The sequence below is a fragment of the Aythya marila genome (assembly GCF_965140915.1).
Source record: "Aythya marila genome assembly, chromosome: 1".
Classification (NCBI taxonomy): domain Eukaryota; kingdom Metazoa; phylum Chordata; class Aves; order Anseriformes; family Anatidae; genus Aythya; species Aythya marila.
The window spans coordinates 150534121-150822478 of record NC_139042.1 but is presented as its reverse complement, the minus strand read 5'-3'; the positions used below and the strand labels follow the sequence as shown (position 1 = coordinate 150822478).

General features: G+C 44.9%; 6 protein-coding genes across 8 annotated transcripts; 3 read left to right on the top strand and 3 right to left on the bottom strand.

Annotated features, from left to right (window-relative positions):
• Positions 1–3059: 3059 nt before the first annotated feature.
• BPIFC (BPI fold containing family C) lies at positions 3060–42791 on the top strand (the record flags this gene model as incomplete). Its single annotated transcript, XM_082751922.1, is given in 32 exon segments — positions 3060–3162; positions 5395–5506; positions 9449–9604; positions 10315–10378; positions 10466–10526; positions 12071–12162; positions 13313–13486; positions 14655–14708; positions 15663–15833; positions 16457–16524; positions 17930–17972; positions 18969–19032; positions 20055–20131; positions 20666–20732; positions 22345–22406; positions 27316–27418; positions 27698–27809; positions 29263–29391; positions 30758–30913; positions 31671–31734; positions 32462–32522; positions 33173–33264; positions 35079–35252; positions 35756–35809; positions 37089–37259; positions 37814–37881; positions 38717–38759; positions 39592–39655; positions 40421–40497; positions 41882–41920; positions 41924–42050; positions 42706–42791. Coding segments are annotated over 32 exon segments (2988 nt in total).
• Positions 42773–55068, top strand: RTCB (RNA 2',3'-cyclic phosphate and 5'-OH ligase). Its single transcript, XM_082764426.1, has 12 exons — positions 42773–42967; positions 43072–43150; positions 43255–43322; positions 45249–45348; positions 46224–46380; positions 46992–47148; positions 48254–48413; positions 49428–49603; positions 50211–50399; positions 50644–50754; positions 51651–51770; positions 52855–55068. Exons 1-12 carry the CDS (start codon positions 42875–42877, stop codon positions 52960–52962), a joined length of 1518 nt encoding a protein of 505 aa, XP_082620552.1. The 5' UTR covers positions 42773–42874; the 3' UTR covers positions 52963–55068.
• A 16321-nt stretch (positions 55069–71389) lies between these two features.
• Positions 71390–74085, bottom strand: ASCL4 (achaete-scute family bHLH transcription factor 4). Its single transcript, XM_082751992.1, has 2 exons — positions 73141–74085; positions 71390–71449 (listed from the first exon to the last, which is right to left on the bottom strand). Exon 1 carries the CDS (start codon positions 73832–73834, stop codon positions 73268–73270), a length of 567 nt encoding a protein of 188 aa, XP_082608118.1. The 5' UTR covers positions 73835–74085; the 3' UTR covers positions 71390–71449; positions 73141–73267.
• Positions 74086–79880: 5795 nt separating this feature from the next.
• On the top strand, positions 79881–94069 carry PRDM4 (PR/SET domain 4). Of its 2 annotated transcripts, none has more exons than XM_082751837.1 (11): positions 79881–80016; positions 80438–80571; positions 81199–81384; positions 83513–84307; positions 86328–86477; positions 87691–87809; positions 88543–88628; positions 89335–89462; positions 89682–89996; positions 91368–91536; positions 92897–94069. In XM_082751837.1, exons 2-11 carry the CDS (start codon positions 80439–80441, stop codon positions 93201–93203), a joined length of 2388 nt encoding a protein of 795 aa, XP_082607963.1. In that variant the 5' UTR covers positions 79881–80016; position 80438; the 3' UTR covers positions 93204–94069. The 2 variants fall into 2 exon arrangements, with proteins under 2 accessions (XP_082607963.1, XP_082607962.1); XM_082751836.1 differs by having other exon boundaries at positions 87670–87809.
• Positions 94070–94216: 147 nt separating this feature from the next.
• PWP1 (PWP1 homolog, endonuclein) lies at positions 94217–110474 on the bottom strand. Its single transcript, XM_082751838.1, has 15 exons — positions 110384–110474; positions 110179–110237; positions 109280–109464; positions 108755–108840; positions 106801–106897; positions 106113–106223; positions 105290–105420; positions 103871–103944; positions 101777–101873; positions 101066–101127; positions 99265–99376; positions 98155–98245; positions 97148–97269; positions 96596–96701; positions 94217–95835 (listed from the first exon to the last, which is right to left on the bottom strand). The coding sequence occupies exons 1-15, from the start codon at positions 110447–110449 to the stop codon at positions 95720–95722; spliced, it is 1515 nt and encodes a 504-aa protein (XP_082607964.1). The 5' UTR covers positions 110450–110474; the 3' UTR covers positions 94217–95719.
• A 15760-nt stretch (positions 110475–126234) lies between these two features.
• ABTB3 (ankyrin repeat and BTB domain containing 3) lies at positions 126235–287861 on the bottom strand. Of its 2 annotated transcripts, XM_082784185.1 has the most exons (17): positions 286620–287861; positions 197580–197729; positions 185390–185594; positions 174785–174937; positions 161554–161719; positions 158234–158323; positions 154873–154974; positions 153672–153765; positions 153426–153561; positions 151498–151718; positions 149645–149823; positions 138000–138105; positions 137121–137223; positions 135530–135611; positions 134615–134683; positions 131380–131493; positions 126235–127898 (listed from the first exon to the last, which is right to left on the bottom strand). In XM_082784185.1, exons 1-17 carry the CDS (start codon positions 287635–287637, stop codon positions 127689–127691), a joined length of 3198 nt encoding a protein of 1065 aa, XP_082640311.1. In that variant the 5' UTR covers positions 287638–287861; the 3' UTR covers positions 126235–127688. The 2 variants fall into 2 exon arrangements, with proteins under 2 accessions (XP_082640311.1, XP_082640312.1); XM_082784186.1 differs by lacking the exon at positions 158234–158323.
• Positions 287862–288358: the final 497 nt, after the last annotated feature.

Sequence of the window (288358 nt, the reverse complement as noted above, 5' to 3'; positions counted from 1 at the left end):
GGCTGTAGAGAGCAGAAGATCACCTGTTTTTATGTCATTTAGCAAACTTCAGTCTCTGTCATTTTCTGGTTTCTTTAAGCATTACAGCCAATCTCTCTTTCCCATTAACCATATAAATTTTGTATTCCTTTTCCCTCAGGTAATCTTCCATATGGAATATCAGTGAATAGGAAGGGTTAAAACCGTGAAGCCATTGAGTCCTTTTTGATTTGATATCGCAGGGTGAGCTGCAGAAAGCCTACCTGTTCTTCAGCATGCAGCAGAGTAACTAGAAACAATGGAGCAAGGAAGAAACTGAAATATGCAACCCCAGTTCTGTGCTAACAGCAGGGATATTTGTGAAACTAAATGTTCTTTCTGGAGTGCAGGTTGGGTAGACACTATACTTACTGTCATATTTGAGAACTGTTTGTCTTGTGTTTCTTAACTATTGAGACTTCTTTCCTGAATTTTTGGAAGTGAAAGAAATTCTTCTGTGAGCACACTGTGGACTGCAACTGGATTGTTTGTGATAGACCAAGACAGGACATTGACAAAACTCTTTTTCAGAGATATTCTAAAGATTGGGCAGTTTAAGATAGTGTGTTTTTATGGCTCTGTTAAGTCTGTACAAGACAATGGTAGTGACATATTTTGTATCAGAAGCTTTCTTAGTTCTTAGGTGGGTTTCAGCTGTAATCTTTACTGTAAGTTTTATTTAAACTTTTGGCAGACAATTCACAAGGGGGAACCCAAACATGATATCTGCAGACTGGTAAGTAGTACTTCATTAGGGTCAGACAGACACACCGACTGAAACAAAGCAGCTTTTTATCTTTTTCTTCTTCTTAAGGTACTTGCATACTCTATCTCTGAGAAGACAAAAGAATTAAGAGAATTATTTACATCGATTGTATTTACATCAAATGCTTCAATTGCTTGATACATGCTCAGTTACTGAAGATAAAAATCAGAGCGATTTGTCTGTCATCTATTGTCATCAACAATGAAAATGGCAGGTCTGATTTAGGTTATCAGTCAGATGACAGCTTCCATCTCCTTAGTTCTGTCTGCTGTGGTCATCTGACTAAGCTTGTACAATCAACTCTTGATTCTGACAAAGACTTGGGGCTTTGTTGAAACCAAGAATATCACCCTTGGAGTGTGAAAGTAAAGCTTGTTGATTTGAGAAAGCATATGAAATACCATCTTTTAGTGCCATGAAATTCAATTGTTTGTGCTTTTCCACTTCCCACTTGGGAAATATTTAAGAGCCAAACAAAAACGTTTAACTAACAAAGCACAGTGGTTACTGAGATGGCTGGGTTTTATTCCTCAGTGGGAAAGACATTCAATGAGAATGAGGTACCTTGCCTAGGAATCTCGTTAGATAGATTAGATAAAAATCTGTGTGCTTTAATGATAAAAAATCTGTTTGTTGTTGTTGTTTTATATTGATTTTTCCTTGACTGTGAAGGAGTAGGCTAGAAAAAGTTACATTTGCAGGAAAAGCTGGGGCACTTTTTGGAACAACTTTAGGATTTGTGACTCCAGCTGGCTGTTTTGCATAACATAACATTGGTACTTTAAAATAATTCTTCATTTTGTGTCAGTTAAAATAGAGAAAACCAAAAAGGCATAAGAACTAGAGATGGAAAGACCAATTAAAGAGGGATTTTCAAAAATTGTCAGAATGTTTTCAGAGTTACTCATTTTTCTCCTGAAACCACTTTTTCGTGCATAGTTTATTGGGGTAATTTCACAAGAATTCCTTCAGAGAACTGATATCAGAACAATAGTGATGATGCATTTTGTTTGTCTTACAGTTCAGAAGTCCCTTGAAGAGCAGTATTTTCTGAGGTACTGGGTAGATACTGAATTTGCAGCTGTTTGGAGTCTGGCCTCATCAGTCACAGCACAGTCACAACACAGAAGTAAGACTACCAAAGAGTTGGAGGGGTTTGTTTCCTTGTTTGTTTGTTTTTTTTTTTTTTTATACTTTTGTATGTTTTCTGGCAGATTTGGAATAAATTGTCAGAAGTTGATCAAGACGATGTAGTGTTTATTGGAAATCCAGGGAAGATCTTAGAGGCTGGATTACTTTAGAAACTAGTAAGACCTTTTTGCTACTCATTAGTTAACATGTTTTTGTTAATGACAGGTACCATGATCACATTCATAAATCTTGGAAAAGGGTGTGCCAGTCTCCTCAGTGTTAAAGCCCAAGTAAAATTACTGTAGGTCCCTAACAACTTCCAAACACAGCACTTAGAAGCTTTGAAGTTGTCTTGAGAAACAGCTTTGTTTCTAGGGAATTGAACAGTGGCTATCATTGCTGGTGAAAAATAGGATGAATGCAAGAGTTTTGAACAAAGGAACCTTAATTTTGTGATAGAAAAGTGTAATAGAGAGGAAAAAAAATCATTTACCACTGCTTTTGTGAAGCTGTGTTATGTGGTTGTGTCCCACCACATAGTGGCTCACTGTCTTGCTTTGCACTCAGACATACATGTACTATGCTGCAGTCTCTTGCCATGGCACCCTTCTCTCCTCCCATGTGATCACAGTGTAATTCTTGTGTATGTTTTGAATTTACCATTGCAGTCCCTTCTTGTGAGTTGATTTGGTCAATTGCATGTATCAGTGTTTGTATAAACGTGTATATATATATATATATAAAAAAAAAAAAAAGAAGTGCTTTATTTTTAAAACAGGCATGCTCCTTCTCAACAGGTATTGCTCTGACATGTTCATTCTGCAGGAGGTAGGACACAGTAAAATAAACCAGCCAAAACATGGGTGGGAAAGCATAGAGTAGAGGAGCAGAACCACACAGTCTCACCAGTAACTGATGCCTAGCAAAGTGCTATCCATTAATCAAAAATATCTCTTTGCTCCCGCATTCACTGCTTTGTGCAATAGACCACTGGCTAAACAGCCCATGACTATCCACCCTTGTTCCAGTCTCTTTGAGGGAACAGTGATGGATAAAGATTTTTTGTGACTCGTGGTATGCATCATTTACAATCACACTTGCATCATAAATGTTGTTAACAGGTCCCTGTGACAAAGGTGAGAAGATGCTAAAGATGTGGTATTCTTTGCTGCTGTGTTTGCTGTTTTTACAACTTGAAGCTAATCCTGGTCTTAAAGTGAGGATTACTCAGAAAGGGCTGGACTATGGTACGTCTTGACATTGCCAAAAGTTAATTTAAGATGAATGTTCTGTGTACAGAATATATGTAGTTCCTTAATAAAGGTGCAGTGTAGAAACCAAGTCCTTAAATATTGAAATAGAATAAATTCCTTCTGTCACCTCGCACCATGAACATCCTTTGTCTCTTCTCTCACTTACTCTCTTGCTTTTTGTGCACCCCAGCTGCAAGTTTATCCTTGTATTGTTCATTACATTCTCCTACAATCTAACAGTGTTTCTATTACACTCATAATGATCTACTCTCTTAGAACCAGAACGAGATGGTCATATAACTGAAAGTGCAATATTTAATCAATGATAATGAAGACATAATTGAAAAAAAAAAAAAAAAAAAAAAAAAAAAAGCTTGCAATTTTGGAACAGCCACATAACTGCATACTTTTACTGTCATTCCTCCCTTTGGGGTGGGATAGCATCTGCATGTGTTGTTCTTTCAAAAACTCTTGTAACTGTCTGCCGTAATTCTACCCCTTAACAGAACATCAGCAACCTTGTGCATGGTAGTCCTAATATCCACAAAATATTTTCCTTATTCTTTCTATTCAGGCTAGCTCTCACTATCTCACTTAAGACTTAGTCCATGGGTGTGGAGAGCACTTAGTACAATTTTGATTGTTTACAGAATTAGTGTTAATAATAAAGGTTAACAAGGTACAAATTCAACAACGGCTGGGTCATGCTAAGGATTAATTGCTATTTATGTGCTCAACACCCTGACAGGTAGACAATGGACTTGTGAGATGAAAAGTGGAAGCTTGGGGTTATGACTTCAAGATGAAAGCAAGGATCAGGTCCACTTCTTTCTCTGTATAAGCATTGTTTTTAAGGCTTTTGAAAAGTTAAGAAGTGCAGGGCAAACATCAGTCATCCAAAACAGAAATGATCTGTGTATTTTTTCATGACACACAGGGGAAAGCGCTCCCTAGGCATCTCTGATGCCTTTAAAAATGAGAACTCAGACTGGTATTTTTTAGTGTGAGCCCAGAAGTAGTTGTGACATTCAGGATGGCTTTCAAGTGCCAAAGGAATAGACCAACCCTGCATTAGCAGTTGGGGATAAGGACAGATGTTAACAGTGCCCCTCCCAAAGGTATTTCTCATATTTGCCAAGCATGGTACCTGTCATGCCTTTTCCCTTAACATGAGATTTGAGAGCTGAGGCAATAAATCCTGCCTGCTCACTCCTTACCTTCTTCCAGAACCTTTACATATAATCCATCTGAGGTCACTGGCTGCTTTCATTTACAGTGGTAATAGAGAACTTTGGGTTATTTCTGTCAGACAGAGTCAATTATTTTGCTTTGGAGGCAGAATTCCTAGGTAATCATTGTAAGTTATCATGGATCTCAATTATTTGTGTGTTTTTTCTTTTTTAATGCCTGGAAAAAAAAAAAAAAAAAGTTTTTTATTCAGCAACTGTGAGGCTCCAAAGCTAAAGGAATTCAAGTCAAAAATATGTTCTGAAAGCAGGACATCATTTGGTATTAAAATTTTAGTGGTGTCTTCATCAAAGTTGAGCAAAAAGGACGAAGACACAATGAATTTGGGATTTCAGGAAAGCAGGGATTCCTTTCAGCAAGGAAAGAAGTTAGCAAAATAAATCAGAGATCTGCAGCATGCTGTAAAATATGTACTCAGAAAGAGAAGGGAAGGAAACATTTCCAACCAGACAGGTTGGATTTAAACCTCAAACAATTTCCTCTATACAAACAACAATTCAGACAGTTCTCCATTTTACGTACCAGCAATTCAGATGCATATATTGGCACTTTTTATGAAAGCAAGGACTACACATGTAAGTCATCTTGCAAATTCCTAATAGGCCCTTTTATTTAACAGGTGTAAAATAATCTGAGATAAATGTGATAACGGAGTGTTTCCAAAGCTATCCACATTGTGTGTAAAGTGAAAGAAGTATAACAGTTTCAAAAAACAGATAAGAGTTCTGGAATATAAAATGTAGGTCAAAATCATCTTGGGTTAAATGATTTGTATGTGGGCTAATACAAGCTAAAATGTGGATGAATAAGGGGTTGGAAGTAGGTCAAGGTAAGGGCTTAAGAACTGAAGGTTCTTAAGAACTATGAAGGTTTTTAAGAACTATGTTAAAAGTGATTAAATTATTTATCAGTATATCTAGACCTTTGTATGTCAGAATCTGGCCTGCAAGGTATGTGCTTTCCTCTGTCCCCTTATAGGTAGGAAGATTGGAATGGAGCTCCTGAAGCAAGCAGTATTGAAAGAGACCTTCCCAGGCTGGAATGGGCAGGAGAGTTTCTTAGCTATGAAGATCAACTATATGATTTCAAAGTAAGTGAAGGAAATGCATCTCAAAGTTCTAGGATGAAACAGCTTATTATATTATTACTGCATAGTAATAATTATGCAGCCATTTTTTTTCCTAAGTGCAAGTTTTTAATGGCTCATCTAATTCTGCTCCCTTTGATGGAATGCTGGTTTGTTTTAAAAGTACTTCCTTCTACCATACTCGGAGGTGAGCTTTAGAAAGCCTCTGAAAGAGCACTTCAGCTATTTTATTAGTTGATTTGTCTCAGATTTTGGGGCAAGACAGTTGTATGCATGTCTGTGACACAGCAGGTGAAACGGATGGGAAAGAGGGAATAACTGGTGTTATTAAACATCTGCTACTATAAAGAACATGTAGCAGTGAAAGGAGTTTGCTTCATGAGGAAAAAGCCATCAACAAAGGCTAGGATGAATATGTGTGCATGGGGATGATGCATTTGAGCTGATGAGGCAGGAAGATTACTTCTTTTTGGGTAGATTTACAATGGCTAAAATAGAATTTTGATTATGTAAGTCTTCACTTCTATTTCCTGCTGAGGAAAATCATTGTACTAGGAACAGCCAGTAGACTAACAGGTTTGTGGAGCTTCCTACAACATCCCCAAATGAGGAAACTATCAGAAAAGCAGAGTTTTTTACAGCCTTCATTCCCATCTTCCAGTTTAAGCTTTTCCAGTAGGCTGTAACCTGAAAAAAACATAATTTCTGGTCATTTAATACTACTTCAGAGCAAAGCTCTACTGCCCAATAGTGTTTACTTTGTTTTCCTTATAAATTACCCAGAGCAAAGAATAACAATCTGGGAGACTTCATGATTTTATGCTGGATAGGGCCCACATCCTGTATCTATATCTAATACTTTGCTAATATTATAATATTCATAGAATCATAGAATCATAGAATATCCTGAGTTGGAAGGGACCCTTAAGGATCATCAAGTCCAACTCTTGACACCGCACAGGTCTACCCAAAAGTTCAGACCATGTGACTAATCATTGTATTATATCTTCCTTGAGACCTGAATCCTTGCCCATCTGAGAAAGCTGAGTTTGGACAGTCTGGAGAAGAAAGGACTATGGTGGTAGTAGGATGTCTTAGCGCATGTCTTCCACACCTGCTGGATGGTGGTTATAGAGGATATGGAGCCAAATTCATCCTGGAAGTACCCAGTGAAACGATGATGGGCATCAAGAAAAACTCCAATCAGAAGTTAAGAGAAATGCTGGGGTGCACCAAAACAAGAGCCCAGAGAGACTGGGAGAGAGGCAGAGAGATACCTCTATACAGAGACATCTCCATCCTTGGAGATGTTCAAGACTCAAGTAGACAGGGCCCTGAGCTGGCTCATCTTGGAGCAGGATGTGACCTAGAAGATCTCTTGAGGTTCCTTCCCACCTACACTGTTATGTGATCTTCAGAATCCCAATTCATTTTTCCAGCCACAGTTCTTGAAATCTTCCCAGTAGACAATCTGATTTTAGCCCACTGAAAACAGGTTATTGAAGGCAGCCTTACTGCTGCCCAAGATGTTATTGGAAAATCAGAAAATCAGTCATTTTAACTAAAACTAGCTGGTACCTTCAGCCCCAGGGGAAGTAGATTAAAGGCAGTTGTTTCAGAGATCTCTGCCAGATACAAGGAAACAATGAGGAAAGTCAACTATGTGATAAGGTTGCAGCTGATATCTTTATGTTCAGCTTAATTCAGCACGCCCATTGCAATATCCTTGAGTATCAGAAATATTTGTTTTCACAGGGAAATCTTTAGGTAAGCTCTTATTTAGAAATACTGAGCCACTACAGAGCCCTTTGCTGAGGCAAAGAAGGGGATACGGAAATGGAAAGAGAAACTTTGATCTTCTTCAGCAAATGTTAGCATTCAGACAACCTGGGTTTATTTATAGATGTAGCGTATGGGTTTAACACACACATTTCCCCCAGGAAGCACATTTCCCCTTAAGGACTTAAGGGGAAAATATTGCAAAATTCTTCTACCAAAGCATAGACTTTGCCTGTAATAGCAGAAGAGTTCAGTGATCAGTAGTCCCTCTTAACCTTTTAACCTGTAATCTGATATCCCACATTCTGTTTTTTTGTAGGCTCAGAATTGGCGCTGTAGATTTCCCAGAAAATTCTGCTTCCTTTATTCCTGGGATTGGCATTAGTCTATCCATGGCACATGCTTCTGCTACAATCAGTGCAGACTGGAGAATGGAAACGTGGCTGCTGTAAGTATTATACAGTGCATTGGGAGTAGGGGAGACAGTTCTGGGAGAGGATTACGAAGATAATTCAGAAAATTAGTTGCCAGCTTTATTTTTTTTAAGTCAGATATGCTTTATCATGTAACAACAGTCTGTTTAGATGTTTCCTCTCAAGAAGGAAACATTCCCTGCTGATTAATACTTTGGTTGGTTGGTTGGTTAAATATTCTACACCTAAGCATGTCTCTTTGGGAAGTCTCAAGTCAGATAACTGTTAGCATGCTCAGTTTGTCCAGACTGTATGTGATAGGAATATTCAGAACCACGGAGTTTGCGATGACAGCATTTGTTACTTTTTTTGACTCTGTAGCCAATTAACTATTTGCTAGTACAGTGTATATTGTCTTCCAAAGTGTTAATATTATAAGGAGAGTACTGTCAAAATGCCAAACATTCAGGGGTTACGAAATTACACAGTTCAGGTCACTGCGGAAAACTTATTTGGCTTCAGATGCCTATGTACTATGATGTTGTCTTCGATTACATGATCGTATACTGATTTTTCCACTTTTTTATCTCAGCATTCTTGTTACAGATTTTTAATATTCTAGATTTTCTCTTTTGCTTCTTTTTTCTTTTTTCTTTTTTTTCTCCTTCTTTTTAGAGAGGGAGAGGTAGAACATCTGGGATATCAGCAAAGGTTGCAAGGTACTAATCTCTACAACTGGGGTTAATGGAGTAACTGATAACAGCAGTAGGGGACACTCTATTTGTGAGACAGATAAGACAGAAAGATGGATCACCAGGCAACAAGTTTCACCCCGTGTCCTGATTTCAAAGCAGCACACAGCTTTGCATTCAATTTTAGTACTGGCAGCTGGAAACTGCTGTCACAGTGGCCCTAACCTGTCTGTTGTTCATTCTGTCATACCAGCATTGTGAGGAAAAGGATACTGTGTTCAGCAGGGCAAATCAATTGTTCCCAAACACAAAGCCACCCCTCCCTCATGCTGAAGGGCAAGGACCTGGGCATAATCTAAAGGGACCCCAGAAATACAAAATTCTGAAGGCTTCACAAACTGCAATGGAGACATACTAGTTGAAGCATGCAGGGTTTGGGGAAGGAGGTTGATGCCAGCTTAGTTGGAGTGCAGGGCTGTGAAGGAGTTTTCTTGCCTTTTTGAGGGGCAGAGAGAACACTACGCTCTCTGCTTGGTATGTTTTGTGCATAGCTGTAGATTTAGATAGATACCAAGTATGCCCCATTCTTCAGTCCTCCATGTTTCTTTCAGTTTAGAATAAGAGGGCGCAGCTGAAAATGATCTTTCCAAGACCCTTTCCAGGACCCTTGACCACCCAGTCCCCCTGGCTGTTTTCGGGGTCAAGAATTGGGTCTTATCCTAGATTTTTAGGTATCCCTGTGTTCCCAGATCTCACTGTTGCCCTCCTCTCTACAGTGTCCCAGACCACTCTGCCAGTCACAAAACCTCCTGGCAGGCCCTTTGCTCATGGAGCTCTGGAGCAGGGACCCTGCCTCTATAAATCATGTCCTGTAAACTCATGCATATAATATGTTTTGAATTCAATGCACATCCCTAATAGAAGTTAATCCCTAAAAAAGAAACAGTCTTTCTTGCTTATAGAAGCAAGAAGTCCTTTCAAAGTGGATTTATAGATAGTTTCTTAAATTATTGCCTTATAGGACATGTTTCCCAGACTGATTGTTTTGTTTTTCTAAGCAGCAAAGACCAAGGAGGAATTACAGTGTCCATCTCAGGACTGTTTATTGCAGTTATCTTCAAAGTATCACGGGACAGCACAGGCCACTTGTCCATATCGCTACACAACTGCCAACTGAGCGTTAGTGGAGTAAAAGTCAAGTTAAATGGAGGATCTAGGTACGTACAGGAGATTTTGTAATTGCTGTGTGGGAAATAGTAGAGTTTGTCACACGAAGGCCACTTTCAAATTTTGACATTTAGGGATCCAGTTACAGGATACAATTATCAAAGGTTATCAAAATAGGTTTTTAAAGGTCTGTTTTCAAAAACAGGCTCCTTTGCCGAGTGTGTGAAGTGTGGTTAATCTACATTTCTCTGAGCATGTGCCAAAAAATGATCTGACTAGACATAATGCATATGAAAAATTTGCAGCTTGAGTATATTAAAGAGTACAAGATTGCAAATAGAAATTTTCAGAAGGGGATTTAGATTGATTATGTGTTGTTACAATCTGACCTACAATTTAAAAATAAAACTTTTTATTCCAAAATAAAATGTGAAGTAATGTTTATAGTTCTCATTACTTTGATTTTCTAGAGAGCTTTATGTCGTATGTAAAGAGAAAATGTGGTTAATTGTTATCATCAAGTTTACATGAATATTCTCAACTTTGCAGATTGCCTTCTAAATAGTTCCCATGAGACTGAGAACAACTAGTATTTTCCGAGACTCACAAATTAATAAAAACAATTAATTGTACAGTCTACCAATATTGCTGTAATAGCATTTCATTAATCTAAATGATATTAATGTTCCAGTCTGGTAGATTTTATATTTCAAAGATTTCAATCCATGATAAAGTCTTTGTGTTTGTTTCCTTTCTCCAGCTGGATAGCCAGCTTCCTGTCTGGTTATCTCCAGAAGCCCATACAAAACCAATTGGATGAAAATGTAAGTTTCTAAAGATAATTTCAGCTAGTGAAGGGAGGATTTCAAATACAGACCTTACGTTACTGACTTCTCTCTCTTCTCATATAGCTATGCCTAAATATCGAACACAGAATACAAATGATGGATGCACAGCTTAGAAAATATAATGGTGAGTTTTTGAAAACACGTTTTTAAGTAATTTTCACAGTGCTCAGTTTGTACCATTTTTGTTAGATTCCAAACCTTTCCTGTGTTCACCCTACAAAAAAGTAAAGGGATAAAAACAGAGCCATTTTTCTGTACCTTATCCTGTTCCAGACTCTTAGAAATCTCTTGCAAGAACCTTATGTAGAATAAACAGGTTTCTTCTATGCTCATAGCAGGTCACCTGTAATCCTTCTCAGTTTGTTCTAGCTGAACATGTGCTTTATTTAGATTTTCAAGTTGAACATTTTCTCACTGATCCTTTATGCTCTTGGTACTGTGGACATAAGAAAACCTGAGTAAGTAGTAACCCACTAAAAAGCTAATAAACATCCCATCCTGCACTGCTGTCCTGCAAGATCTTGCAAACTTATCGTATCTCGTTTTAAACTTGTGTTCAGCGAGATAATAAAATGCTGCAGGATGACAGTGTCACCTTAAGCATATTTCTCTTCACATCATTAACAATTCCTGTGTTGCTCTTGTAGAGACATGGAGACAATAGATAAATATGTTCAAAAAGCATGTAAGATTTTCATGATTTAAATCAATAAGTATCCCACAACTTTTCTTTCTTTTCTTTTCTTTTTTTTTTTTCAAGACTGATAATATTTAACTGTAGCTTTCACCAATTCAAATTTATGTAATTCCACTTTTGTATAATTCATGTCAGATAATTTGTTTCTGCTCTTGAAACATTTCAGTTTGTATTGTGGATATAGCTGTTATCAGCTCCATATTCAGAAGCAGTGTGTGTGGAAATTGTTTTTTCCTACAATGGCTTATACCCACCATGTGCCATGCACTGGCAAATATTACTGAAGATCATGGTCATCAAGAACATTATCTTACACAGTTGTTAACCAAACACTTCAGGCTGTGCTGTCATATTGAGGAGTTAATGATCTCTGTGTGAATTCAGCATTTCTCTGTAAAACCATGTGATTGTTTTTGCAGTATGAAAAGACCTTACAGTGCAGCAATCAGAAACAGCAATCAGTCTGAAGTTGCATGTGAGCACCTTTCAGAAAAAAAGGTCTTCAATCATACTGTCTGATAAAGAGCACTCTCTTGTTGTGAACAAATATCTCTTGTCTTCAACACTGATATACACAAAAATGTGCTAATGTCATCTTCCAAAGTATTTAGTACTATGTAGTATTATTTCACTAACCATATAGAATTTTATTTCTTTTGTGCAAACACATAACAAAAAAAGGGGACCCTGCCTAAGTATTTCTTTTACTGAATGGAAGCAGATTTCTGAGGGGTGTATTCAGTTGTGAAACAAGAGAACCAGGCCTTAAACTGGAGGAATTGGTGACTTTCTCTGAGGGGATACTCTCCCTTTTTAATTTAAAACATTTTTTTAAAATTTTGTTCTTCCTTTTCCCACTGTTCTTCTTCAGATTCATAATTTCTAGAACACCTTTGCCTTTAAGTAAACAAAATATGTTTGTGATATTTTTGTAGTAATGCTTGTTTTGTTTTTGTCCATTATTTTTCTAGTCTTAAGCCAGATAGATGCCTTTGCACAAATAGACTATTCCCTAGTTAGTTCTCCAGCAGTCTTCAAATCACACATTAACTTGGATTTGAAGGTAATTTGCCATTAATATTTCTGTGCTCTCAAAGACTGTTCTGATACTCTTTTGCATTGATTCATTTTCTTTCACTACAGTCTTACTCAGCCTCTCTGCTATTTAATTAGAAAAGCCATAAGACATTGGACGTTTTGGGTAACAGCCATTTTAGAAAACAGATACAATTGTTTATTTAATAAAATAACTGCATTGGTTAATTAACCAAAGTTATCATTTAGAATTAAAATATTCCTTCTTCATTTATTTTTCACCTTCTCTGGCAAGAGATATCACAGCAATACCCAGTTGTTCCAGCAGCTTCAACAATCTTCATAACTTAGAGCATCCCTATTGCTCTCAGAACTGGCTTCACTTTAGATAGATGTGCTAAAGTTACAGTTGAAACTCTCCCTCTGGTTATTCTGTTCAAACAACAGTTACCATATACAAAAATAAATAAATAATAATAATAATAAACCTCTGCAAAGAGAGTATACGCAGCTTAACAGTATTAAGCATTATTCAGCTACTGTAGCTAGCTAGAGCTTACAGGATAAGCTTTTTAAGTTGACACCCATGATGAGATACCAGATGAGTCTTAGTCAGTTATTAATCAGGTAAGAAACTTATTAGCCTTCAGTGTTCCATGGATCAGGCTGATTCTTAATGTTTTTGAGTTGCTATCTCCCAACTCTCAACTCTCGTTTTAGAGTTAGGTGGTATACATGTATAAAGGGTCCTTTGTGTCCCTCTCTTAAACTACTTCCAGTGCTTTTGGGGTGTGGGGAGGGGTTCCTGAAGATTTTCGTTGAATGTCACTCTTAGAATTAATTTAAATATATCTTTGCAACAAGAGAGAGAAAATTCTGTTCAAGAGGATTTTGGTTCTCTCTCATGGTAGCAGTTCAGAATATTCACCTGAATGCTCAAATTAAAATTTAGAAAGGGTAGAAGCCAGGTTTTATCTGTGTTTTTCCAAAAGAACTTTCATTTGCTGATTTTCAGGGCATATAATCAACTCTCTTGCTTGCTTCAGGTTTTCTTTAAAGTCAAGTATTTCTTCAGGTAAGAAGATGGAATAAGAATTCTTTCTGTTAAACCACTGCTAATGCATTCTGACAAATACAAATGTTTACAAGTAGAAATACTTGTTAATAACTCATTGCAGGGCACAGTTTATCCAGTAGGAAATCACACAGACCCTCCCTTTGTGCCAGCTCCATTTGGTCTCTCAAACCATGGTGATTCCATGCTCTATCTGGGAGTCTCCAATTATTTTCTTAAGTCTGCTTCACTGGCTTACTACAGAGCAGGGGCCTTTAACATCACCATTTCCAAACAGGTGAGTATAATTTGCATGTAGTAGAATTATGAATATCAGGAGCATGGATAGTCAGCAAAGGAGATAAATACATTAGGTTTGCAATTTCACACAGATCTGGGTCATGCTTCTACCACTTGTAAGAGTGATCCAGGACATTCATTCTGTATTTCATGATTTTAGACAGTCAAAACCTCCCTCAGACCTGAGTTTGCTGGCAGCTCTAGGCAGGGAGTGACAGATACAAATGTCACAGAGTCAGTGTGCAGGGGATGGCAGAAAGAACCAAAGAAAGCTTTTATCTACATAAGATCCAAATAGGAGAGGAAATCATAAAATAGGAAAAAGTGTACTTAAGCCATGGTCTGCTGCATAGAGGCCCACAACAAATGTGTTGGCTTTGTTGAGAGCCAGAAAAATCAGGAAGAAAGTACAAGAAAACTAAGCTTTCAGTTGTGGGTGAAGAACATATAAGACTTCTCCCAGAAATGCTGTTTCCACAGTGACATTAGTAGACAGGGAATCCATGAACTTTTTCTATTGAAACATTGCTAAGAAAGTCTTTATAAAAAGCGGTGACACAAATAGCACTGACAAACACTGTCATAGTGGTCAGCAGAAAACGAGCAAATGAGATTTTTGAGTCCTGTCTCTGAGAGATTCAGTATATTCCATCCAAGAAAGTCCCAAAGGCAGGACATAAGCAGCATGCCATGTCTCTTCTTTCAAAAAATAATGCCTACACACTATTTGGTCAGTGCCTCTGAGACATAAGAAAGAATTCCATGAGAAAGATGTCTGTCTCTCCTCTGTCCCACAGAACACTGGCTTCCCTAAGAATCATTTTGGGGCAAGGAAATGGTAAATTAAAACATGGATTATTTAAAAACAAAGTAAACAGAGTATGTTTTTTCAAAGAAAACCTCATTTTCAAGCTGATATAACGATCTCAGGTTGGAAATTAAGAGAAATTTATTCTCAGAAGGAGTAGTCAGACATTGGAATGGGTTGCCCAAGGAGGTGTAGAGTCACCATCATTGGGAGTGTTTAAGAAAAGGTTGGACATGGTATTTAGGGACATGGTTTAGTGGGTGATATTGGTGGTAGGGGGACGGTTGGACCAGATGGTCTTGGAGGCCTTATCCAACCTTAATGATTCTCTGATATAATTTATTTAATTTGTTTACAGCTTGCTGCTACATTTAACCTAAATACAGCCATACTTAAAGATTTTATTCCTGAGGTGGGTACTTCTGCTTGTACAGACCTTTTAAGAAAGAATGGTAGCTGATGTGTCCTGTGGATATTGTCTGTGTACTTGCTCATTTGCAAAAGTTTGGAGGAGACAAGGAAACTGAGATGGTTTACAAGTAGTGGAAGATTCAGACATACATGTCTTGCCCCTCATAACTCTACGTTCTTCTTAACTATATCACACTACTCTGAAGTCATTCTCTGCCCCCATAAGTGTCAAATTTGCTCTCAGTCTCTGAAACAGTTTTAAAGAATATGTAGTAGACATCTTCAGGGAAATCAGTCTACTTTTATTCCTGTTTAAAGTAATGGCATCGCTGTTCTTGGCAGCCTGACTTCTCTATGTCAAGATATCTGCTGGCTGCTGGAGATTATACACAATGGGAAGTAATGGTCATGAGGAGCAAAGTTTATAAATGTGATGCAAGTCATTAAGATGCTATGAGATGCTTTAACAATTCCTAAAACGGCAACATTTACTATGAATTTATGAAATCAGTCATCTATGGCACTGTAAACTAAAGTTTTGTCCTCTAGGAGTTTCTCTATTTTTCAGAAAATTGGCTGTTCTGGAAGGCTACCTCTCTTCCAAATTCTTTATATTGGCAGGGTCAATGCTTTTTTATTTACATGAGTCACTCATTTCTTTAACATGTGTTGCCAATCCCCTCCGTCTGAAGTCACTTAAATTATTTCTTCAGATATGTTCAATATTGGTGTGTCTAAAACTTCATCATTTATGATCTCTGAAACTCAGTATATGCCATGCTAATTTAAACATTTAACTTGGTGTAATTGAAATTGAGTATTTTGAATCTAGTTTGATTAACTATATTGTTATATAGCACCTGATTATGCTGTAGCCACAGAAACTGTAGTTTAAGAAAAGCTTAAGGTGCAGGAACTTCACAATCAATCTTTTATTCTCTTTGAAACCCCACAGATTGCTCTGCATTATGTAACAGCATGCCCAGTGCTTCTGAAGCTGATGGCTACATCACCACCCGTGGTCAGTTTGCAGGCAGATAGATGCAGCCTGCAGATCACTGGCTGTGTAGAAGTGTTTGCTGTTCTGCCAAATTCAACTTCCCAGCACATCTTTACAGGGAATCTAGTAAGTAGCATGAACTATAAGATAACATTCAGTGCTGGAGCTGAACAAATCACACAGGAATCTTCCAATTCCTTTGAAAATCAGAGATCAGCATGAAACGCGTTATGCAGTCCTGCCACAAACATGCATACTGTTCTGTTGCATTTTACAGGGACGAAATATGTGCTACACATTGTAGAATTTAATATGCAGGTACAAGAAGCTATTTATTCTTTCCATGTGGGGGGTTGAGTGGTTATTCAAGAATAAATTTTACTATATATAAGCGATTATCTGATTCCCAGTCTTCCTAATTTATTTGTTATAAAACAGTTCAACATATCCCCATGACTCTCTTCATTAGGTTGAAAAATGAACCAAGTATGTCAGCCATGCAGGAATTGAAATGATCCTAATGATAAGGAGGCAATCAGGGCAGTACTATCGCTTCATCCAGACAATCCCTGTTGCTGTCAGAAAGCGGCAAATTCACAAATGATTTCACTATCTATGCATACTGACTAAATAAAATATTTAGACATTGTGTTTTCAGTCACAAGAAGCAATTGCATTAGTGCCTGTATCTAGGACAGTATCTGCCTGTGTATTGAGTCACAAAAGACTGTTTTGTTTTTTCCTTGCAGACAGCAAGTACCGGAGCCGATTTGACAATAACCAAACAGAAGCTGATAATCTCATTACTTCTGAAGAGGTAAATAAGGAAAATTCAGAAAACAGCATTAATGATCCCAACATTAGGACCCACCAGAACTTAATTGTGTTAGTCTGACAGTGTTTGCTTTGCTGTGAGAAAAAAGAACATTAATTACCTTCTTTCTCACAGGGGCTCTCTTTGACTGCTTAATTTATATCATGCAGATGAAGTATAATAATACTGGGGAACAACTGTGTGTCTTGTACAACATAATATTACCCCTTTCTCAAGGTTCAACACCCCTCAAGATGGCAATGTATTAGTTACTTTAAAGGCATCTGTTTAAGTCTGTGCTAATGCTGGAGAACAGAGTTCAGTAGTTTATTCTAAACCCCCTACATGTATTTCCCATGCCATGTCAGCATCATAAAAAGAACTGCCACCATGAAAACACTTTACAAGAGTGCCAGCTTTGTATGCCTTTAGATGAGGGGAAGTGAAAAGTGAGACTACAAAGTAACCACACTTGCTGGTTTTGTGGTTACGGACAGTTATGGGTCTTCTCAGATGGCTTACAGTAAATTTTATTCACACTTCAAACTGGCTATATTTTACAACTCCTTTCTCCCTAAAGACACACTTGTGTAGAAGCACAGACTCTCAAACAAGTAGTCCCTACCTGTGTTTCTTCTTGGCAGTTCTGCCCTCCACATTGGGGTAGAATTCCAGAATATGTGATATTTTTTAGTCTATTACATTTTCATTAAAGAAAAACTTAGGCAGCCTTTTCTTGGTTTTGATCACTGGGCCTTTTTAACAGGAAGAGGAGGCTTGGAGTGATCAGAGCCTGTCATGAGTTCAAGAAATAATGTTGCCACTCAGCCAGGGCTTTTGACATGAGATTGTGCTCTTCAAAATGCTGTGCTTTTTTATGTGTTTGTTTCCCCCAGAATTATGTTTACAACGACCTGAGGTTTATCCAAATCATAACAAACACTTGAGTAATGTGTAGTTCAGCCATTTCAGGAAGTAGTAATTCCAGAGAGATTTTTCTTCCTAAGTATTGTAGTCACAGCCCAAGACTACACATGACTGTAGGAGATTGATATCAGAAAGATCCCAGTAACTCTACAACTGAGTTTTGATTAAAAGCTGTTGGGAAACAAAGAGTCTTTGGCAAAGTAAATTAGCATGAAATCAGTAATTGCACAAATGAGATGTAAAAGGAAATGCAATTCTCACTGCCTACTATACTTTTGCATTTTATTTCTGTACACACATTATGCAGCACTTAAAGACCAAAAAAAATCTTTTTTTTTTAATTTTTTTTTTCTGGACTGCAAAGGTGTGTTTCTTCAAGACTGTTCACTTCAGATGGTCTTTCATCTTCAAGCAGTGGCTGTGCATAATTTGTACCTTCATCCTTTCTCATCAATCCTTTTCTTTTACTTCTTCCCCTTAGGCTTCAGTTCTCCCTGCTGAGCAGTACTGTTGGCTTCTCTGAGGTAAGTTGATGGCTTCAGTGCCTAGGAAAGGTATCTGATCTCTTCAGAGATAAAAGCAATTCAACAAAACTTGTTGCTGGAAAATTCTTGGTCTGAATTGGGGATATCATCTGCTACTGCTCTTTCTGCTTTGAAATAGTATATTCTCTGCTTCTCTTTTTCTTTCCAGTAAGAGGAAATACCTCCTGGAGTGTTTTCTTTCTCATCAGAAGCACCAAATGTTGTTTGTTACCATGTAAAATTAATTGAAACAGAGAGGCCTGGGGCTGCATGACCTAGCAAGCTAGTTGATTTTGCTTCTTTCTGCATCCAGCAACACAGAGGCAGGCATGGGGCTAGAACATCTAGCTGTTTCTGTCAGTCAACCTGAATTTACAGATGGATTAAGTAGGCCTAGCAGTAGGAGTAAGTACAAAGTCAAGCTTAAGCTCAGTTTCAAATATCTTGAATCATTTCAAACAAATAAAAGGGGAGTAAAAAGTAGGGGTTAAAAGAAACAGCAAGCCACTGGTTAGATCTTTCACCATAGACTGAGAAGTGGTCAGGGTGACTCTGCAGCAGCTCAGCCCAACCTATATCTTTAAGTGATGGGAGGAAAATACTAATCACAGTAGCTGAAGACAGAGCACTGAAACAGAGGCAGTTCTTGCCACACAGAACACAATTCAGATCTGAGAACTGAGACTTGGAAGCTGAGATGAGGTTAAACGGATCATATTCTTACAGTTAAGGTTGATCCCAGATACTTTACATACAGAAAAAAAAAATCACTTATATTGCAAGAAATATGAACACCCCACCCCATTGCCTTGTATATTTTGCATTGTCCAGATGCAACTTTAAAAAAATTCTTTTTAACCTGAGATTTTCTTTTCCAATTTCTGTTCTGATGTTCTTGCCTGTTACACCAGTTCTAACCCTTCATCTCCATCCTCAGGTTACAATCCTTTAGGCATCACACAATAATCACCAGATGTGTTTTCCCCCTTACTGCAGGTCTCACTGGTAAAGAATTTTCTGTCTTATGCTTTATGGAATGTAGTGATGCCAGTAATCAATGGTAAGGATCGTGGCCAGTTCCTGAGCACAGTTGGTGGGAAAGCAAGACTGAAACTGCGAAAGGAAATGCCCAGTTTTAAAGAATGTTACAGGAGGTTTTTTGTCAGTTTGGCTAAATCTGGACTGGTCTGCTCTGTGCTGGACCCTCAATCACCTGAATCAGGCAAGGGCTGGAACAGGGTGAGTCTCAGCATCCTTCTGAATGCTGAGCCTGGGTTTCCTTCTCCCTGAATGCAGTGCAGCAGCAGGGATGAGACATGCCTGAGTATCATCCCCACAGAGTCAAGCCATGACCAGAGAAGGGCCCAGACTTGGGAAGCTCAGAATCATATCTGCATCCTGGGGCTACAGGATAGCATCAAGAACATTATCACTTCCCTCTGCCTGTGCACTCCCCTGCTGCTCCAGGCAGGACAAAGTAGAAACTGGGCTCAGTGGGATACAGACAGTGAAGGATGATGAAGAAGGAGGTAAAGGTGGAAAGAAACAGATTGAAGAGTACAGAAGGTGCCCATGGGGTAAACAGAACCAAAGAGACTGCTGAGGAAAGAGGGGAGATATTAATGAGGAGAAAGGAAGAATGGAAAGGAGAGACACAAAAGTCAGATGGCTGGAAAAGCATGTGGCAGTAAAGCTGGGACTTGATCCACGAAAGTAGTGATAAAGGAGAATAAGAGGGATTGACAGGATTAAAGGATCAGGTAGAGAAGAAAATGAAAGGAAGAGAGAATAAGTCAGAATGGGAAACAGCAGAAAACAAATCCCATGGGGCAGTTAATCTGAAAAGGAGTGGAGGCAGTCAGGTCCCATTGTCATACAGCTGAGAGATGTAAGAGTGCTCCCTTTTCACAGGACTTTTTTAATTTTTAGCAAACACAAGTAACAGCTCCCTTGCAGAGGCACAGTGATGACTGATTAAAGGGAAACTGTAAAACTAGTTTAGTTCCTACTGAAAGATGCTTCTGAAGTGTATTTTATTATTACCTAAAGATACATGTATATTTGTATTTGTCCTTTTCTAAGATAAACTAAGAAAAGGATTTCCTATTCCTAACTTCGCCCACACTACCCTGATTGGACCTGTAATAAAAATGAATCAGGTGAGAATCACAATTTCTTGTTCAAGAAAAATGCTTATCTTTCAGACCTGTGAATTTGTGCGTATTGTCATGTTGGGTTTCTAAATGTAGTTAATAGTAAAGCTTTAGTGTAACTATACACTAGATTTAAAATCCAGACTTTGGATGCACCCCACTACCCCACTACCACCACCTTAGGGTGCTTTGGGCAATTGTAGGTTATAAAGAGTTCTCTAGCCTTTTGGGGAATGCCAGCAAAGTGAAAACATCACAGAGATAGCTCTGCTATCCCCAGTAGGAGCTTTGAGTGCGTGAGTTCTCTCTACTCTGCCCTTTCTGTAGTGCAGAAAAGTGAAGAGGCAACCTGGGGTTAGCATTACCCAGCCTTCTGGAGGGTTGTGTTAACTCACATTAGAGCTTATTCATACACTGAGGTCAACTAAATTGCAGGAAGCATAAAGCTACCATTATCACCTGCAGTGCTGAGGGTTTTACTGTGGAATCTACTAACCTTGAATATGTCCATCTGAAATGTATGTGTTCTTCTTTCCTCAGGGTCATCTGTTGATTTTCACTGATGTTCACTACAAACACGAAGGAGGGGAAGATGAGGACCTTCCAAGTCTATCCTAATGTTGACTTTCAAACAACAACAGAGAAAAATGAAGTCTTCCTTCAGTTGGCATGTACAGAGTAGTTGCTACAAGATTAGAAGCATGGCCCTTGGTCACTATTTTTGATGTTTTGTCACTTTTCATGAACTGAATCTGTTGTTTTTAGTATAGCAGGTGTAGCTGACTGTTACTGATATTCTAGAAAACTTGTTGCAGTGTGATGGAAAGGAGTGACTGGTTCTTTTTACTAGTGTTACAAACACCAATGTTTATTAATTTCAGATACCAGTTGTTGCATTGTTCAACTTACCTCCATTAGTGTTAGCAAGACTTTATATAGAGTGAGACCTTATTCTTTGTAATATTTTCACAATGTGTCCCTTTGTAACTGTATTTCACGAGTGGGAACAGGTTATAAAATCCAGTGAATTATCACAGAACGCTACAGAATCATAATTTATGTTGGAAGTAAACTCCAGATCTAGTCCAGAGACCAGCTAAGAACAGGACTTGTTAAATCAAGTTGCTGAGGGCTATTTCCAGGTAAGTCTTGAATACCACAACCTCCCTGGGCAACCTGCTTTGCTACTTAACCCACCTCAGAGTAATTTTTTTCCTGATATCTTATCAGAATTTCCCATGTTTCAGCTTGTGTTACCTTTTGTCCCACCACCATGCACTTTCAAGAAGAGTCTGGCTCCATCTTCTCTGTATCCTCACATCAGGAAGTTATAGACAACAAAAAGGCCTTGCAGGTCTCTCCCCAAGCTGAACAGACTTGATCTGTCAGACTCTCCTAGTAGGTCATGTTCTCCAGCCCCCTAACCATTTTCATGACATCTGCTGGACTTGATCTAGGATGTCAATCTCCTTCTTGTACTGGGGAGCCAAACTGGACACAGTACTTCAAACACAGTCTTGCAAGTGCCAAATAGAGAGTAAGGACCATTTACCTGGACCTGCAGCTTTGTGTTCAACTTGCTGTCCACTAAGACTCCCAGATCCTTTTCTGCAGAGCTGCTTTCTAAACAGCCCCAAGCCTGTACTGATGCAGGGCATTACTCCCTTTACTCCCAGATGCAAGACTTCATGGTTAATCTTGTTGAACTTTATGTGGTTCCTGTCAGCCTACTTCTACAGCTTGTCCAGGTTCCTCTGAATTGCAGCCCTGCTCTCCAGAATACTGTTTGCTCCCCCAGTTTGGTGTTGAGCACAAACTTCCCAAGAGCACAATCTGTCCCCTCATCTGGGTCACCAGCGAAGGCATTGGTCACAGTACTGATTCCCCATGGGACATCCAGTGGTTGCCAGTCAATATTTGGACTTTGCTGATCACAGCTCTTTGATTCTGGCAGTTTTCCACCTACCTTCTCTAGCCAGTATGTCACCAATTTGGTGATGAGACTAATTGATAGTGTTTGAAAGGCTTTAATGAAATCAAGGTAGACAACATCCACTGCCTTCCCCTCATCCACAGAACCACTCAGCTCATCTCAGAAAGTAACGAGGTTGGTTGGACGTGATCAGCCCCCACAGGGAATACCTGTGCGGGCTGTTTCCAGTCACCATCATGTGCTTTAGAAATGGCTTCTAAAATACTTTGCTCCATGTCCTTTTCAGGGACTGCATTGAGACCAACTGTCCTGTATTTCACTGAAACATCCTTCTTGCCCTTCATGAAGGCAAGTGTGATGTCTGCCTTTTTTCAGTCATGAGGAACTTCTTACTGCCATGACTTTTCAAAGGTTATAGAGAGCAGCTTCTTGCTGATATCAGTTGTGCAGCACCTTTGGATGCGTCCTGTCTGGTCCCATGGATTTGTGTACAGGACAACATAAATTCTGTCTTCCTCTACTGCAGATAATACCTCACTCCCACAGACTCTGCAAGAGGCCCAGGGACCTGGGAATCCTCACAGCAGATCTTGCTAATGAAGATGTCTTTCTCTACGTTTCTTGTCACCAGTCACTTGGCCCCCTGAGCAATGGGCCCACACTCATCTTAGCCTTCCTTTTGTTGTTGATGTATTTACAGAAACGTTTCTCATTACCCTGCACCTCCCACACTTGTTTCAGCTCCAAATGAGCTTTGGCTTTCCTGACTTCATTCCTACATGTGCAAGGAATGTCTTTGTGTTCATTCCAAGTAGCTGATCCCAGTTTCCATCTTCTGTATGCTTCCTTTTTGTATTTGAGTTCACTCAAGAGCTCCATGTTCATCCACTCTGGCCTTCTGCCACACTTGCCTAACTGTCTGAACATTGCAGTGGACTGTTCTTGTGCTCTGAGGAGGTTGTCCTTGAAGATTAGCCAGCTCTTCTGGGCCTCTGCTCTCCAGGGCAATTTCCCACAGCTCCTGCCAAGCAGGCTCCTGAAATCTGCACATCTGAAGTCTACAGCTGTAATTCTGTTCTTTGTCTTGCTTACTCCTCTCAGGATCTGAAACTCCAGTCTCATGCTCATTGCAGCCAAGGCTGTCCTTGATCTTAACATCATCCAGCAGCTCTTCCTTGTTTGTGAGTAGCTGCAGCTCTTTAAGGATATCAATCTCCACATAATTCTATAGCTCTCGTCTTTCTAAAATGGAGCTGGAAAGTTTTTTTTGTCCTATGCCAATGTCACCATAGAGACATTGACCTAACCAGGAGATAGTAAAAGTGCATGAAAAGGAAAACTAGTCTACAAATGTCACACTGCAGAAAGTACTGCTCCAACTTGGGACAGAAATGTGGTGTGGGGTTGATTTTTCTCTGTTTATGTAGCTAGCTGGCTACTACAGTTTTTTTACAGGAAAAAAAAAAAAAAAAAAAAAAAAGCATCCTGAAACCAAACAGCAGTAAATCACTGCAGGACTTCCAGTTCATTGTATTCTATGGTAGGAGAAGAGTGACTATAAAATAAATGGAAGAAAAGAACTCAGAAGAAATCAGGGTTTTAAAATAGTTTGGTGTCCCTCATTGCTCCAGGCACTTCTTTCTGCCTGTTTGAGGGAGGATTCATGAGAGAGGAGAAAAAAAGAACTAACGCCCCGGTGCCCATCTCTTCTCTCTTCCAATGGGACATGTTCTCCAGTACAGACTGAGTGCCATGGCTGGATGGGCCTTTCCAAACCAGAGCCATGCCTTAGTGTGATGCTGCCCCTTAAGCCCTAGGCCTGTGGCTGTTGTTCACAAAGTGATAAAGCAGTTCATGCCATATCATCCTGTACTTACCTACTGCTCAGTGCACCATTTTTGATCTGGTCTTATTTTCCAGTTGACAGAGCAAGGGAAAAGATACATGCGCCTCGGTGTGCTGCAGTCTAGAGAGCATAGAGAAAGGGGAGAATTAGGGAGACAGGGAAAGAGGACTGCTGGAGCACCAAGCTAGAGGCAACAACTGGAATCATGCAAAGCCAAAGTGATCTGCAGAGATGCAGCAGCAAGTCTCCATTGATTGCCATGCTGATAAGCTCATTGGGTTTCTTGTATATTGGGTAAAAAGGACTGCAATCCCCATTAACAAATATATGGAAACAAATGCTTGGTGGCTCAATATGGAAAATCAAAATAAAATATTCCTCACAGAGCCTCTTTCTCATGCCTTGAAAGGTGAAAAGTTTGGATTTAGAAACAATTTGCAGCATATCTGAATATGTGATCTGAATATATTTGTGAGCAGATACTTGGCTTTTACTGGTATGTTTGTAGAAAGAAATGACAAAACTGTTCTAGAAGCCTTAGTTTTTCTTTGTTAACTTTTGCTGAAAGTTTTATCTGAACCAGGTGGTACTCCATTAGAAGAACCATAAAATGTTAAAAGGATATGAAGAGGATAAGCTGAGATAGTTTTTAGGCAATACTGTTTTTTGTAAATCTTGGAGATCTAAGCGGATGGAAATTGTGGAGCTTTTTCTTTGCTCTGAAGGAACTGTGAAACTTGTACAAAAAAAGTTAAAGGAGAGGTTTATGTAAACGGTGTTGTGATTTTTATTCATCCTCAGTTGCCAGAGGTATAAATAATGGAATGATTATGCACGTACTGCCTGCAGTGAATGATGGATCTGTGTATAGTATGAGTATTTGTTGACTGACTGACAAATGTCTCTCCCCTTTTCTATTCATGATTGCACAATGAAGTGACTCAGATTGTCCAGCAAAGTGCTCCATGCCTGAGGGAATTAGCTTGGGTTACATTCAAGCTAATTGATTAAATCACCTCTTTCACAAGCCAAGTAGCACTGGTCAGCTGAAGGATAGGCAACCAGAAGAAATAGAAAATGTTGTCTTCAAGGGCTTGACACTGTGTATTTACACTATAGATAAACACTAAATTAAACACACACAAGAGAATAAAAACTATATCATTTATAGTTTTCTGTATCCTGAGCAATTTCAGAACAGGTGGGCCTAGACAGTTGTTTTCCATCTGTTTTTCCTAGCAATAGCACACTTTATTTCATTTCTTGTTATGAGTATTAGTTCTGTGGAACTACTGGAATAGTTTCCACTGGAGTATCCTCTCAGGTCCATCTGAAAAGCCAGCACAGAAAACCACAAGAAAGCAGCACACTACCCTGATCTCAGCATCCTGGCATCTGAGACCCCCACCCTACAGTTTGCACTGTCCTCTGCTTAGTCCCTAAATTAAATTAGAGTGATAGATTTTACCTATGACACCCAAAATAGTTCAGGACATGATTACCCAAGAGACCCCTCCCTGTGTGATACTGCTGAAGATGGCAGCAATTGGTTCTCTTCAGCCTCTCAGCTCTTTCCTTTAAAAGACAGGGTTGGGGCTGCAGAGGGTTTTCCTTGCAGCATCCTCAGCCTTGTGGTACAGCAAAGCTCCTCTTTTCAGCTTTTGGAGGAGAGGTATGGTAACAAATATTTTATAACTGATTGCTCTTTGTTGTGAAGCGCTTTTGTTGGGAAGGGATAGATGTGACTGAATCTGGCAAAATTCTGGAATTTTAAACTATGAGAACTCTGCCTACATAGAAAACACACTTCCTTCCAGCATTTTGTTTCGGTCATACATGTTAAGCATATGTTTCTTTTGCCTCTTGAGTTCTGTCAATTGAAATTGAAAAGAAAATACTAGCCTTAGCAAAAGGCAAGGGTGTTTTGTGGGATTATTTAAGTGTCTATTACAGTAAAGTTAAGCTAATCTTATATTATTATTTTGCAGCTTGCTTAAATTGTGGTCATGACTGAAATTCTTTTAAAGTTTTGAGGTGTATTACTATCTCTAATAGGTAGTTAAAATAGTTAATACAGCAACACCTAAACAATTTTTCAGGTGTTAAGGAAGAGTGATGCTCTCTGCTTATAGAGGGCTGTATCCCTCTACACTATAAAGATGATGGTCCTAGACAAGAGGCCTAACTTTTAAATGGCTCTAATTAAATAAGACCAGTCCCATGCAAGTGTGCTGGGGAAAGACAACCTTCTGTGAATGATTTTTTTTGTCCTGGACAGTAGGTTAAGGTTACTGTCCCCAGCTGTAAGTATCCTCTTAAAATTTTGTGAGAGGAAATGACTAAAGAACAGAGTCTGTTACTGAGAAGCCTGAATAAGTTAATCACCAGCACTAATATGTAAATTATTGTCAAAGGCATTTATTTTGCTGTCATTCATTTGGTTTTATAAGGTACTTTGAACATGGATGTCCTTATTTATGAATGGAAAACAAGGATACAGCAAGATTTAGACAAGAGTCTTGAAATCTCAAGTTTTAAAAAAAGTGGGGAAAAGCATGATAAAGGACACAGACTGCACATTTAAAGAGGTCTAAAACAACCAGTTTGAGAAGCTAGGTCATGATGTTCAATGCTATTAAAAAAATTAATGGTGTCATGACCAAAATAACAGATAAAACTGATGCATTTATTGCATCACTTTCCTAGTTTCCCACAATACATAAAGAAAAATCCCACAGAAGCCTAGGATAAGAAATACAACCCTAACAGAGGCCAGAAGTTATTTAACAGGAAAGAAAAAAGCAAAAATAAACATTCATTTGACCATGAAGTTTGCAAGGAGACTTTTTGGGGTAAAACTCAATGCATTTATTAACATGAAAACACTGCCTGCTGGCACAAATTGTTTTTAGTTGACTGCTAGAGGCGTCCTATAGGGCTTCTCAAAGCTGTGACTAACATCTTCATAAATTGTTCCTGAAGTGGAGGATCTGTGTTTAAAACTAAATAACCTGATAGGTTTTTCCAAAATGTTAAGACCAGTGATACCTGTTGGTTCACCAGCAAGCACTGAGATCTCTGAACTTCTGGGAAAAATAAGGTTCTTATTTCACTAATAGGAGGAAAAAAAATACAGCATAAAAATTCAATGTGACCTCCCTTCCAACGGAGTTTGTCCAGGTGGATGTATCCCTGCTGCAGTGAATAATTTGACATTTCTCCTATGCCCTGAGGAGAATGCTTGCTCTTCTGTGGTTGCTGGATTTTTCACTTTTTTTCCATTCTGGAGGGAAAGCTGGAGTCAGAACTCCCCTCTCTGGGGGGGGAAGAGGGAGTATGGCCACATATAGCATAGCATGAACTTCTACTATCATTATAAATATTTCTTAACAGGTCCTTTGAAAAACAAAGATGAAGGCTTGCTGTTCTCTCCTCCTCCTCAGTTTGGTCTGTGTGCAGCTCAAAGCCAACCCTGGAGTCAAAGTGAGGCTCACCCAGAAGGGCCTGGAGTACGGTATGTGAGCTGTTTTCAGAAGCATGCAGTGATATTGCATTCAATCCCTACATGATGAGCATCTTTAGTAGTAAAGGCAGTGGGAGGAAATGAGCTGGTCACAGGCTGTAAAGAAAAGGAAGTCTAAAGGAAGTCTTAAGAGCACAATAATGCATTCCTGTGTTAAATTCCCATCAAATGGAAGCAAGCATTGTTTTAAAGTCTCCTAAAATGGTATCATATAAATTTAAACTCACTGCCAGTATCGAAGGTAACTGAACTATCACTTTCATCCTGTAGCCAAGGAGGTTGGGCTAGAGATCCTGAAGCAGAACATGGAGAAGGAACGTTTCCCTGATTTGACTGGCTATGAGAAATTTGGGCTTGGTAATGTCAAATACAACATCTCAAGGTAAGTAACAATTCTACAAAAGACGCTTTCTAATATAAAAGTTAGATGTTACTGCTATATTTAGCACTGTACATGCATTATAATGGGAATGTTGATGTGTTTTACGTTAACTATCACTTAAAGGAATACACATGTGGCTTTCATCCAAACCCTGATGAAGTCAAAGCAAAAGTTCTTGATTTATTTATCTTCAGATAAAATTATCTGGTCTATCTTAGTCAGCTAAGCTCTTGCAATGATCAGCAGAGAAAGATTCACATACCCGGAGGGTGGTTACACCTATGCTGTAGACACCTATTTTAGGATGAGATTAAATGTCCTCTTCAGGTGTCAGTGTTTCTACACTGACCACAGAGAAAGTCCAGAGAAACAGCTTACCCCAGACATCCAGCCTCCAGGTGCCTGGAGTGGAGCAGAGTGGAAGCTGGAACAGATCAGCTGCAGATCATGAATACATCTGTGAGAATGGATTTTAAATTGCTACACAACATGACTTAGCTACTGGTCTGGGTAGCTGTCCCCACCAGTTTTGTCACTGGAGTTACAGACTCCCTGGAACAGCTGCTGGAAGAAAGGGCATCAGCACTTTATTGTGCTTGTTGGTGGGCTTGCTGGAACCACCAGGACATCCACCTAAATAAATGATCCCACTCTGTAGTATGATTCTGAACACCTGTACACATACCATGTAGCAGATGCCAAGTCTTTTGAAGGCTGCCAGCCTTAAGATGCACAAAAGATGCAGAAATACTGTATGATTTGAAATAGTAAAATGGGGAAAGTTGCAGAACATTTGGGGTCCTCATGCATAAATACATATGACAGTGTCTAGATATAACACTTTATTGTTTAGTTCAGTGTTACAAAGTTCATTAGGTGCCTTGCTGGTTGTTCAGCACTTAACCAATTTGCCTTAATGACTGATTTGTGCAAAGTGACTGTAAACATAACATTACAACATAAGAATGGAGTGGCAATTACTGTAGCCTGAAAAAGTACAAGGTGGACAGGAATATTTCAAGTGACAGCTGAAATTACATCAATTTAGCAACAACTCTGAGTAAAGACTTCAATTTATGGCTATGCTTATTGTTGAATGAGTATTATGACGATTGCATTTCAATTGTTTTTACTTACCAGTTACAGTACAGTAAACTGTGACTGGATGCTCCAATATCAAGATTTGATATTAATGAAGGAAATAGTCTCACTAGAAAATGAATTCCAGAAGAACATAATTCATGTAAGCAAGAGCTAGAAAAAAAAAAAAAAAAATTAGTTCTGTTCAATACAGATTTGTGATTCCTGAAGAGTCAAAGTTACCCTGACATCCTACCATTTCATTCCTTCTGGGAGCAGTTTGTGTTTGACTTAAATTTGAATCTTGTTTTATGTTCACCCTGACTCTTGAAATATGTATTTTTTTCTCCCCCTTATCTCCCTCATGCTCTAGAATACGAGTTGCTGCTGTTGAATTCCCCAGTGCTTCCATCTCCCTCATACCCAGGACTGGGATAAAACTGGTGATTGGAAATGCTTCTCTGACAGCTGATATGAACTGGAACATAAGGACCTGGATGTTGTATGTACAGCCTCATGTTTCCTTGGATTTTTCTTGATGAAGAATACCAAAAAGCAAAGATTAGTTTGTCTTGTGATCTCCTCATGACAAAGATGCTCTTTAACAGCTGAGAGCAGAAACCCAGTAATGGATAGGTCCTCACCACCAGGGCTGCTGCTGGGAGGCAGCCCCTGCCTATTCATATGCTGAGAAGCACCTCTGCAAATAGTAAAAGATAGAAGTTATAGCTGAATGTCCTGTCTGCCAGCTAATGACACATTTAGAAAAACTGATTGTGGTCCAGTATAATAAAACCTTGCATATTTCGAGTGCAGCTGCACTGTTAGAAATCCTGTGCTATGCCTCCAGGCAATGCAGCTCAGAAGCTGATGGAGAAGGGACAAGGAAATGGCAATATCCTTATGGCTGTCTCCCTACATTCCCAGTTGTAGGTGGTTTCAGAGAAGAGGAATCCTTCCTCATCTTTCTTCACAGCTTCCATTACTGATATTGCTAAACTGACAGAATTGCTGCAGTCTGGAGCTGCTGCTGTCAGGGATGTAAGGGTGGGATGGCTGCTGAGTGAGGGCAGGAGACCTGGAAGCTGAGGGCACAGGAGGAGGGGCAGTGCCTTCGCTAGCAAATGCAAACACTTGATCAGAGCTTGTGAGTGGCAGTGATCAGCATCAGCCACCAGGCCAGTCCATAGTGATGAGCCAAGCCAGCAAAGTACCATTGGGATTACTAAGGAATAAGACTGTACATAGATGTACCTGCAACGTCGCTCAAGCAAAGGTGTGAGCTTCAGTGCAACTCATAAACCAAGGGTAGAGACCCTCAATGAGGTTTTTCACAGGTGTGAACCAAGCTATGAACAGTTTGATCCAAACTGTTTGATTACACATCTTTGCTATGTTGGGGTTGGTCCTGAGTGTGGGCTGACAAACCCTTGGGGGTGGTGGGGAGGAGGTCACAGCACCCATTAGGGCACTCCAGACCCTGAAATGGGTTTGCATGGAGCATCCCCATATAGCACCAGGTGAGACTGCAGTACAGCTCTCTTACTCTGTCCCAGATGTAACCCAGTTAACTCTGCTGTGGGAATGTCTTCTTACTAGAACCAAGTATATCAAAATAGTGAATTATTTACTTTCCCATATTCAGAATTTTCCAGAACTCCTAGCATGAAAATCTGTGTAGAACACTTGATTCTTTGCAGACCCTTGGAGTCTATTTTTTTTCTATGAGCAATACAATAAAAAGTATTCAGATAAACAACTTCATCCTCAGTGGACAGCAAAAATTAACTCTCATTTGAGAGTTAATGAGTCTAAAATGTTCACTAACATAGGTTTTACAGTTGTTTATGTATTTTTACTTTATGCAGCAGAGACAGTGGAAGAAGCACAGTGTACATTTCCAAGGTGTTTGTTACTGCAATCTTTTCAACGCCCCTGGATAATTCAGGCCATACTTTGATATCACTTACCAGCTGCCGGACAACTTCTGGTGATATCAACATCAAGTTGAATGGAAAAAGTGGGTAAGTGCAAGAGATCTGTATGCATGCTGGGAGAAAACAAGTGTCAGTGAATGGCACAAAAACAACTTCACAAAATAAGACACCCAGAACTGCTTTTAGGTGTCTATAGCTGCCACAGATGAGAATCAGGGCACTAATCCTGTGTTCAAATGGCAGAGTTTGACCTTTGTTCTTTCATTTGTGCCCACTGTCACTTGTGTAGAGAACAAATACAGCAGTTTTGGTCAGATCAAACAATCCCTTGTGCTTCTTTGACAGTTCTTTCCAAATACTGCTCTAATATTCAGCTCTAAGTAGAAGTTACATGCTTGTTTTGTACTTCTAGTCAGAATGCTATAAAAACTGAACAGAACCAGGCTGCTGTCTGTTGTGCCTCTGGTTATAAACCTGGACAACATGATCTCATTGTTTTCTTGTACTTCTGTCACTTTCTGAATACAGCTCATATTACGTGGCTTTGTTCTTCTGTTTTTGTTGTTTTTTACTTGCATTGGAAGTCCCTAGAACAGAATGTTTATTGTTTTGGTACATATATGATGGTGCTAATGTAAAGAATCTTTTCTTAAACATGAAACTTCATCTACCTAGTCTAACCACTGCAGTCCCTAGTGGTGAAATGATCTTTTAAGTGGTGGCTCACTTCAGAAAGCTAGAATATCACACTTGGAGGCCGTTAAAATCGTGTTCTGCAGAGATCTGATTTCCTGTTAATGACTGCAGTACTTGACCCATGAATTGCTTTTTTTCTTTCTCATAGCTTCCTGCATAACTTCTTTATCAAGTATCTGAAGAAACCCATTCACAGGAGTTTGGCCACTAACGTAAGCCTTTCAGATTGTGTATGGGAGGGGTGTAAGGAATATCACTTTCACAAGTCAGCACTGGGAACTTGACAAAGGCTCATTTTACTGGCCAGAAACACTTTGAGATAGAGTATTGAGTTCATGGCTGAGATACTGACTGATATAGGGGTAAGCTCAACCAGGGCCAGAATGTGCAGTTATTTTCCTGTTCCAATGCAAATAGGCCTGTGCATGTGTACATATGCATTCTGATTATTGGGAAATTTTTTTTACTCACCAGGTAAAATGTATTGGGTAACAGATCTTGTCGTACATCACCTGATAGTATGATTTACCTAAATCTCATAGTATCAAACAAGTGAGTAGTTCTGATGGCAACGTGCCTGTCTTTGAGGAGGCAGAGCTTGAGGTGGGTGTCATTCTGCCCCAGGACAAGGATCTGTGCTGCGAGACCCATGTGGGATCTGTGTCCTCCTCACACTACTTAAGGCTGTGGTTTTGTCACCCCCATCAGGCTGCTTTTAGCAACTTCTACCTGCCTTAAGGCAGGTCTGACATGAAATGGGCTTACATTCCATGGAATAGATACCATGGGGAACCAGTTAGCTGAAGAAAAGCAAGCTTAGATGTTTTGACAAATGCTGCAACGTATGTCACATAAGTAGACAGACTTGCTGGCACACAAATAAGAGGTGCATACAGTTCCATGCTAATCAGTCCATAACCTGAGTGTGCTTTTATACAGTCTTGTCCCAACATCAGATCTGGAATCCAGTTGATAAATGAAGACCTTCAGTCACTGAATGGTGAGTCCCCAGTGATATATTTTCCTTCTGCTTTCATCTCCTATTCAGTGAAACTCTGTAGTTTCCTTAACAGCAGCTGGCTAACAAAGCCTCCAGGAGCAATATCAGACCCCACATTGTGTCAGCTCCTTTACTTAGAAGACCACAGGTGGATTAAAGGAGTGATACTTGGACAAGAAAATGACATTTCTGAGAGTCCAAGGACTTAGGAGCTATTCTTAACTTGCAAATGTGGCAGGTGGTATTTCTGATATCAGAAATGCCACTCAGAAGCTACACAGCACTGGTAAGGCAGTTTTCCCTTCCCTTCATGCTGTGACTCTTCCTGTGCATGTAGCACTTGACAATCTGAAGCTTGCCTGGAAATGTAGGTCTTACTTGCCAAAAGCAAAAAAACATTTGGTTAGACTAAATTTACTTTTCCCCAATGGGAAAACATTAGACAAATTTAAGAAGATACTTTGAAGAAAGTGCTAGTAGAAACATCAAGTGTGAGGTTGGAATATGTGTTAGGATGTCCCTGGTTATGTTCTTTCCTACCCACTGAAACCATGTGTATCATTCTTTCAGGAACTGATTTAGTTTTAATACACAATTCTTTCTGTGTTTTTGTAATATTGGGTATTTTTCTTTATCTACCATCTTTACAGTCCTAATGCCAATTGATGATTTGGCTGAAATAGACTACTCCTTAAATAGCTTGCCAGCAGTATTCCAACCATACATTGACCTGGACTTAAAGGTAATTGCCTGTAGTGCTTTTGCCAATATTGATGGATTTTTTTTTTTGTTCTTGTATGATCCTCTTTCTTTCAGGCATTGAAGATGCCTGCTGTTCTGAACACTAAAACACTAAGCACTACATTTGTTATAGTAATAATTTTAAATAGTCTGTTGTAAAATGAATTATTAAAAAATGGATTTTTTTTGAATTGCTGTTGACTTGGTTATAGCAAATAGTGATAAAAGTTGACTAAACAAGCTACAAGAAAGAAAGAAAGGAGAAAGGTATTCAAAGAGGAATTAGTCTTCATCCTTCTTTCACTGTTAACATCTGGCATTTATTTGCTCTATCAGTTGGGGAAGACTTCTACACTTTGCACTAACTAGATGAGTGTGCTGTTAGGTGAAAAAAGGAATAGCAGGACTAGAAGTGGGAATTAAGCCCCTCCCACACTGAATGGAAAGAGAAGACCCTTGAAAAAGAGTGCAAGTCCAAGGCATGCTCCTGAGTTTGAAGGCCTGAAAGCTTATTTCAAATGAAGGGAAAAAAATCTTATGTATTGAGACAAAATGTAGAGTTTCTGACTCTAGAATGTCTTGACTGCCATTCTGGGTAAAGTGACTTGGCTGAGGGTAGTTCTGATCATAGTATCTGAGATCCTTAATTAAAGTTCAAGATGCCTTTTGCTAGGTACTCTAAACACAGAACAAAAAGACAGTCTTGTCTATTGTTTATACTTAATTTATAAGAACTTAGTGACAACAGGAAAATAAAAGACAGGAACACAACGGAACAATAAGCCAGTTTCAGTGTGGTAGACACTGTTCTTGGCAGCAGCCACAGAATGCTTGCCAAGTTCTCGGTATTCTGGTGACTAGATCTTATGTAGAGACTTGAGGCAGACCAAAGAGGTAAAGTCATGGGTGTCTGCAAAAGCTATTATCCCACAGAAGAGACAACATGAGGAAAACATACAAAGCCAGCAGCTGGTAAATCCAGCAATTGAGGGATGACTGGGGAGGTCATAAGCAAAGAGACTCAGCACTTCATAAGCACGTTGACAGTCCTTAGAAAATAACATGAAACTTAGATGGGCAAGAGTTGAGGAAAATACAGACACACAGAATACATTTGAGATGAAACAAAGGAAAGAAAAAAAGGATATAAAAAAATCTTAATCTGAGTATTTTCCTCACTTTAAATTAGTTTTACTTTTTTGTTTCATCTTGATGTACTTGGAGTTATTAGATCTGTGAGCTTTGGCTAGCATCACGAGTGCTGCAAAAGGCAACAAATGTTCTTCAGGATTGTTTGACATAACTTTTCCTCTTGCACATTTTCTCTGAACAATTTACTTCATTCTCAGAGTAAGTGCTGATTTTGACCTAGAAAGGCCTCTGTAATTCTAGAGATCCATCTTGTAATTAAGGCCATTGGCTAGCTCTGGACAGCAGTTCTCAGGTCTAAATTCTTGGAGCTGGGGAAAGGAGAAAGTAAGGTTTTTCAATAAGAAGGAGCCTTACTCATTCAATAGGTAAGGCCTTAATTTTATTTTCTGAGCTGGTAGACTGTCTTCAGTGGGTGATCAGCATCCCAAAAGACAGGTCTCAGATGTCATCTGTGAAGGTGTCCAATCCCTGTTAGGATTGGTCTTCACAGCCTGCTTGAAAGCACTAGGACTTCAGGGTGTACTACAAGTCCTGTGTAGTTCTTCATAAAGAACTGTTCAAAATGAACAGTTCATGCAAAGGAAATTAGCAATTAATTGTCAGCAATCACTTTAAAGCCATGTTTCGATTCTAACTTCTATCATCTCTGAATGTATCTTTCAGGGGATAGTCCACCCAGCTGGAAACTATACTGGCCCTCCCTATGCGGCAGCTCCCTTCACCATCACAGACCAAACGGACTCCATGCTCTACCTTGCTTTCTCTGAGTATTTCTTTCAGACTTCCTCATTTGCTTACTACACAGCAGGGGCCTTCAACAAAATCATTGCAGAAGAGGTGAGTAGGAGACAGGAACAGAGTCAGGGTAGCTCAGGTTGTTCATGGTGGTGCTTTGACCTGCCAGTGGTCAACATGAGGCAGCTTGACTGTTAATTGGGCTGTAAAGGCCTAATACAGTGGGCCCCCTCTGTGAAAGCTGAGGCAGCTTGACTGCTAATTGGGCTGTAAAGGCCTAATACAGTGGGCCCCCTCTGTGAAAGCTGTGGATTGGAGGTAGGTAGATTTGGCTAACTATTTTCCTTGAGGTTCAGTAAGTCTAAAAAACTATAGACTGCAACCCACACTATGAAAATATTAAGCATTTGCTTTCCCAGGAAATACCTTGGTGTATTTTATTGAAAATCAGTGTTAGGTACACTGAATCCCTTAAGAATATTTTTGAGAACAAAAGGCACAAAATCAAAGATTAATTGAAATGACAGTAATAATATATTAAAGAAAAGCTGAAAATGAAGGTCAAACCTGGTAACATCATTTATTTTCTCTTTTTTTTTTTCCAGACTTACAGTTATTTCAATATAAGCACAGAGATATTTGGCAGCATCATCCCTGAGGTGAGTACCAGTACTTTCACAAATACATAGGAAACTTCCTGATATGGGTGTTGAACACTGGTGTATCCCAATGGCCTTATAGCACAAGTCAGGATCTTCCACTGGGGAAGTGGACATGTGTGCATGGTAACAGCAGAGCAGAAAGGCATTGTCACCTCTTGCCTCCCCAATAAACTGAATGACTTGTGTTGTTACCAAACTTAGCCCATAACCTTGTGCATCAATCTTTACTCTGGATGCTATGCCAAAGCTACAGCTGTTCCCACCTCAAACCAGCCCTGGGCAGGAAAAATCTTCCAGTCATGATTCTTGCTTTGAGAGATGGGGCCTCAGCTCAGAAATAGCCCCTTTCTCCTGTCAAAACTCGTGTAATTGCCTTTGCTTCACTATTAGCCTGTGACTGACTAGCAGAAAGCAATCCAGTAAAGACCTGGGAAGGGACAGTAGTGGCCATGTGCAGGAAAGCAAGCTAACAGATGGGCAGGAAACATTACATCTATGGAAAGGACAAGGCAGGTGTACAGGGTTTCAATTTATTTCACATGGAGAAGATCAACATAACAGGAAAGATGGTATAAGCATGCATGGCTTCTACCAGCATTCCTAGAAAAAATGAGAAACTGAAAATGAGAATAAGAGACCCCGGCTCTTGAGTACCATGGGTGGATCAAATCAGTCTCACAGTTCCAAGAACTTCACATCCTTGTTTGTTTCCTGGATGATTTCAGGTTCCTTCCTCAGAAATCTAAAATTGCAGGGCAATTGTCATACGGTCTTCATAAAATGCCATGAGCATTGATGCTACTATTCCACCCCCTTATTCCAACTAATGAACTTGGTGAACCTACTCATTCCTTAGGCAAGGGACAGAGTGAGGCTTCCCAACGAACAGTCCAGCGCAGGAACCTGTCTCATGAGATTGATTAATTTCAAAGTGAATTAATGGCTCCTGACCTCCTTTATTGTCACTTAAATGTCACATTTATGCTCCATTCCTTTCCTGTGTTCACAAAATTTCTTTCAAACCAGCATAGAGAAAAAAAGTATCGTTAGAGTGGAAGGAACTTTCTACTGCATCCCTGTTAGCCGAGATTGATTTATCACCACAGAAGTTTTCTGTTTCCTGCTTGCATGAAAGAATTTTGTTAGCAGCTGTTCTTAACCTCATCTCAAAGAACTACTTCAAAGTGATTACTTCAGGAATGAGGAATTGTAATACTCTGGCCTGTTCTACAAGCATTTATCTTTTTTATTATTATTTTGCCTTGGAACCTTACAGGTAGCCAAATATTCAGTAACACCATATCCAGTGATGTTGAAGCTAATGGCTACTGAAACACCTCTCATCAGCTTGCAGCCCGATTCCTTTACTCTAGAGATTCAGGGGTCCATGGAGGTGTTTGCTGTTTTGCCAGACTCAACCACCCAGTTATTGTTCACAATGAACATGGTAAGTACAAGAAACAAAATGACATTTAACTCAGGGCTAAATATTTCCTTCCTTTTAAGTTCTTTCCTTCTGTTAAAACTCTGTATAAGAAACCAAGTAATAGATTTTTATTATTTAAACATGCAAATTCCCTTTAGTCACAGTTGGTGTTGTATGGCCACACTAACCTAAAGGAAATTTTTATAGGGATGAACTTTTTTCCTATAGACAAATGAAAATAGAAATAGTGATTATGAATAACCAAATATTTCTTCTTTAGAATGATTGTTCTGCAAGCATGAACAGTCATGTCTCATGGCACTTCGTTCATTTATCTGAAAATGATTTTGATTAGTGAAATCTCATTACCCACTTCAGCACTTGTCAATGCCATTCAGACAAGCAGAAATTTACTGCATGCAACCTTGCACGGGCCACTGACTAGAGAGAAGCTCCACCTACGTGAAACACGGCTGTGTACAACCAGGAAAATGATGTTTCTGCATTTGTGATGAATTTCCATCAAGGGTTCCATTTTCTATGTCTGGCAACCCATGTTTTTTTTTCTTCTGCAGACAGCCAACACCAGCATTGCTCTGAATATATTCAACCAGAAACTGATGGGCTCACTCTGTCTGAACAGGTAATTCAACACGGGCAGGATGGCCTGAGCCTGTTTAGAAAATACTGCTAGCAATCTCAACATTAGCAGTTTAGACACATGACCAGATAACCAGAATTTAATGAATGTAGTTCCCTAGTGAGTTCATCTGTAGGAACTCCATCAGGAGAAAGGTTTGCACTTCTGTATTTTTCTTCATGCTTGTGATAGGCTAAAGATCTGTTGCTGCTCTTGAATCCTTGGTAACCTTCACTTACCTGAGCTGGACAGACTTTCTCAACCTTAGACAATGGAAACTGGCCATGAAAGCTAGAATGCTGGTGCTGTGGAAAACTAGAAATCTTATTTTGAATAATTATTTGGATACATGACTCTGTACTGAATAAATATTTGAATCTGGAAGAATAGACATTAGCAACGTAGCCAGCAGCAGCAGCACCATGCTGTGAAAAGAGTTATTCTTCCAATCCCTAGAAAGGTTCATATCATAATATTATATTGATGTACATAAATCCTTCCAAAAGATCTGAGAACCTGCAAGTCTTTAATGCTGGCCTTGGTAAAGTCAATAACCAGCAGGATTTCCAAACCACAACACAGGGAGAATGTACACACATCCCTGGCTACAGCCCTTCTAGGGTGCTCTTCCTGTATGCATGCTCAGCAACGCCCTAAGAAAACCACATCTTTCTCTTTCCTGATGAGGCAGTATGTGCTGTGTAAAATGTAGTGCTTCAAAAATCTCTTTACAGATGCTTCATAAGGCCTAGAGCTCTAAAGCAGTGACTGTTCATCTAGAATAATATGTGTTTGTCCTTTCTAGTGACTCATTTTTTTTTTCACTTCTTTCCCTCAGGCTCCAGTTCTCCCTAACCCATTCCAATGTTGGTTTTTTTGAGGTAAGCAGACAGTTTAAGCACATAGGAAATGCAAACCAGGAATATCAATGACATCAAGGTTAAAGAGTAAGCAGCTAAATTCCATCTGTATTTCTAAACCATTTGGCTTCATTCCTGGACAGCATTTTTCCCACCTTCTGGCTGCCACCTCTATGCTGTTGATTTAAGAAAAAAAAAGTGTACTCCTTTGGGGCGAGTTAGTCTTCTAAAAATGATATATTCTGAAGTTCCACTGACTTGTGTATCATATTTTATCAGTAAACTGAAAGATCACTAACCACAGCCCTGTAACACAGCAGTAATCTGAACTGTAGCAGTAGAGGGAGCAGTGTGCTGCTGTCTAAGCAATCATATGCATGACTGAGGCAGAGGCACTCCATGTGTTGTGGTGTGCACTCATCAGAGATGCTCAGAACTACAATACGGAATGGGAGCCAAAATGCTCTTCTCAGATGCATGTAACTCTGCTGTTGCAGCCTTCCAGGGAAAAAACCTGCCTCCAGAGTCATTTAATTCTGAATACAATTACTCAGTTCTGAGCAGGTGAGGAGAAAAGAGTAAAACTACTTTAGTCCTGCTTTGCTAATGGTGATAAATTGTTTCACAAGTAAAGGAAGTAGACTGCCTTAAATGAAAACGTTGTCCAAGCATGATGAGAGCTATTTGCAATTTGCATCTCACTTCCTTTGCATCTCTTTGAAGGCATGAGATCCTTCTGGGCTAAATGAGAGCCAAAAGCTGAATGTGAGCCTATAGTCCTCATTCAGGATGAGGGCATGACGATTCTACTCCTATCAGAAAGTGATGTTTAGCTGAGCTTTCTTTGTGACAGGTCTCGCTTCTGGAGAACATCTTGTCCTACATCTTACAGACTGAAGTAATTCCATCAGCTAATGGTAAGGCTATGTTTCTAAGCATCAGCTAAAACCTTCCAGCAGAGTAGTTCTAGGAACTACTGACTTTCTGCTGAAGTAGCCAGTTCCTAGTAACTTCACTGGAATATGATCATCAGCCAGTAAGCAGTGGAATGGGGAGATCAATTTGTAGGGCTGTAAGTATGGTCGCTCACTGGCACTATTCTGCAGTGTCAGCAGAGAAGTCCAGGGCAGTAAGGTCATGGAAACTCATCCACCTTTACCTCATGAAAGGGGGCCTTGATGCATCAGTACAGATGCTTGTCTCTAGTCTGTGTACCCACTTGCTGCCAGAGTGTGTGAAATGTATTCCTCTCTGTTATATTAGCCTCTCATATAATCTTAATTAAGGCCCTAAAGAGAGACATAGGCTTGTCCAAGCACTCTGTACTGGGATGAACCTTGCCTTCCTTAATTAATGGAGACAAATGGGAACAGGTTCTAATGATTCTATAGCTGTATTGACAATCTCTCAGGTCATTAAGGACAAATCAGTTAGTATGTGATAATGCATTGAACAGGAAGTGCCTTAATTTGGCTGCAACACTGCCAAGAGAAGAGCACCTATAATTCTTTCCCCCTTTGGTAAATGAGTATTGTATCTACCTCCCAGGGTTGTCTGTGAAGACTAAGAGGATAATTGTTTTAAATGACCTAAATCTTTGAATAAACAGAAGGTTGTTGAAGGGCGGGTATTTATTATCTTCCTAATGCATCCCTAAATCATTGTGTTTGTCTTTTCTTAAGCTAAACTGTCCAAAGGATTCCCTCTTCCCAATTTGGCCAACGTTACTTTGACGAGACCTCATATTACAATTGTACAGGTGAGATTTTGATACACTTATGACAAGGCTATTACTTTTTGGTGGGGGTGAGGGAGCTAGGCACTTATTCACATTCTGCTTGTACAAGAAATCTGCTGGATTTCTTTCTTTTACTGCTAGTTAAAAACAAGATTTTTTTACTGTTTAAAATGAGATCTGTTACAATGGTAAAGTCTTATTAGAAACAAAATTATCTCTTTGAGAGGAAAAACTTGAACTGGATTATATACATAACCACTGAGTGACCAAACACGTTTCCTCAGCCTTGGAAGTTGCAATTCAGTGTGAAAACAGGTTTACCTCTTAACATTTCATTCACATTTCACTTTCATTCAAGTATCACTTTCCATGCAATACTACTGAATTTAATAGGAATAGTTGAAATATGGGAGGGAGCTGAATTTGATTTTGTGTGCAGTATGCACAGTATGACTGGATTTCGTTAATAACTGCTGATATTGGCTGAGGCTGAGACTATTAACCAAAAGTAGTTAGCAAGCTCTCAGGAAATATTCTTTCCTTCCTGTTTATTCTTCTCCAAATCACACAATATCTATTAAGCACAAAGCACAACTCAGGAAAAGAAGTGCAAAGGTTGTTTTTCACTCTTTCTTTGCAACACCCATGCCTTGCAGCAGCTGGGTATGCAATCCCTATAAGTAATTGTTTGGAGACTGCTTTCAGCAACACTAATTGCCAACAACCTTATAGGCTAATTATGAAGGATTTTAGCGGTTTTGTGGGACCCGTTCCCCACCTCACTTTCTCTAGTCACTCTTCCTGTCAGTAATGAGAGTTGAGAGGACACAGGAGAACTGCTAAACCTGTTCAGTGTGAATGGGATTCCCAAGTAAAAACTAATTCTAAAGTCTCCACTTCCAGTCCCAGTCTGTTGGCTATAGTTCAGAAGAAGGAAGACAATTCCTCATGCTTTTCATAGATAAGTATATTAGACTGTGGTGGACTGCTCTCTGAAGGTTTGTTGCTCTGTATGCACTGACAATGGGGAAAAGCCCAAAGGGCAGATTTAGATTACATGAATAATTCTAAAATGACTCAAATTAGGTTTAAAAAAAAAAAAAAAGACAATCATCACAAAGTCGGATTATCTAGCTGCCTCAAGGCTCATATGAACTTTCCTGGGTAGGCTGGATGATCTCTAGGTGTCTCCCATCGCTAGCATGGTGCAAAGGGATAACATACTAGGCAAAGACAGGGCTTTTTTGCAAAGTTTGAAGGATAGTTTAGTAGAACATGGAATTAACAAGTCTCAACTGTCTTCAGTAGATTTTCTGACTTTTAACACCAGGATAGAGTTGAATTGAATAAATAATTAAAATATTCTGTAATGCATAGCATTCAGCGACTGTTCTTCTCCCCACAGGGCTATGTGTTGATTTCTGCAGATGTTCACTACAACCATTAAAGGAGAAGAGCAACCACTTGTTGGACATGGATTCAAATCAATGATGTGACTCTGAGGGCTGAGCAACTGTGGCCACTGTGCAATGCTCCTGGAACACCTCACCTGAGTGCTGATGAGCAGTGGCCTGGTTTGGTGGGGTGGGAAGGGGTGCTCTGAAGAAATGGTTAGGCTTCACAAGGGTGATAACAAGCAGACTCAGGGGGAAGCAAGATGCATGCTTGGCATTATTTATTCTGGAGTTTATCTGATGTAAAACTGTTTTTAAAAAAGATGAATGCCTCTCTTGAAATAAAGCCTTGTCTACACCCTTCCTGAATGGTGCTGCAGTCTCTCAAGCAAAGAAAAAATACATTGTCAAAAGGCAGCTAGGGCAGGCATGTCTACTAATGTGTTTTGACTGTAACAAATAACTTCCTTTTGAATGTTATGTACTAAATAGGTGGAGAGGGCTCTCTAGAGCTACAGCAGAGGGGAACTGTCCTGCCTACAGGGGGAACTGAACTAATAATGTGTTAACAAAGCTGCAGAAAGAATTTTATTATATGGGTTCAAGAGACCAAGGGCTGTCTGTTTTCATGTCTTTAGGGCTTTTTGCTAGCCCCTCTCCCCTGGTGGCTCCAAAAGCCCCCACACGACATTGCTCGGCTACAGTCCTTGAACACTTCAGTACATGTTTTTTTTCTGAAAAGCCTAATTCTCCATCTTCCAGCCGCAGCTCCTCTATCCCTCCTGCATTTCACTTCGGGGCCTGCTCCGTGTTTCCCTCCCTCCATCCCCCACAGAGCCCGGCCCCACACCGCCAGGGGGAGCCGGGCTGAGGCGGGTTTGTCCCTGGGCGGCCGCCGTCCGCGAAGAGCAACGAGGCTGAGGCGGCGGCGAGCGGGGTTGGGACCGGGAATAGGATCGGGAAATAGGATCGGGGAATAGGATCGGGACCGTGAGGGCGCCGCCATGAGCCGCAGCTACAACGACGAGCTGCAGTTCCTGGACAAGCTGGACAAGAACTGCTGGCGGATCAAGAAGGGCTTCGTGCCCAACATGCATGTGGGTGCGGGGAGGGGTGAGGGACAGGGGAAGGGAGGCCCGGCCGTGCTGAGGGCTCTCTCTTTTTCTCTCTTTCTCTCTCTTTTTCTCTCTCCCCCCCGCAGGTGGAGGGTGTTTTCTACGTGAACGACCCTCTGGAGAAGCTGATGTTCGAGGAGCTGCGCAACGCCTGCCGCGGGGGGGGTGAGAGCATGGGGGAGCCCTGGGGTGCCAGCAGGCCGCTTACAGAGTGCCTCCTTCTGGTATTTTATCATTTTTTTTTACGCTTTTTTCTTCTTTTTTTATAGGTGCGGGAGGGTTTTTGCCCGCTATGAAGCAGATCGGGAATGTGGCAGCACTGCCGGGCATCGTTCATGTAAGTGGCTGCTTGGGAAAGGGCGCTTTGCCACGCTGCTGTGGACCAAGGCTGGTTTTAGGGTGGTTGGTGTGCAAGGAACCTGCCTCGGACACTCAGGAGTGCTCGCAAGGACAGGCTGTGAAATTAACCTGTCAGAAAGGAAGGCACCCGCCTCCTTCGCCTCTTGTGAGCTTGCAGCCCTGAAGGCCAACTGCGTCCTGGGCTGCAGCAGCAGTGGTCAAAAGGGAGAGGGAGGGGACTGTCCCCCTCTGCTCTGCCCTCATGAAGCCCCACTTGGAGCACTGCATCCATGTCTGGGGCCCCCAGCACAAGGAGGATGTGGGGATCTTAGAACAGGTTCAGAGGAGGGCCACAAAGATGATCAGAAGGCTGGAGCACCTCTCCTACGAAAAAAGGCTGAGAGGGCTGGGGATGTTCAACCTACTGCTGAACTACTTTCTACCTTTGCTTTTTACTTTTACTACTCTTACTACTTTCTCCACTGCTGTTATGGTCAGTTTGTTGTTTCTGAGTCACCTCTGCTGACCTGCAATGCCTGAGGGGACAAAGAGACAGCAGAAGGTGATGGTGTTGTCTGCGTTATTGCTGCCCTAGCATTGTCAGTGAGCCTTCCCCTGCATTCAGCACTCTTTTACCTGGCCCCACACATTTTAGAAATGAAGCAGAAGGATGTATGAAGAGCATACTAGGCTGTGCTACTCTTCAGTAAGCTTAAACTTCCGTGTGGAAATCATCTTTTTCATGTTCAGTATCACTTATATTGATAATTAACCAGTACCAGAATTGTGGTGGTATTTTTTTTTAATTGCTTCTTATGGTGACTCAGCATAAGTTTTCAATTTGTGGCTGCAGTAAAAGGTTGCCTGTCATTCTGCTAAAATGGGAGTTACAGCTGGCAGTTTGTAGGAGAGGTGTTAGGATCATCTTTCTATTTAGATCTTCACTTATTTTTTTAAACAACATTTTTCCTCGATGGTAAGGGGGTGCAAAAGAAGCACATAACCCCCTGAAAAACATGCCTGATAACAGTGTAACGCTGTTGAAAAGTTCCAATTTCTGACAGTTTTCTGGGTGTTTGGAACTCTTTTTAAATTTTTTATTTTTTTTTTAAAAGGGGATTTTGGAGTCCTGTTTGTGCTGCCCTAATTTAAACTTGCCATTCTTTGAAGTTGCAGCGTTGTGCAGAAGCATGTTCTCACTTTTTTTTTAATTGGTAGTAATATAAAAAGGTTCAGTTAAAAAAAAAATAAATTACAAATTAAAACTAGACCACTCCGATCTTATTGTATTGTATCAAAAGAATGACTTTTTCCCACCTACAGCCTGCAGCGTTTGGCCAATATTTAATCACATATGTAAGAAGAGAAAACACTGACTGTTACATGATATTATTCAATTGCATTGAATGCCTTCCTTGTTACATTTACAGTCTCTAAGTATTGTGGATGTGTCTAGATGGAACTTGGTAAAGACAAACTCATCGTCACTCTTACATCCCTGCTTCATGCTACTCATAAGCTGTTGCCTACATGGGATGTGAATACAAGGACTCTTGGGTCCAGGAAAAGGCTATATTGGAATTCAGTTTGAGATCACAGCTCCTATATTTAGGTGTTCAGTGGTCTTGAAATCTGGTTCTCAGAGCCAAGGGGGTTTCTCAGCTGCCTAGCCACAGGGTGCTCACTTCAGAGTGAGATCAGCTGCGCTCTGCTTTCTGTGACAGTCTCTCCTGTACCTATATGTGTTTAGATACTTAGCCAAATTCAGGTGTTTACTCCATTTTCATCTGAACATCCGTTCTCTGTTTGGTGTATTGGTCTGTATGTGTGACAACCACTACCACAAGGCAAAGCATAACCAAGACGGCTCGTAGCTCTGTACAGAGTTTTGTGGGACTTGGAAATTTCCTTCACTTTCTTTCAGAGATCGATCGGCCTGCCAGATGTCCATTCGGGCTATGGGTTTGCCATTGGCAACATGGCTGCCTTTGACATGAATGATCCTGAAGCAGTGGTTTCACCAGGTAAGGATTCTTCTAGACAGACTTAACCTGTACTGAGAAATGTCTGTGGTGGCTGAAAAAAAGGTAAAATGGCACTTACATGTCTTTACACTACTATATATGCAGGACCAAAGTGAAATATATCTGAATTACAGAGAGTTAAAAGGGACTTAAATTCTTGCACTCAGAATCTTTATGGAGCGGGTGGTTACACCGGAAACATCTAAATGGTAGACAGGATCGCCCTTGTGTTTTTAGGCTTCGGCTTGTTGTATCCCTCAATCTTGAAAAGACAGCACAAGACTTTGAATTTGTGTTTCTTCAGGTTGATAAGGAATTGAATCTTTTTTTTGAGCAACATTTGTAAACCCTTTTTGGGAATACTTCCACAATTTATTAGAAATGTAACCTTACACTATTTCTGACATTTTAATAAACACCTTGCTTTCAGGGACTTGCTTTTAAGAACATATTATCTCAGAGAACTAGGCTAAGATTTTCATCCATCACTTTTCTTCTGTCCTGAGGCAGGAAAACAGAAATATCCTCTATAATTTCTGTGGACAATATACTTAGTATTTGTGTCCACTTGTTGGATCAAGTAGCATATGTACAGAGCATACGCTTGAGACAGAAAAGCTATCTGTGTCAGTTTTTAGTGTTCTTTTTTTTTTTTTTCTGCAAGACTGTCTTGAAATCGGAGGCTTCTTGTAAATCTGTTAAAATGGTATTTGTCGTTCTGCTTTATTTACAGTATTGTGTCAGAAAGGTGTAAGATCACAGCATTGGGTGCGTGCTCCGTGTCAGCAAGGATTTAAGATTTAAGATGAATACTCAGCAAATCCTCACCACCAGCACTCTCTTGATTAACTCCATGGCTTTTCCTACGCTTCTAGGTGGTGTCGGATTTGACATCAACTGTGGTGTCCGCTTACTGCGTACGAATTTGGATGAAAGTGATGTGCAGCCTGTGAAGGAGCAGCTCGCCCAAGCTATGTTTGACCATATTCCTGTTGGTGTCGGCTCCAAGGGTGTCATCCCCATGAATGCCAAGTGAGAGAACGACTTTGTGTGTACATCAGTAGAGGGGACCTCTCTCATCTTTATTCTGATAAAAGATCCATCAGTGGGAGGCTTTAAAGAAGAGGGAAAAATTACAAACCCGTTTGTGTTCTTTCTATACATGTGTTTCTCTGGGAGGAAAGGAATAATCATCAGTGTACAGTCACCTGTTTCTTCCTCCATTTAAAACCGTGACATAACTAAAGGTTGTTACAAGGTTGTTATTTCCCCCGACAGAAAACTTTCTTACATGTAAAGGTATTTTTGGAAAGGGGTGAGGGAGAAAGCAGGATATTCCTCACACAACAAAGAGGAAAACGTAATGATCTATCTCATGTTAATATATTTATAGAGCTTGATTTTCATGAAGTATTAAGAAGTTGGACTTCTTATTAGGGGAGCTGGGGACTAGTCATAAAATTATAGAATAAGTTAGGTTAAATGGGATGTCTTGAGGTCATCTCACCCAACTCCCTGCGTGAAGCAGAGCTAACAGAAGGTCGGTCTAACAGCAAAGTTTTATCAGGTTGCTCAGGGCCATATCTGGTTGAGTTTTGAATGTTTCCAAGGACAGCACTCATGTAGGTGTTTGGTACCTGCAGGGATTTGGAAGAGGCGCTAGAGATGGGTGTGGACTGGTCTCTCCGGGAAGGCTATGCCTGGGCAGAGGACAAGGAGCACTGTGAGGAGTATGGAAGAATGCTGCAGGCCGATCCCAACAAGGTCTCCTCCAGAGCGAAGAAAAGGGGCCTGCCTCAGGTAATGCCATTTCAGTAGGGTTGGGAGTGTTCTCAGAGCTCAAATGTGAAATACTGTGTAGGTCTCTAGTTTTGTATCTTTTCTTGAAGTATTGCCTAGCAGTTCTTGGCAGGGGAAGGATGAGATGATGGTGCTGTTTCTGAATAATTCTTGACAGAGCTGGAATACAGAGAAACAATAAGTGCTGAGCATACCCAAGGTCCCTTGGGCCATCAGGTTTTCAGCAGTTAACTCCCAGTACTGGAATTCATCTTTGCTGGCATTTCCCTATCGAGATATAGCTTTGTTAAGAGACAGGCAAGCAGTTCTGTAACTCCTCTGTTTGTTTGCTCAGCAAGTTAACAGCAGGGCAAGGAAGGATGTCTTAATAAATGTGACCCGCTCAGAACTTTGAATTAAAGTTCAAGGGTTGGATTTCATTTCTGTACGTAGTATGTCATTGCTCTGGGTGGAACTCTTCTGAGATAGCGATAGTAATGCTACCATTGCTGAAGTTTTCTTCTGTATGACTTCTTCAGTTTTATGAATTGTGGTGCTGCACTAGACTACAGCATTTTAACCACAAAAGAATCTTACGTCCTCAGTTTTCTTACTCACCTAGCAAATGAGGAGTCACCTGTTATGGAATTGGAAAAGCTGGGTCTTGGAAATGAAAAATCTTGCTTTAGTCTGCTGGAAAGGTTTAAGAACCTAGTTAACAGGATGTTGTAATTTCCCTTTGGGGTTATTAGCAAATATAAGACTGTCTTTCCTATACAGACTGAAGGATAGATTCTCAGTGCTCTGTACATTTTCTGCCTTTCGGCTAGGCATAAGTCAGTTGTAAAAAAGTGGCAACACAATCTGTGGATCCTGGTCCTTTTGCTTATTTGGAGTCTTATTTAAACGGTAAAAAGTGTTATGAATATGAACAAAGAGGACTCTGATGATGCTCCTGTGTTCTACTTCTACTTTGTCATTTATCATCACGTCCTCCCTCCCCGCGCCCTGGGAGAACTTTTTCCTAAAACTAAAGCCTTGCAGTTTGGTGTATTTTTCATATTCTGTGTGTGCTCCCGGAGGCTGCTTTCCTGGCACCGTCTGATCCTTGTGTTGTGATTGGCAGCTGGGGACCCTGGGAGCAGGAAATCATTACGCCGAGATCCAGGTGGTGGACGACATTTACAACGAATACGCTGCCCGGAAGATGGGCATCGACCACAAAGGGCAGGTGTGCGTCATGATCCACAGCGGCAGCAGGGGTTTGGGCCACCAAGTTGCCACAGGTATGATCTGGCTGGCGTGCATGCCTGGAATGAAGAAACCTCTTCAGTGTGGTCTCGTCACTGACAGAAAATTCCAGCACCAAAAATACCATTTCTTATAGTACAATTGTCAAGTCTATTCCGAGTTGCCTTGCTAGGGGTTGTCTTGCATTTTGTCTGCTTGATTTTGCAAGCCTTTCAGCAATAAGTTTCAAACCAAAGTGGTAATTGTAGTCTTTGATCTTGCAGAGTATTGATCTTGCTATTATGAGACAGGATAAAAGATGGCAGACTCATACTAGAGCATATAAAATTACAGTTAGATGCTAGAATTTCCTTTTTTTTTTTTTTTTTTTAAATATTAAAATGTTCAAATGCTAGAAATGTTTACAGGGGTTGTATGTAGAACCAACACCCTTGGAGATATTCAGAATTTGACTATTTGACTAATTCAACCAGCTGGAGCTGCTCTGAGGAAGAGATAGGACTAGGTAACTAGTCCTTCTAAATGTTCTAAATTTAAATTACTGAATGATCAAAAGTGGATGGAGATTTTCACTGAGTCACGTGTCAGCTTCAGTGTCTCTCTTTAAACATATTTGCTTATGATTGTGAGGTCATAATCATTGGTGTAACAGAGGCAGGCATTTTTGCAACAGAAGAAAAGACTAAATTCTTAGGTCACAAAAAAGTGCTACTTCTGCATTTATTGTTTGGAAGCCAAGTGAAGTGCGTAGATTATTAGAACATATCAACAGAGTGACCTGCATTTGCCTAAGTGGAGAATTCTTTCTGGTACACCTCAGGACCTTAACTTTTCTTTCTAAAAATAGTCTTGGGGAATGCTGTTTGCAAACAGCAATGTTATTCCACAAAATTACTTTTGCATTTGAGAGGAAGCTGGAAGTTTGACCACTGGGCAAATACGTTCAGTTTTAGAATATAAATTATAGAATATAAATTACAGACACCCATGTTAATCCCATAGATTGAAATAAAACTACGAAATAACGTAGAAATCTGTTTATTTCCCAGATGCATTGGTGGCTATGGAAAAAGCTATGAAACGGGACAAAATCATAGTGAACGATCGGCAACTAGCATGCGCCAGGATTGCCTCTGTAGAAGGACAGGATTACTTGAAGGGAATGGCAGCTGCTGGAAATTATGCGTGGGTCAACCGCTCTTCTATGACTTTTCTAACGAGGCAGGTAGGAGCAGAGTTGTTGCTGATGTAAATATTGTGATATGTGTGTCCTGCTTTATCCTAGGTGTATGGAATGTATGGAAGCTGCGATATTTAATGTAACTTTTGGTTTTGTGTTTCCTAAGCTGCGTTTTATGGATATTTTATGGCCGCTAATTTAGTGACCTAAACACTTGACGTGGTGGGTCAGAAGCCTCAGTCATGATGGAATTGAGTGCAACAGAGCTGAGTGTGACAGAAATGGACTGCCTAGACTGCTTGTCTGCTCAGCAGCAGTTTGAATGCTGGAATTCAACCTGGTATCAACTAGACAAATTCTGTCAACGCTGCAAAATGGCTTTTATTGTATTCTGTTCTTCCAGTATGAGGCACGCTAAAAATATTGCCTAAGTAGCTTCTGCAAGTGCAATCCAAGTGATGTTGAGAGGTTTTAAACAGATTATTGTCCAGACTATTAATTTATGTAAGTGTTGTTAGGTCACTAAATTAGCGGTTAAGAAACATTTTCGAGAAAATCTATTGCTTCTAATTACTAAAAATATTGTAAAACTTCCACATATATACAGCAGTTATCGTCTTGTATTTCACATCAGGGTTTGCTCTCTTCTTAGGCCTTTGCCAAAGTCTTCAACACCACCCCAGATGACCTCGATATGCACGTTATCTATGATGTGTCTCACAACATTGCCAAAGTGGAGCAACACGTGGTGGATGGGAAGGAGCGGACTCTGCTGGTGCACAGAAAAGGGTCAACCAGAGCCTTCCCTCCTCACCATCCTCTTATTGCTGTTGATTATCAAGTAAGTTTAGCTGTGGGAGAAAGAAATGAGATGAGAATTTTGGATGAACCAGACAGTTTTAGAGTCCTTAACAGAGATCTGAATGCGATGAATTCTTTATTTGAGCTAATGACACCAGAGGCAAGCTGGAGTGTTCTGAGAGAATGTGAGCCTGGCCTCTTTTTTTGTTGATGTGGTTCTTCTCGGACATTTATTGATAATATAGGCTTTTGTTTGGTGAGTTAAGACTTGTTTGCATCCACAGCTGACCGGACAGCCTGTTTTGATCGGTGGGACTATGGGCACCTGTAGCTACGTTCTTACTGGCACGGAGCAAGGCATGACTGAGACCTTCGGAACTACTTGCCATGGAGCTGTAAGTCAAAAAGCATTTCAAGAAGGGGTTTGAATGGGGCTGTCATCCAGCAAACAAGGTTGTTAAAGGGTAATCCAGTGTGTGCTGCATCTGTTGGTAATACAGGTAGCCTTGCCACAGTAGTCCCAGGCCAGGAGGATTGCACACTCGAAGTTCTTTGTCCCTTATGGAATAGTTTTGACTACTCCTGGAGAAAATGTAGGGGGTGCTCCTTTATACAAAGCAAAGGTTCATGTGAAGATGTGGAGAATGAGCTGCTCTTACAAAGTCCTGGTATCTCTGAGCTAACAAGCGTTAACAATCCTGAGGCTGTCCTTATAAAACTCCTCAGTAGTTGGAAAAAGGGATTTTCTCCCTTTTTATTTACGGTGTGAGATAAGATGACTGAGGAAGAGAAATAGCTTCCAGTAAAACTCTGGATTGTGAACGCTGGCAAGTGGTTTGGGCAGAAAGAAACTTGCAGACTAGCATGTTTACATACAAAACTTTCCTTGCCATCATACCAGATATGTGGTTATGCAGAAGCCAGTCACCTAACGTCTAAATTCATTTTCCATTTTGTGGCTTACTGTGCTCTGTGCCCTCAGCTATTCTGTATTTGCTCATAATGTAAACTGACTTGGGACTATGTGCTGGGTACAGCACCAGATGTCAAGCTTTATCCCAAAATATTCCAGGGGTTCTGTTGTAGAAGTCAACTTCCTTCCTTGTCAGTGTTTACAACCACTTATATTTGTGGATATTCTGACAAACATTCTTTCGTTTTCTTCAAAGCAGTTGGGAATGTAGTTTAGTTTTCCTGAGTGCATCTGTTGTTTTCTTTTTGATTTAGTAAGAAAGAATTCTGTTTTTCCAAACTGCTATAAAAAAACAGAACTAAATAAACTACTTTCTAGGGTCGTGCACTGTCTCGAGCCAAATCTCGACGTAACTTGGACTTCCAGGATGTATTGGACAAGCTGGCTGACATGGGCATTGCCATCCGTGTTGCTTCTCCCAAACTGGTCATGGAAGAAGTGAGTTTCACATTTCATTATCTGAGAGGGAAAAAGGAGTCTTGCTCTGTGGCTGTATAACCCTACCTGACTTGGTTCTTGGCACTGCTGAGTAATCGCAAGTTCCCTATATATACAGCTTCTGCAATTCCTGACAGAGCTATCTTATTTTCTGGAAAATAATGTGAAGTCTTCTCTGTCCCCAAAATCCTGCTGAAGGGGGAGATGCCTGTTTGACAGGTTTTGAAGGCTATGTGTTTTTTCCCCTGTTCTCATGCCTGGCAATAGGGTTAATTAGCATCTACCCTGAAAAATCTTTGTGAGAGCATCACTAAAGTAGTAATGTGTTGTGGCTTCTCTTCTTTATGAATGATATTCTCCCAGCTTTACGTTTACTGCACTCTGTAGTTGTCATGTACATGTATATTCATAGCAGTGTATGAGAAGTCCACGTTTTAAGAGAAATTCCTGTATTTGCTCAAGAAGAACAAACTTTAAATGTAAGAAAACTTTGATTATTATGACTTCCAGTTCTCCTACATTAACGTGATAGGACGTCTCTTGTGTTGACGGCCTCACTCATGGAAGTGCATTAATCTTTTGTAGCTATCCTGTTCTGGGTGCTGGTGTTGCACAAACGTATTGATCCTGTTAAAAATCTTTGTTCAGGGGTGGCTTCCTGGTGCTCAAGGGGGAGCTCCAGAGTTCAGCCCTGTTTCCTGTCACCAAGAGGCAGTGAAGATGAATCCTAAAGGCTATTTATTTGTAAGGGGGAAGTTGGAGTGACTTCCTGCCAGGTGCTGAGGCCTGACATTCTCACGTGCTGGGGGTTTGGATTATCTGAGGATATTGTGAAAACCGAACCAAAACAGATAGCATTTTATCTGAAATGGGGTGAAAGCTTATTTGTAAAGCCAAGTATCTCTTAGACTTCAGATGTATAAAATGGCTGGATTCACAATATGTTCACCTACTTTTACATCCTCAATTTCCATGATTCAATTTTTGCAAAGAAAAGAAGGGATATCAAAAGCCTACATCCAGCTTCCTGTGACTTTGGGTTGTTTATAATTTTGTCTTTTTTTTTTCTCTTTTCCCCCTCCAGGCACCAGAGTCTTACAAGAACGTGACAGATGTGGTTAATACCTGCCATGAGGCTGGCATCAGCAAGAAAGCCATAAAATTGAGACCTATTGCTGTTATAAAAGGCTAGAAATCGACAAGGCAGCAGAAACCCAGTGACATCTCCAGGCCTTTTGCAAAGCTGACTAGAATCTTCCCATACTTCTTGAAGACTGTAACATGCTCAGATACCACATCCCTGTTCTGGAAACACAGCAGTGGAGGATACCCCTATTTTTAACGACTTCTACACAAAATTAATGCCCCCCCCTCCACCTCCTTGTTATATGATGTTCTTTTCTTGGGACAAAAGGGTAAAGAAATCGGTCTTGGCTTTTGTTATGCAGTCCCTCACCCGTTTGGCTGATTATTCCACAGGCAGGACTTCAGACTCGCCTGAGTTCTCACTAATTGCTGTGCTGCAAGACCACCTCCATCAGCAAAGATGGACCTGTCTCCACACCCGAGTGCCTGGAGCTCCTCGTGCGGACAGAAGTACTCTGATCGGCAGGGTATAGCCCTGCTGGGCAGGGAGAGGTCTCTCTGTTTGCAGATGGGTAAAAAATAGGGAGTTGGGAGTGGTCTCCCGCTTGGGTTGAGAGGGATTAGCCAGGCTTGAGGCGCAATCCACCCTCTCCCATGTAGCACAGCCCCTGGTGTACGTGGCTCAGCCCAAGTTGGTGTTCTGCAGTCTTCTCTGACTGGTGGTAGGATTCTGTTTGTTTCTTTGCAAGGTTTTGTTTGCCCAATGAAAGTTGTGACTTAACAACTTAGAGACGTGCTAATCCAACGTTTTGCAAAGTTAAGCATGCGTTAAGTTGGGTGGGATGATGTTTGCAGTGTCCCGCAGCTGATCGAAGTGGGTCATGTTGCAGGGTCAGGCCCAGGAGGATGCGACTGCTTTCAGCCAATGTTTCTTTTACGTTCATTAAATGAGACCGGAGGGGGGGGCTGACTGGTAAATCATATTGGGAATTACAAATAAAATGGGAAGATGGACACTGCGGTGTGTCTGTGTCGTGTTTGTTACGTGGCTGGAATGTCTGTTGGCCACCTCTGAGGACCAGCTTGGTACCCACGACATCTTGTGACTTCAGCCAGTGGACCTTGCAACGAAATGTGCAGATGGCAGGGTTTCTTGCAGGATACAGGGGAAGGGCGATTCAGTGCTGTTTGGTCAGCTTTGTTACGAGCGTGGTAGCTATCAGCTGCCTTTCTTAGGGCTTGCTGGGTTCTTAGTGGGTAGGTGGAGCCTGCCTGTAAGCCTGCACGCAGACACAAGAGGGCAGCCGGGGGAAAATCGAAGCAAGAATGGAGCCTTGCCAGGGGCGCCTGTAAAGAGAGCATAGTGATGAGTTGACTGCCTTCTGAGGAAACATCCCTTTAGGTTTAGGATCTTAGCAGACACCTGTTGATCCCGAGATGCATAATGGCATGTTGCTGTCTGAATCACTCTGCTTAGTGGTTCATTACGTTGCAGGATGGTATTTGTTGCAGGTTCACAAGCAGCACATGCAGTACTCGTCACTGCCTTGATTCCTTTTGGATCCAGCTTTAAAGACAGGGCCTTGTTTTCTGCTTTTTCCTGTGGAATTGCTCCAGATTATCATCTCTGAGGTCTGAGACAGACTCACTGAATTTCAAACACAAATAGTTTCACATAGCAATATGAATTAGCCTCATGGAGCCGCTGACTGAAAGACAAATTGTTGGTCTCAGTCTTCTGCTGAACCGCATGTTCCTTTCAGCAGCTTCTGTATATAAATACTGCAGACTCTCTGATGTGAAATGCAAGGGAGCTCTTAAAACATTCATATAAAAAAAAAAAGCATTTTGAAGCAGTTTTCCTTTCCTACGATTGCAATTCTACCTACCTGTGCAGTTGAAACAAATTTCAGTTTCTTAATAAGCAGAAATCCTGTGCACCATGTAGGTGCTTTCTCAAATACACGCCTTAAGCCTCTTCTGATCATCAGCATTCATGCAGTAGCCTTTAAGAATGCAAAAAGTGATGGCAATTTTGGTTTCCTGTTGCAAAGCTACTCTTAGTTTTGGTTATATATCGTGCTATACAGAGGAGACGGGTGGTTTCCTAACCCCCTAAAAAGTGATAGTAAAAATGTAAGACGTTGCCCAGTTCTGTTACTTGTATTTAAATTTGGATGTTGTTCTAATTAAAAGCTGCCCTTTTTCTCCAGATAGGACTGTCCACTGGCTCTTTTTTCAACCTGCATTTAAAAAAAAATAAATGGGTAAGTTAGAATGGCAGGCAGTGTTACAATTCAGATGCTGGAATACAGGTGACTGCAGGAGCACTTCTTCAACACCCAAGTGCCCATGTGTTCACCTTTGGTGAATAATTGTCAGGATTTATTTTTTTTTTCTTTGGTAGAAAGCCATAGGTAGGAGGTGTGAGCCTTCCCTACACCCCTGGAGCTGTTGCATGCCTGTGTCTAACAGCAGGTACTGGGCCATTCCCTGTCCAGCAGGTCGATTCTGTCACCTGCAGCAGAAAGCTTGCTGGCCCTGGGGCTTGCAGGGGGTGCCTGCATTATATCTGCTTTTAGCCAGTGCAATAAAATCAGCTCTTGGATGCAGGTTTTGTCTTTTCAGTGAGGAGAGCTTGCTGCATGTATCTTGCACTGTGCTTGAGAACAAGACGGTTTAGCTTACAAATTGGACCTGCCAAAACAGAGCTGCTTCTGCCTCTAGGAAGCAGAAGGCACCTTCCTTTCTCCACTGGCAGGGCTCGCTGCGGCGACCGGTGCTGTGCAGCGAGCATGGGGGAGCACTTCCTTTCTTGCCAGGAACCTGCTGCTTGCGGTGCCCTCAAAGGCTCGTGCAGGTGCTGTTCCTGTCGCTGTCAGTGCAGCATTAAGAAGCAAACAGAAAATGTACTTCAGGTTTTTGTTGATGCAGGGTGATTCAGTCCTATAAATCCATCCCCATGCTTGCTGGGGCACCCCTGGGCCCTGTGAGAGCCCCCCATGCCGGGCAGTTCCCCCCTGTAGTGCTTTAAGCAGGGGCTGCTGTGCTTTATTTGCCAAAATACCCATTTGGCAAAATTTTTGGCAGCTCTGGGGTCCCAAACTATGGCCAGGCAAGGTAGGAGCTTGCACTGTTATTTGTCACGGTGTGTTTTTGTGCTGGCTGGGAACGCAGCGCCTAACCTGTGTCATGTTTATCGCTATCCCAAGTCTTTTGGGAATTTCTCCTATCTCTTGGCTCTCCCAGCTTTAAACACAGCTCCTCGCACACGCTGCTTCCTCCTCCGCTGGTGGTCCCGGGCTGGTGTCCTGGCCCAGGAGGAACAAGTGATCTCTGACACATCTCTGGCGCAGGCACCCCCGGCCTCTCCTCCGCTCTCCTTTGTTCCTCTCAAACATAAACACACTTAACTGGCCTCTTCTCCCTCCGCCCCCCAGCCTTCAAAGCAATCTCACAAAGCGATATCCCTCCCGCAGCATGTGCCAGCACGCTCCCTTGCTTGCAGAGGGAACGCTTCAATTACGCAGAGGGCCCTGCCCGCAGCTGGCATTTGCTTTGCTCTCTTGAGCCCTGTCCTAGCTTGAATGGTTTTGATCACCACCGACTCCAGTTTTTTTTTTTTTTTGCTTGGAGAGGTGGCAGCGGGGACTTTGGGGCAGAAAAGGAGCAGGAGGGCTGCAGGTCCCCAGCCAGAGGCTGAAGGCATCTGCGGCAGGTGCTCTGTCCCCTGCAGGAGGGAGAGGGAGGTGGTAACCCCCTGGCATCCTCAAAACACGGAGAATTAGTTTGTGTTGCAGATGCTCCTGGGGTTTGAGGTACTATTTTTTAATAATTACTGTGATATGTAGGAGGAGTGCTGTGCAGGTCCCCCGCCGGCGCTGCTGCTGGCTGTGGTGGTGCTGAGCTCGTCCCCCTTTCACCGCCTGCTCCCTCCCAAAGCCCAGAAGGCTGCTCCGGTTCACGTTGTGTATAACATCCAGAAACCAAAATAATCACTCGCCTTAATTGCAGAGATTAGGACCAGGAAAGGGAAGTGGAGCCTTCTGCCAGCATTTGATCTGGCATTTACTAGCTTAGCAAAGGAAACGCGGGGACTGAGCTGCCCTCCCTCTGATACCGAGGTGTTTGAGGCAGCCCTGCGGTGAAGCCTGCTCCTAAAAGGAGGTGCCAGGTGCACCCGGGGATTGCTGCTTCCCCCCACACCAGCTGAGCTACAGCCCAGCTTTGCCCAGCTCCCTTGAGCTTGGGAGCCGGGGTGGGGGTCCTGGGCTCTCCCCGCCCTGGTCTCGGTCCAAGCATGGGGTGGGAGGTCAGGCCGGGCTCCCAGAGCTGCCCTCTGAAGTCAGACCTGGGGAACCTGCTCAGCAGGGGAAGAAGGAGCAGATAGGAAGGAGGGGTGAAGAGGTGGCCGTGGGTGTGCGCCTGGTAATGCCCAAGCCCTGGTGCATTAGAGCAGCAGCTCATTATCCGAGTCAATTAAGCTGCAGGAGATAATCAAACCTGAGCACGCAGGCAGGGAAGAGTCACCCGTGGAGAACAGCAGGCTGCCAGCAGTTGGAAAGGTACATGCCTGAGGACTAGACAAGGGTTTCGTGACAAAACTGAAAGGGAAAGGAGGCAGATGAAAAGCAAGCAAGTGCAGTGTTAGAAATAACGGAGGAGGTTCTGGATCTCTGAATCCTTCCTTGTCTGCAGTGCGTGAGGGACTGCATGAAGCCTGGCCTCAGCTCTTCTATGTCAGCACCAGCATTCAAACGTGCTTCTGCCCCAAACTGGTGCTCATCACTTTCTTTGGTGTCACACAGGCACTGCTGCTTACAGAGAAGGCCGTGGCACCACTGACTGCCAGCCCTGAGGAACCACTCTGCAGCTTCCAACTCCTGCAGCTTTCCAGGAAACCTCTCTTCAATGCCACGAGCCACAGCAGAGGTCTCTGGAAACCTGTAGGCAGCTGCATCCCCATGGGGAAGCAACCGGCAGCCCTTGGGGTTATAGGGTTGAGTCTCAGGGTGCCAGCACTGCGCTGCAATTCCCATTCAGTCCCCAGGCAGCAGGCTCCCTGCCGTACTGCCAAAAATAGCTACAGCCCGTAACTCCTCGTTACCTTTTTTACAGTTCCAGGCAGAAGGAAAGGTGGGTCTCCCGTCTGGAATAATGCCTGGCCGATAAATCACTCCGTTAGCCAGCGCCTGGCTTTCAAGAACTGTAACCTGTTTGCACTTTTAATCTCAAAAAAAAAAAAAAAAAAAAAAAAAAAAAAGAGAGAGAAAGAAAAGAAAAAAGAAAGCTGGTTGTTTTATTTTTGACTAACGCTTATTATTGTTGGGCTATAAATCTGTGGCATTCACAGACAAGTTATCAAGCTTTAAAATCATAGATAGACCGATCAGTTCCTCCACTGTTTCCCTGCCAAATCCTTAACCACTTCTTGGATGAGGAAGAAAAAAGCATCGCTGTAAATTATTTCTTCCCCGGAGGGTATTTATATTGTAGCTGTCGCCAAAGGGATTTTCTCCATTCACCTATCACAGGAGGACTTTTTTTTTTCTTTTCTTTTCTCCAGGCAGAAAGAGAAAGGGCTGTGATGAGTGCTTTCTTCCCCATTTTGGCTGTGTTTTGAGCCTAGCCCATACAGGATTTTGTCATTCCCCTTCCCACCATATGCCTGTGCATGTCTGCAGCGAGGGACTGAACCCTGTAGCGGAGGGGAAGCCTCTTTGCCCAGCCAGAGGCCGTGACCCTGTGCTGTGCTGGCAGGAGGGCACCTTTGGGTGCAGTGGGCACCCCGTGGCACAGAAGCAGCCCTGTGGGGCCCATTGGGCAGCCAGCTGGTTAGCAGGAGGGATATCCCTGCTCACAGGCATTTGGGGTGATGGGGGCTGCTCCAGAGATGGATTGTCCCTCCTGTCCCTGCCTCAGACCCAGGGCCTCTGAAAGGCCTCCAAAACCATCCTATTTCAGAAAACACACAGGCTCCTGGCTGCCCTTCCTGCCAAGCCCTGCAAGCTCTTCCATTAATGGTCAGTGGATGAGGCAAAAGTTTTATCTTGATTGAGAAACATGAAGCCTTGTTTGTGAGACAAATACTCATTTCCTTGTCTCCTGGGCAGGAATTCAAACTATTTGATTATTATCAATAGCAGGCAAGAGCATCGTTGCTGTCTTCTTCCCTCCCTGTTCCTCTGGCAGAAAGTGAATCCTCCATCACAGACCAACTCCTGAAGAGGAAAGTTTGGCATAAGGACGAGGCATTTGGGGACATCTTCGGAGAGCAGCTTTCAGTATTGAGCAACTGGAGACTTGTCCTACTGGTGTCAAGTAATTTCATTTTCTTATGTCTTGGTGCTCTATCTGGTCTTTCATTAGTCTTTATGATTTAAGTACTAAGCTCTGAATCAGGGACCATGCCTTGCAGGCATGCAACAGCCCTGAGTATCTATCTATTCTTGGTCTTCTGGCACCACTGGAGGGATGGGTTCACTCCTATTGTGATCTAAGCTGAGAGCACAAAAGATTATAAACTGTCCAGTTTCAAGTAGTCGCTCCAGATTTTGAAGTTTTTGATAGTGCCCTGGCTACAAAGCAGAGCCCCTGAGCCAGATTCTTACCTTCGGTTCAGTGCAAGAAAGGTTCCTAAACTCTTCCATGCTTCGAGGGTACAGGACCTAGTGTGAAGTGCTAAATGTTCCTCCTCATTTTTGCCATGTGAATGCATTCATGTGCTAAGGGACAGAAGCTGAGGGAGCATCAGGCTGCTCATGGGGGTGTTTGGGTTCCCATTGTCTCCACCACAAAGAGGATGAAAACACAACCTTTCCTCTCTGGCATAAAAAAACTCACTGAGTAGCTCTAGCTAGGTGCAGCCTTGATTTCTCTTTGCAAAATAAGATGATAGCACATCTGGAGATGCACACATAGAACAAGAGCAGGCTGAAGGTATCAGAGGAATGTGGCATGGATGAAAAGTGCCAGGAGGGCAGCTTGGGAGATGAAAACTGCCCCCTGTGACCTGTGGCAAGCCCCCTGAAATGCCCAGGAGATGACAAAACTGCTGGGGAAAGTCACCATCACTCAAGGAAATGTCCTGCTGAGCATTCAGGCTGTGCTGCTGCCCCCTCTCCCCCCCCAAAAAAAATATATATAGCCATGAGGCAAGCAGATCAACAAGGGAGAAATGAGAGCTGTCAGTCCAATGCAAAACCCAAAAACCACAGGACAAGTGATTGCTAACTCTTCAATTTCCTCAGTGATTTTTCCTCCCTACCAGTCATGCTTCCAAGCTTATGACCCTCCTTGAGGTGGTGATCACTTGCTCAGGAACTGCTGCTGTGTGTCCTGTGCTTAGAAAGCCTCTCCAACACAGGTGAGTGCATCAGTAGCACTGACATGCAGCGTGCCAGCAGCTCCATACACCTGGGCAAGAGTTGAGTAGAAGCACTGCATTGCTCCATCTTCTGCCACGCATACTTGCTGAGCTCCATCTGTGGTGCAGGATGGTGTAGCAGATAGTCGCCAGCTACTTTTCTGCTGGTTTGATCTTAGGTTTGGCTATGGGTGAACTAGAGAGTCATCTTGAGTCGCTAATACTGAAGCTGCTCTTCTGTCCTGCTCTGTTGCTGGTGTGCTGTGGAAAAGTAAATCCAGATAGACTCATAACTGAGTTAGTCCTATTATTAATGCCAACTGCAGAGTCAGGGAAGTCTTCTAGGGATCTCTCCCACCACACTTCCACAGGCCTGCCTCAGCAGAGACCAGCATTGCTTGGAGCAGGAGATTTGGGAAATGGGGCTGGGACAATCCTGGAAGATTTGAGACCTTCTTTAGCTAGATCCTGGACACAGTCTGAGTGTGAAACAAGTTAACATAGCTTCTGGACATCCTCAGTTGTCCAGCAAAGGTTCTTGGAGTACTTGTCCTGAATGCTCCTGTGCTCAGGGCAGTCATAAGCAGGGAGGCATGCACCAGGGGCCTACACCAGCTCCTGGCTACACTCCCAGTGAAGGCAATTTTCCAGGGCAAGCTGGGGTGGGTTTTCTTCGGCAGATCATTTTGATGATGAAGCCTATTTGCCTCAGCTAGACTTCCCATTCAATTCATCAGGTTGCTTTGTCTGGAGGGTTAGGAAGAAGATTGCAGTGAGCAGAGGGACAGCTCTTGGCTGACTTTTTAGCAGGAAGCATTTCAGCAGCACATTTCATCACAAGGCGCTTTGCTTCTGTGTATTTTATGGAAGACTCCAAAAATCCTGAGATCAAACCAAGCTATTGAATGTCTCAGGCCATGAAAAGGTGAGGAGACCTCAGGCTGTCCCCAGCTTGCACCTAATGGCTGACCCAGCATGCAGGCTGATCCTCAGAGGTGCTGTGGTGGGGCTCCTCATGCTGGTACCTCCTTCACTCTGCCCTGGTAGCCCCTCACACAGCCACTTTCCTCCCTGGTCTCTGCAGCCCAGGGTATGAAAGGCTGGATTTGGCTTGTTTCATGTTCAGCTCCGTGTTTCACAACACCGGCTTTTCAACAGGCCCACCTCCCCCCTCCCCGCCTGTGGTGACTCATCCCAGGAATTTTAATCTCCGTGGTCTGTCTGTAGTTGTAAAATATAATACCAACGAAGTTGGGCTTATTTATCCCGAAGCCATGAAACTGTTGTCAGAAGAAATTGATACGCACTACTGAGGGGAGAAAAAGGGCTGCTGCTGGGGAGGATTTGACTCGAACGTGGCTTTGAATTCTCAGCACTTCAAATGGAAATTTCCCTTTTTGAAGTGGATCCATTTTCATCTCCATTCCTTTCTTTTCTTTTAAACTACAGGAGTGAGGACTTGGAGGGCTTATTTGCGGGAGGATTAGCTCCTGCTGTGGCTCTCATCTGCAAGAAGTTTCCATCACCATGCCACAGGTGCCCAGACGCCTCGCCTCCCACAGAAGCTCTGGAGAAATGGCTTGGTGTGAAGGTCCTCCTGCCAGGTGGAGCTGATCTGCTTGGCTTTAGATGGTCAATGCAGCAGGCATTTCCCTGAAGCCATGGCTCTGGAGGACCTGGGGACATGGTGGCAGAGACGCTGGCCTCATGTGAGGATGGTCTGAGCACTGCCTCCCTGGCATTCCTCCTGGGGAGCAGCCTTTAATCCCTCACCCATGGTATTGCTGAGACCCACCACCGTCCCACAGTGGGCATTCCCCTGAGGGAACCACAGAGCTGTATGTGACCCCGGCACACATCTGAGCTGCTCACTGTGACAAATACTGCCATGGTTTCTTCTGGAAGTGTGTCACTGCACTTCCCCCAGCAGTCCGGCTTGGGACACACCTCAGCTCCTGTCCTCCTAAACCAGGAACCAGCATCTCACCAGCCACAGGCCCAGAGGGAATTGAGGCGCACTGTGTCTCTTGTGGTAAGGAAGAAGGACAATTCCTTTACAAAGTAGAGAGGTCTGCACTTCTGCTTTCTCTGTGGGCTGAGGGAGCAGCTGAACCACTGAGCACATCAGTGCTGGTTTTCCATTAGTTGTGTTGCTGGGAAGTTCACAGTGGGTGTTGCTGCAAGGCACTGTCAAGGGAGTTCCTTTGATGGAGGTTTCTCCATGACTATGAAAGGAAGAAAAAATCATACTCCAAGCAGTGAGAGGTAGTGTGGCTCTCACCACCACTGTCTCCATGCACAGCATTTTAGAGACACCACCCAATGCCTCTTAAACCCAATGCATAGACCTTCACCAACGCAAGCAGGAGATGGATCAGGCTCCTTTCTATCCCTTAGACATATTAATTTCTGTACCACCATCCTGATGTCTTTTAAAGCTGGGCTCACCCAGCAGCTGCTGGATTACCATCTCGTGGACCTGTTCCAGCCATTGAGCTAAGCACATCCCCCTGCGCCTTCAGCACCTGACCAGCTCTGGACATGGAGGATTTGCCCACGTAAACACCAAGCATATCCTAGGCACTCCAGATCAAATCACAGGGTCTTCCCATTCCTTCAAAGACATCTGAGGCCTAATGTCTAAAAGAAGCAGATCAAACATGTAAATTTGAACTGAGATTAATTACGCATTTGCAACTTCAGGAGAAAAAAAAAAAAAAGCCATTTATGTTTGTCTGCATTAACTATGCCCGTGGGGGTGTTCCTTTGTCTTTGTACGTGATGATACCCCATGAGAGATTAGGTCTAGTTCCACCAGATCTCTTGAAAAGCCTTAAAGGCTTCAGGAAACTCTGCGAATACGTTTCAGCAGGAGGTAGACGAGGAGAAGGGAAGTGTCGGCATTGCTTCCTCAGAGCACTGGAGAAGCCTTTGTTGAGTGGCTTGAGGCTAGTTCTCAGCTCCTGGATTTCAAACAGATATAATTATCACTTGGATAAGGTTCAGGACTTGGAGGGAGCTGCCAAATCTTTCATGAAGTGATGAGTTTGTCCCACTGGATCTGGGATAAAAAACAAGAAAGAAAGGAGGAAAATGATTTAACCGTATAGGTGTTGTCTTACATACATAATGTGCCAAGTAGAGTATACTCTTAGTGCTGTCCTGTAGCCTGTCTTATACACATTTTCTCTTTGGAGCATCTGCGTAGTAATTTTATTTATTTATTTATTTATTATCTCTCTGAAACCAAGAGGTACTGGAATTGTCTCTATAAAATCTATTGTCCAAATATCTCTATCCTAAGTATTCTTAGAAAAAAATAAAGTATCTGATCTTCCAGGGTTCCCACTGATTCTCCAAAGCTTTTGAATTTATTTTTTTTTTACCCAGCCCTGGAACTGCCTTTCCTTAAACATTCCTGAGTAAATTCTAAGTCCAATGGATTTCCATTCATACTTTTCATGGTGTCTGCATGGCTTAAAACTTCAGATCTGCCTAAGCTGCAAGTTGCTTTTGTAATCTTTGCAATGAAGGCACTGTCAATATTTGAGCTTGTGGCCTTTGCTCTCAGTATTAAAAATCAGGGCTGACTGAAAAGAGTGGAATGTTTTAGGAAAATAAATAAATAAATAAGTAAAATAAAAGCTGCCTCTGTTTTGCAGACGTGGTTTAATGTATGTCCATTTTTACGGTATTTTAACTTATATCCTTTTGAACTGAAAATCACCATTAGAATTATTCCAGAACATTTCCTTATCTGTAAAATTTGACTTTAGATATAAAATAAAATATATCATACTGGTAATTCATGGACATAGGTTGCTGATGCCGTTGTCACACCCAACTGGCACTTCATACCAGATGCTAACACCAGATGCCTGTCTGCCCTGCTCCATGCTCCAAGCCCCCATTCCCCAGTGCTTGGAGCCCAATGTAGGAGGTTCTTGGTGGCATTTGTTGCATGCACTTCTGTGCCTACACTTGTACCTAAACTGCTGCTTTAACTCTTGTAATTAAGAACCACAAAGAAAACTCACCAGTGACCTTCCTAGATGTGTTCTTAACACATTTTAGCCAACGGAAATCTGGCCAAAGACCCCACTTTAGGCTTCTTTCTTGGAGACGACACCCTGAAACCATGAATGTACTCTTAGTGCCCCCTTTTTGGCAGTCTGCACTCAGGCCCACATGGATGAACCCTTGGGCTGCTTTCACAATATCTTTTACCAGACATCTCCCTTAACTCTGCCTAAACTCTTTTCCAGCCATTCTTGTCCAGCTGCTGTCCAAAAATGCCTGCTCTGCACAATGCCAATGCTGACCGTCTTGCTCTCACCTAATCTGCCCTCTGCACAGCCATCTCCTGCCCAGTCACAGTTCCTGATACCCTTCACTCCACATATGCTGTGATTTTATTAGCTTTGCAGTGGTTATCAGATGATGGAATGACCTAAATTGTGACTTTTTACACTGAAGTTGCAAATGCAAAATGCATTCCTTAAGAGAATGACCTCAAAACACAACTTTTTTCCAATTACAAAGCTCTGAAAATGCTGACTGTTCCTACTACAGAGTAACTCAACCATTGCACTGTGATTGCGTTGTCGTTCTTTTTCTTGTCCCTTCCACGTGAGCTCCTACAGCACATGTAGATACAACTTGGCGCCCTCCTGAAACTAGCTTTAGTAAAAATTGAGCCAGCTGGTAACTGAATGAGCTTCTCAGACAGGGGACTATAAACAACATTTAATAACCTTATGCTTTATGGGCTCGTTAATGTAAATGGAGCTTTTGAAGCTTTCATAGCACTGAAAAATGCAAAGCAACGGAGCATGCAGCACATAAACAGAGGCGAATGCCCCGCATTTGTGCTGCACGTGTCGTGGTGACATGCGGCACGGCCCAGCTTTGATGTGTCCGGCAGGCCCCTCGGGATGTGCCACCACCACTTCCACGGGGCATCTGCATCCCTGAGAAGTGGGAGTACAGCCTGGGTGATGCTCACGGGCAGGCTTATCTGTGAGCTCAGGATCTGCTGCTGTTCCCAGCACAGCTTCAAGAAACGGACCACGCTGTTGCTAAAACGGAGGAGAAACCCAGTGCTGAAGTAACCTGGGTTTATCACTTGATTCCCAAGCCTGCTGATGGTGGGCTGAGCGCTGTCATCACCCCCTGCTCCCCAGCCAGAGCACAGCCTGTTTGCAGCAGCTCAGCGCTTTGATAAGGAATACGCTCGGAGGTGCTTGGCAAAGACTGACAAGGAGAGATGAATGAGGGGTGATGGTAGGCAGATAACTGTGGTGTGGCTGGGGTACAGGCAGACAGATATGCACTGTCATGCAAATGCTGTGGTCTCAGCCTTTTTTTTTTTTTGCACAATGACTGGTGGTAAAATCATGTTGCTGCTTCTTTTTTGATAGTTTTTTTTTTTTTTATTTGTTTGTTTAGAATTTTGCTTATTAAATAGCTTCCTGCCTATCTCCAGCCCAGATGCTGCAAGGCACATCCATCTTCACCAAGATCAGCACATAGCGTGGTCAGCAGAGAGGTGTAAGGAAGGAGGGATGCTAAGGTCAGGCTGCTGTATGAGAAGGATACTGATTACACAGCCAGGCCATGGCCCTATACCCTTGCCCCTCTAGCTATAGCCAGAGCTACAGGGGTGAACAAGACAAAGAGAGGAAAAGAGAACTACAGAGACTGATGGACAGTAGCAATATGTAAATAAACTTCTGACTCCTGGCATGCAGGACAGAGAAGGAGGAGGAGGGAGGAAGAGTGGTGCTCTTGGAGAAACTCCTCATTTAAGAGAGAAACCTCCAGTGCTTGGACTCTCCGCATGCTCCATGCTCCTCATCATGGTGCTGGGCTCCTCCTAGCCTCTCTGCTATTCTGTGTTCCTCCTCCAGGATGAAGAACCAGTGTCTGGTTCAGTCCCAGCCTGCCCCACCTCTCATTTCTGGCTCATGACAGAGACCACAGATGCAGCAGGTCATGGCCACATTTGTGAAGGGTTCCCCATAGTGGCCACAGCCTCTTTGCTGTGTCCTCCCTGAACTCAGGGCACCCTGAGCCATGGGAATGAGGAAAGCACTTTAAATGGTAGAAAACACCCACACTGGCTGGTGGGGTGTCAGGCCCTCTCTCCAGCCCTGCCTATGCTTCCCTTTATGTCCTGGTCGAGGAGGGTGACTGCTTTGCTTGCTCTTATTAGCATTTCTGCTATGCAAGATCTCACAGCTCTTTTTCATCTCCACAGGGTTGGCCTGCAAATGGGTTATATGTTATCACGTTATCTTAAAATCTTTTTTTTTTTTTTTTTCTCACAAGTTAATCCTCCCCAAAGGTGTCATATCTAATTTGCTCTTATTTCCCTGGTTTCAGCCATGCAGTTAATTTGATATCACACAGTGTGCCACACTTCAAAACCACTTTCTCTTCTCCACCTCATCCTTCCTCCTTCTCCGGTGTGAAAACACCACAGCACACACGCCTGTGTTTGTACATCCACCTTATTTTATTCATACATTACACAGTTTATTATCAGTTTCATTCATTAAGCATCAGTGAGCTTTAATGCCACTGGGTGTGGGGGTGTATAGATCACCTCCATACGAGTTCCCCTGGGACAAGACCTCTACAGCTTAGTCTGGAACTTCTTCAGTGCTTCTTAAATTTAAAGAACTACATCTAGAGAGTGGCATAATATATCATAATGCTGGCAGTAAAGCAAATACAGAAAAAGACCAAAAAATCCATTTATTAAATTTTCAATCTGTCAGCCTCTCACGGTTCACTCATTCAGTTTCCTCTTCTTGAATCCAAACCCCTCTCAAAGTACTTATATTTTCATCCCTTGTCCCCAGCAGACAGGACAAAAGGCAGCATGTTCTACTAGTGCAAAGCACGTTTGCCTGCTGATGCCCGTGGGCTGACTGGCCATCAAGCAGGCCAAACTGAAAAGAGAATTTGATCTAGTGGCAATTTCAGAGACATGATGGGACAGCTGACGTGGCTGGAATGTGGTCGTGGATGGGTATGTCCTGCTCAGGAAATCCACAGTCTTAGTGGTACTGGCCCCTTCAGCCATATCTGAAGACAGTGGCGGTAATGAACCAGGTCTTCAACCACCCAGCTTCATAGATGAATGCATCGACCTTGACAAATCTCCTTGGTTTACACAAATGCACCAAGTTATGACTGGAGGTGGCCAAAGAGTGGGTGCACTGCCTGCTCTTTGTGTTGCCCCAGGGTTTGTTGGGCGGCATGGAAATCTGACCCAGCATTGAGCACCACAGCTCATCAGCCAGAGCCATAAGCCCTCAGCTGGGCTCCCCGCCTCTGCCCAACCCCTTATTTTGTCAAGAATTGGAGAAATACGATTTGTGTTTTGAGACTTTCTTTTCATGGGGGTTTGTTGAAAAACAGGCAGAGGATCAGAAGCTTTAGGGGATGGGAGCTCTCACACACAGTGTGTTGTCTAAGCTTTGTTTCCACTGGAAATCAGACTAAAACAAAACAAAGCAAAACAAAACAAAAGACACACACACACACCAAAAAAACTTTTTATTTTTCTTTGTCTGAGATTTGCAAGGTGTGGGACTGTGAGCATGCATGTGGCTCCTGGTCTCCGCAAGAAAACTCAGTAGTAGGACTCTGTTCCAGGGCTGGGCTGTGGGTACCCCAACATTTCCAGCTTGTATGCATGCAGCTACTGTGTTTCTTAGGAAGGAACGGTTCTTTTGTAAGCTACGACAAATAAAAGGAAGCCAATTAAACTAACCTTTTCTTGTGCTTGTCCTTTGAAGTGCATCCAATAAACCCAGCCTGTGCATGTACCTGCACTATCTGTTCCTGAGTTGGGTTTTAGCTGTTATTCACTTCATTTTTCAGCTCGTTTTGTAAACTAGGGAAAGGTTTTCTCTTCTGAGGCGGTACCTCACTGCCAGGCTGGAGCTCTGAGCCTCTGCCCTCACCTCAGCCCAGGCGTGGTGGAGGCAAGGCTCCGCAGCCTTCACGTGCTCGCATGTAGCTGCTATGGTGCTGGGCCTACCCTGAGAGCATGCTGCATGCTCAGGCCTTGGAGGGATGAGTTCTGGCAACTACAGTGATAATCCAGCATAGCTGGGCCACCAGGTGACTCTCACACAGGGCTTTATCCAGAAAGAACAGCTCCCTTAAGCCCAGTGAGAGGTGTAATCCCATAAAGGCCTAGTGGGAAGACTGCAGCGGAGCAGAGTGCTGTGGCACTGCAAACAGGGACTCGTGTCTCTCCCCAGGCCTGCCTTTCACCTTGCCTTTCAACATGAGATATGAGAGGGCAAGGCTGCTGAACTGGCAATGCTAAAACACAGCCTGTTAAATCCCACCCACAGACAATGGTAGGTCAGAAAAATAGGAATATTCTGACAGGAATAACCACGAAACGTGGATATGAGTGGGTAGGGGAAGGACACTGGTGACTAAACAAGGTGGCCCTTTCACTCCTGAAAAGCACCACCAGCCTCTTGCGCAAAGCATCAAACGACCATTTTGTTCCCTGTTGACTTTCCAGGGTCTTGGCTCAGGGTAGCTGCCCTCACTCCCTGGAAAGAAGCATGTTCTCAGTTCAGTCAAAAGAATGCTAGTTGTAACATTTTCAGCCAGCTCTGGAGCATCTTCTGAGCACTGCCATCTTGCCAAACTGCTGTAAATTGCAAACTAATGCTTTTGGCAGTCTGCGCTCATTTCACCAGCATCCTAACCTGACCCTGTCTGTATCTGATCCTCCATTGACTGCATGGAGATCCAGTGAGGTCCATCCAACTTTGCTGCTCCCCACTTATCTGGAACAAATTTCTCTCTTACTTTGCAGCTGCTTACCTGCATGCTGAGGGTTACTACTGACGAGGTACGGGCTGAGGCTGTATGAGCTTAGACTCTGTTTTGCAGAGACTGACTTGAAACCTTTTGCATCCATAGGGATTGACCTGAGCCAACCTCAGCAGGGCTCTCCTGTTGGTAGCACTTGAAATGTTGCAGATCTTTTTTTTTTTCCTACTTCCAAGTGTTCTGGTGGCAAATGTTTTCAAAGATTCTTTATTTTTCTGTGGCTGTTCCCTGTTCATTTATTCCGGTGGGATAAATTGACCCTGATTGCTTTACTGTCTGAACATGAGTTCTCTGCAGTGCCTTCTGGTTTTCTTTGGCCACGTTATTGACACTGAGTAATATAACATGAAAGGAGTGCAGACAGGCTTTTACAAAGAAATCAGCTAAATAGCTATTAGAGGATTAAAAGCAATCCCATGGCCAGGATTACACATCTTTAAAATGCTGATAGTATCAAGGAGCAAATGGATTTGTAATTTAATGGCAGAAGAGGGAAGACGACAGATGCGTGGGTTTTTTCACATTTGATAGAAAGATTAAAGTGTCTGAATTTTGTATGCAGGAGTTTGATAAAGCTGCAGCATGGTTGCCTAGGGATATCAGTGTTCACCTCTCTTGTAAATAGTGACTGCACCACATGGAGAGAACTCTTCTGGTCACCATTTTTATTAAAACTTTAACTCTCAGGGTGACAAGTTGGATCATTGTCTGCTTTCAAAGTCTCATAATGATACACTTTAGAAGCTTTGAAGAAAACCTTTGTCTAGACAGAAACAGCTTAAGAAGCTTTTGAAATGTAGCATTCACTTGAAATCTTTGTTGACACACGTAGGAAGTGCTGATCCATATTTGGGAAATCTTTACCCGTCTTCTACTTCCCTGTGCTAGAGGTGTGCAACAGGTTTGCATGCTAGCAGGAACTCAAGAAAGGAAATATACAACCTCCCTAGGAGCGGTTCAACTGGTCACAGATTTTTTTGCACAGAAAGAATTTCATTTTCACCCAGAAACTCATTTTCCTTTAAAATGAAATTAAGCTGCCTGTGATATTCTAGTTTTTGCAGCTTCATTATTGAGGCTGGGTCAGGAGGTGCTTTAAGGATGTCTCCAGAGCTGTTAAAGAGTGAAATGCGAATTCTGCAATGTGTGTATAAACGCCTTCTTATTGATATATTGACTTTTTAATCAGTCTCCTTGACTTGAGGCCCAGGGGTCTTTCTCAAAACATGGTTTCACAATATCCAGGCTTGGTTCCGACTGTAGAATATTAAGGATATGCAAGAAATAAACCAGTCCCATCTAGACATGCAGCAGATCAGCCTGCACCGCACATGGGAAGGGTCATCCTACAACAGCGATGGTCAAGCACAGGCCCAGAGTGGAGATGCTCCCCCCTTGGTTAGAGTCCCCTTGAGGCACATCCCATGTGAGATGAAGCTAAAGGGGGCAGAGCCATGGCTCAGTCTGCTTCTCTGTCCATCTGGACTAGCTGATCACTGAGAAGGCAGCAAGCCCTACCCTCCCTCTGGGCTTTGGAAACACAGGATTATGGCTCTTGGATATGTCAACACAGAGGTCAAACCTCTGTGATAAGCATCTGACCTAAAAATGTATTTGGAGAGTTATCTGATGCTTCCTGCCTGGAAAGTAACTGGCATTCTGGTCGTTTTTATTTGTACTGGTTTAGTTTGATCTGGTTACTTACTGTCATTATACGTATGTATGTTAACTGCTTTTCATCTTTAAAGTGCTTTACAAACAGCTATGTGTTTCACAGAATTTGACTCAGGTACTCTGAGGAAGCATGTATTTTTTCACAGATAACAGAGATTTAATCTCTGTGTAGATGGAGAAATGCAATCCAGACTTGCTGATACAGTTACCACTAGTTACCATATTTCCAGAAATCTCAAAACTGAGTCACAGAGAGAGTTTGAATCTCTTCCCAGAGGCCAAAAAGGAAAGAAGAAAAGACATAAAAATAGTAGAACCCTGTCAGACATTCCTACCACTACCTTGCACTTCTCCCCTTTCTTGGATAACAAATATGAACGCTTATGCACCCCAAAATTAGTGCTTCATCTCTAGATCCTTAGCGAGAACTGTCCAGGTAACTGTGCTTAAACTCTTTGGGTCTGGGAAACAGACCTGCAGAAGTAACAGCTCTTACAAAAAACAGAATAGTCTTTAGAAAAAGAATAAAGGACAAAGGTTGTGACTGCCACTGACATTTTTTACAGTGCCTCTTCAGTATGGTCAGGCTGAGTGAATGATCTGAGCCACTTGCTCTCTTAGGCTCTTTCCTTTTCTGAATTGTGCGTGGTTTGCCTAAGCGTCTGTTTTTCAGAATTATTGGCTGTGAATTAAGAAAAAATAATTGGGATCAGAGCTCTAGCAATAGCTAGACGCAAGTCACTCCACCGCAAGTACATGAAAGCAGGCACTCAACGGCTAAAAGCGTGCAAACATTCATAGCAGTATTCTAGAAATCAGCACGTTATTTTTATACCTAATAATTTTGATCAGATGCCAACAGCACAAGCCACCTCCCTATCTAGGTTTAAAAATCTAGGTTAAAAAAATTCGTTTCATAGCTAGTGCTTTATCTGCACTTCCTATCCATTTTCTTTATTCTTTGCTGAACATTCAGGGTTCCTGCAAGCAGTGATGTCCCATTCATTACCCACTGAAAGTGAAAACAAACAAACAGAACAGACAAACAAACAAACACCACCAAGCCACAGCCAGGATATATTCCTTTTTTTTTTTCCTTTTTTTTTTTTTTTTTATTTAAATGAAATTTACGGACACATTTGAGGTATTTAATCAGTATGTGTTCTCACTTACACATAAGTATTTTTTCAGGTGGTCAGTCGGCATATGTGAAGGAAAGACAAAAAGATACAAAACCATTTCACCAACATGAGGCCAAAAAAGAGCAGACGTTTGACAAGTTTGTGCAAAATGTATGAGTAAGAAGGAGCTTACCCCAAATTCAGAATCAGATTTAAGCACATAGATAAATATTAATTAAATCTGGCCTTAGAAAAACAAAGATTTTTTGAGGAATTTGGAGAAAAGTTCTCATTTTAAGTAGACATTGTCCAAATTATAGGTATTTCATATATTTTGAGACATCAGTTTGAAAAGGTGTATTCTTTGAAAAAGTAATGCAACATTCTGATCAAAAGGAGAAATGCCTACATTTTCATGCAGATATAAACTGATATATTTAATGTTACCCTTTCTTTACATTAATTTAATGTACATTTCTGTACCTTTCAGGACTTAACCACCACAGGAACACATTTCTAAGCATATCATCTCTGAGCTGCCAAAAAGACACAATCAGGACTAGTTTGTGTACAACTCTGTTTTCAGAAAATAAAGAAACAGGCTGGCAACATTTTTCTGTATCACGAAGGGAGCTTTGCTTTTATAGGTGCAGTTTTACAAATCTCTGTCTACCACTTTCCAGAATGGATTTGAGTGAAAGGGTCAGACTTTCTTTGCCCAAAATTTATCCTTTGGACAATCACCAAATAGAATCCAATACATGAGTTGCTTCTTTCACTTTAGAAGAAGCCATAACAGAAATTAATTCACAAATGTAGGCTTATTTATTAAAAAAATACTGTCTTTTCAGAAGTAGCAGTATTTTTGTGGGTTTTCTAAGAAAAATGTTGGGAAAGACACGTCATCTAGATCTTACCTTTCCCAGTCCAAATGTTTGTAACCCGGTATGTCTCAGGCTAGCAATCAGGAAAAACAGACAATAAAACTTAAAGGAGGAAGCGGGATAAAGCGGAGGGGAGTTTCCTGAAATGGATTTATCTGGTTTTGCTGTCTCCTTGAGTGAAAGGCAAAAGAAAACAGACAAACAGAATAAAAACTGAATGAAAAGTAGAAGGCAAAAGTTGCTTTGGTTTTAACAAGCCAAAGTTTAGTAGCACAGCTGAAACAACCTAAGCAATATCTATTTGCTTAAGAATCATCTTTAAGTTTTGTGCAGACAACATTTAAAGTCCTTCGACAGATTGAAAATACCTTTATCTTTTTTTCCTAGCTGTTCTCCCTTTTCCTGGTACTCGTTTTAATCTGTAGAAAAATCCCTGGGGTTTTAGTTTTGGTTTGCAGCCGATCTTGAAAGCTTCTGTCTCCAGGGGGCCATTTCCTAGCTGCCCGCCTCCTCAAATTCACTGTAGGGGGATGAAGCTGAGGAGGTTTTAGACTCCCCATCGCTGTTGCACTCCCGCAGGGGACCAGGACTGGGACCATCCGGGAGCTCCTTGGCGGAGAGCGTTTCCTTACTGTTAGAACCCAGGGGATGGCAGTCCAGCAAGCTCTGCAGGTGCTTGATGTAGCTGATTGCAGCTCGCAGGGTCTCCACTTTGCTGAGGCGCTTGTCAGCAAATTCTTTGGGCAGGTGCTCCCTCAGGCGCGTGTAGCCCTCGTTCACGCAGCGCACCCGCTGCCTTTCCCTCTCGTTCCTCTTTCGAATGAAGGCAGGCTCAAAGGAATAGTCATAGACGCCCACGTAGCCAGGGAACGGGATGTAGGGGATGCGACCTGCGTGCCCGCCGTAGGCTTGCTCCCAGTAAGACGGGTCCAGGTGGAAGGGAACCCCGAAGGGCTCTCTCAGGGGGACCCCGTGGGGATGCACGTGGCTGCTAGCCAGGGACATAGCTCCCGAAAATGCAATCCTGTTCAACAGTCCATCACCATCTTTACCGCTGTCCATGCTCCGTCCTTTCTCACCAGCGCAAGGTCAGCTCCTGAATTTGGCTTCCAAATCTCAGATCAATCCAAACGAGGAGGAAACATTTGTACAGGTACTCTGCCCCGCAGGCTGCGGATTCCCCCTGCAGTGTGTAAAAACTCAGATCTCAAAGCACCGCGAACATCTCATGAGGTCCACTCCGTGCTTGGCGATCAGCTCTAAGGCTTGAAGTTTTTATAGATGCAGGATGCCAGCTAATTTACAGACAGGTATTGAGGACCATCACTCCGCACTTTAAACCCTTCTTTTCCTCTGATCTTCATATTTCAAAAGATAATAAGAGGGTTCCTGTGTATTCCTTTTCTCCCTGCTTGAAATTATGACCATAGGAGTTAACGCCAAACATAAATAATCTTCCAGGCTCTAAACACTTCTCATGTATTGTAATCCACAATACCGTTTGATATAATTGTCTCCAAAAGCTGGGTAATTTGCAAAGTTTACAGGGATCTTCAAAGTTTTGGCAGAACTCCTCCCTTTCAGGAACCAAGGATCTTCTGTCATCTGAAAACTACCCAAAGGCTTTTCACAATGAAATCCAAAAGACAACTGCAAGCTTTGTTGTTTCGGCTGCTCTGGTCTAACTGAAACAGCTCACGAGCAGTTTGCAAAACTTATACGGCACGTCTCTAGCTTTCTGGAGAAGCTGAGAGATCTTCAAAGGAAAGAGTGCTCTCTTGTGGTTGCAAGTCATGTCAGATCAAGAATGCTTTTGTGCAAGCACAAGAGGAAAACTGCTTTCTTCACCCGAACAGAGGCCTTATTAAGAAGTACGAGTTCCACAAATTGAACACGAGCATTTTCAAAAAATATGCAACGTTGTGCCTGTCTCTACTCATTGCAGAGCTGTTCTGGTCAGCACTATAAGCACCTGCCTCAGGTAGTCAAATATAGAGATTATGGCCTGGTTGGTTGCTCCAGTGTAGCCGTTTCTAGATGTTCATGTAGATAGGGGCTTACTAGTGGGAACCTACAAAATGCTTTAACTGGGGAGCTGAAAATCCATCTCAGCCGTGCCAGATCTTTGCTGCATCCACCAGTTTGCCTGCAGCTTGCCAAGGAGTGGAGGTAGAGAAAAGAAAAAGACTTTTGGCAGCAAATTTCCTTTCTTTTTTTTTGCCACCATCAGTTTGGCGAGTTGAACATTTTGTCTGGGAGATCTGTGGGAAGGGATGGACGTGAAGAGGTACAGGCATGCAGGCTCTGTTAAAACTGCTCTTTTGCTCAAAGTGAAAGTTTCCACCCTGCTCAGTCTTTCATGCCAAACAGTCCCTGAAGCGTGAGTAACTGAAACAACATCCTCCCCTCTGAGAAACACATCTATGTCTCTGCTGAGTCAGAAACCTGCAGCAGTGATGTCAGCATGCGTTTTCAAGTCAGCTTCTGTAAACCTGCTGGCCCGTTCTGCAGCTTCAAAAAAACAATGCTGCAGGAGCAGTCCAGATAGTAATCTTCAAAGCGTGATGAACGTACACGGAGACTGTTCCAAACACGTAAATGAGAACAGTCCTCTACTCTCATTTATGCCAGGGGCAGGATCAGCACCAAAATGGCTCAAAATCCTGGGCAAGTATCCATCTACTTTCACCTCCGTCACCAACGTTGACTAGCAAGAGATGGTGACTCAAGCTGAAGGTTTCGTAGCATTACCTAATGGTTAGCTAATGCATTTTATGAGAAGTTGAGATCTTATCCAGTCGCAACCAAACGTCTTTCTAAAATGTCTGCCATTGTTTAGATGGGAGGGATGGGTGTGGGGCCAGAATTACTGGGGAACACCCCGTGGTATGCACAACTCAGTTCAGATCAAATAATCAAGACCCCTTCCTGCCTCTTAACTATCTGTGGAGACTCTTGAATGGCATTTGTTTTTCAGCATCGCTTGCACTATGAATTTTGCTGTCAGAGAGGTGTCTAGCAGAAGTGTTTTCAGGACAGAATTTTTAAATGAAAATATTGCATTCACTGTAGCACTAAGGTAGGCAAGGACTGAAAGTTTTCTTAAAGCAAAGAAGATGTTGGCCTCTAAGCAAATAAATGAAGTAGGAAAAGGATGTTTGATGTGTGCAATTATTCTATAGGAAATGCTGTTCTCTGTCATAAGCAGCACAAGCAAAGGCCTTCCCCAGTCTAGGATCTTTGCAGCAGCACACAGGGAAACAGCAGCGTCCCTCTTGGGGCTCTCAGGTGACAAAACTTTTCACAGCTCTCCATGACCCTGCCAGAAGTCCGGCCACATTCAAAAGGCAGGGTTAGGTTTCAGTTCTGTTGTCAAAAGCACTATTCTTTGCTGCCAGGCTTCTTTACCGTGTTTACTGTAAATGCAGGTCACCTGCACTTCCCAGGGGGTCAGATCTGCACCTGTGCTGAACAGACACCTGCTCCTCCTGCATGAAAAACCCACCTTGTTAATTGCTTAGAGAAATACACAGAAAAAAAAAATATTACACGTGAATGTGATCTGTTAACCCGTGTGGCTGAAAGAGTTGGTCTCACAGCAGAGCCTGCAGGCTGATCGTGTTTCTGAGCAAGAGAAGCAAGAAAACACGCCACAAGCGCTCGCTGGGCGTCCTATCTTGTTGACAGATCTCGTGTCACTCCCTCAGACAGGGCTTTGCCCCTGGGCAGGGAGCCACACAAGGCAACACACCACGTGTCCCGTGGCAGGTCCCCTGTGAGAGAGCGAGGAGGGTGAGGGCGCTGCATGGTGCTCATACCCACCTTCACACAGTGCAGGTCCTTATTGATGTGGCTACGTGCACAGGCTCGGGAAAGCTGTGGGACTGGCCCACATGTTCTTTTTAATTTGATGAGCAGGTGAAGACTGCATGGATAACATCCCTCTTCTAAGAAGAGCTTTTGATCCTCATCCCTAGAATTAGAATTTTCCCAAGTCGTTAAGAAATTAGAAGTTTCAATTACAAATTAGAAGTTTCCCAAATTAACTTCTCGTCACACCTTTGCCCGGATGATGCTTTGACTCCCGAATACCACATCCTCCAAGCTGAAAGGAAGCAGAGGGCCTGGCTGGCTTTCTGGGAGGTAGAAGTCAGGTGTAACTCACTGCTCTACGAATGCAGAAAAGTCCTGCTTCAGAGTTGTTGCAAGAGGATATTCCAGCTCTGAGGTTCTGGAAGCTGTGCTGTTTCCACTTGTATCACATGTTTTGCCTTTTTTTTTTTTTTCTCTCAGTACAAAGTTTAAATGGGGACACTGGGACATTCCTTACATACTCTGTTGCCTGTGGCATTCAAACAGGTTTCCTTCTTTTTTTTCTTCTTTTCCTTCTGCTTCTTTTTACTGCACTATATGCACCTAATTATCCAGCCAAAACTAAGAGAAAATATTTCCCACATACATAAAAATAAAACATCGAGGCGTCTTCCTTCCAGATATAACTTAGTTGTGGTTTTAACTGCATATATCCTAACACAGTATCTACAAGAACGTAATCTTTGTACAGAGGAACCCTCGACTTGTTCACTCGCTCCCACAAGAATCATGAATAATACTACTGACATTTTTGTGTTAGAGTGACTGCTTTGAATTACTTTGAATTACTCAAAGCAACAGATTCTCCTTGACACCACGTCCCTCAGCGTCTCAAATTAAAGTCATCATTGAAAATATTGTAATAGAAACACAAGCGTCGGCTGAACACATGCAAGTTCACCTACTTCCCAACGGATGAGGTCTCAACTATTTTGTCTGTGAACCTGTTACCGAGGAGGAGGAAGAAGAAAACACAACAGGAGTTAAAAAAAGAAACCCTCACAACATTATGCATTTCTGATATTTTACTGTTCTGTAATTATACTGAATTCCAGTACTTATTATATATATTGTAGATTGTCTGGGCTCTTAGAGTTTATTAAAAGATATAAAACTGAAGTTAACTGTTTCTCATGTTAACTGCATATCACAGAATTACAATAAAAACTGCAATTTAGATTGAGATTGAGGAATATAAGAAAGAATTTGTGCTTTGCTAATAGTTTTAGCAGTGTGGGCCATCTCTCTCCAGCTCTTTAGCTCAAAGGGAGTGCTGCATCTAAGCTACAGAGGCTGCGTGCTGTGACTTTAACCAAAATATGGGTGGGCATGCAAAGTGCTAACAACCCCATAAAAGATGGAAGAAAATCTGGATATGTTAAATGGCCGGCCTCAACCATTGTTGTTTGCACAGTTTTCACCCAGTGTAACTGTGCTCACCCTGAGAAAGAGCCCCAGGCAGGTGAACAACAGCAGGAGAGGATGGCTGTGACACGAGGGCATGGTCCTGCAGGACTTCTGCTCACGCCGCAGAGAAGTACTAACGCATGCAAACTGCATCTTCTCCCCGTGATTTCAAGAGTCCCCCTTATTTTTCAGGATGTCTCCAGGATATTAATACAACTTGAAAAATAGCTCTGTAATTTGTTCTCACGCAGCAAGTACCACACAGCAAGTCAATAAACTAAGCTTCCAGGGGACGTGGCGCAGTTGTCTTATCAAAACACTTCACATATAACACCTGTTTCATATATAAAAAATATCTTCCCTTTCTGAAGAAACGTTTCTGAAATGTGTTTTATCACAATACCTTGGGCATGCAGAATACGTCTCTGCAGACACAGATTAATTTCTCATTCAGTGACACTTCACAGTCCCACTGGCTTCCTTTGATACTGGTGCTTTACGCCAGCAGTTAAACTATCGCTTGTTCAAGGGAGGAAAGTGGCTACAAGAAAAGCTGGAACCCTGAAGAAGTCATGCTTGCCAGTAGGAGAAAATACTTATCTGCCTATGACTGCACCCAATCTGGCTCCTAGGTTCAAAGTATTACTATCAGCTCAGAGAGCTGGAATAATGTGAGGCTTTCAGAGCAAGGCCAGATCCCTGGTAGGACTGCACTGTCGTAATTGGCATTAAGACGAGCTCAGGGCTTGGGGTAACCTGGTGTTTCAGGACAGAGTTGAGATGTATTGAGAACAACTGTGAAGTTGCAAGGATGACAAGGGAAAATGTAATGTCTCCAGTCATCTTCTACGTATTAGAGGATTCGTGTGATGGAAGAGACTTTGGGGCTTGTAGCTGTTCACCAGAGTTTCTAAGAAAGATGCACAGTATTAGCAGCAGTATTAACCATATGAATGTGTGGTACTACACTCAAAAAAAAAAAAATAATAATAATAATAATTACAGTTAACCCCCCATCACGAGCTTTACAGTCTGTAAAGACCTGAGGCTTTCCTTCTGACTTGGTGAGACCTTTTTTTGGCTGACTGAGAAACACTTGGTCACAGTCAGAGCATTTTTTGGCTTAGTGGAGAACCTGAGAGACTCTCACATAGGTGGTGCTCTAAGAGATGTCACTCCTTTGGTGACAGATGACAGAAGCCTGGCTTTACTTCACCTTAAAGCGGTCCTCTAGAAGGCAGGCATCTGGTCTAAACTAATCACGTAGGTCCCAGATACAGGCCAGAGACAGCGAGACAGCTCCACGGGGGACCCATCTCACGCTGACCTCGGGATGGGACGAAGCACAGCGTGGAGGTGCCTCATTTTCAGACAGCTAAACCCTAAAGAGAGGCTGTTTCCACCCCAAAAAGAACCGCTTGCTGCGTACTGAACTGCAACCACCCTTCCAGATTGTGTATTTAGCGTTTTATTTAGAACACGGGGCAGCCGTTCACCCCTTTACTTCAGCACCGCTTTGGGCAGGGAGGGGGGGGTGTGGGGGATAACGGGGACATCCCAAAGCCTCGCCACAAGAGGCCGGGGCTCGGGGAAGGCGGCGGGGCCGCCCGCTGAGGGGGCTGCGGGCACGGGGCCGAGCCCCGCGGCGCCGCCGCTTCCTGACTGTGGCGCCCGGCGGCGGAAGCGGCTGCAGCCCCCTCCCGCCGCCATCTCCTCCTCCTCCTCCTCCTCCTCCTTCCTCCTCCTCCTCCTCCTCCTCCTCCTCATTCCGGGCCCCGCCCATGAGGCGGTGGTTGCGGCCGGGGCTGGGGCCGGGGCCGGGGCCGGGGCCGGGGGCAGGCGCCTGCCCGAGGGGCTGCGGCGGCTGCGGGCCGGGGCTGCTGCGGGCCCTGATGCGGCTGCGGCCGTCGCCGCTCCGCCGCCGGGAGAGGCCCCGGCCCGGCGCCGGGCCCCGCGCAGCGCAGGTGAGGCGGCCCCGAGGCCCCACCGGGGTGCTCGGGGGGGAGCCATGGGCAGCCCCCGGCAGCCAGGGACCCTCCCGGGACCCTCCCGGGCCTGTGGGTGGCGGTGCCGCGGGGGGAGCTCCGGGGAGGCTGTGCTGTCGGGGTGGGGAAGGGAAGGCTGGGGGCAGGTTGGGCTTTTGGGACTAATTCTGCTAATCCTGGTCATTGCACTCAGATGTGATAAGTGTGTGGTCACAGCACGAGTGGTCGGCGTGTTTAATGCTTATCTTTCGAAGGCAGCGTTTCTGCGTCTCGATCTGAGTTTGTTTGCTCAACCCTTTTCTCCACAGCGCAGCCAGTAAGCAGGAATGCTCTTCCTTCTGTTTCCCTCTTTTTCTTTTTTTTTTTTTTGACCTGCCTTCTATGCTCCCTTCCCCTCCAGGATGAATGAAATGAACCTGAGCCCTGTAGGGATGGACCAGCTGAGCTCGTCCTCTGTCAGCAATGCCCTGCCCGTCTCGGGGAGCCACTTGGGGCTGGCAGCGTCACCCACCCACAACGCCATCCCAGCGCCAGGTAAGGGCAGAGTCCCACCAGGGGTGCTGCAGCTGCTGCCCTGTGTTTTACTGTCAGGTGAAAGCTCGTAGCTGCCTGGCTAAAGTCGTGTCTTCAGCAGGTAATTAGGTGATGGGGAAATGGGGGAGGACAGACCATAAACCATCCCTTATGTGGGAAAACTATAGGGATGCATACTTACCAGTTTTATGCCTTAGTGGGAGTCTCCTTTTGTGTTTTGCACTGGGTGGGTGGGTGACAGCAGAGTCCTTTGAAATACGGCCTGTCACTGCACATCTGTCCCCATCTATGTCTATCTTCACTCAGGTGAAAATGATGGTCTTTCACCTGCAAAGCAAAGCTGTTTTCCTAGGTGTTCTTTCAGGGGACACAGACAGAAGTCTGTTACAACTGGGAAGCAGAAGCAGACCCTGCATAATGTATCCAAGAGAAGATCTCCCCACATTCAGGCATACCTCTCGCTGTTCTGATAACTGATCCATTCTTTGAAGCTTGTCGCCTTACGCTGTCAGTTCCATGTTGTCCTTCCAGAGCGAGCTCCCGAGGAATTAGTAACCTCTTTGTGAGCGTGGTTGTTTATAAGCTCAGGTAGTCCCACTGAATTTAAATTAGCATTTTCTTTTCCAGGCTTGCCTGTTGCGATTCCAAACTTGGGCCCCTCCTTGAGTTCCTTGCCCTCTGCTCTGTCTCTGATGCTCCCAATGGGTATTGGGGATCGAGGAGTGATGTGTGGTATACCAGAGAGAAACTACACCCTACCTCCACCACCATACCCTCACCTGGAGAGCAGCTATTTCAGACACATTCTACCTGGTAAGTGGTCTGTGCTGATGGGTGGGAACAGAGAAGGAAACTGTTTTAAGAGCCATCTGGTTTCTGTCCTGAAGCAGCCAAGCCTGAATATTTAGCAGAGCTGTAAATTCTCTTGAGTTTTCCTGGAGTCTGGTGTGTCATTGACACACCTTCATGTTCAGATCTCTGTTGCTATATGTGTGTATGTGTATGTGAAGAGAATTGCAGGGCAATTGCTATTTAAACTGAACCTTTTATTGCTCCTCCTGTTGTTTTCTTTTAAGGTAAACCAGAAAACAAGGCATGGCTGATTTTGATCTCAGATGACTTGTTGTAGTTTAAAAACTATTGCTGTTTTGTTGTTGTTGCTGTTGTTCTCCTGTAGTCTGAAGTAGCACTTGATAGGCACATAGTGGTTACAGTAGTTCAGAGCTCGAATTGAACAAGTCATTGGCTGAGGAGTTTGGGCTCTTTCCCACCCCTTTAGTCCATGGCACAGTTTTTCTTCATTTTTGTTCAAGGGTGGTTTTCAAAGGCCCAACATACTGAGTTCTATCGTGATTCCCCTGTAGGGTGCATGTTGAAGTATAAATGTCGAATGTTACATGTTAGTGTATCAAGACATGGATATTCCAGCTTTAAACGTAGACCTTGTTTCGTTTTGTAGCTAAGATTGACAGGGTGGAAGGGGTTAGATAAACTTCAAGGTCACCCTGTGAGTGTTGTTGGTTCAGCCTGGATGAGGAAATGAAATACAGCAGCCCGGTTCTCGTCCAACTGCCTGACAGCTAGAGGCTGGGCTTGCCAACTGCTTAGCAGTAACCTTTCCTACTGCTCTGCATGCCCGCCCGTTCTGTGGGCAAAGAGTGGAGGAGACAGTGCATCTGAGGGACAAAGGTATTTGCCATTCTTCTGAGGTGGAATAATGGATGCAGAAATACGTATTTGGTTTGTTTGTTCTGTTTTTAAATAGTCCACTTGATGTTTAGTCGGGTATTTCTTAGGGCTCCCCTGTCAGTCATCATGCTGCCTTCAACATCCTCTTGTTCAAGCGGCAGGGCACCACTGCTCACAGAAATGTTTGATGCAGCTGATGAAATTAAACCATCCATTTATTACTAACTTCTTGGCTTAGCCATTTTTGTGGGGTTGTGTTGCAGGAGGAGTGACCGTGCTTGCATGCTTATAACAACAGACATGTCTGCATGGAAATTTTTTACAGCAACAAATGGCTCAGAGGGTTCAAGGCCAAAAAGAAACACGCTGACTCAGGTCTTGCAGAATCTGCAAAATCTTTCTCTGTCTCCACTGGAAGTACTGTTTACTTGACTGTGCTGATGAATTTCCTCCCAAGATTTTTCAGCTTTGTCTAGTAGGAGAAGCTGGTGCTGTGTAAATATAGGTTAGCGTTTCTCTGTATCCTAAGTCCTGAGGTTGTTTGATGCTGAGGAGCTTTCCAGAACGACCAGAAAAGATGTTAAGGTTTCTAATTTATATTTAACCGAGCTATTGTTTTGAGGAGAAAAAGCATGCTTTTCATCTAAGGAAAGAGAGCAGATGACTCAGGATACCTTTGAGAGACCTTATCGCAGTCCTTTGGAATTGCAGCTGATGGGCTCTGAGATGCCTCATTTAGTCTCGGAGGAAGGAAGTCGTCATTGTTAAAACTTAAATACCTAAGCAGAAATAAAGGATGTGTCGTGGACAACTGTTTCTAGCGGAGATGAAACAGGGTTTATCAGATGTTCGATTCTACTGGAAGCCCTCCGTCTTTTCTGAGCTGGTTCTCAAGAAGGAAAAGTAATGCCCAAAATGCAAAGAACCCTGCTGTGGTTCAGAGCCTGGCTTAAATACTGCCAGAAACTTGGCTCTTTGACAGAGTGATAGAGGCACGTAACTAGAGACCTGCTCTGCTGGGTGGAAGCTCTGTTTTTGTTGTCAAAAGGTAGTCTGGCAAGAGTGTCGGGTTGGCGTATGTTTGTGAGGAAGGTTTTGGGATCAGTGGTTTTTAATTAGCCATAACATAAGGAGCGTGCCTTCAAGGATTTAGGTCTTAGTGCATTACTCTGCAGCAATGGGGTATTTCTGTGTGAGATTTGAAAACCTACACCATCTCACCCTCTTCTCTTCTCCCCTCTCATTCCACCAGGTATCTTATCTTACCTGGCTGACAGACCTCCGCCTCAGTACATCCATCCCAACACTATCAACGTGGACAGCAACTCGGCGCTGTCGGTCCCCAGCAACCCCTCGGCCCTGGACCCCTACCAGCCCGGCGGCACCGTGGGGCTGGAGCCGGGGCTGGTGTCCATGGACTCCCGCTCGGTCAGCGCGCACGGTGCCCAGAACCTGCACCCTGCCGAGAGCCACGAGGTAGCGCTGGACACCGCCATCAGCATGGAGAGCGTCTCCAGGGTGACCAGCCCCATCTCCACCGACGGCATGGCGGAGGAGCTCACGATGGACGATGTAGCAGGGGAGCACTCGCAGATCCCCAGCGGCTCCCGGAGCCACGAGCCTCTGACCGTGGAGGCGGTGGGGAGCAACCTGGCGTCGGAGGCGGTGGGGCACGGCGGCGTCCTCCCCATTCACAGCAGCACTTTGGACCTCCCCGTCGTCATGGAGCCCGACCACATCGCCGGGCGGGTGACGGGGATAGCGGACAGCACACTAAATGACTCCATTCATACTGTGGCCATGAGCACCAACTCCGTGAGCGTGGCGCTCTCTACCTCACACAACCTAGCTTCCCTGGACTCGGTAGCCTTGCACGAAGTGGGCCTCAGCCTCGAGCCGGTGGCGGTGTCTTCCATCAATCAGGAAGTAGCCATGGGGCCAAGCCACGTGGACGTGTCTGCGGACAATCTGGCTTTCGTACCGTCCTCCCTGCAGATGGAAGACTCCAACTCGAACAAGGAGAACATGGCAACCTTGTTCACCATCTGTGAGTGCGCCTTGGCTGCTTTCTTGGGGTTGGGCTCGCCGCGTTGCCGCTGTCCGGAGGGATGGCAGGGCTCTTGCTGCCAGTCTCGCAGATTTTGGCGAAACAAACCTCGCTGTTTAACAAGTCCAAAAAAAAATTGGAACATCTGCAGTGGCAGATTAACCTCCAACTCGTGAAAACATCCTGTTATGTCTACGTTGTTCTCTTTGTGTCCCTCTCCCATGCTGCCTTCAGGTTGGAAGCGTAGCTCTTTATGAGCCTCGTGCCTTTAGATGCTGTGCTGGTACTGCCCTTTCAAATAAGACTCTTATTTTTTTTAAAGTCCAATCACAAATGACTCTTCTGGCTGTGTTTAAAGACAAAGACAAACGCAAGCTGTGCATTTAATCAGGTGGCCATAGCTGTTGAGTTTAACGTTGTGTGACTTTGTAGAAGTTTTATTAAACCATGAGCAATCACCATGAAAATGTTGTTCTCAACAGGACCTAAAAAAGAGCAGAGAGGGAGGGAAGTTTTTAATATTTCTAATTATTCTCATCCAAGGACTTCAGTACAGAGGTTAGTTGATCTCCTAGGAAAAGAGGAGCACTGCACACTGTATTCTCTCAGTCCTGTCGTAGTTGAAGGAGGGGTGTTTGAGCACAGTGAAGTTCTCGTTTGCAGGGATGGAGATCTGAACTTCCACCCGCAGCTTGTCTGGCGTCCTGCCACCGAAGCATAAGGCCAGCTTTTCTGTGTGGTTGTCTCAGTCGTGGCAGCATTGCTGCCTGCTGCTCCTGCACCCGAACTGGTGGAGGGGCAGTTGTTTCAGAGCCTCTGGATGGTTCTTCATCACCGACAAGGCAGAAATCAGGGCCTTTTTCAGAAAGATTTTTACCATGGTCCTAAGTAGGACAAAAAAAAGTGTGCCTTTGCTGCAGACCTAAATGTTTGTGAAACAGAGGACACTTTTTGGTCATCTTTGCTTACAGTTCTGGCTCTCTGAATCAGAGCAGTAATCACTCTGATTTTTATGCATTATTTGGCAAGGACAGAAGTAGAAATTCACATGCCAAAGAATGTTTGTTTGTTTGTTTGTTTTCTCCAGTTCTTAAAAAGGTAGGAACCCCTACACCTTTCCAAGTGGCTGTGTCACATGCCTACAACTTGCATTTTTTTCCTTTTTGCCCCTTCCTGGGGCTACTCCACAGCTCCCTGGTGGCCTGAGGTAGGCAAGGCTTAAAAACAGCTACAACAAGTTTCTCCTTACTCGGGTCTGGCTGTTGTGGCTGTTGCACTCGTACACGTGAGGCAATTCTAATATAAACTCTACCTGCTAATTTAGTGGGTACCTTCCTGCCTGTAATTGCAGAGTTGCTCGAACTGTGCTTTGTGTGGGGTCAGATTCCAGCACACTGATCTCGCTCTCTCTCCAAAAATCTCTTAAAAAAAAAAAAAAATAATAAGGGAGCTGTTGTTTACGCCTGCTGAAGACTGCTTCTGTGATAGGTGTTTGTGCTGGAGTTGGGCCATCAAGGGGCCAAAGAAGGTCTTTGTGGAGACCCTGCTTAATTAACTGAGCGTCTTTCTTTAGGAGAATGATTTGTCAGGAGAGCGTTTCCTGAGTAGGTGTTGGTTGCTCCATTCATGGAGAATTCAAATGATGTCTTTTTTTTGAGGTGAGAGCATTTTACGATGTGCTTTTTCCTGAAGTTGTTGGGCCAAGGACTTTCAGTGGTTTATTTTTCAGTGGCTCTGTCCCGTCACTGCTCCTGTAGGGACAGCCTAGAGGTCATCAGGCAGGCAGGTTTTCCTCGTGGTTGATGTGAATTTGCTAGGAACGGTGACGTGCTGGTGCCCACCTGCCTGTAACAGGAGGGTTTGCAGTCTTCTGAGCAAAAAGCTCCTCAAACTGGTGAGTTAAAGCAGCTAGAAACAGGCTTGGGCAGGAGCTGAGCTAGAACATGCCGGCGGGGAGCTGATCGCAGCACGGGGGCTGTTTCATCTGTTTCATCCCTGCTGTCCCTTCCCCTCCCTGCAGGGTGCACGCTGTGTGACAAGGCGTACCCATCGGACTGCCCGGATCACGGGCCCGTCACCTTCGTCCCGGACACCCCGATAGAGAGCCGAGCCAGGCTCTCCCTCCCGAAGCAGCTGCTCCTCCGGCAGTCTCTCATGGGAGCCGAAGTGGGTAAGAACCAGCTGACTGTTTGTTCCTGCACAGCAGTTTGTAATACGCTCACCACCTGAAATCCCAAACTGTAGGGATTTTAATATGGGAAAGAAACACTGCAAGGCAGAGGCTCTTCTGTAATCACCCCGGCTTCTCTTGTTCAAGAGCTTCTTGTCCTCCAGTTGCTGTTTAGACGTCAGCTAGGGGTGCTGCCACGCAGCGTTACTCTAACACTTGATAAGGTCAAGCACAAGCAAGGTATGGTGTTTATTTTTATCATGTGCTAAACAGGCCAGGCACAGCTTTGATAAGAAAAAAAAACACTACAGCACTTGCAGTCTGGGGGAAGATACCGAGTAGAAATAAAGGAAGAGATTTCTGTCTGCTTGTTCATCAGCTTGGTTTGCTACCTGTGGGTCTTCAGGATGCTGTCACTGGAGGATTGATCACGAGTGCTTCTTTTTTCCCCCCCCTCCGTTTACATTTGGCATGTAGACTGTGACCTTGTCATTGGATGTGGACCTTGTAACTGTGTTACACGCCCTTGTCACCTGGAAGCCGAAGAGCACAGTGCAATCCCCTAAGGACCTGAAGGCTAGAGAAGAATGTGATTATCGGCTCGCTTAGTGCTGCTGCTTGTTGAGCGTAGATTACACTTGTTCTTTTCAAGCTCCACTAGTTCCCAGTTTATTCCTGAAAGCTATGCGGTGTGTTCATGTAGCTCTCTCTATGTAAATGTTTAATAATAAATAATATACACGCAGGAATCCCTCTGCCCATGACAGAAATACAGCTGCCTCTGGGGAGAAATGCAGAAGCTGCTTAACAATGCCCAGCAACAATTCTGGAAATTCCTGGGGATTAGGTAGGCGAAATGTAGTTCCTGAAACTAGTGTTTTCTGCTTCTGCAGAAAGTGCCACGGAAACTTTTAATTGGTGCAAGTGGCTAGGCTCTTAGTTGTATAGCTTACTAAAAAGTAAATTGCCTGCTTTTGACAGACGAAATGAGTATTTGTAATTACAGCAAAGCGGCTCCCGATAGTGTCATGTGGTGGTGGTGGTTCTTGTCTCTGCATTAGGTGTGTTCTACATGTGAAATAGAAGCTTTGATGATCTTATGCCTAGATAATCCCCCCCCGGAGCGTTACCTCATAAGCCTCCCAGCTTTTTGTTAAGCATCCTTCGTCGTTTAAATCATTGATTTCTGCAGATGTCGGTCTTCTACTGCTAGGTGTGTGGACGCGAGAAACCATTCCTGTAAGGACTTGTTTTGGACCTCTGATCGGGCAGCAGAGCCATTCTCTGGAGGTGGCTGACTGGACAGACAAAGCAGCCAGTCACATCTGGAAGGTCGGTGGTGTTACGGTTACGGGCTCTGCAGGCGTGACTTTATCTGGTGAAATGACACAGCAGCTTTCACGTTATCATCCTTGCCAAAACCAAAAAACTAAAGCAGTTTGATTGCTTAAGACTTGATCTCAGCAGAGCAGAGCTGTATATCGCGTGATATATGCTGGTAGTCAGTCCTGACCTCCACCAAACATCTTTAATGCCTTTTCTTTCCAAGGGCTGCACGTGGTTGCCAGTATTTGTGTGGAGTTGCAGCAGAGATTGGATATGAATTTCTAGGCAGCACTTGTTTGTTTTGTGTTGCTTATAGAAAGTTTCCACAGGTGATAAATCACTTGGTGTAGGGAAGCTGCTTTACAGCTTTCTTTTTCCCATCATTTCATGTTGAGAAAATAAAATTGATCTATATAAATAAAGTAGGCACCGTGTGCCCAGGTGCTATTATTCACAAGATGTGGCTTGGAAGAAAATGAACTAGATGCATTGCTGCTGGGAGCTGAAGGTGGTGAGCGGGGAAAGCTGCTGATAAACGGTTTTTCTAGTCTCCTGGAGAGCAGAGAGGTCAAGATTTCTGTGTGTAGGGTGTAAGAACGGGGCTGTTGGTCTTGGCAGCAGCAATGGTGACCTCCTGACGCATTCTAGTTAAACACATCCTCTCTTAAAGGCAGAAACTCTCTTTCACTGTGTTTGTTGCTGCATTTCATCCTAAGATTGCATCTGTTTCTCCTGGTAGATCTATCACAACGGTGTCTTGGAGTTCTGCATCATTACAACGGATGAAAATGAATGTAACTGGATGATGTTTGTACGCAAAGCCAGGTGAGAGCCACCGATGCTGTGCTAAGTAGCTGGGAGTCTGGGCTCACGGCAGGCTGTGCTGGCTGCCCAAACAGCTCCTGAGCTTGGGACCTGCAGGAGTTATCCAGGTGTCTTGGAGTGAGGGGAGAGAGTGAAGCAGGACCCTGTAGAGAATATAACAGGGGAACCTGTAGACACGCTGTAGTAAAACAGCCCCAAACCTGAATGCCTTTTTGGGTTTCAAATACTGGGAACCAAATGTATGTAAGGTACAGCTTCAGAAGATGAGTTATCACATCTTGCAAATGGTGTTCAAGAATTAGGTTTGAAGATAAATTTGCTTTAAGTCTTGCCTGATATCTTCTCTCATGTGTTCTCTGTTGCTTAAGGGGGTTGTTATGAAAAACATAAGTATTTTTTTAGTTCCTTTAGTGATGCTAAACTCTTTTCCCTCAGCCCACTCCAGTGTCTATTAATAACTTTGTCAGTAAGATACCACAGTTTTGTTTGATGGAGCAGATTGGTTTTTAAGGTCCAGTTTTCCTTTACTTTCCTTTAAAATAAAGAAAGACAGAAGTGACAGATGTGATTTTTTTTATAATGTGCTGGCAAGCACTGAGGTTCTCGTTACCTATTTATAGGAATCTCCTCTTTCTTTTTTTTTTTTTTTTTTCCTTCTTTCTGTATTTCTGGAGCACTTTCTTCATAACTCTCTTTATTGCTATAGGAACCGGGAAGAGCAGAATCTGGTAGCTTATCCTCATGACGGAAAAATTTACTTCTGCACCTCCCGGGACATCCCACCTGAACATGAGCTTCTCTTTTATTACAGCCGGGACTACGCACGCCAGCTCGGTAAGGAAGCACTGGGCTTTGTGGGCCTTGCGGGGACTACCCAGCATGAATTGCCTTTTGCTGTGACTTGGGAGTGCTTGGTGTTCCTTGTCAGTTCCTAGTGGTGTACATCAGAGTTGTCTTTTCCATTTACTCCTGAAAGGAGCTGGAGTGAAGATGGCTCCAGCTGGCTTTGCTACCCCAAAGTGCCTCCCTAAAAGCCATGCTTTGTGCCCAAAGGTGTCCCCGAACATCCCGACGTGCACATCTGCCACTGTGGAAAGGAGTGCGCTTCCTACGCGGACTTCAAGGCCCATCTGAGCAGCCATATCCACAGCCACCTCCCCAGCCAGGGCCACAGCAGCAGCCACGGGCCAGGCCACGGCAAGGAAAGGAAGTGGAAGTGCTCCATGTGCCCCCAGGCTTTCATCTCCCCTTCCAAGCTCCACGTCCACTTCATGGGGCACATGGGCATGAAGCCGCACAAGTGCGATTTCTGCAGCAAAGCTTTCAGCGACCCCAGCAACTTACGGACACACCTCAAGATACACACAGGTGAGGGCTGGGGACCTGTGCTCATAAAAACACTGGGGCAGGGCCCGTTCTCTGGTCCCTGGGCCAGCTGGCGGGGTGTAGCTCGTGTCCATAAAGCCAAGCTCTTGCCCCTGTTCTCAGAGCAGCACCCTGACTGGCTACAGGAATGAGCCCTGTGCTAATTGTAGGGCATGGTCTCAGAGAGCTCTGGTTGGCATGGGGTAGGACAGTGCTTGTAGGGCAGTGCTTAGCCCTGTGTTCTGACTGATAGTTCAGTTCTGTGCCTAAAAGACTGTTGGTTAAGTGTTTTGTGCATTACAGTTGGGAAGAATTGTCAGGCTTTGTCTGAAAGACAGAAATCCCTTATTCCCTCCCAGCAGCTATGGTACAGCAAGGCTTCCCTTCTGCTTATGAGAAGCCAACTGGGTTGGAGAGCTTGTAGCGGGGACAGTTGTATGCTTAACTGTGGGGCTGAGACCTCTCCCCTCGTTCCTGCTTGGTTTTTCATCTTAAGCAAAGGGCACAAGACCAAAATTGGTGACAGAAGCAGATAAAGCTCAGCGCTGTCACTCATCAAAACTTAAAAGTCTGAGTATGCTGTCGACTTCTGTGTGCATTTGGGTATCACTAGGGGCTTTGGAGATAAAGGAAGAATTGTCAGAAGATCTGAGGATGAAAAAGAGGAGGAAAAAACAGTGAAAGATTTTTCAGCTGTGTAAGAACACGATAGAGGGTAAGAAAATGCATTTAACACAGGGTGAGAAGAGGGGAGAGGGTGAAGAGCCAGTCCAGCAAGAGGCATGTGGGTATTTTTCCTCTGTTCTTTCAGTAAGGTTGGGAGTATTTCTGGCGATGGAGGAACTACAGATAGATAACTAGAAAAATGGGTTCAAAGCAGGTTACCAAAGAGCCAGTGAGCTTTGTATGTGTGTTAGATAAGGGCGCTTGTTTTTTCTAGCCAGTATCTGTGTTTAGGGTCCGGTAAGGCATCGGAGACAGTTCCTATGGGAAATGAGTGGAGATAAGGTACTGTACATTAATGCATCCCTGATGTTTATGATTAAAAAGGAGGCTACCCTTATTTTTACTCAAGAATTCATCTTGGATAACCCTGGTCTTATTGGATGTTTGCCTGAATCCCTGCTGGAAAATTTACTAGTCCCTTGGTGATGTTTAGAGACCACACACAGGGAGGCATGGTTGGTGTAGACAAGTGGTGGAAAGTTTGACTTTCAGGGAAGGGGAGAAGAGGAATCAGTCAAGGCTTTTTAGAAGGACAAAGCGCAGTGCCATGCACCACGGGAAGGGTTCAGTGTTGCAGAAGTGTTCAGAGTTTCAGAAGCGGCCAGGCTTGCTTACTGTCAGTCTGTGGCTGTCCGTGTGTCCTCGCAGGCCAGAAGAATTACCGCTGTACCCTCTGCGACAAGTCGTTCACCCAGAAGGCTCACCTGGAATCGCACATGGTCATCCACACCGGGGAGAAGAACCTGAAGTGCGATTACTGTGAAAAGCTCTTCATGCGGAGGCAGGACCTCAAGCAGCACGTCCTCACTCACACGCAGTAAGTGGTCTTTGGGGACGTGTGGGGCTGCGGTAAATAACGAAGCTTCACGGCCTGAAAATTTGCAGCGTGCAAAGCGTTTGGCCCGGGGAGTGTAGGTTCAGCCTGTAGAATAGCAGAGATGTCGGTCTGGATGAGTGCCTCGGTACTTGGCCTGCTGCTGCTGCGCCTGGCCTGGCCGAGTGTTTGTTTGCAATCCTTCCACGACAAAGGAAATTCCAGGCACGCACCCTGTCTTGTGAAATAGCACGCTGGAGCGCTCCTCGCTTTGAAGAGGGGGTCAGGCAGTCGATGTGCATTTAGCTCGCTGCTGAGAACTGGTTCTGAGTCCCAACATGAGAAATCAAACTCCTCGGTACTGTTATTCCCAGCTGGTAGCGGTCTCTCTCTCTGTTTGCACCTGGGGGAGTGGATCTGCTCCCACCTGTTACTTCCACCCCAAGCCTCGTTTGTACTCTCTGCCCCTTCTGTAGGGGGAGATGCCCACGGGCAGAGCAGGGCAGGGCAGGGCAGGTCTCCATCCACCTCCCCCATTTCTCTGTAGCTCTCCCAGCCCCTCAGCTCTCTGCCAGGCCCTTGGCTCTGAGGCTTTTATCCATCCTGTTTGGAGTTACTCCCAGTCCAAGTTCCTCCCTTACAGGCTGCTTGCCCAAAGCTAATCCCTCTGCTTGTCTCATTTTCGGCATCTGGTTCTTGTACGCACTTCAGATCAGCTTGCTGCTGCTTTCCTGCTGCCTAGGAGACAGCACAGTGCAGCTAGCACCAGGGAGGGAGGGAGGAAGAGACTTGCTTTGCTGCTTGATCTTACAGTCAGAGCTGGGAGCACTGCTGCTGGGAAGCGTTTTGCAGAGTCATCTGCAGAATTTGACTGCTGCAGTCTGGTAATGCTCCGCTCAGCATTTATGGCTGAGGTTTGCTACCACTCAGCAGCTTTGTTCGTTTTTGTTGTGTGTTTGTGTTTTTTTCTCCTTCCTGTTTGTGCAGGATGGGAAGCAGGGAGAATAACCCATCCACCATGGCAATACCTCTTGCCAAAACACGGAGCTGAACCAGGGTTTGGTCTTACTTCTGAAGACAAACAAACAAAAACCTTGCCGAATTCTTTTTAAACTTATCATCAGAAAAGATAAACATTGGTTGCACGCTAGGAGTTAACCCAAAAAGCTTGACTTTGGCCAGTGGTGGGGGAGTAGAGAAGAAGGGCTTTGTGAACATGCTGCTTTCTGAGAGAAAACTGAACAGCGTTTACACTTCAGTGCTGTAGTAATGCTGGCAACCCCCTTTTCTCTTTAATACAGCATCAGCTGCCTTGCTGCAGAAGCAAACTAACTTTTTTTTTTTTTTTTTTTTTGTCTGGCAGAGAACGGCAGATCAAGTGCCCCAAGTGTGACAAGCTGTTCCTGAGGACAAATCACCTGAAGAAGCATCTCAACTCACATGAAGGAAAGAGGGACTATGTCTGTGAAAAATGCACCAAGGCTTACCTAACCAAATATCACCTCACTCGCCACTTAAAAATATGTAAAGGTCCCACGTCCAGCCTGTCAGCCCTGGAGGAGGAAGAGGAGGATTCCGAGGAGGAATTAATAGACTCAATGAGGACTGAAGACTGTAGGATTAACAACGGAGTCTATTCAGCAGGTGATGCCCTCACTGGACACAAATGAAGAAAAGGGAGAGGGAAATTTTATTGGATATTAAAACTGGGGAAGAAAAAAAAAAAAAACACAAAAAAACTCTTGTTTCCCCAGGCAACAGCGTATGTCAAATTCCTTTTGTTTTGGTCTCCCCACTACCGCCACTTAACGAACTCTGTAGCCAAAACACTGAACGAGAACGGATCATGCACTTACAGAAGGAAAGGTGAGGAACGGAGCTGTTTCACACACGCTGTGCATACTTCTTTTCCAAATCACTCAGATTAATCCATCCAGCGCTAGGACACACGCCACACCTCGCATCATCCTTTGAGTGAAGAGCCACAACCCAGAAACGTAGCCGAGTGGTCGCCGTAACCTGTAAGCCAACTGTCCTCAACTGCCAAAGCCCCGACAGTAAGAGAAACAAACAGAAATGCTGGTGGCAGTTGATGTATTTTTCTTTTTAATACTTTTTAACTGAAGGATGTGGTTTGGCACAGAGCAAAGAATGTCAGTGCTCAGGGTTCCTTCTAAACATAAAAAATAATGCTTCGGTTGGAAGTCAGTGAGATCAGCATGTGCAGACAAAGCAATTACCCCGCGCTACAGAAGGGTTCAGAAAACCAAAAATTGGCTATTGGAGAACGGTTACTGCCTCGCCTCACTCTTGTTCGCCAGAATAAGAATGTGAAGAGGTAAAGGCTGCAGACTAGTAAGGAAGAGGCTTACAGATGGTCTGTGTTTACAGTATGCATTATGTCTTATGCTGTAAACCTTTTACCACCTAGAGTGATGGGAGGGTTTGCTGCTACTATTATTTATGGAATGAAAATGTATTTCATTCACTTGGTTTTTTTCCTGGTTAAAAAAAAAAATTAAAAATGTGGCTCTTTTCTAATGTTCTTCTGTAATACTTATGCATTCTGAACAAAACAGTGTTTTTTTTTTTATTAGAAAGGGGATTGCGTTGAGTGTATGAGGTGCCTGCTTGCAATCAACAATTCCTCCCTATGAAACAGAAAGCAACATCTAGAGCCAACGATACCCACAGGCAGAGCTAAAAAACTATTACCCTCAAAGAGTTTAACGTGAAGCATTTATTTCAAATGGAAGCTTTGAAAAACTTACAGCTTTTCAACGCAGAGCACGTAAGCAGAGGTGGTTCTGGCGCTTTTACCTCTTTGGCTTCACAAACACAGTTGTTTGTGAGACCCTTTTGTAGCCGAATTGGATTTAGATGCAGGCACTTACTTGGAGGAATGGAACAGAAACCTACAGCCCTGCTTTTTCCCAGGTGCAGCCTGTACTGATTAATTTCTCTGCTTTACCTCCTCAGAATCAGTTCCAGTGAGCTAGGATGGAAAGCAGCAGTACCAGCGTGTCAGCTGTGTGCACAGACACCACAGCTGCTTTGACAGCACTTGTTTGAACACCCAGGGCATTTCTGCCGCAGCAGTGCTTTAGCAGACGCCTTCTGGAAGGTGGAGAGGGAAGCACTTCACAGGAGGCTGAGCATCATTTAGCTTCTGGCCTACGGGAAGGCACTTGGTGCTTGTTTTAAAGGCGAGGAACCTTGATGAGGTTCCTGCTGTTACCAATGAATTCAGTCAGTGGTTAGGCTGACACTCGGGGTTCCTCTGGGCCTTCAGGTTTCAGGCAGAAACGCCTGCGAGGGGTTAAGAACACAAGCAGGTGAAATGGATAGCAGTGACAGCGACCAGCTGAGATCCCTGCTCCCACTTTGCACCCTGACAGCCTCTTACCCTCTTCTGAACAGTAGCTCCTTATTTCAATTCAAATTCTTTTTACAGATATCACATTTGGACTTTAAAATAAACGAACAAAAACCGTATCAGCAGCACACGTGCAACATCAGTAAGATTCAGGTGCTGTGGAACCAGGGAAAATAAATCCTTGATCTTGATGGGAAGGAGCAGGGATATTTCTGGTTTGATATTGGTGATTGGAGGTGTTACATTCCACAATTCTACTCAGGGACTTCAACTTACTATTCAAGAAATACTCTCTCATACATAACTTTAAAAAAAAAAAATCTTTAAAACTTAAAATCTGTATTAGAAATCTGTAAGTCCAGTCTCCAGGATAAATCATCTGAGTATTTACACTTGCCCTTTCTTTCAGCATTTGTCTGACGTGACACAACTGTTGACCGAAGTACTGTTCCTTATGCCATTACACGTTCTTTACCCCTTTTGCAGTATCTGACAAACTTCTGAGAGCAGCAGAACGCTTTTCTGGTGACAATCTCATATCTCAACTCCACACACAGCAGCCCCTAATTCAGGAATCATAATCTCAGGCCCACGGAAGTCATTCAGTCTTTCAAAGCTGGTGATAGAGGCAGAAACTCGGAACTCCTGACAAGAGCTAAACCACATGACCACGTTTCTTTGAGATGAAGAAGCCTGCAGATCGCATGACACCAATCATTTCTACGAAATTTCTATTTCCAAACAGGGGAATTTGTAAAATACACGAGCTGTAGTCCCTTTAATTACTTTGGTTTTGTGAGCTTTGGTCCATCACGATTCCATGGCTGTCTCTGAGTTGTTGCTGCGACTGCTGGCCAAGGAGCTGCAAGCTGCGGAGTTTGCACCAGCCAGAACAAGTCTCTCTCTGTTGCCAAAAACTTCATTCACTGCAACACAGGTAAGAGATTGTGTACATGTTACTTCCCAGAGAGAAGAGCACTGCAGCAAGTATCCAGCATGGCAAACAAACAGAATGGAAATCCTAACCTGATGCAGTTTCAAAGCTTTCCCCCATTACTCAGAGTAGAGATTTTAAGCTTACATATCAGAACGATTCACCTCCCATGCGTGACTAAAATCACAAGTGGTGTTATTTTCTCCCCCAGAGAATCTCTACATGTTTCCCTATGCATAATTCCTTTACTCGAGTACTGTGAAATGGATGAGTTTTGTAGAGCAAAACAAGTTAAATTATTTATTTCTGCTTTCAGTCTCTAGTTTCCACCAAGCTCTTAAAATCCTTCTCAAAACAAACAAACACATTTTTGAGTTATATGCAACTAAGACAACTGATCAAAACCAGTTCTCAGCTTTACTCCTACAGGTACTCAGGAATGTGGCACTCTTTTCTTTACGTTCCTCGTGTAAACAAATACGACATAGGTATTATAAGAGATTAGGTCTTACACTTCAGCTACAAGAAAATAATTCATGGCAAACACAGTTCTCCAAGATAGAAAAAAAAAAAACAACAAAAAAACACATCACATTTTTAAGCTGAAAGTGTGAAAACATCCAGTCTTTGAGTACTTTGTTAAAAATGTTAACCTACAGTTTCTCTCACAACCATATGACATTATTGTATATACAAATACACTCGGAGGGCCAGGGAGAGAACATCAAGATTCCAGAATGTAAGAATGTTACCTGCAGAAATGGTGCTTATATCCCAAACACGCAACCCTTCTCGCTCTCCTCCGAAGGCAAAAACAAATGGTAAGTCAGGGCAGCAAGCTGCACAGAAGAGAACGCCCTGGGAAGGACAAAGAAAGACTTTATTTATTTTAATATCAAAACAATTTTACCATCTGCAAATACTTTCACCAGGCAAGTTTTAACGAATGTAAGCTCTCTGTTTCTTGAAACTTAAAATTTTGTAAAGACACAAAATTAAAGAGCTGTTAATTACAAGTAATAAATCACATCTTCATCTTGAACCCAGCAAATACACACTGGAGTACCCATAGTTCTGCTCCAGAACATGGTATCTAATTTTCAAGTCTAAGGCTTTGAAGCAGTCTGGCAATTACATCTTGAATTGAATACTGCACTGTAACGAGAACGATTTACAAAGAATACACAGATGGGATTATTTTTTTTCCCCTAAAAGATGTTACGTAAAACAAGACTCAAGTTAGAAAACAGATTCAGCAGACAGTTTATATAAAAACCTTTTTGGAACCAAGAAATGAAAGTTACCATTTTCATATCCCTGGAATGGATTAAACTTGGTTTGTCTCCCAGGATATCCCAGATTTTCACATATTTGTCTGCAGATGATGTCACAAGGCACCCTTTGACCTGACTGCTCAGCTGTAGCCCTGGAAGATTAAGAAAGTGATTGTGTGATGCTCTCACAGTGATGCTATTTCAGAGATGAAGATACATTTTGAAGTGAAATCACAGGGACAAACCTAATGTTCTCCACACACTAAGCTCTGTTCCAGCAAAAAGATGCAAATAGTTATTAACAGCTTTATGTTACCACTGCTCCCTACCCTGAGAGAAGTAACAATCTTTTGAGAGCAAACTAACTTCATGTAGGTCTATTTTGTTTCCCAATGTAGTGACAGTAGCAGTACAAAGTTGTACTGTACGAAGTTCTTACTTCACACAACCTGACTTCCCCCAGTAGTTTTTTTCCTTCATTTGCCAAGCACCATCTCTGTAGCTATCCAAGACAACAGGACATATTCATACTCATATCATCTCATTTTAGGCACTTAATCAGGTGCTTCAAGTTGTGTTTTTGAAGCTCCTATACTGGTCAAATGATCAAAGTAGCCTAGAGCAGAGCAGGTGAAAACCTTCCCATGGGCCATACCCAGGTCACCACCAGACTGAATGTTGGTATAAAATAATTATGGATGCAGAAGGCAAACATCACAGTTCTGGGCCTGATTCCATAGTGTCAGTCCTTCCTCACCCAAAAAGCACAGGGATTGTATCCCAAACGAACAGATCTGTTTTGACATGTTTATTCTTCACAGTATTTGCTGAGAAAAAAATCACTGTTTTTGAAGTCCTTCACTTACAGTGGCTTCTCAGCACAGACTGCTTCACGGTCCAGCTACTCTTGATAACTACACACAACCATTTTTTTGTTTTGTTAAGGAAGGATTCACTACCACCTCAGTCATATCAGTTGAAGACATCTTCCAATAAGCCCTACCACTGGGAACAAACACGATACACGCTCAACTTACCTGATACCTCTTCCTCATGAGCCTTCAGAGTGAACAGCGGCTTATCAGAGCGAGCATCCAGACAGTACACAAAGCCATCCTCTGTGCTTGCCTAGGGAAACCACCACACTTTAAAAACAAGCAGCTGTAGCCATTCATTTGAAGAAAGCTTCTATGACATAACACCCACCCTCTGTTAAATCCCTGTAGTCTGGGACAGACTTACAGTGCTTCTCTGTCAGGCGTGTAACACACAGTTCTGCACTTCCCAGGTCAGACTCCGCAGACCTGGTGCCTGAGCTGTTCCACATACCTGAACTACACTGCACTGACATATGTGGAAGACATAATCCCGTACAAATTTCTTCACTGTATTTTGAATTGAAGACAGTTACATTGCTAAGGCTGGCTGTAACGCTAGGCAATGAAATACACAGCCCTTCATCACTAAACCAAGAGTTCAAACTTTCTGGAGCCACCCAGCAGCTGTCCAGTAGAGCTGTGCAAAGTTAGTGTGACTATACTGAGGGAGATCTACATGGCAAACCCAACAGAACTGAGCAGCTGCTTTTGTGGGCTGTATACACAAAGCAACAGAGAATGAGGCAGGTAACAGAGATATCAAAGAGGATTTGTTTTTAAATTCTGTTCAAAAGCTTTATTGTAAAAATCTTGATAAAAAACAAGCTACTTTTACTTTATACCAGGTAAGAGAAGAGTGCCCTCTAGTGCTGATGTGAAACACTGAATTAGCATTCAGGATCTTAACTGTAATTAGCTACTTCTCAGCTGCATTTGCCTCACTGTATGAAACATAACATTAACTACGCACAAGACAATATATCCCAGGCACTGAATGCTATGACAACATAGCAAAGATGGCATGAAAAAGGATCGGCATCAATTGAGTTCACACAGTCACAATGAGAAGATACCAAATAAGTAACTGATTTCTACACATATGTTGCAAAATCTACCTAAGAACAACTTCTGGCATGTTGCGTTTTGAAATAAGCAATGCTGACAGCCCAACTCCCCATCAGCTCTGTTATCTGATTCAGAAACACAAACACAAAAATACAGGCTAAACAAAACAGCCAACAGGCCAAGAAGAGAAGTGTATATACTCACTAAGAAATTACAAGGTGAAAAATGATTCCAAGTTACTCTTTCAACCTGACCGCTAAACCGCCAGATTCGATGGTTATCCTGTGGGCTTCTGCAATCATACAGCACGGCTGATCTATCAGGAAAACGGATAGGAAGGGGAAAAAAATTCAAAAATTAAAACGGAAACTACTTCAGTACTTAGTCTTTAAATAACAGATGCTGAAAACCTCTCAGATAAGCACAAGCTTTTTACGTAAGCTTCACAGTTGCACCTTGGTTACATTCAGTGGGGCTATGGGAGACTAAGCAAACAGAGCCCAAACTTGCTCAATACATTAGGTTCTTATTATACAGGAAATCATAATATGTATCACTGAATTATCACATATTGACTTAATTAAAGTCAACTAATTCTTGTGCAAAAATAATGCCCTAATTCAGAAACCGATGTCTGATACATATAAATTTTCAAACATGCTTTAACCAAAATAAATAAAGGTAAATTTGGTTAGGTAACTGCTACTCTGAAAAGGGGAAGGAATAGATGGGCGTTAGTTCGAATCCTTTGGGATTCTTTACAGACACCTGCTCAGGCAAGTGGTGGCAGAATCTGTCCAAACCATAAAAGCTCCTGGATGCAAGCACAAGAAAGGAGCAATACTGCGACTCTTGCAACATCTCACTGCAATCAACATCCACAATGTAACTCATTCCCACTCTACCTTTAATTAAAGACAAAGAAACGTGAGATCTAGTTTTCTCAGTTCCTCTACCAGGCATTTTCTAAAGCTGTTTTAGTGCATACAGAATTTTTTATGGTCTATTTTCCAGGTTTTGAAAGCATCTGCCATCATTCACTGAATTGCCTGCAGTCCTTGGATGCTTTACAAGAGAAATCCACAGAGGCAGTGTACTAGTTTATGGACAATATACTGGTTTATAGGTGTGCATGGGATAAAAGGGGTAGCTAAAAAGGAATTGAGAAGCTGAAAAAAGTCCAAACGCTGAGACCATATTTTTATGGAAGAAAATAGAGGGGAAGAAAGTAGACAGAAGCAGGTTCCCAACAACAACGCAAGGTTTTTCTCCAATACTTTTACTTAAGCAGACGTAGCAAGAGCATAATACAAGCCAGAGAACATAAAGGCTTGGCCAAACACCAATGAGTTTTTAAATACATTAACACAAGGCAAAGCCTTAAAAGCAGAATAAAAATTAATTTAAAATAAAACTCATGGTTATAGCACAAAATTTAAAAGTTATCCCTGTGAGATTAGAGAACAGAGAACTTTTTTTTAGGTGGCAAAACTTGTAAGTATCTAGTCCAAGTGAGCAGACAAACCATTTCACAGCAACTCCAGGCTGCAATTACAGGACTGCCTGTTAAGTTTTGGCCATGGCGTGCCTGTCAACAGGGGCTATGCAGAGCTGACTGGGACCTGAAAGCCCTTTATATCTCCAGTCTGATCTTACAGTTTGGAAAAACACAGATAAGTTTTAGCAGGGATGAGCAGTGGCACACTCCTAATGCAGAAAATGCCAAAATGCCAAATTATGAAATAAATTCAGTTTGGAGCGGACACCTGGCACAGGAAATTACAGTCCAGATGGTTAAAAGATTTAGCTAAGCTGAGAAAGAGGTAAGGAAAGCTGCATTTTGGCCACGTACAAACCTGGCTACTTTAATGGAAAAAAAATAATAACCTTACTAAAATTTGGCAGTGCTACAAGCAAATGGAAAAAAAAAAAAGAAAATGTGAGACTTCATTCAATATTAATAGCCATCCTAAGTGTAACATTTGAAAATATTACCCTGACTTACTTATCGTAAGATCCAGAAATAAGGGTCTGAGTTTCAAATGGATGAAATTGCAAAGTCTGGACCTAGATAACATGAGATTTCATTAAAAAAATAACAAGTATTAAGATAATACACAGAGACTTTCTTTGAACAGACATAGTAGACACACACACACAAAAAAAAAAAAAAAAAAAAAAAACACACAACGTCCCAGCACTTTCACCAAAAGAAACAAGATGATTAGTTCATTTCTGATGTACCTATCACTCTACATATATACATTTTCTAAATTATACATTTTGGTAAAATTTATTTAAAGCTTTCTTACCTAGAACACACTGTAAACAGCACTTGTTTCCTTACACAAGGCTTACAGTTTGACTTATGTTCAGAGAGCTACTTTTTGTAGCTTATAGGAGCACAATCAGATTCCCAACCTTCAGGGCTTTTATACAAAAGGTGTTTAAAAAAGCAAACAAGCAAACAAACAACAAAAGCCTACTGCAAGTCTTCCCAAAACTTCCTTAAGGATAAGTAAAGTAACACTTCTAAAATCAGACACAATGTCGTCTGCAAAAGCAACTAATTCAGAAATCTAAAGAATTCTGCACAGTTGGCTGGAAAATTATAGAACTGTTGTTCTAAGGGTTTGCTACCAAGCAGCTAGTGAAAAACTGCAGTATTTTTCTCTCTGTTTTTCACAGTGGAAGACACGTAGCAATTACTACATACCTTGTCTGTGTGTAGCGTCAGGCTGGCTGCGGCCTTACCCACGGACATATCCCACAAAATCACAGTGCTGTCAGCAGAGGCACTTGCTAAAACGTTCCTGATAATGCATCAAAAGTTAAGTTTAAAAAAAAAATCTTTATGTGGATACAAATTAATAGTGGTCAAAAATCCTAAATACATACAGAGCCTGATTAAGCACGCTGGTCTATGGTCTATATATCTCAAACCTAAGGGATAACTTCCCTGAAGGTAATTCTAAGTTACAAGGAAAGACTACAAACAGACCGTGTTATTTTAGTAAAATATTATAACACTGACATTTTTGCTTGCACTTCCTCCCCACACCACTTAAAAATATCACTTAATGGAAGACTTTCTGAGCAAAGTAAAGTGAGAAAGGCTTCTAGGTACTTTGTTTCCTTTAACAAAAAGAGTTTTTTTTAAATGTTACCTACACAGCTTCCGTTTGTCAGCATATACCTACAACTAAGAGTCAGACAAACCTATTTTTAACTAAATACTTTGCTCTCTGGTATCTGAGTGTTTATATAACTAATAAAGACCCAACACTGTATGCCCATCCTACAATGTTCACAGGAACCACTAACATTTAACAGTTAGTTTACAGACCCCACATTTCAACTTAAATTTGATCAACTGCGTCAATAGCAATAAAAGTTTTGAAGTTTAATCAGAAGGAACTTAAAACATTCCTAAAGCTTGTCAAATACACACTACAGCCACTGCCACTGCACTTAAAAAACAGATCTATAACCTCAACGTGCTGCTTCTGCTTGAAACAGCTCTTCTCCCACGTTCCCCCCTGCAAGGAAGTGTTTCTGACTGAGAGACCTAGCAGTCTTCTGGAAAAACTGTTCTCCCAAACAATGTTTCAAGAAAAAGTTACAAAAATGCATAGTGAAGGCTATGAGAATATTTTACATGAATGTAAGTACCATTAAGACCTACAGGCAGACAGTTATTTATAGAGAGCTGTCACAGCATGTCTTGCTTAAAGAAAAAAAAAAAAAAAGCATTCAAATATAAGCTGCTGCAAGGAGTTCTTTGTTTTATAAGCCTCCCATTTCAAAGGCTGCTTTAACTTCTTGAAAGATCTATTGGTATCAGTGTGTTCATAACTCTGTACACTACTGAATTATACATTCTAGACACTTTAATTCTTGCAGCTGTAATTTTTGTGATTTGTCTCCATATTAGCACAAAACAATCATTGTGAGCTAATATGAAAGTTAGTCTTTTGTCAGATGGGCAGAATGAACAATAACTTAACGCACTCTGCTCCTATGTATAATTTAAGAACAACAGACTGCACTGTAAATTAAGGGTGAAGCCTATGCATGTTTATTGTATGTCTATGTGGGTGTTTCCTCCTTTGTCTAAATAACAAGGAACTTTAAGTAAATGCTGATACCTGCTGATCAGGAGTACGCAGAATTGACTACGTGCATCTTCAGAGACATTTATGACAGCAGGAAAAAAAAAATTATCAGTCTCTATCTGACTGGTACAGTTGCAAGGCCCATTCTGAGGATCCTTTGACAGCTGAATTGTTCAAAACCACCTAAGCAATAACAACAAGTGGCATCTTTATTTCAGTCAGCACATCGCCCTTGACCTCTCCCCCAGGATGGGCCAGCTTTGTATTGCTTCAATAGCACCACTTTATTGCTAGCGCATTCAGGCAACAGAGAATTCCCAAAAGCCAGAGTCATTTCTACAGCTGTGCTATCAGGGCTTTCACACTGGTTTCTGTTCACAGCGCTAGGGCAAAAGGCAGAGGAGAAAGGAAAAAAAAAAATCAGATCAGGGCAAACCTTGTGCTATTCCAATTTGTCCATCTGACCTAAATGTAGCTGATTTATTGAACGGCTTGGACACACCTTAGCCCCGCCTTCTCCTGGACAACTTGCAAATAAAAATGTGTAAAAATAAAAAATCATTTTTGAGAAATGATTCATTTCAGCACTGCTTTCAAGTTCAGTGTTATATTGCAAAAGATTTTGTGGGGAAAAAATCTGCCTAATTCAGTATTCCGATTTGTATCCATCCATTGCTATTCAAGTACTCTTTTACCTGCTTTGTTTGTTCCATGAAAGATCAAGCACAGCATCGGTATGTCCTTCCACCGTTCCTTCTGCAGACAAATTCTGTATGTGCAGATACAACATAAACAGGCTTTAGAATGCTACACCTTCAAAGGAAATCAAACATTAATGGGAATTCCTGAAATGCCCTCACAAATAACCATATTTTCTCTCACTTGCTGCAACAAGGCTTTCGATAGCACTGCAGCACCTGCACTTTTCCTACACCAAGTCTCCTGCTCCATCCACAGCAGGCGAGCTTACAGAACCAGTAACTCCCTTCAGGCTATAGAAGAAATTTCATTTTCACCAGCTAATGTGCAGCTCCTTCAACTTTTTTCTAAACGCTGCTGGCAGTTTCCTCTCTCCCCTCCTAATCAACTGCACTTTTGGCCCTTGTAATTGCCAGCTCCTGCAAATTCTAATTTAAAGTGGTTAAGCTTCGAAGGAGTCTCCCAGCACAGCAACAGGAAACCTATAAGTCACCCCACTCTCTTCTACATACACAGAACATCCATACACAGAGCAACCAGCTTTTCAAACTGAGGTAAAATTTATGAATGATTACCTTCAAAAGCAATTTTAGTAACTCAAGGATTTTCAGAAGCAAGTTTCAAAGAACAAATTCCCTCTCTAGGGGTATTTTTTTCCTATTGTTTTTAAAATAAGAAGGTTTGAGAGCTCAGGAAGTAAAACACCTTCCCAACTACACAGTTGTAGAGTGGGTTCTTCAACTGATTGACACTGAAGTGCCCCTTTGAGAAACCAAGATTAGCTGTACATCAAAAGTTCACATCTATATTACTTTAAAAGAATCTTTAAGTAATTCATGAAGCATCTACCATAAATAAAGTCTATAAGATTTAAGTTATGCTATCTTCTATATTTGCTCTACATCCCCAAGAATTTGGACAAATCACCAAGGCACATTCAGGTCTACAACACGGGTAGGATTCAGATCACAGAACTTGGCATCGAGTCGAAACCTACGCCTTACTCTTTGGTAATTAAGGTTTTCTCCGCAGTCCACTAAAAGCAACTCAGTCATTCTCTGGGTGTGTCTCTATGCATTCACCCTAGATAATCTTGATGACTACCTTAAAACATGCTTCAGTTCTAGATGGATAAAGCTAACAGAGGTGAATCCTGACTAACAGTGTTTTATTAGAGTAAACCTTGTCCTTTATTTCTCAATGCCTTATCAACTCTCTAAGTCATGGGAAAACAGCAGTTTCAGCCTCCTGTATGCTACCCTAACATTACTTGCTGTAACCTGTCTAGACACCATCTTTCAACACGACAGTGGGAATTAAACCAGACTACCTATGGCTTTATTTTTTCATTGTAGGAAAGAAGTAATAACAACATTATCCTTACTTTATGTTTCTTCCATTTAACCAATACTTACTTTTTTTCCTTTCTTTTTCTTCTTTTTCTCTTTCTTGTTGCCAAGAGAAAAGACTGGTTCTAAGCAGTCCACTATATCAAGGTCCCAAACATCAATAACCGGGGTCATGTTACCCACTGCAACGTAATTTCCTACAGAGAAAAATGCAAAGGCAACCACTTTTAGTTACAAAAACAGTGCATCTGGCAACCCAGATGTTGCTGCTTTCTTTGATTAGGTAAAATTTATGTTTACATGCCAGATTTTTCTATTTGAACGGTTTTGATGATTACAACTGACAAGAAGTGGTTTAAAAATACTGGCAGCAGATGTTGCCAGAAAATTTTGACTTGCTCTTTAGTACTCTTCCCCTTGAATACAAGTAACTTTTTGAAGAAGACATATAAAGCACCACATGTAAGGAAAACAAAAAAAAACAAACTCTATGTGAGATGGAAAAAGTCTGTAAAAACAGGAAAAGGGTTACTAAAAACATCAGTATATATAAATCCAATTGTGTTTTAAAGTTAACCAACTGCATTGGCTGTAATGAATTTAAACATTTTACAAATGTAAAAAAAAAAAATAATAACAGACTAGAGAAGAGCTTGTTTTGGTCTGCTAATTAACAATAACTATTTCTAATTAAACCAGTATTTTAGTCACATGACTTGTTAGGCCAGCAGCACCAAGATTAAAACTGTTATACAGTTTTTCCCTCTTAGCATCTTGGGTTTATTTCTTAGTCCCACTGGAGAAAACTACCTAGTGACAACATGACAGTAACATACTTTTCAAGTAAAAATACTCTTACTTGACAATTTCAGTATCCTTTGTCATTTACCTGATGATTCATCAGGATTAGGATCAAAATTCAACCACTCCAAACTTAGAGGGTACGCGGGCAAGATAATATCATGATGTACATAAAATGAGTCTTCTTCGTGATTATAAACTGGAAAAGAATTAGAGATATACGTGACATAAATGAAGAGGAAAACCACACAACTTATAGTTCACCTCTATAGAAGGAAGATGTGGCAAATACTAAACTCCCAAGGTGATCTGGAATGCAAATTTGCAATGTGTTCAGAGTTTCAACGTAAAGGCCAGAGCCTCCAAATACTTACGTTATGGCTCACAAAATTATACGTAACGAACTAACATTCTCCTGCGTACTTGAGATAAGGAAGTGACAAGTTCAGCAAAATGTAAAGTTTGTTCCTAGCTTTCCATACTACTTTATAAGAATCACTTCAAAATAAATACTCTGTACTCACACGTTTTCTACATGAGGAGACTTTAACGATGGTTTAAAACATTAATTTTACAGAATCAATAATTAAAAAACGGAAATAAGTCTAGATTCAGTCACAGGGGAAATCAGGGTAAAAGACAGTTTTCACACAGTAGGAAGCTGAAGACTCCAAAAAACAACCCCCACTCCTTGTTCTACACAGCCATACGGAACAAACAGGCTAGGCAAAACCTATTTCCTAGCTTCATTGTAAGGAACAAATCCTGTTACTTACCATGGACCTCCAAACTACAGTAGTCTTTATCAACTCTGCCACAAAGGACAAGATTGTCACTGGATTTAATCAAAAAGTCTTCCTGTTCATATTGATCCTGAACAGTGAAAAGGAGAGGACAACAGACGTTAGCAAGGCACGTACACACACACACACACACGACTGCACAAGTACAAAAGGCTGAATCAGTAATGTTTTCTAACCAGAGCTGAAAACACTTGAAAACCAGCACCCTGTAGCCCACCCACACACAAAAAAATAAAAATCTTCTGATGGTATATGCAAAAAGGCAGGAACCAGGCTCCATTGTGGGGATACTGAGTAGCTGTTCTGCAGGCTGAAGGAGCGTTTATGCGGACCTAGCTGGATTTAGAGAAATGTTTAATTACTAAACATGAAACCATCTCTTGAGGCTACCACGATGCAACCCATTGCTGAAAAGAAAATCACCACCAGAGGCCCACATTTGTATCTTATTTCCCTTGGGCTCTCAAGCCTGGGGCATTTATATAATGTAACACAGTTTCACACAATAAGCACACTGTGGCTGCTCTTCACACACACAGGAAGCAATTCCGAGAGCATTACAGCGCTGTCCACTTTCTGGAAAATATTTCCAGAAAAGCACTGCCTGCAGCTATACTGGGCATTGAGCTGCACCAGAACAGATGTAGCCTCCATCCAATTTCCATTGTTACCGAGGAATGGAAGGCATTCCGGGAATTTTTGTGAGTGGAAAACTAAAAACTGTACATAAAAGTCAGTAAACTTGCACAGACCACCGCCCTTCAAATATACAACACATACAGGACCTTTTGGCTTTCATGTTGCAAGCTTTTAATAACTTCTTTTTTATTCACTCCAAGCATTTTTTCAATATTTGAATTCTACTGGGTATTGCAATGCTTTGAGTTAGTCAAGTTAATGCTGTGCAGTGCTTGGTCTTCAACAGCAGTGGTAATAAACACCAATAATAAACTGCATGCTGGAGAGTACTAAAAAGAATTCAGAACCCATGGAAAGGATTTGAGCATAGAGGGATGAGAAAAGGGAGCTCCCCTTTTCTCTATCTGGAAGAAAGCCAGCTTTTCTGACACAGAATAAATAGGATCATGGAATATCCCAGGTTGGAAGGGACCCACGTAGCTCGTATTCTCCCAGTGCAGGTATCACTGACTACAAAATCCCTTTCAAAGCATTTATCTTCTCTGCTGGTACATGCGATCAAGAAAAATCATTAATGAGTCAATGGAACACACACAAAACATACAGCACCCCAAAATGCACATAGCAGGTGAACTTGTTTTAAAGATGCACATTTGCCTTCCTCCCTGAGCTCTGTTATGGTACGTGAAGCCACCACAACAACGTCTTGTGTGAGATCACACATTTGACAAGGGTCCCTTACAAACAAATTGGACGCCGTGGTAGGAGCCTACAGCTGCTCTTTTAATTTTGAAATCTTTGTAAAGAATCTAAAATAGTACAGAAACTACAGCTACCAGAAAAAAATCAGAACCTTTATGCTTAGAAAAGGTCTCAAAAATTCACCTACTCCATCCCCCTGCCCCAGATGATCGCAGTCCCTCCCTCCCTGCAGCTCTCTAGATTATATTGTCTCTTTGTTGTCTCAAATAACACTGGACGTGTTATTTCTTCAAGCACTTTCTGTGTCCGATCAGAGAGCTGACAAGCCACCTCCACGTACTGAAGCACACGTCCTAAATCATCAGCCAGTTCGCCTTAACATCTGACTTCAAGGTAAAAAGTGCACATCAAGGGGACGGTGCAAAGCAGCCTTAAAAGGAAAAAGTTCTGTCTGAGCAAAAACCTGACAAGCCTTTTAAATGTGCTGCAAGCACCTAAGACCCCAAGGCTGTCTGGCAGAGAATTAGACTTAAATGAATTCTAAGCTAATGCTGTTCAAAGTATTTAGCATTTGTATAGTACTTACAGTGCTTTTTAGAGTGATGTAAGGATCCTGATCATTGCTCCCATACACTGCCAGACCAGCTAAAGTCTCTCCCAGCTTTGTATCACCTAGATGGGAATTTCAGAACATATCTTACATGCGTCAACGACAGGTGAAGTTAGACACTTTTGTATCAGTACCTGTACTGCAAAAATACTAGGAATGGGCTAAATGAATTTCCAAGTTCCAAACCAAAAAGAAGAACCTCGGTAAGCTACATTGCTTATTGCTTTCAGGGACTCTGGCTGCAGTGCTCTGGCACTGCAGCAGGGGGAGTGAGAGCCTTTCCAACGCCGCTCAGCTCTAGCATCAGGGAGGAGGACACTAAACTGTTTCACTCACTAAATCACTTCCTAAACTGGGACGAGGAAATAATTCAACACGTGAGCTTCCAGCACTTGAAACAAAGCACTATAGTTTTAGGGTACTCATGCCTCATGTACTACAAGAAGTGAAAAAAAAGGGTCTTCATTTACAATGCATATCTGATACGGAAATTTCTCCTACCTGTGTCTTCTTCTTCATCATACTTATCCAAATCATATTCAGCCAGTTCATCATCAGTCAGCTTTTCAGCGTTTTCCTCCTGGTCGTCATTTTTAGGAGAAGACTCAGCTCTTTCAGCGGCGGCAACATCCATGCCATCTGCTGTCTGGCCCTGCTCATCTTCATCGCTATCATCAGCATCCTCCCTGTTCAAAGACAGACATCCCTTGAGGAAGCGACAAAGACTGAGCACTTCCAGGAAATCACTCAGCAGACTGGTAACAAGATTTCAGCATGCACAGTCCTGGCTGTTCACGTGAATCTCCAGTCTTTATATCAATAATTAGGAGACCTACTCATTCCTTTCCTGCCTTTTCCCTAAATAAGACGCTGTTGTTCTCAGGTTGCCAGAGAAAGTTTTATCTCGCACATTTTCCTTGCACATTTTTCCGACAAAGCGTGGGATAAGTTTTCTTTGGTGGAACTAAACTGAAGCGTGTCTAGATCTCTTTCTCCCGCCTTTCCTTGTGGATAATTCAGTTTCTGTAAACGTTTGCAAGGAACCCAGCAGAACTGGACGGCAGATGTGGACTGAGGACCTAATGGGGACACGCCAGGCCCCTCCTGCACATGCAGGCAGCAACCAGCCAAGGTGGCTCTCACGTGTGGCTGGACCTGGTGATCCTGGAGGCCTCCTCCAACCGCAGTGACCCTGTGATTTCCAACGCAAACCTCAGCTGCCTGTTTAGCAGACACACTTTGCCTGACAGTGCCAGAACTGGAAACGAGATAATTAAAGGTGCCAAACTGAAGCCTGATGGCCATCCCCTCGCTGAGGGCGCACTCAGCCCCTCACCCACCCCCCATAGAGCCATGATCGAGGCTGACCCCAACGTCAACCCCCCCCGTCCCCAGCTCACCTCAGCCGTTCGCGGGCCTCCCCGACGAGGCGCCGGAGCTCGTCGCGGCTCAGCTGCACCTGAGGGGGGACACGGGGCCGTTAGGGGGGCACCGTGAGGGACCGAGGGGACCGTGAGGGGGGACACCGAGGGGATTTGGGGGACTCCGAGGGGATTTGGGGGCGCTGAGGGGGTCCTGTCCCCGCTCCCCCCCCCCCCCCCCCACCTTGTCCGGCGTCTCCTTGGCAACGCCGCGCCGCACCCAGGCTGCGCACGGCACCGGGCAGCTCATGGCGGCGCCGCGTGCGGGGCCTGGCGCGCGCCGGTGACGTCACGGCGAGGGAGAGGGGGAGGGAGGGGTGGGTGGTGTCATCGCAGCGCGCCTCGGGAGGGGCAGAGGCGGGGAGGAGGGGCGGTGGGAGGGGAGGGTTTGTGTGTGTGTGGAGGGGGCTGTGGGGGGGGGGTGTTGGGGGTTAATTAGCGGGGGTGTGCAGGGATCTTGGTAATTGTTCGGTGCCCGGCTCGCCCTGCAGTGGGAGCATAGCCCAGAGGGGGCACACACGCGCCTCCACAAAGGGGGGAAGATGGGTCGGAAACAGCTCGCAGAGCCGCAGTTCCCAGTGAATAACTGTTCCTTTGAATCACAGAATCATTAGGGTTGGGAAAGCCCTCCAAGATCATCTGGTCCAGCCACCCCCCTTCCACCAATGTCACCCACTGACCATGTCCCCAAGCACCACGTCCAACCTTCCCTTGACCACCCCCAGGGACGGTGACTCCACCACCTCCCTGGGCAACCCCTCCCAGTGCTTGACCACTCTGCCCTGTTTCCTCTGGAGTTGTTTTGTGCCTGGAATCCCTCTCAGACCCATTTCTTAGCCTCTAATGAGCAGAGCTGAATTTCATTTTCTCCCGAGGCACCTCTGCAAAGTAAGGCAAGACTTGATAGCAGCGAGTTTCACTGTTTCAGTTTAGTCACCTATTCTGGTGGCAGAGCCTTCTGCCTGTCTGCTTGTCCAAAGTGAAAAGCACCAAAGCACTGTCCCTAATTCTGGATCTGCTTATGCAGAATTTGAGGCATATGACCCATCCCAACCTACCTGAGGAGACAAGTGCCAGGTAGTTCTCATCCATGTCTCATCATAATGGTTCAGCTGGGTGAAGGTACCTGGCTAAGCAGACTAAACTTTTATTCTGTCATGGACTTACCAAGTGAAGAAGAGCAGGGTCAGTCGGAAAAAAATGGCTCCTCTGAAAGGAAGGGTCAACTTCTTTTTTAGGGTATGTGTCAAGGTGCTTGGAGAGTATTACCCTTCATGCTAAGTAAGGGTGAAGGAGAGAGGAGACCTGAAGAGATACAGAAGCCACCAGTGCCAGTAAGCTTCCCAATAAGTATTTGAAAACTTGCAAAAAAAAGGGTGCTCCAGAGTCCAGGGCTCTGCAGAGACCTTGAAATATCTTGAAACTGTCAGAGACAGTGTAAGCATTTCTAATGTGGCAGCTGGAAGGTACTACAAGGCCATGAGAAGGTTCATACTGCAAATCCTACAGGCTGTAAGCAAGAAAACAAAGGGAATTTTATGTGTTTTGAGAGAAGTGATGCTGCAGGCTTGTTGCTGTGGTTCAGCTCACCTCTTCAGATGAGACAAGGGTAAAGGCATTGATACACTAACACTCAAAAAAAAAAAAAAAAAATCTTCTCTCAAATGAGCTGCAAAGTATGTGTTACAGTCCCAGAGATGCTGAACAGCTAAAAGGGGAGTCACAACATCAAGAAATCCTCTAACTTTGGACAGACATAAAGAAGGGCTTATGAGTGGCTTTGAAACACCAAGGGCAGCCACAAAAGTCCTCAAGGTTACCTTTTGATTCTCTGTTTGCATTCCCTAGGTATTGCTCTGAAATAAAGAGCATGAATCGGAGGAAACCAAAGGAAGATCAGATCCCAATAGGGCAGCATCTTGTCAGGGGAGACAACATACCCTGCTTGCACACGGCAGCATAGCCTGGAGGGAAGAACTCTCGTACTGATAGCTAGGCATAGGCAAGTTTTCAGGTGGTTGAAACAAGGCCGCTTTGGTTTTCTTTCATCCATGATCTCAAGGTGTTCTCTGGGAGATCACCAACTTCCCCGCTTTAGAAGATAAAGCATCCTTGTGCCAAGGCTTATTCTCCAAAATCTTAGGTTTTGCTTACCTTTACGGAATCAACTAGATCTGTTACTTATCCATTAACTTATTTCTTTATGGAGCATCTGTTTCCCCAAAACGTGCCCTGAGAATTTGGGAAAACTCTATCACCCCAGCACTAACTGCTGTAAGATACTGCTGGAGCCAACACAAAGGAAGAGGGAAATCCAGTCAGCGACCACTCGGCAAGCTGGAAGAAGGATGGCTGGGTGTGGAGAACAGTCACGTTTGTCCCCCAGTTGAGAAAAATGACTTTAAATGTATTGGTAGATATCCAGTAGAGGGGAAAAGGGTAGTGTGGGAGGTGAAGAACCAAGAAGGACAAGAGGGTAGGACACAGTCAGGGCCTTAGCAAGCCTCACACAGAAAATGGATGAAGCTGAAAATAAGCATAAAATGATACAACACACTAGGGCTCTGCTAGTAAAGGAAAGTCAGTAAATATATGGGTATATGTTTATGGGAAAAACCAACTGGCAGAGCTCCAAGTGCTATGGCTCTGCCAAGATATGCAAGTTTTACTTATAATTGTTGTTCTCACAGCTGGCAGGGGGTGGGGCCTGTGTGCCTTCGTGTCAGCGTACACACGGGTGAGCACTCGGAGGAGAAGGGGTACGTGCGAGTGTGTGAGGGCACCATCCCATCTCTGTGGGCAGATGCACTCATGAAAACACCAGCAGACTCCCACCCCTCCAGCTGTGCTGCACCACGGCAGTGAGGGGAGATGCTAGGGGCTCTATTTGTCTCAGTGGTGGGGCATACTTGCTACTTGACTGTCTAAGAATATGGCCCAATACCAGTTGCTTCAAGTATTCATGATTTCAGGAAGAGAACGTTTTTTTTTTACATGCTTCTTGGCTCATAGAGCAGAGGGGCTGAGAAGCTCTAGAAAAGCAGAGAGGCAGCAGGCTGTGCTATGTAAAGCAGTGTCTTGGGCTGCAAGGCTATCTGCGCAGATTTGTGGATGTCATCTTAGATCTTCGTAGCAAAGCTTGGAGATAGACAGCCCACACTCTTACTCTGGAACAACAGCCCCCTTGAAACACTCGTTTTTCAAAAGAGAGGAGAGGAGAGGAGAGGAGAGGAGAGGAGAGGAGAGGAGAGGAGAGGAGAGGAGAGGAGAGGAGAGGAGAGGAGAGGAGAGGAGAGGAGAGGAGAGGAGAGGAGAGGAGAGGAGAGGAGAGGAGAGGAGAGGAGAGGAGAGGAGAGGAGAGGAGAGGAGAGGAGAGGAGAGGAGAGGAGAGGAGAGGAGAGGAGAGGAGAGGAGAGGAGAGGAGAGGAGAGGAGAGGAAAGGAAAGGAAAGGAAAGGAAAGGAAAGGAAAGGAAAGGAAAGGAAAGGAAAGGAAAGGAAAGGAAAGGAAAGGAAAGGAAAGGAAAGGAAAGGAAAGGAAAGGAAAGGAAAGGAAAGGAAAGGAAAGGAAAGGAAAGGAAAGGAAAGGAAAGGGGAAAGGGGAAAGGAGAAAAAATAAAGAAGCTTTAATTAAAATATAAAGGTCTCTTGACATAGAAACATGTCTGATATTGCCACACTTACAAATATGCCTGTATATGCCACTATGCAGTTTAATTTTTAAAGTTATTATTTTCGAATGGTTTAAAAGATACTGTTATTTTCTAAATAATCTAATTTAAACTGAGCTGTAGAATGATCTTTTTTGTGTGTGTTACACTGATGCCTCTGCTGCTGATGCCACCAATAGACATACATCAAGCACTTCAAGCCAGTCGTCTCCTGTTTGGACAATACCGGAGGGTTCTCTTGGGTAAGCTTTACTGTGTGACACTGGTGGTTTAAGACATCACTGCCCACTTCTATCTTATAGAGGAGAAAACACAGCAGTGGGCAAGACTGTCCTAAACCTTAATTATTTTAGTGAATGTGTGCCAAAGTCCTTGGTTTCTAGATGTTAAGTTTGCCTAGAAAACCTACAAAAGATGTGAACTGGCTGTAACAGAAGCACAGATGATTTTGCAGAGAATGCAGAGCAATGTTGGTAATGGGTATGTCTGAGCTTCTCTATTTTTCTCGGGGAAGAGTTAACTCAGATGCCCAGCAATAATACTAAATTGCTCCAGTATTGATATTATCCTTGGGAAAGGTGACAGACCAGACCAGTTTGTTACAAGTGAAGCTTGCTTTGCTTTTTTCCCCAGTGAATGATACCGGGAAAGGAAGGCAAGGAGGCCTACATCTGCTACTAAATTTTGACATTTGTAGCCTTGCGACCTGTCTTTACCACACTCAGCTCCTGGACAGCTGGGCTTGCAGAGCCCGCAGGCACCTGACAGTGCCAGGATCCTGGTCTGGAGTCACCCTGTCACTTGGAGCAATGTTTCACTCGCATGACTCACATGTATGGATTTTTCCTTCTAGGCCATACTTGAAGGGATATTGCCATCTTTTGCCTCCTGGATCAACCTGTTTTATAATAATCCGATACATTTTAAAGAAAAGATTTGACTCTAAATCTTACAAGGTACCAAAAAAAAAATAAATCAAACTTAGAAGTTAAAAAAAAAACACTCAAATGAAAAGATTTTTTCAAAGCTTGATTTCACTGTCATGCTAGAATTAATGATTTCCCCATATTCTGGATTCTCCTCGATAACCATTTGGCATTTATTTGTATGCACTTACAGCAATACTGCATAACAAATCAAGCTCCCAGACTTTTGGGTCTTCACAAATCCAAACTGGCTGGCTACCATGCGTCTGCAGATGCTTAATTTTAAGCACCATGGCACTCCATTCCCTTGTCTGACTTGTATTTTTTTAACAGATCAGGGCTCAGACAGAAATTTTTGGAAACAGCCTCCATGTCACTTTGTCAGAGGCACAGTGGCCATACTGACAGCAGTGAGTGGGGAGAAAAAGCACCAAAAGTTCCCGACGTGAAACACTGAACACAGGTAGTTTCTGGGAGATGCTTCTTGGGGGAGCCCCCACGGTCCTGCTGCTGTCTGAAGTACACTGAGAAACACCTGAGCAGGAGAAGGAACAACAAAAACACTCACAGCAGCCATTGTCTAGGCTAGAAAACAATGGGATTTTTATTGAACAGAGATGGCTCATAGACACGCTCCAGAGAGTTCCACCTGCTGTTCAGCAGTACTCATTGCCGTCTGATAATAACCTATGGGGGCAGCTGTATAAAATAGGAATAAAATACCAAATCGCTATATTCATTAATAACTTTGCCTTCCAAATACAGAACCGTATGTTATTTAAAGTCTGAAAATAGACTACAGTTGTTAGCATTTAAACCAAACCTTTATGATAACAAATATACAAAAAGGCAGTCAATATATTAAACATTTAAATCAATAGCATACATTTCTCAGAGGTAAACATTGAGCAAACAAAGCCACCAATGATGTTCAGAAGTCAGGTAAAAGTTTTAAGGTCAAGCTCCAAACACTGTAGCTTTCCTAAAGCCATAGTGGTATTACACTTGTATCTAGCCCCTAAATTGAAAACTACATAGCATGAACACTTGAAAATACGACATTTGCTATCCGACAGGAAATTGGAAGTTTCTTCAGTCCTCATTGTATTTATATTAAAGCACCTGCGGAGACAGAGGGCAGTAGGAGTTAAGCACTTCGCTTTGCTAGGTTGAGGTTTTAGTTCTGGTACAGGTGAGGGCAACAGCATCCTCACATCAGACACAAATTCCAGCACTGACGGAAGAGAAGTATTGCCTGACAGATAAACTGCGTGAAGAATCAGCCTTGCAGCTTGCATGAAACAGCACGGGATTCGCATACCTGTCTATTTGCTGAAAGTCTGCGCTATTTCTACTGCACAGAAAGAAGTCTCCTTCAGTAGTTGATCTAATGCCTGAGTTTGAAAGCTTGGGATACATACCTACGGTCAAAAATAATGTGACAGATTTACTACCGATAAAAACGTGTTTTAATGCCAACAACTGATAAAAGTTCATATTGCAATATTGCTCACAACATAAATGTACAATTTGCACAAAACATGGCTCTTCAACATGAATATTAAGCAAGCTACAATATATATATATATAATATGTATAACTTCTTTCCTTAAAGAATTATATGCTGGAGTGCATGCAGAGAATTTCGAAGCAGTAACACAACAGGAGCAATCACTTGTTTACGGGTTACTGAAACCATTCAATACAGAAACACCGGGATATTAGATAAACAGACAGACAGATAAGTAGATGTACGGACACACTGCTTTTTCGTGGACCTTCCCCTGTTACACAAGAAGCGCCGGTTCCTTGTAAGCTCAGGTTCCTACGAAAGACTGATCCAAACAGGGCTCTGAACGTCCCCCACGCTCTTTGACCATCTGAAACCACAAATCACTTCTGCTGGAGGTGACAGCAAAAGAGGCACTTGTCCTTCAGCCAGGAGCGGAGGCAAGCGATCTTCTCCATGGATAACACCTGTTCCAATCCTATGACTGTGTTTACAAGCAGTGGGTGGTGAGCATCTATCCATCCTATGTTTTGGCTGGTCCCAAGCAGTCTCCTGTAGCCTTTTTCAGTTGGAAACCCAAGACGGGAGAACCTGGATCCCCTAAACAGCAGTGCACAGCACTGCCACCGTTCTCGTCAGCTATGTACAAGGCATGACACGTCCCCTCCGGTTAAAAATTTACACAAAGTATATACAAATAAAGCTATTCTATCAAGGTGCAAGTTTATTATTCTCCGGTGTGTTCTAGCGAAGATTTCTCAAAAACCTTTATACAAACGCACCGGGAGACTTTACACAAAGTTGACGTTTTGTCATAGTTCTCTGTAAGCTTTGTTCTGCAAGCTCCGGAGCAGAAACTCCCATCCCTTTCCCTTGGAGTTCTGCCTGTGCACAGGACTGGATTTGGTAGACTACAGTCATGTCTAATATAATTTTTTGACTTCAATATATTTTTAACTGGGATGAATTGGCACCTTTTTTTTTTTTTTTTTTTTTTTTAATTGCAGGAAGTCATCAATCTCTATGAAATGAAGCAGGACTTGTAACTGGACATCGGGGGGGTTGCGGTTCATATGCCCAGCCCAGCTTCCCTGGCTCGATGGGACTGTTTGTGGTATGTGAAGCTAGCACAGCTTGGCCCTAAGGGTTTATTTTTAAGTCCTTGGCACTATTTTACATTAGCTGATGGCAGGCAATGCCCTCAAAGAAACATTTATAAAAAAAAGATCAAATACAATTTACTAAACAGTAAACATCAGCCTGATCCACTAACCAGATGGATGTGGAATGCAACTTGCCTAAAATTAGAATGGTTGATGTTTTCTTGGGCAGGTCTAAATTCGTAAAAATCTTTCCCACCCCACGCAGGGCTCACTCCATAGCACGCAAATATAAGATGCTTCTAATAAAGTCATTGGAAATGCAGGGGCTGTGATCAACAAGCACAAGGGGAGCCTACCCTCTCCCGTTTCTGCTCAGCAGACACCTCAAAATTGTGCAACTCGCTCATGTAACTGCAGTACATGCTTGTGATCCCTGCTGAGACAGGGCTGTGCTGGGCTAGGGCAGCAGGGTTTGGCCTTCAGCCCTGCTGGTGTGCCAACCACAGCCGTGCTGACGACTGGATGGGAAATTCTGTCTGCTAGGGCACTAAAACGCCTTACAGCCTTGCTGTGCTCCCACTGACTGAAGGAGAAACAGGCCAGACTTTAACAAGTGCACGTTCAGCACCACTGGAGGTAAGTTTTTTTTTTTTTTTTCCAAAAATCTTCCTCTAGTACCATTTTCCTCTATTTTTGTGACTTGATTTGAACAAGACGTTCAAGGAGAGGCTTTGCACACGTACTTTCAAGCTACGGGGAGCGTTTTACACTGGGAACAGAAATCTGATTAGTTTTTCTCTTTTTCGGAGTAATACAATAATGTAAAGAAGAACTTACTGCTTTCGCATGCTGCCCTGCATTTTTACAGTGCTGTTAACACAAGGACACTTAGCAATGACGAATTAAAATCTAATTGGAGGTTTTAAAAGGATTAGCGTCAGGCTGAAGGGGGTTTAAGATACCATAAGGTGCACTCAGAGAACAGGCCTTCAGTTTTCACTGCGTTTGTGCTAAGGACCTCATTACATGATGGAACACGTCAAGCTTTCCCATCCAGCTGACTGAAGGAATATGTTATGCTCAAGGGAGAATTATGTTCATATTAAAAAAAAAAGAAAAGGAAAGAAAAAGAAATATAAGATAAACACACATTTCAAAATAACGTTAAAGCTGTGGACACAGTGGGCTAAAGCTGCCACTTTGAATTACGGCTGAGCTCCTCTATTTTTAATGCATTTCCTCCTAGCTTGTTTCAAAGTGCCCTAAGTTGGTGTCTTCAGTGGAAACGTTTCCTCTGGAGCATTAACAGCAAAAAATGGGCAATTTTCAGAGGCATCTAGCAGAACTGAGAGACTGATACCTTTGAATAAGCCAGAGTTATCCGTCCATCTTTCTGAGGTGAAATACTTGCTTTTTCTTTCTTAGCTCTACTTTTTGTCTACTGACAAATATCTGCCATCCTAATTTCTGTCCTCTGACTGTGCCATTTTAGAAGCTGAACATTCACAGAAGGACAAGCAAAGAGAAGGAGAGTTTCACCTGTGTTGCTAATTGCAGATGACCTCAAACGCGTCCATGAAGCCACAAGCCAGTACTGAAGCTACATCTGTGGGACAGAGGACAATATCTTTGTGTTTGTTGCCGATTACTGGTGGTTTGTGTGATCTTTCATTTGTTTCTCAATAAAAAGTGAAGAGAAACCTTCCCATAAAACCACAACAATGGATGGCAGCGAAGAAAACTACTCTGCTAGGAAAAGAAAAACATACATACACACACGAAAACCATAACAAACGCAAAACATTCATAACCATTCCTGCTTTTATATAACACAAATGAGGAGTCTGCCCAAAAGCCACAAAAAAAATAAAATAAAAAAAAAACAAGACTCACTTGATGGTTCTGCACCATTCCAGAAACCATCTTATTTCTAACACATCCTTTCCTCTAGCTTTCATCTTTCTCTTCTGTCTTGAACTTCAAAGATATCTCAGAGACAAGTGGGAGTGGATGTTAAGAGGGATGAAGGAAGCAAAGAGTTGTCACAAGGACAGTGCAGCTCTTCTGTCTTCTCAGGATGCCTGCACCGGGATTTCCCCATTCAGCCGCTGTTTTCTTGGTAAACAGAAAGATCCAAGATCAGTCCTTCAGAAGTGGATGACAGAGGAAAGACTTCTTCCCCATTTAAGGACCGAGATTGCACTTTCTAATTACAGATATGCATTTGGCTTGGAAAGCAGGAGATGCAAAAGGACTTCAAAGGTGACACAGTATGAAAGAGAAAACAGACCTAATCCACAGGCTAGAAAAATCAATGAGAAGGCTTCCAGCAATTTTAATGGGGCAAATTTCATTTCATGCTTTCATGTTTGGTTTGTGAATGATGTTATAGTAAAATCTCAACTTGCATTTTTCCTAGAATGTTCCTATATCCTTCATTTAACATGTAAATTACTTCTTGAACCTTGCATCAAATATTTATAAATGCTAAACTAGGTACAAAGTGAAACCCTTTTGGGAAAGTGGAGCAGAGGGAGGTTTAGCTGCACTAATGGATATTGCATTAATGCTTAGCATCAAGGAAGCCTGACTGCCATTAACAAGAAATCTCATTACAAACATGATTTCACGCCTCATAACATATCCTGCAGATCTATTCACTGTCCAGCTCCCTCTTTCGAACACACAAACACACAAAGATGACTACGGATGGAAAGTCCAGAACATTTCATAGCCTTTTCTCCCCAGTAATAATAATGAAATAAAATTTAAAAAAATGAAAATCTGACTTAAGATGCTTTCCAAGCATCGACCTAATAAAAAGCCTGCTCTGAGGACAGCTGTTGCAGACAAGCCTTGAGATGAGCCAGGACTGTAGGACACTAGCAGCCCACCTGCTACCATGTGGAAGGTGGGACAATGCTGTACTTCCAGTGGGTTTTGTTTGTTTCTGCTGCTCTTCACGACACTATGATTCAACGCACGCAGGATCCAGATCCCTCTGTGAGAAGCGAGAAGAGGGTTGGGAAAGGGAGCACTGAGCCCATCTGGGGACTGTGCAGAGCAGATCTGACCTTCCACACGATGCTGATGGGAACGGTGGAGGCAAAGTCCTGCTTGCTGGGATTCGCCCATCTATTATCAGGATAACGCCCAGGCGCCGCTGTTCCCCACTGACACAGCACATGCAGCTGCAGTGCTCAGAGAGACTCAAACAGGAAGCAAATACCATTACTGGTCGAATAGGACTTAAATAGTTCAAGTGGTTTTTTTTTTTTGTTTTTTTTTTTTTTTTTCCCCCGGTATTAATTGGAATTTAGCCAGGAATGTGAGGACAAAAAGCTCTAAAAATATTTTCTTCAGTCCTCATATCCTTCAACGGATAAACACAAACTCAGAGCTTGAGGAAGACCGAGCACTTCACCATGTCCCCAGATGGCACAAATAGTCACTGGTGCTGTAATTGAGAGGCCAAAATCAGTTCCCAAGCGGTTGAATCACCTGTCCCAGACTTGCTAATCGGTGGTCTGCCAGGCGAGGCTTGGCTGGTGAACACCTTGATGCTGGGGCAGCTTCCACTCTGTGGAGACCTTGGGGTCCTCCCCAGGGAGCAAATCTCAGCCCGCAGAGTGCCTTGGGGTCTATAAAAGCCACTCGGAATCAGAGCTTTTTGAAACCAGGCTTTTGAAAGTCTCGTCTGAAAGCCCCTTGTGCAATGTGCTACAGGACAGTCAATTTGTCCACTGCTGCAGAGGGGAAAGGGCAAGGCGTGTTGTCGTGAACCTGCGGCTTGAACAAGTCCAGATGCTTTCAACCACACTAATCCATCCCTGCCAGGATATTGGAGGTGTGGAGGCTGCGACCTTAATTAATTAAAATGACCTCCTAACAGACTGGCTTTTTCCAATGCGGCTGTCTTTTTTTGTGTGTCTGAGCATCTCAGTTTTCTAACGTGGCTTATTTTAAACCAGGAATGATTTCTGACTGGGCATTTCAGGGAGGTTTTTTTTTTTTCCCTTTCTTTGTTTGCTTTAGAAAGGCAATAAGAAACAAGATTGCCTCTTACTGCGCTGGGCAAAGCTGTGTAATGGAAGTTTTAATGAAAACACAGCAGCAGAGATGATGGGAAGTGGGAAGACCAAAGTTAACCACACACAAAGGGGCTCAGGCAAATTTGTTCTTGCAGCTGCAGCAATGGAGATATTTATAAGGCCAAGAAAAAATGCTACCAATTTCTGGAGCTCCATGGCCGCGTCTGAGCAGTGAGACCAAGCAAACCCTGAGCACTGCAGAGCCCAGAGCCACACGTGCTGGGTAGGGATGCAGAGCGAGGGATGGGAGATGGGGCTGCTGCCCCCTTTCCTCCTGTCCTGTCCTCTCCTCAAAACAAACAAACAAACAAAAAACAGTAAAACTGTGCCCAAAGAAGGATGAAAATTGCCTCCCCAAAGGAGAACAAACACTGAAAGCGCTGATCTGGTACATCATGTACAATCAGGCGAGCAGATTTAGCCAACGAAACAGCACAGCTTGCAAAACCACAAGATGTGAATGGATTTTAACCTGTCTAGTCAATGCAACCCCTCCTGCAAGTCGCTGCCATGTCTCCTGGGTGTTTCAGTGACAAGCAATCCCAGCAAAGCGCAGGAAGCATCATCTATCAAGACCACGCCAACCTGAGGAAAACAAAAGCAACCACCTCTAGGACCCTCTGTGTGAAAAAGTCTAAGATAAATTAGGCCACCCATGACTGATCCACACAAGAAGTCATGAACCAAGCTAAAAGAACGAAAATTTAGTGGCAACAAAAAGGAATCAAATATGTTCCCCTCCTCCCCCAACTATGTTTACTCCCCCAGACCTTAAGCTCACTGAAGCCAGCTGACAAATGCCCATTAGCTTCTGCAGATTTCCAGATTTTCCTTCTGCTTTGGGCACCACACTCATAATGTTTTCAGGAGTGGTCTCATTGAACTCACAGATCATTGTCTCACAGCTGAAGACTCAGCTTCACTTTTTTTTTTTTTTTTTTTTTTTTTTTTTCCCTAATAGGCCAGTTATAAATGGTGGGTTGGGTGCAATTCTGCTGAGAAGTGATAGTCTGGTCAGAGCTGGCAGCCTCAGTTTTCACCCACTGAAGACAACAGACCTCACCTCAAAATAAATAGCACGTTAAAGAATAAAAAACATTGGTTTTGTTATAAATGTGTGGAAGGTGTGATTGGAAGTCCTAGGAATTAGAGATACAAATGTGCTTATGTACAAGCATCTAAAATTACTGATGTTCTCATCTGTGGAGTTTCAGATATTATTTGGCTGTTAGTTCAAGGCTAACTTCCTGAAAGTTGGTTTATTAAATATCAGGACAAATCCTAAGCGGCCTTTTTAATGCTTATATATCTCAACAGGCCTACGCCTTTGTGCTAGGGGATGAAAGCAACATCAGGCACTTCATTTCTGCAAAGCACTTGCAGATCCTCACATGAAAGACACTTTGTCAAACAAACTAACTTCAAGTCTTTGACTTCAGGTAACTCTCGCTCATCAAAAAAAAAAAAAAAAAAAGTCATCCACTAACTTCAGAGGCAGCTTTAGTGAAGGCAGGCTTCAGGATGTCATCTTTCAGGAACGGTTTTGAAAAACAGAACCAGCTCCTGAGGGACTCTAAATACACACAACAGACTTCAGTGAGCTCTGCAGGATCCCAGCCTCTGCTGGGATTTAACCCATGGACAGCAGTACAAGGAATGGCCTTTTCTCCAAGATGGCCAAGTCTTGCCTTGACCATGTAGATGTGTGAGCTTCAACACCTCTACTTCTCTTGAACATTACAAAATAAATCTTGTAAGTAGATTTAAGTCTTGCAGACCTGAGCCCCCATGGGTTTAGGGGCAATGCGTGCTGTAACAGAACCTTCCTCTGATTTGGGGCAGGTCTGAGGGGCTGGGGGTGCCCCTTCCTTCTCACCATACCACCTCACAGCAGCTTGCTTCAGTGCGAACTGATGATTCTTTTTTTTTCTTTTAGTCTTCAAAAGGCAGCAAATCATTCAACACTGAAATAAAAAATAGAGTTCCCCAAAGTCCCCAGCACACCACAGGCTGCAGCACATCCAGGACAAGTTCACCGCTTGGTAGGAAGCCTGTGGTCGGTGGCTGTTCAGGACAAAAAGGCTCAGCGTCAACAGCAGCATGTGGAGGAGATTCAGCTCTCATAATGCCAACAGGAGACTGGCTACTAAGTCTTCACACCTCTTCAAAAATGCCTCTCCTCTGTCTTTTAATAGACATTCGCACAAGTCTACTCAGAAGCCGAGTCCAAGCAGGCACGGCCTTAGCTGGGAAGACGTCTCAGCCATGACAAAGCTGGCCCTTCTCCAGAAGCACAGCATCTGGCTGCCAGCTGCCTGAAGAGGACAGCAGGCTTAAGGAAGAGATCAGGGAAAAACTGAGAAAGGAGTAGACAGTGCTGAAATTTGTCCTGAGAAGGATACCAGCCTTCCTCTCTGATGTCCAAAACCTTTGCCCTCATACATTCCTCATCCTCTTCTCTTCCCAGCTCTGGAGCATATTATTGGAAATTTGCCCGTCTGGGAGAACGCAGATACCATTTCTGGGCTTGGGACGGGATCCAGCAGGGCTCCGGAGCAACAAACTGGGAAGTGTGGAAGCTGGCAGCATGTGAGACAAAGTGGAAACGTGAGGGAGTTGAGGAAACTAAGGGAGGGCCTCGTGGAGGGGCTGAAGGAAAGGCCTGCAGTGAGGCAGGGCAGGATGCCTGCAAGTCCTCAAATATTACAGCACTGGGCTACTATAAAAAAAAGACAGATGAAAGGCACCAAAACAGCCCTACACTCATTACAAGCTGGAAAGTTATGGAAAAAAAAAACAAAACAAAAAGTAAGGTTTTTTACAGATTTTATAATTTTTTTCCATCTCACCTAGAGTGGCTGGAGAGTGCAGAGGTCACGTTTTCCCTCTAAATTTGTAAATTACCACAACTCGTACGAAAAGACTAAAGAAGCAGAAGGCCATTTGCTTTCCAAAATGATAATACCATCCCGCTGCAAAATGCTAATAAAACGCTCTGATGGAAAGAGCCGTATCTGATAGGGATGGTATTCACGGGCACCCACCGAAACTCATGCTGCTTTTTAGATTAAATTTACAACAGAGCCCTTCCTCCCAGCCCCAGATTAATGGAACGGAGAACCCATGCATGAAGCCACGTATAATAAAGCCAGGAGATTATGAAACAGGCTGGAAGACAGGATCAGAATTGAAATTGATTTTGATGAAGTGGGGAAATTGCCCCAATTAAAGCAGCACAAAATTAATAAAGACAAGTTGAAAGTGTTATACTCCATAAGGTGTAGTAAACAAAAGCACACATCCAAAAGGGAACCCCTGGGAAAGGAGCAGTAAATCACCCAGGAATTATAAGGCAAGGTAGGGTAGATCAAAGCCATGGGATGTTCTTGTAGAAAATATTCTGGGATATATTTTCTGATATGCTCTACATAAAACTCCTGAGAAAGCCGCTGTGCTTCGGCTGTTACTGTGTAACTCCCCTGGGGGAGCGGAGCATTTTGGGGAAGCTGGGGAGATGAGGGGAAAGACAGCAAAATTCAGAGGCCTAGAAAATATTATTGAAGGGACTTGGAAAGACTTATACTAGTGAGGAAGGTAGGATATTTCCTCTCATACATAGAATGATCTCATAAAAAGGCCATGGATCATCAGCTCTTCCTGTCAACTGGGGCTTGAAGGAAAAGTGGCTTGCTTTGCAGTAGCGAATTTCTGAAGAGTCTGTGAAGAAACCCTACTGATTGCGAGGGTGGTGGAGACTCTGGATCACTGGATGATGGTTCAAGAGCCCGCAAACTACACGTTGTCTGGTGTGGTCCAGCTATACCTCAACCAGCCTTGTGGCAGGAGACAGGCTAAAATCATAGCTCTGATGTGTGGATCCACAAAGCTCTGCTGACTACTTGCAGGAGAAATGCACGCCAGGATCACACCTGGCTGGCTCTTCTGCTGCCAAAAGTTGTGCAGGTTACAGGTCAAAAAAAGTATTGGAAATTATGATTTTTTTAAGGTTTCTTTCAGCTACAAATCTATGACTGTGGGATTACCTATGTTTTGAAGGACAAAAGTAATTCCCTTTTAACCAACAGCTGCAATTCCTTCCTGTAAGAGCTTTGAACATGGGATGTGACACCTGTGGCTACCACTGTAACATTTGACACCGGACTGTGGGATGAGGTCTGCTCCTGCCTACTCGTTATTAGCATGGGAGGATGGCTTTCCTTGGAGGAGAGGGCAAAAGAAAAAAAAGGCAACAAGCACCCCTGTGTGTTGTCGCTGCATCAGCCACAGTTTTGCTTCTCTAAGATGGCAACGTCCACAAAGAAGTTACCATCACCTAAATGTTCCCGACAACATCTTGTGTGGACATACACTGTGAAGGATAAAAAAAAAAGAAAAAAAAAAAAGGTTTAATTGAATGACATGCTGTGTCTCCGCGACACTAGTGGCAGTTTAGACATTTTTGTAATTTGCTGCAGAAATTGTACAGGCTTTAAAAGACCAAGCACACAGGAGGATTTACACCTCAGAGTGATAAAACAGCTCCCTACCGTGTTGATAACTAAAGCCAAAGCTATGTTCTCTGAGCATGCCAAAAACTATCACTGTGGAAGAGCAGCCGACGTAGACACTTCAACAGAAGAACAAGAGGTTACCAAGCACTGCCAAAATAAAACGTCTAAAGTCTATGAACTGGGCACAGTTTCTGAACAGCATGCTGGAAAATAAATATATTAATGTCGTTTTTTTGCCATGGAAAAGGCAGTATCTTTGCCTAAGTCTTGCTGTGGTTTTCTCCACGTTTTAAATCAAACAATTCAAGAAAAGTATCACTCAAAGACAGAGCATCAGGAATGTTGTGGCACGTAGCAGATTTATCTCGCTAACAGTACGCTGCAAAATAAACGAAGCTCTGACATCAAATCGCACCCCCCCATCCCACCCCACCCACGCCCTGCATTGTAGATAACCTATACATTCTCAGGATATAACGAGAAATCATTCTATAGTACATATTTAATTATAATTTAAAAAAAAAGAAGTCTAACTTGGACACAATCTCTGGCCAGTAGCAAAGTATCGACACGTTACTAGAGTAAAGATCTGTTATTATCCCTTCACTGTAACAAACAGACATCAGCATCTCGAGAAGGGTCTCTGGGGGTATCATATCACAAACAAGTGCACTGGATAAAATAATATGCTAATTTCACAAATGGAGTTTGACAAGAAGTAACATTGCATTTGTCTTGGCAAAACGAAGCACGAACAGAACATTTCACAGGTACAGTTACCATGCAAATGCATGTTGAGTTTGTCATTGTTTTTAACCCCAAATCACAATTAGCATGCAGTTTTTCCTGCCCCCCCAACTACTGTATTAGAGATAGTCTGGGTAATGTACCTCTTTGGTGTAACCATAGCCTGTCAGGCAAGATTATACCACCTTAGGAAAGAATACAAGCAAAACTCGATCATATGTATGTTTACACAATGTACATTTTAACCATTTATAAAACAAAACATGTTACATAGATTCTCAATCACAACTCTGTCGAAAATGAAATTTTAAGCTTAAGAAATAGTTTTTAAACTACAAGGCCACCCCATTGTTTTTTATGAACAATTTAAAAAGTTCCCACCCCTAAAAATCTGCCAGTATTACTTCCTCAGTTGCGACAGTCTTACCCACTCTCTAACACAACTGATCTTTGCTCAACAGCAGTAACAGTTCTTACATGTCTTAAGTGTACGTGATAATGGACTCCGGGACAGACACAGTTCTTAAATGCGAAACACTGGGACGAAACCGCCTTGAATGAGTAATTGGTCGATTGATTCAGGTGTTCCCTGGCACCACTGCTCAGGCTGGGGCTTCTGCTGTTCACTGGTGTGAGTTCTGGCTTTTGTTGGCATCCAGCTCCACGACCACACTCTCACATTCAGAATTTGAGTACAACAGCGATGCACTGGACGCTCTGGTACCCCTGTTGCTCAGAAGCATGCAGGAGCTACGTTTTCTGCATTCCCTCATCCAAACGAGGCTGTGGCCTCAGCACACCGCCTTTGGCCAACACAGAACTATTTGGATGCGAAGTAGAATCTTTTTTTTTTTTTTATATTTGTTTAAGCAACTGCAACAGGAGACTTAACTTGCAGGGTCTTTATTAAAGCGTTACCATCTTCCTCAGCTTTATACAATGGAGCCCTTTGAAGAAGACAAATGAATTGACTGAATCCTTGTAGCCAACGTCCTCTGTAAGTCCTGTAGTACATTTTGACCAGATGTTTCTCCGTTCTTGTCATACAGCAGCTGTTTGAAAGCTTCGTTTTCAATGAGGACCATCATATTTTTTAGAAAGTAGCCTTCACAATAGGAAGATAGTTCTGTGACTCCGAGAAACTACAAGAAGTGAAATTAGAGAAAGATAACCATTCTGATAAAACCTGGTCAGCAAGACAGTGCATAAGAGCTGCACACAAACAAATACACAAACTAAACCCTTCAGACAGGCACAGTAACACAGACGTCTGTGTTAGGAGAGGGACATGGGGTATACAAACAGTATTTTATGCCTGTGATTCTGGTTATAAGTTCTACCTTACAAGGCCCTGGGTGTCCAGGGCTGAAGCTTTGGTCCCTTGGAAATTGGTGGCAGTTTTACCACAGAGTTCACTAGACCCAAGATTTCACGCCCTAAACCTATAGGTTTGGGATAAGCTACTGGAGCCCACATTTCATGAATGCCAACCTTCGCAAGAGTGGGACCATGACTGCGGAAACCTGTCATGCAGAGTAACAGCCTTGAGGGATCTTTGGAGGAGAAACAGAGGCTTGCAGAGCATGTGCTTGGGCTGTCAATATTCCTCTTATACTGAACATTGTGGCTGGGCAGGAGGCAGGGATACCACGAAGCGTGAGCAAACCTTGCATGTGTAAACACAACTGCGTGAGCAAACCTCAAATGACCCACACTGGTCATCTGCTGGGTGACCACCAGTGGTCATCACCCACTGGCCAGCCCCTGTGGTCATACAAGGAGTACAGCCATGATACTCTGCTACAGGAATTATAAGCTGTGCAAGTGTACAGAGCAGGGCTCAGCCCATCCTCCTGCCCAGGGCTGAGCTCTGGGAAAAGCAGGAACCGTTGTTCTCCTCTTAAACACCATTCACCCCTATTCATTATTTCAATAGATTCACAGCACTGAGAAAATAATGTATGTTTCTTTTTTTTTTTTTTAGACTTGTTCTGAGGCCCAGATTGCAAATTGTGCTAGCACCGAGTGTTCTAGGTACGTATTTAAAACTCCAATCAATTTTGTTAGGAGTTTGGGTCATTTGTGTAAAACACAACTGGTACCCAGTGGTAACTAAGCAGTCACCACTATATATACTATTTGCCTGGTTACTTCATCTCTTTCTGGAGGTAACATGAAAATGAAACCCTAGAAGTGGTACTAATTGGAAGGCTGCCTTCTGTAGGTGTTGCAATCCTAAGAATGGAAAGCCACAGATGATTTAATGCTCTCTGTTCAGCTTTTAAATTGTGAGTGTGAGAAAACCCACATCCTCTCACCTTCCTACCAGTACTTCGCCTCTTTAACCCAGGGCTCCAAACACTTGTTCCTACAGCTCCTACTACACAGCTCGCCACCCTGCTAAATGCTCCCCTCTTACAACATCCGCCCCCACCACAAACAGCCTTCCAAATCTGCGCTCACTTCATGCTACGCTTCCACCAAATCAGGTCTTTTTCTCAATCACAGTGAGAAGGACTGGGCTCCCTGTGTCTCCCTGCTCGCACATCTTCATCTGGAAAAATGAGTCTCAGCATCACCCGAGTTCCTGCAGGTCTTGCAAAACAGCAAGGACTAAAAATGCTACCTACAGCAGGAACAAGCTGCTCAAATCCATCACCTGCTCCTGGCTGGCACGGTGGTTCCTGTCTTCGGTGCCAGCTCACCTTATTCCCATCCTCACTGCTGTCTTACACGAGCTTCTTCCACACTTCAGAGAGCAACAAGGGAAGGCAGGCAGTTGGCTGGCAAGCTTTGGTTGACCTGCCTGTGAGCTCCCCTGGCTCGTGAGGCACATCTGGCATCTTCCACCACGTATCATGATCTCATATACACATTACAGGCAAGTGAAACTGCTGTGTGGCGAGAGCACTCTGAGCAGAATGAACTGGGCTCAGGTGGTAACCTGCACATCACACAGACCAGGAGCAAAAGGATGGACAAGTCTACTCTGACCACTGCGCAGCAGAGAGGTATCTGAACTAGCTTCACATGTGTTAGTTCAAGGTCTGGAAACAATCTAGCTACAACAGTATGAAGCTTAGCCCTGGTAATTTACTGGAAGCAAGGTAAATTGGCCCATGAAGAGCTCTAGGGTGATGTAACTTAAGTAATTCCAGAAGCCGGGACTTCATTCACAGCTAGCTTAGCTATCCCTGCAATGCACTACGTGTCAATGCAAACATGACCCTGGAATTAAAAGCCTCTCAAGGAAACCATTTCCACTGACTCCACTGAGAGATGTAGGCAAAGGAAGCTTGAAGGCTGAGGCCCTTACAGGCAAACAAGGAACCAGATTTAGCCACAAACGCTGGGTTTCTTCAGTCCTAGCACCAGCAGTGTAGAAGACCCTCAGAAAAGTCTAAAGCTTGGTGTAAGAATGTTCTTAAATTGGGACACAAAACCCAGCCACATTTCAAAATTCAAAGTACGTGATTTTAAAACAAAATCATTCAGTTTACTTTTAGTAACAGTAACATAAATTGAGAAGTTCCCACATGAGCTAGAAGACAAATTGAGTATTTTTCAAGATTCCTGCTCTGCTGATTTTATTTCCTATTACAATAAATGGACCTGCAAATACACCTAATCTCTTATTCTTCAAGAAGTGGAACTTTATGCTATTTCAAACACTGATTGCATGTTATCTGTACATCAAGACCTAACATTGCTAGTTGCTGTAGGAAATACCTGAGGGTTGGAACAGAGGTCAGATCTGCAGGGGTTTGGAGCAATCTGCAGGATTACTCTGTTCAATCAAACCTCCATGTCACACTGCAACATTTTATTTTCTCCTTCATACAGCCCATGAAAGTTGAAGAAGAATCATTTAAGGAATGCTTTAAAAATATTTAATTGCAACTCTATTTTTATCATTTCCATCTTCCAAGTGAAAGTCTAACTACCAAGCAAAAGAGGAGGGGAAAAAAATTAAACTAATCAATGTACAATCACCTCCTTCAATGACGTAAAATATTTTTTGGGGTCAAAAAAAACCAACACTTGCTTTTCTGCCTGATGGCTCTCTAACTAGTTAAGTAATTTGATTCCAATAAGAAGCTAGGAATCCCTCTTCTCCAAGACATGAAACTCTCATTACTATCTTTGCATGGCTGTGAGACACTGCACTTTGACAATGAGGCATTTTCATATATTAAAACGTTATCACCAGCATTGAATATATCTCCCCTGTGGGCTTCAGGCAGGAAGAAATAGGAAGTTTAAATGTGAAAATGCAGCCCAGGAGGTGAAAAAGAGAGATCTTATTCAGTCAGGTGATTCCTGTTGAGTAACTCAGCAGTTTGGGTTCCTGTGATAAGGGATAGGTCTTCCACACAAGTAGTACACACAAGTAGAGTTTGAACCATTTAGGAAAGGGGGCAAGAGCTTGCCACAGATGCTCTTAGATGTGATTTAGGACTGTACCTCTACTAGGTATATCTATTACAGTCCCAATAAATTAATGACAAATCCTTAATATGTAACAAACCTACTAAGCATACGACATATGTATTACTTCTTAGCATAAAACTGACCTACGAGTACGAGGAGAGACATACAACATGCACGAGTAGTTATTTTTACCTTGGCATGGTTATAAATATCTACGCAGTTTTCTGTATTAATGCTTTTTGCGCAAATGATCTCACAGTGTCGTTGTAAAGCTTCAAGCTGGAAAAATTTAGCAGCAGAGAGAAGCTAAAAAAGAAAACAAAAGAACGGAAAAAATAGTCAAAACTGCTGAGTGGCACACATTCAGAACTTGCTTCTTTACTGCTTCATTATAATTTTTCTCTGCCCCTGCTTCAGTTTGAATGGAACTACTGACCCCTGACAGTCAGCCAGAATGAGAAGCTTGCTTGGCTGCTTTAACCCCTCGCAGTCCCCTCTAGATCAGCCTGTGCATGGGGAAGGTGTACGTGGGCAGACCTCCAGGGGCTGTTGAGGTCCACATGCTGACTTTGGGATGGGGTTGTGTGTATGTGTCATAAAGGAAGTGTCAGCTCGGAGAGTCTTCGCTCCCTTTGCAAACGTGACATTGCAAGGAGAGACCTGCAACTGCATTCCAGGAAAAAGAGGTTTGGGTTCAGCAGCTCCCTAAGCTCTGGCTGAAACAGAGCACCTGGGTTAGATGTGGGGATGTCAGCAGAAGGGCCAGGACCAAGAGTAGGGAAGAATTCAAACCAGATGATGATAACTGCCCTGGGTAGTCTTAAAAACCTAGAGAGGCAATAAACTTCCAACCTGTCACCTCAACAGGCTGGAGGAAATGGAGTCAGAACTCCATACGCTCCTTGCTCTAGCTCGTCAGCAGCAGTAAGGTCACGTCTAGGCCACAGGCGCTCAAACACTGCCTGGCTCCAAGTGGAGTGGGTGTGCAGTGGGATGTGATGCAAACAGGGGATCCAGCCTGGTGTAAGGCGATGCCTAGCAGCACTAGCACAAGGGTATCGTGTCCTCATCGCTGCACTGGCACGGCTCTTGTGCCATCAGGACTCCAGCTGACCTCTCTCTTTGGCCCTGTGCCCACCCCATGCTGCCCGGCCTGGCGCTGCTTTGGGATCTCTGCACCTCACTGTATGTGGGGAGCATGACCTGAAGCATACAGGGCTAAAAACTGGCTTAAATTGTGATTTCTCCAGCTGATTTCAATACTGCTTGGATTTCCCCTATAGCTTCTTTTACATGTATGTCCTTTTGCAGCTGAGGAAGGGGATTTCATCATCTTTCCATGGTAGGTTACCACCTCTGGCTCTCTGCTCTGGTTTAGGATGCAGGTTGGGGTTCTTCATTGCTTCACACCTTGCTTTAACCCAGCCAAGTCCCTTTGGCCAAGGCCTTCAGGCATTTATATGGATCTTATCATCACAGACCCCAGGACTGAGTGACAAAGAGCCTTCCTCTGATACCCCAGCACTAGGTAGGGGCGCTGGGGAACAAAACCCCGAAACTGCCATGACATTATTATTCTGACTTCTCCTATGCAATCCGTTCAAGTTCTGCTTTAATCCCATAAATAAATCCAAGTGCTGGAAATCTGCAGTGCTGATGTGATAGCAGCCAGCTGGCCTCAATTATGAATTGCAGCAAAGATTTCTGTGGAGTATTTCTGGCACTTCTTGTTATCATATTTGTAATAAGGCAAGTTGCTAAATGCAGTTCTGAAAGATAAAGCCAAATCCTATTCCAGCTGCCTCTGTGGCTCAAGCAGTCACGTGCTGGTTTGTAATTACTTTAAACTGTGAGGAACCGTGGCCAGATCTGTTATCAACAAATCAATCAATCAGCCATACATTCTAGAGCCACAGAAGTTTTGAGATGTCACAAAAGTAGAGCAAGCAGCCAGCTGAACTGCAGCACAAGCTTTTTAACGACCCAGGTGATTACATATGCATCTCTATAAAGCTGTTGTGCTGTCTAGTCTGAGACTCCTTATTTCAGAGAGGGTTAGAAATTCAGGAGCTTTTTTCAAAACTACAAATAAGAGAATCAGTGCCCTTTTCCTACAAAACTCAGAAAGTCAACGTGGGTATGCTTAGTTAAAAACCCACTGCTTGCACTGGGGGGGGATGATTTCAGTCCTGACTAGTTTCATCCTCCAGTTGCTAGCAGGATTCAAACAGATGCCCCCGTACCCATCAGAACTCATTCAACCTGGCCACTTGTACCCCACAGAAGAGTTGCTCCCAGTTTCTGTTTTGCAGCACTTTGTTAAGAGACAAGATTCACACGGGTGCCCCAAACGGCAGCGTCATAGGGACAGATTAACTAATGTAAGCAATGATAAAGGGTCATGGGGGCAGACCATAATCTGCACACTGATGATTACCAGTTATGTAAGTAGCTGTGATTTTAGTGTTTACTGTCCTGTATCCCTTTTGGCTGCCATAATTTGGTTATGGTCAACAGGAAAGCTCCCCAAAATGACTATCAAGAATTTGCTCAAATGCGTCTTAGTTCTGTTGAGTGGGAGTTGTTAGGTTGATCATAGCTGGCATTGACAGTGCACACTATGTGGAAGAGCCTGACTTAATACCCAGACAGGCTATGGATGTGTGGCTATGCTGAAGGATCCAATGGGTTTGGAGTGGCTTTTGCAAACGGGTACAATGTCACTGGATTTTTAACACCCAGTGAGAAAGCAAAGAAGTCTCTGTATCCCAGGTAGCAGTGTAATGTTTTACTCAGAAAATGAGACATTCACATGCTTGAAATTGAACTAACTGCAGTGGGATTTCTCCTGTGGTAAAAGTCTGGTGCGTGCCCAAGAATTCTGCAGAGTGACGAACCAAATTGGATCCTGTAATACTGCCGAGATAAGTCTGGGCATGCAAGCCTGAGCTACTACGCCAAAAGTAAGAGTGTTGTAGAGAAGCTGACTGGCCCAGCTCAACAGAGCACCTCACCTAGCAGGCTGAGAGACAGAGAGAACAGCTTACTGTGCTGTGGGAGTTGGTTCCAGATTTTGACAACACCAGCTCTGCATTTCCTTGAAAGAGCCTCTCCAAGCATCTAACTAGATGTTTTAATTTCAGATGATTTTTTGGCTCAATGATCTTGATTTCGCTATTCTTTCTTTTGTGACAGTCAACTTCATGCTGGCAGAAGTTACCATAATAGGGGAACAGCAGGGCTGGAAGGAGACTGAGTGTTTTCTGCGGGACTGTGGACAGCCTGAGTACTGTGGGCACTCAGTGAGAGGCAGAGGTGGCTCTTACAGGAGTGCTCATGTCTTGCCCAGTGGCCTCGTGCCCTTGGGTGAATGATACACAGATCACTTAGCATTGCTCCCACTGCAATCAAGATAAATGTCTCTTACCTCCATAATTTCATTATTTTTAATCAGGAGTGACTCTGCACCTCCATAGTACAGATACTGCATAACCAGCTGTAACAAAACAAAGGGAGTGTTTATAAAAAAAAATAATAATTCAAGACATCAGGGAGAAGGGAGTCATGTAAAGATTGAAGGTAACACTAGAGGCTCTTCAATACCGCCAAGGATTTGTACATAAAACTGGCCCAATCCAACTGATTTCAGGATATATTTGGCTACTCTATTTCTGCACAGTTCAATGGTTCCTTCTCACAAGTAGTCTGACATCTCAGCCCTCACCAGCCAAGTTGTCTGTACTTTCTTGTGAGCCCCAAACTGTGTGCAGGAAGCTGAAAAATTAATTCTGAATTTTGACTGTATTTTTCAGTATGTACACGATGATAATATAGCATTTCTAATGCTTATTCTTCTCCTGCCAATGGCACCCACACCTCCACCCAGCAGTCTGTGGGCATGCAGAGATGAGAAGAAATAGTGGTGGCGCCTTTGCACTGTAATACAAGCTAACTGAGATCCCTCTGCAGTGAGCTTCCAGCACGCTCAAAGTTACTGTAGGCAGCTGGGAAATATCTGCATCTGTAACAGCTGATACATGAAACCGCCTGAACTCTGACTGAAGTAAAGAGAAGCGTATACAAGTATATGATACAGGTGCAGAAAGCAAACTGTATTTTCATGGCAAATAAGTGATCAAATAATATTGCTAAAGAAGGGAATTAACTGTGTCTGGAAGCCTGTCCATTAAATACAGAGAAAGGCAACAACAGAAAAAGGAATCAAGTACTTTACACTGACGTGCCCTGCTTTGTCTGCATACCATTACCAAATACACAAGTATTACTTTGGACAGGGCATGTACAATGTTCCATTCAAATTAAATGTGTGAAGTGACTTTACCTGAAAGATGGGGTACTTCACATAGTTGATCTCAATACAAGTACTATCAGTTGAGGGCTTGCTAGACAGCAGTGCTTTAAACCTAAACAGAAAGGAGCAAGACTGAAATACCAGCCCAATTATCTCTGTGAAAAAGTATGGCAAAGTGGAAGGACAGCATCAGCTCTTGCAAAAACAGTACACTGAAATGCATGGATTTGTCACTGACAAGCTTCAAGATTTAGACACATAAAATAAAGTTCAGTCTAAAAGGAAGAAGCCTTTCTTTTGGGAGATTTCAATTGGAAATTTTGGAAAAATATATCTGATATCACAATGGAAAAAATGGATACAGGAGATTTAGAAACTGTAATGATATATATTACAAAATCAAAATTTCTTTTGGAAACATTATCATTTAGGAAGAGTTGCAACATTTAAAAACTGAAAAACTATTTGAAGAAGATCAGTTTTAGCCTATATCCACTATGCTGCTTTAAAAATATTTTGGAACAAAATATTAAAACAACTACAGTGTGAATTTTAAGACTTCTATGCAGGCTCAATACAATTGTATAAGAAGAGGCAAGAGATAAAACTGGGTAGGTTGCTTTCTCTGATTATCAAAACCTGAAATTCAGACAGTTTTCAGGATAAAACACATTTTAAATTGATAATTACAGATGTATGTAAGATAGATACATATGTAGCAATCTATTTCTCAAAACTAGATATTTCCATTTGATTAGAAGGTAAAAATGGGAAGTACACTGTTAAAAACACAAGCCCTTGTACTTTCTCTTTTTGATAATTCATCTGACCTTCTAGATGTAGTGCAAGGCTTGGCTTATCTATCAAGACCAGCATTTGCTGGATGGTAACCTTTTCCATACCACAACTGCATCTTAATTAAAATATGGATAACAATTGATTTGATCTTAATAGCGTCAAACTCTATTGCAAGCACAATTTGATAAGCTTAAAGCTTAAGTTTGGAATGTGCTTGTAGACCTTTAATTATAGAGCTGTGTAAGAATAAAGTTTGTGAGCAGTGTAAGAAAGGAATACACCTGAAGTTGAGCTGGCTGACCCACATCTGGCCTTCTGAGCAAAGGACACAAATCATACGTCCTGCCTTTCGATACAGCGTGACATGCTTTGTAGATATTCAATTTTATTTAAAAACATGTAAAATCTTGTCAATGAATTGTGTGATAGCAACGTGCTTTTCCTACAGACTGTGTACACCGATGCAACACAGGTTTTAGATGATCACAGGATAAATGACTGCTAAAAATCAAACTATTCAAACTCCTCTATGCTGGATGCAGAAATGGATGCAGCAACGAGCTCCATGCAAAAATGCCTCAGTGGAATGAAGTCAGATGCATGGCCAGAAGCATGGAGCATTTACAGGGTGGGAATCTAGCGATAGGAGCACTTGTTAACATCCTGCAGATCAACCAGAAACAGGCTGTTGAGATTTTCTGATTAGTAAAAACTTGAAGGTTCAGGCATTAGCCCTTAAAGAATCTTAGCACCAGCAACAAAAACAAAAATACAAAATCAATTTCTACTTTTGGTTAAAAATAGAAATATCTTTGCATTTTACCTTGGTGATGCAGTAAATAGCAACACTCGATGTGCATAAAATGGTCTTCCTTCCACCAGAAATGTAACATCTGACATCTCTTTGTTGTTAAGAAAATGGGGATCTGCAATCACAAAGAAAATAAATTAAAAAAAAAAAAAATTGGTTTGGAAGAGTTCACAAAGGTAGATAATGATTTCCTGTTTTGACAGAGGAAGACAACAGCGTAAAAGGATATTGTTTTTAATGAGGAAAGCCCATAAAGCTATTTTGGACAGTCTGAGACAGAAGATCCACAGACAGCCACTTGGAGTTCAGACTAAGGAAATTCAAAGCTTTGAAATCCGTGTCGACCTTTGCTGAGATGACATCCAGCCAGCCCTGCTGCAGGGAGCTGGCACAGCTTCCCAGCTCCATTACCCAAAGCAAACTTCATCTAACTGCCCTCAGGCCATACCCTCACCCTCTCCCTGGGCAGGACAGCCTTTGTGCCAAGGGGAAGAGAGTCCTGGAACTTGGCTCACGTCTTCTCTAGGTCACATCAAACCAACTCGGGCTCTGTCAGCAGGGCTGGGAGGGCCGTGCTGCCGCGGTGTCACCTCCAGCCAGCCACAGTGGTTTGAGATGCGGACAGACGCTTGGCTTTGGGCCCTGGGCTGGGATCCCAGCCTTGTTAGCAACACAGACAGATTTACAGTCCCACTCCAGTGCATCTGATGATCCTATTGATTTCAGTGGGAGTTTTAGGACAGGCTAAGGTTGGGGCCTTTCATTTTTCTAGTCCTGCCTTCGAAGTCCACATTTTCTTTTGGCTTAAGCCTCCTCAAGCAGCCAGCCTGCAACGTGGACTTCCCACAGCTCTCCTTAAACAACCAAAGAGCATCTCCAAGTCATGCTTACCTAAGCGAGAGGTCTGCTTGCGCTTGATTTCAACAAGCTTTGGAATAGGGTAGGGTCCGTAGCAATGAGTGAAAATGACGGACAGCTGCTGACTTATCACTTCGTTCTAAGCAAAAGAAAACAAATACAAGCAGCGTAAACTTGGCATTCAGAGGGAGGTGTTGCATTGTTCTCAAGAGCTGCCTGTTTTGAAGCTGAAAAATGTAATTGCTGAAGCTTTATTAAAAATTGGAACTTATAATTATTGGTAGTTGTAAACTACAGTTCTCACTTAGTTGTTTGTTACGTCTCCTGTAGGAAGCAGGTAAAATGAAATGTACTCTCCTTGGACTCCAAGTGTTCTTTTCCCAACAAACTCCGTAGCCCACGTTCTCTCCAAATAAACAAAGCTCCTTTACAATAGCCTCTTCGTTTCATTTGCAAACTTACTTCACTGTAAAATAACTTTTTGCTGCTCTTGTAAAATAACTTTTTGCTGCTCTTTGGAAAAATGGTCATTGCCCACATTTCAGAAAACCAGAACTACCAAACAGATGCACAGCCAGCGTACATTTCTAAGCACAACCCCCTCACAAACAGACCCTCCTTTACAGAACGATAGAAGCATCACGGCCTGCCACAGAAGCTCCTCATTTAACCCCAAACATTTCATTAATGTGATTTTATATCCCTGGCACTGGCCTCAGCATCACTTCTCTGAGGAAGCCACCAGAACCTCACAGGGCCAGGTCTGGTCCCTGGCCCTACTCATCCAGGGCAAGGCACCCATGGGGCACTTTCCTAAGTAACTTAAGCATTTATTTGTCAGCCTATGCTGGAGTGATAGTGAAATGGATTTAGTGCTTAACTATCTAAGTCACATCTGAAAGCCGGATTCAAAAGCTTTTGCTAACTTTATCCCACTCTTCGCTGGTAACTGAGCCAAGTTCAGTGGGGCAAGGTGGCTAATTCCTGACAATGGAGTGCTTTGTCTTTTAACTGCAATGTTGGTTGGCAATTCCCTTCCAAACTGGGAAACTGAGATGAGACACCTAGATATAAGAGGGTCCAAGACCAAGAGAGTAAGCAGGTAAGGGAGAAAAATAATACTAACATAACAAACTGAGGAGTTCAGATGTTATACTAAAATTATCTCCAGGCTTTTAAGACAGAAAACCAAGCTTTGCTTTCTCTGAGCACATTTCAGTTCAGTTCTAAAAGTAGAAATTCCTTAAACCCCACGAGAGATGAGGAGGAATGGCAGCGATACTGTAATGACTCTTGCACCATATCTCATTAAACAGGGTGGGAAAAGGAAACAAGCTGTGCCCTCATAGGCACACACTGATGTCAAAGGAAATTACATACACTCACCCTCAGGCAGAAGTTGGCTCCCACTACTACGTCAGCCATAATATTAAAAGAAATACTGAGATAAGGGAGATGCTAAGAAATACCGATACCAAGAGAAACCATTTTGCAAGGCACAGGGAGCAGCCTTCAGAGGGGGGCTCACCGCTGTGCCTCCGGGATGAGGAGGATGCTCTGCCCCGGGAGCATCTCTCTGCTCGGTGTCCTGAAGTCGGAGCTCTGCAAAGCCCTTCATAAAGGGAGTGAATCACAGGGCAAAGAGAAAAAGGAAGATTTAAAGCCAGATTCACAGAAGGAAGTGACTCAGCCGCTGGGAGAGCTGGGGGGAGAGCTCTAGACAGACAGGGCAGAAAGAGCAATCGCTTCTCTGCTCGGAAGGGCTGTGCCGAGGAGCCGCACCGACTGAGTCAGCCAGGGAGGAGCGCATCCGGGGGGATGCCGATTAGCAGCAGGGCAGCTCCGAGCTGGAGGCGGCAGATGCTAAAAAGTCAATAAATGCAACACAGTATGGGGCTAATGCTGTGTTTCGGAGCGCGGGGAAGCTTCTGGAGAGGAGAGGTAGAAGAGCAATGATCACCTTAACCTGCAGTGGATAACAGCACAACTGCGCTGCCGAGGAGAGCTACTGGCGGCTCCTGTCAAATCTGCCAGGGTGCCAGCCTGGTTTCAGTGGGTCCATGCACTCCTCGGTCCCAACCACAGCTGAGCCTGGGCAACAGCTCATTAAAACAGGCATATATTTCAGTAATGACATCTCCTCCTCCTAGGCGCGTCTGTGGGAATGGGCTGGTGAAAAATCTGGTATCAAGCTCCCGGCACCTTGGTAGGATCCAGATCTCGCTCTCTGCAGACCAGGACATCCAGGTGCAGCAGGATGAGGAGAGAACAGGCCAACCCCAGCCACGCAGGGGCAAGAAGAGGATCCACACGTGTAGCAAAAACTGGCAGGAACTGGTCGCATACCAACAAGCCTGGGGGAGCCTGCCACTACAGGCAAGACACTGCCTGCTCACAGGGTAACAAACAGGGCACAAACCCTGCCCACGGTGTGCGGACACCAGCCCATTATAAAGCCACCTTGCCGCTGACTGCCCACAGCTGTGTTAAAAACTGGTGTTGATTAAGCTCTAATGAGCTCAAACTATGAGACATTCGCAAGAGAGAGGCTTTAAAAACCCTAAGGTGCAGAAGAAAGATGGGACAAAGGGAAAAGTGACAAAAAGGGAGGCAGGGCCATCGAGCAGGCAGTGATGCCAAGCACTGCAGACCTCCAGAGCTCTCACCCAGGACACCGCTCTCGTTTGGCAGAGAGGAGGTTGGAGACCTTTGGTTTCTGTCGATAACGTTAAGAAATGTTTGCAGCTAGAAAGCTGAAGCATGTGCTCATTTCGAGTCATCGGCTAACAAACCACAGCAAGTTTTCTCCCAAAAAAGACACGGAGAGGGGAGTGGTGAGCTATTACAGCAGAACAAGTCCGCTCCCCACACAAACACGCGTGCAGCCAAACCTCCCGGGGCCCTGGCTTTGCTCCCTGCAGCCTGCTGGCTTCACCAATGAACCGGGAAAGAATCGGCAATGAGGAGAGATAAAAGGGATGCTTTGTCAAAGGTACAGTCTGTGACTGGATTGCTGGGGAAAAAATCTGCTTTTTCAGAAGCCAAATGTTGCTCTTGGAGAAGGCTGAGCCGGGCTGCCTGTGAAGTAACTGGGAACGACTACAAGAGACCACGACCTGGTGCCTCAGAATTGCTCCAGCAGAAGATGTACCCAGCCTGATCAACCTTCCCTCTTCCACAGCACCCATGCCGAGAAGCTCCAAAGCTGCCCTGGTTGCCACATCCACCCCATTTAAGTGCTGAGCATAATTCTTCCCTGTGTATCCATCCCCCTACCAGCTGATTGTGAAAGAACAGCTGTAGGAGCTCTCTGCAGCAGTTGTGGGCAGAGATATTAACACCAGAGGAGCAAACCCAAGTTTGTTTTCTTGCCACAGTTTGATGTTGAAAAACATTTTGCCTGGATGTGTGATGCCAAGATCTGGAGCAAGGCCAGCTTCCTTTCAGAGACTCAGCTCATGAGCGACTTCTATTGTGGGAGGGGAAAGAAAGCTTGGCATAGGATATAATGAAAATATTTACCTAGCCATGGGGTGGTTTACAAATAGGCAAGAGAGAACAGGGAACAGCAGTGAATCTTCTTAGGGAGGATGGTGCTTCCAGCAGCGTTGGTCGATGAGCAAGCAACTTTGCTTTGTAGATGCAAGCATTCTCCTGACTTAAAAGCATTCCTCATAAAAGATCCAAAGGAATTCCCCACACTTGAACTGTGGGGGGAATTCATAAATCCTCTTGAAGCAAAGCTGAAGGTTTTCAAGTTGCCAGAGATGAAGAGTTGATTGATCTGAGAGAAGGTGAAGAACTGGGTGGAGGGTGCAAGGGCACCTTTTCCTGAATTCATTTCCGATGAAGGTCTGCAGCACGACTCAGGAAAGGCTCCTCCAGACTTAGGTCCAAATGCTGGAGAAGTTTGCTTCGGTTCAGCTTACCAGGTTCAGCCTGACCTCGCCATTCTGGGATGTGGTCCTACAAGGTCCTGGACACAGCTGGGAAACACCAAAACAGTTTTCTCCAGTACTTGGGGAAGCTATGTGTCATCTTGGTGGCTCATGGTCCAGACTCTCAAGGGGAAAACCCAGGTTGGCTTTAGCAGCTAGGCTAAGGTCTTGCCCTTTGACTTCCCAGTTTTCTGAGATCACAATTTGCATCAGCTGACTCCTCTTTAAAGGTTCCCACACTGATTCTCCCTCAACTGCTCAAACCTCAGTGGCTGAGACTCTTGACTGACCTACAGACATCTTGCTACCTCCACCTGGTTGCCCTCTACAAGTTAGGCTGCTTTTCTTTACCAATTTACGTGTGTGTGCACCAAGCCCTCAAATTCCTCTACCACAAAGCCACAAAAACAAACACTCCCAGTGTTAAGCAGAAAAATGACGCACTTATTCTGGGCTTGGTGTCTGGCAGTTAATGCGCATCTCCCCAGCAAGCAGAGAAACCATGCATGCAGGGGTGCTGGCAACGGTTTGTTTTCTCTCCCTGGTCCTGAGGATGCCAGGAAGACCCATCTCTACAAAATACAGAGCAGTAAAAGTGCTGTGTCCAGTCACTTGTTGTGCACGTGGTCCCCAGCTGCTGTTCCAGCACTGTTGAAACCTCAAGATGCCCCAGACTCACTGAGGTGTCACCCATGAACCTCCTTCCATGACAGGCTGGGATGGCCTTGAATTATTCCTCTATTTATGCTCCCCTCCTCCCATGAAGAGCCAATAAAGGGTAAAACAACAGAGGGCTTTTCTCAGACCTCCCAGGCTTGAGCACTCAGACTCTGCTATGAGACTTTGTTCTCCACGTCTCTGAACCTTTGTCACCCTTCTCTAGGTGTTTCTGCTATTGTCCTCCAGTGCAATTCACTTTTGCCAGCTGCATCAAACTGATTAAATGCCACTTTAGAGGGTCACTCCTAGGTGATTAAGCAGCATACACATAATTAATATTAGTCAACAGTTGCAAAGGTAGGGAAGCCCCAGAGGTTGGAGATACAGTTAGAGGCAGTGAACTGCATAACAAAATGGGTTTTGTTAGAGCCAGGCTCAAGTCCTTCCACTGCAGATACAAATGGAAAGGAATTAATCACAGGTAAGGCACAAATGGACCCTTCAGTTAGCTCTGGGAAAGCTGCCAAGCCTTCCTTTCAAAAGACTCTTTATATCACAGCTGTGCATTGTATGTAAAAAGCTCCGATCCCCAGGCACAGTCTAATCCCTGGGTGAAAGCCCAGAAAAGGGCAGGTGTCACATCCATGGCATTCATTTATTGTAAATGAAGAAATGGCTCCTGCCTCTGGCAGGGAAACATTTTAGAAGGCAAACAGAGGGTAGGAAAGAAATCAAACCTGTGTTAGTACGAAGCCGAATCCGTGTTATGAAAACACAACACAGGGTTAACAGTCTGTTATTAACATGCCACTCAGTACCTGGCGTTCACATCTCACACGGAGAATGCACGACGTACATGTGTGGATGACTTGCGTCCTGGTTACTCTGAACTGTTTAGACACAGAAGTACTACAAATGACAATGGGCAACATTACAGATCACTGCAATTATGTGAGAACAGTGAAACCTGCCTTAAGAAATCACTCAAAGTCCCAGATCAATCACTGAACACAAACTGGCCATTAGCTGGCACACAGAAGGTTATCAACCACTCCATGGAGCCTGTAAGCAGGCACTTTAGCATCATGGAGGTCTTCAGAGTTATTTCTAGTGTTGATTTTGATGAGCCTGTCTCCTCTGTGGAAAGTCTACCTTTTTTTTTTCATTCAAAATATTTCAGTTGCTGGCCAAAATATTCCATTTCCAGGCATTATTTTTTTCAAGAAAAGTAAAATATTATGCGGAGAACAAATATTCTAATGAAACCTGTCATTAGAATAAGACCTCAATTTTCCATTGAAAAGCTGTTCCACCAGAATGTGAAAGTTCACCCAGCATAGAGGGGTCCTTCCTGATCTGTTTCTAGGTAAGAGAAACACATACAGCCAAGAGAAGGTTTTTCTCCAGGAGGTGAGCAAGACCAACCCAGTGCCTGCCCATACACTGTGCAGGGTTTGCCTCTCCCCTCTAACCTAAGCCCTTCCTGCAGAAGAGGACAGCCTGGCCCCACACAGCAAACTCAACTCCATTAAGCCCATCAGAACAAATAGTCACTTCAGCCCACTGTGATGCAAGGGACAAGAAGGGGAATTTTTTAGCTCCATCTTCCAGAGACGCGTCATGTGCAGGCTACAGGGAAAGATGATGTTTGCTGACCACTGTGTCTGGACTTTGTAGAACAGAAGCACAAACTGAGACTGTTGACATTACTCTGAGAAACCTCTTCCGGTGTTTGTTTTAGAGGAATTAAAACCAGAAAGACCATAGCAAACAAGTCCAAGAAACAGGACACCCATCTCAAGCTTCAGCTTCTGAACATTTTGCCACAACAGAGCAGGCAAGTGTTTCAGGCTTTCCCACTGCTTTTTGTTTGTTGGAGCCATCAACATTTTTTTTAATAGTTAAAGCACTCGTGACAGAGGCTACGTGCTGCTATTTCTGAAAGGATGTATTAAAAAATATTTAATTTCTAAGAGATTTTGGATTTCAAGTGGCTAAGTCACTGGTTAAAGAGCCCTTTGGCTTTTAAATTATGTAGGCCAGGTTTCTTGAGATACCTACACCCCTGAATCCATTTGGAATTTTAAAAACTGTTTATTGTTTTAAATCGTTATTTGTTCTATATAACTGTCAACACGGGGCTGTTATTCCAACAGCTCAACCTTCCAAAAAAGTCTGTGTGCTCCTGCAGGTTTCCTCAGCTGCCTACGGATGTATTTGTAGCGTGTGTGAAACTTGGCACGAAGTTTAAATTCTGAGGAAACATCTTTGCAAATAGTTTCGTGCGTCTTTCAACAAGCCTTCACGCACAGCCTAATCAATGCCTCGCTAATGGGCTAATTTTTAAAATAAACTACCTTGTCACTGACAGAAACTGACGGGAAGGATGAATACTGCTGAAGAAGGGCGGTGAGGGACCTCCCAGGACTTTTCAAGTTGCTTTCGCCTTGGATAATACACTAGCAGGAATACTTGCAGTCCTAAGCCAAGGTTTCCTGGCGTGAAGCACCTCTGGTGTCAAGCAGAGCTTCAGACAACACTTCAGCATGTGCCCTTAACACATGTGGACCAACACATTCAGCAATATATTTCCAAAAAGGATCCAAAGTACTGGCAAATAGCAGTTCCATGCCCACGCTGTAGGGGGAAGGCAGGAAGTTGTACGAGAGATTATTTGGAATTAAAATATTCTTTTTTTTCTCTCCAAAAATGTGGCCAAGGACAATTTGATCTAAATGGCTGCACACAGAAAAAGCAGTGGACGAAACTGGCTCACAACCCAGTACTGACAGCAGCAGTGCTGGCTGGTCTGCATGGATGGAGCTGGGTGATTTTAATGATAATTCAAGCTCATGCCGAGCTCCACAATGGAAACCTAACACCAACCTCTTCCAAAGACCAGATGTGTTTAACTTCCAAGGCTGTGGTTTTGAGTCCCTCTCTCTTCTAGTTGTGGAAATGTCCACCGAAACAGCTCCAGGATTTTGGTAGACAGGGGGAGGAGGAAGCATCCTCCACATTCAACATGCTAGCCTCAGGAGATCCTCTTTGCAAAAACAGAAGAGCACACATGCACACAGATGATTTCTTCCCCTCGACTGCTGCCCACCAGCACGAGGGAACGGCCATTAGCCCTGCCTGCTGTCACGTGTGGACAACCTGCTCCACCTCAGGGCTGGGGCAGGCCTGAGCTCCCCGTGCCTATCCTCCCTGGTTGACCTGTCGGCCCTGCCTTGGGCACTACAAGCCTGTAAATCGGGGTGCTTCCTCCACATGGCTCTTTATAAATTCTCTGTTTGGGGGGCCCAAACTCAGCACTGCAGGCAGCCCGCTAGTACAGCAGCTCCTCAGGCAAACATGGCGCTCTGACGCAGTTTGGGAGTTTCCTCAGGCCGTGAAGAGCACACCACGGATACTGACAGGCAGCGATTCGGTTGCATCCTCCTATCTTCTTCTGTAACAAGATCTCCAGTGTCATCTTAGCTTTGAGGGACTCAACCCTGCACTGCACAGCAGCTGAAGTTTAGCTCAGGGCTCCTCGCTCCCAGAAGTGTCTCTCCAGCTTTTGTCACACACAGCCCTGGCTAAAGCACTGTGAGCAGGCTGTTAGTGAGTTTGGCTGCCTCAGAGATTCAGCTGGTCCCAAACCGGCAAAGCCTTTCCTCCTCATCCCTTGGCGAACCACCACAACTTCATCAACAGTCTTAGTGTTAGATCTGAATTTTGCCTACTCTTCGGAAAGCACCCTGACCTAAGCTTTCCACATCCTTCCTACCACCACTGCCTTCTCTGGTCTTTGATCTGGTGCTGGGCTGACTGCAGGATAGCAACAGGGGCAGAGCCATCTGCCTGTTCTCGTAGCTTTGCCTCGGCTGCACAGAAATACTGTCATTCCTCCACGCTCAGTCTGAGCAGTGCAGCTGATAAAGATATTTAAAGGCATGAAAGGAAATGAAAGCGCTCAGTCCCACCGGCAGCCACCAGGAGCTGGGTACTGAACCCTCATTTGTGCCTTCAGAAGTCTTCCCCCAGGGCTTCAGTGCAGCAGCGGATGACCAAAGTGCAATTTATTAACTGTTCTTCCCCTCTTATTTCACAGCTTTAGGAGAGGCAATAAAACCAGGGACTTCAGCTTAGCCAGTTTTGCCTGAGCTGCCGATTTTTGTTGCCAGCTTGTGTTCCGCCATCAGGGCTTCTGAAAATTTTATATTGTTTTTCTTTCTGGTGTTTCCTGGCACATAAATGGGAGCTGAGTGCCACCCTGCCAAGCTCCAGGACACCAGCATCAGTGCTGGTGGCAGAGCTTCCAAGCAAACTCTCACATCTGAGCTTGAAGACAGGGTACAGGCATTTTAAAAAACATCTATAAGACAAAAGGGATTCCTTATATCTGTTCCTGTTCTTATAGATGTTGCTTAGTTTTTCTTTAGTCTTTTCAGTTTTGTAATACTTGTCCCTTTTGCATATCCTGGGAACCAGCACAAACCTTATGTCCCAGTGCAGAGTGGAAGCTGCGGGCAGAAGGCCTGCTTCCTATTCAGAGACCTGCCCTATGTTTCCGTGTGAATTTTGGAGTCTCTCAGGCCAAATTACAAACTGATGTCTGGCTTAGCTAGGCTGTCACAGCTTCTGAAGCTGAGACTGTCACCGTGAGGCACTAAAATTCTACCTGTTTAATTACTTTGGTTTCCTTATTCATAAAAGGACAATAAGATCTTAATCTACATCTCAACTCATTAATATTTGTAAATTGTTCTGAGACTGCAGGATAGTTGGAACTACTTTTAGGAATGCAAAATGCCATTTCAATTAGGTATGCAATTAAAATATACTGAGCATCATAAGCAGCAAATGGGACATCTTGTTTCATATCAGCCAAGAAATGTTAAGTGGCTCTGTGCTTTCTAGTTGCATATTTTATATTTTTTGTCCTGAAAAACTCGTTAAGGAAATGTATTGGGACAGACTGTGACGTTCAGCAAGAGTTGTAATGTCTGTTGAAGTTCACGGCCCACAGGGAAAAGGACGTCCATGTGGACAAAATGCCTCTCCCTGCAGCTCTACAAAATGTAGAGCTTTACCGTTCGCTGTAGAAAGAGAGGGACATGAACTACAGTTACAGTCCTTCTGCACCTCTTAAAGGAGATTTCCACTCTGTGGGTATATAGAAAGAAGAATCTCTGCTCTCAGCCCTCCCAGAGAAGGGGAACAGAAGAGCCTTACAATCTCAGTTTTCCTTGGCTGCCTTCTACGGAGTGACCAGGGAGAACTTTTACTGGCTCTTTCTTCTGCAAATGAATTTATTTTGATTCCTTTCAAAGGGCTGCACAGAATCTGTCCTCATTTCTTTCTCTGAGAGCTTTCTGAGAGGCTTTTTGGACAAGACTGTGGCAATAATTCATGCCATTTGCAGACAATTTGTAAACCCTTACAGTGTCTCAGAATGATTCATTATTTTTCTAAGAATATGAAGCAGTTTATGTGTGTGCGTTTGTGAATATGCATGCTCATGAAAAGTGAAGACAGGCAGTTCCCCTAGGCCCAGAGGTGGAAACAAAAATCAGCACAGATTTTTTTCTTTTTTTTGAATATATCAATTGCTTCACCCCTCTACATTTTAGCTCTTAAGTGAACCCAAAGCAGAAGGCAGCAGTCTTATTTGCTGCAATGTCTCCTAAAAGACACCCTGGAAGACCCAGTATAGTATTTCCCGAAGGTATGATCCTATGTAAGAAAATTATTCTAACAACGATCAGCTACAGACACATTAGCTTTGGCTTCAGCCACCAAGGAGAACCACAGTTACAGCTATTCCTCATCCTAGATTACAATGCCTAAACTTAATCTCTGTTAAATTTTCAATACGATTAGTTTTGTATCGGCTTTCAAACCAAACAGCACCTTGCTGGTAGTTACTGGATGAACATCATTAACCCAAGCCAGTTCTGAGCAAGGACTCCACAAATCCTAGGATTTAGAATGATTTCCTAAAAGATATCTCTAGGTATTTTCAATAAATACCTATCCAATGCAAACCGATCCCAAAGGGAAAGTTCATGGGAGGAAAAATCTGAGCAACTGTTGGAACAAACACTCAGCCTTTGCACAAGACTGCACTCCAAGCCCTCTTTTGCATCAGGATACAAGAAATAAATCCATGTAGGCTTTCACTAGCTATACTATGTCTGGAACCCTTTAGTATTGAGTGCATACATCAGACCTCCCTCCTTTCCACATTATTAAGGTTATTGCTGCAGGTGCTAAAAAATACTCACTCCTTGCTGTTATATATAGAGTTGGGTGAGAAACTTGCTTCCCAGTTAAACAAATAGAAGACTGTGCCGACATGCACAGCATGTGATGAATGCTTATGTGATGCATACGAAAGAAACTAACCTTCACTAGGTAAGACATTTTCCTCTCCTTGCCAGCCCCATGATCCTCCCTTTGCTATTATACTTGCATACCTAATGGTATCTCCCTCAAAAGGCTTTGTTAGTCTGATATGTCTGGCTAAGAAAATGTCAGCTGAAAGAATAAATCTGGGAAGGCTGCAAGTACAAACACTCACACAGAGGATTTTAAAAAATTACTCTGTGTGTGAGCTTGTAGAAACCAGTCTCCCCACACGTTTAAAAGTCCAAATCCCACATGAAGGAATGAGAAAGTCATGTGAGAAGTTAAATAAATCCAAAGCAAACATGACTATTAGCTTTGTTGCATGGTCCTGTAAAACAAGCTGGGTAAAGTTAGTCTCTGGGTTGGCTTGGTTATCAACATCTCTTGCTGTACTGCAGTTATCCTGGTGACTTTAATTTCACCGCTACGCATTAGCTTCTGTTGTCTCTCCAGTTCATTGTTAACATCAGTATTAAGCTGTTCTAGCAGGAGATGCGATTAGCTGGTGTTTTTAACCCATGCTTCCACAGAGAAGAAATCTGAGATACACAACACAAAAAGTAATAATCCTATACAGTCTAGCAAGCTTTGGAGCAACTGTGCAAAAAACAATATTGCAAGATTTGTGTCTTACAGGATCAGCATGAGGCTGATTTCTTTAAAATGCATAATTTATCCTACCTTGCTGGCTTTCAGTATCTCAAACATCAGAGGCAACCCCTGCGTGATGAGCTCCTCTGTGTACTCTTCTTCTTGAATGGACTTGAATTCCTTTAGCAAGCACTGGATGAGGGGTCGCCTGTGCTGCTGGAAGGATGTTCGCAAGGACTCCAGCCACGTGTGCAGCGTCCAGGGAACACCTAGGGATGGAGGACAGAGCTCATTCTCAGCTCCAGAGAAGGACTTGCCTTTCTGCTATTGCTACCTTTATGTGTATACATGTTAAGACTTTAAGCAAAAACTGCCAAAAAACCCTAGAAATCAAATTCCCATTTATCCACAACTGAGAAAGTGGATGGCTATCAAGACATCCCAGACCTAATACACAGAGGCTCTCCTCCAAGTGCTTAGAGAAGACTGTGGTCTCTTTGCTCATCTAGCCTTCAGCTCCTCTGCTGAGACTGCCAATTTGTGGTAATTGCTGTGGTGCTCTGTGATGCAAAACCCTTTTGGAAACTAGATTTACACTAGCTCATTTGTTTGAATGCAGCCCTGGAGAGCCATTAAATGGCCAAAAAAAAAAAAAAAAAAAAAAAAGTATTTTGGTCACTACCCACCTGTATTCAAAGTGGTGGTCTTCAGATTACAACTTTCCTTAAGCGCTACCCCATGTCCTTTACTGATGGTTACTATTTCCCACAAACAGCACTGGGTGCGTTAAGCAGATCAGCCTTTTCAAGTTGCCATTTGTCATGGCAGAACCACTCTCCAGGAACTTAAAGGGAAACGTTCCCATGCACTGAATGAGAAAACACACAAAGCTAATATACTACTCCAGGCGTTAGGCTGGATGTGACCCAGTTTCTCTTCTCGCGGAACAGAGTGGGAGGAAATGCAAGCCCAGGGCTTGGCAACCAAAGGTTTTTCCTTCCACTTCAGCAAATGCCCAGCACCCTGAGAGCAGCCCTGGTGCTCTCATCTCACTCAGCACCAAGCACTTTGCCTGCTCAGCAATTCTGGTGAGCCACTGCTAAGACCCTACACCCTCACCCATGCAAGAGGTCTTCAGGGCTGGAGAGCTGCACCACGTGGAGGCACCCTGGCCTCTCTCTGAAGGCAAATTAATGAGGATTGGGCACACATCAATGGGCACACAGCCTAGGCTGACTCCTTCCTGTGCTTCCAACCACCCTCGTTGTGGGCAGAAGCAGACTCCCAACAAGCTGGTATGATGCTCAAGCCCTGTGGTGGCACAGTTAGACACTGAGAAGCCAGTTCACTGCTCCTCCCCTCAGAGGCTCACAAACCTTGGAAAAGAAAGCATTTTTTTACTGCGGGACTGCATTATGGCAGAGTGCAAAAGAGGAGCTGTTGGAAGCAGTCTGCAGCAGACAAACACTGCCCCAGAGACCTAGTTAATACTCTGCCAGGCAGCAGTGAAGATGGCTGCTGGTGGAAACAGCTCTGTCCTGCAGAAAAGTGCCTCTGAGCAGGGTATGCTGTGGAGCCCAAATAGGCCAGGAACCTGCAGGATCTCCCATCATATTCCAGATGGGGGTCAGAGAATGAGGGGCTGCTGCTAGCATGGGTCTAACACATGATTTGATGTGAAGGGTGGATGCCTGTTTTGTACAGCTGGCAGAGGAAGTGGGACACTTAACTGGCTTGAGAGATGCTCCAAAAGCCTTGGCACTACACCTGGGTTGACTTAACTCACTTCGCCATCCTTACCCACTGAGAACCCCCCTGCAATTACCACTTCCACAGGAGTTCACGGAGGTGCAACTGTGGTCGGGGTAAGCAACAGCACATGAAGAAAACGTCTCACAGTGGTATTTGTGAGGAGGGAGAGAAGAGACGGTGCTGGCACTGACCTATACTCCGTATGTCAATGGTCACATCCACGTATCCGTGCTCAGCGCTGTGGTACATGGCCTCCTTCAGGGCCTTCAGCTTGGCCTTGCTGTTGCGGCTGGCGCAAAGCGGAGCTGCTGCAGAGTCAGGCAAGTCTGTCCCCTCCGCCAGGATCTCCTCCAGGGACAGGATATCGCTCTTTTCCTTCTCTGGCTGAGCAAGCAGCTTACGGAAAACATTCCTGTCAATCACAGCGTGATACAGAGAGGGAGAGAGGAAAAAAAAAAAAAGAGCAGGAGAGCAGAGTTAGCGGCGATGCTTTTTTTTTGTGCCCAGGATATTTGCTGCAGCATGACAGGTTAGGACACCTATCCAGCAGGCAGGTCAGAAACTACTCCAATTAACGGGCTAGCTTACAACAGTCCCAAGACAAGCACCACTCCTGCTAACCCACTGGCAACGCCTGGACCACGACTGCAAGACGCTGCTGTAATGACAGCAACAGTACAGACGTCATACAAGTGGCAGCATCTTGTGGGAACACAAAACCACGAGCTAAACGTGACTCTCACGTGACTCATGACTTCAGGCACTCGCCCCACCATCAGGAAAGGCTGAGTTGCCTTTGGACAAGCTCTCAGGACTTTCACCAAGGAGGCCACTTGAGAAGGGAGCTGTCTGGAGCTACCAAAAGCACCACCACTCAATTAACACTCAAAGCAGTCTGGGAAAGCCAGAGCAACTAGACATTCAACGAGGCCAGTCAGGGCAGGTTCAAGCACTTGTGGGACTACTCTGGCTGGGCCATCAAACAGCAAAGCCCAAATTCAGCCACAGACTTAGTACCTTCAGGTTCATACCAGCGTAACCTCATCAGTATCAAAGGAATCGCTCTCAGTTTCCATGGCTGTGAGAAAAGAAACCAGGCTGGTCCCCAGCCCACCTCCCTCGTATTCCTCCCTGTACCTGCTCAGAATCTGGCATGGAGTGGCTGCATGGCAAGGGGTGTCCCCAACAAATGAGTGGTTTGGGAAGAGAGGGGAAGAGGAAGGAGTCTGTGTGCATGGTGTGTAGGTAGGAACACAAAATCCAGTTCTCAGAAGTAAGTTGTGGGTCTGTGACATGCACAGGCTGCAGCCAAGCCTCGGAGTCCTCCTCAGGTGCTTGGCTCCCACCCAGACCGGCTGGCACTAAGGCCTGAGCAGTCAATGTGAGACTCCAGCAAAACAACTGTCCTCTCTGTCCTCCCAGAGATCCCTCGCAGGCTGCAGATGGGCAGCATGGCTTGAACCCGCCCTGACGTGCCATGAGCATGTTGTTAGACTGGCAGCTCTTCTCTAAGCAAACAGACGGCAGGTACTGTCTCTAACCTGTATCTATGTTCCTCTGGATGGCTACAATCAGAAAAGTAGGAATGTGAAGATCAAAATACTAATCCATCGTACTGCAGTTAACTCCTGCATATTGCAAGATCATGCATGCCAGGTGCTCGTTTCATTACCGTCTTTAAAAAAACTTCCAGCATACGGACAACATTAAGGCACACAGGACTTTACAGTAAACGCAGATGCAGAAACTCTGCTCCACAACAGCGAAGGCTGCAGCAGTACAGACACAATCCGCCCCAAACCTCAGGAATACGTCAACAAGAAATTCAGAAGGAATGGCTTTGGCATTCCTTCCTGCCATCACATCAGCTCCAGTTTAACAGACATCACATTGCAACACACCGTGGAGAGTCCCCTTCCTTTTTTTTTTAATCAGATATTAAAAAGCAGTTTGTACCACCAACTGGTTAAATTCACATGCCAGCAAAAAGCCTTACATCTCTGCCCAGTTGGTGACATGGTTAATTGCTCATGCAGAATTTTCACCCATCTGCTCAAACCAGACTCCCAGGCAAGAAATAACCACTTGAAGTATGCCACTAGACTTGTTCCCACTCTACCTGTGTCCATGTGCAGCAGCCTGACTGAAAGAGTTCATGTCACCTTGTGGAGTCATGGAAATGCCATTCCTGTACATTGTTCCTATCATGGGATCAGCTCCTCGCTCCAACAGCAAACTGACCAGTTCAAAATTTCCTGCGAGTTAAGAGACACACATTTAGATCTTTTAAAATCCATTATTTGCTCATCTTAATTCACAGATCTCGACTGAAGAATTTATTACAGAGGGAGGAGAAAGTCCTTACCAGCAGCTGCTGCCAACTGTAAAGGAGTTTCAGAGTAATTTTCTTCTCCATGCTCCAAGGAACCTTCTACCTTTGCTCCAGCATCCAACAAGAGCTAGAAAGAAAATTCACCATTTAGAGCAACTGGGGGGGTATCTCAGTGTTCAGAGCTCATGAACAGTGACAAATGAGAGTCTAATGCTTCTTGTTATCTGCAAACCAGATACGATGGAGACAAGTGACATGCACATTCTGCTCATTCTCTCACAGAGGCAAATTGATCCCTTTTTTAGCTCGTTTTACACTGTCAAGACACCAGGAGCACTAGTGTCCAACTTCAGAGCCAAAAAAGTGTAACCCAGCGTTTTTGAATGGGAAATGGGGATAAGGTTGGTGTTCGGAAGTAATGCACTGACGATGGATATACTGAAAATTAGCCCAACGAGCATCCTTCCTTCGTGGTCTAACAAAAGCCCAGCACCATCTTAAAGCGGAGCAGATTTCATTTGCCTCCATCTTTTATACAAAGCCATGGCCAAAGAAAGGTAATTCTTAAGGACAAATCGCAGCAATGAATCCAAAAGCTGTGGTCTCCATCGGGAACACTTCCACATGAATAACAACAACGCTGAAAACAAAAGTGGCCAAAGACAGCAGGACGGAGCCTGCCCTCCAGCCCCTCTTGTCTGTTAGGCTTTCATAGTTTTGGCGCTTCATTATGTGTGCCATAGACACAGCTGTTTTGAAGAATAAACCTTCTCGACTTTTGTGATGCCAAAGCACAGAACCAGCATATCCCACGCGACGCCTTGCTTGGGTAAGGAGACTGAGTGCCCCTGTGGGACAGGGCGATGGCTCTTGCTGTCTGCCTCTCCCCCACCAAGGCAGCCGTTTTGTGTTTGTTAGAGTATTACAGCGGAAGAAAGCGTAATGAATGAAGGAACAAACACAGAAAACGAGTGGTCAGGAAGGAGCACAAGGAGTTGACAGACTTTCTTTGGTGCAAGTTTGCTTTAAAATCGTCCTATTTAAACCTCATATTGGTTAAGGTTTGAACATTATATTCGTTATATAATAGGTTTATTATATATCAGTACACTCCAGAAGAAGCAGAAGTAACCAATATGAGTATGACAAGAGGATACTGGTTTGAGATGAATGTAATTATAACTGAAGAGGAGAAACAAAAGAATGAGATGCAGGTAGGGAAATACAATAATACCTGAACTACAGGAATATGTCCATGCAACACAGCAAATGTCAGAGCTGTCCAATGGCGGGTCTCAGGGTGGACGGATGGGTATTTATGAGCAGTACTGACAACCTACAAACAAATTAAAGTTATTTTTTTAAAGAGCTATACGTAAGAAAATTCAACCTGCCTGAAAGCCAGGCACGTGAGGGAGTAGGTGAAATAGAAAACCTGGGAAAGGTGCTTTATAAAATGATTGGTTTCTTTTTTCCAGCAAAAAATTTTCTTAATGCTAAAACTGTTCATGCCGATTTGACAGCTTGAATAGCGTTCATACCAAATGAAGTCTTTTTACCAACTACTGTAGCTCCATCTAAACCACTGGCCACCAGATACTTTTGCACAAGGTCAAAACATCCACAGCTGTTTACAGCAGCACACACTAGGGAAGCAGGGATGGATCAGATGCTTATAGCTAAGGACTGCTCCCACTGTCTCCTCCAGGCCATGTATTGACAGCCCCAGTGCTTGGAATTGCTTCCAGCCCAAAGAAATTCTTTCCACATAAATCAGTAAGACTTTTGTTGTTGACATCAAGAAGGACACATCCCAGTCCCTGCCCTAGAGTTTCCAGCAGTACTTCCAGGCTCCTCCTCTTCCACCAGAGGAAAAAAAGACGTCTGAGAACAGATGGGGCAGAGTGGCGTTTCACAGATATTTTAAGAAAACTCCTTTTTACTTTTTTTCTCCTGTCTGAGTTGCGTTAGAACAAAGCAGGGTGGCTACAGTTGAAAGAGATGCAAACTATATCCTCAGGATAAAAAAAAAAATGGTATTTTTCACATTGCTCCTTCCATTTTCTGTTTTAGTGCCTGTTTCCTCTAATGGAGACATTGGGGAAGATGAATAACCACTCTCTACTTCAGGTTCCCCGTCCTAAAGTCGGGGATATTAATATTGATGAGGTTCACAGAGATGGAACAATCTAATGAACATTTGCAATCTGAGCTTGCACACTCAGATGGAGTGTGACACTAAAATTCAAAACCTTATTATTGGTCTTTGAAGGAGGACTAAAATCAGCGTAAAAGATGCACCATCTCTCTGCCTCATCAGCCAGCTACGCTTTCCCTATCCTGCCTGAGGTCGTTTTATCCATGTAGGGGAGTGGGGCCAGCAGCTAAATGCTTGGTTGCATTAGCAGATTGCATTTCCAAGTGCCACATGCAGCATTTTGCTAGAAGCATACGACCAAGCCCTCAGTCCCAAGAACGAGGGATGAGGACAAAATCTGAAGAGCCTGTGCAGATCCCACAGCTTGTGAGAGGAGCGGATCTGCAGCAGTGCCTGGCTGCATCGCTCAGATTTGCCAAAGAGGGAGGTCAAAGTGCCCATCTCTCTTGTGCAGCCCTGGAGGGACCAGTGCACCATGAGCCCTGGTGCAACAGAAGTGTGCAGGCACCTGGGTTTGCTTAGAAGGAAAAGGATCAAGCAGTTTGAGCCTTTGGATTTAGGCTGGGAAGCAAGAGCAGCAGAGGTTGAGAATGGCCATCACGGTTCAGTGAGACACGTGTCCAGCTCGTCCTCCTCCAGCATGGATTCCCACTGCTGTTCAGGGCAGCCCACAGCAAGCAGCAAAGAAAATGAAGTCATTTTAACTCCTTTGCTCCTTTTTTTTTTTTTTTTTTTTGGGGGGGGTGGGGGGGGGGCGGGGTGTCAGTTGACATGGTGTTTGCAAAAGACCTGTGGCTCACAGGGCTTCTAAAGCCTCAGTTGAGATTTGCTGAGCAGCTACAGGTCCCACTGACTCCCGAGTGAATTGCAGCTTCTCAGAACATCTGGAAATGAGTCCATTTTCACTAAAGACGGGCAATCAGAAAGGGAGGCACCCAGCATTTGAGGCTACTTTTAGAAACACATATATATATATAACTGATTTGCAAAAAGAAATAGGGAAAATGATGCAGGCACCTGACAGAGTATTTATTTTCGTTCATGGCTGATTTGCCTTTTTTTGCCGTAATTGCCCAATTTGCACAGTTGGTTGTGGTGTGCACAAATCATCTTCTAATTGCACACCATAATTATTCATAGTTCTTGTCCCAAAGTGTTTTCATTTGATTTCAGAGCAAACACTCTACAGAAATGAATCAGGGAGGCTCGAATCCTCACTGGAGCTGCACTTTCAGATGTCAGCAGTTTCAGGACGACAAAACTCTTTACATTTGCATTTGGTTCAAGTCTGGAAGATTACTGGCACAACTGGGAGAACTGGGCTTTCTGCTCCTGATGAAAGCCAAGTAATGCCCTTCCACCTGTGAGCCACAGACTCAGAGCAGCAGGAGAGATCAGTCCCATGTCCATTCAGTCTTTGATGTGTCTATCAACAGTGCTAACAAGGGCTCAAGTATTCAATTATTGCCAGCTCTGAGGGTGGTTTACTTGAATTTTGTGAGGGAAGGGGTGACAGTGACTTCCTTAAGAAACTGAACTGAAATCATCAGATGATTTCACATAAGCCACCGATCAGCAATCAGATAGTAATGATTATCAGTCTTGTGCAGGTGACATCTATTTCTACTTTTAAATTAAATTTTTAAAAGTGCAAAATGCCTGGCTGAAAGCAGTAACTGCAATCTATCAGCTCGCTCAAATCCAAACAGAACAGATGGAACACAGATAAGTGAAGCAGACAGCTTAATTTACTCATGACCTCCACAAATTGAAACTGGAATCATTAACAAATAATTCTCTTATGGATTTTCAAACGGCTCTTTAAAATGTACATACCTGCATTGCACGGAGCTGGACCACAATCTGTTTGGTGGACAGATTGTGTAAGTTTATGATGTGCATTCATCAAAGAGACGTTTATGTTCTGGAAGCTTTAAGCTCCTCATCCAACAGTTTTCAGCCCAAAGCATTTCATAAAACAGAACACTGGAACTTACACTGCGCTTCTGTGCTGGGGATGCTTAGGCAGAACATCCCAAGGCATAGAAATGCTCAAGGTTTGGCAGGCTATCAGATGGGTATTTCTTTTACCCTCTTGATTTTAACTCAGCTGAGATTCAGGGAATCCTTCCAATACCATCAGAGCTGTGCTCCATGGCTAGCGCTAATGCCTGTATTCATTTGCAGTGTGCAAACACAACTAAATCAGTATTACCTGTGGGGAAAGCCTGATGACTTGCCCCTTTCTGTGCAGTGAATCCCAATGTTAACCTAATGCAGTCTGATTTCACTATTCATTTCAAGTGGTGCTGTCCCAGACAAGACAATTTTCTTTTATTTTTAATTCTTGGGATTTTCCTTCTGCTACTGTTTCAGGAGGCAGTTTAAGATGTGAACAAATAACAGAACAAAGATACAACCAACAAAAAGTCCTCACCTCAGCATTCAGATCTGCTCCAGCATCTAGCAGCATCTGCACCATCGCCTCATCACCCCTGACACAAGCATACATCAGTGGAGTCATGCCCTAGTCATTTTTTGGAGTTAAAAAAACAAAGGAATTGACAAATTTAACACAAAACTCTTTTCATTTAAAAAAAAAAATAATAATTAAGTATATATCATCAAGACTAACAGTATGTATTTAATGACATCCATTATCTCTGTTACAGACATGCCTCTCAGACTAACAAAAGCAAACCATTTAGTAAAATCTCCATTTTCACTGTCACTTCATTTTTTTTTGGTTTTGTTTACACATTATCCTTGTCATTCTTAGCCCAGCTACTGAAATCAGGTTTGTGAGCTTCACCTCCATGTTCATGTACTAAACTTAGCATCTTTGTCCTTGGGGCCCCAGCAGAGAAATGTTTTTATCAAAGCAACCATATTTCCACTGATAGTTTAAAAAGACAACAAGTCTATTCCGTTTTCTATGATCACTGTTTCTTAAAATCTAACTTTTAAAATAACCACCAGAGCCATTAAAAACATCCAAAGCTCTTCTTATGACAGGGCAGATTTGGCCGGTATTTTCCACGTAGGATAAAAGGGAATGAAGATGCTAAAGCTTTGCATAGCACTCCCTGGTAAACAAAAACTTCATTTTAAATGAAATGCTAGACAGCATTGTTGCAAGGAAAACACAGCCCTGTCTGGAGGAAAACTAGATTAACTGACCCTTCACTACCAAACCACCACAACACAATTTGTATTAATCTGACATACCTGCTGCGCCTGATCACCATTTCCCTTAAGATAAGTATTATTGTAGCTGTGGTAATGAGTCTAGATGAAACCATGAAGAAATCATTAAATCTACCATAAATTATAACAGAAAAAGCTGCTTATTGAATACAGTAGGGGGTGTTGATCAACAGTCACTGGTTGTTTTGCAGTAAATTTACCGCAGTGTGCGGCTACCTCTGATGCATGTTTGTAGCCTATCTCGAAGTCGCCTGGTAAATTTGCTGTCAGATGGCAGCAGGCTCACTGTTTATTTAACCTGAGTGCTGCCATGAAGTGAAATTACTTTCAGAGGCACAGGGGATGCCCAGCATGGCCAGACACAGAGCTGTGCCACTCACTTCTGTTCCTAGCCAGAGCCCAGCACCACCATTCTTGCTGAGCTACCAGTGTAGGGCTGAAAAGCAGTAGGTGCTGAGGTGTGGAAGGATTGCCCTTGTAAAGAAAACATAAATTAAGGTTTGGCCCTGCAAGGTAGTGAGAGACCCCTTGAAAGTCATTGAGAACTTCACAGGATCAAACCCACTTTTGGAGATACAGAGAAAGGGAACAGGAATTTGGGGCCTCCTGCCATTATTAACAAACAACTTCACCCCAGGCAAGGACAGGTTCGGGTGACTTGGAGATACTTGCAAAGAGAATTTGAAACGAGTTCAGCTACAGTCAGTGACAGAACATTTCCTCTGGCAGTCAATAAATAGTACCAGAGTAAACAAGACCACCAGAATTATCAAAAAGTTGTGCTCGGGCCTTGAAACACGGTGACTGGACAGTAGCTTAAAATTAAGTACATGTTACTTAAGCTATTACTTCAAATTCTGTGAAGGGTTTTATTCTGAAGTTAAATCAGGTGGTTAGCACATGACTTTGAAGTCCTTGTGCATGACCCAGCACTTGTGCAGCCAGAGCCAAGAGCCCCACAGCAATCCCAGCAATGTGAAGGGGCTGCCTGTGTGCCACACGTGGTTTCTGGCCCTGCTGAGGCTGATGATGGACTTACCGTTGACTAAAAGAGGCCCTGAATGTCACATTGCTGTATCAGGATTTTAAAGAGTTAATGAGGTTTCCAAACTCCCCTCCTCTTGCACTGCTGCCCCTGCTTCTTATGCCTCTGCCAGTCCCCAGGCTTGCTCTGCAGCTCAGCCTTGTGCTGCAGCATCTCTCAGCCCCCGTCTCTTTGCAGGTGGGAGGAATGGGTTTTTAATGAGCCCATCATTACTGCTCCACACACACAGGAACACAGTAACAACATGAAAAATCAGCACCCAGGGTGTTTGGTTTTTGGTAAAATAAAAAATGACTCTTTTTCTTTCAGCCTTGTATCACTTAGGATTCTACCCTGCAAGATGCGGGATGTCTGGTCCAGGGAAGCATTTAAGTATTGGCTTAACTTTCACTCAAATGGGATGTAAGCATGTGTTCAGAGTTAAGCGTATGATTAAGTACTTTGATGAATCAAGCCAGAGTGTTCCCAGGTTTCAGCCTGGAGGACAGAGGAAATATGCTGTGAAAAGTTTCCAGGTTCAGACTAACTTAAAATAATAATGATTTTTAGAAGTATGATGTATGAACCTTGGAATGGGCTCTCTCATACAACTTTTTTTCAGAGAGTACTGCTTTCTACTAAAGCTTTTCTCAAAGAAATTCACAACATTGACCCAAACTGAAACTACTGAATGCAACTTAACTCACATTCCTAGAGAAGCTTTCCTCTCAGATGACCTAAACCTACTTAAAATCCAACTGTGACTTTCACTGGGGGCATCAAAAAATTCAGAAAACTCAATTTCAAAAGGAAGCGGTAATATCCATGTCCATCATTACCCTCTTGGGAATGGGGAATGACCTCGTGAGGATCACAGTCCAACTGTGCCAGCCACAGGGGCAGGTTTATCCCTGGACACAACCACTGGCCTCCTGGAGGAGCAACTCCAGAGAAATTTAGGCTCTTCAGCTGGTGGATGTTGGCAATACAGCTAATGGAGAGGTAACATTGCAGAGAGGCTTTCACGTCTAGAAGGTCAGTTCAAACAGGACTCAACTCAGACAGAGAGTGCCAGCGATTAACTTTTTCCTGACAGGGGACCGAGGGTTTATGTAATACGTGTTGCAAATCCCAGGGCAGTTTTCTCTGGGAAGGTGTTCACCTCAGAAAGTCCTGTCCCACACCACTTTTCAAGACATTGAAACCATTTTAAATATTCAGATTAACTCTAAGCTGTCTCATGATCTCCTTCTGGCTTCACCCAATTCACTTCTCTGCTAAGAATATTTCAGGGGATGCATTCGCCGTCATGCTGAGTTGCCTCAGGACCAAAGAATCAATACAACTCGAAATGACCAAACTTATCTTAGATATTCACCTGATGGTGCTTTAACTAAATGTGAAGTAATGCAGGGCAAACATTAAGGTCCTGCCTTTATTTAGCTGAAAGCTGGGGCTCATTTGCTTCGATAAACAGAAAAAAACCCTCACGTTTCATGATTTTCTTTACATTTCTATCTTGTTACCTGTTCACTCATGCTGTTAATCCCATCCGGCCCCAGCAAGGATATGGCCTGTTTAACCAGATCCGTTCGGCCGCAGTTGAGCATTCGGAAACCCAGGTCTTGCTTGAACTTCGCTTCAGTGGCAACCGCATCCAGTTTCCGAGATGCACAAAAACAGTCGTCGATTCTGTGAACACGAGAAATAAACTCCCTCAGAGGACAGTCACAGGACAGACCTCGCTGTCCCTAGGAAAATAATACTTTGCCCTGTCTCTGAAGGATGTAGGTCATGCACACATTCATTCTCCTTTGACCTGTATGCTCAAGGGACGTGCTGAATGGGAAATGTTAATGCATACTAATGGAGACTGCCCTTGGTCTATCTTTCACGGGACAAGTCATATATTTTATTTTTAAAAATGGGAAAAAAAAAAAGAGTTTTCACTGGATTTTTTTTCCCCTATGGAAGCAACGCACAGCGCATTCTCACCACAAGTTCTCTCTCCGCATGGCGAGGTGATCCAGTCCCCCCAGTCTCTGAAAAGCTTCAGTGGCTTCAGTAAGCTTTGAACTAACATCAAATGGACGTATCACCATTGACAATACAACAAAGAGAAAACAACATCATTCCAAACGCCTTCAAGTATCTTACCAGCACAGCCCCAGTAACTGAGGGGCCTTTGTGGAGGAGAAAGCATAAGTCCCATGGACAAGCAGGGCACCGTGCAATCAGGGAGGAGAAAGCATTCTTGCAAGGTAATTGTGGCAAAATACCATGAATCCTCACTGGCTGTGCGTAACAGACAGAGTGTCATTCTGTTAAGGTCTTGTTAGAAGGATCCCCAAACTGTAAGCTGCTCAAAATATCCATTTCCAATGGAAGAAGGGCTAGGAGTTATTTAGCCAAGCCGTGAATCTACAGTTCTAGTGAGAGCAGGCAATTCAAATCCAATGATTATACAACCCGGTTTCATCTTATTAAAAGACAGATTTGCTTTTCTTTCATGCTGAAGAGTGTCTGGGGTAGAGGGTGGAGTCCAAATCCACAGCGCTTTTGGCATGAACTTGGATAAAGAACTGTTTAGAAAAACATTGCTTTCATTCTCCAACAACACTAGGTCAGAAAACAAGGGGCTACTTATGAATGAAGAAAAAAAAATCAGGATCAAAAGTGAAAAAGGCAAATACACATCAAATATTTGTTTTCTAATTTGAATGTAAAAAAATGCAGCAAACCAAAAAATATACAAACAGCACATCATTATCATTTAACTTTCTCCTTTAACGTGCTTTATCAAAGCTTTACAAAAATATGTGACACACTGCTTAATATTCAACAGCAATATGTGATGAATACACTGTTTATATAGAAGCAGTGGTATGTGGCATTAGCTGTCGTTCTTCCTCTTTCAGAGGAAGGAAAGTGAGACAGGAAATACAAAGGATTTTGATCAAAGCTTCTGCAGGGCTCAGTACTGAAACTGGCATCTGAGCTTAAGTTTGTTCTCTGCCTTGCTGGGCCACAACCAGACTGGCAATGATATCTTTTGTTCTTTTTACATACTCAGTTTTGCTTTTGGCTGCTTAAAAGTTGATGCACTACAAATGCAAACAAAGTTTGGAGTACCATTATTGAGGGGAACACGAACGATGCTGCATCACCACAGCACGCCACAAGATTAACACACGACACTCAGACACAATGAACACCACCAGCAGCAACAGATTCTTAAAAGGTAATATGCCTGCAACAGAGATGAAGAAAGAAAACCATAAACAGGCTGTTCGTTGCGCAGTTGTTTCTGAGCAAGTTTCAGGAAGGAGCAAAAAGCAGCACAGATCTGCAGGGCTGAGCTCGATGACACGGAGATCCACAGGAGCGATTGCTGCTTTTACACGTTCACACCGTGTGGCACATTTCTGGCACAAGAGCTGCAGCAACATTTGGTACTCGCTACCCCCATAGCATGGGATGCTAGAGATCATCTGTGCCCTCCTTTAATGTACAACAGGGATAGAGCATACTCAAAAGTTAGATGTTGGGATTTTCAGTGCACGGAGGGAGGGGCTGGGCTTCCCAGCAGCAGCTGGCCATTTCCAGATGACTCTGGGCTGCAAACAAGGTGGTTCCTCAGTGAAGTGCAGCCATGGAAAGATCCAGACATCCTCTGAGGACTGCAGAGGTGTCTGCCACTATGAATCACTGCTTGTGTTAAGCCACTGCTTCATCATTTGTACGGAGGTATGTAACATAGACTCTGAATAAAATGGGTCAAACTCAGTGCTGGCAGGAACAGGCAGAGCTTCACTGACGTCAGCCAGGCTTGGTGCAAGCAGAACGCTAGCGATGATCTTCTCTTCACAAAAAAAAACAACAAGATTTTGACCTGGGACGCAAACCCACGCGTGGGAGGAAGGAGCAACAAGGACCTATTTTACCTATTCTCTAGGGGCTGCCCAGAGTTCTGCTCTGCCGTGGGTTCAGACATTACTTACTGCTGCTGCTCTGTGCGTCTGCTCCTCTCTGAGTTTGCTCTGGTCCCCTGCGAGCACATCACTTCACCCACTTATAGCCAAGGACTCATTAGTTACTACTGATGCTGGATGTCAGCAAATTAGTACTCTTCAATCAGCTGGGGAGGATAATAGTCTTGGCCCAAGGCTACGGTTCTGGGATGCTACAGCTGCACAGGCACTGCAACAATAATCCAGATTCAGGGGAGGATCTGAACTGCAAGGCTGGTGGGCAGCACTGAAGAAATTGCCATCTAGACAAAGAACCACAAAGCAAGAAACCACATCTCAGTGCCTCTACCAGTGGTCTACACCTCCAAAAGGACACAGCATGAGACCCTGATTTATGGGACAAAGGAAACTATGGTGGCAAAAACTGACACAGATCATTGCTGCTGCCACCATTATGTTGACTAATAAAATGGATAATGATCAAACTGGGGAGTTTAATAAAAGAAGAGCACGACGCAAGGGGGAAAAAACGGAAAACATTTCGGAAGAGAAAGTATAGCACCATTTTAATGAGTCAGAGAGATGAGTGAGTTAAGGAAAAGAAGATTTAACATGTACAGATATAAAGCAGTGAAGAGACAGATCAAAAATGATCAGGAACTACAAGTACCGAATAGGAGAACACAGCATCACTTTTGAAACTGGAGAAAGCCACCTGGGAAGATGGTACGGCAGAAAGAATGAGCAGTCACATTTCAGAATGAAAATTTGGGGGGGGAAGCATCAAAAGTCAACCCTAAGCCAACACAGCACTGCATTTGCTCCTGAGTCCTCCTTACCAGTAACTGCATAATGCTGACTCCACCAGGATCACTCTATGAGTATAAGCAGGGGTCTCTGCCCCATGTTACACTACGTAAGTGGATGCTGTTCTACCACAGACAACGCAGAGACTCACAAATACTAAAGGATGCAAGATAAAAGGAGGAAGGGAGGAAGCACCCTGGCCTGATGCACTCCAAATTCCCATCTTCGTAATGCAACGAATATGCTGACAAGCTATGGAGAGGTGGGAAAAGGATAGGAAGAAGCCTGGAAAATAAGGCTGACGAGGGATGGTGAAGTCAGCTAAATGTACAGGGTCTCGCTTCGGAGCTGTAAAGCTGTGCTTGCAAAGTAAGGGACACCAGCATCAGTGCAGCTGAAAAGGGCAACGCAAACAGAACTGGAAACCCCCCCAACTGCACAGTCAGTTCACAGCTCTTTTGCCAAAAAGTGTTTGGGATCTTTCCAAACGCACAGGACACTGACACCAGCTCGACAGCTGGACATCCCCTCCAAGGCCACATCAGCTTGCTGCCAGCTCTGCCGGCTGCCAGAGCTCTCACACATTTGTCCTTTCCCCAAGTCCTCAGCCTGCAAAAAAAGATGCTTCTTCATCAGAAGGACAGAGTTGGCTGACGGGAGGAGCAGAAGATCGCAGGGGGCCACAGCTCTCTGTCCCCTTTTCCCTGGGGACAGTCTCAGGAGGGCAGGACGTCACCACCCTGGATGCCAGCCAGGGCTGCTCAATTTTGAGGTCTCTGACAGGTGACAAAGGTAGTGGCAAAGGTAGGACTGCCCAGCATCTTTGGAGTTTTATATCCTCCCTCAAAAGGCTAAGCCCATTCTGGATTCCCACATTTAGCAGACTGTGGAGCTGGGCAGGCTCCTTGGGACCACCACCACCGCACACTTGCTCAGACTTCCAAAACTGAGAGGTTACATACATTGGGCTTGACTTCATGTGCACTGATCACAGGACTCAGCAGCAAACCCATCCCGTAACTCAGGGGTTCAGTCACCCAACCTATAAACTCACTAACTGCTTCTTCCCAACCCTGAATCAAGCAAACGACTGCCTTTTCAGGTACAAGGGAAACCAGAAGCAAGTGAAATCCCGATTTTATTTTTGTAGCTAAGCTGTGCGCATATTTTTTAGCGTACAACTTTCTCCCGAACCTCTTTTAATTCCTCACGGATATTGCTTCCACAGCAGTTATCTTCAAGATCATTACAGAGTTACCACCGCACATAATTAACTTTACTGGGGCTTTATATGGGCAGCGCCATGGTAACATTAATTATTTGCCAATGGCCCCTGTCAAATTCTGCACGGTGACCATGGCGCTCTCTCGCACTCCAAAATACTCAAACCTCTGAAAGGAGTCAAAGGCAATCTTCTTCATTTATAACGGCTCCGAACAGGAGAGCAAATTATTTTTATCTTTTCCCAAACTCGCGTTATGAAAACATAATGCGGCACTTCTGCAGCGACGGTGAAAGGCAAGTTTTTTTCATTGTCACTTGGACCGGCTAAGATAAGGTCTGTGCGGATCTTTAATAAGTTACTCACGGGCTGAATGCATTTGGGAAAACAGATGATTCAAAGACAAAGTGTTTCCATCGTAACTGGTATACGCAGCAGTTCTCTTATTACATAGCTTTTTAATTATTTGTTCTTTTGGAGGGGGTTATTGCCAGAGTCAGTAGTGGACAATTAAAAAAATGCAATGCTCTGTAAATGTTATAAAAAGAAAAAAAAAATAAAAAAAAAAAAAGGCATGAACATCCTAATTATGTTCTAAGCTATACATGCCAGCATCTCAAGCTAATAGTTAATTTAAAAGAAATGGAAAGCAGAATGTGATGAGCAGCAGGACAAACACTTCCCTCAGCTGAAATGAACAGATCATCATTGTGATACCCAAGCATCAAAACCTTCTTTGTCCACCTGGGACTCAGTCATCAGCCCTTTCAATTAAAAGAATGATAATCTATTAATTAAGTCCATTTCTTTAGCTCTGTGGAGTTTATTCACTATGCCTCTGTCCTAAATATGAATGAGGTCTCACGTCAGAAATTATAGTTCAGCTGGCTGCAAGTCTGGAAGGAGTCATATTTTAGCTAGCTATATGCATGTATTTGCAATGCTTAATTTCTTGGGGTCAGGGATCACGGTTTTGATCTGGGTACACACAGCCCACAGGACAAAAGGGTCCTGTTCCTCGCCTGGGGCTCTTCAGTGAGGCTACAGACACAACCAGCAGTAGCAGGAGCAGTAGATGATTTGATTTAAATTTGTAAGCGCTCTTTTCCCAGTGATGTGCTCACGGGGAATATCGTGTTAATATTAAAGGGACTCCAATATAAATACTATATTGAGACAATTATTTGAGTTTTTGGTTTGGAGAAAGTAAAACGTAAGCACAAGCATGTTGATCAAACTGGTGAAGAGCGTTACATTTTAATACGGACATAAAGTATCCCTGGTTACTTTAACCAGGAGCCAAATTAGACAAGAAAATAAAAACATTCTGTATATTTATTAAACAACTTCTTATTCCTGTCAAAGGCCTGACAATAAATTGGTTACAGATACCAGAAAACACATTTAAAAAGTGATGTAGCTATCAAAATCAAGACCCAAATCTATATTTCAAAACACTTTTAATATTACAGACACGCATAATATAGGGCAGGAACCATATTCAAAACTGAATCTGACTTCAGACTTTGAATAAGGCTAATGTATCAAGGGAAAATTTGAGTACAGATTCATCTTTCACTAATCTAAGGTTTCACTAATTACTGGAAGGCAATATGTTACCTGTATCCTGATGATTGCATTAAGGAACGTATATAGCATCAGAGCATATGAAGCACTGCTGAACTTGCTTGCAATGGAAAAAAAAAATACAGAAAGGCTGTTTATCCTTAAGCCTGTAAAATACAACTGAGTTCCGCCCTGGAAGTGAAGGAGAACATAAGGAGAAGTCCATCCCCTTCAATAATTTTTTTTATTACTGCTGTCTTCAAACAGCTGGTTGGCAAGACAGGTTGAGATTCACCTCAGGAAACCCATGCTCTATCTTTTAAGTAATAAAATTTCCTTCATCTCCTGGCACCATCTGCCCCAAGGGACTGCTGGATTTTGTCAAGCAGCTTGTTTACAACCGCTTGCTGGTTTGGCATTTTTGTGCCTAATTATGGCAATAGACACGGTTGGTGTTAAAGGATTAGTGAAAATTTGTGGGAAGAACAAGGACATTCAAGGAGGTAGGCAAACACCACCCGTCCCTACTTAACAGTGGCAGTATCTAATTAAATAGCAGATTTTCTTAGCAGTTTTCTACTCCCTCTCTCCAGAACCTCAGCCCTTCATCCTGTGAATTTTAAGAGAGTGAAGAACAGTAGAAATATTTTTGTGCCTTCAAACGTCTATTTATTAAATCTATTTATATTTTCATGCTCTAGTACAAACAGAGGATTTCCATAAATAAAACATTAAATGCAACCCTTCTTTCACTTGAAAGTAAGTAGAGTGTATGTGTGGTGTAGTATTAAGATGACATGGCAAATGGTGTAGGCTGCTCTGAAAGAAGAAAACTGCACCTCTTGCCTTTGCGTTGCTGTGTCTTTCCCTTTCCAGTCTTCAGAAAACTCTCTACAGTGAGCCAAGGATATCCTCATGTTAAATTAGCTTCACTCTTGAGGTCAATAATCCTATTTTCCTAGAGAACCTTCATTAAGAGGGATGGTCCCAGACAGAAAAGCAGACTAGGTATTCCCGGTTCAAGGCTAATTGGAAATTAGGACTGATTTTCAATTAAAGACAGATTTTCAAAGGCATTCAGATACCGAAATTGCCCAGAGACCTTTCTGGATCAGAGCTGCAAATCCAACTCATAGCCCTGGGTGAGGTTGGGATGAGGCAGCCGCTGTGGACTCACACAAGACTGGAGTGTTAATAATCCCCATCCCACCCTGCAGCAAGGCTTGGACCCATCTGCACTTTCAGCTTCAACTTGCTCATGACCCGTTCATATCCACATATTCCCATGTCCCTTTGAACAGAGAGCATTCTTCCTTCTGTGGTGTTTACTCCCAATGTATTTATAGCAGGGAACAGCCCCATGCTCCCATAGCAGTCACTCCGCTCAGCCAAATGAGCCCCATTCTTTCAGGCTTCCTCTACAACAACATTTTGTCAGAACTCAGATCATGCTAGCCCATTTCTCTGCGCCTGGTCCAACATGAATATTTCCTTGATGTGAACACAATATTTGCTATTCCCCATCCCTTCCTGCCAGTTTCACCTACAGAGGCACCGGTATTTTCCCCTTGTCATGCACCCACAAATTGCATTTTTTTTTTTCCCAGGCTAAAAAAACAACCATTTGGGTGCTTCACAGTCATTCTGTGAGGAAATACTTCACTACAGCCTTTACCAACACATTTTCAACACTCAGCTCCCAATACAGTATATTTTATACTGTGTATCTTTTAACTGAGCTCTATGCGCTCGCCTTACAATTGTGGAAAAGTGCATTTCATCTCACTGCTCTTGTCCCAGCCCTCAAGGTCATCCACTCTTTCCTGGATGATTTCCCAAACTCCCTCTGTTTGGACAATGCCTCTCAGCACCATGGCATCAGCAAATTTTAACTTCATGAGCGCATTGCTAATATTTGTGCCAAAGCCCTTTCTGAAAATTAAAAAAGCACAGCTCTTATGATGGAGAGCTGAAGAACTCTGCTTTTAACCTCACTGCGGCCAACCCCACCCCTTGTCACCTCTCTTTAGGCCAGCCCTTGCCCGTTTTTCCAGTCCCTGCACTAATCTCTAGCTCTCTGTCTTAACTCAAAGCTCCCTGCATGGACTGCATCACTCAACTCCAAAAAGATGAGATCTACTGAATTTCCTTGGGGTAGAAAATCAGTTATCTTATCACAAAGTTATTAGATTAGTCTGGCAAGCTCTATCTTTAGAAAATCTGTGTCACATTTTATCCCATTTTCCCCTCAACAACATGTCTTTAATTAGCCTTTGCTTCAAAAACCATTCTAAGGCCTCGCATATTATTGACGTTACACTAAGGGGCTGGAATTTTCCTTGGATCATTTCTCATCCTTTTCAAATATTGGGTGCTGCTATTATTAATCCTTAGAGTTACGGTACCACACTCTGGGCTTTGTCAAAAATATTTCTCTCTGACCTTCTGGTTTCATGAGGCAGCTCTTTCTCATCTCTGGGACAGAGGTTATCTGGTCACCCCAATTTGAGTGCATTAAGCCGCATAATTTGCTCTCTTTTTGATTACTGCTTTTCCATTGCCATAACCTTGTTGTTATTATTTAGTTTTCCTTTCTCCCCAGGATTTTCTTCCTGAAAACAGGAGCAAAGTATTCACATTTGGGTGATAGCATCTGTTAGCACTGATGCACACCTCCCCCGGTGCCTTCTCAAGGCTAGGACATAAACACACTGATTTCATCTCTGCACTCCAGGAAGAGAGGAGAAAAAAGGATACGACCATGGTTAGGAACAGAGACAGGACTCAGCCTCACAACTAGTCAGAGAAGAAAAGGGATATTTGCTGTGGTCACTCTGTGTGAGCCCAGCACCCTTGGGGAAGCCATCCATAACTCGGAAATGCTGCCTACGTGTATAAGCAAGCAATTAAGGTGGATCAAGTTATCATGGCTTAAACGTCTGCCACTCATCAGCTGAAGGGAAGAACGGACTCTGGGCCCTGAAGGACCAAAAGGAACATGTCAGAGGTGGCTCACGATGCTGAGCAGATGTCTTGGGATGCTGCCAGCTGCCAAGTTGCCCTTTGCAAATAGGCTCTGCCTTGCGTGAGGCTGCTCTCAACCGGCAGCGATGCTCTCACCTCCAACGAAATTTGGCTAAATGTCTGGGGAGCCCCGTAGGCTGCACATCAACATGGGATGGGGCAAGAAGACATCAGACGCCTGCAGGGCTCACCCATGAGGAGCCTGATGCAAAAGTGCCATTGCCCATCACTGTCCTTTGGTTAAAATTGCCAAAAAGGACTTCAGCCCTCTTTAAAGAAACGTCCTGGGCTCCTCTTGCCAAGACCTGCCTCCAGTGAAGCAGCTGTGGGCTGTGAGGGGCAGCGATGAATGCTGCAGAAAGCAATCCTATTTCTCCAGTGTACAAGAGAAGACACAGACCTTTTCGTCTATGGACAAGAAGAAACTGTTCATCGAAACTGGTGAAGTTTGCGTCTCTTCCAAATGCCAGCGAGGAGCTTCACAGCCTTCTGAAGAGCTGGGCAAGGGGACAAAGCACTAACGAGCGTGAAAAGGTTTCCAGCCACCAACGTAGCTGCGGAGAAATGCCTAGCCTGAAGGGGAACTGAATTTTTGCTGCTTCTGGATATCAGTATGAACATGCATGCCCCCACACACAATTGCATCTCAGACCATATCCTTACCTCTTTAACCTCTGACTGTCCAGAAAATAGCACTTTAAGCAGTCAGAAGCGGGACTGACCACGTAACAATCTCCTGCACGCTACTACCTCTCTGGCGTCAGTTTGTTCCAGCAGCTTTACATCCTCCAGGATTGCCATAATATATTACAAAAAGGAATAAAACCACTGACCCTGCTACAAAGCATGGCAGCCTTTGTGCTGAGCAATACAGGATGCTTCTTCTTTGCTCTGTCTCTCTGCCTTCAGCCTCCAGTCCCAATATGTAACCATCCTCCCCAGCACATGTCTAACACACTGGGTATTTTTTCCGAAACAAACATCCTGTGGATTGGAAGAAGGAAACCAGAGGCCTAGTGCTGGGGGCAGAGCACCCACCTTCACTAGATTTATGCCAGCGCAGAGCTGCTTGGCACACAGCTCTCTGCCGACTTTGTCCAGCTGCCTCAGGTAGCACAACACGTCCTGGGAACAGGTGGGCTGTTATTTAAGTCTGGTCTCCCACCACGACAAAGAATATTTTGGACGCAACTTGGGCTTCAGTCTCGGCTAGCTGCTGTACAACCAGCAGTCGATCCATCTGTGAAACCCAGCTCCTTGCAAGAGGTAGAGACAACTGCTCTATTTAAAGCTCCCACTCCTGGGGGAAGGTGAACATTTAGATCCCTGCTCATTTGACAAGGCTGGGAAAGGGTAGAAACTTTCTGGCATGTCTACTGCTGTAAAATGAAAAGAGATTAGGAAGGAGACAGACAGCTCCTGCCTGACTCCAGCCTCCCTCAGCCCTCTACCCAGAGCAAAAACAGCTCCTCTTTCAGGAGATGAAAACATTGCAAGAAATTAAGGAGATGGAGTTTTGAAGATCAGAAGAGGGGAGAAAGAGAGGAAGTATTGGAGTGAAAGGCAGGAAGGGAGCAGAGATGATTTACAAAGCCACATATCAGGAACCTCACTGCTGGAGTATGTGATTGTGCTGGGAAGTGTCACACAGCTCCGCTGGGAGACCTCCATGCTGTACTTCAGATAAGAAACTGAACATTTGTTTTTTATCTGAACTTCATAGCCTTTGAGATCCTGCCAGAGCTCTGCCTCTCTCCGTATGCGTATTTTTCCAGTGTGGAAGCTGATTTTGCTTTATGCGTTTGCAATGACAGGTCGTGAATCAACACCACGGAATGATGCAATATCACAGCACAGGACACAGGCCATGGGATGTAACACATGGGGAATTTTTTGGTTTGGGTCCCTGCATTTAAGGGACTAAAAAAGAGTGCTAAGAAAAGCCTAGAAATTGAACTGGTTTCAAGGTTCCACTTATTAAGAAATATTAATCCGAGCCACAAAAATATATCAAGCTCACAGCACTTAAAATCCTTCAGCTGCCATCCATCCCACAGCTTATTTGAGAAGCCATCCCCTGTGAAGCTGTTGGGTCCCCCCCACACACACCCCGTGTTTGCACTTATGGAATTGGTGCTTGCTGGGCAGCTGATGGCTGGGAACACTTCAGGGAGGCACGAAAGGCTGGAGCTCGGCTTAGTGGCAGTGAGATACGGTCAGGGTCTGTACGGAATTCAAATAAAAAAATTACAAGCAGCAAGATTTCAAATTAACATCCTGATGCTTCACATTATTCTTCAGAAAAGCACAGTCCTTCCTTTGATCTCGGGAGTACAGGCACACAGGACCAGAGCCTCAGCTACACAAAGAACCTCCTGCACAACGCTGGCAGCACGCACAGACCTCAGTATAACCACCAGGTACACGGACACTCGTTTGCAGACCCCTGCTTCGAGATTCCTGTGATTCACATTTTGGGACATCAGTGGGTCAATCAGGCCCCTACAGTCAAGTAAGGGCACGCTGCAAAGTCTGGTCTTTGTGAAATCCAGAGCTTGTCTCTGGCACAATTTATTTTTCCCTCCCACCTGATTAATTCTGGGCTGCACTCCTCAGGCTCATTCCCACCTGTGGGACGAGCAGGACAACAGCCACCACTCCAATTCATTACGAAATGAATTCTTGATGGCAACTTTAAACTAAGTGCTGATTTGTTCCTCAGCATTAATAATTTTTCTTCTAGCTTAATACAGCTGTCCCCAACTTGAAGGGATTTTGAAACTTCTGGAAAACCATCTACCCAGTTGATGGTGTTTTATATATATATATGCGTGTGCATACACGCTGACAAAATATAACTTGCTAGAATGATGCAGATCATGCTTTTTAAATGCTCAAATACCAATACCTTCATTTTTAAGACAGGAGATTTACAGCACAAGCACTATTGCCTTATTTGCAACCCTACCTAAATACTGAAACAGAAATTTAATTAATTGTGCCTTTTCAAGACCAAGTGCTAGGTCCTCAGGAAATGCGTAGTACCTATAAGTCCTGACATTTCAGTAGGGATGCAGAGCGCTGCACTTCTGGAAATGAGGGTCAAGATGTTCACACTGAAGGGAAGCAATTACAGTCAATATTTGAAATATGAAACGCTCCAGATTTAGCTTTCAAAATTCAACATCTTTCTTCAATTAAATATTCAATAGCCGTGACTACAAAAATCTGATGCAGATCACAAAGTAAAGTACTATACTCTCTGCTGAAAGAGCATGTCAAGGCCAGAGTCAACAAAGCACAGCTGCTCCGATGCAGGTTGTCACAGCTAATCATGTAGATCGTTCCTCTGCTTTCTGTGTTGCAGGGAAGAATGCACCTACTGCCGTGTGAGAGGCAGACTGCTGAAGATTGTTTTTTACATACAAATTTGTGAAGTAGTATCAGTGAGTAATTTCTACTTTGGCAGATTCATAATGCCTTTTCATATGAAAATCAAAGCCAAGTATAAGCTTGATTCCAGCGCAGCCCTAGATCATGCTGTTATACATGTACATAATAATAAAGCAAAACAGACACTAAAAGCATATCCTGGCAATAAATACTTTAGGACTTCATTAGAAAACCAAAAGGTCACACTTGATACACGAAAAAGTCAAATTATCCAGACTGACATTTACAACTAATTTGAACTGACATTAGCATGAAAAATACAATTTTACTGCAAGAGGTAGCATTACCTATAAGTTTAAATGTGCCCTTTCACCATTAGTGCTGAAAACAAAGCAGTGAAAATATCTGCAGCCCTGCCAATTAGATCTCGGTAATTCTAGAGCGAAGCGTTACGAAGCAGACAATTAGCAGAAGATTTCAGCCCCTCATTACCAAGCCGAACCTACTAGTGAGAGAAAAAAAGCAGGCGAGCAGATGATGGGCTCGATCCAGCTGTGAGATATTCAGGCACCCATTACCATGCAACCACCGGCTTATCCAGGGATGTGAGCAAATACCAGAGCCGATTTCGCAACGCACGCAGCGACGAGCCCGAGCATCCGTGCACCTCTCCGGGAAATAGAGAGAGCCCTCTGCCTGCCTGCTAAATCGCTGTCACTAGGAGAGAGAGAGACATTATTCTGCACAAAGCACCAGATCGTGGTGTGGACTTACTTCAACTGTCGAGGTTCGCAGTCAACTCCAGGCAGTAAGAGCCTCGCTGCCTGCCGTACGTCATCACTGTCCACCGAGAAGCTGCGACGGTGCCCCGCGTGAGCCACGGCAACCCGTATCCACTCCATCAGGGGAGGCAGCACAATGAACGGCCTGGGAAAAGCACACAGACATGAGTGCTGTGGTACAGCAGCAGCAAAATCAGAGGTATAGGGTGCACGTGTGTGTGTGCGTGTGTGTGTGTGTGTGTGTGTGCGATGTACAGAGAGCACAAACAGGGAGAGAGAAGGGAAGATGCAAAACGAAACCATGGGAGAGCAACTGGCTCAGCAAATTTCACGCAGGTCTAAATCAAGATGTCTCGCCCTGTCTCTAAAGCAGGATTATCTGAAGAGTGAGATTTATGAGCCACGCTCATCTATGGGGCTCCTGTGAGGTCGGTGCGCCCCCCCAGCAAGCCCCCACCTCCCGCTTCACACCACGTATCCCAAAAAGAGGGCAGGAGCCCGGCACAGGACCACATCCCGCTCTGGGTCACACACTGGGGCTGGGAGTGCTTCCCTGCTGCTCTGCAAGGACTAACCAGGGTGGAGAGAGGGGACCCCCACACCCTGGGGTGCCAGGAGTGCAGAGGTGATGCGCAAGGCTGTCTCCAGCAGCTCCCATTGATGCGATGTGCACTTCGTGCTTGGAGCTGAAAGCAGGACCTCTGCAGCTGATCCCACTGTGTTGTTGAGGTTATCTGTGAGCAGCATCAGAAATCAGCCCGGTTCATTTCACTTTTTCACTTTGCAGCCTACCGTTGGCTGTATGAGATTGCTACACCTTTAGGTACCAGCTGTTCTGCCACTTGAGCAAAAATACACAGAACTGCCCCGTAAAACGCACAGTGGGACTTGGCCACAGCCCCCTCTGGAGCAAGGTCACTGTCAGAGGCACAGCCCCTCACTTTACAGGACCTGGACAGCCCCATGTCCTAGCAGGAGCTGCCCAGGCCTTACACAAAGCACACAGCACACAGTTTGCCCACATCTATGCTAAAAATTATTTGGGGATCAAGAGAAACGCACCAAACCACGAGTGAGAGCCTTGGTTTCAAGTCTGAGTTTAGAGTTAAAAAAATAAATACATAAAGCATCTGCAGCTGACCGTTTTGGAAGGCCCCTGCCTCTGAGATCGTGGTAGACAAAAGCCACAGAGCAACACAGGGTGCAACACAACTGCCCTTCCATCCCCAGCTGGGCTGTGTGGCTGTCCCGAAGGGAATTCCTCCACGGGCATCCTCTGTGGCTGTATGCAAAGTCTGGGTGGGGAAGGGTTGAGGAAGGGAAGAAGAAATCCCTCTTTATACAAATACAGTACAAAATTCTAAAGATTATCAAATCATTTAAAAAAATAATAATAATTCTGTTCAAGAGCAACCCGTAAACTATGCTGGGAGTCCTGTGCTTAGAGAGGAGCGCTGAAAACTCCTCAGACACAGCGAGACTGCTTTCATCCAAACTGCAAAGTGGGTACCCCGGCTAGGGGATATTAGCAGAGATTGTTATAATATGAGAGAGAGAGATGAAGCGTATAAATGAGTGCTGTCCTCAAGGAACATCTGTAATTAACCTGCTCCCACCTTCTTCTTCTGAACCTTATCCTTTTTGCTTCATTTCCTTCGTGGCTCCCCTTCCCCTCCTCTTTAGCTAGATATTCCCTCCGTTTATGAGCTCAGTATCTCATCCTAATACTGTTAGTGCAGCAGCATCCCCTGCTTTTGCTGCCTTCCTTTCTCCTGCTTCTTCTTATTCAATATTGCTTTCCCTGCCTTGCCTTTCCTTCCGTGGTCCCTTCCCACAGAGGAAAAAAAAAAAAAAAAAAAAGTCTGAATTGGATGCCCAGTAGGCAAACACTTTATATTTTAAATACATAATTTTACCCAAAAAGAACCCACCCTGAGAAAAACGATTTAATAGGATGTTGACTCTGGAATATCCTCTCCCTATTTATAGCTCTTTATGCCATTTATTTACCTTTCGAAAATTTGCCTTTACATAGCTCTGACATTAGTATTCTGAAGGGGGGATGAGACATTTCAGAAGCGCTGAAGGACGCAGAAGCCCTCAGGCCGCTAACTTTCCCTGGGACGCCGGCTTCCCAAATCGCACAGGCACGTAAATGCCTAACCTCCTTCTGAAATATAGCATCTTCTGCTGACTTGACACTTCCATTATTATCCCATTTAAATGCGCTTCCATCACCTCAAGACCGGGCTGCGTTTGTTTCTCAGCTTTTACCTTCTCCACACCTGCCGCCACCGTTGAAGCCGGCTGATAAGAAAAGAACAAATTCTCCCGCAGCCGCCGTGAAGAGATTTCCATAACCCAGCTAAATCGCGGTGACGGTCGGAGGAAGCAGAGTGAGCGCTTCTGTGCCTACAAGCGTGCGAAACACTAAGCTGGGAAGCACTGAGGGACAAAAGGGAAGGGAAAGCTGCTGCGTGCCCCTCAGGGCAGCTGGTGCCAAAGGGCTCCCCCGTACCTGTGCTCAGCAGGGCAGGCTGCCAGCCCCAGTTCCCTGCAGCCAGGACTGCTGCTTGTTTGCATGCTCTGTGGGTTAAAAAGTGTGCATTTTTCACCTAAACATTGATCCGAGAGCAGGGCTGGCCTCGCTGGCTATTAGAGAGGAGGGCGAGGGGAACAACTAATCGGTGGGAGCTGCTCTCCTTACTTACCGAGCACACGGTGGAAAAGAATTGCAAATCACACTGGAAGTGTAAAAACGCATATAATCACGCACAAACCTTGGTGCACTGGAAACAATTAATGGGAAACTAAATTCTAGGCTACTGTTTGCGTGAGTGAACACAGTCTGGGTCACAGAACTGAAGATATGCTTGTACACAGCCTTCCTACAAAAATACAGGGGACTCGGGGGCTCACTCTTTCTTCTCCCCTCTTGTGCAGGTCAGAAACTTTCCCAGCAGAAATCCTGATCCGCTGCAGTATAGAGCAGGGCAAATAAAACTGTTTACGGGAATTGTACCAGCCTTGCTATAAAATGTCAAACTTCAACAAGGAAAAAGAAATAAACAGGACTGTTTGGTGCAGCATACCCTGAAAAGGAAGAGAACTGCTATTCCGTGGAAGCCGAGGGACTTTCTCCAATGGCCAGTTGCACTCTGTCCGAGAGGACATGTGATTCACTCTGAATATATTACATTCCTTTTTCCAAGGCAAAAATATCTGAGCATGTCAGGGAGTTTGTATTTTGAGAAGAGACCCAAATAGGGTTGAGTGCAATAGGTTAAAAATACCCTTCAAGAGTCCATGCATCATGTGAAGGTTTTCTGTGTTTTTTGGTTTTTGTTTTTTTTTAATGCTATTTGTGCGCCAAAGAAGAAAGAGGAACACAAAGTTATAGGGAGGTGGCAGTCCACAAGATAACGTGCCATCAGCAAGATACGTACCACTTTCCAAATGACACCGTGCAAAAAAAAAAAAAAAGATGAGGAGAAAGCATCACATCACTAGCACACACAACTGATTTATCTCCACTGCACGAAGGCAGGCAACAACCAGGAGAGGTTGGTATTTTGTGTTTCAGAGCAGCCAAGCAGCAGATAGGCACCTTATACCTTTTGGAAGTGTGCACCTTAATCAGATCGGTCTGAGGGCAATATGAACCCGCTGGGCTGGATGGACTCTGCCAGAAGAGAACACAAAGCCAGGAGCAACTCAAGTGCCACAAAGCACCCTGTCGGGGCAGGGATCCTCGAGCGCTCTGACCTCCTCCTCCAGCCCCTCTCTCACGTGCCCTCACCGCTAAATGCACGCTCCAGGCTTCTTCGATTCACGGCCAGGAAGCTAAGTGTGAGCTCCAGTCACGTCCCAAAAAAGAACAGAATTCGGCACAGGCTCTGACGTTTGCCTGAGCTAAGGGAAGAAACGTCCCAGATGGCAATGCAGAGAGAGGGATGGGGGAGGAGAACAAGAAGGAGACCCCAAGAGGCCAGACCCTTCCAAGCACTGTCCTCTGGTCTCTGGCAAGGGGACAGCCAGTTCTTCTCAGAGCCCTCAGCAGGCTCCTACTTAACCTAAAAAGGGAATTATTGGGGCTGCTCTTGCCGCATCAAGACACTTCTTTTTACAGAAGCAGCACCCCAGGCCTCCTTCCACTTCCACACCTTCCTCTTAAAACCTGCGGGATGCACTGGGGAGGCGGCAGCACACGCTCAGCTCTGGCTGTGAAGGCCAAACCCTGACCCCGTCGGCTCCCACCCGCTCTCAGCATCTCTCCCTGCAGCCCAGCGCCCCACGCTTCCCTCACGGCTATTTCGGGACAGCAGGGGGGACCTGCGAGCTCCTTTGCCTTGCAGATATCCGCAGGCAACAACCAGGCGGCATCCCTTCAAACAGGGACAGCAGCAGTCTGCCTGCACACAAACACGAGATACTGACGGATGGAAGAGCAGGAAAAGCACCCGATGTAAAACACAATATGCTGCTCCAGTATTTCTACGTGGGTCTGCAGGGAGGCTGAGGATGATTTCTGTTTGCAGGATCCTTTAGCTGGTGAGGAGGATGCTAGGTGTTTAGGAAGCACGGGTGTTTAAAACTGCATGAGAGTCCGTGAGGGTGAGCGGTACTTCTGAGAAGCAGAAGGCCATACCCTTGACGAGAAAATGCCTATCCAGACAAAGGTAGGGAGATGTTTCTGCTTGCAGATATGAGTCAGCAACTTCAAAATTATGAAGAGATCTTTTCATTTGTTTGGCTTTATGCATTCACGGGTGTTGTTAAAAGAAAATCCCAATATACGAATTGAAAAGCACTCTCAGCTCTGACAATCTTTGTTTAGAAAGCATGATAAAACTATATATGCAATGTGAGTCCATTTCTTAGTGTTATTGGAGCACAGAAAAGCACATTTTCTCCAGTGTTTAGCACACATTTCAGATGGCTTTCTGGGCTGCAAAACGTGCATTTTATTATTTAAGCCATCAGCTACTTGTCTTCCTCGAGAGCAAATAGCTCCTGTTGCATTCAGGAGGTCCTGCACAGGGACCTGGCTCTAGCACGCAACTGTCCCACGCTGGGCAGCCCCCCTGTGCCTGATGAAGCCCCTAAAAAAGTGGCAATGCAACTCATCTGCATTACATTCAGGCTGAAGGATCGATCCTTGCTCTCACACAAGCCTCAGAGAGACCTGCCCAGGCGGAGGGAGGATACCTCAGCACTCGGGGCCTGCAGGAGGACATCTGCAAGTCACAGCCGGGGCCTGAACACGCAGTCCCCGCTGCCTCCTCTGCATTAAGGGGCGAGACCTGAAACACAACCGAGTCAGAGACATTTCCCAGGCAGTCCTGGCATCAGATACGACACGCCTGGCTGCGACATGCAGCCCTGGAAGGAAGCCAGCCCGAGGAGCGCTGAGGGGAGCGCGGTGCCGAGCGGCCTGGGCACCGCGCCGTTCCCCCGACGCTGCTAACAACTTTCTCTGTTTAAAAAAATCCCACAGCGATCGCACGGACAGCTCGGGTCTAGGCTGATAAATGAGATTTAGAAAGCAGCCCCAGCCCAGCGAGGGTGTCGTGTCTGACAGCAGAGCTACAAACACTGCCTGAGCTGCTCCGTGCAACATGTGCAATCCAGCGAGCTGCAGGCGGCTGCTGAAGGGATTTTAAAGAGTGGGAAGTTTGGTGTTTCGGATGCAAAGCTAGAGGATTTACTTAAGGATGAATTTGGGATTCCTTTTCAGTGGCTCCAAAAGAAATCAACCATGGTGTTAACTCAAGTGCAGTGAGGGCATCTTTACATCTGAAGTTTTCTACTAAATAGTGGATAAAACCTGATGGGGTTATATAGGGTTATGCCACACTGGCACATCAAGCACGTGCAATGCCTTCTGCACGTACAGACTGCAGGGTGAGCAGGTTTCATAGCAGGACTTCCACATTCCCAGTTCTCGGGGAGAGATGCAGTGCTTGCACTTTACCTGTTACTCAGCAGCCTTCCTCATCGCTCGCTCCACTTTCTGCTGGCCTTTGCTGGAGAGTGGCCTGCCCACGGAGCTCGTAGCACCCAACAGCTCACCCCAGGGCCACATTTCCCCAGCTGCCCCCTCACTGACATGGTTCTGTGGCTCTAACCTGTGCTACAGACACAGCTGCACCGTTTCTGAAGGTGCTTATATCAGCTCAGCTTATATTATAGCAGCAGACCACTCCCCCAGTTAAGGAGATCGCATCATGTTAATTAGCCAGGTACGCTCATAACTACCCAAGGCATGAAACAGAATTCAGCCGACAACCTGAACCCCTGCTGCTGGTCACAGTCAACTACAGGCTACAATTTTCAAGTGTGTACACGCAGTCAAGTGTGTATCTGTGTGCGTGCACATGCAAGGCAGGCAGAAAAATGAAAAGCAAGCAGCAGCCCCTGGGTGTTTCGTAAGGGATTGCTTGGCGTTCGGGGAAAAAGTGGTGAAGGCAAGTGGAAAGAGGGTTAAAACCAGACAGGTATCGATCAGCTCAATGAAGACTCGAGGGGAAAAGACAAAGGCAGAGGTGGCAGAGGGAGTTAGTGCTCATCCAAGGCAGAGGAAACGCTGGGGAAGGAGCTTTGCTGCCGCGTGAGCAGAATTAATGGGTGGCGCTGGCCGGGCTGCGCTGCTGAGCCACCGCTTCTCAAGGAGCTGTTAATGGGGAACATGGAGAGTTAGGAAGTAATGAGGGCTTTGTCAATACAGCTGTGGGTAAAAGTGGGTAAGGAACCACTTAAGGAGAAAAGCGCTGCACAAATCTGCAACTGCAGATTTCTGTGTTTTCCGGTGCTTAAGAAATTACTTGCGAAAATGTTGGAAGTGTTATAGAGGCTGAGAAGCAAAACACAGCCACGGGACAGATCCTTTTATTAAACCAGAAGCAGCAAGCTAGAAAGAAATCTTGGCAGCAGAGGTCTAATTGACAATTCTCTCCTCCTTTTTTTTTTTTTTTTTTTTTTTTTTTTTTTTTTTAATTCCCAGAAGAGCAGAAGAATGAACAAACCTAAATAATCTGCAGCCCCCCGCAGGTGGAGGTACCAGAGGAGCACTGGCTTCACAGACAGCACCTGGCACATGACAAACGTCTCCGTTGCATCCTGGCTGGATGAGTTAGCGACAGCAGACCCCACAAACAGGTCCAAATCCTCTCCTGTACCTCCACGTCTGCCAAAAGAGCCATCCACATGGTACCTGGGGCCATCAGATAACCCGTCCCAGCAGGACTGGCTTGCATTGGTGCCAACAGCACAGCCAAAAAGGCAGAGAGTTTATTGAAAACTGATCAGACTGAAAAAAAACACGTGAATTTGGAGGGGGCGGGGGATGTCACACATCTGTCTTCTGGTTGGGTTTACTGGAGTTGAGGAAGTGGGGAATCTTTTCCAGATCTGCTGAGAAATCCTGGCCACTTTCCATCTCCCTCCTTGAAAGCAGCCATCCCCCCCTTCCCCCAGCTTCATGGCACAACCATTTCCCCCTTTTATTTTATGCATGGATAACCACTGTTATAAATACACCTCATTCTTATTTCTTTACCTCCGTGAAGAGCAAACGCTGAGAAATGCTCCCTAGAAAATTCTCCCTAGAAGCGAGGGCTGGATTTATTCAAAGGTAAATGTCCCCTTTTATGCATCCCAGGAAACTTTGCAGGAGGTACGGATTTTTTGTGCTAGGAAGCGCTAAGCCAGGCAGGCCCTACCACTGCACCAGCTGTAGGGATTAAGCTCCAGCTTCCCTCCCATACCCAGCTGCTGCAGAAGCACACGCAGAGCCTTCGCAGCTCCCTAGCTCAACTTTGCTTCAGAGCCCAAGTCCCGGTGGACTGGAGATGGGTGGGAAGGACAGGAGCAGCTCCTGTGGGGCCACCGAGACCTGCAAGCACTGGGGGAGCTCTCTGGTCACACTCCGCAACCCTCTGCAGCCTGGGCATGCACGGTCGGAAGAGGAGGCCAAAACGGTAGCCAAGTTGTCCTTACGTGAGCCAAGGACAGCCCCTGTTCCATGGAAATCCTGTCTATGGCCAGATCCACTCGGTTTCTGGCTTCTCAGCACCAGCAGGGACCCAGAGAGGCCAGGGAAGGGGGAAATTGCCTAGTCTGCCTTCCTTCTCTCTGTGCTTTTCCAACATAAAAGTCATTGTCACAGCCTGAGAAGATGAGAGGGAATAGGGAACAGAGAGAAGGCATAAAGCTTGCAAATATTCTGCATATAAAAGTGTCATGTTTAACAAACCCGCTCCCTCATAAGGCATAAAAACCCATCCCGAAAACCGAAAACACCAGAAATCAGTCACGGACCATAAAGCATGGCCGCATGTAGGGAACAGCACCGATAATCTTTGACAGAAAATACGAAAGGGAGGCTTCTTGGAGCACTAAATAGAAGTCAGCTGAACCAGGCTCCTTCCCGGGCAGCACAGGACGCTCGCATCCAGCTGGGGAGGCATGCTGCAGAGCACAGCCAGTGGAAACATCTAGGCACGTGTTTAAACCTGCATCACTTCCACTTGTGTTTTCCAGCTCTAAGTACTACCGCATGTTTGATTAGGCAATAGAAGGAGTATCTGTTCCTTCCAAAGCTGACCACAAACTCTTGGCAATAACACCGAGTACTTACTTTGGCCCTAAACCACACAGCACAGTTGTTAAACCGGCCTTCCAAAGCGAGGCATCTTGCCAAACTGAATATTCGTAATAAAGCACAGAAGAAAAATTGCATCTGGCTTTATATAATCAGGATTTCAATTGCTCTCACAAAGACAAGATATATTAAGACTACCTCAGGAAAAGGAAAACCTAGTAAAGCAAATGCTAGAAGAGATTTTTCAAATATTCTTGCCCTGTTTTCTTTCCACGGGGAAGTCTTTAGAAATCTTACAAAACCAGAGCCTCATTTTTATTCACTTTTATAATCCCACTGGTCCCAACGGCATTACTCCCACAAATGAGGACTACAAATCAGGTGAGGATATTTTCTAATTTCAGTCCCCACTTTTAGCGCAGTACTAACCACAAACACTCTTGTTCACGAGTTAGTCCTTCTACTATGGAAAGGTTGGCTAGCAAATCACGAAATTACAAATAATTTTAAAGACATGAAAAAATAATTTCGAAGACATGAAAATCCTGGAGTTTTGTGACTTTCCTGCCTCCTTTGTTTTTTTTCATACTTGAGAAAAAACAGAGCAAAAAGCAAAAACCATACTCACTGAGTGACCCAAACCAGGAAAGAAACAAAATGCCATCCGAAGGAAGATGGCAAAGTTCCCAGTAACATCATTAATGCCAGAGTTTCATCTTGCATGATTTTCTATGAGCCAGTATAAAAATATTTCAGTGAAGATATCATATTATATACCGCTCACAATTATACAGATGATGACATACTCAAATGCTGCTTTTAAGATGCAAACCCCACAGTGAAACAATAACCAAGCCCCGTACATGCGGCTGTCAGGGCATGTGTGCAAATCAGAGTTTGGCTCACAAATACGGCACGATATTGAATATATACATCAGGACATATATGTGGAGTTCAGCTTCAAAAAAAAGCTTGCATATGCACCACCATGATACACATCCTGAAAATAAATCTCCGTTGCTTTCCAAGCACTGGTCACTCCTCTCATCTCCTCAGTGGTGATCGCTGGTTTTGGGCAGGGAAATAGCACGACATGCCTCAGGCCACAAGCAGAGGCAGAGCTTGGCTCACATTACTAGAGAGGCTGCTGGGTTTTTGACAAGATGACTTTATTTACTTGGCTGGAAAGCTGTCCTGGTTGCCCTCTGCTGTGCCTCGATGCTAAGCGACTGTTGCCCTCTGAGCAAGGGGATCAGCTGCCCTGTGCCAGGCACCCTGCGTGCCCATAGGCATTTGGTCACCCCATCACTGGTTTCAGCAGCATCTCCTCCTCCTCCTCACCTTACAGAAGACCTTGAGTCAGGACAAAGCTGCACAATTGCCTCCCCTGCGCTGGTTGTCACAAGAGGGTGGATGAAAGCAGCAGAGCCAGATCTGGCCATGTCCCCAGCAGGATGCCTCGCCAGCCAGGCAGGGGTTCACAGCCCCCGGGTTAATCCTGCACCAGGTACACATCACGCCTGGGCACCTGGCATAGCTGGGGCCCTGCGTCTTTAACAGCCCCTCCTCGCTGCACAGTACTCTATTCATTTTCCACTTCCCAAATCACAGCTGTCAGACCCTATTAATGTGTAGAAAAACACATTTAAACCCAAACCTGCTAGGCCCAAAATAGAAGTTCTCATTTTCTTTTCCAAAACACAGAATAGCTGAGCAACAAAGAAAGAAAACGGAAATCTCTACCAAGTGCACATCTGGAATCAATTTGCTGTATGTAGCCACTGGGTGTCACTTTTGATATATATTGGGTCAGCCATGGAGCACTTCAGCAAGAGAAACGGATTTCAAAAAGGTGATCCCAAACCAAAACAGACTGCTCTGCAGCCTCCTATGCACAAGCTGTAATTAGCAATTAGCCAGCAACGCTGATTTATCAGCGAAACTCAGCGAAATGTCTTCACAAAGATATTAAATACACCGTGAGGTGGCTCTTACCTCTCAGTCTGCAGCGTGACTTTGGACGGCTCCACGTTTGGGTTCTCCCACTCCATCTGCGGGCAGTGCATGAAGTAGCAGAGGGTGTACAAAGCCTCGGGCTCCCAGTAGAGCGACCCCTGCTTCTGGTGCATCGGCGTGCCGTTCCCGTGCTGCTTGGCGTTGAGTGGCTGGAGGTGGTGCATGGCTCGGGACACCAGGTCACCTGGAAAGCAAGATTAGGGTGAGCACCACGCTTTGAGCCCTCTCTCCTTCCCTCACGCTACCGCCTTTCCCCCAGTTTTTCAAACCAAGAGATGCACCAGGCTGTTTTCCCCTGCCGTTTAAGCTCAGGTATGTAACCAGGAAAAGGTAGTACAGGATCCTGTGCGCTCATTATTCATCGCCAGTTCTGACTTTGCCTGGTTGTTTACAGTGTGGTGACATACCTGGGCTGCAGACAAGCCCCCGAAGGCCTGCAGGGACGTGTTTCTGTGAATACAATGCAGTCTCTGCTCATCCAGCCCATCCATCAACAGCTTCTCTACTGGGATCTTACAGGGGACAGTCCCAAAGGCCTTCCTGAAGACCAGGTAGCCAATATCTGCTGCTCCCCCTCATCTACCGACCCAGTCATTTCCTGGCAGTGGGGACAATGCAGAGTGGCACCAAACTCTGCATTCTTGTGGTTAGGCAGTGCCAGGGAAATCCTGGGGCAGCCACGCAAATCCCAGCACGCTGCCCTGGGTGCCTGCCCAAATCCCAGCCCCTTTCCCCATAGGGGTGGTTGCTGTCCCCAAAGCAAGGAGGGCCACACCTATGGATGGACCTGTGAGCAGAGCTGGTCCCATGGCGCTGAAAAACGAGGCTTCAGGCAGTACCATCAGAAATGTGCAAGCCAAAATTAAAATTTTTAAGCCCAGGCTGGTCTAGGAAACTTCATAATGTTAGCAGAACAGGAAATCTGAGACGTGGGCCCACCTGAGCTGTTCAGGGGACCAGGGAACAGAAAATGGCCCATCAGAAAGATGCTCATTGTCTCCCTCTACGATCACGTGGTGCCGAAAGTTTCCTCGCATTACAGGTAAGGGAAATAAGCTGCACCATGCAGACCGTGATCAGCAGACCCAGCAAATGAGATTCGGTTAGCAGGCAAATGTAGAGGCAGGAGCACCGACTCTCTAAGCACTATACTGCTTGTAACTAATTAGCTAAAAGATGTCCCTCTGAGGCAGTGGGTTTTACGATGTTAGCTGTCTAGTGACCACTATATAAAAGGCAGCAAAACAATTTTGGTCATAAACGGCCTGTTTTCACGTGTTCAAATCATCCTGAAGGTTCTTTGGGGGAAAATAATGATTTCTGATCAAATCAGATGGTTTGTTTTAAATGAAAATCTTAGCAAAAGCCTTTTGGGTCATTCTTGAGCTATACAAAAGCAAGTGATAGGGAAAAGAAGGCATAATTTTCCCATTCGAAGAAAAACTCACACACTTCCTTTTATTTAGTTTTCCCAAATGACCACTGAGCACTGAAACTTGGAAGGAAAAGTTGGAAACGTACACTGAGGTAGGAACGTAACACCAGATCTGAAAACAAACCAAAACAACAAAAAAAAAGCTGAACAATGAGCCTACAGACAAACTTCAAGAAGCATTTTGCTTGTGTGCAAGGCAGAGAAAAAGCTTTTTTTTTTCCCCAAAAAAATCCCACCCCTGTTAACACATCACAGTACCTCCTCTCTCTGTCCAGCCTGACTTGCACAGGGAGCGCTGCTGCTGCTGCTGAGATAACGTGCAGCAGGGAGAAGAGAAACATCTCACTGAAAAACGTTCAGCCCAATCCTCCAAAAACACAGTCTTAAAACCATGAGCAGACGAAAACCACTGGCATGAGAAAACTGCCGAGTCCATGATTTCAGGGTTTTGACACAATTTTTGCTGCACTCTGCAATATTCTTCTGATTCAAAGCTTTCATTTAAAAATAGTTTCTGCCTTTTCCCCCTGCCAGGAAATTGCCATGATAGGACCAATCTTGCAGCCCTGCATGCTCATAATTTCCAAGAGAAGCTGTGCATGCAGAAAGCCTGCAGAATCGGGTCCCCGAGAGGCACAGATGTGCCTCTGAGATGATTAAACAGTCCTGCTCAAAATCATCTGCAGTCGAGGAGCAGCAGCAGGAAAGTTTGGGACAGCCATCACTCATCCCGTTCTGTCACAGCAGAAGTGCATTGCCAAGACACACACGGGGACATTCAACTGCTAGCAACATCACCGAGAGCAGAAGTCAAATCTTTTTTTCTGCAAAAGGAATGAAGGTTGTGTAGAAGTGCTAAGTGCAACATCCAGGTTTAGCAATAATTGCAAAAGCAAAAAAAAAAAAAAAAAAAAAGAGTTGCACTAAATTCGTTCTTTTCAGGCCCAAGGCACCACGGCAATGCAGCATGTGGTTACGGTTAAGCACTTGACCGGTCCTCGTTAAGTGGATTGGGATGGCACGCATCAGAGAACTCCTCTGGTTTCTGTACCACCAGATGAATAAAATCAGGGCACAGTTTAGGCCAAGGTTCAGCCAGCAGCATTACTTCACCCACGTTCCTCATCAAGCGCCGGGGCAGTGCGACTCGTATGACACATCCAGCACTGGGGGAAGCGGCACGGTGAGTAAGGAGGAGCAGCAGCAGCAGGAATGACGTGCGCAGGGCAGCCAGCTCAGCATCGCTGCTGATGCAAGCCTGGAGGGACTCGAGCCTCACTGGAATTGATGGCGAAACTGCAATCAATTTCACTACGACCAGGAGTTCATCCTTTTATTCTGTATTTCCTCAACTGCTTCGTAAGGAAGTCAAACCAATTCATGCCATTAAAGCTCAATTAATGCTTCTTATGTATAAAGCATCATTTAATTACATTATACCAAGAATTGATCGGCTTAGATCTTGCCATTCCCTTTGCTATGTTATCTCTGGTTACACTTGAAATACAGGCTCTACCAACAATTATTATAACATTCCTCCATCGGAGACAACTCAAGGCTTAAATAATCAATACCTATAAAGCACTGAGCTTCAGAGAGGGCAGTAAGCAAGCAGAAAAAGCCACATTATGATCTTGCTGTCTACCAGGCGAAGCACTGAACAGAGGACAGGGATCTCAGGTTTCTATTTCATTCTGCTGTGTAACCTTGCAGCAGCCACTGCAACCCCCCCGAGCCCTTCTCCTCCTCCAGCCACATCCTTTTACAGAGCCAAATCTTCAGGGCAGAGCTGGGGTCTGTGCACATCAGGGCTGAGGATGGAGCTGGCAGGTGTGCGTGCACTGTACAGCAGTATTTATGCATAGACTGCAAAATGTAGGGTGGCGTAACAACTGGTTTGAGATGTATGTGTGCTGTGTCAGACCCCAACGCGTTTTGAGGTACCTGTTCCTCCTTGCTAAGGTGCTTTTGGTCCGCAACCCATCTGAGGAGCAGACCGGGGAACCCAACTGCCTGCTGACGAAACCCCTCGCCAATGTTACTATCATTTTAATTTAAACCAGATAAACATTTCCACAATTTGTGCAGCACGAGCCAAACGAGCCGCCGCACAAACTGCTCCGCTGGCAGAGCCGCGGAGAGCAGGCATCACATCGCGTGGGACGGACCAGGAGACGAGCAGGCTCGGGAGGGAGGATGTTGGTGCTGCCAGAGCTTGGGAGACAGCAAAGACAGGAGCAGGCCCCAGGCTGGAGATCGGCAGCCCTGAGGAGAAACAAGGTGCTGGACATAGCTGGCAGCAAAGGAGGGGAGAAACCAGCACCACGCGAGCCTCCAGCATTTCGTCCCTCCCATGACCACGAGAGGCATGGCCCACTGCTGCTGCTGTCAATTCAGAGCTTTGTGGGAAGGCGAGACCCACATACATTGGATTTAGAGATTCAGAGCATTATGTAAGGCGCGTGCCGTGACACGGGCCTGGTTTGAGGCCATACTGAATATTTAAGGAACAGCTCCACTGACTGCAGGCCGAAGATGCGATGTGACAGGGAAAGTTCAGCTGCACGGGGGTGGTACGTTCAGCAACCCACAGCACACAGCCCGGCTGCTCGAGCCCTCTTGACAGCGACCAGCTAAGCATTTTTTTTTGCCTGTGTTTGCCTCTAGTAAAAGCCGCTCTCAGAGCTGTGATTATTTCAGAGCCCAATGCTTACAGAATAACAGATCGATCTCAAGTCTTGTAATAAACAATGGGGAAAAAAGAAGGAAAACAGAGGAGGAAATCATAGATGCCCATTACCCACTTCTGAGAAGCTTCCTGCAGGATTTTATGATCTAGCTTGATGGACTTGATCACGGTTTTCAGAGGGATAGCCTTGCAAAGCCTACATTGTTCAGCTGGGTGTGTGCTTGCATAACCATGGCCATAACCACGACAGGTGAATGACAGTGGACAAATCCTCACAGAGCCACTCCCGATGACACCTACCTCAAGTTTTTCTTGTTCCAAGAAACATGCTCTAAAGCCTTAAGAACAACTTGTAAACAGTGTTTCTGCACACAGATAACAAGGCACACACTTGTTCAGCCCACGTCTTTCCTTCAAAGCCCAGGGGAGGGACCCCAAATTGTCCTGTTAAGGCATGGTGCAAAGCAGCAGGCCGTGTTTCTAGCACACCAGGTGATGGCCTCCTGCCAGCAGCACCCATCAGTGCAGTAACAGCGCTCTCTGCTCACCCCTCCAGGACTCTGGTTTGTGTGCAGCCTGCTCTGGGGAATCGTGCCCTGTGGTGGAGCTTGTTGACAGTGAGTATTGCTGCTTCGCTGTGCTACCTGGATGAGGATGAAAATGTTCTCCCAACAGAGCAGGCCAGAGCCACGAAACGGACCTTCAGATCTGTCACCACCCTCCTGTGATCTGTCCACATCATCAAGACAAGTGTTGGCCAGAGAGCTGCACTCCAGGCGCCAACTTGCACAGCATGGCCAGCGGCTTTCAAAGTCTGCCCCGTTGCAAGCACACGACTCAGATTCAAAACTCACTTTCTTGACATGGATTTGCTTTGCAGCTCGGTGCAAAAACCTTGGATCTATGTATGGCTTTTGCTGAGGGGAGACTGTATTGAAAATGTGAGTTATGAGCCTGATAATAAACCAAGATCCACTCAGGCTGATTGCTATCTGGTAGCCATGGCATCCTGCATCCTTCCCACAGCGTAGTGAAGCCTCTCCTCCTTTCTGCCTGCCTGTTGCATCTGCCTTCTGTACTGATGTATTGCTAGAGTCCCCCCAGGCGTGTGCCTGTAAGCACACGAATGCAGGTGAACACAAGTGGTTTAACTGTGCCTGCTGCAGGACAGCAGAGAGCCTCCAGTCATCTGCTCCGCCGGCCGCCCAAGCCATCCACAGGCTTTCGACTCCAGCGGCACTGCTCCTCCACGCTTGCTCTGCCTCTGGTACTGCACCAAGCTGCGTGTTTCAAAGGCAGCTGAACAAAAAACTGCTTGAGGAAAACCCTCCCTCAGAAGATTTACGGGAGGTCTTCGTGTCGTTAACTCGAGGCCCATCTGTACCAGGAAAGGAGGCTGCAGAAAGCTAGGGAGGGAGCGCACAGCGCAGCATCCATCGCATACCTTAACGTGTGTGTGCTCTCAGCACTGAGTATATTCAAACACGAAGCTGTGCTATTCTTGGCGTAGTGTATAATAGATTAAAAAGCCTGGGGCTATGGGTGCACTCGGGGTGCCGTAACGTGCACCCAGTGGAATATCGTGCCTGCTGCAAATTCATCACCGAGCTCACCTTGAGATAACCTCCCCATTTCTGTCGTATCCGCCTGCCTCTGGTGCCCGCCTTGTACCCCTGTGTGAATTTGTTCCTCGCTATGCCAGGCAATCTTTTCATCTCCTAACAGCCACTTACCTCTGCAACAGAAAAGCAGAGGAAGGAGTTTGCGGTCCCAAACTCCGCATTTGGCAGCAAAAGACAGGACCAGGACACGAGCAGCCAATTTCCAAAGAGCGGCTCCCCTGTGGCCTCCGACAGATCATTTAACCTTTTATCTCAGCTTATCCCGCCATCACAAGAAGGTTCTATTTATATGACAGAGTACGTGTTTGCGTGCAGTTCAGTGTTTGCAAAGCCTTTGAAGATAGAGAAATTAAGGATTGGATATAACCCATAAAAAAGCCGCAGTAATAATTAAACCTTTTCAACTTCACATACCTACCATAATAACACTATTACCTTCAGAATCTCCTACCCAATGAGGCAAGCATAATGTTTACGTTTGATTCCCCTCATACCTTGTCAGCTCCAAACAAAACAGCCTTTGACTCAGATGAGCTATTCAACTGCCAACCTAAGGCAGAGCTTTCACTCTGTCTTTCTGGACCACCGTAGTTGGATTTTTCTTTGGCTTAACCTGGATCCACGTCTTTAAATGTTGAATTAAGAGTCCCGCATGCCTGAGCAGGCCAGCAGCTGATTGCCTGCGGTCTGCACGGCATGGGCTGGGGTGACAACAAACCTAAGGAAGGGAAAATGCTACTTTAAGGGTCCATACCTTGAAGGTGATTTATGAGGAGGAGTCCTGAGCTGATACATTGGGGCTATCAGAGGAGGGTGGTGGAGGGTTGGAGCTCCGGAATCGCCCACCCACCAAGGTGATGATCATATTGTCAGTGGTGATGGCTGTATGGTCACATCCAGAGTGCCCACGGAAGCCACCAGCTCTATGGCCAAACCCCACACTGCAGGGAGCACTGCCATCTGAACTGCGGGGCTCAGTCAGTATCTCTGCCTAGTTCTGCACTGCACAAACCTAACTGCTATAGAGGAAAAGTTTTGGTGCTCTCTGGTGCTGCTTAGTCTGAGATACCTGTCATACAGCACTTTTGTTCTGGCAGTAAATAAGCACTGGGCTTACAACAATGCTGCTTCAGATGCCACCCTTCCAGCAAGCACCCTTAGCCTGGCATTTGCTTCTAAACCTGTGTTTAACCTCTTATTTACAAGACATGAATCAATTCGTAAGGCTCCTGCAGTCCTCCCTCCTGTTAGTTGTGGAGGATTGAGACTAGATGAAAAGGCAAGGGAGGAGATGCCGACTTTCATCATCTCCTTGGCTGGGGCTGCGAGGAGAAATGAAAAACAGCATTGGTATGTGCAAGCACATTTCTACTTACACTTGAGCAGTAACCCTTTCTTTCATCCCTCGTGTGCCAAGAGGTACTGTGAGCCTGTTATTTTGGAAACGTATACCTTCAGCACTGCGCAGGCAAAGAGAGGATGATGGGGAAGGGCAGCATCTTTCCAATGGCAAAAAGAAAAACCTCGCTGAGATTGAGTAGTGATGTGGAGGAAATACCAGCTTGAACGTCAGATCTGGGAGCTGCTGAAGTGAAATATCATTCAAAGGCTAAAAAGCTCTGAGATCAGCAGTGTTAAGTAACACACACATCTTCAGATTATCCTAGTTTAAAATAAAAGCACCTACTTATTGCTATTAACACTCGAGAGTAATGCCCCCACTACTACCAGTCACCATGCTTTGCACAAGACTAGGTGGCCAACTTCCCAACCAGGAGAGCCAGTGAACTGCCCATCTCTGGACTCAAAGCAGTTTTCTTCTTCTCTGACCTGAAGACATCCATGAAGACATGGTTTGGGTGGCATCCTAACCTACAGTTTAGTCCTCTGTGCCCCTCGATGACACAGTCCTTCTGGAGCCTTTCCCATGGCCTCATCATGGGGTGGTCTTCCCAGCTCAGCCCTACACTAACACCTTATTCTCCCAAAGGCAGGAACATTTCTTGGTGCTGAGGGGTGCCCAGCATCCCCTAAGGCTCTGCTCCTTCTTGTCACCACCTTTGAGCACACAAGAGAGAGGGTCCTTCTTCATCCAGCACAGCAGAGACCTCCAGCTGTAAGGCTGACCCCTGCTGCATCCAGTCTCCGAGTTGGCACCAGTATTTTTGGACGGGTGATGAATAGGTGAGCTGGGAGTGTTACGCAGTTAAATATAACAAATGTCTGTGGATTGCAAACACGCACGCAAAGAAGTTAGGAGAAAAATTCAAAGGTCAAAACGCAGTATCACGGGATCTCTCAACAGCCAGAGCTCTCACTAATATTCCTCTGTTTATCTGTTCTGTTCATTTTTCCCTCTTTGAAGAGGAAGGAAATGAGAAACTGGAAATCCAGAAGAATTCCCCAAACTTTCTGAAAAACAGACCAGTTCCTGTTTTCTTCCAGGTCTGGTCTAGAAACACGGGAAACTAGGAAAAACTGGAGAAAAAAAAAAAAAAAAAAAAGCTTTTTCAAATACTTTTCTAAAAATAAACAGTGAAATACTGTCAGGCTACTGTTTAAAATCCTATTATTTCTGCTGTGCTTCAGTTCTTCCCAATGTTCTCTAAATAATATGCATTTCAAATGAAATTACATTATTTTAAAACACACTGTAGTAGGCAATTACAATTCCTGAATACTAAATGCCAATATAACATAGACCAAATTTATTGTTGTTTCTTAACTTTGTGCCATGTTCATTATATTTTAATGAATAAGGTTTCACATTAATTTTTCAAGCCTTTTCCTCAGAATCACGTATTACTTCAGTAATTGCGGTACAGAATTAGGTCTCTATTCACATTCTCCTCCTGTGTCCTAGAGACAAAACCTTGCTTTGATTTTCCCGAAGTCAGCAACATCACTTCTTCTTCCTGGTGTTGGGAGAGCTGCACTATGTTGTCCAGTGACAACCAGTGCCCACACCACAGCATCCAACCTGCTAACCCCATGAGATGCCAGCAGAGGTGCCACTAGGCCTGGTCAAGCAAGGTCTGGGGCCACCAGAGCAGTGTCCATGAGTCTGGTTGCACCTGAGGACCCCTCACTGAAAGTCAACCTTCACCTGCACAAGGGATGGTGGTACCATCCCTCTGTGGCTGTGTTCATCACCTCCCTTTTCCCTTTCTTCTCTCGCCTCTGTCCCCATCTGGGGACTCTGGGGAGATGCAGCCCACCTAAATGGTCTTTTCTAACGTGTTGTCAGCACACCCGAACAAATGCTGATATCGCTTATCCTCAAAAACCCTGGTGAAAGCATCCTAAGAAGCAGTTCTTCACCAGTACGACAGCAGATACAGCACCTGTCTGCCACGCCAGACAATTTCTGTATTGCTTAAAGGAATGACACGGCCAACACCAGTAATTCCTCTTACGCTGCAGCTAAAAGGCAGGACTTTTCCGCAGAAAATCTTCAGCCCTTTTACTGCATAACCACTCATCAGTCCTCAACGGAAAAGGAAGAGGAAAGAAAACAGGAGTAACAAAACTGGGGGGAGAGAACATGGAGGAAGCAGACAAAATGAGGGTACCACGTACAGGAGGCGAGGCTACCACACCACACCGTGCTTTCCGCTTAGGATAACTCACTCTATTTCCCACCTGGGACAGAGACAAAGGTTGGGAAGAAACTGAGCGGATTTGAGCAGAAATACAGACGCCAGCCAGTCAGCAGGCCCCGCTTGCCAGCTGTCGTCTTCCAAGGGACAGATTCGATTTCCCGTTGTCCACGTCCCCAGCAGCTCGGCAGCTGGTCACGCTGCTCCGTGCGAGGATGCCAGGCAGAACCGAGAGCAAGGGATGTCTTTCTTTCATTTACGTGCGCTGGTTAATTCTGCATGCTTGCAACACTTTAATTATTAATGTTGATAAACTATAGGAAATCTCATTCAGTTAGAATTACTGGGATTCTTCCCTCGGAGATAAAATGAAGTTGCTTTATTGCAAGATCACTCTGCCCTTGTCTTTTTTCTGTGCAGTTATGAAGAACACAGAAATTAAGTCCTGGCTCCTGGGACGTTGCATGTGGACACATGCTCGGGGTCTACTCGCTATGCTGCTCCAGCAGGTCAGGCTTTTGTCCTTGCCACTCCTGGTTTCCACCTCCCCCTCCTCTTTACAATTCCCTCCCATTTCAGAGTCTCACCCATTCCCTTGATTCACCCCCACAAGAGCGGGGGCTTTGACATACGTAACCCTTCCCTCACATCCCACTTCTCCATGCCAGAGCTTGCTACATCCTCTTCTCTCTCTGCCGTGCCAATTTTAAGGCTCTACCACCTCCCACCCCCCACTGTGGCAATGATAAATCCCCCTTCACCTCCTCCCTCCCCGCCGACGTGCTGTGATGCCCAGGTGCTCCCCCCTGGCTCAGCCCCGCTGCTCCAGGTCCTTCCCCCACACTGCAGCTCCCCAGCCTCCCTCCACAGCACAGGCCCCCTTACACCCCCTCATTTTCCTTCCTCTTGATGATTTTCCCCTAAATCCACCAGCTTCTGCTCACCGTGACGCCCTGCGCTTCCCTCGATGCTCCAGGATCGAGGTTTGAACTCTGCACCAGCATTGTTCCCCGGCACAGATTTTTATCCGATCGAGCAGAAAGCCTTGCAAGCTTTGCCAGTTACCACTACTCCCACGATTTCTTCCACGACATGCATCTGCTTGCAGTGGATGGGGAGGTGCCCCCAATTGTTGTCCAGAGGGCTTTCTGGAGTGCTGTCAGCCTGCTGAGAGTGCCAAGCTCTCTCTGACAGCTGCATCTAACTCCCACTGATGCTGTTTTCTTCAAGTTGGCCACCCTGAAGTGTTTTGCCTGCGCTTGGAGTCAACAGATAGACACAAAGCAAGCCATATTCACCAAGCACTTGAATCTGAGGTAGGACTTAGAGATGATAGATTTCTAAATTTAAATGGAAATTTAAAAAATAAATAAGTGGGGGTGTGAGGAGGATGCTAAAGATCCTGTTTTCTGTATTGCATACAGTGAAACAAACAAAATAAAACAAAACAAAACAAAAAACAAACCTGAAATATCCATAGGTTACTTATTTACTAAAACACAACCATACATACTTGCAGAGAGAGAGAAGTATCATGCATAATTTACTTGGCACACGGAAAGTACTGCTGTGTATGTCACGTGTGAAATAAATAAGCATAAAGTACTTAATTTGAATAACACCAAACACCTGATTCCAGAGGCTGAGCAACGCTTCACGCTAAGGCATGCAAGTGCTCTTGGCTTGTTGACGTTTCACCAGAACACAGGAAAATTAGCAAGTTGAAAGCAGAAATTCATACTGCGGCTTGCAGACAAACGTTCATGGTGAATCCACGGGGCTCATAAAAACTGAGCCCTGATGATATGAAATAGCTACAGAGGAGGCTCCCACTACTACAGAAAAGGCTGAGAAATTGCACCTACGATCCCAATGTGCGTTCTGTACAATGCCCATCACACAACGTCCAGTATTAAGAACAGCAAGCTGGGCTGCACGTATTTTCTTACATTTGACTCTGCAGTTTCTCCCCAAAAATTCATAATAGAGCTCAGAAAAAAACAGTTTTCCTGCCCATAACTCTAACTGTACTGTAAACATGTGATTGGAAGGCTTCTGTCCTAATAAAAAAATCCCCCGAAGACCCTCCTGGTAACTGCAAAATCCATGCTGTATGGAAATGCACCTAGCATTTACCTTCTGCCAACAAGACATCTAGGTAGTATTCAGAAAACTGTAAATAATTCATTTGTGCTGTAATCAAAATGTTCAGATTTTTACAGGTATCATAGTTTATCACCTTTCTCAAAAGGTGTTTTGATTAGTAACAAATAATTTATCTTCCAGGTGCTAATTGCTCTGGTTCAGGTTTGAGCTGTGCTTCCGTCCTCTACTGAAACTGGAGGACAAGAAGAGTGAAGAACCTTCTGTAACACAGCCAGAATGAGCTCTGCTTTAATTTGTGACTATATACCCCTCATTTATTGAAACATTCAGCTTTTTTTTTTGGCCAGCCCATCTCAAAATGGGCAACGCAGTGAAATGAGACAGCACACCAGTATGTCAGACATTCACAAGTCTGGCCAAGCTGTGAGGTGCTCTCAAATGCAACATGAAATAAAGCATCCCTCACCTTTAGAAATGAGAGCAGTGGGTGCAAACAAGTTGTAGCCATTGCTATGAGACTGCACAAGACTTTTTTCCTCGTGTGGATTCACAGCTTCAGTTTCCCAACCAGCCGTGGAGCATAAACACGACTAAAATCAGCTTCCAGTGCAGTAACACACGTGTCCCTTTGTCACCCCTCTGTACAACCAGTTAACGAAGGTGGCTTTGCTTTACCTCGAGGAAAGAAACCCAAAGATCATAGCAACCTCGCACTTACTGAGTTCGGCGATGCTCCCCACGCGCGTAGCCAGTAAAGACTGCTCGATGGTCCTCAGCTCTGACTGGCTGAACATCTGCACTTCCCCGGGCTTGTTTGATCGCTGCTGGTCTTTGTGAAGGTTCAAGCTGTCCGGCAGGCAGAGGACACCTACAGTGAATTAAAAGAAAAAGAGAAGTCCCATGTAATTTCAGCCACTATTGCTGTCACCACCGCCGCATCCTTCTGGGGACATTCCAAGAGGCAGCCCGTGTGTGCAGAGCTCAAAGACAATAAACATTTATAAGTCACTGTCACAGATGACTCATGCTCTCAGAAGTGACCCTCATTAACTCTTCTGAATATCCTCAAGTCCCTCATGATGTCACCTAGGGATAATTATTACAGAAAATCCCAAAGAACTGTCCAAGGCGGAGGTCAAGAGGCTTCTGAAGAACCCTTCGAGAAACTACTCCAAAACCATAGGAGTTTAATGGAAAATGGTATCTCAGCAGCACAGTTCTTACTGATTGACTTTAAAATGGGGCATGAAAAGGATGATACGTTTATATGATTTTCCTATACAGGGAATTCCAGCAACAACTGCCAAAATAATGGATGGTGTCAAGGTGCTGCAGCGAATCTTTGTGGGGGAAGGCATAAGCAAAGCTACTGATGTAAAAAAACAAACAAACAAACAAAAACAACTTATGTTGCACACATCCATGCAGAAACAAGTCACTTTTTTGCCACGCTATCGAACCCCTCAGGCGCAGACAGAGGGCACACGTTTATTAATCAAAATCGCTGTCATGCTACAAAACAGAACTTATGTACAAGAGTGGATGGCTCATTACCATCCTTGAGTAACAGATGAATTGAAGTCCAGCTTGGACAGCAAGCTCTCCTCCCTTCCCAAGGCCTGTGAACGGGTAGCTATGGCCATGCTTGTCCACAGCTTCACCTCCAAATCCCTCTGGGACGCACACGGGTGGAGACCCACAGGAGGCAGTGGGATTGCACCTCTTTATGGCAACTAAATTCCATCCTATCTCTAACTCTGGGATTTATGATTTGCTTTGAAAAGAAGATAGAATAGGAAATGTTTTTTTTTTTTCAATTCGTTTTACTATTCATTCCTTTTAAGTGCGAGGGAGAAGTTCTACCCTTACTGGCTGAGCAAACACTTCACAAAATACCTTTACAAAATGCCTTAAGAAGGAGGGGCATGTCTGGTGCCTTCAGAGGGAAGAACTCACTGAGCTTCCCAGCTCAGAAAGCAACTGGCGTCTAACTCCACTCACCAGTGATCTGCCAATAGGTATAAAACACCTTGTTTTCTCCACCAGCCTCACCTCCATCACCTCCTTGCCTGCAAAGAGTCCAGTCTAAAAGTCCTGCTTGCAGCACAGACCTAAAAACACCCATCCTGGGAGAAAAGAGGCAGCACAGGCTCAGTGTGCGTGATCAAACCAAAAAGCAGAGGGTATACACTGGAGAAACTGGGAGCGAAGGTGTTGTGTACCATGGCCGTAAGACAGCAAGCTAACCAGGCTCTCCCTCCCCACATGACAACAACACCAGAGCAAATTCCCTGCTTGAACACCGGGGATGGAAGAGCAGCAGTGGCCGTAATCCCAACCCTGGCTCCAGGCCCAGGGTTGTGGCAACCCCAGGCAAACCCCATGCACATGTGGAGGGTCGCGGGAGAGGAGTACGGCTTGCGGGGAGCACCCCGGAGAGAAAGATCCGGACATCTGACACAGCAACAGATGAAAGAATTGAAAGCACAGAGGTGAAGGATAAAAAGGGGCAGCAACCAAAAGCTATCAAACAAGCCTTCCAAGTTCTCTTGGGATCACCTGGCATCTGCCTTGCACTTCCCATTTAGCGTGCCAATCGGCATTTGTATTCCGCGCACGTCCACAGCTCGAGATGCGCAACACCTGGATCGAAAATGCAGACTTGCCGGCGTATTTTAATAAGATTTCTCTCTCGGAAATATTTCTCATTTATTTAGATTGCTCTTCATAATTTTAATGGCTAGAAATTAAGGCAAAATTGGTAGAGCCTTCCCTGCAGAAAACAGATGTGTAAATGATCTGCTCTAGGAGACTTCTGAAAAGTACAAATAGCTTTATGTCATCTTTAAAAAAAAATGAATATCCAGCAGGAAAATATTCTTCAGCGAAAACACACCTTAAATGTGGAAAAAAACACTCTTTTAAGATACCTTAAAAATAAAATTTAAATGGTTTTAAAAAACGTAGGATGCAGAGGAGATGTCTCTGAGTGATGAAAGCCGTGGCACATAGACATTTCATTCTCTATTTTGTCTCTGACTCCGTTCCCACAGCCAGGCTTTCCCTTACAAACAGCCCTGATGATTAATTACTCCGTTCCTTAGCGAGGGGAGGGTATTCTTAGGTTTTCAGAAGAAAAGTGCAAATGAAACGCAAAATGTGCCATTGTTAGAAAACTTAGCAAATTATAGGATATGTCACGCCAAAGGGTTTTTTGTGTTTTTTTTTTTCACTTGGGGTTGAGATCAGTAAAACCATGCAATAGCCAAACATCTGATACTTACACAGCAGCTTCACAACTATAATTGACCACAGCGGGTGACCCGTGGTGCGTTGGAAGATTGTTTACAATTCTCATCATTTTGCTTCACGGGATCTGGTTTTTGCCAGTATGGAGAAAGGGAATTGCATGGCTCGGGCACACAGCTCTGCCCCTCTTCTAGCTTCAACCGTTCTCCTTGAAAACGATCACTAATGTCACTAAAATGCTTTTTTTGGAAGGAAGAGTTGCTCTGTTTTTTCAGTATTTCCTGTAAAGCTCAAACGTGCTGATGGAAGACTGCGGAAGGGAATTGCTCCCCCGCAAGCAGAGAGGGAGCTTGGTGAGTCAAAGAGGGAGGGGGAAAAGGTAAAAACTTTATGATTATAATATGTCTTCTTTATAAGTAGAAACAAACCAGCTTTCACTGGTTTGGCTACAGTTCAATTTCCTTATTTTAATTCCCTGCTGACTGGCATTATTCACTTGTCAGCCACGGCTTCGCTGCATTATACTTGACACGCAGGTAAGGATCTCACGTTTCCAACGGCCTGGAAAGCAGAACTTTCTTCCCTGGCTTTTTTTTTGCTCTCTCGACTGTTGCTGCTGATGCTATTTGTCATTCCTAAACAAAGATTTCTGCACAGTATCTTCAGGAATAAGCTGCAGTATCTGTCTTTTCTCTCGCCTGGCACTGCTAAATGTCCTTCCTTTCTGCACAGTTACTCAGCCCTGCGCGCTTCTTTGCCCAATATTTTATCCCTCATCTTCCCTCCAATTCACTCGAGGGGAAATCAGGCAGGCAGTTGTTGCAGGATGAATGCGGGGCCAGACTCGCTCGACATGCCCCTGGCTGCTCTGTGCCCCGCCGTGATGTATGGCAGCCATACGTTGCGTTTATGACTGCTATGAATCACTGGAGCAATGGGAAACAACCAAAGCACTCCTGTGTATTTGGCTTTTGCCACCTTTTGGGGTGCTTTCTGTAACCTCGGCTGTCAGAGCCTTGGGGCAGGTATCTGTCTGAAAGGAGAAACACCGAAAACGGGCCAAACCCAGAGTTTGCTTTAGGAGCCGCTGTTTGCAGTTTGCCCTTGGCCTCCTCCTGCCCTGCTGTCTGTAGGTAACAGACTGAGGAGAAACACAGTGAAAATACTTTTAAATCAGCAGCAAGCCAAAGAACGTAGTGACAAGCTCCTAATGCTACCCTCCCAAATCTCCAGGGGAAAAAAACAACAACAAAAAAAAAAAAACGTCACAGGGCAGATCTGATGTACAGTTAATACACTCCACATTTTTCCTGCCCTCTGGGCTCATTAGAAACACAAGCTAGAGCTCAGTCCCCAAAGACTGACAAATCCCAAACCGAAGAAGTATTGCGCAAAATGACAAAGTTACGATTGAAGATGCCCCAACTTGTAAAAATAAGCAATTGTTTTAAATCCTCACTGCAAACTCTTCTGAAGCCAGGGCTTCCTGGTAACTCTGTTTTGGTTTCCCCACGCACATTCCCAGCTCTTGTGCCGGGCTGATACACCACCCTCCATCACAAGGCAGATTTTGGCACAAATACACACACATTCCTGCACGCCCTTTTCGGAGCTTGCCACGGAGCTGCCTGCGCAGACCTTGCAGCGTGGCAGAAATGAGCAAATACCCCACAAACACCCCAAATTCAGCGCTGGGCAGCAGAGGACAGAACTCGTCCCAGCTCCCTGGCAAAAAAAAGCCTGCAGGATCTGATGGCCCAGAGCAACCCCAATACTGGACACCACGTTGGCTATGCAACCTCTTCAGCTTGCAGGGCAGGAGAAAGAAGGTGTCCATAGCCCAAATTTCACCTAAATATAGAGGAATCATCAAAAAATCTTAGCCTCCTCCACTCTTCTTCTATTATATCTGCATTTATTTATATTCCAGCTGTTGCAAGTGTTGTAAAATAGCAGATTCCTGAAGTGCTGGCCCCTACATTGCCCATATGCCAGGACTGGCAAGCAGACTCACCAGTCTTGCCAGTCAGTTTAGTCCTTGACTAAAAATATAAGCACTGTAAAGACTACAAAGCATTTGTCTTACATTTTGGAATTACTATTTTTTTCCTTTGGAAAGACTGTCACATTTTTCTCGATATATTAATTTACAGTCTGGATAGAAACTTGAAGGTTTTGCTGCTCTATTTTTTTTCCCCCTTGAATGAAGGGCTCCTATTTTCAGGAGAAAATATTTCAAAGTATCTTTGACATCCCTCTTTATCTATCTATTACATCTTAAGCAAACGTACATATCTGGAAAATAGTTTAAACTCCCACTGCAAGGAGTAGCTGGATTCTTCTAAGAGTTTATAGAGATTAAGTGTGCAGGGCAGATATCAGGCAAATTGCTCTACAAAATGAGCCTGAAAATGGTAGTTAACCCTGAACAGCCCTCAAAACGTGCTGCTGCACATCTCTCCAGTGAATGCTGGCCTCGCTTAGGAGGACTACATTCAGGAGAAGGAATTCAATTGAATTCTTATAGCCATTTGATTTTTTAGACAGGTGTTCCTAAGGACTAGAAGGTTTTTGAGTCAAGTCTTCTGTTGTCATACACAATCTTGTGAACTTCAAAAGTTCACAAAACATCCAATCAAAATATCTCTTTTCTTCCACAAGCTCATGAACCAAAGTATTTCCCAGCACCAGGGAGCAATCTTGAGATCTACAGCAAAAAAGCCTGCTGGAAAGAAAGGAAAGAGGCAGAACTATTGCCAAGGACTTTTGCAAAAGCAACACATTTCAGCAGGTGCAAACCCCGCACGGCTGATACTCTGACATAGAAAATCTCTCTCCTGACCCCACATTTGGTGGCTGTGGCAGGCAGGAGCATGCGAGGAAGAGGCACTGTCCACATCCACAAGGGATTTTGATGCATGCTGCGGACACCAGCACTGTGTCCTCAGCATCTTGATGCTGCTGCAGAGGAGATGGTGAATTCAAGCTGACAAATCCCACCAAGTTGGGAAGAAACCCTCTGCTGCTTGAAGCCACCTGCACCAGGACACCGCAGCTCAGCCTGTCAAACTGACAGGCAAGGCAGATGGAAAGCATCTCGGCTTCTCCTCACAGAAATGAGACCACAGGGAAAATCTTAATGCTGATCGTATCAACCAGTGCTTTCAGTTCACTGGAGATCTGGAAAGCATTCAAGGCAAGGAGCGCGAAGTGTCTTCTTTCCACACATTCCAGCCCGGTTAAATAACAGGGAGTGGCTCTGCATGGAGAAAATGCAAAGCACTTGGGAAAGCTAGAAGGCGATAAAAAGTTTCCCTAATCAAAGTCTCAGAGTAAGGCAAAGCCTCCCGAAGGAGGAAGTGTGCAAGAGGCACAGGAGTCAGATGCAAGACCCTGTAACAATGTCAGATGCAAAGTAATATTGCTTGGTGTGTCTTTAACACCTACTAACCAAAGACGTTAAGAAGCATTACCCGCTTTCCACTTCGCCTCTTGACTGATGTTTAGCAGGTAAAGTAATATTCATGTCTATTTTATAGATGAAGTGAAAGTAAAACACTACAGAGCTTCGTAACTGATTCAAGGTGAAATAAGAAATGTCAGAGAAAACCAAGAAGAGAGATAAGGCCTCTAAGTTATGCTGTTTAACCACAAGAGATCACCCTTTCTCTCCTGGAAAAATCAGTAGAAGAGCAAATGAAAAAATGCTTGAAAATGAAAGAACTGAGATTTAAAAAAAAAAAAAAAATTCAGCCAAAAACTTTATCAACAGCAGCAACCGTTGATAAATAACAAACAGAAGTTGTGCAAACTGTAGGTTTTGGGTTCCTACCAGCAGGAACTTCACTTCCAGAACAACTGCAAAGAACAATCCTCTCAGCTACACAAGCACAAGGTGTTTTTTTTATTATTATTTCATCTGGCCAAGTTTGGAGGTTTTGTCTTAGCAATTTTGTCTCTGGCTCTTTGCAACTGGAAATTTCAGTAACTGCATATCTGGAGAGCAGTTTTTTCCAAGGATGTGCGATCATTTTCAGGGCAGTACCCCAGCTGAGCTGGATTTGATTTCATCAAAAGCCAGAATGGATGATCATTATCCAAAGCAAAATACCTCTGTGAGATATTAGAGCAGATGTTACAGGAAGGCAAGATAATAGAATTATATTGCTACACAGGGCTGTGACATCTTTTCTTGTAAGGAGTTTGTTAGTACAACACATTCTACTTAATTGGGACGTCCTCCTTATTAGGAGCCTTCTAAGGCAATCGTTTTAGCCTAATGATAATGAGTGGCAATCACTGCTGCTTTAAATGGCATTGAAGTAACAACAATTCAGCTAAATTAGGATATATTCTGCTAGCACCAAGCAGTTAAGTGGTGCACAACCAAGTGGAACACAGGATGGATTTGATTGTTTGGGATATAAATTACAAAACAAAGAAGAATCAAAAGATTAGACCCCACTAAACATAGAAGCTAAACTCCTAGATCAGCAGCTACAGCTTTACGTTCATTTTTATTTGGATAGAAAGAAAGTAAAATCATGGTCCCACCAAAATCAATTTGAAAATTTCAAAATCCTCAAAACTACCACCAAAGAAAAAAAAAAAAAGGAGAAAAAGGAAAGTGAACATGAAGCAAACCGATCCACAAGCAAGAAAATTAATGGAGATCCATCCATCTCCTTATGTCCCAGGTCCCTAAAGGTCTCTCCTTTGTGGTCCCTTGTGGGTGTTGCTTACTGCTGTGCATCCACGGGCTGAATGGCCAGCACATGCTGATGGCAGGGCGAGCAGCAGCTGATGCAAAGCTGCATTCCCCTGCCTCTCTGTGGCAAGGAGACTGATGTGCCTTCACCTACCTGGGATTTTCACCAGCTCTCTCTCTGTTGACCGTGACGTGGTGTTTTATCGACTTCACAACAGGAAAATTGCTCAACAGCAGGCTGTGATCGGCTAGACTATTCCACTGTCACAGTAACCATAAAAGTTCCAGTGCAAGTTGGGATTTTTTTGGCACAGTGATGTTTGAGCTGACACACTGCATTTATTTCACACAGAGCACCCAGCGGCTCACCCTGGTCTAAGCTATGCTGCCCTGGAAACAGCTATGGCGAGGAGAAAGGTTTTCTATCATACTCTTTGACAGGAGGCATGCAGGTAAATAAGTAATAATAATACAAAATACTGCTATCATCTTTCTTCTTTGCTACATGCAAATAAATACAATGCACGCTGCCATCAGTGACTTGATACCAGGAAGAAGTTCACAGATCGAGAGGAATTCGCAGAAAGAAAAGAGAATGATGGATGTGTTGGCAGTGCTGGCTAGCAAGGGGGCTTAGAGATGAATTTGGATGTTACAGCACGTAGCTGAACCGCGAGATGCCTCTTCCACATCGCAGCCAGCACTCAGGATGGCAGACATACCGAGAGGGGACAAGGATATGCACTGGAATAAATATGGACTGTGGAAACGGACAGCAGTACTAACTCATGCAAGGATGGGCTTGTCTAAAAACAGGCAAAATCCCCCATTAGGCTGAGAGTTCGCAGAAGGTCTAAGCCTTTGAGTCACTGAAAATGACAAAGGATGTGCTAGCGGGTTTTTATTTCACAGAAAAAAGACCTGTCAGCTGATAGCAGCAGAACAAGAGGATTCAGTGATTCAGAGCTTAATACGCTTTCCTGGAGCCCGTAATTTCCATCGCTCGTTACCGTCAGCCCCCCGAAATGCCCAGCCGCGACAGACGACTTCCTGTTCAGCAGCCCTAACGTGACCACGGCACGAAAGCCCAACTGTGCTGATAAGGCATCTTTCCAAACCAAATCAAGGCTCATCCGTTCTGTGATAAACAAATGCAGCTCATCAAGGATTAGCGAATAGGTATGTGCTCACGTCTGGTTTTTATGAGCTGCGAGTTTCCTGTAACCATGCAGGGGAAGACCTCTACGAAATGAGACTGGACCCCGTGCAAGCACATAATTCCCCTTTTTTGCAAACCTGCTATCCAGACTCCTGCACCAGGTTCTGCAGCTACAGGATGGCAGTATGAAATGCTTGATACGACTGCATTTTTTCCACTGTGTTCTCTGTGCGCTGCCATTCCTTTGGCATGGGCACTAAGCATCGGATCCCTTCAAGGGCTGGGCCCATCATTTCAAAAACACTGAAGTGCTCACAATTTCTGAGCAGTTGCACTGAGTACTATACAATATACTTGGCAAGAAAACGTAGAATATCTTAAAAAATGCCTCCTCTGTTTGCTTCAGTATTTGTAAAGATTAGTTATGTCTTTTGCAGGAGAAGGAACTGTTTGCCAAAATTCCTCCTTTTGCCTCAGAAACATCATCAGCTTGTTCAAAATCCATGAATAATACATAATGGCACAGACATTCAGTGCTCAGACCAAATATAGGGCATTCCCAAACCAGTTACCAACCAAGCTCTTTGTGTTTTGCAGGCGGGCATGGCGTCACAGCCACAGGGGATCGGGGTTTTCATGGTCTTTGTGCTCAGAAGCCAGCTATGAGTGCCAATGCTTATGGAAGCCATCCTTACAGGAATTCACAGCAGTAAGACATCTGACCTTACCAGGGCGGGGTAACTCGCTGACTGGAATATTACACGTGTTTCTGTGGATCTGGGTGCTCGCTGTATGGTTTGTGAGCCACCTTCCACACACACATCGGAGCGCTGGCTCCGTCCCAGGGGACGCTCCAGTGGTGTCAAGACCGGCCTTCAGCTCTGAGGGCCTAACTCGCCAGCCCCAAATGTTACTGGGAGGATGCACGAACATGTGATTGTACAAAATAAAGAATAAATAAACCAGGAGTTGGTGGGGTGTAACGTGGTGGAGTGCCCTGTGTGGGGGGCTGTGCCACGGCCTGCCACAGCACGATGGCCACCACACACTGCCATGCCCCAGCAAGGAAACGCAGGCGGCTCTGGCAGAGTGCTGACTAACTTGGTACAAGTCAGGGTTTCGACCCCCCAGCAATGAGCTCAGGGTAAACGGGAGCGTGCCGAGCCCACAGCAAAGGCTAAGTCATCAGAATTTCCTTTCAACTGCTTGCGCAGATAACTATCAGATCAGCCGCTCCACCCTCACCATGAAAGCCCACGCTTCATGAAAGCAAAGAGCGAGAGGCTGCTTTAGAAACACGTGCTGCTATTTACTGGCTGTAGGGCAGTATCCCATCACCACAAGCCCTCGCCCACACCACGAAGGGCAGCGCTGAGCAAACTGGTTATCGCAACAGCAGGAAAACCACCCACCCTCGAAGGCACGGGGTGCAGGAGCATGGCCATCATATAAGCAGCCGATAACCCCAGTGCAGGACGTGCTCTGCAGCCCCCTGCCAGCCCCCAGCCACATCGGCTGCATGATTTTGGGGGTGTCTAGCAGTTATGATGACACCTGAGCCCAGCCACTGATGGCCATCGCCTACGTGGGTCTGTGGTATCCAGCTCCCATCCTCCGCAAAGGACTAACTAGTGCTCTGCCTTCGGCCTGTGCTTCAATGGGATTTCACCATGTGTTTAAAGCCAACTATTTGCCTAAAAATCTCACTGACTGGAAAGCCTGGATGCTGGCCAGGTGACGGTCCTTTCTAAAAGTAACCTTTACATTCTTCAGAAATTCCACTTGGCTTACTAAGTAGAAATGGCTTGTTAATAGCACGTGCTTCGCCATCCAGACCTTTGATATAGATACCTACAGCAATAAATCAGCTCTGACCAGTAAAGGTTAGCCTAAGTGTGCATATATATATGGTAAAATCATTACAGACGATGAATAAAACTTACAAGAAGAGACATTAGAACATGTCTCTGGCACACTTTTATGACTGGTTGACCCACAAATTGGCTGGCTGAACCCTTTTCAAATAATACAGATTTTACAGAGCTGATGGACACCCTCTTCCCCTCACCCAACTACAATAAAAGCTGTGTTCAGGTGCATGAACTCATTACAGGGCTACCAGCTTAACTGAAGAAAGACTTCTAAAATTATTTTATAGAGGTTTAATTTTTTTCTTTGATCCTTGAAGAGTATCCATTTGTAGAATTTGAATTTTATGACATCAAGATATGCAGTCTTATTCCTAAAATACCTCTTTTTTTTTTTTTTTTTTTTTGAAAATGATGCCCTCTATTACTTTTCCCAGACAGAGAAGGCTGCACATTTATTCTCAGAGCAGTTAAAGGTCAAACCCTGTTTTCACTTTATGCATAATCTTCAGATACGAACCTCTGCATTATTCATCTCCTCCACTTCTTCACCTAGACACTCACGTAGAGACCCACAAACCCCAAAAACCCTATAGTAAAGGAACGCGGTCATTTCTCTGTCAGACCTTTCTGCAGTACACCTATTAAATAGCAGTTAAGGAAGAAACAGATATTCAGTATTTCATCCTTTTGTTTCGGTCAAGTTTACGGCATATACCCACATCTCATTCATCCTCTGCTTCAAGCAAAGCACAACGCCGTTCCTCATGGGCTCACCTCTTCCCACACGTGCCCGCAGCAGCATCCACGGCAGTACCTGGGCTGCCCCATGGACCTGCTCCATCTTTGAGCACCGCTTTGCCAGCCCTTCCCTAGGACAGCAGCACCACAACTAGGAAGGGGAACGAACTGTGGGGTGATGTGGGTCTTGCTCCCCACCACAACCTCCTTGTTGGAAATGGCTGAGCCAACTCTACAGAAATCTCTCCACATATACATACATGCACACACATCTATACAAATATATATATATATACACACACATATACACACACACACACACATATATATATATTAATCAGCTGGGGGGGGGAAACATCTGCCCTAGAAAAAGTAAAATGCAGTTGGAGCATATTAGAAGCAACTCAAATCTGGGAAGTATAATGATAATCAGCATGTAGCCTTAACAGTAGGCCATGCTAACCGCCTCGCCTGTTACATCTTGTCCTCTGGTTTTATTTAGCCTTTTCTCTTTTAAGCAGACTAAAAGGATCCAACTGATGTTTTGAAACACCCAGACTCGGCTGCAATGGGACAGCATTGCATAACAGATGAACTAACTACGGAGCAGCACGTACATCCTAAAGGACATTGGAAAAACTGAAGAAAAATCTAGTCTTCACTACAGGTGGTTAAAGCCACTAAACTAAACAAACTTGTACTTATTCCAACCACATTCATCTAAGTACTGACATGTTACACTTTCAAGTGCAACCAGTGTTGTACTTACTCTAACCTCATTCTCTGTGGACGAGCACAACACAATGCTCCCTGCTTTACATCTCTTCATGTTAACAAAGATATGAACCACAGGGAATTATAAAAGCTACAGAATTATGAAGATCATAATATTAAAAAAAAAAAGACGCAGATTCAGAGAGAACTGTAATTTTTTTAAGCATAAAAACACACCATGAAATGTTAATTGTCATGCACAACACTGCAAGACCTACAGAAATTACAAGCAAGTTTTAATCGTCTCGGCTGCATGTCGTGAGAAAAACCAACAAAAATATATGAAATTTCTAGTTCTAAAATAACTTTGGAATTAATTATTTTAATTCCATTCTAGTGAAAAGGCAGAGCTCCCCCATTTAAATCATTTGTAGATTTGTGTCCTCCAGCAATGAGTGGACAACACTCTGCCATTGACCTTAGCCACAGAGACTGCTACAGCATGCCAAGAGCAATCTACAAGCTTCATTAAAGAATTAGAATTTGTACAAGTATATACATATCTCTCTCTATATATAGATATGGATATGTATATATATACACATTTATATTTATATAAATTCAAGGCTAAAAATATACCTTATTTCTATCTACAGACTATCTGTAGGCAGAGCTAAACTGTACATTAAAATGGGAACCAGTATCATTTTCCCCTCGCATCATTATATGTCATACAGACACGATACTTGAAACACATTGCATGTGGGTCAGCTTTTCTGACATGAGGTATGCCTAAAGAAGACAGACAGCTCATGTGGCCCAAATTCCTCATTCCTCGTGTTAATCATGTCTCTAGGTGACTAATGACGGATTTAGAAGATTCTCAAAATGGTTTGTTGAGTAAGAAAGTTTTTCTTGTTCTAGCAGAGGTGGAACCAACCTCCCTTCTCCCCATCTCCTGCAGTGGAAGGTTCCTGTAGTGGCAATATTCCAGAACAGCAGAATAGGCCCATCACCACAAACACATCTGCAGTAGGTAAAACCTTCAGTATGAGAACTAAAATACAACATTTAAAAGAGAAGAATTTCGACAAAAAAGAAGTGAGCCTCTTAAAAAAAATAAATGTAGAAATGATTATTTTTGCTATTTCTAAGAAACAGCAAAACATTGAAACTTTCTCGTTTAATACATCTGTAAGTACCTTCCTCAGACGGTTTCATCTTTGTTCAGCACTCGGGTGGTATTCTTTGTTCACTAAACATAGCTAGGCAATTTGACACATTTGCACTGATCAGGAAATAAAAGAGACACTGGAAATTTTGAGACAAGGTTTTCTTCTTCAGATGGGGCTGGGAAGAGGAACTGGAAACTATCCCTCAGTTTTGATTATGAACTGATCATAAGGCTGCCACTTACAGAGCCCACCCACTAGAGTTGTTAAGCCAAAAATGTTTCAGAAGCAATCTGATTCAGAAAGGGCAAGCCCAGCAGCATGGCTTTCCCCAGTACGCTCTGAGATAGGGAAACAGATGCAGATGCAGTCAGATGGCCCCTTGAAGCACCCTGAACTTGGTTTATAGGATCTAAAGCCTTGATCTTCGCATCATTTTGTAAAAAATACCTACTGGAGTCTGCAAATCCTGGGTGAGGAACAAAGAAAATATGACTGCTAGAGACGGTGCTTGCAGCTTAAGGAGAAAAGCGGTAAAATGTTTTTGGGATGATTCCAGAATCATGGGAAATATGCAGTATGGAGCAACGGCTTTCATGTGCAAGAGGAAATATGATTAAAATGTTCTTAGGTCCATAATTCAAGAGGCAGCATAGAGCAGTATGTTGTAGCAAAGAGAGATAAGGAGCTCATGAACTGTGGTCTATCAGTATGACAGACAAGATTAAAGCAAGCAGCTATAGAGAAGAAAAACAATAAAAACATCAATGATGAAAAACAATCCTCACACTAAACTGCACCGCATGTTTTTGGGCTATGATCTGACAGCTCCAGGTGCAAGAATGTTCATGGGATCTACCACCCTCTTCTTACAAGTTAATATTAGCAGGCTACTAAGCACAGCAGTAACATGAGGACAGTTTTGGAGGAGTTAAACACAAGTTCGCACCTCATTTTACCGACACTGAAATTGTTAATTTAGGTGCTTTAAAAACAGACTGACCAGGAAATGTCTCTGAAGCAGAGCAAGGAGAGACTTTCAAAACATGTAGTACTGATGCAGAGAAAGATTAAGTATCTTGGTGGCAGCTAGAACATTCTGGTCTTCAGCAAGAGAGGACAGTGTCCAAGACAACATCTTGTCCAAAGAAATGTATTATTAGGCACAAAGCTAGACTAGGTGGAAGCAAATGTACTTCTGTTGTCATTCGGCTGGACAATGGCAGTTTGCCTCCTGGTCACAAAGCCTTCACACCCCAGCAAACCCCAACTCGTTTGGGGTTTTGCTGCAAAAAAGAGGTTGCAGCCAGAGTGCTGCAGCCATGTAGGCTGTAGGTGCAAGCCCCTACACCAACATGCATCCTCAGAGCTAACAGCTCCGTGGCATCCCACCACCCTTGCAGTCCAGACAGGAAGATAGAGCCACATGGGGTTAATATCAAATATCACATCTACCTTAACTTGGTGCCGGTCAGCACAACCCCATCAGCCTGAAAGCAAGCTGAAGATCTGGCTTTAAAGAGCTACGGGTGGGCTGAAGGCCAGCGGGACACACAAAACGTGCCACAAAGCAGAGCGGGCACATTTGGATGTGAAAGGTGACTTCCATAGGGCTGCAAAATGCCTGCTGTGCTGGGGCTCGGCTGGTGGAAAATACTGATGAGCTGGCTGCCCGTGGAAATCCTGTTCCAGCCACGGCTCCCCGTCGGTAACGTGTGTGTGTTTGCCAACACCCGCTCTTATTCGATTCCCTCCGCTGGTTTGTTTTGGCTGCCAACCAAACGCTGTCAGCTACAGCCTGGAGCCTGCGAGCGCGGCGGGGAGCAGCACGGAGGCCGATGGCACAACCCTAGGGCTGCGGGACCAGCCTCTTCTGCAGAGCCGTGGGAGGCCGGAGGCACGTACGTGACATCCTCAGGTGCTGTGGTTTGCGGGCTGTGGTCGCCAGCACACACGGAAAGGGGCAGAAGTGTTTACTGGCACTCATGCTTTGCAGCAGGCAGGCGAGGGCTGCCCCCGGTGCGCTCGCCAGGGAGCATCCGCTGGGTTTGTCAAGCCACAAGTGCAAACCAGCCCCTCGCCAGCGCTGCTCAGGAAGGCACATCGCTGGGTTTGCTTTATTACCACCGGCTAAATGCCGTTGCAGATGACTGCGATAACAGCAGACGCATTGCTGTAATAAAGGAAACAATTTTTACGAAGCTACTCAAGGTTTTATTTTCAATATATATCATCAAGGCAATTAGCAAATATTAGGGCATTAATTCTTCTGCAGGCGGTTGAGGTTAGGGCTCTCTTATTGATACATTTAGGGCTCTGGGCTTTCAATCTGCTGCCTCACACGAGAGCAGAGGTATGGGCACCTGCAACAAAACCGAGGATAGGAAGTCTTAATCCACCAGCCCAAGCCTCCTCCTCACTAATAAATGAACGAGTTGGTAGCAGGGCATGGCAGGAGTAAGACACGCTGGGCGAACCCAGCAACACGGAGGAAACACCACCTAAAGCACACAGCATTAGGGAAGCACACAGTGTTTTAGTACATAGATCCAATGATGGAGTAAAGAAATGACGCTCCATCTTGATGCCACACAGTGTGGCTTCCCCCCGTGTACACACGCTGATGCTGGGGGTACTGCTCCTTATTTACACCACTGATGATCCCAAACCAGCCCCTACTTTGAGCCTGAAACACTATTCCTGAGGAAAAACCAGGGAAATCCAGAGGAGCATGCTGCACAGGAGCAGTGGGCAGGAAGAGGAGCTTTGCTCCCCACGTTCGCCCTGTCCAGGCATGGTGCCTTGGTTAGCTCACGCTTGGAAAGCGCCTTGAGAAGTGCTGTGCTACACAACCACCCCTGCAGGAGGTTTGCAAAGCAACCAATTCTCCAGAGGAAGAGTGAAAATGGAAAATGGGAGCTTCGTGGTGGCGTATTTAAACAGACACAGATGATCTGGCCTCGGTAACAGAAAGGCGCGCTCTGCTCCTTGGGTGCATTTCAAAGACAACTCTGCTACGTGGAGGTGAAAACGAAGTGCACTTAAAAAAATACTCCCCTCTCCCAGCACTGTGGACTTTAATAAATCCAGATGTCTAAGATTTCAATTCTTAAAACTGTGCCTTGTAAAAAAAAAAAAAAAAGTCAAAGAAAAATGCGAGGAGAACAGCACGTTTTATATTCATTAAAGACCTGCGCGGCCTACCTGGGAGAGTCAGAGGAAAGGAAAAAAAACATACAGCACAGACGTTTCAAATCATATAGAACAAATATTTCAGGGCAGTGAAATGTTATGAAGTACCTTAGTAGAACTGTTTAACAGTCGCAAAGATACTTTTAAACATTTCATTCTTGGGAAATCCAAATGTCAAAAAATCCTGAAACTGGCTTAAAAATAAATACATTTGTATGAGTAAAACTGAGTCCTTCCATTTGCTGCTTTATTTTCACAGCTTTCAGCACACGCTCAGCTCTAGTCATGTTGTCAAACTTATCTCTTCAAACAAGAAATTTTTCCTCTGACATGCAGAAAAATGATCATGAAAGCACGGCATCCCAAGAGCTGGGGCTTTAGGAAAGTCATCGAACATGCAGAGATTTTTACTGACCAGCTAATCTGTGGTTCTTAGCTGTATCTTCACTGGTATCTCAGCCATTCAGCCTGAGATTTTTAGTAGCACCTTTCATAGATTTACAGGCAATAAATCTATCAAAGCGTTCTGTTTCCCTTTCATCTTTTCTGGGGGAAAAAATGATAAAAGGAGAAGGCCAAAAAAAAAAAAAAAAAGCTCATGCAGTCTGCTAAGGGAAAGGGAAGACATAGCGAAAATAATTCAGCACTAGGAACAAGAACCCATATCGACAGAGTTGATAAAAACAAGAAATAGTCCAAAAACAGTTAATTTAATAGTCCCAGGACAAAAGATCATTTTCTGCAAGCTGTCCTTGTGGCCTAATTCTTCTTTCTTAAACCACACCAACAGCTCGAGTGTTTCTGGCATTAGCACAGCACAAGCCCTGTGGGTTTGGTGCCAGAGGGGCAGCGCTGGGGCTGGGCCCCCCTTACCACAGGGGTACTCCACAAAATAAAGTGACCCCCATCCAGATCACGCTTTGGATGTGAAATGACGTGAGGGATTTAATAGAGATGAATGTTTCTGCGAAAGATGGCGATTCCCAACTTCAAACACAGCGCGCCCTGATTTGAAATTTTGGGCTTCGGTGTCAGCGTTTCCTTGGTTTCAGCTTTTTCAAAATGTGACATCCTTTTACAGTAAAAGACACGTCCTCTCACTCTTAAGAGAAAGTTTCATGAAAATGCCAAAGGACAGTGATAAATGACTCGGCCGCTGATGTAGCAGAATATCCTTAACCAGAGCCCATAAGAAACAGGTTTCAGACAAGGCAAAACTCATACTGATTTCATTGTGAGCACAGTAAAGATCAAAGACAGTGCAACTCTTTTATTTGCCTACTCATCTGCTTTTTGTTTTTTAAAGCCCACCGTAAAAACAATGGACCCGATTAAGCTCTCCATCACCGCAGTGAAAAACGAGGAGCGATGCACATACAGTCGCTGAGACTGCCACTGAGCAAAACGCTCCAAAATGAAAAAAAATCCAGCCCTCCCTCTCCTCTTTAGGGTACAAGCAGACCTTGTCAGGTGGCTGCTAACCACTCAGTCCCAAAAACCAAAGGAAAGCTGTAGATGTTAGCAACACCGGCTGGCAGGCAAGCAGCCCACGAAAACAGGACCTCTTGCTCTACGGCACAACACGCTTATCTCTGCAAAGCCTTTGTTTAACAATCCCAGCTGAAAACACATGTGGATGACAAGCACTCGCGTGGAATTTAGCCTAAAATTCATCATGGGGTTTGTTGGTCGCTGCCATAAGCAACATTTGAACCCCCCCTCAAGCCCGCACAGTCTCAGCAGTGGGCACTCTCAGGAACACGGCGTGGAGGCTGCGGATTTGTGGCCCCTGGCGAGCGTTACCACTCTTTTTTTTTTTTTTCAGAGATGCCTTTCTCCCTCACTGTACAAAAAACTTTTGTTTGCAGAACTCAAGGAAATAATCCTAGTATATATATATATATAAAAAAAAAAATCCATGAAAATGTGAAACAAAAAGGAAGGGAGCGAATAATTTGACCTGAAAGCTCATGTGTTGACCAGATTTTCACTGTAAGACTAATCACTGGAGAAAGCACTGAATGGCAAAATTCACTCATCATAAACTTCAGAGATTTCAAGAAAGTACTTGACAGACTCCATCACTATTCACTCTGGAACATCTTGAAGAGTTGGGCTTGCCAACAAAAATAATTACATCATCAAGTCTTTATACCAAGCTGCAGCTTGCATACTTAAAGCAAATGCAGATTTAAGTACATGGTTCACCAGAAAGGCTGGTGTCAGATCAGCAAGAATTTGCTCGCTGCTGTAGCTGGGTCCTGCAGCGGCTTTGCTGTGAAAACAAACAAAAACAGTGACAATATGTGATTTAACAACAGCCCCCTCCAAAATTCAGACGTTGCCAATGTCCCCAGGTATCTTAGGGTATCTTAGCCAACACGCAAGTCTGACAGAGGCCAATGGTGTGATCCAGCACAGGAGAAGGACTGAGTTAGCAGCAGCTCCAGAGGAAAAAATGTAATTAAAACACAATTTCCATCTCACAAGAAGTGATGCAGTTTATAGAGTAATTGGCCATAACTCACAGCCAATTGGGATAATGCCACCAACCGAAAAAGGCAACATTTGTGCTCAGCATCTGAAACAGGATTCACCCATTAAAAAAAAATTATCTACGGCTCAAACTCTTAAAGACTGCAAGTCTTCAGCTAAAAATGTTATTCCTGCCTTGATAGACAGAGAAGAAAGCTGTAAATCCGTGAAGGGTACACACAGATAAATGCTGTTAGAAGCAAGTGTACCGGAATATTGCGGAAAGTGAATTGAAAAGAAATGCAAGGCTTTACTTCAAGGCTGGCTCTTACCTGTAGGGTATCCCAGAAAACATTGGGTGGAAATATCAGGCAAGTATGGGGTAAGGAAACAACAAGAGCAGGAGATGAGGGGAATGGATAAAAGTGAAATGACACTGGAAGTTTTGCAAGCACAGGTGTGCTTTTTGGAGTAGTTTCTCCTCATCTTCATCTGGCACGAGTGCAGGAACGTGGCTGCAGCCACAGCTGTGCTCCTCCACCAGAACGCATGGGCTTCTGCACCTGTCCTGCACCTGCAGATACAGCCCAGCCTTACACCCCTGGAAATTATCATATTTACAGCAAAATTGCCCGAAAGAAAGCAGACGGGGGAATAGCCACACATCTGACCCCTTGTACAGCTCCGATCTTCACCGAACTGAATGTTTTATAGAGCTGTGCTCCAAAACCGCGGGACATTTAAAAGCCATTGCTTAAGAGATGAGGAGATTACCAACTAGAAATGAGACATTACGTGAGAGAATTCCTTCTTTCCGTTCTTACAATTTTAATGTTTCCATAAACATTTTACATACACTTGCTCTCTGTCTTTATTGTAAGGCTGTAAACGATGAAGGCTGATTTTACAAAGGAATTTTTAAAGCAATACAAATCTCTTTTTGTAAATTGCCCCAAACGGCAAATGCAATCTTTACCAACCTACACCTTATAATATACTGGACCTACAAGCAGTCACTAACATTTAAGTGACCAGTGTGAGCATGACCTGCACTAAAATTAAACCTCATAAGGCCAATATTACATGACTGACAGACACTGCATATATTTTAAGATACACACAAAATAAAAACCTAAGAATCTTAAAAACAAACACACCAAAACCCCCAACACATGCAGAAAATGAATTGAAAAGAAATGACTGCCCTCCTCAATATATAGGTATCAAAATTGAGAGAGCTTTGGTATAATGATTCACTGCAGTTAGAATGTTCTGCACATGATGTAATCAGAAAATGTAATTTTTTGAGCAACTTAGTTAATTGTGTGTCCAAACCACACTAAAGGGAAGTTAAGGTCACAAAGTCAAGCATTCTAAAATGAGGAAACAACAGATTCAATTTACTGGTGCAATCCTGATTTTATTCTCTTGTGCATGTGCAGTACCACACACTATTTTATCCCACGAACGCATACAATTTATTTCACAAAACTGGCAAGAGACCTGCAAAAACTACTGCAAAGTTGGAAGGAAAGCAGAAATAATGGGAGGTTAACAGTGATTTGCCCATGATTCTAGAGAAAACCTGTAACAAGGAAAAAAAAAAAAAAAAAAGAAACCCAAAAACCCGCTGTGTGAACTTGTCCTTGTGTCAATAAGAAGGATGGCTTAAAGTCTACGTGTTAGGTTTCCCAACATAGTTAGCAACCTTTTCCCTGGCTGAACATCTACAGAGCAGGAACTTCTCCTGGGAGAAGAAACAAATAGATTTCACATCTGTAGCAGGTAATATTCCAGGGAATATGGAAACATAGGAAACAAATTTGCTTTAGTTAAATACTCCTCTGCAATGCCAGAGTTACGTTCACCTTAAGTAGGACAGTTGAACACCCAGTAAAACCCAAAATGGAAGCATCTGAAACTAGATCTCACCCTTTATTCTCTCAGCTTTAAAATGATAACCCCTCATTAGAGGAACATCTCATTAAATAGCCCATCTGGGTCACAGTACAGGTTCTCCGCTTGAACAGGCAGCACAAAGCCCCAGAGAACCAGGGAACTGTTGATGTCCAAGAGCTTTTTTTTCCCCTCCTTTTTTTTTTTTTCTCCTTTTTTTTTTTTGGTTTGTTTTGTTTGTGTCGTTGATTTTAGGTGGTTTCTTTTTTTCTTTCTCTGCACTGAACAAAGATTTGCCTGGAGTCTCTAAGGACCCTGACGGCAAGGGTGGAAGCCTTCAGTTTGTTCTCTGTATCATTAAATCTCCAATGGAAAGCAGCATCTTTCATTATTCCAATCATTAGTACTCCATGACTGCTATAAATTCAGTCCCTTCAATCACCCGTCCCAGCTCTATTGCTGAAATCCTCTGGAAGAGCCTTCTGACTCCTTCTAACTCCAAGTAAAAATGCTCGCATCATTACAAGTTATTTAACAGAAGCTTCACAATGCACAAAAAGCATATGTTTCAAGGGTGAGGTTCACGATCAGCATGGGGTGGTGAGCATTACAGCACTGCTGCAGTCATTATTTTTAATATTTTTTAACACCTAAAGAACTGCCTGCAGGTCCACACATCCCAAAATCTCACACCACTTGTTTGAGGTCAGACGCAGGGGTTACTGAAGCTAGACCAGCGTTTGTATTCTCAACAGCATTTCTTTGGCTGTTTAATGGTTCTCTCTGATTTTTGAGCAGCTCAAGCATCACCTCCATGAAACAACAGATGAACAAATCAAGAAAAATCTGAGGACATGCAGGCCAAGAAACTGACTGTCCCAATGGCATTTCTTTTCTTGAACACCACAAACTCAGTCTGTGTGGAAAATGGGGCCCCATTTGTATTCCCAAAGGCGACAGTCACTAAACCACACTTCTGATCATCATCCCCACGTTCCTATAAGTAGCAGCAAGCTCAGATATGCTTAGCTAACACTGAAAACAGGACAAGTGAAAATTTAGACAGGCTTCATAACCTTAAGATGGTAAATGCTGCAAGGCCAAAGCCAGGTGTATTCATACCGCTCACAGCACAACAGGCCCTTACAGATGTTACCTGAGCAGGCATATGGCAAACAAACAGCTGAAGTTATCACAAAACTCTTGGTTTTAGGTAGGGAGTACAAAAATTAAGTGGTTTCTAGGCAGAACACCAGCAGGCTGCTGCTACAGCGCCGGCACACGCTTGAATTGGGATATCAAAAAGACGAAGCTGACACCCACAGCTTTGAAAGCAGGAACAAAGCAGCACCTTACTTAAACAGGCAAGGATGCAGAACTTGTATTCCAGCTTGAGACCCAAAACATCTTAATAAAGCAGTGCCCGCACATGAAAAAGCAAAACATCTTAAGCCTTTATAGAAAGTGCCCCTTTGAAAACTCTATTTTGTTTACAGAAGGCGCACTTTGACTCTTGTCTTTCACGCCATTATACTTCCTTTTGCTGCTTTCTAATTCATTCAGAGCAAATGAAAAGGAATCTGGGCAGCTCAGCCGGGGAGAACACAACCCACATCCTGGGTCTTTTAGCACCTCCGAGGGTGTGCGAGAGCAAAAACCCCAGATGCTTCCCATCCCACCCTCTGGCGAGGGCTCTCCTCGCTCCAGCTGCGCTCCGAAATCCCGCCCGCGCCAGCCTGCCTCCATCTGCTCAGCACTGCTTCCCGGCTGGACACCTCGCTCCTCATGAGCTGCCAGCTGAACCCCGACAAAATGGGAACCACACAGCTCAGGGAGGCGACTGACAGGGCTCTGAGATGCCCAGCAAGGTGTTGCGAGGGCACCAGCGGAGGGCAAGGGCCTCAGCGAGGGCGCTGACAGGGCCAAGGCTTTGTGCCGCTTTCTTCTGAGGCGTTGCACCAGGACGCGGCTGGCCTGCGGTACATGTGCTTCATTAATGTCCAAAGCGAGAGCTATCCAGAAGCTCTAAGTGTTGCTGGCAGGCCAAATCCTCCGCGTCGAGTGGTATTTTTCACCGCTCACAGAGACTGAGGAGACCATTCATTAGTGGCAGCCCTCACCCATTAGCTTTGCAATCTGCAAAGGCGAAATGCTGCTGAGCGCTCACATTAGCAGGAAGCCTTAATGAGGGTAAATGCAAGGAGCATGCCTCCAGAAAACCAATTTCCTCACTTAATTTGGACAAGGTCAACCTGATGAGAAGATACTGCGGTCAGACTTCTCTTGCCATCCAAACGTGGGGCAGACGGAGCCTGCTGGCTGCAAACCCGGGGCCCCCTCCATCAAAAGGGACCTCCCCAGCAGGCCTCGTCCTTTCTGCCATGGATTGGGCTCATCGGTCCCTCACGGGGAGGTCAGGAATGAGCCCTAAGGCACAACCCTACACCAAGCACACTCCTAGGGCAGCGGCAAAGGCAGCATCATGCTTGTACAGCCAGACAAGCAGCTTACAGAAGTGGGCTTTTCCTAACTGCTGCAACAATTTCAATTAACTGAAGAGCAGCTCTACAACTCCTCTTTCCCTTGTTCAACCCAAGCAAAATAACTGCCCTGACAACAGGTATAATTTGCCTTTTTGTCTGCACCTACGAATGGGGCTACTGCTGGGAGATACCCCAGCCAGATGGTGCAAGACACAACATTTAAGGATCTGGCAATTTTAGGATAAAAACACCGGCAGCACAAGACTTAGCAATAGATGTGTGGGGCTTTGAGGAATATGGTCCTGAATGCCCAAGCACTGCCTGTCACACATACTGATATTTCTTCCATCATCCCTTGTTTCTTCTTCATGTACAGAAGCAGTTTAAATTATAAAGAAGCTTGTTTTCCAGGAAAACACAAGGCAAGGTCACTCAATCAATAAAGTCTGGCTTCTGTAGTATTCTGGCTTTCAACAAACACAGACTCTGTTCTCCACTTGAACAAGCCCTAAACTTGCAAAGTGACCTCAAGAGGAACACGCAGGCATCGGTTCTGCAAGTATATGCCTATGTGCATCTTTCCTTAATTGAACTGTTACTCACACGTATAGATGTTTGCAGAGCTGGGGCTTCCACCTCTTTGTGTTCAAGCTGCTTGACAAGTAAAATGCAAATGAGGCAATGTGCTGCAATTGCAAATTATGTATTATTGATAAAAAGTTACAATTCAGCACTGAGGATTCAAAGAGAAATTATCGAGGCCTATACTGAAGGAAAGGAGTGGAAAGATAACAAACATACTGAAGAGAATACGAATTTATATAAAAAAAAAAAAGAAAAAATAGAATGTTTTACATTTATTTACATTTACATTTATTTATCTTCCTACTTATTTCTACCTATTAAACATTTCTTTAAATGTACTGTCTTTCAAAGTGGGGCACCTTGCCTTGTCTGCCAACTTCAAACTGCATACAGATGCTGAGACAGACGCAGGGAAGAAACCGAGCCACTATTCTGCCTATCAAGATGCTGGTTTCTCTACTTTGAAGAATTCCCACAGACAGCATCGAAACAGGGCAACAGCGAAAAGGTGAGAGGCAAGAGAGACGGCTGCGCTGAAAAGCCCTGTTGTGTTCAGCCACATATTTTTCTCATTTGTTTAGTCTGAAATTCCTCCTTCAATGACTCTGGATTTGTTACCTTTTCGGAAGGCACCGGGAACATCTGGACTCCATATGGCTCGCACCTCCTCCGTGCCAAATGAAGCTATATTCTGTTTTCTAAACCCTTTATTTCTCCAAGCATTGCCACTGACTGGGTTTTAAATATCTCCACACTGGACTAAAGTGTAACCTTAGAATCACTCAATTTGTTGACACAAAGTTTATGGCGGCGCATTGATGTGGTTGGATACGCCAGAGCTTTTTGTCCTGTCTTCCTTCTTCTTTATTCTTTCTGCTCTCTTTAAGATCAGGATAATGCAGATAGCAAGGCACATATGCTGAGAAAGCAGCTGAGCAGCAATTTCACCTGCGCTCAAGGAAGCTGCTCTTGCTCACCCATCACCAAGACACAGGAGGGAAACAGGTCATCCAGACGGTCCATGTGCAGAGAATGTAGGCAATTAACATTTTCATTTGGTCTCATAATTTTCCAGCTCCTGATATCTCTAAGGAGCCACAATGAGATTTCTTCCAAGAGGGTAAGGATTTCTGCAACTCAGACACTGGGGAAAAAAAATGGCATAGCTTTTTAAAAGTATTTCCCCACCCCTTAAATATACAGAAGAAGAAATCTAGTTCTTATTTGCACCACCAACACCCCCCAACATTTCTGTGCGGCAGCATCTGCCACAGGTCTCTGCTACATCCACTGCAGCTGAGGCTACTGCAGAGACCAGGGGGCTGCACTGAGATTTCTGCCACCTGAACCCATTGATCCAAAGGTTTGTTCCACTTTGAAGCTCACCAGAATATTGTTTTGCTATTTCTCTCTCTGCAGGAGGGAAGCAGAGACCCGGAATCCACTAATTATTTGGATACTGTTCCAAACCCAAAGAGGATTTGAAATGTTGTCACCGTTCTAGAATAATTTACAAGCAGCAATCTGTGCAATTTTTCCTGTTGTACACCGGTTTGATTCCCAGGTATTAATCCTACCAGGGAACACACCGAGGTTCTTTACACTCTGTGAAGCATCAAGCCCTGAATCTCAACAACCATTACTTTGCATCTGTCAGTGTCATAGAGGCCATGCTTATTCCCAATCAATCTTTTTAGGTCTGCCATTAAAAAGGCAATCTCAGTGTTCAGGCACCAGGCTGAAATGGGGAGGACCGGGCTATGTACTCCTCCAAGGGCCCTGTACAAGGCACCTGCATCAATCTCCCATCCCCAACATCCTCCCTGCCCCCTCTGTGCACAAGACAGTGGGCTTGCAAGGGAAGGAGCTATTTCTTTCTCAATCCAAAAACATCCACCACAACGCAACCAGCAGCAGCAGGAGCTTCTGAGTAACGGTACAATAAAATCAGCAACAGTGACGATAACACCTCGTTTTGGTTGATATACGGGGTATTTTCAGCCTTATTCCACAGGCACAAGTCGCTACAACAGTTCAGCCCAGCAACACAAACACCGATGGTTCAAGTGAACACACCAGTGCTACAGATGCGTGTGTTCTTGCTAAGGCACATCTTCCTCGTCACAAATCCAGCTTTGTCACTAAAGGTCGCACCCAAATTCTGTAGTAATCTGTGCAGGAATTGATCCAGGCACTGAAGGTGGCACCTCCCTTTTCTTTCAGGCCGAGCACCTGCAGTGCTATTAACCTCCTTGCTGATGAAGGGATAACATCGCTCAAAGAGGCGCCGGCACAGAAGTCTACACGTTGACACCGAGTTGTCTGCACAGCCCCGATGCTGCTATGCTATGGTTGCAGTGCCTTCAATCTGCCCTTCACCAGCTGCAACCTCTGGAGCACTTGCAGGGAAAGGGGCTATTCTCAGTGCAAAAAATGCATCCATCACAACGCAACCTGCCAAGCCCTTGCTGTGTTAATTGCCACGGGAAGAGGCTGTATGAGAAACACTCCTTCAATGCAACTGCCTTCAGCACCCACCAATCTGCCCACCTCTGCTGCCAGGGTTCAAACCTGCAAGGTGCTGAGTAATCAGGCTTTCATCCAGGACAACACTCAAGGCACCTTCTTGAACTCCCTGCCACTGTTTGTACCTTTAAAGGGTTTGGTGGGGCCATGCTGCAACTTTGGAACCAGATATCCCTCCTGGAACCAGCTATCCCTCCTTACCATGGTCCCCATAAAAACAAGTAACGTGCCCTTCCCTCCTGCTCACACGTATGCACACAGCGAAACAAAGAGAGCTCCCCGCAGTCAGGCATCCCCAAGAGGAGGAACCACATGTGGCAGATGCTGCTGCATTGCTTAATGCATCATTTAAAGCCTTTCGGGGATTGTGCCGGGTTGATGAGTAATTTGGCTGCAATATTGCCCACAGACAGCGCTGTGTGCATCAGGGCACTTTGAAGGTCACCGGCTGGGTCAAAAGCAAGAGAACCATACTGAAAGCACGGCTTTCCATCAGCATACACCCTGCAACGAGAATGAGAGCAGAAAGGGAGCTCTACAGTGCTGAAAACATTCTTTCTTTTATTGCTGAATCACCTTATATGTGGTCTTTGGATAAAACACGCAGCACATCAAGCCTTTCAGATCTGTGCCCGAAAGGCTTGACAGACCCTGCCTCAACGTCTCCGCCAGCTGCTCTGGGTACAATTTCAGATGTAAGTATGTGAGCAAGCAGAAACCAAACCTTCACCGCCAGCACCTTTTTTCCGTGCCCCACAGTGGTGCAAACATCACGTGTGAAAATGAGACGAGACAATCTTACCCATCTTTAACAAAGAGTTTCAGGTCACCAGGGACATGCTAGCGCTCTCCGGGTTTGCACAGCTGCAAGCTCTGGCCACATATGAACCCACGCAGAAAGGCAAGTTCATGAATTATGAACAAATATTGCGTGCCAAAACACATCAATCATTATCAGTCACGAACGAGCCAAGTGCCATCAATTCATAAGGTTGACATTCGCACAGAACTTACACACACCAATCAATAGAACCGCATGGATCACTGAGAAGGGAGATGTCGTTTTCATATAATTTAACACTCGGCTTTTCATTGAATAGGAAATGCTGAAAGACCTTAAAATAAAATTGACAGAGTTGGTGCTCTAGTCAGAAGTCAGATAAACGGCTTTTGCCCACTTCTGATGTCTCACTCCTGTCTGAGAGAGAAAACAGATGAATTCACCCATTCTTCTCTTCAGAAAAAGCAAGCAAGGCCAGCAGCCTGCTCTCTAAACACGTGAAAACCTGAAAAGTCTTTTTACCCAGCAGAAAATGGGCACTGTTCTCCAAAGGAAGAGCATGATATAAAAAGCTATGATTGCGAGAGGTTTTAATTAGGAAAAGCAGGCTTTAAAATGATACAACAAGGCTATGATAGCTGGACTCGATGATCCTTGTGGGTTCCTCTCGACTCGGGATATTTTATGAAACAAGGAATCGGGGCATTCCTAAAACTAGCAGGGCTGACAGTATTTTAATGAGGTGTTTTCGAGACGAAATTCCTTATTGGCATGCCTTCTTTAAATGACGATTAGCAGCTATTCAACGTTATTTAGCCTCCTAATTTCCTCAATTTTGGGACTACGGATGGGTCTATTAGGACAGCTTGCAAAATTATCTAGTTTCACGCCTTTTGCAGCAGAGCACGTCTTTGGAGAACACGGCACCACGGCTGTGCACTGCCGAGCTGCCAGGGCTCTTGTTTCTAAAGGCAGGAACAACTATTTCCTGCAACCGTGTTTTGGGCAGAGTACATTGAAAGAAGAGGAAACTTCTGTGGTTTTCTTGCTCAACTGCCACACAAAAAAAGGACTTCCTTGTGTTTGAAATGAAAGGCAGCACATACCTTCCAGACACCAGACCGGCCCTTGCAATAAACACAAGGTGAATGCAGCTCTTGTTCTAAAGGCTGCACAGTCACTGATAACAGTTTTTCTTGAGGGCCTTTGAAAAAGAAATGCTGCTGTTCCTTGGCTGGAATGCTTTTGCTCAGCCCCTCGGACCTGTCACCGCAGTAGGTGCTGTGCCACCCTCGACATCACCGCAGGACACAGAGGCTGCCAAAACAGCATGCTCGGCCAGGCACTTTTAAAGCAAGTGCACCCATGTTGGTGCGGGTGCACGGATGCGAAGCCCTTGTCGATGGCTCGACGAGACATGAGAGCACCTGCAGTATTTACTCTGCGGCGAGTACTCCCTTCCCCTTCCCACACACACTTGAAAAATAGTATGCCAATTCAGCCAAGCGCGAAAGCACGCACTTAAATTTCAGGGGGCAAACACTCATTACAGTCTCGCTATAATTATTACTGCTGTTGTTAAAAGCAAGCACAGGATTAAATGCAAGCACTTTGCTGAATTGATGTCTTGATCTCTTTTTACTTTTATCTAATCCTACATCTGAACCAGGCCATAAACTTCTGAGCAGAGAGAAAAATGCACTGTTCTGCACCACAGAGGGACAACATGAACAAGAACAGGCATGTGAGAAAAGGGTTAACTATTTATATAACATCGGGTACAACCTCAGGTTTCGTTTCATACTTCAGTAAGGTTCAGAGCAACTCTGCTCAGTAAGGTTCAGAGCAACTTTTTTTTAAAAAAACACTCTAAACCTTAAAAAACATCAGAGATCCTGCCTCTCTCTGCAGGAGTGGCAGAGAGGGATGTATCTGCAGGAGTGGCAGAGAGGGATGTATATGCTGATTGGAGCTGCACACCCGTGTGTTTTTTCTGAGATCAGGAGAGGCCCCTGGCAGGCTCCCAGTTTTCCAGCACCACTTCGTGGGGGCCAAGGGACCAGCCTGATCCCACTCCGTGCCCTCCACCCCCAGCTCTCAGTGCCCTGTGGGGCTCTGCTATCAGGGCTGCTCCTTCGAGCATCCTGGTTCGAGAGCATCTCAGTTCGAGCATCTTGGTTCATCTCTCGGCCGGCATTTATGCACAACAAACAGAAGATGCAAATTTCAGCCGACAGCGTGACCGAGACTTTCTTTTCCCCCGGGATGTGGGACTTGTGTGCACTGACGCCTGTGAGAGCGGGGACTGTCCTTCCTCCGTCACGGTGCCAATTGTGGAACAAACAGCTCCAGAATCAGCTTGGTTCAAAATCTTATCTGAAGGGGCAGGAAAGTGTTTGCTGGGTGTGTGAGCAGTTAAACCACACAGGCGGAGCTCAGGGAAGGACGAGAGCTGCAGCAGCCTTGCCGTACACCAAGAGCAAGTAATTAGTGCACTCCAAGATCAATGCACCGAGATTGATTTTCCTCTCACTTACCAATGTAAACTGGGAATAATTCCATCACACTTGATGTAAACATTAGTATAAAATTGGTTTAAGCGAGAAAAGCACTGGGTTGACTGCGTTACTGTATTGGAAAGCCAGTTTGAAGAGAACATTCATTATTTCCTTGTAACTAGGTCTACATCAATAAAATTTTCTTGATTACCTTCATTTGTTCTAAAGCTGTTGCTCCAGTCCAGATTATCGTACAAAACACCTTCAAGTCAAAATCCAAAGGCCCACTGACATCTACAAGCTGCTTTTTGCACCAGTTCTCACACACCACCGTTGTTTTTGTTTTTTTCCTCCAGAATATCCAGGCTGATGGCATCGCCGATTGCACCATACCCAGCACTTTGAGCCTTTCTGAGGCACACACACCATCTTCCCCACATTTGTGCTTGCTCACACAGGACATCGCAGTGCTTGGATGAGCTCTGAGCCCTGCTGGGACCCCAAGGGATGCAAAGGGGCACATGGATGGGGACCAACCCACAGGAGAAGGATCTGACGAAGCCTGGGATTAACAAGCAGCCACCACCCCCAAATCAGGAGAGGAATTTTCTAGACCACCTCAGAATAAGAAGATAAAATCTTCCTGCTGTGCTTCAAAAAGGCAACAGCAGATTTGCCTGCCTGCTGCTGAGCAGAGCCAGGGCATCCCTGCTGCTCACTGCCCTGCCTGGCTGCTCTCTGCCAACAGCACCCTGCCGTCCACGGCTCCAATGTGTCCTCCCAGAAATGTTCCTGAAGGTGCTGCTGTGAAAAGCTGCTGTCCGAGTCCACAGCTACCATCAGGAAGAGGTTTGATCCCCAAAGGTTGCTAAAGCTAGCTGTTATTTTCTCTGAGATTACAGCTGGTTGATATTATTATTATTAAAGTAAACCTGTTCAGTGCCAGCCCTGAAGAAGAGAGAAAGCAACACTTGACCTCTCTATTTAGGTCAAGTTTGTCTAAGTCAAACAAAGTACTTAGAAGCATAACAATGCTATCAAATGCAGATACAAAGCTTAGCAAAACATGAGATTCTCACACAAATTATCGTCTCCCGGTAAGCTGACATCCACGGGATCATTCCTAGGCCTTTTAATTTACCATGTCTTCTAATTAAAGAAGATTAAGTATACCTCAAGCAATTGTTATTCCTTCCCGTCTGCCTCAGACCTCTTTCTTCCTCCCACACCACTTGGGAGGGTGGGCTACCAGGAGAACACGTCTACCCCTGCCCCAATCCCACCTGCAGGCCTGAATCCCTCGCTTCTTGTCATGGAGCCGGAGGAGGGAAATTCACTTCTTGTTTCCAAAGCTTTGGTCAGGGATGCACCTTTAAATGGGATGCACCTTGGTGTTTGTGCCTGAAATAGTGCAGGCAGTCTGGAATGAGACCAAAACCATCTACTAACACCTGTGCCGGTAGCACTGCTCATGTGTGGTGCCTCCCTGCGATCTCCTGGAGGCTTCCCCAGTGCCCCTGACCCTCAGCTCAGCTTCCCCTGAGGTATTTCAGGCACCAAACTCCCATTGCAGGCAATGGGGGGGTTACACGCCTGCCTCTGTTTAGGACCTGAACCACGGATAAAAAGCCTGTCCCTCAAAGAAAGCTGCCAGGGACAGCTGGAGCCAGCAGCAGCCACTCCAGAGAGGGGCTGCTGAAATTTCCACCTGAGGAAACATCACATAAAGGAGCGATCCCTTTGATATACGCATTAGGAAAAAGAACAAACATCCTCTCCCACAAAGTGTAAATATTCAAGACTTCTCTGATTGTCAGCGCATCTCCTATCGAGGGAGTGTATAAGGAGAGAAGAACCGCTGCATTTCAGGAATGAGTTCACTGTCACTCTGCCTGAAGCACAAAGATGGAAGCCAAGCAAGCTGCAGGCGTAGGGCTGGGGTACACCAGCCTGCAGGCCCTGCACAGGGCTGCTCCACCATATGCTCCACTCATTTTTATGTCATCTTTGGGAAAGGTTTTACCAGACATGGCTCTGGCTTCAGCCAGTCCTCAGACTTACTCCTCACACCCCCCTGCACACCCGCCTCCGTGGCTGCAGATGCTGTCTGCCCGGCTGCTCCTGACAGACGAGGGGTTTTTATTCCCCCCCGCTGTCAAAGGGCCGTGAGCACATCTGCTAGGCTCAGCCTGCACCCGTGCATCTCTCTAGCAGGCCTCTGTCCCACTCAGCTCCACTACGAGGTCGCTCCCTGTTCATCGGGAGGTTTACTCCACCTGGAAGCACAAAGAACCAAGAAGGATGCAGCAAGGAAGGGGCTACGAAATCCAACGACAAGCAAGGAGATGGAGATGTGAAGCAGTCGCATGCCCTGGCTAGGTTTTTGTACCCATGTATGTGAATGCAGTAGCTACAAGAGCTGCTCCATGCATTATTTTAGCAGGATCACTCCTACCCCAGCATGATGCGCTGCAACCCACAAGCCAGCGTGCAGGTCAGCCTCAAACCACAGCAGTGCATGGGCCCAGCACGGGCACCCACTGGGACACCGCCACGCTTTGGGGGTACCAGAGCTCCCCGAGACCCCAGGGTGCCAGTGGGATGGGTGTGAGCTGGTCCCCAGCGACCTCCCCATCACCAGGGCCCACCGCCCAGCTCTGCATGGCTTCTGGCCTACAGCTTCCTGCAAGCAATAACAAGCCAAAATCAAACCGTACTCCAACCTCCTTGTTCATGCATCTAACCACGGAAACAGCCTGGGAATACTGATTCTCTCAGTAGAGGGGACTTCAACAAATCACCCCACCCTGAGCCCTATCAAGTTTGATATCCGTAACGATAGCTAACGGCACTGAGAGCAACGGACCAAAGACTTATTCTCATGAAAGCTAATCAAAATGAGCAATATGCCCGTTCCACACACTCAGGAATTTGATATTGGACATTTTTTAAATTCCTCAATAAAATGAACTCTTGCATGCTCACTCTCTTTCAAAATGAAGGAACGGCTTCATCAAACACCTCTTCCCTCCTGCAGACTGGTTTTGCAGGTGGCAGAGGGGGTTCACACGGGATCTGCTGCAGATTTTTGCCGTGACACTGATGCATGTGCTTGTCAGGGGTCTGACATTTGCACACCCATGATATACCACCTTCTCCCTGCCATCCGCCAGCTTTCCTCCCTTCCCATTCAATCTGACACTGTTTGCTGTGGTGTATTCATGTCATGTTTGCCAGCAGCAAACCTAGCGTGACACAACTCCTGGGCAATGCAAATCTTAAGTCTTAGCAATAACAAAGGTGGGCTGTGAATCACTCCTGTCCTGCGTGGAACAAGGCTGCACTTCTTTTTTTTTTTTTCCTCCTCCACCCATCATTTCAAAAACAACCTCCAGCATTACACGCAAGGCTCTGGTGCTGGAAGGGCCAGGCCTTGGACACGATTAAATTTTGCTCAAGACGATGCCCTGCAAAAGAGAAGTTTCTTCACAACTGTTTAAATTCTGCCTTTCCGAGCAGTCTCACGGTGAAGCCATAGTATGAGCCGTCTGCACGTGGGAAAACGGCACTGCTTGTATGCAGATAGCTCCTAACGACAGCATTTTTATTAAGGGCTGAGTCATGTTCCAGCTTGCGTAGTAACAGCGTGTGAAATAATCCCTTTAAACAACTGCTTGAGGAACCTACACCCGCACAGCAGTACGACAGGGACCGCTGCCACCTTCTCTTGCACCACCCTGCCAAAACGGATGTGTGCGTGGGGCAGGGCTGGGAGCAGGCAGAAGCCCCCGCTGTCCCAAACCCGCAGCCAGCACTGCCTCCTTCCCTCCATCTCAAGGCCTGCCACCTCTCCATCTCAAGGCTACGTCTTTGGGGCCAGGGCATGGTCGTGAGCCCCGATGATACGGACTGAAATGGGGGTGCTCACGCTGCTCATAGCCACAGCTTGCAGGGAGGGGAAACCTGAGGAAGAAATGCTGACTTGTGTTGGCCAAAGCTGCTGGCCCTCAGCCTGGCAATGCAGGGCCATGGCATGGCTCCGCAGCCCCAGGAGGGCTGAAATCACAGGGATTCCCACAGCACAGCTCCGCAGCTTTCTTGGTTTTCCTCGCTATAGCACATGCTTTCCTACAGCCTCCTTTGAGCATCTGCACAAAAGGGATGTATGTGGCTGTGCACATCCCCAAAAAGGCTGAAATTTGTGACTGCGCTGACTTGTGCTTCCTTCGGGGCTGAGCGTCAAGGGCACAGCGGCTGCCTTTGTGGCCCGGGGCTTGTCATGAAGATGGCTATTAAGGCTGGAGCATGAATGAAATGACAGCTTGGAGCAATGCACGGCTTAGTCAGAGGCCAGAGGGGAAGCTGGGGAGCACTGGGAAAGGCAGAGGGGTGGGGAAGGGATAGGGAAGAGACAAGAAGGGCATCTGAGGACAAAGAAGGTAGGGGAAATAGATGAAGAAACACTGGGAAAGCCCATCTGCTCTGACACCAAGGACCTATTTTCATTCTCTGCACCTCTTGCCCCAGTGGCATCCCCGCACAGAGGGGAGACCCCAGGAAGCCCCACTTCTTCTTTCCCTTCCACCACATCCCTCAGCAGTTGCTGACTGCATCAATCCTGCTCTGCGCATGGAGGGGAGGAGGGGAATGAGGCACCCTCCTCTCTTTGTGTTTCATTTTTAATTTTAAACGAAAATACAGTACCCCCGTTGTGCCGTGCCAGGTGTGAATAGGACATTTAGCACTTAAGAAATCAGAGACTGTTTAAAGGGAAGAGATCCTGTTCTACCCTACAGGCGCAGGATTAGGAAGGACAGACAAGCCAGCTTCAGCCTACAGCAGGGTAAGTGTGGCTGCACCCAGAGCATCACTTACAGGGGTGCTGGCCAGCCCTCAGGTTGGTACCTTAAGTATTTTTTTAAGGGAGGAAAAAAAAAAAAAAAAGACTCACCTTACCTTGTGACTACATGTGGAAAGTGCCTCTGCTACAGAGCTCAGGGCCTTCATCACACATACATTAAGGTCGATGAATTCACATTTACAGGGTGATTTTCATCTTCTTACTGGAACTCTGCTCTGAGCAGAACGACTTCTCCTCTCTACCCCTTAGCAGCTCCTATTCCCCAAGACCTGAAAGAACCTGATCTTCCTTTTTATTTTTTCCAGTTTTGCAAGTTTGGATTAAAAGACAAAAGGAAACAGTTGACAGAAGAACTAAAAATGGAAATGTGGAACCTTGTTAATCAACACAAAGAGCTCTCAGACATGAAGAAATCCTGACAAGGGACCTTTCAGAAGCTCCAGTATACAGTTTCTGACATCCTGCACATATTCTGTTTGCATATATAGGTACATATTTCTCCCCAGACCATCTCAGAAGCACGCACCCCACACATCTGGATGTGAACTCAAGGCACTGGACCCACCACAAACTCTGGCTCCCCTCATACTGGCCCACACCATCAGCACATCCCACCCTGTCCTGCACCAATGACCTGGACGAGATGCGGAGACCCTGACTACAGCCTATTTCTCTTTGCTAACTGTTTTTTCTACCTACTTGAGCACACAGACCCAGAGGAAAATGACAGATTATAAAGCTTTGCAGTGAAATCCAGCCTTGAATCGTGGTAATCTCTCTCTGCGCTGCCTTACTTGCTCTTACTTGCAGCCAGACCAAAACACAGCCAAATAAAGATCTGAAATCTAAAACAGGGCAAGGGCAAAGGCCGTTACAGAGGCTTCTGTAAAGCTTATCTAAACTCAGCCTTTTATTCTGTGTTATAACACTGCTTCGTCATCCACTGGCCAGGAAGGATGCTGCTGCTTTCCTCAGAAACTCGCCTCAGTGTGAGCACTGCAAAATTGCAAAGTCCTTTCTGTCCTAACCTGACTGAATCCAGCTAAGTTTCACCGTGAGGTTCAATCCATTAGCTGATTAAAAGCTACAGATCACGCTGTCTGGGACACATTCAGGCCATTATGAATAAGACCCGTCAGAAAAGCTTGCAGCGCGACCAATATCTTTGAAATTGCTATGGCTACAGTTAAAATGTTTCTTCCAGCCTGAAACACCAACAGGCAAAAAAAAAAAATTATGGTATTCTTTGAAATTACATACTTAGAAGTGAGTTATAGGTACAGCATCTTTAATCCCCAAACAAACAAACAAAAAAAAAAGTCCCCAAAGAATACCAAGTACGCTGTTGCACTCCAGCGACTGCATGCTTACGAAAATTGCACAAAAAATATCACTGATGATATTTTGCAGATTAGCATTTTGCAGAGTAGCTTCCGACAGACCAAACAGACCTTTGAAGTTTCTCTACAGAAAGCCTTCTTCATATCCATCTGCTTACTCCCATCACTTCTGAAAAACAGCTAAGAAAACACCCTTCTAAGCAACACGTCCAACTCTCAGAGACTGCTACTGAAAGCCATCAATTTCCCAAGAGCAGGATTCAAAATGAGAAAAATGGAGTATGAAAGAGACTTTTGCAGGGTTTGCAAACCAATGCTGAGTGCTGAATAACAGCTACGGGTTTCAGGCACTGCTACAAAAGCTCTTCCCAAGCCCTGTCCCAAGGTGCCAGGAGCGGCCCCTGGCTCTCAGCGCTTTGCTCACACCGAGGGATTGCCAAGGGAGGTGGCTGCAACCACCCCAGCATGCCAGGGCCAGCACCAGATGCCACCAGCTGTAACAATTAATTTGGGAGAAATGTGACGGGTTTTCTGAGCTTCCCGAAGCTTTCCTTGACTACCAGCTCTAAGACAAATTCTGTCTTGACAGGGAGAACAAGAAAAACCTCGAGGCTCCTCTGCCCACGTCAATTCCCTCTTGTTTCTGTCAGCTGAAAGCTCAGTCCTTATAAACACACCTATAAAGTTTCCTGGATGTGCCACTGTCTTTTCATTAGTGTCATTTCAAGCCCCCCTATTACAGGAGATTTATAAGACTTCACAGAGGCTCGGCAAACGTTTGCAGTCTTTAAAACTCCATACAATAAATAAGTCAGGATTTTTCATCTGCACATTACAATGATATTTAAGCACTTGCCTTTCAGAGCAGTATAAACTAAATCTTGTCAAATTGCTGGTTGCATCTTATTTACCTAAATAATTTATCCTTGTAGGCTTCAAATGATCTTCAAAGAGGCTGTGAAAGTTTCCAGTGTGTTCAGCATTCACAACCACCAAACAAATGGTTTATGCAAATATTTGTAGCTCGCTGCTCATTTGCCAGCCAGTTCCTATGTCCCTATCCCAAGCTCGCTGAAAGCAAAGGCTCTGTAATTAGTTATGATCCCTCATTCACCTGCCATTCAGCAGGAATGGTTACCTGCGACTATTTGCAAACGTCCCATGACCTTGTGAATTATTTTATGGTATGATTAATAAAAGCAGCTTTTCAAAGCTGCACAGAGTGATTTACACACTGCACAGTCTGGCGTTATGAAGTAAGTGAAACCCCACAAACACGTATCCTTTACACGAATTTAGAAACGGATGCTTTTGGTTAAAGCACTTCCAATTAAAAAAAAAAAAAAAAAAAAAAAAAAAAGAGAAAAGAAAAGAAAATGAGAAAAAAATATATAATTAAAGACCATTTATATGCATGGATAAAATATTTGTTCTCCTTATCCTACCAAATAGTCCTGGTCTTACTAAATAAACGATGCTAAATAAACAAATAACAGTAAAGGTCACCAGACCTCACGCTTCCTGAACATCAATGAGCTTGAATAATAGGAGTTATTCCCTGGAACAGACCACAATCAAAATATTTAAAACTACCTTTTTTCTATTAAAACTCTGAGACTGAAGAGAAGTCCTTTACAGGAAAGGGCCTTGCAGCCGGGTTACAGAGCATGAATAGCATTTATTTACTTTAGAAAAGGGAGGGACTCTTTGGGCAACAGGGAGAGTGGCTTTAACCCTACTGCAGCACGCCGTTCCTAAAAGCCTGCTCGTGGGACCACAGACACACGCTGGAGTTGGGTGACACTGAGCTCGCTCCTCCTGGTTGTATTTTTGCAGAGCCTCGTAGCTAATCCATTGCAAACTGCAGAGCAGGGCTAGGAAGCAAAGCAGCCACACAAGCAAACCCCCCGGGGGAGAGGTCAGGTAGTCTGACTCCCACAGATATTAAAGCAGAATCCAGATTTTACCGGTTCGTGCGATTTCTGACATTTAGACTTTTTTTTTTTCCCCCATACCTATGATTTCTACGCGTTTATTCTGTTCTGCCCTTGCTGGTCACCTGCTGTCATCCGAAATTGGAAGGACAACACAGCATTTATCTCGAAGGGAAAGAAAACAAGCGACCACTAATTCTCCTAGAAACTTCAACCTTCAAGAACAAAAACTAGATTTCTGCGTGTAGGAAGACTGTGAAATAAAGGACGTGACAAATTAATAGAATGGCAACTTGACTGATGCTACCAGGTCTATAAAGGGAAGTTTTCAAGACTCATGAACTACTCAGGTCAACCAAATATGCTTCTTCACCAAACCCATGTGTATCTAAACAAAAGAGCATTACAGAAAAGCAGGAAGGAACACTTTGACCAGGGCAAAGGTCTGGGCCTGTAAGAAAAGACTGAAGTGATCAGATTTGTTCAGAGGTCTGCAAATACATAGAAGGTTGCTGCTTATAGCAATGAACTCAGCTGGTCTCCACAATGACAGTGCACAGAAGAACTCTTGGGCTGAAAATGCAGCAAGGAAGATTGAATCCAGGCATTAGGGAAGGCTTTTTTCCAGTGGTAAAGATAAACCTGGATATACTTGCTGGGGAGTGCTGCGGAATTTCCCATGGTGAAGGCACTAACAAACCAAACAGGCAAACTCTGCCCAAAATGGCAAAGGTATCCCACAGGTGTTAGAAGGGTGGACTCTGAAATAATGCCAGAGCTGCTCTTATTAGTACACATTAGACTCTTGGAGTGAGTGATGGTGAATACCATTATTACAGGCACAGATTAGGAGCTCCTCCTGCTTGTTGGTGAGGGCAGGAGGAAGGACAAGGAAGAGTGGAAGGCCACCACATGCTTTCAAAACTCTTGTTGGCCAGCGTAGCTCCGACTCCAGGGGTAGAGTAATGTCTGTGTTAGCCCACAAACAGTCAGCCTCAATACACGCGATGCTTGTTTAGTGCTAAACACAAACATAGGAGAGGCAAAAGAACAAGAGCACACTTCTGTCAAGCACACGTACAAGAAAGCGCATGTTGTTCCAGCTCAGATCCCACAGCACTTCAACCAGCCTCCCACTGCAGGTGCTGACATCCCTGCTTTACACGGAGAGGTGAGGCAGAAAGAGCTTGCTGTTTTCCATGTGCAGCAGCGACAGCAGGTACAGACACCCCAGGCAAAGCATTCACCACCTTCCCATCCTCCCAGCATCACAGCACTGTGTTAACCGCCGTGAGATTTCCAGCTGATAGAAACCCGCTGACTTCTTGATGATTACCTATGGTCACAGAGCATCTTCCCCAAATTGAAGAATGGCCAGGACTCCAGAGGACTGCTAAATAGCTCACTAGGGGATTAGTAGGTCTGAGAGCATCTGACAGAAGACTTGAGGAACAGAGTTAGCCTGCAGATCCATGTCTATGTCTTGGCTTTATCCACTGAAAATGGGGCGTTTAGTAGCCTAGGAAACTATCACCGATGAACATGGGTCCCTGGGAGGTGAGAAATGTTTCAGCCACCTATGTCTGCCCTCCGTTTTCTATTAGAGGACATTTAAAAAAAAAAAAAAAAAAGGATTTGGAATGTGGACGTATTTATAAGCTAGTCAAATATGAGTCAAGTAACACTTCCATCCAAATCTCTGTTGCTAATCCCAAAATTACAAGTAGACTTCCAGCTGAAAGGGATGACAGTGCAGCTACTTTTGCTACGGCATCATCTGCTCCAAGCACTCGCTCATATTTGCTGTCCCCTGCGAGAAAGACAGCGCTGCTCCAGCACAAACGGAGGCTTGGGAAAGCAGATAACACCCCAAACCACCACTTCTCACGCTCACTGAAGGGCTGGGCCAGATTTGATAAGCAAACTACTGAGACTCAGGCAGCAGTTAAACGGGGAATTTATTCCGTGAGACTATAGCCAGTCCTCCCAGGTCCCTGTCCACGGCCACATCCCAGTGGGTTTTTTAGGTACCATGTTCCCGGTGCAGCCGTGGGCTCTCTCACGGCTGCTGATGGCAGCACAGGGCTCGTGGCCAGGGGCTCAGTCTCTGATGTCTTCTTGCCTCGTAGGCATGCACGCTATGCCTTCAGACCAGCACGGAGCCAACAGCCCCGCTGTACATCTTAATCACTAGACGACCCACAGAGCTGCTCATTTCCTACCTGACTTTGAGCTGGTGGAGTAATCTGACAACATATTTTATCTAAAACACCTCCAAGCTATGAAGATTTTACTGCGTGCTGCATTCAGTACTGTATAGCCACAAAACACGGATTTCCCTTAGATCTTCACGTCAGATCTTCCGACCCAGGGGACCAATCCTGCCAACACGGTAGAAGACATTTTCCTGTCAATCCTCTACATATGCAGACATCAGTATTATCCTTCAGGGCAGGCCCCAAAGTTTCAGAACTGCCTAAGAAGGAGCAGCTGCTCATTAGAGACTCTGTTTCCCCAGGACAGAAAACTTTTTCTAGCTGAGAATTACATTTAAGTTGCGTTTCTGGAATTTCTCTCTGCCTAGTAAGCTGCAAGCTTTACAGGCACAACTAACAACAGAGAAATTCAACAGGGAACGTGGCAGCGTGAGCAGGTCAGATTTTCTCTTTCTCTTCCCTTCCCTCCTTTCCTCACACTAATCCTTTTACCACCTCCTTGGAAGTGTTGGGTGGGTGTGTGTAGGGTTAAACTTGGATCTCAGAATCTTCCAGATTGTGGAAGACCCTTCTGCAGCTCCACAAAATGGCTCGGCTTCAGCAAAACAGCATCGTTAATAATTTAGAGGAAAAGTGCCAAAAATATCCCAATTAGACTCAGCCCTATTATCCTCCCGCAGCTGCTTTTGTTGAGGAACTTCCAGAGCTCGTAACGCTGTGTACCTGAGATCTTACAACTCTTCTGAAGGAAAAAGAAGAGCAGAAACCACCTGAGTGCCTGGCTGAAAACCGCTGCTCGGGACCACCTGCAAGGAGGCAGCGCTTTGTGCCCTGTAGCCTAATGCTTCCTCTCAGCTGTGGGTACGTAACGAATCCAAGAAATTTGTGTACAAGTTTGTGTTTTCCATCATTCTCGCTCATCTTCTTAAGGATGCTGCTGCTATATGTGCTGATTTTGGACATCAGTTCAATGTTTAAAAAAAAACAGTGAGCTGATGACTAATTTAGCTCAAGGTTTCATCGTGCGCCCTGATTACTGACAGATGGGACCAGGTCTCCAAGTCTGACACACATTACGGGGTGTGGTGCACCCCAAGCCTATTCCTACACCCATGAAGGCCATATTATAGCCATGGCAACATTAATGCTGAACCTACTGAAAACGAAGGGCACCACCAGTGAAGAAAGCATCTATGAACTACGGGACATTGTATAATCATCTTGGCATTTCTCTGAATGATAATTCAATTGCCTCCGATCTAGAGTTACGCAAGCTTTGTTCTGGTTAAATACCTCAGTTATCACACATAACACAGTCATCTGGAGTTCCAATTAGCAATAAAGATTAGGTGAGCAACAGTTTGTATTTACATATAATTAATTGTCATACTAAATGTTAATGGATCAGAAGATGGTCTATTTGAATGCCTCTCTTTGACTGCCTTGCATGGCACCGCACCTTGCGTTTTACCTACCTCATAAAACATTATTGAGCACACATCCAACCATTTGCTTACTCTGAAAGCAATAAAAATGAAGATTATATCTAACCATTGATGCTAAACATCCATTTGAAAATCTCCCCTACCACACCTCTAGATCTGAAGTAGGTCAAGGAAAGCACGGGTTAGAGTCACCCGGCACCAGTTTCCTCACATCCTCTAAATGAAGGATTTTCACGTATTCATACCCACAGCTACTCTGCCATACGTTTGCTTACCCAACTATTTCCCTTGGCAAGCGGTCACCCCTGTCATGTTGCTATTACCCACTGACTGCTTGCAGGACCAAACCAGCACTTCGTCCTGAGCACAGCCCACCGGTAGCCCTGCAAGCACTGCTGCTTGGCACACACTCATTTCGGCTGATATTTCTCCTTCTAAGCAGTTCCTTTATCCCAGCCATCAGCAAGCAAGCCCATCTTCCCTTGGGAAAGCTCTGGCTCCTTGATTGCACAGGGCACAGTGGTTAATGCATGAGGCCGTGCTATAGGGAGCGTGCACCTCGAAGAGGAACCCCAGAAGCCATACCCTGGTACCCCATTGCTGTGTTGGAAGCACTGGCAATAATACATACGTGTGTTTATTTTATACAGCTGTAGATGTCTCCCTCATCACCACCACCGACTGCTCCTGTGCCTGAATTTCCTGGCCTAAGCTACAGAAACCAGCACCGAGACAGCTGTTGGAAGCCTAGGAGGAACCAAATATTCAGCAGGTTTTAAGGAACAGCCACCCTGTTTGAGTTATTAAATTATCAGGGTGCTTTTCCAGAGACAAATTTTGCCAGTCTTGCTCTTTGCTTCTACACTGCTCCAATCAATTGAGAAATCAACAGAGACACCTCCTGGATCAAGGAATTACTTAGGCAAATGGGAACCAGAGAAAGGACCTGAAATTCAACCTGAATTGCTCCTCTGATACTGTGATGCGGGGCTTGCCTGTAGCTTGGAAGGCTGAATTTTTTCACCCCTTCTCAGCAGCAAAGCAGAAGCAGCAAAATAAAGAGTATCAAAAACAGGTACTAAATGTCACCATAGAAAGATGGCACAGTTATGTGTAGATAAGCAAAAAGAAAATACCAGTGACAACAGGTGTGCCAGGCGGGGAGGGGACCACTTCGTTATCACTGCGGAGAAAAGCAATTAAAACCATCCCGTGTCCCAAACACTTTCAAAGAACTGATTTTTTTTGTTGTTTGGGTTTTGTTTTTTTTTTTTTAAGGGTGGCAGGTCGCCCTCCATCAGCACGTGCCCGCGGGATCTCCACCAGCACACACAGCACCCGAGATGCATTCCCCTATCACCTCGAGAAGAGGCGCAGCGCGCAGATTTTTCCCTAGATAATCTGTGGCTTCTTGGGGAAGCCCATGTATTATTCACTAAAGTTTCTAACACCCGTTAAATTATTGCTAAAGGTCAACATTTAGTATTTCCCGTGAGGACGGATTTGTTTTGCTGCCCTTTAGAATAAATGTTTGTAGTAATGTCCCTCTGAGCACTGGCTTCGCCCCCCCAAAGACAAACAAAGAGCTGGCTGGGGTGAGGACCAGCCCTTTCCATTATTTTCCACTATCAGCTCTGCTTGTGCTATTTTAACTCAACCCACAGCATTTGCTGTTACAAAGCAAGTCTGCGACATGACATAGCGACAGTGAGACCGAACAGGGCACTCTTGGTTTAGTTTTCTTTATGAGGGAAGAGGGACACCTTTTAAATGACAAGGAAAGTTTGGGGAACACCAGCTTTCTCGGTCTGAACCACCAGATGGAGTACCCCAAATTTTCCTATCTGTCATCATAGCCTCTAAGCCAGCATCACCACTGATTTTACGGGCGATGATGAGAAGCACCTTGGGGTTGGACTGTCCTGGGGGATACTTCACCGCACCTCTTCCAGAAGCACCAAGGGAGACCTGGTGGGGATGGGGGCAACACTGGCAGGGCACACCAAAGAGGGGACACACCAAAGCCCTCCTTGTCACTGCTCCTCCAGCCCATTGCCTCCTGCTGAATGCAAAGGCAGCAAGCAGTCAGCAGGGATTGAGCTTAAATTTCTTCTTTTTCATTACTTTTTTCCAAGGTTTTTCCCAAAGCTGTGGTTATGTATGCAATTAACACAAGGAGGAAGCAGCTTACAGCCTGCACTGTTATTTTTGAGCACGGACAGCTTCTATTTCCACTGATTAACCCCTCCCTCAGCCCTCTGAGAAATCCTGCCCAGCCCCAACACAGGTACCATTTGGATAGGCACAGCCAAGTGTGGTCCATCCCGGGCAGCTCCTGGAGGCACCGGACCCCTGCGGTGGGCTCTGCCCCGAGCCTCGTCCAACACACAGCCTCCAAAGCTGCAAGAAATGTAGGTGCTGAGCACTCAGCCCTCACACACTGCCCAAAGGGATGGAGAGCTGCCTGCTCTCGGGGCACCCGTGGCTGCAGGAGAAACACCTAAGGCTGGGTGGTTCTGTACGTGTGCTCCTCCACCTCTTTATTCACTCCTCATACCGCCAAGCTGAAGACTTTTCAGCTACGTGGTTCTTCTCAGGATCTCTCCTCTTCTTTTTTTTTTCCATTTTTACTCTGTGGAGAGCATGGAAATTTAGCATCCTTGCCCTAAGCGCTCCTTCCCAAGGAGCGGCAGAAGAAATACCTGTATTTCCCTGGGGAAGAAATTAAGCCAGCCTCTCCCCGCCAGCATCCTTCAAGGTGATGCTGACAATGATGTCGAAGCTATCGCAGCCGTGCTAACAGCATATATCGGCGTGGGTACCCAGCTGGAAACCTTCAGAGGCATCAATCCCCACCTCCCCAGCTCTGGCACTACAATTTCTGTCTGGCCCACCTCCAGCATCCACGCTGCCCACCTGAGATATGAATATTTGCCATCGCCACCCCGTCACCTACATTGCGCCTGCAGAAGTAGTTCACCGGGAGTCAGTGGGATCTATGCAGCAAATTTTCAGTATCTATTCCTCCCTGTTGGTAATGTCTATAAATTACTTGGAGAAACCAGCTGTAAAATTGCTAAATTGCTGATGACATGAAACTGAAGGGAGTAGTAAATACAAAGCAACCACAAGAGAGATCCAGAGGGATTCAGATTGCTTATGTAACTAGGCCAGTACACTGAAAATTAAATTTACTGTGGAGCAAATGCAAACTATTGCTCAGTTATTGGAAAACTGCAGAATCAAAAAACCTGCGCCTCTCAACCAAAGCACAAGAGAAAAGGACCATGGAATAGCAGCAGACACCTCTCAAAAACTCTCTGGATGGGAGAAAATTACTGCAAGGGGCTCTGCGGAGGCAGGGAACGGCAGGGCCCTGGCAGGGGACCTTGCAATTTGCCCATCGGGCTCCACTCCATCTTCACCATCGCCACGTAAACCTGCATCAAGGCCATTTTCTTGAGTTAAACTCCAGCAGCTATTGGGAATAAGGGACAACAGGGCCATGTTACGCAGCGTGCTGCAGCCAGTAAGCTGGAAACAAACAAAAAAAACACCTGGAATCATCAAACTGGGGGTCACCAGCTCACGTGGAGGCTCTCGGTAGCCACCCATGGCAATGCCAGTCAAGGACCAGTTTGCAGGGGTGGTGGTTTAAAATTTAGTTTTGTCTCTATTCGGGTAGATGGACCAGGAATAGGCAGTGGCAACAAGAACCAGTCTGCCCCCAGATCTCAAATAAGGCCGCGGTTTGGAGGGTAGCGTGCATATCCTAAAAGCCATGATAAAAAAGAAACAGCAGAAGTGCTTTAAAAACCAGAGAATATAGGGCAGGAGCCAGAGCAGACTGCACACACGGGGAATGCTACAAGAGGCTGCAAAAAGACAAGGCCTCCTTGCAGCAAGGGCTGATCTGATGGGGACGGCCACCACAGCAGGGTAGAGGGAAGGAGGATGCTGGTGTGGGGATAAGCCAGCTGCCAAACATGGTCTCCTCTGGGCATGACATTTTCCACGGCTCCCACAATATCTCACCTGGGCCTTACAATGTAATTCCCCTTACGATCACTCTCAGGAAAAGCTGAACTATCTTGGCTGGAACTCCCTCCCGCTCCAAAATTAAAACAAACCAACGCATGGTTTTCTGCTGACCTCCTTGGGAAATTTCAGCGCGGTGATTTACAGTTTGGCAGCGCTTACGAACAGCTGATTAAGTCCCGAAGTGCAGGAAAGTCAGTCAAGCGACTGGATTTACGGAGGCTGCTACCTGCGCTGCATACCGCACGGACGTCTCAGAACAACAGAGGCAGAGCCGGGATCCCCGCTGCAAAACAGCCAAGGACTGCATCAGATACAGAGAAACACAGGCTCCACTTCACCAGGTCAGTAAGGTTGATATCCTGCCTCGGGCAGCAGGACCTGACACTCCAGAAAGTGCAGACCCCAAGCAACCCTGCAAGGAGCTGGGTGCCCCCGCCTGCAAATCCCGCTGGCCGCCGTGGGCCCGTGGCAGCTGTGCAATGCGGCAAACCATCCCTCCTGATCTCCAGAGGAGCGCTTCTATCCCGAATCATGAAATTTGTTTAGCTCTATTTTCATATGCATAACCGAGTATCTGACATAAAATTACATAATCCCTAAAAAAAAAAATATATAATAATTCGTTTTGATACTTGACTCAACGGCATCTAGCAAGTATGAGGGGAGAGAGGAAATGTAAGGAAAAGATTAATTTTTAAGTGGAAAGCACAGAATGGCCTCAAAAAGTAAAACCATTATGATAAAGGACAACATTGAAAAGGTAATTAAAAAAGTTATTAGGCATAATTTCACGAGAAAAGAAAATGAAAAATAATCAGCATTGATAAGGCAAATCTCCTGTTCTTAGATGTCCTTTCACACATGAAATTTCATTGTCTATAAATCTGTATTACGTTCAGCAATACAGGATGGAAAGCTCAAGGCTTTTTCTTTCCCCATTTTATTTGCAGCAGACGTAATAGGATTATAGCTGGCTGTGTTAGCTTCATCACTGTCTCCCTATCTGAAGAGCAGCTTCCCAAATGTCCTCCCCCTTCCCTCCAGCCCCTGTAGCAGCCACCTCTCCTGGGGCAGCCTCCCGAGTCCTCTCCAGTCCCTTCTGTACCCAGTGGCCAAGCTCAGCCCAGCCTGACGGACACAACAAGGTTTCCAAAATGTCCAATCTCTCTGCCATGAATGAAAATTGACAACAAGACAGAGTTGGAAGGGGCCAGCAGGCTCACTTCACTGCCTCTTGCAGCGAGGTGCTGGAAGGAGCCAGGGACATGGGGACAACTGGGGAGCATGAGGAGCTTGGCCAGGGATTTGGGATTCCTGCGGCTGGGTGACAGAGGCGTACACAAATCCATCCTGCTTTTAACAGCTAATCACAAATAACTCCCTTCACATCTGAGGCTCCACTGTTTTTTCTCCCTCTGCCCAGTTTTAACTCCTGACTCCACAGTGCATGAGAGCCTCTGCTCCAGGACCCTGCTGAATCACATTTCTGAATACGGAAGCCTCCCAAAACACTTTTTGCCTTGCAGTGCCTATTGCAGGGCTTCTACCAGCAGCACCAAGTGGAGATAAACAACCCAGCATGCAAATAAAGCAACCGATGTGTTTCCCCCCCCCCTCCTGATGAGATTTCAAAACTGGCATCGCTTCATGAATAAAGAAAAGGTTGTTTTGTTTTTGTTTCTAAGATAATAAAGTTTTGCGTTATTTCTAGTGCCAATGAAAATAGATACAGAAGAAAAGAAATGAGAGCAGGGTGGATGCTAAAATTGAAATTTTCCTGAGCTCCGCTGCCTCTAGGCTACGACTGCATCTTCCTCTGCGTTCACAAAGGGAATGACTGAGCCTTCCTGGGCGTCCACGCACGTAACTTTAATTCATCCTGAAGTCAGTGGGGCAAAGGCACACGCTTAAGCATTCTGCTAAATTCAAACAGCTCGGACCCTCAAGGACTGTCGGCCCAGGGCCTACTAGTGGGGGGCATCAAAATCAAATGGCAATCGTAGGACCACGACATCTCTCCTGTAGACACAGCAGCTGACTGGGATTTAAAGGATCTGCAGAGGAACGAACAAAGATGGTAGGAGAGGGTTAACAGCTGTAGATAGGCTTGAAATGTGGCAACCAGAATAACCGAGCTTGGATGAGAAATGCTAAAGATTACGGGCCGGGCCTCCTACCATGGTGTTTGCACTGCACGCAATGCATGTCATTGAGTCTCAGCTCATTGTAGCCTACAACAAAATGGATAGAAGGCCATAAAGGTGGTAATTACCACAGGTAAGAAGAGTTGTGTGGCTGTGAATGTAGCAGGGCAATACTGATAAATGCACTAATCCCTATGGTTTCTGACACAGGGCTCTCTGCTCATGTTTGCTGGGGCTGGGTGGCTACCAGCCCTCAGGCAAGTGGCTGGTCTGTCCCCAAGAGCAGCACCCAGCTCCTGGTGAAGCCTGTGCCTGCCTGGTTGAGTCCAAGGCAGCGTTGCAGGCGTCTGTTTTCCCAAAGAAGAGAAAAGAGCCCTGTGGGAAGAGCTGGTGGCCAGGTTTCTGAGGGAGCAGCATTCATTTCTATAAGCAGGCTGCGCTTCCGAAAAAAATAACACAAAAAAATCTGTGTGTTTGTGCTGAGCGTGGCTCCCACCTCTGCTCTCAAGGACATAAAGACCTCTTCAGCTGTTTAAGATGATGGCATGTCTGGGGGAGCCACGCGCACAGAAGAAAAAAATAAATGGTATAAATGGAACCATTAATTTTTCTCCATCTCTAGCATTTTCCTCACCACTGACCAAATCGACGTCCCAGTAACTCTTTACTTACACTCACAGCCCCCAAGGATTTGTTCCAGGAATAACTTCATCCCCTTGCAAACAAGCCCTGCTCCTCCACTGACCCTCAGGTCAGCCCAGCTCAAGGGTCTGCAGCGACACAGCTCCCGAGCTGGAGCGAACACCTCGCCGTTATGGGCCGAGATGCCACTGGAAACGCTTCCCTCCATGCTCTGGGTTGGCTTTACCATTTAAAAAATCACTTTGGTATGATCTAAACTTGCAGAAGCTGAAGAGCTACGTTTCTGGAGGAAAGAAAAAAAAATGCTGTGGCCATGAGTCAGGAAAGCACGTCCTGAGCTCCTGCCGAAACCACCGCGGCCCCAGCACACGCCTCAGAGAGCATCTGCCAAGCGCCTCCTCAGCAGCAGGACCTGGGCTGAAAATTGTTTCCAGCAGCTCACGGTGTCCTCCCGCAGCACCCACTCCTCTATTTTCAGCCCCTGCAGGCACAAGGGGGCTCAGTGAAGCCCTGGGTGTCATCAGGGTGGGCTTTCACCTTTGGGCTTGGCCCAAGCCACCCATGGGGACGTGCACCCACCAAGCCCAGCAGGGCGCAGCCACCAGCGAAAGCCTGCGGCGCATACAGCATGGGTCCCGCTGCCCTTCCTAAAACAGTTTTCATCTTCTTCTTGTTAATTCCACCTTTTTTTTTTTCCCTGCTGCAGCCTAAATTCCTCACTATTTATGTCCCAGCTGACTGCAGAGAATTGATCCCTGCCCGCTTTGAAACTGCTCCGCATGTATTTATAGATATTGTGCCTCTCGGTCTCCTTTCCGCACGGGGCTCATCCTTAGCCTCTTCTATTACAAGCCTTCTGCTTCCAAACCTCATTTTCTGTTGTCATTGATCCCCTCTGACCATATTCTAATACATCAATTTAGATTAAGAGAGATACCCTGAAGTAAGTACAGTAGATGAAGCAGTAATGGTAGCAGAGTACAATAAGTTACCCCGCTTTGCACCTGAAGTTTTGTACCTGAATTGCTCCTGACTTGTCCCTGGGACACTAGCTCCATACTTTACATGTGGTATATTTAAATTTTCCTTCCCGCCCAAATCCTTCCTCACTTTTTCCTTCAGTTTTGAGGCATTTGTCCAATACCTCCGTATCAGACTTCATTTTAAACAAAACCAACGAGCACATTTTACATTTATAAAATATCTCGTAGCATGCAGGCCCCTTCCAGGGCTGCCCACGTGACTCAGGAGTAACTCAAGACATTGCATAGACTCAAGCCCACCCTATTTAACTAAGTTTCTCCTCTGGTTTGAGTTCAAGAATCCTCTCACCCTCACTGAGCTCAGTGGGGACAGGCCAGCAAGCCAACACACCACCCAGCAGCAACAGAAGGAAAAACAGTATGTTTTGGGGGGGAATCCATCCCTTTGCTCTTTGTAGTACAGGGTCCTGACCTGCACCTTTGAGAGGAAACGAAATGCTTCCATCTTCATCGCCTACTTCCAGCAAAAGGTGCATCCATTCAAAAGCAGGACCGCAGGTCCCCATTCTAGCACTAATAAGAGAAGAATGTCAGAATGGGATGGGGAGGAGAGCCTTCAGACAGACGGAAAGGCCAGAAGTCGTACCTTTCCCTGGAACATGAGGCAAAGGGAAATCTCCATGCCTAATAAGAAGCACCAATGCACCTCCAAAACGGCAACACAGACCATGGATAGTACCTACTTCCAAAAGCAGAAAGCATCACGCTGAGGACCACGTTGTCGTCCAGTAAATCAATGGATGCTGCATGCAAGCATCACACAGACCTGCTACTGCAGTGAGGTTCTGAAGGACCTTGGTACAACCCAAAACCTTGAGGCACCAGGCCTAGGGACCCCATCCATGTCAGTGGGAGGTAGGACCTCTTTGTCCACCCATCTTAGATCCTGCTGATGGATAATGAACAGCCTGAGCCAGAGAGCTGCATTTATGTGCCTACCCCAACCTAACATCACTGTATCTACCTTCAGTCAGTTAATCCCAAGAAGTGGTGCTTCTGCTTTCCGTTTTCCATCTCATTCAATCTCCCCCTTAAATGAACACTGTGGTTGAACTACAATTTTCTACGGAACTCTTATTGCCTGAAATGCACTTGTTCCACAATTTTGTGTATTTTTAGTGATCATGACAGGTAGGAAATGCCCATCTCCCTCGTCAGACTTGTCTTTTGTCATCTGTACTGCCAACGGTCTTGTTTGTTTTAGGTAAGGACAAGCCCCAGGTAAAAGCACTTAATTACAGTGCTGTATGGTATCCCGGCATCTTGTGCGATTCCTGTATTTGCAGACTCCTCCAGTTCATACAGCAGGTTGCTAATCTTCAGATAATAAATGTATTTTATGTCTTTGATTACTAGGTACCGCTGCTTCTTACTTTGTAAGGAATTGGGAGAAAAAGGTAGTCCATGACAAACGTACCCATACACACTAAGAATATCAAGCTGTGTTGTGACACTTCCAATAGAAAGTACCTGAATCCTTCTGTCAGTTCTCTCTGTAAGCATGAATTTGTTGCTAGTGTATGTGAGGGTTGATAGGGAATCACGTCCTTGGGCTCAGGGTGAAAGAAAGCTTCTGCACAGGTCTAGTCCTGGACCCACGGCAACCAGCCAGGTCTTGATGGGCTCTTCAGGCTAAGACCAACCTAAACCCACCTGGAAGTCACAGCTCGAGTAGAAGAGCACTGTCATTTCCTTTAATATATTTTCTCTATGATTGGGAAGACCCACTTGGATAAACTAGGTGACATTACAGTACGTTTCATCATTTAATTCTTGGGCAAAGCTTATGCTTTCTGGGCAACCACAGCAAAAGCATCAGGATGCTAAAGCTAATTATTTAAATAAAAAGAATGTTTGAACTGCATTTACAGCAAATTGTAAAGTTCATATTTAACATGTTATCTAACACCTTTCCAAACACGCTGTACTCGCCTGTCTAGACAGAGTTCCTGTGACACAAATAAGCAGTACGTGGGGTAAGGTGAGCAGATCAGCCAACCACAAATATTTAAAATTCATCTGTCAGCTGCCCTCTTCCCCCCTGATGTGAGACTGGCTTAAAAAGCCCAATGTATATATTTTCAAATCATAATTCTTTTTATTTGTTGGCAGGCTGCTGAGCCTCTGGAGTATACACGCTTCGTATTTTCAAGCTTTTTTGGGCAGCCACAGCATGTAGAAACTGACATGTATGTGGTGGGGGTGGATTTGGAGGGAAGGAGGAAAATGAAACGAACACACCAGTTCCTCTGAAACCCTCCTACAGTAGATGGGGCCTTAAAGGGAGTAAGGAAACAGTCCCTGAAACACTAGCAATAAAACCACAGAAGCTGGCAATCTTGTCGCTATTCGAGATGCACGAAAGCATCAGTACCCAGACGTCAATAAACTGGAGGTCTACCAAAAATCAAAGTGCTCCTTTGGAAACTTAGATCCGGGCTTCCTTCAGGGGCACTTCTAGACTTGTCACCTGCTTTATATCCAAACCCAACATGAAGCTCACCTCCAATCATCACCACCACATAACACAAAGAAAGAAGAAAAAAAAACAACACTGCACGTTACATACCAGCTTTCAATGCTGCTTCCCTCTGTCAAAATGAAAGCAGGTTTAAAATCCACAGTCAAAGACGGACTTTGTGGTCAGGTTTTAAATCACACTGGTTCTGTCCCCAACACTGCCTGAGCTGACTTGAACCAGAACAATGTTAAACTCTTCCATTCGTCTTGCTCTTGCTTCTTACTCTGGACTTCTAAACCCTCCCTCGAGAGGCCAGGAATAACTGGTTAATCAAAAACACCCCATGGTTTGGGACAGAACAAAGCCAACAGCAATTTTTTGTAAGTCTAGCACTCCTATTTTGCAAGCCACAACAACCCCGCTTCAGTTACATGACAGTATCACCCTGCTCTGGGCAGACAGATGAAGAATTCATATTTTCCTGTTCACATTAAAGTTATCAGCTGATATTCTAGAAATATAAAAGCATTTAAATCCTTCCTACACAATTCTTTTAAAAGAACACTACGTTAAAAGTTATACTACTAACCAAACAGTTCTGTGGACCCAACTAACCAATGCCTTTCATTGAAAAATGATGCTTTTTAAGTTTTTGAAGAAAAGTATTCAACTATGATCTCCTTGGCTTACCCCTCTTTTTGAGAAAAGCTGTTTTGAGTAATCAGATTAATAAAATTGCAACCATTTAACTTAAATTTTCATGAGAAAATGATTTGCCTACTTTCATTGTTGAAGACTGATGGAAGATACAAAACAATCTCTCTTAGAGCAGCTGAATATGCAGAAGTTGATTATATATCTAGTTATGTTTATGCAAAACTTAATATGAACATATCTTTGCCTTAAAGGCAATAATCTATTCCCCACACACATACTTCGTTATGTTTCTGAAAGCCTCCCATACAGAATATCTGGCTTGCAATAATTAATTTTTATAGTAGTCTTCTGGATAATTCTCAGGCCATTTTTAACCAGAGGATGTTGTCATTACGTACCATTTACTAACACATACAATTGCTGTGAAGACAAATAACGTTCAGCTTTCCAAATGGCTACTACACGCTTTGTAAACCGTTACATGGGCTAATCCCTTGCCCACCCCTCTAAGCAATGTATTTCAGTAACTTCCATGACCTTCACCCAGAAGAAGACAAACAATTCCTGCAGGAAGAAAACCAGGAAATTTTATACAGGATTCTCCTTACTTCAAGAGTCTCCAGCTCCATGAAAAGCTTATTATTTAAGATAATATGATTTCTCCTTTGATGAAGGACCTTTCTGAAAACACTGTAAGAATATCCTGAAGGGCCGTTTTAGAGGAAGAACAACAAACAGAGTATCCAAGGTCAGTAGCTTCGTGCACAAACTCACATTGATTTTATTAGGTTACAACCCAAGGAAATTCCTGCGTTGGCGAAGAACCCAACAAGACACAAGTGCTGCTAACAGCCAGATGTGCAATAGCTAATTTGTGGAAAAGAACAGATCCTCCAGAAGTAGCAGCATGTTAAAAGAAAGTATTGGAAATCTGTTCACACAGGAAAATAAAATAAAATAAAAAAACAACAAGAACTGACAGCTGTAAACCCCAATCAGACTTTTACAAGGATGGTTTTATTTTCTTCAGAATGTGAACAAACCATGTAATAAGATAATATTGCACGAACACAAACTACATTTTGTAATAATCAGCTTTTGTTACCTTTAAAAAAATAAATAAATAAAAATAAAGATACTTAAACCAGAATTCCCCATGAACTACACATGGCCTAGCACAAACTTTCAAGATGACTCATTTTTCTGGCTTTCTGACAAATCCTCATATTCTTTCTTCCTCGTCAGGCCATGGTTTTCTGTCTACCTGCTTACTTGAGACAGACTTTACAGAGCTAACGTGTGAGCAGCAGCAAACATCCTTCCATGTGGATTTGTACGGGACGTTCTTGACCTAAATGAGCAAGAATACGTTCACTCCTGAACGTGAACTCATAATCCCTTCTTTCATTTTTTTCCTTCCTTTATCTTGCCTTCTCATCCCTCTTCCCTGTGCTCCAAACTTCTCCTCTGAGCTGGTCTCACCATACCACCAGCCACTTGCAACTTTGCCTTGGCATCTTGAAAGTCAACATCCAAGCAAGGCAGTGGCGAGCAATCACCCTGAGAAAGTAAACCTGAAGTTTTCTGCCCTCCAAGTGAAAAAGGGGAAAATGGAGATGAGCCCAGCAGGCAGCCACACAAGGTATTGGTTTCAAGCACTGCCCAACTGCAGGTTTCCCACGCCAATACCCAAGACTGCTTAGTGCCCGGGCGCTGCATCTGTACAGCACATTATAACAAGAGCTCCCTACTTCAAAAGGTTGTTTTGCAGCTGGGAGTAACGCCTTCGATGATGAAACGCACCAAGTGCTTCATAAAGGTCAGCACTGCTGTGCCCACAGTGAAACGAGCTATTTGCATGGCCGGCCTCCAAAGCACTGTCAACACGGAGCTGTCTGGCTTCCTGGGGTTTTGCATGTGCGACAGATGATTTAGAAAGCGCATGTTAAACAGCATCGGCATTACCTTTTCCTGGGCTCCACGAGGGAGATGGAGTATCTGTTCACCTAGGGAGTACCTCTACCTCTGAACGTGCTCCCGGTGCCAGCAGAATGAGCGGTGACTGATGTCGAAAGAGCTCTGCCGAGGGATCTCACCTGAGGAGCTTTGTCCCATGGGATATAATTTAAAACAAATTACCGCTGGAAACCAGCTCCAGTCACGGATGCCTCTCACTTCACTGAAAACCCTACCTGCCTTCAAAAGCAGGAATTCCGGCTGAAAGGGGGCACCTGCTCTTGATCTGTGCTCACAGATGTGTCTGCAACACTGGTAGCAGGTGTGGAAACTGGGGCACACACATATTTTGAGGTGGCACAGGTTATTCTGTACACAGTACAAACATTTTTTGGGACAGCAGTTCCAGCCAGGGGTGTCTCAAGCCACCCTCCCTGCCCCGCACACCGAGCAAATCCCAGCTGCCACACCACCACCGTTCACATGTTCCTTTCCCAAAGCGCTTCCCAAATCTCTCCCACTAATCCCACCAGCACTTCTGAGAAGCAGACACCTGTGTTACCCCAAAATTACTGACTGGGAAGCCAAGGGAGGGAGCTGGAGGCTTGAATATTCAATGGGAACAGGAGGCATGAAGTAAATTCCCAGGTCCCTGCACCCAGACACCCAGGGGCTTCTGGAGGGCAGCCGGAGCCAGCCGCAGGCACCTCGGTTAAATCAAGCATCCATGCAGTCCTCGATGTCCGATTCCCACTGGGCTTTTGGTATTCCCTTGGGCTCCTTGGAAAATCACGAGGAGATTCTGACTGAGAAGCCCCAAACCTCAGCTTGCTGCTCAAGCACACAGCCGTCCTCCCTCTGCACTGTCACGCTGCAGGAGTAACCAGAAAGCTGGCCTCCGTGGGACGAGCACAAGGCAGAGATCAAACAGCCAAGTGAGCAGACACCTTTATGAACTCATACCAGTAAATATAGGTTGCGCATCTCCAGGATTTTAACAAAAGCAAGAATACGAAAGCAATTCCCATAGCCTGAACAATTCACTTATGCTGGCCAAAACAAGGGAATTATTAATTTATTTGCTGAACAGAAACAGGTTCTTATCCGTGTTATTTGCGTTTTAACACCCTCGGCTGGTCAGCCCTTGAGCAAAGTGACCTAAATTTGCAGGTAGCCTTGCCTCGAGCCAGGTGTTGGACTAGATGCTCTCCGGCAGTCGGCTCCAACTTCAGCTCTTCTACAACTGCACGCTGCAGCACCGCCGTGCTTTTGGCACAGGAGATTCACAAGGTGAGGAGCAAAATGCTACAGATTGTGCATCAGTAAATAGCCTGCTTCTCTTTTCACCCTCCTTTCTGAAAGGTCTTGGGGAGCACGGTGTCCCCATGGAGCTGCTGCTGAACCGCTCACTCCTTCAGGGGACCACATCTGAAGGTAATCCAGTTAATCTGATGACTGTCGTAATTAAATCACTATTTGGTGAGTAGCTAGTAAAGCGATGTATGTAACATGCAAACAAAAGCATGTGTGCACACAAACCGGGGGAGCTGGAGTCATTTCAGAAAATGTGGATCCACAAATGTGCAGCGTACAGCCAGCAGGATGGAGAAAGGAGCCAGCGCAGAGGGAAAAGAAGGAGGCAAAAACGGAGAGAACGAAGCAAGCTGCAGAGAACAGAGAGGATTTTGCTTGGTCACGAAGCAGAACAAGCCAGATTGCAGCTGGTGCAGACTGGTCAGACTCGTCTCCACCTGGGGAGCTGGCCCTGCTGGGGCGAAACACCGACACTGGCGATGTGGTGCCAGGAGCCAACGCGGCTGGAGCAGCTGGTGCTCTGCCAGGACACGGACACAGATGCTGACAGTGCTATTTGTGGAGGATCCGGCACCATTTTTTCCCCCCGTTATTGTTTAAAGTGCTTCTACAAATATTTAAACTCCTGCAGCCAGCCTTCCGAAGTCCTGGTGATGAGCGTGATACAGAGGTTTTTACAGCACAGGAAGGAAAAACAAATGAGATCAGTGATCTTCGCTCCAACCTTTCCCTCACGCCATGCTCAGCACGGCCAGCACATACAAATTCAGCACACGTGAGGCTGGGAGACCTACTGCAACAAGTTTTCTCTACTCCTGCCCTAGACGAGTATTTCCAAGCAGCCTCTGAGCCCGGTGACACGCGGGGCACTTATTTTCTCCTGCAGCCGATAGCGCTGGGGAAGCCACCCCTCAAAACACTGTACTTAAGCACAGATGATGTGGAGCAACTACTAACCTGCACAGCGTTATAATGGGAGAACTACTCGAGCCTTTTGGTACAATTTCATGAAGGATCCAGCTCTTCCTGCCTTCACACACTAATTGCACTGAAATCGTACCCAGTGAGCCCATGCATTTTTGATCAGGTCCGGGCCTTCTGAACACACGGCTGTTGCACGTGGTGGTATCAGCCAGAACCATCAATTATTAACGTCGCCAACTAAACTTCTGCTGAGTAATTTCAGGTTGGCGGCACGTTACTTGGCTGAGGCGAAGCTGGCTTCGCGTGTCCCTCCCTTTATCATTAATATTCCTCCTGGCTTGCTTACAGCACCAAAGCGCCAGCAAGGGTCACGGCTCAGTTTGAGACGGTGCCCCTAGGGAGGACGTGGTGCCTCAAACGCCACTGTTGTTTTTTTTTCCTTAGCAAATGCCTCCTCTTGGGTCATGTCTAATCTCATCGCTAATTATCGCTTTTTGTTAAGGCCAAGGAACGTATCTGGTAGTCATCTTTATTACACAAAGATTAATAAAGAGGCGAGAACCTGTGTCATTAAACAAAGCGAGGCTGCGACAGGCCTGCTCTGCTGCAGGTCCTTCTCACCATGCGAGCAGCACCCTGCAAGAGCGATTATAAACCAGGCACACGTAATGGGATGCATGCCAGGCAGCCCTGTGTGGGTAGGAGGGGTGTTACCCGCAAGTTATTGCGCAGGCGATGAGGAGCAGAGTCATCGAGCTCCAATTTTCAGCTTTCCCACACTTTTCATTAGGGGACAGCGGGGTTTTAAGCGGTCAACCCGTTGGCTAAATTCTTCCCCAGGTGCATCAGGGTTTGTTCCAGGCCAGCCCGCAACTGAATGCATTCTGAGATTTTGGGAATAAATGTATAGCAGAGGCGCAAAATGTTTCTCCCCAGCATTACTGTTATTAATGCTCATTTTATTAGCATTCCCCACGATGAAATTCTCCCCATGGAAGGTGCAAACCATAAATCTTTAGCTGTCAGCCTGCACGGCAGCTGGTGGAGCTGAGCATGGCAGGCATCTGTTTACCAGGGATGTTTCCTGACGGCCAGACAGCATTACAGCGAGGCTCTCGCACCTAGCTGGTGAGAGAAATGGAGATTTTGAACCAAGGAACAAAGCAGGGGTTGTATGCAGACCAACGTTTGCTAATGTTTATAGAGCAAAGCTGTACATACCTGCTCATCGTGGCTGTGCCTCCCCCCTAAACGCACACTTTAGGACAAAATCAGTCAGTGTTAGCAGGCACGGCTGAGCACGGTACAGAAGCAGCACCTGATGAACTGTTCGGTGAACCAAACTCAGTGAAATTTGCACAGAAATCACCTTCCTTGACCAAAATCCCCCCCATCACAAGGTCTACATGTGATTTGTGTCCAAACTCAACCAAAGTGGTGATAGGAACCACCTTAGCTTGGCTGACACTAGTCCCCTACCCTGGACAGCCCTCAGCCAGCCTGGGTATATTTTAATGCCAATTTACCTAAACCGGCCTGAAGTCCTGCTATGGGTTAAGAGGGACAGAATTTGGGGAAGGCCCGGCTCCTGTCCTGCACCCAGGTGATCCCACTGACCTGTGCAGAATCCCCTCTGATGAGCACAGGTTGGGCAACTCGCACCATGAGCTAGTGCCAGGTTTTGCACAAAGATGCAACACGTTCATGGGCTCCCAGCCAAAACAAAATCAGCATTTCAGGGAGAGGAAAGCCAGGTGACAGCGGAGAGCACAGGGGAGGCCAGGACTGCCTGGGGACACAGCAATGGGAAGGTGTCTAACTGGAAGCATGAGGCAGAGGGAAGGAGGGCTCGGTGGGGAGCCAGCACGGCAGAAAACACGCAGCCAAGAGAAAGTGGTAACTGAAGGCCCACGCCGTACAGATTTGGCTCCTGACCCTGAAACGCGGCACATTTCCAAGTCGCTCCTGGAGCAGCGGATGGAAGAAGGGAGGGAAAAGGGTCTGAGAAAATCACAGGGAAGGAGAAGTGAGAAAAGTGAGCTGAGGAGATGCAAGTACAACCGGCTTCATTTTCAAACACAATCATGCAATCACAGAGTCTCCCCCCTCGGGAATTTGGTGAAAAGCCACCCCGAGTCTGCTCGAGTGGTTTATGAGGTCACCAGAATCCCCAGCACAATTACATCCTTCTGGCGAAGCTACTCATTATTTTAACACACCACATCTTCTTTTCTTTTGGCTCATGAGTCCCACTCCTTTAAAAGGCCCAGAACCGTGCTGGCACTTTTGAGGACCAAAGGGAGGAAGAAAGGATGAAAGAAAAGGAGAGAAGGAAGCTCATCCACCTAATGGGCTTGTCGCCAGAACATATGTTGCAACACAGGACCCAGCTTTTGCCCTGATACATGACTATTCTTACTCTGATTTCTTTGGAGTACCGTGATGTAAAAGTGCAGATGATTTACCTTGCAGTGTTAAACTGTATATGGAGGCTCTCCTCTTTCCACTGTTGAAGGGGAAGACCTGCTGCTTCTGCAGCCAAAGGCCTTTTTTCCACTGGTTCTGAACTAAAGGCGCTGAACAGGTATGGCATTGGGTACCCAGGGCAGCAGCAAGAAAGACCTTCATGGTCATATATGAGAGCCTCAGTCAGGATCGCAATAAAAGCCTTCAAGACAGAAAAAAAAAAAGCAGTAGAGGCAAGAAGGAACATGTGGTTCAAAGCATCACCACTGCTTTAAAGAGAAGGGTTAAATTTGAGCACATTATGAGCTCACCCTGCAAAAACCTTATCCTGAGGTTTTTACTCAAGCAAATGCCTATGGATTTCATCTAAGTGCAAGCTTCATGACCTGGCCAAAAGACAGCTTATGAAGAGATTACAAGGTTTGATTCAAAAGCGTATCAGCAGCAGCATGGGTTGAGCTAACTTAATTTAGGAAAACAGAAGCAAGTCTGCCTCCACAAGACTGAAAGACTAGAAAGGCTGAAATGCAAAACCTACATAGGAAAATGTACTGCAACTGGAAAAGACAGGAAGAAAATGGAGAAATCATTTACGGTTCCTTCGGATATGTGCAATTATTTTCCACTATTGCCAAAGGGCTGTGAAACCACCGGAGGGGGAAGCCAGCCAGATAAGCGTGGCAAAACCATGCTTTGAATGAAGGGCATGCATGTGTGCCACACAAGCTGCAGGAGAACGACACGTCTCCTAAGCTGTTGCTTCAGTCTCAGATAGCTATTTACCACTGCTAAACCCAGTACAATACCTGGCTTCCCCCAAAAGAGGATGGGGGTGGAGGGGCTGGGAGGTGGATTTCTTTATTACGGCTAAGGGGAAAAAGGAAAGCTAGATTGGCAGCGACAACAAAACGCTGCACAAAAATAGACAAATCCCTACTTTTAAAAAAAATAAAATTGGTGTGCTTTGCTCATGGCCACAGAAAGCCCTGCACTCAGCATATTTATGCTCTGCGTGTTAGTTTTCCACATTACGATGAGTGCCAGCGCCTTCCAGGGCTCTGAAAACCTAAACTCTCACTGGAACCCAACTTCTGCTGATCTACGTTTCCATCATCTAACCTCTGTGACCCTGCCCTGGTATCAGTGACTGAACCACTCTGAAACAGGATTATATCATTTCTAGCACGAGCAATGTGTATAAACATTGGACTTGATTTCCAGAGCAGTGCAGCCAAAACCACTTAGCCCTGCTTTCAAACAGCAACAACTGGAAATAGAATGTGTTATTTTGTTTTGTTTTAATAATGCTTTTAAGTTCACGTCACAATTTATTAAATTTACCTCTACACATATACAAATGTTTATTTCCTGCATCTCTACACGAGAACATCAGGGATGCTTATGTCTACCTGTACTTGCATTTTTAGAATGCTTGCAGTACCCTGGTCATCTCATACAACAGCCGATTTGTACCAAATAACAAAAAAATAAAAATAAAAAATAGATTAAAAAAAAAAAAAACAGCCTTATCTTTCACTAAAAAAAAAAAAAAAAAAAAAAAACATGTTTGTAATTAGATTTCAACCATAATGTCTTGTTGAATATAAACCTGAATAAAATGTATATTTTGGAAGTCAAGTATCATCTAGCTCCTGCAGTAGTTCATGATCTCATGGCTGCCCCTAGTTCTACAAGGAGGAAGAGTCTGCCAACAGGCACAGCATGCTCCGGAGAGACAAGAGCTCTGGAGTTCATCTGACTCATTGCCTGGCTCCTGCCAAGCCACGTCCTCTCCGCATGCCCACAACCAACACTCCAGGAGCCCCGAGAAGCTGCCTGCAGAGCGGCATGTGCTGCTGGTTCTTCGTACCTGGGCCCTTTTCTCCTAACCTCTGGTTGACTTTTCCAACAAGACGTGGCTGTGCTCATCTCCAGAGCCATCACATTTCACCTCAGGATGGAGACAGCAGTTGGTTGCGCAGCTTCTGCTCTTGCACTATTTTGGTAACCTTGTTGGGACGCTTATCTACCAAGCGGAGAGGGCACTATATATGGGAGCATCTACCAATGCATTCAAGTCTTCCAGCCCATAGCAAGCAATCTGATCCCCACCCCACGGCACCAGAAGACAGTAAAAGCAACTCCTGTTACAACAGCTGACAGACTAAAGCAGAAGTAACAGCACACCAGGCAATGGGATCCCCAGCAGGTGCTCTCCCATGCCAGCTGCTGCACGAGGGGCTGGAATGTTTCCCCAGCCCTGATGCACTGCCGGTGAGAAAATACCTCCTGTCACCCTAAAGAATGAAGCACACAGCACAGCTTTGGATGTCAAGCTAAAATATTTTGTTTCAGAATGGACATTAGGTCCCATCCTGCTCCTCACGCAAGCAACCCTGTGCAATCTCAAGGCACACAGTGCAAGGCAGGTCCAAAGAAGTCAGTAAGAGCTTCTTCAGGGACATAGCCAGGAGCTGGCCTGGACCATAAGCAACCAGGAATGCTGTCCTGGAATAGGATGACCACTCGCTGGTCAGTGTGCTTGATCCTGGATAGCCACAAAACTCAATATACACAGGCAGCCTTCTGCAAGTAGGTGAAATGTGCTCAGCATATTTATTTTGACAAGTGCAGTTTGGTGTCAGTTACTGATAACAGGCAGGTAAATGTAATATATATAGCTTGTTAGGTAAAAATCCTTCAGATCCCCTCTTAGTAAGTTTTTCCTGCAAAGTAGATGCAGGCTAATTTTCGCTTCATGTGGGAATTATAAAGGTGTGCAGATTAACACCGTTACTCTTATTTTCTTGGAAAACCTGCCATTTCTCCTAAGCTGAATTAAACCCTAGGCTCTGGGTTTTAGAAGATGGTGCTGCTCAGCACTGTGAAAACAGTAAGACCGTGTGCGTATGGCTGTGCAGCATCCACTGCCCTGCTGGAGCTAAGTAAATTATAACCTTCACTTCTTCCAGAGGAACAGTCCCAGCTGCAGAGAAATGATTCTTTCAAAATGCCAATATAAAATGATACAGTCAAGCCTGCCTGATCTCATTCCCTGAAAAGAGATTTTCTCTCGGGATGCAATCTGGTTCGAGTGGAGGGAGTTATCTGTGCACTGCATCAGAGCAGGGAGGATACGGCTGTTAGCAGCGGTCCGAACCTCTCGCGGAGAGCATGCCTCAATATATGTAGAAACACACACGCGGTAATTGAAAATGAACAGAGTCACCCCAAGTGCTGTTCTGTGACCCTGAAGGGCTCCCTGAATGATGTGCTCACTCACCACATTTCAGCTGGTGCCGCTGCAGCGAGCTCCAAGGGCAGGACCTAAGCTCAGGGCTGGGGGAGCACCCCACCACAAGCAACATGAAGTGTTATTGCCAGTATATAGTATTTGAGCCCTGAGGAGCTCAAGGCAGTTGCTGCATCACCACAATGTCCTGCGAGATGTGGTCCCCAAGCCAGGTCTGTGTGGCTCAAGCCACAGAAGGGGGTCTCACCTCCTCGCCACTCATGTACGCACATGCATTAGATGGCTTTTTGAGTCAAGAGCCTCCTTCCAGTTTGCTCTCACAAAAGCACCAGGATAATTGCAAAACAACAAAGCAACAGCCTCACAGCCTTTTACTAACACCTCCACTGACATAAAACATTTTGCAATATCACAGGGGAGAGGGAAAAGCCCACACGATCAGCCAGAGCTCCAAGGGACCAGGCTGCATGAGTGAAGCTAGCACAAACCCACCTGTTCAGCGAGCGTAAGAAGATAAATGCTGCCAAATCAGAAGCCTGCAGACTCTGTTAAAGTATGTTTTGCTTGAACTACCCTGCTGGAAATGGCTAACTGGGCTAACTCGTCTCCAAGAACTCATTCATTACTTAACCTTCACCAGCTGTGAGCTCGCAGAGGTGGGGACGTGACCTTTACAGGATGCAAGCACAGAGGAACGAGTGAAGTGGTACAAAAAATTTGTAGGTACAAATTACCAGCAAAGGCACCTGAAATTTAAGGTAGTGTGAGAAGAGAATAGCGAATGGTTGCTCCCAGCCTGGACACAACCTTCAAATGCCACATCTTCTGGTCTTAACCCTTGTCTTAATGCTGCTGATGAGCAGAGAGGTCCTTTTAGTTTTTTTTTTTTGCCCTGTGACTATAGCAGGGAAACAGAGGTGAAGCCTCCCTTGTCAGGCCATTCGTGCAGTGCAGGCAGCAAGAATTACCCCATGCCAGCAGTGCTAATGGGCTGAGAGCAGGCTGTTAGGGCTGGGAGCCACCCAAGCACCAAAGCAATGGATCAGCAGGCTGCTCCCACAGGCGAGAAAGGAGAAATCCTGCACCATTTCCCCTCGCGCTTTCCCAGAGCCTCTGAAAAATGCTATTAAACGAAGAAAAATACCATTGCCAAAGTGATTTCAGCTTTAAGCTGCTTGCATGACAGACAAAGGTACAATGCGTTTAAGTGTGACTCCCAGCCACAGCTAGTTCCCACCGGCACATCCCAACACCGAGGAAGAAAGAAATTCGGGGCCTTTCTCGTTCCCCCCAGTACAAACCAGCTTATGTTACCCCAGCTCGCAGGAACGCTAGGCAGGCCCACTTAAAAATGCATTATTTGCTCTTGGACATACTCTCTTGTAGTCCTGGAAGGCAAGGAACATTTGCTTTCTGCAACACATCAAGCTGAATACTCACATGTGATTAGCTCGTTACGCGAGGTATCCTCAGGCTTTCTCTACTCCTCTGCATTTTAATAATCTCTTTTTAATTTCTGGCTGGTAGTACTTCCACCCCAAGTGTATTAGTATTTCCACACACCTATGCTAATTCCAACACCACAAGCAGATGCTACCCTTTCAGTCTCCCCGCTGCAGCGATGTGACCAGCATGCCCGATTTGCCAGCTCCAGGTCACCGGGAGCTGCACGACGTCCCCCTGCTTCACCCAGGCCACTTGCTAATGCACAGCAAACTTGACAGAGACACCATCGATATTCTTTCACACCAGCCACGTATCAAGGCATTTTTCAGAGCTTCAACACCGAGCTGCTCAAAGCACGTAACCAATCCATTAGTGCCATATGAAAACTGATTTTTTTAATCTTATTTTTCTGCAGAATGGAAATATCATAATGCCAAGCTTGAAATAAAATCATGATTTGTAGTCTAATTTTTTAAGTATGGGAGCATTTTCCAGATTTTGCTTTAAGCCTCTGTTGGTGTCTGCAATTCCTTAAAGCATTCTTATACATCACCATATGAAAATAAACTGCATTTATCCCCCGCAGAGTCAATCTGTGCACCAATAATAAACACCCTAAGCCTGCCTCTTTTAATATGTGAAACGCTGACCTCAGATGTGTATGTAAGGTTGCCACTGACTTTAATGAAGACAGAAAAGCATATTTAAGGGCAAAATTTGGAATACAGTCTGGTTTTCCTCAATATTTCATATAACCACTCCATCGGATTCCTCGGGGCCTTTTTACCCAGGCCTCTGTAATGAGCTTTTGTGAGCTACACCTCAAGTAAGCCCCTTTTCCCCTTGACTTCAAATTTCAGAAACCTTAATTTAACCGAGAATATAAACAGAAACTCCAGAGACCATTTTTAATACCGTGTACTCTTTTGATGCTGCTTCGTAACACGCTACCCCTTGACAGATTTGGCTCGTATGTTTGCTGTAGCAAGCTGCAAACAGCCCCAGCTGGGCACTCAGCTCCCACAGGGCAGTCGCATAGGAAAAGGCCCTGGGCACGTGCCAAAATCCAGGGTAAAGGACAAATTTAGGGCAGCAGCACGTGAAGAAGACTTAAAAACCTTCAGCTCAGGTGGAGAACAGGGCAGGTACCCACGCCACCAGCCCAGCTCACCGGATGGGGCTCACCCACTGGGTGAGCATCGCTCGAGGATCTTGCCACCAGCCGGCAGGCGATGACGGGTGTGATTCTTAAGATATGGAAATTACCTCATAGGTGCTGGATTTCGAAAAAAAAAAATAGTAATAAAGCAAGCAAACTAAAACATTCAGCCTTATTAAGTGATGTCACTTTCCAAACGAAGCTTCTCCAAAAGCAGCACTGCTAGATTTACATTTTTTCATAAACCAAATCCACATTAAACCTTACTGAGTCTAATTCCACCACTGTGCTGAATGATCCATTTACAAATTAAGACCAGGCATGAACCACGGGTAATTAATACGATCCAGAGCTTCCTCTCGAAGGCGTTACAGCTTGGGCTCAGCCTGGGGATGGTCAGCACAGAGATCCCAGCTGGGGGTGGCAGCCTCCCCTCCCCAAAACACTCCCCTCTTTTTGTAACTGGGGGATTGCAGAGATTCAGCAGCACAGGGGGGATGGCAAGGAGTTAAGTTCAGTCCCCCCCAGCAGCAGGGACCGAGGGAAGCGTGTCCCACATCCCAAGCACGGGTTCAGCTCCCAGGCACAGGGGCAGCGCTTGCTTTAGGAGGGATTTCAGGTTTTGCACATGCCTGCTGCTGAGGAAGCATTTCTATTGTGCGGAGGGGTGGGACGGTGACTAAGAGCCCTTCATAACCCTGGCCTGGCTTTGCACTGCCTCCCTCTTCTCTGGGTTGAAGGCTAACTAGATATAAACTAGGTTTCATTACGCTGTAAATCATGATAGCGATGTCACAGAAAAAGAAATCTCCACAGTAGTTTCCACGAGGCACATACAAATTCAGGTAGCACAAGCATTTTCAATTCAAATGCTTCTGCTCTGCCCTCACCAGGACAACTCTCCCCAGGGACAAGCTCTGCTATAGCCCTGCCCGTGACTGATAGCAGAAGAGCAAACACCGTGCTACCCCCCTTCCAGGTGTTCAGCCAGATGGTTACCTGAAAACAAAAAGCAAACAGTATGCTAAACTCCACCATCTTTTTCCAAAACACTTGCAAGCTCTGCACCTGATTTCGCACTCGTCCTGTGAGAGGCAGCTTGTTTGAAGGGCTGACATTCCTGGAATGGTTTGGAAGCGTGCAGGTTGTTATCCGTGGCACCGGCTGCACGGATTAAAAATAGCAGCTGGTAACACCATGCAACACTTCTGTCCAGCTCTCAAAAAACAGAAGTGACAGGTAAGGTGAGAGAAGATGAGAAAAGTGCAGCAGGTACAACACAGGATTTCACATCTTATTTCATTAGGAAGGCCAAATCCTAGTGCAAATACTAGGAACCACCTGAATGCTGCAAGGCGCTGCCCACTGAATCCAAGGAGGACGTCACCTCAAATGCCCCCTCTATAAAGGGGCTTCCACTAAAGCCATGAGACTCAACAGGCTCCTAAGCTGCTGCCCTGTTAAGCTGTGGATAAATTATCACACCAACAGGGCCGGTAACTGGTAGGTATTAAATGAGTTGAGCCCCTTGTTTAGACCACTAAAAGCACACAGCTACACTGCCTCGATGCGGTGCTGAGAAAACAAACTTCCAGCACCAAACACCTGACTTCTGGCTTCAGGGTAGCAACAAAAGCAAGCCATGCAAAGAAGGACGAGCTATGCAAATAGCAATTTAACTCTGTTAAGCAAGTGAGCACACCAGCTCTCCCAACGAGGACACTGCAAAACCGTAGAAAAGACCTCACCTGGCATTTGACAGCCCGCTGGACTGAACAGCAGCCGTGCCAGGATGGCGCTGGGTCCCCAAATCTCATCCCACCCCTCAATAATGACTTCTCAGGCTAGCCTTCGGCTCATCATTTAGCCTGCTTTCCTGAGCTTTTCCATCTATAAAATGGGAATAATCACATTTAATTTCCTTGCAGAGCTGTTATTAGGGTAAATTAGCTAATGTTTGTACACTGCTTTGAAAAATGTAGGAGTGCTCTCTCTCTCCTCTCTCACTCTCTCTATATAAATATATGATGTCCTATTATCATAACCATCTGTGCCAGTGGGAAATTTTAATTGCTGAGCTAGCTCTTGGGAAAGACCTACCATTCTATAATATATAGGTCAGAGGACTTGGTGAACTGTGAAGGTAACGATAACACGTTTCAACGGGGAATGCGATGAGACATGAGGTAATGCTAAATTTGGTGCTAACAGGAAAGTGTTTACTAAAAATCTAGAAGAAAAGAGAAATCTTGGTGTCCCTTCCATATGAACTGAGTACTAAGGAAGGTGCTTTCAATCTCTATTCAGGAAAACAAACTTATCTTCAATTAAGAAACATGAGAAAACAGTGACCTGCATTTCAAAATGCAAAGGACGGCATATCCTAAAGGCTAACCTGGAAGAACTACATGTGAAAGTAATTCCACTGCTAGAGAGAAACAAGTGGGTCAAAATAAATGGCTCCTCTGATTCTTGGCATGAAACGAGCTTATTCCTTAAATGAGAAAAGAAATGAGAGAGGAAACAGAGAAGTTATGAAGTCTGAATATACGCTGGAGGTAAAATATTATAAGGCATGAAGTTAAGGGGACAAACAGTAAGGTTTTGATTTGCTTTGAGCTTGAAAGAGTAATGGGAAACAAGTATATGTTTTTATAAATATAACCAAGGAAAATACAGAGGAGAGAATGGGTCTATTGTTGAACGAGGCAGGGGATCACATAACAAGAATCCAGACGGATGAAGCACTCAGTAGTCATTTCTCTGCGTGTTCTGTACAAAGCACACAGAAGTAATTAGGCAGGAGATAAAATTCATGATCTAGATAAGCCTGGAAAAAAAATGAAGAAGAAAAGAAGGGGAAAGTATATCCATTTAATCAATGTGCCAAAATCTTTCCATAGCAAACATCCACTGAAATCAATGGACTTAAACACGGGATAAATTTAGCCTGCATTTTATAACTCAGTAAGACCAAATGACACGCACAGAAGGGATCTAAAGAAACCAAATATACACAGAGACCATAAAACTGCTGTTGAGCAGTCTTGTAGCTCATACGGAACTAGCAAGACACCAGGAGTCTGGAGAAAAACAATTGGTGGCAGAGAGGTACAACATCGGGATGCAGCAAGATGTAGAGTTAGGAAATTCCAATCAACTGTTTTATTAGAAGAAATAAAGCACACAACATAAAGCAGCATGACGAGAAAAAAGAGGTGCAATAAAGAATGATTCTGCCCAAAGAAACCTCGATGCCTCCCAAACATGTCTTGGAGGGAAGGAATTCTAGAGTAATTAAACAGCCTTTTCTGTAGGATTACAAACTTGCATGAAAGAGTATGATTTCAAGAACAGCCCCACCAAAACAGAGAGAGTGGGCAAGTCCTAGGTCATAGCACACTCATCTCCCTGGTATGAATCTGGAGAGCAGTCACTGGCCACCACAGATTAGCTCAGCAGAGCTGGAAGCCAAGGCTGGGCCAGCCTTGGACCCATTCCCTACACAGCGTGAACTAATGCTCTTAGGAAAGGTGCTAACTTAGCATGCAGGGATAATGACCTTCTCGGCTTGTCTTGGAAAGCAAAGCTGCACGGCGTGCCCCTGCACCCTACCGCTCACAACAGGGGAGGGCAGTAAATAGATCACTGCTGGACTGAGGAGCCGCTTGTGAGGACTGATTTGGATGAACTCAAAAGCAAATTCAGGCGCCGACTCTCTCTGTTGGAAATCAGCGTCACTAATGGGAACGTGCCCTAAGAGTTTCACTCATCTACATGAGCCAAAGAGCACTATCTCCCGTCAGTGTGCCCACTGTGATCTTAAAAAACACATATATCAAAAACATGGGTAAACAAGCCATTTGGCACTTTTGAAAAAATGAACACAGTTTTTACAATATTTTACTTCAAAATGTTGCCTGTTTATATTGTTGGTAGAAGAAGAAATTATTACAATAACCACAACCTCTCTGCAGAACCACAGCATCTCCCACTGCTGTGACGTTACAAATGCTGTGTCACTGTTTTGTTTTTTTGCAAAAACATCTTAAAGACCAGAAGTAGCACTTAAATTTCTTGATCACAACTACAAAAGGCACCGATCTGCATCTGATCACAGGAAAAGGGCTGATATGCATCTGCTCCAGTCCTCCACTTAGGGCTTAATAAGAAAACATATTTGGCTTTGAAGAGTGCCGAGGATGTTACCAGGCACAGCCAGTGCAGCGTGAGAGCGCAAGAGAGCCCGGCCAAGCCTGCTGCCACAGCTGTAGATCAAAAGGCCCATGGCACGGCGATTTCTGCTTCTTGGAAGAGAAGCTGTGAGTTCCTATTGTGTTTTCAGTGGCAGCTTACCTTGTCGAGACAAGAATGGGAGAACAAGTTTATTCAGGCTCACCCAGCCTGTCTGGAGTTCACGGCCCTCATGAAAATAGCTTTTTTTATTTCCCCTTCCTCTCACTGCTCAGAGGTGACGGGCATTTGCAGACAGAAGGTGGAGGGGATGGATTTCCAGGATATCTGCTTTTAACCCAGCTTTCGGCTTGTGTCCCTCCCTGTAACTGCATATGCCACTTACAGCGTGAAGGCAGCACTGCCATGAAGGTTTCTTGCCGTGTCAGTGCGAGCTGATGCATGAAACACCAGGTATGCGCCTTTCTGAGCGGCGCTCCCAGCCTTCATTTCTCAGTGACAGGTTCACCACCTAGAAGGTAAACACTGCTTCAAGGGCTTGTCGTCCCCAGTCTGCCTGTGCCAGGATTCACCACTTTTTGGCTGCCAACATGATTCTTGCTGCCCGCCCACCAGGCAGAGACCAGCCCCCCCACAGCGCCCGAGCCTTGGCGGCTCCCCTCCAGCAGGACACAGCTGGGGCTGCTCAGGAAGCCTTGCAGAAAGGCGATTTCCAACTGCTGCACCAGCAACTTGGAGGATAAGCCTGCTGCCAGGTGGCTTAGGCAGAGATTATGACAAGCTGTGTGGCTCCCCGTGTTTCTTTTTAGCTGCTTTTCTCTCTTCTTGATGAGCCTCCTGCAGTTCCTCTTCCATCTCCAGAAGCAAAGGTTGAGTGTCCTTCCTGGAAAGCCAGGCTTGGAGATGATGCCAGGCGTTGCACTAGGTGACACTGGCATTGCCACAGGCTTCCCCTTGGAAGTTACTAAGAAATCACTGAGCAATGCTGCCAAAAGCCCAGTCCTTTGGTGGCAGTAAGGGTCAACACTGGCTGTCCTACCACAAGTGTCACCAAAGGAGCCTCAAGCTGAGGGCACCATGGGCCTTTACCCTCCCCATGGGCCTTGACTTGGTCTTTGTCAAGGCTTAGGGACACCAGAAGTTTTTGTAGGTCACTAAGCTCAAAAAGCAGAGTGCTAAGAGGAAGGGTAAGTCTTTGGAAACATGGTTTTAAGAACTTTGGGCCTCTGAGAGGGCATATCTTTCATTGACATCACATGGACTTACTCAAGATGGTTACCATAGATTTCCCCTGACATCCTCTTAGCCAGTTGCACAGTATGAAGTAACCTGGCGAATGATGCAAAGCTGGCAACGACTTACAAAGCACAGGATTAAGTAGAAGAGACTAAAACACAAATCTAGGCAGTTTGTATCTCCTCCACTAGCACTATGGTAGTGATTTGCTTCGTTCCTTAACCTCACATGCAAGTAGGATGTTAATACATATTAAAAGTTTCAACCTGACTGGTACAGCCATGCTCAGCAGATCCAGCTTACTTGATTAAGTTTTGTGACATCCATTAGGAAAGAACTTTTGTGGCTAATCTCTTGTCCCCAGCACAACACGAGCATCAACCCAACTGGAGTATGAGACAGAACAGCTATTGAGAGAAAACGGAGGCAACTTGGCCATTAGAAGCCAACCTGCAGAAGCAAAAAGCTGCAAAATGCTACAGACAGATTTCACGCCATCCCATGGTGGTAGAACCAACAGCACCCAAAAAAGCAAGCTATTTGCAGCATCAGTGACACGAACTTGGAAATTAAAATACCAGAATATCAGTGCATCCACTTGGTTAGCCTGCCCATATGGCCAAGGCAATTATCTCCACTCATTTCACTTCTCACTGGAAAAAGGACAGATTTGGGAAGAAGGATGGAAAAATACTGCTTGCAAAAAGAGCAACGCTTTTTCACAATCTCTTAAAACATTTAAGTACATATTATCTTGAAAGGATATAAAACAGTATGATCATAGGCCATGCTAAACTGTGCCATCTCATAATAGAAAATCACCACGGCACAGAACCTGTACAGGGCAGATCAATCGCCCAGTGGGGTACCAGAGACATCAGAGTGTTCTGGGGCACCGCGGCACAGCGGGCATAGGCTGCTGCAGCAATTTCACAGAACTTCAGAGATTTTAAAAAATATATATAAATATGCGACTAAATGCTCCCTTTCCTGTTGCTGTTTGTGTATTGTTAAAGGGACGACCGCATTTTAGAGCACTTTACAGGTCACCTTTAAGAATTCACCATTTATTCCCACGCTTGGTTTCTATTTCCTAACCATCATTTAATGCTTGATAGGATTGTACTGTGCAGCCTGGTGTTCCCAAATTTCCTTAGCATCAGGTTATGAACAACAGCAAGATCGGCTACCCCTAATTCTCCACATCTCCCACTTTTTAAAGGCAGAGAAATCAAACTATAGGGAAAATAGCAAGGGAGAGATGGCTGTTTAAGCTTACTCAAAGTAAACATCGACTTCCAGCAGATGTCTACCCTACGGACATCACAGCAAGCACCAGAGCCCACCAGCAGCACGACAGTCCCTAATTAGTAACAAATGGAAATGAGAATGTATGGAATGGTGCTGCCTGTGCACAATAATTAGTAACACGCTACATCATGTGTGGTATGTGACACTGTCACTCCAGCAAACTCCCCTTCGGTGAGACAGAAGCAAAGTTAGACCAAACAAAACGTGGAGTTTTAGTTTAAGCAGTTTATTTGGAGGATGCATCGTGGTGATAATCTAAGAACATTGAAGCTGGATGTAATGTCTGAGGTGAAAACCTCAAATCAGTCCTGCTACTGCAAACAGCTTCTCTGGCTTAAATGAAACCTCACGGTCCAAATTTAGAAGTAAAACAGAAATCTCATGAAGAAGCCACTCCCCGGGAGAGTCTGGGAGTGCTGCTTTGGACATTGTTATGAAGATATCAAGTACAGATGCAGGCAGAAGGCCGTGTTACAGCATGCCTTTGAGAAACGACAGCAGAAGGGACACTGCTAAGGGTGTGTTAGGAGAGACAGCTGCTGCTACCGCTGCCAGACAAAGTCACAGCAGTGCTCCTCTTACTGCAAAGCAGTGGGGAACACTTCTACATCCCATCTCCACTGACTGAAACTTTTAAGGTTGTTTTTGCCTCCACTATTTAAACGTTGAAGGAAAAGACTGGCGTCGGGAAGCCAATTTGCTCTCAGAAATGCCTCCATTTGCGAACCCACCCTTGTTATTTTCCTGCAGCATACGCATGGGTAAAAATAGGCAAACGGCCTCGATAGCTGGTGAAGCACTCAAACGCTGAGCAGATTTGCTGCAATCTTCCTGGGCACTGTGCAAAGCAGATCCTCCCCTCCAGACACCCGTGACAGGAGCGGGAGGACGGCCATGCAGCGGGTACTTTGGAGTCTAACTATGCTCCTCTAGGGTGACTGCACTATAAATGGGTGGAAGGGTTTTCCCTTCTTGCCCTGTTTCAGTCTCAAAATCCACCTAGCCCTTGGTTTACTGATGAGGACAAGGGAGGAGTGAAGGTGGCTTCATTCACAGGGAGGACAGCCCCCAGTCTGCCCTCACACACTACAACTGCAGCTGCAGAGACTTGTAGCTGGCCCAGCATCACCATAACAAAAAACACAGGACTATGAGACTTGAGATACAGCCACTGCTTGAGGAGGAGTGAGACAGAAGGGGAAACTTTGCTTTCCAGCCTTGCTGAGGCACACTCCCATTGCGCTCTGCCAGTGCTGGGTCATAGACGGGAGGGACTGAAAGAAGGCTTCAGAGCCCCCTCCATGAATTCAGCAAGTGCTGTTGCACAGGTGCATCATTTGCTCTTTCCTGCTTCCTTTTCTTGCAGATCACAAACTCAGCAGACATTTATGATAACTAAAGAAGCAATTACAGACAGCCCACTGAAACACTGCAATGACAGAATTACTCCAGATTTGTGGCACAGCCTAACTACTTGCTCATGATTGTATTTGCTACCAGCCTGACTCTGTTCCTGTTGAATCCATAAGGGAGCACAGCCTGCAAGGTGATGGGGCAGCACTGTGCCTCGGGCACCATCGACACCTTGCAAGCTGTGGAGGCAGATGCTGAGACAGGCTTTCAAGTATGGGCAATGCAAACTTAGCCAGATTTGTGCAAGTAACCACTGCAGATTCCTTTGAGGCGTGCATATCAACAGCTGGCCATACTGAAAACATGATCTGTGACATTTGCTTCCTGCATTTTGAGGGGATTTTGGAAGCTATGTGTTACCCTGTTCATGAGGAACAAAAACTCAAACTGAACTCGGCCAGTCAATCAGTCCTTTTAATTTTCCATAATGCTTCTGGTTAGATGCAATTTCTTTTCCTTAAGCATGTGCACTTCCAGCTGCTCTGCCTCACAGCAGACTGCAAGCAATCAAATACAAATGCAGACATTTAAATCTCAGGCAAATTCAGATCTATAGGATGCAAAGACGCAGACCCTTATACAGACATATGCACTTTACAGCAACGTACATGATACCCTAGAAGAGAAAAATCTTTTGGGGGTTTCACTTGTTTGTTCGTTGCTTCAGAAACAGGCACTGATCCTGATACCCAAGTGGCATTTTCTCAAAAGGAACAAAGTTATTCCTGGGTCTATATCTTTTTTCTTAATACATGTCTTTGCTGGAAACGTTAATAGGGATTCCAGGGATTCAGTGCATGCATGGAGGAACAGAACGGTCAATGTCCCCTATTCCCATAGCATAGCAACTGGTACTTCAATGGTGATCTGTCCTTCTTTGCCACTTTAACTATTTCCACCTCTCTGGAAACTGTTCAAGTATGTGCAACACAGCAGACAATGCACAAACCTTTCCCCAGTTTCCACTGAGTTTACACGCTTGCTTTGCAGAAGTCAGAAAACATTTTTGGCTTTATACTATTTTTACTTGAGGTCCTACAGAACAACATAAATCCCTCCTTCCTTTTCTGGAGGAGCCAACAGCGCTCGTTAAGCCTTCTAGTTCCCTCTGCTGCCATAAAAAGGTGCCGAGTTTCTGAATGCAATCAGCTGCTGTGCAAAGGCTCTGCTGTGGTCTTGGAAAGAAATCAGCACTCGTGTACCTCCCTGGCAGATCCTCCCAGGGCTGCTGAGCTGAGGCAGGAACCAGCAGTAGTGGTGAAGGTCACCTCTGAGCAGAAAGGTTTCCAGAGACCTTCTGCTTTGGCTTCAGCTCTTCGGAAACCGCCAGGCTTCATAACTGATCGGCTGCAGAGTGCAAGGACTGAAAGGAGCAGTCTGTCTCTGCAGGGAAGATCAAGGAGTCAAAGCACTTAAGGCTTCACTTCCTACTCCACTTCCAAGATACTCTCCTTGAAGAAATGAAAGCTGGGCATCCTGCTAACAAAGACAGAAACAAGACACCAACTGGGACATCTCAGCTGGGCAGAGAGAAATCTCCAGCCACAGAGCTGCCTGAAATTGGGCAGCGCTTACAGACACATCAGCCTCCCGAGGCAGACTCCCAGCTAAGGGAAGTGCAGCAAACAGACCCCAGCTACACACACGGAACAAGGTTTCTACCTGGCAGGGACTACAGCTGGAGCAGGGCGTCGAGCCAGGCTGGGCATGCCAGGAGATGTGGCATTTCCATATGCGAAGGCAGTATCCACCCCTGCTTTACATCCCTTTTAGGCCGAGGCACAGCTGCACCAAGTCCAGCGAGCACAGTCTGGGATTTCCCATCCCTTCCAGCTTCCCAAGAGCCAGGGAAAGCAGCTCTCCAAGTCAGGCAGTTGATGCTACGCTCAAATGTAAGGCACCAAATTTACTGCTGCTGTAACTGGCTCCAGCTGCACCTACCTGAGGGTGCTCTCTTGCGTTAATAGCGAGGAGACTGCAAACCACAACATCCCCAGCCTAAAATACGTGCACAAGATTCGTTTGTGTGTGCTCGAGGGAGCTGGTTCTTCCCAACATTACGTTTACACATGTAAAACAGAGGCAAATTCCCAACTAGTGACAGCTTATCCAGCACCTGCAGGCACCAAGGCTGCCTGAACTGACTGCGTTGGAGAATCACACGCGCTCACCACAAGAAGGCGACCTGATGGCAACAGGCTAGGGTGTACTTGCTAGATCTGGACAGCATCCCCCTTTCGGCAGCCTTCACAAGCGGGTGGCATGCCAAAGCTGTGGCATAATAAGCACTAACGTCTCGTGTCATTCGGTCATTTTGTGGTAGCTGGAGCGTGTGCGCGCGGAGGGCGGCTCCATTAAATGCAGCACTCGAGACGTAAAGGACCGGTGCCGCTGAAAATTGTCTGAGGAGGGAAGCGCTACATGAAAGCTCAAATATAAAAAGATGTTTTCCTTCAACAAGCACGCTCCCGTAATAGAAACCACCGTAAAACACCGCGATTAGCAGAAGGATGTATGTATGTTTTCTAGGTCAGCTCTCAATAACTCGAGGAGGCACCGGGTCACAGACTCATTTGGGGTTTTTGTTTCATTTAAAACAACAAACAAACAAAAACCAACCACCAACACACAGCTATCTGCACTTGACTGGAACTTTTCCATTCTTAAACCACTAGAAGATCTGCCTGGCAATATACTTGACCTAAATGGAACCAAAGTAGCTTAGCTTTTCCTCACAATAACAATATGCATAAGGAAGATCGTCGCAGCATGTCCTCATCGGATATGAGGAAGCAGAAGTTTAAGGAAAAGGTTTACAGCAAGACTAGAGGCCATGAAACCAAATTGTGATTTCATTACAAACAGCTCAGTTTTTAAGCTTGGACCTGCAGCTCCAAATCCACGGACTGGATGAGGGAGAAATCAGCAAGTATTTCCATGCTCCTCTGTAATTTGAACCCACTGAGACATATCTCAGGGCATAAATCACACAGCTCTATAAATAACAAACTACGATTTTGTACTCTTTGGAAGAAAGCTGACGCCAAACTCATGTGGCAAATACAAGAGAAAATAAGCATGGCTTGTGGCCCAAGCATGCCAGAAGCTCTCTCTTGCTCCACAGGAGGGAACTCCACCACGAGTTGGCCATACCCTTTGGGGCTCAGGGCTACAGGTAGCCTATAATACACTAAACGTCTGTCTGCATGTAGCATCTTCAGGCAACGAGGTAAATGTTTATTAACAGAAAGTGCCACTAGCAAGGTTCCCAAGAGCTCCCATGAAAAGGTGAGCTCCACTCTCACTAAATTACCTGAGGGAATCTTCCCAGCAAGTCCGTGTGATGTGAACCCAGGACTGGGACATCTCTGACTGCCTCTCTGTGCTACAGAAAAGGAAAAGAAGTGTCCTACTTTTATATGCACACTGTCACTTCTGTGAACTGAAGTATGACCTCTCTCTGGCACAATCTTTTTAAAACGAGGCTGCTACATACATGTGAAAAAGCAAGTAACCAGCTACCAGCAAAGACTTAGTTTTGTATAAACAAATCATCCACTGCGGCAAAGAGACCAGATAAACACCGTTTTGAAAGTGCGTGGTTATGAAATGATTCAGTGCATCATTTTGGCTCTTTTGAAACCAATGAGAAGATAAAACTGAACAATTCTTTGTTTCATAATAGGAAAGAAAGAAAGCCTCTTGTAGCAGACAATTGTCACTTAAAATCTCTTCAGAAACATACCGTTCAGTTTCAAAGTGGGGACAAAGGTGCATTTTAAAGCACTTTACAAAATGTATTCCCTCCTATTCTATATCCCCACGCTTGGTAATATCTAGCAAAGAAAGCGGGACACATCTCGGAGCCCACTGATCCAAAACTAGCACAAGCTCTGCCTGTCCAAGACACCAGGATCCTTAGGGGTGCTTTTCAACCACTGTTTGGAGCCTGAGCTGCAGTTCCTATCAGCTTCCATCTTCCGTATGTTACACGAGCATGACTGGTGAGTGAGTTTCCAAGAAACATGAATGAGCACACGAAGGCCGTTTCTCAAAATCCTTGCAAAATGGGAAGTTGCACAAAGGACGGCCACTGATAACTGCATCTCCGCGAGTGTTATGAAAACACAACAAGATCCAGGGGAGATGATACCATTTTCTCCCACGGAGGGGAAGGCTGGTGGTGATCTGAAGCTTCATCGGGCATCAGAGAAGTGACACGGGCGTTTGTTAAATGACACAAAGAGGGGAGAAAATGTTCATCAACGCAACCGAAATGCCAAGTCCTTGAATCAGTGCAAATACTTGAAGTTTGCAGGAATGCCCCTAACACGGGCCCTAGGAAGCAGAGCATTGACAGGCCTCTAACACATCGCTACCCAGTGAATGGAATGAAGAAACCAACATTTTCCCATCGTTTTCAATTAACGAGACACATTTTTATTTTTCTGCAGATAGTAGCGATGGCACAGGGTAAGGACATCAGCCCCCTTGCAGTAGGAAGGTTAAGCTCCAATGCCCTGCGCTCACTTCTAACAGAAATCGTTCATTGCGCTAAATTCCAAGAAAGCCACAATGAATTGTGCTAGGGTTTCAGTAAACGCACTAGTTACACCATTAGAGCCCATTATTTTCCCTCTAAGACATTGCACTGCTACATTATTGATGCAACAGTCCAGCGTAATGAAGCGGTGCTCGGCGTTCCTCCCGCTGAACGCTGAGCTCGCTGCGCTGTAGCACTGGTGCCAGATTTAGGGAGTTGTTTTCTTTTCCAGTAGGTCAAAAATTCCAGAAACAACATAAAAACAGCTGCGCAGAAGTTAAACACCTGTCCTTAATCAAACGCAAATGCTTTGGTTTCTATTTGATATAGCGCAAAATTGCAGCTATTTCTAAATACTCCGCTTCTGCGGTGAGTATTTTTACATCATCTGGACAGGCTATTTTCAGAAAGACATTCTAGAGAGATTAAACCAGAAGGCAGTAAATTAGCAAGCTGCTTACGTAGATACTTAACTTCCTTGATGTTAAGGAAAAAAAAAAAAAAAAAACAACTATATCTAGACAGTTGCCAACAGCCTCTAGTAGTGCAGAGAGAGCACACGTGAAAGCCAGGGAAGTTTTGCCTGTGCCCAAACTGAAGAAGAAAGCCTACAGCAGTTATCAGACATGAGATGCCCAGAACGGTAGGTCACTCAGCTTTGCAGCTCGTATTCATGGAACTATTGAAATGAATGAAGTTTTTTTTGTGTGAGCGGTACTTCAGGAAGAAGACTGTGTTTTCAGAGCGCCTGGTCATGCCCAGTCATCAGTGAGAGGTTTTACAGCCATAGAGGAAGGTCAGGGACGCCTGCGTGTGTTGTGCAATGCCTGGGAAGGCTGCTGAAGTGAAGCTTGGGCTAAAACATCAAATAGTACTTCCCCTGCAATACAAGAGAATATTAATATAATCTTTAGAAATAGTTTCCTTCGCTTGCATAATTCCAGTAAACTGTTTCCCAGTCGCTTCCTGTGGCATTCAGCTTCACAAAGCCCCAATATGCTACTGAAAGGAGAGAGCTCATTATAATTATTTTAAATTTACTCTCTTTCAGTTTCATTTAATCTTCTCGCATCCTGGCTCTCTGCAAAGAAATTAAGCAGCTGATCTGCTTCTGCCTTGCCACTCGCTCTGGCACGGTTCAATCACAGCTTCTCCTGGGTGCCTTCTTGCTGGACCCAATAATGCTGCTCCGCCGGCTATCACCGTACCGAAATATTCCCCTTGGGCCTCCAGGGTTCCATTATCTCTCCTGCTGTTTGCTCGAGTCTTTTTCTTTCTGGAAATGAGGCTACTGAAACTGAACTAATTACTCCGGGCTCGGAGGATGCTTTATGCAGGTGCTGAATTGTTCTCATTTTTCCTTGTGCCACACACAGCCAATACTCCTGTGTTTACTTAAACACCTACAACTATTGCGGCACGTCAGCGCAACACCAGCAGCATTACAAACCTTTGCTGGGAACGACATCAAAACCCATCCCCTGCTCCTCAAGCCACAGGCAACACCAGAAATAAAATACAAAGCCCTCATTTTCTGAGCTCCTCATCCCTTCAATGCCATCTTTCCCCCAAAAATGGATGTTTTCCCAGGGGCTTACCCAACTCAGAGCCTACCCAGATCAAAGAAAGGCGTAAAACTCAAAGCCTAGACCCCAGCGTGCCAGCAGCACTTCTCATACCAGTCAAGGGACGCCTCGTCCCGCTGCCAGCTGCACGCAACACGCGTTGCACAAGGAGCCTGGGGCCTTGCAGCTCCTCTCAGTGGCACAGCTTCGCAGCCAGTTTCGCAGTCTGGGTGTGTTTGCAGCGCTTGCATGAGAAGAAGCTATTCCAGTTACGCTCCAAGGAGTCTCAAAGCATAGCCCTAGGTTGGGAAATCAGAGCCCTCTCATCTCCAGGTGACAGAGGCGTGGGCAGCAGTGGCAGGGCCCCTTCCAGAGGAGCCGCCTGCTATCGCTGCGCCTCCCCAGGTTATCTGTGATAGTGGCCGACACCTGAGCATCTAGGGCCGGCCCCAAATCTTAGAAAACGCTTTGTGACTCACCAGGTCCTGCATCACCCAGGCCAGATCTGTAATTAAAGGTGTTTCTGTAGGACTACACCCTCCCATCTGATAACCCCGGAGTCTCTGGGGAACCGTGCTCCCAGCCAGCTCCTGGCTGTGTGTCGAGCCCTTCTCTCCCCTGGTCAGCCGAGAGGAGCAGAGCCAGCAGACATCAGCACTCCCATCTGCTCTGGTGGTTTGATCGGGCTCATCTCCACAGGTCTCCTTACAAAACCCACAGATTATCCCATGCACACACAGTTTCTGTGTGCTGAAGGGAGGTGACAGCCTATGTCCTTCCTGAAAATCAATCTGACTAGCTGTATGCTGAAGGGATAAGCTTTGGTGAGGGTATTTTCTCTTGTTTAATTTAATCTTGCCATAGAGCCTTCAGCCACCAAAGGTGACTGCTGATGTGTGACAGCCTCACTGACTTAGCCACGTGGGCTCCCAGCTTTTGGCTGTGAGACCTTTGCTACACAAGTTCACCATCTTTCGCATTAGACAGGTGTTGATCTCACTCCCAAATTTAAACTTGTAAAACATTTGAAATTACTCCTGCTTCTAGTAACTGTGGCTCACCAGACATGTTCCTTTAAGATGGAAAGCAAGGCACAAGGCATCACAGGCTCTGATACAGGCAGGAATCTTTCATTATAAATACTTTGTGCATTGCTGGCCTCTCTTCCTGCATTCACTCTGCTTGCAAGGCTTGCACTATTCAAAGCGATTTGATGCACAGATCAGTTGTTTGTGAGCTCAGAGGTATAATGAAGAAGTAGTTAACAGGTAAAGCACAACACCAAAGCACCAGCAGGTCCCTGCTACTGAGGGTCAAGTTATTTAGTTGTGTGTTTTTTGTTTTTTTTTTTATTTTTCCCCTACGTTAAGGGAACTGCGTATTTTGAAATCCCTCCTCCTTACTGAGAGCATGCCAGATAATTAAACTGAAGCTCTTAGTCTTAAAATCTAATTTAGTTTTGAAAACATACGCTGCTGCACTATTTTTAGGATTTTTCCTATGTGGGCCAACAGAAATAGGCTAGCCAGTTAGCCCGATGGGTTATAGGCTGTTCCTAGCGGAGTTCACTTCACAGCCTTCAAGCTGAACACAGCGAATCAGTAAAACAATGGGAAAAAAATCTTTTCAAGTTAAGAATAAATATCTAAAGTGAGATACTGATGCATCGCCAGAGCTCACCCTGGTGTTGGACAGGCATTGATGGGAGTCCTGCCCAGGTGAGAGCTGGGTCCAGCACAACCTTTGGAATATCTTCCATCATACATCGCTCCATACCAAACGTGCCCTCGAGAAGTGACATAACAGCAGCGATAAAAGGATAACTAATTTGAAGTATTGAGTCTTGTCACTGAATCTAGCCCTAGCATTTTTGTTCAGCAAAATAACCTACCTACCCACACTTACAAGGAAGGATTCAGTGAAACTAATTTCTGCAAATACACTGGCCTGCAAAAAAAGGAAAAAAAAAATGTTCCTGTATTACAAAAGTCGTCTTAGTGTCCTCCACAAAGCGCATCTCAGTGGTAATCCAAGGAGAGGGGCTTACAAGTTCCCATTTGAGTTCCCCATCAGGAAACCCCACCCTTCCCTTACTCGAGGCTCGTTGTTCACTCCCCACTGCCTGACAAAATAACGTGGCTGCATGGTGGCTCTTTCCCTTTCTCCCTTCAGCATCAGGTCCCGCTGTCAGGCCTGAGAGCAGTGCAGATAAAGGCCACGTCCCACCCTTGGCTCTGCAGCCCTGACACTCTCCACGCAGCCAAACACAATATTTTAGCAAAGGCACTGCAGCCCAGCAGTGTTTATCCAAGACTACCACGGGGCCAGTGAAACTGCAAAACCCCGTGGGGATGCAAAGCTTCCTCCGATTATTTGACAGCCTCGAACTCAAATGCGTTCGCCATACCTCTGCTGCGGCCCCAGCCCCACTCACTTCCCTCACCTGGGAGCAGTATTTCACAGCAGTGCAATTTAAAAGCAGGGTGGTTTTTTTTTTTTTTTATTAATTTTCAAGCCTCGGATTCTCGCAGGCCCAGGTGCTACCCCACAGCACTCGAGGACAGAAATCCGGTCCTTGACGAGGCCCCTTCTGTAATCTTCTTGGGAGTTCCTGCTCTCCTGCTCACTCATGAGCCCATCCCCAGGCCTTTCCAGCTGCCTGAAGCCAGCATGCTGCTCACACGAGCGAGATCGGTGTGCATAAGGGCTGGGGAGCAGGCTGTGAATTTGCTGACCCAGAGGTACTACCTGGCCCTCCCAGCTCAGCTGCAACGCCTCCACGGGCTCCTATCTCCTGGCGAGCATCCCGCCTCCCACACGTCCTGCAGCTCAGATCCCTCCCCAAACTTTTGCTTTCAGCTGCCGTACAACACCAGGGGGGAAAAAAAATAAAGCTCCTGTCAGTCTCCCATGCTTCTACATCTGGGGATCTTTCAAAACCCACCTTGTTTACTGTCAATGTTCATTACTGCCTTAAGCACAAAGGTAAGAAGAACTCAGTCATGAAGTGTTAAGTCAGTGAAGCTCCCACCAAGCAAATATTTTAGGTCAGCCAACAACAGCCAGCCACGTACTGCTATACAGATCTACACCAGGTCTGAGTGAGAGCCACCAGGATCAGAATCTGGCCCCAAAACTTTGACCAAGTAGGACACCATTTACCACGGTGCTTTCGCACCAACTCAACCAACTCTTCAAGTCCTTCCTCCCTGCCCGCTTGCGCGACTCAGTTCATCGGGACACAGCCACCTGCCCTGAGGCCAGTTCAGATGAGTGCTGTAATTCTCTTCCTGTTCCTTAATACCAGTCCAGCATGATTTAACCCTAAATCAACTGCCCTACAAGTAAAGGGCCCAGAGAAGCCCAGCTGAGGACTGTCAGTGTCCCAAGCACCTTCTCAGCCCCCAGGCTGGTTTGTACTTCATGTGGGATGCAAAGAGCCCTCTTACAGCACCCTATTATAAGACTCCTGGATTGTTTCCAGGAACAATTACATCTGATAAAGGGTACTGCTTGTTATGAACCGTGTGGGAATCAAGAGAGAGAAGAGAATACCATCGAGATGATGGAGGCCGAGAAAACCGTCACATCTCCTGTTTCTTCAAGCTCAATTCTGACCTCAGGCAAGAAAAGAGGAAGACCACATGAACCCATCAGGAGCTACGTGTATTCATCTGAGGGCGTTTGCCCCAACGTTAACTTCTCCTTGCATTCATTTTTCTAAGTTAGGAAACCTCTCCAGCTAAGCCAGCAAAAACCAACAATAAGCCACACTGTGCAACTTCTGCACCACCCAAACCTCCACGGTAAGGGACTGTGATGATTCCAAAGCATCAGCTCAGTATAACGGGTTAAATTAAATAAAATAATCAAGACGAGACTCCGCAGCCGTAGCGAGGTACCAGTGCAAGTGCCTGCAGCCCATCCCTTCTGCTCAGCTGATAAGCGCCCACAACAGCTCCTTGCTCTTGAACTGCTCCAAGAAACACATCCCTCACTTCTGCTACAGAAATAAGACCACAGCTACTTTCTCGTTGATTCATTTCACTTGAGCAGTAGCCTTCTCGCTCCTGTTCTTACAGAAGAGAGATTTAGCTCCACGGAAAGCAAAATGAGTGACTGGCCACCAGATTATATCTCTTCACAGCCCGCGCCAGCAGGATTGCTGCATTACCTTCTGGGAAAAATGGGGAAGCTTATGCATTGACAGCCAAACGTGGCCACGCTGAGCCTGCTGATGGAAACTCTTTGTTGTAGGTAATCCCTGAAAGCAAGCACAGATCGAGAGCCGCATCTGAGCCTTCCACTGGCACTTTTCTCTGTAACATCTGTGTGTTTTGTTTTTTTTTCAGACTGCCCAACTGAACACCTCTGACAAAGTAGCTCCAGGTTAAGCTGATTGTGCAAGCTGCAGGGTAATTTTGACTCTATCTGTAAGTCTTTTAACATCTTGAAACATCTTGTGCACTTATCAGGTGCACAGCAATTGTAACCACAGATTGACACAGGCGTGGGGCAGTACCTTGCTCTCAGTTAGGAAGAAAACAAGAGCAAAGGAAGAAAAACGTCCCTACTTGCTCCTCATGCCCTGGTGAAGCCTCCTGCACCCAGGACATAGGAAAGCACCCTGCAGACAGACCCACGGGGGGGAAGAGCTGGGGCAGAGGGACTGATAGGACAGCACCGATGCCTGGATGCGATAGCCAGCACGGCCCAGCCCAGGAGACAGAGCAGGAGAGGCAGCATAAAAATCTTGAAACCGAGAGGGCAGTGGGAAAGTGGCCAGGCACTGATGCAAGCTGCAGAGATAGGGGAGTTTCAGGAGCCAACACTGAAAAATCTGCCCACATGCCACGCAAACAGCAGCAGCACTGCTGCTCTTCATCCCCAAAGTGAAAGAGCACGTCCTGGCTATAAGCACAACCTACTCACCCCCTCCTTGCCTTTCCTCTTTTATCCTCTCCTAGAGAAATGACACAGCGATTTTGGGTAGAAATACTGGTTTCAGTGCACCATCTGAAAGGATCCCCCTGCTGCTTCCAACCCCCTGCATTTTTCTGCTGCACTTCGGCCAGAGGAAATGACTCCCAGCAGAGGAATTAATTCTTGGCACCCACACGCTTTGGGAAACAGCTCTCTTTGCTTCTGGCATGATCCAACAGAGCAGCTTCCCCCTTTCACACCATCACTGGGAGTAAGGTGGGGGAAGACCGTAAAGCTTCCCTCTGGCTTAGGAGAAAAGAGAATGAGGTCCCCTTCCAGGACAAGGGAGAAAAGGCTGAGGCTGTAAATGGCCCCAGCTGGTACCCACCGGGATATTTACTGTGGACATTGCACGAGATTTCAGACATCACCTGGCTGGAAACACACCACACAAAGGCTGACACACGAAGCATAGTCTGTCTGTGAGTGAAAAATGACGTGGTGACTTTCACCTAAAGTACTTCTGAACTGGCCAGATGGCATTCACAGCCGAATTAGGACAACTTTGTCCTGTTCCCCGACACTCACTCACCTGCACTTCGTGTCAGTGGCTCACAGGGAGGAAGGACGAGGTGCTACCGTTCAGCAAAAAAGCCAGGAAACCAACACACCACTAAAATGACACTGTTATTCCCCTAACGTGCTTCTTGTATACACAATCGTATTTCCCAATCACTATTTCAAAGTCTCATTTACATCAGAAGCCAGGCAATATAGCTGCAACCCGAAAACTCCCTAGTGTGGCCGTAGCTGTAAGTGCTACCAAGGTACTTTCCAACCCGATAAAGGGAATAATTATACCGCAATACATCATCTTTACGCTTAGCACTAGGGTGTTTCTGGCACAACCATTTCTGAATTTATTTTTGTTTAAGTTGCGCTCATTACTGAAACAAATTATATGAATAAAAATGTCCTGAGGGAAACAAACCTTAATCAGCCACTCACTCAACCAGCAGCCTCCCGCTGGGTCTCCTCCTCCCAGTCCCACCCTCGCTCCTTCCGCAGAGGCTGTGCAAGTTCACACGGGAGGTTAGCGGGTGAGAGAACCGAGCAGGAATACATCTCATCTGCTGCACTGCTGCCCAAGTCAGCATCTGGGCAAGGGGCTCGAGTGCCAAGAAGCACATGGGGAAAATGTAATGGCAAAGACCTGTAAGTCTAACCTATAGGCACGTGCATGAAACTTCAAATTGCATTCCAATTTTCTTTTTTCTAGAAAAAAAAGGATGTTCTTGAAACTGCAGTTAAAAAAGCCCAGGAGAAAGGCATTAAATTCCATTTTATACCCGAATATTCCTCTATCATCCCAGCTGAAATAAGTTTTATATTGATTTTTACATTGCCCGTAAAGCCATGATAGCATCTTGAATGGTTCAATTACAGCAGAAAGGAGACAAGTAACGAACAGACACAGCACTCTCTCCAGCAAATGAGGGGAATGGTCCCAATACACCCAACGCACGCAGGTGTACATGCATGTATCACAACTTAAAAGCGTTAGCTGGCTTGGTTAAGCTGTGCCAATACCTTGGTCTCTCTCATTTGCTTGGAGTCCCTCTACTTTGCCTGGATGAGGAGAAGAGGCTGAGGTTAATCTGAGGTTAGCTGACACGTGTTTGCCAAGCCTGACCTAATCCCTGGGTTCTTCCGAGTTGTTGCGACTTTCTATCTAAATAATATTAAGAACAGGACGAAACCACACGGACACGGTTGGCTTCCAAGCGCCTATTTTTAGCGGCTGCACACAAACAGAGCAGGGCTGAGTTATACACACTGGCTGCCCCACAAAATCCCGCTCCCCAGCTCCCAAGGGACCTGCATTCCCCGTGCCCCATCCGCTGACGTCGAGCAGATGACTTTGAGCGACTGACCGGCCCTCCAAGCATTCCCCATGGAAGTGGAACATTTTCTTATTCCTGCTATTTCTGCTGGATCTGAGGCGCGGGGAAACTTCCCTGCCACCTCACAGCAGCTCTTCGATCCGGCCTAGAAGCAGGGGTTTGATGAGCAATAAAGAAACAAAAATAATATAGCTTAAACCACAGAGGTGCAGTTTTTTTACTGCCTGTTATTGAGTATACAATATTTCGCTCCCACTATTTCAAGGAAAATAACGCTCCACGCGATTGCTGTGGGATGTAAATGCGTGCTCCACTGTTCAGACGGAGCTCGTAATTGAAACATTTGAGCGCCAACGAAACCCCAAGCGTAAAGTTTCTAATTTTCATTCAACCATGACATTAAAATTCTGGTTGTGCAGGGAAAAAAAAAAAAAAATACTACCTCGGAGTGCTTTTGAGGTCTATTCCTTGTGATATAGTAACTGGCATAAAACTCACCCGAGATGCCAGCAACCGCTCACGTACTCCGGCACTGGTTCCTGATGCTGTCGCCTCCTTCACTTTTGTCAGCCCTACTCCCCTACCACAGAGGAGGGTTATAAAGGAGACACAAACCAATGCCTGCAAGATGCTAACGAGTGCCATTGCCTTCATCCAGGCACCTTTGGCCCTGGCCAAGAAACGACCAGGGTTTGTGCAGGCTGATGCACCCAGCTGAAGAACACCCTCGTCTGAAGGCGCACGACCGTCATTTATAGGAAGAAGAGGGTTATCTTGCACTGCTGATCTTACTCAGCAGCTTCCAAGATGACTGGGTATGACACGAGGCTAAAAAACCTCAGCTGTAACCACTAAGTGCTCTGCACAGCTGACGGGGAAGCCCTGAAAGAACGATTTGTGCCTCCCGGATCCTCAGACCATCCGCCCCAACACCCACGCTCACAACCTGGATCAGAGCAGCCCCGGATTACTTCACGCTCAGGCTCATGAGCCTCCCATACTTGCATCCTCACAGGTTGCCAGTTTCACCGTCCATATGGAATTTAAGGTGTTGAACTCAACCCAGAAAAGTTTTCAAGGGTTGATGTTTGCCTGCCAAAGAGACAACACCACCTGTCCCCTATCAAAATTGGGAGCAAAACAGGTATTTCTAGGGGGTCTCCTTTTGCCCTGTTTTGCTCACCCCCAATACCATATGGGCCACGGTACCTCCAGAAAAGCCCTAATCAGTGGTTCTCCTCCGCGTCTGATGGACCAAACCAACCCATTCTCATGTCTGCGTGCCCACTTGGTACCCAATTTACCAAACCCCCAGAGCACCAAGACCTGCCTCCCCTCCCAGAGCAGTCCAAAAAGGCATAAGGAGAAAACAACTTGATGTGCAGCAGGCTTATCACGGTGCTTCGAGCTCTGAAAACAGAGGAAGGATGAACTTGTGGTTATGCCACTACACAGAGATGTGGCTTCCAGCACTTTGAGCAACCTACCACAGGTTTCCCAAGGAGTTCTGAGCAGGTCAAATAATCTCTCCCATCAGACCTCCCCACTTTTTTAAGTGCCTGGGAAGGAAACACTTGCAACCAACCATCGAGCACTCAGACATCAAAATGGTGAGGGCTAAATAAACAGATGCGTATCTCCCTGCTGAAGAAACAGCCCGGTGCTTTTAATGCCTTGCAACGTTTGGTCTAGCTGCCGTGGAAGTGTTTAAGAGCGTGCAGCACTCCTTTGGATTAAATCTAAATAAACATAAACAGCAATAAAAAAATGGTTTTCCTTACAAGAAGGCCCGCGTCTTGCTTGCACCTGTAACTCTGAATATACGTAACAGGATGTCAAGCTACTTCTTGCATGATGCCAAAAAGCAAAACATGACAGGCATTTGCATAGGAAACAGAACGGCACAGGGAGAGAGGCAAAACAAAATGGACAACTTGCTAGGGCCTGATTCGAACATCTTTGAGAAATGCCACTTGCTCCAGCCAGGACTGAGATTTGTGTCAGGTAAAGCTACAGCAAAATGGAGACAAAAAAAAAAAACTCTGAATCATGCCCCTGGAGGGGAGATAAATGAGGGTCGGAGCGAAGTTCGTTTAAATCCACCAAGCTGCTACAGAGGGGGCTACGGATCTGCAAAACAAAATGAAAGGCTCACCAGGAGCCTGCACTGCCAGTGCTGCAGTGTCAGGAAGGCAACGCAGTGCCACCTGAAACCGACAGGCACAGCACCAGCACTCAAGGGAAAGCAACGCTGGCCCTCCCGGGGAGAGATGCCTGCAAACAGCGCACGGATCCTGCAACGCATGCCTCTACACGTCTCCAAGGGAGGTTCGGCAGAGCATCCAGGGAGGACATCCTCCCAAACCCTGAGGAACATAACGGAGCCACATCTGTTTACACCAGGGGGGAGGCTTCGCCCCTTTCTGCTTGCCATCCTCCTGTGGGTCTCTCAGGGGGAGAGAGGACAGCAGCAAATTAGCTGCAAGGCAGCGGCTGTGCCTCTAACACCTCACCAGGGTTAATCTGTAGCCCCGATCTAGACTTCCAGTTATCCTTGTTCCCCCGGTTTCCTCTTCTCCAGCATTTGCATCTCAGCGTGACAGGTATTTCGTATGTCAGCTTATGTGCCTGTGCACGCCGCTAGGTAGGAGAGGAGCACCCGGCTTTAACTACGGCTGGGACTCCAGCCACGGCTCCCCGAGATGCGCTACCAGCTCGGGCCATTTCCCCTTTCCTCACCAAACCGAGGGAGCCGAAACCCGAAACACGTCAACTTCGGGATCCTGCTCCCTCGAATGGCAACTCAGTAAAAAAAAAAATATATATATATATATATTGGACTCGTTGTTTGCAAAGCAGCGAAAAGAAAACTGAAAAATCCCCAGGAAGTTGATGCATCGCGGCGTTGCATCTGTGTCGAGCCCTGGGTAAACAAGCAGCAACATGAATGAAATCTGTCCAGAAAGACTGCATTTCAGCGCCAACCACGCAACCCCTGGCCAAACCACTGCGTCTGGAACAAAGTTTGATCTCGCTCGCCAGCGCCCAGCTGCGCTCCTGCCATTCAGCGGGGTGGGGGGGGGGACCCAAAGCTCTGCGGGGTGGATGCCCCCCGACAAACCCCACTCGGGCAGCCCCCCGGGGATGCGCACCCACCCACCAGGGGGTGGGTTGAAAGAAGAAAGGGAAGGATCAGGAGCGACCCCCGGAGCTGCAGCCCCCGTGGGGACACCCCTCGCTGTCGGGGGGTCCCCGGCCGAGCCGGGGGGCGCAGGGGGGACCCTGGGGGGCTGCTCCTCGCCCCGGGGCCGGGCACTCACCGCTGGCGTTTTTGCCGCAGATGAGGTGCTGGTAGGGCTGCAGCAAGCCCCACAGCTCGGGGTCGTTGTTGACCGTCTGCTCCAGCGCCTCGAGGGTGAAGCGCGGCCCCTCGGCGCCCTCCTTCTCCTTCTCCTTGTCCTTCTCCTTCTCCTTGTCGGCCGGGGGGCGGCCGGGGGGCGGCAGGGGGGCGGCGGGGTGTCCGGCCAGCACCCTGGCGTGGATGTCTCGGAAGAGGCTCTCGGTGCCGGCCGTGAGGTAGATGGCGGCGTGCTCGTGGATGCGCAGGGCCACGCGGCTGTCCACCATCCAGCGGTAGAACTTGCCCACGGAGAAGGCGAGCCCGCAGCGGGCCGACTTGCCCCGGCTGAAGCGGTCGCCGCCGCTGCCGCTCATGTTGTAGAGGGACAGGGCGCCCAGCGCCGCCGCCGTGCAGCGGGCGGCCAGCGTCCAGCCCAGCACGATCTCCATGGCGCTGCGCACCTCGTGCTTGGTGCACTTGGCGAAGCGGAGGCTCAGGCGCTGCGCCTCCCGGGCGATGCGCACCAGCGCCCGGCTCACCAGCGTGGACAGCCGCGCCGCCGCATCCCGGTTGCCGGCACCGACGACGCCGGCGACACTGCTACCGACACCGGTGACACTACTGCCGACACCGGCACCGCCCGGCGGCCGCGGCTCCCGGCGGGGCGGCGGCGGCAGCAGCAGCGCCTCCACCTCCTCCAGGCTCCAGGGGACCTCCTCGAGGTCGGGCAGGAGCCGGGCGCACTGCTGCCCCGCGCAGTCCAGCACCTCCGAGTCTTCCGCTAGGACGGTGTTGACGGTGTCGAAGCTGTTGTGGCGACTGTGCATGGAGCCAGCTAGGGGCGGCCAGCAGCTGCCTCCATAGGGGTACGTGGGGTGCGAATCCGAGCAGCACAGCGACAAGTTGGACGAGCGCACCGAGTCCGCCGCGCCACCATAGCCGGAGTCCAGCGTCAGGTCTTCCAGCGTCCTCACCGCCGTCTTACCCCTCCGGGCCATCGCCGCACTTCATGCTGCACCCAAGGCGCCCGGGCACGGAGCGGATGAAAAGCTGGGGACGGGGAGGGGGCAGCCCCGCTGGGCCGAGCCGTGCTGAGCCCTGCCGAGCTGAACCGAGCCGAGCCGAGCCGTGCAGCCCCGCTCCCCTTGGCCGCGCACCGCCGGAGCCGCCCGCTGCCTGCAGCCTGCAGCCCGCTGCCGGCCCCGCTCCCGGCCCGGCTCCTGCACTGCGCCGCGCCGCCGGCCCCACACCGCAGCGCGGCGCGGGGTGGGCGGGGACATGCAAATGTTCCCCGAGCGTCGCGGCCAATGAGGCGCGCGGAGGAGGGGGGTATGCAAAATACTCAGAGCCCTTCGGCCAATAGGGACGCGCCGCCCGCGGCGAGGCTCCGCCCCCGGGCGCTGCGCGGCGCTGGGCGCGCACCGGCGGCGGGGCACGGCCCCGGGGGGGGGCAGCGGGCAGGGAACGGGGAGCGCCGGGGGGTGAGGGAGGGCGAGAAGAGCCCTTAGGAAAGCCTAAAATTGGGAAATCTGCACGTTTCCGAGCCTGGAAATGAGGAAATTGTGAAATTAACAAATCTCGACATGACAAAATGGTGAAGTTCCAAAAATCTGGAAAGCAGAAAACCTCGATGTGTTCCAATCTTGATGTTTTCTGCTCTTGAAATTACAAAAAGAGCAAAAATCTCGCTATTTTCTTGCTTTGAAACAGCAAAATCTT

What these genes read in the sequence shown, in the direction of transcription:
- ASCL4 (XM_082751992.1), bottom strand. Translation starts at nt 73,834, where the DNA reads ATGGACAGCGGTAAAGATGGTGATGGACTGTTGAACAGGATTGCATTT.
- RTCB (XM_082764426.1), top strand. Translation starts at nt 42,875, where the DNA reads ATGAGCCGCAGCTACAACGACGAGCTGCAGTTCCTGGACAAGCTGGAC. An exon ending in GCTTCGTGCCCAACATGCAT is followed by an intron (nt 42,968 to 43,071) that starts GTGGGTGCGGGG and finishes TCCCCCCCGCAG; the next exon opens with GTGGAGGGTGTTTTCTACGT. An exon ending in CCAAACTGGTCATGGAAGAA is followed by an intron (nt 51,771 to 52,854) that starts GTGAGTTTCACA and finishes TTCCCCCTCCAG; the next exon opens with GCACCAGAGTCTTACAAGAA.
- PWP1 (XM_082751838.1), bottom strand. Translation starts at nt 110,449, where the DNA reads ATGAGCTGCCCGGTGCCGTGCGCAGCCTGGGTGCGGCGCGGCGTTGCC. An exon ending in ACATCACTCTAAAAAGCACT is followed by an intron (nt 106,898 to 108,754) that starts GTAAGTACTATA and finishes TTCACTGTTCAG; the next exon opens with GATCAATATGAACAGGAAGA. An exon ending in TTTCACCTTGTAATTTCTTA is followed by an intron (nt 98,246 to 99,264) that starts GTGAGTATATAC and finishes TGGTTTCCCTAG; the next exon opens with GCAAGCACAGAGGATGGCTT.
- PRDM4 (XM_082751836.1), top strand. Translation starts at nt 80,439, where the DNA reads ATGAATGAAATGAACCTGAGCCCTGTAGGGATGGACCAGCTGAGCTCG. An exon ending in CAACGCCATCCCAGCGCCAG is followed by an intron (nt 80,572 to 81,198) that starts GTAAGGGCAGAG and finishes TTTCTTTTCCAG; the next exon opens with GCTTGCCTGTTGCGATTCCA. An exon ending in GGACTACGCACGCCAGCTCG is followed by an intron (nt 89,463 to 89,681) that starts GTAAGGAAGCAC and finishes TTGTGCCCAAAG; the next exon opens with GTGTCCCCGAACATCCCGAC.
- ABTB3 (XM_082784185.1), bottom strand. Translation starts at nt 287,637, where the DNA reads ATGGCCCGGAGGGGTAAGACGGCGGTGAGGACGCTGGAAGACCTGACG. An exon ending in CAAGCAGACCTCTCGCTTAG is followed by an intron (nt 137,224 to 137,999) that starts GTAAGCATGACT and finishes TTGTGATTGCAG; the next exon opens with ATCCCCATTTTCTTAACAAC. An exon ending in AAAATAATGAAATTATGGAG is followed by an intron (nt 131,494 to 134,614) that starts GTAAGAGACATT and finishes TTTCTTTTTTAG; the next exon opens with CTTCTCTCTGCTGCTAAATT.